At 39.9% G+C, this 251,449-nt stretch overlaps 13 protein-coding genes, 1 long non-coding RNA gene and 1 other non-coding gene across 16 annotated transcripts; 8 read left to right on the plus strand and 7 right to left on the minus strand.

Moving 5' to 3' along the window:
* The first annotated feature begins 4,497 nt into the window (after positions 1–4,497).
* Positions 4,498–18,333, plus strand: LOC124261950. 2 transcript variants are annotated; one of them, XR_006894476.1, is made up of 13 exons: positions 4,498–4,611; positions 5,322–5,474; positions 7,499–7,578; positions 8,435–8,573; positions 11,015–11,146; positions 11,411–11,428; positions 13,120–13,340; positions 13,868–14,013; positions 14,265–14,404; positions 14,744–14,837; positions 16,161–16,318; positions 17,979–18,039; positions 18,192–18,333. XR_006894476.1 is itself a non-coding variant. In XM_046696314.1 (13 exons), exons 1-12 carry the CDS (start codon positions 4,542–4,544, stop codon positions 17,984–17,986), a joined length of 1,359 nt encoding a protein of 452 aa, XP_046552270.1. In that variant the 5' UTR covers positions 4,498–4,541; the 3' UTR covers positions 17,987–18,034; positions 18,192–18,333. The 2 variants fall into 2 exon arrangements, 1 of the variants encoding a protein (XP_046552270.1); XM_046696314.1 differs by having other exon boundaries at positions 17,979–18,034.
* Positions 18,334–21,944: 3,611 nt separating this feature from the next.
* On the plus strand, positions 21,945–27,917 carry LOC124261952 (galactose-specific lectin nattectin-like). Its single transcript, XM_046696316.1, has 7 exons — positions 21,945–22,086; positions 22,623–22,775; positions 23,047–23,126; positions 23,997–24,122; positions 25,312–25,443; positions 26,157–26,174; positions 27,051–27,917. The coding sequence occupies exons 1-7, from the start codon at positions 22,017–22,019 to the stop codon at positions 27,066–27,068; spliced, it is 597 nt and encodes a 198-aa protein (XP_046552272.1). The 5' UTR covers positions 21,945–22,016; the 3' UTR covers positions 27,069–27,917.
* Positions 27,918–37,665: 9,748 nt separating this feature from the next.
* LOC124261951 lies at positions 37,666–47,022 on the minus strand. The gene is made up of 11 exons (XM_046696315.1): positions 46,373–47,022; positions 44,396–44,528; positions 43,958–44,089; positions 43,553–43,570; positions 42,224–42,447; positions 41,897–42,039; positions 41,477–41,616; positions 41,054–41,147; positions 39,957–40,122; positions 38,978–39,028; positions 37,666–37,797 (listed from the first exon to the last, which is right to left on the minus strand). Exons 1-10 carry the CDS (start codon positions 46,658–46,660, stop codon positions 39,014–39,016), a joined length of 1,353 nt encoding a protein of 450 aa, XP_046552271.1. The 5' UTR covers positions 46,661–47,022; the 3' UTR covers positions 37,666–37,797; positions 38,978–39,013.
* A 3,497-nt stretch (positions 47,023–50,519) lies between these two features.
* On the minus strand, positions 50,520–68,358 carry LOC124261975. Its single transcript, XM_046696334.1, has 12 exons — positions 68,269–68,358; positions 67,800–67,952; positions 63,712–63,782; positions 58,704–58,836; positions 57,495–57,626; positions 55,575–55,592; positions 53,298–53,530; positions 52,964–53,106; positions 52,337–52,476; positions 51,582–51,675; positions 50,648–50,853; positions 50,520–50,530 (listed from the first exon to the last, which is right to left on the minus strand). The coding sequence occupies exons 1-12, from the start codon at positions 68,348–68,350 to the stop codon at positions 50,520–50,522; spliced, it is 1,416 nt and encodes a 471-aa protein (XP_046552290.1). The 5' UTR covers positions 68,351–68,358.
* Positions 68,359–75,122: 6,764 nt separating this feature from the next.
* LOC124261974 lies at positions 75,123–87,581 on the minus strand. Its single transcript, XM_046696333.1, has 13 exons — positions 87,493–87,581; positions 86,961–87,110; positions 85,790–85,875; positions 82,510–82,639; positions 82,166–82,300; positions 81,657–81,674; positions 80,165–80,391; positions 78,532–78,677; positions 78,135–78,274; positions 77,497–77,590; positions 76,178–76,322; positions 75,574–75,630; positions 75,123–75,478 (listed from the first exon to the last, which is right to left on the minus strand). The coding sequence occupies exons 1-12, from the start codon at positions 87,566–87,568 to the stop codon at positions 75,607–75,609; spliced, it is 1,371 nt and encodes a 456-aa protein (XP_046552289.1). The 5' UTR covers positions 87,569–87,581; the 3' UTR covers positions 75,123–75,478; positions 75,574–75,606.
* Positions 87,582–88,977: 1,396 nt separating this feature from the next.
* LOC124261970 (WD repeat-containing protein 18-like) lies at positions 88,978–96,480 on the plus strand. The gene is made up of 11 exons (XM_046696330.1): positions 88,978–89,013; positions 89,411–89,602; positions 91,198–91,308; positions 91,768–91,901; positions 92,466–92,613; positions 93,075–93,218; positions 93,383–93,456; positions 94,100–94,224; positions 95,156–95,328; positions 95,488–95,532; positions 96,327–96,480. Exons 1-11 carry the CDS (start codon positions 88,996–88,998, stop codon positions 96,462–96,464), a joined length of 1,302 nt encoding a protein of 433 aa, XP_046552286.1. The 5' UTR covers positions 88,978–88,995; the 3' UTR covers positions 96,465–96,480.
* A 934-nt stretch (positions 96,481–97,414) lies between these two features.
* Positions 97,415–114,462, minus strand: LOC124261968 (phosphoglucomutase-1-like). The gene is given in 11 exon segments (XM_046696328.1): positions 97,415–100,759; positions 101,961–102,095; positions 103,107–103,290; positions 104,000–104,119; positions 104,874–105,005; positions 106,012–106,166; positions 107,316–107,506; positions 108,198–108,416; positions 108,419–108,469; positions 109,826–109,988; positions 114,092–114,462. Coding segments are annotated over 11 exon segments (1,689 nt in total). The 5' UTR covers positions 114,341–114,462; the 3' UTR covers positions 97,415–100,669.
* Positions 114,463–114,560: 98 nt separating this feature from the next.
* On the plus strand, positions 114,561–135,154 carry LOC124261969 (sodium-coupled neutral amino acid transporter 9-like). The gene is given in 17 exon segments (XM_046696329.1): positions 114,561–114,862; positions 115,160–115,213; positions 117,491–117,611; positions 118,444–118,459; positions 118,462–118,528; positions 119,902–119,965; positions 120,285–120,325; positions 120,327–120,376; positions 121,686–121,853; positions 122,165–122,227; positions 124,760–124,945; positions 125,596–125,706; positions 126,967–127,073; positions 127,396–127,500; positions 128,281–128,429; positions 133,793–133,882; positions 134,569–135,154. Coding segments are annotated over 17 exon segments (1,671 nt in total). The 5' UTR covers positions 114,561–114,773; the 3' UTR covers positions 134,759–135,154.
* A 6,641-nt stretch (positions 135,155–141,795) lies between these two features.
* Positions 141,796–171,882, plus strand: LOC124261972. Its single transcript, XR_006894480.1, has 4 exons — positions 141,796–141,882; positions 141,978–141,987; positions 169,627–169,637; positions 171,872–171,882. It is a non-coding gene; the product is annotated as an uncharacterized LOC124261972 (long non-coding RNA).
* LOC124261971 (dynein axonemal intermediate chain 3-like) lies at positions 143,581–178,559 on the minus strand. Its single transcript, XM_046696332.1, is given in 25 exon segments — positions 143,581–144,214; positions 145,227–145,349; positions 146,073–146,164; positions 146,544–146,724; positions 146,726–146,749; positions 147,461–147,590; positions 148,794–148,876; positions 149,530–149,666; positions 154,826–154,910; positions 155,454–155,586; positions 156,508–156,581; positions 160,987–161,109; positions 161,318–161,491; positions 167,182–167,306; positions 168,295–168,373; positions 168,559–168,667; positions 169,060–169,376; positions 170,145–170,225; positions 170,227–170,307; positions 173,130–173,234; positions 174,072–174,256; positions 175,173–175,253; positions 175,711–175,897; positions 177,177–177,254; positions 178,458–178,559. Coding segments are annotated over 24 exon segments (2,922 nt in total). The 5' UTR covers positions 177,246–177,254; positions 178,458–178,559; the 3' UTR covers positions 143,581–144,070.
* Positions 178,560–178,792: 233 nt separating this feature from the next.
* On the plus strand, positions 178,793–178,864 carry Trnac-gca. The gene has a single exon. It is a non-coding gene; the product is annotated as a tRNA-Cys (tRNA).
* An 8,255-nt stretch (positions 178,865–187,119) lies between these two features.
* LOC124261958 (histone chaperone asf1-like) lies at positions 187,120–193,824 on the minus strand. The gene is made up of 4 exons (XM_046696318.1): positions 193,587–193,824; positions 192,078–192,193; positions 190,636–190,818; positions 187,120–188,239 (listed from the first exon to the last, which is right to left on the minus strand). The coding sequence occupies exons 1-4, from the start codon at positions 193,693–193,695 to the stop codon at positions 188,024–188,026; spliced, it is 624 nt and encodes a 207-aa protein (XP_046552274.1). The 5' UTR covers positions 193,696–193,824; the 3' UTR covers positions 187,120–188,023.
* Positions 193,825–193,921: 97 nt separating this feature from the next.
* Positions 193,922–198,229, plus strand: LOC124261966 (vimentin-type intermediate filament-associated coiled-coil protein-like). The gene is made up of 2 exons (XM_046696327.1): positions 193,922–193,973; positions 195,012–198,229. Exon 2 carries the CDS (start codon positions 195,024–195,026, stop codon positions 195,645–195,647), a length of 624 nt encoding a protein of 207 aa, XP_046552283.1. The 5' UTR covers positions 193,922–193,973; positions 195,012–195,023; the 3' UTR covers positions 195,648–198,229.
* A 6,071-nt stretch (positions 198,230–204,300) lies between these two features.
* Positions 204,301–227,625, plus strand: LOC124261947 (uroporphyrinogen decarboxylase-like). Its single transcript, XM_046696308.1, is given in 11 exon segments — positions 204,301–204,403; positions 210,201–210,306; positions 214,275–214,354; positions 214,647–214,745; positions 222,363–222,524; positions 223,198–223,294; positions 223,297–223,361; positions 223,906–224,043; positions 224,895–224,995; positions 225,360–225,426; positions 225,737–227,625. Coding segments are annotated over 11 exon segments (1,110 nt in total). The 5' UTR covers positions 204,301–204,373; the 3' UTR covers positions 225,902–227,625.
* Positions 227,626–230,391: 2,766 nt separating this feature from the next.
* On the minus strand, positions 230,392–242,438 carry LOC124261961 (chloride channel CLIC-like protein 1). The gene is made up of 9 exons (XM_046696322.1): positions 242,358–242,438; positions 240,978–241,147; positions 237,182–237,406; positions 236,226–236,453; positions 234,749–234,889; positions 234,302–234,496; positions 233,750–234,019; positions 232,994–233,350; positions 230,392–232,586 (listed from the first exon to the last, which is right to left on the minus strand). The coding sequence occupies exons 2-9, from the start codon at positions 241,131–241,133 to the stop codon at positions 232,269–232,271; spliced, it is 1,890 nt and encodes a 629-aa protein (XP_046552278.1). The 5' UTR covers positions 241,134–241,147; positions 242,358–242,438; the 3' UTR covers positions 230,392–232,268.
* Between the last annotated feature and the right edge of the window lie 9,011 nt (positions 242,439–251,449).

A 251,449-nucleotide genomic window follows, 5' to 3' on the forward strand; every position in this document is an offset into this window, starting at 1 on the left:
GTGCTAGTCTTGACAGTGCCAGGCAGTTTACAGAGGGCTTTGATAACCTTTGACTCAAAATTGCGACCTTGATCACTATGTAGCTGTGCTGGAAACCCATAGTGAAGAAAGAAATCAAATAATGCCTTAGCTGTTGTAGTAGCTGTTTGATTCCTTGTGGGAACTGCATGTGCAAATGTCATAAAATGATCCGTAATCACGAGAATATTCCCACATCCACCTGCTTCCCCCAGAGAAAGGTAATCTACACAAACTAATTCCATAGGTTGACTTGTAGAAATATTCACAAGTGGAGCTGCAACTTGATTAGGAGAACATTTTCTGCGAATACATCTACCACAAAGCCTGATCTTTGTTTCGACATCTGTAGACAACCCTGGCCAATAAAACCTGGACTGAACTAAATCTACTGTTCTGTCTCGACGCTGATGTCCCATGTCATCATGAAACGCATCCAAAACTAATTTCCTCCATTGTCTTGGCAATACAAGTTGATATCTTAAATCACCTTGATGGAACTTTTTTCTGTATAAAACACCATCCCTAACCACAAGTTTCTTCCACTGTCCTAAAAGCCTACGCACTCCATTGGATTCTTTGCAAACTAGACGAGCAGTTGGTTTTCTCCCCTTTGTGACAAAATATATCACTTTGCCAACATCCAGATCTTTAGACTGTTCTAAGACCCAATCCACATTCCTAAAAGGAACAGTACTCTCCTCCACAACATCTGGTGAAGTTGCCAAACATTCAACCATGTTCACAGACTACCACAGAGAACCACAAATAGCCTTAACAACATTGGACTGAATATCTGTAGCAGAAAGGTTTGGGTGACGAGATAAAGCATTTGCATCCTTGTTAGCTTTTCCAGCACGATAGAATAATTTTAAAGTCATATGTTGACAATGCTGCAAGCCACCTGTGCCCTATCGCGTCTAACTTGGCTGTTGACAAGACATATGTGAGGGGATTATTATCAGTTCTAACCTCAAAATGATTGCCATATAGATACTCATGACACGTATCACACACAGCCCATTTGAGTGCCAAAAACTCCAATTTATGTGCTGGATATTTTTTTCTGATTTCCTCAATGCACGATTAGCATAAGCAATCACTCGTTCCTTGTCATCTTGGTGCTGATACAAAACTGCCCCCAAACCTTCACTACTGGCATTCAATAGTAACAGGCTTCTCATCCATAGCACCGACTGAAGAATCATCACTATCATCGTCCAAATGCAAAGGCAAACAATCCATAACCTGAACCTCTTGCAAACTACATAGCTCTGCCTTGCGAGGAAGTGTAATAGTTCTAGCAGACAAATTGCAAACCTTGACATAGACAGTAGTAGTCTTACGCTGACCCTCAATTTCTACAACTCTAGGACAAACACCTGAACCCTCAGGGCTAATCTGTAACTGCTCCGTCACAGCACAGTGTTTACCTGGACTAGTATGCACTATACCCTTCAAAGTGGTCGCCACCATAGGTTGCAGAGTAATAGGATGCTTACTGGATGACTTGACAGTACCTAAACTACCATCTGCCAAGGCTCTGAGACAATCTGAGGTGCCTTACAATAGAACAATCTGATAGTGTTTGTATCAAGAATCATTGGAACCTGGGCACTAAACTCAGTATCCTTGACTACCAACACTGGTATCATGTAAGAGCTATCATTAAATTGGACACAACGGAGAGTTCAAAATAGCCAATGTACGGGAGTATATCACCAGTAGCGCCGCTAACCTTCAACTGAAACTCTTCTATGAGACGTAACCTAAGATCACTTAAGTTCTGATAGTAGAAAGACTCTGAAACGGTAGTAACTTGAGATCCAGTATCTAGCAAAACAAGACATTCATCGCCATTGACAAGAACAACAGTTTGTACACTAGGGCCTACCATTCTAGCAAACAAATCATTGGAGCGATCACCTTTACCGACAACTGTTTGCTCTCCTCAACAGAAGTCTTTAGTGGTTTAAATCTGTATGACCATGATCACCAATAATTCCTCTACCACGACCAACTTTACTTTCAATAGCAGCTAACCTCTGTACGATCTCACTGACATCTTTTTCTAGCTTCGATGAAGTAGACTGACTCAACGCCTTCTGATTCTTTTCTAAGGTATCAATTCTCTTGAGAATATCCTTTAAGTGTTGAGAAACATCTGAATCAACAACTTGAGAACTAGTATATACTTTCTTGTGTCTAACATCCTTGACATTAACAGATCCAGTAAGTTCCTGTTCCCTGACAACTCTGAGTAAAGAATCAAAATCTGAACAATTATCAAACTTATGCCGTGTTGCATCCTTCAGTCTATCATTCCTTATACCAATCCAAAACTATGTTTTCAAGATACACTCAAGAGCATCCTCATGTATAAAGTCCCCCTTAGATTTAACTTTCAACAAAGTATTTTGAAGTCTACATGACCAAGTTGCCAACGATTCACCCTCCTTCTGGCAATCAGTAAAACAATTCTGCAGCAACGTATCAGCTGAACTAACAACGCAATAAATACTGTCAAACTTACTCAAAATATCATCCACTGATGCATGTTCACCAAGCAGAAGGGCAGCTCTACCAGCTCACCCTTTAACGACTTCCCAACGCCTTGTGCTAAGACAGAGGCTGGATAATCCCTACTATTCAACAAACACTTAACCTCAAACATCCAATTCTCAAACGAAGACTCCCCCTTGGCATCACTACCTGAGAATACAGATATACGGGGTGGTTGAATGTATTGTGTGTTAGGTGGTAACAGTGAACTTGCCCGATGTCTGGGACTGGAAGGTTGAACCTGATATCCTGAAGTCTCTATTTACTTGATCATCTTCTGAATATCATCCTCACTCACTCCAGCCTTGCTACGTTTGGTTTCCCAATCCTCTTCAGTTCCGCCAGTGGCCATTGCTTAAAGGGTCAGTGATAAAAGTAGACAAATAAATACAAGTCCTGAAAATCTAGAATACATCAGTCAGCAAACATCAAAATTCCACTCATAAGGATAGGAATCACAGCTGGTTCCCCAAGACTGTCAGCTCTGAAAACAAAGTCAAGTATTAACAACATGGTATCAAATTGTGTTCATAATTCAAAATGTGCAATGCAGTTGTTAAGACAGTTAGGCATGTGATAATTTCCCTATGACAATTCTCACACTCGCACCAAGCTTTCAATCTCCTATCAAAAGTCTAAGCTAAGATGGACTAGCAAAACATTTCAAAACCTATTCACTGTGTAAATAGTATAAAATAATATTCAACTATTCCGAAACATGAAAGAAGTAATGTCACAACCCAGAACTACCTCACATTACTTCAATGGCATGTTAAACAAATGGCACAATAAACATTAAACACATGTGAAATTCAAATAAGCATTCTATAGTGGACAGCTGAAAAAGAAACAGAATGGTCAATACATTGATCAAATGTGCAACAAAAGTCCATGTGACTAGTCACGTTCAAACGTTCAACATAAGTTCATGTGATAAAAGTATCACAAAAAGTCAACTTCCACAAGCGGAAACGCAAAACAATCCATGGATAGTATTCATGAAACAATATAGTCAGTCACAGAATAACACAAATGAAAGTCATTCCAAAATGTCAAATGAATGTCTGTTCACAATATATTATGTACATCGCGAACGCGAAACGCGAGTGTGCACACCTATGACGGGTAGTACTAGTACTCGACGTACTGTTAATAGTACTACTGCCGGCAACGTATCATGATGTTATCGGGCCCTACCACAAAACCTGGTCACCAGAACACTGACAGGAATACTGTATCCATCGATGAAACGATGCCCATGGCCAGTGGTTAAAGTTGTCATGATGTGGCAGTCATGTAGTTATGGCGGTCATGTTGATGTTATGGCTGTCAAGTTGTTGAGAACACCAGCCCCACGTTGGGCGCCAAAATGTCGCAGGGTTTTATAACACGACCACTGGACTGGTGTTCAATCTCTTTATTCTGCCATTTGCCATTTGGGGTTGGTCAAACACGACCGTGCCAAAAATCTGTAATTAGGGAAATTACATAGAGGGCTGCCACGGCCAGCATGGTGTGTGCCGGGCACATGGCACATGCAGCTTTTATATCACCTGAGTGCACAGACTGCAGGAGCAGCATGTGGCAGAGCCCAGGATGTACCTGCTGGCAGCCAGCTCATCTGTATGGCAAGCTGTTAGGGACAAAAATTGTAAAATGTGCCAGGGGTGCTGTGCTGTACATTGTGTGAACAATTGAACCTGTGACATGAGTATATATGACCTACTGGTATCCATTGACAGTGTACCTCGTATATTCACTGATATAGACTTCACGAACTTTCTAAAAGGTTTACAAGACCTGATTGTGATACGGATAATGATATGTAATATGTTCAAATCCGCTTTCACATCCTGATATTAACCCTGAAAGCCATTATCTGCATCCGGTTGATGCTCTGAATCTGTGACCGACCAACGATACATGTTAGTTTAGCACACTGTTTGGAGGTTTGGACAGAAATGCAGTTGCTTACTCTGATCACTTTGTTCGCCTATATAACCAACGCTGTACACTGTGGGAGATATCAAGGTATGAATAAGGTGTTATTTGCCTGTCAGCTTTATCTGGACTTATTTACTTTGCCCGAAAATTGGAGAAATGAAGCAGATAGTAATAATTTCAGATATTTAATGATCGAGAAGAGTACTAAACATGTCTATTTATCCATAAGCAATATTTGAACTAATCTTGTTTGAAAACGGTTGTAAATTTGTTCATATACAACCCATCAAAGGTTTAGACTCACTTAAAACGCACTCACTATATGTATGTATTTATGGTTTGTGGTTACATCGAAGATGAAATTCTCCATGTACTTAGGGAACCAACTGAAAACCTTATGCAGATGAATTGCACGAGGATCATGCATCAAATTGCTGAAAAGCATGTGCAAGTATCATGCATGTGAACACCTGCGTTTTGGTGTAAGTTTTGTTAAGAATTCGCCAGTTTTCACAGATTTCTACCATTTATTGAACTCATGTGACAATAATCTTTTCAATGTTACGAGTATGTTTTACAATGCATCAGTTCATGTGCAAACAGTACCTTAAAACAATATGGAATATTTTGTAAAATCTAGACTGAATTAAGTGGCAACTTTTCCACTAGTAAGTCTAAACTTTTGATGGGTAGAAACGGTGGAGTTTGTGCAAGCCACTTGGAGACGGTACATGTACGTGTATAGGAGCCTTGTAGGTACAGCACAATATCATTGAAGGCCTTGTTCCGTTTACCAGAATGTCCCGAGGACTGGACAAGGGCGAATGAGAAATGCTACAAGTTCCTTAATGAACATGTTGACCGGAATGATGCGTCTGGAAGATGCAAACGACGCTTTTCTGCTTCACTTGCCGTGATTGACAACGAAGAAGAGAACACAGTCGTTAAAGGTATATTGAAATGAGACTTAATATGGGGAGTTGACGTCATTATCGCCAAACACACAGATTCTGCAGACTCGTTAATCATGTAAAAAGTCCGTGAACAGTAAGGACATTGTAGTTGTTGTTTTGAATGTTTAGTTATGCATCCTCTGAATGTAACACCGTTAAACTGGATCATGTAATGTAGAAGTATAGGTGAGGTGAAATTGGGTTGAACGTCGTGCTTGAGAATATTTCGCTCATATGACGACGTGCATGCGTGTGCATGTGTATTTGCGGCTGCTTGTACTAGCCCAGACTGAAGCTGGTTTTATAGTGCTAGCCCACTGAGATACCACGCCGCAGTGAAGCATGAATACCCAGACACATTATACTGATTCCGAGCCGACCAGTCCTTGTTGTACCCATTAATGCCGAACGCCAGGCAGGGACCAACAAGTACCATATTTTAACGTCTTTTGGTATGACGCAGTCGGGGATCGAACCCGCGACCTTCCGCTCTAACCACTACACCACGGAGGCGGTCATGTAGAAGTATAATCCCTAGAGGTATCATATTCTAAACTGGAAACACATCAGAACTATCTGCCGCACTGGCACAATTACACACTCTACTATTTTTATGCTATTGTTGATAATGATTGATGCAGTGTGAGATGAGAATAGTGCTTAGATTAGGATGTTTGTTTGATGTGCAGAAATACTACTGATAATAACCGTTGAAATGTCTCGCTTGCATCCAAAGTACACTGTCGTCAGGCTCCCCATTGTTCTTGGTGCCCTTGTTTTGTTACCTCATGATCTCTCACAGCAGATCAGGAGAGTGTCCGGGTTCTCCACCAGGAGCACAGCCCTTCTGACACTCTGGGTAATGCAGAAGACTGCATTGTTGGGGAGTCTTCATATTCTCAGGAAAGTTCTTTGTTGGTTCGACTAGGCAGCGTTTACTGGGAGAAGTCCCATTCAGTGTCTGGGATGCGTGTAGAGGGGGCAAGGGCCCTGAGCTGACAATGAGCCTTTCCAGCCTGACTCTGCCAGGATCACCCGAACCCTCTCTGCTGCATTTTTATCGTAATCTGAAAAACATAATACCGATTATCCTTTTTTGTTTGATCTACATTCTAGAAGCTGGTGAAACAATAATGAACTCACGCATAGGACTTTATGGAGTAACAGCCTCTTGTTTTTAACATAGAGCGACGCTAAGCTTAAAAACGGCGCAGTTATCTACACCGAAACGTGTACATGTACAATAAACAAGAAGTAAAGTCCTGTGATAAAGTCCTATGCTTTATGTTGATCTCGCTGTAATGAGCTGAACATCATATTTTATTTGCATATTGAAGATGTATTAGAATTGTGTAGCAGATGCATCGGAAGCCAGTATAGACTACATAGCCAGACTGGTGACAGAGCAAGCCTGCAAGGATTTCTTCCATACCGCCACAAACATGTAAATTCACACCGTTCTTCTGGACGCCCACAGTACGATTTCACAGTCCGTGATTGAGGCGCAGATAAAGTCATCATCCTTGTTATCAGCTTGAACTGCATTCACTGCTCAAGCTTGATTTGCACATATTGCTGTGGTGTCTGTATTTAGTAGCCTACTTCCTTCCTTATTGCAGAATGCCACTTGACAATTATACCGGAAGAGGAACTTTTTCTATGAATCTGCAGTGGTCAGGCCGATACACTAGTTGCTGTGGTGGAGTGTTTTAGTAATTTGAAATCTCTGAAACCTAAAATTAATTCATGGATTCATGGTAGGATTGAGAAGACCTGATATCTTTGGTCGTTGGACACATTTGTTTACTATAAAGCCACTCCCGAGTGGTATAAACATGTCCCCCATGACCTTGATATGTTGCTATATAGCCATGTTCTCTTTGGAACTTCACTCGGGTGGTACATGTATCCCACATGAACTTACCCTCAAGTAGAAGAAACATGAGCCTTCTCTGACGTTGCTCAAATATGTGTTCCTAATTACGTACAGTTTTCATTTGATCATTTTTCTATTTTTCTAGATCTTGCCCGCCACCACAGGTACGCATGGATTGGCTTACATCGCCGAAACAGAAAATTTCAATGGAACGAGAATTCTAAGGTGAGAAAGAAAGTTCGTCACAAAAGTAATTAAAGAATTAACTAGTTTGGTTTTAGTAACTCCTGCTGTAAACTGTCAGAAAGTTAGAGACACCGAAGACATTGATGAATAATGTCACAACATGTTCGGCGTTGTGACGGCAGCGGGATGAGCCGCTACCTCTGCAGTATTGACTACGTGTGTTTGAAATCTTCCTTTAAACAAATCTACACCACATGATCCTGATGCAAAACGTAACCGTCTTTCCTCAACTAAGCGCTGATAGGTTTGTTCGTGGTAGTTTAACGCCGCATTTAGCGGTCTCTTCAGCAATAGTTTGACGACCTGATTGATTGAGAAGCTCTTGTGGCAAACATGGGTCCTGGAAACAAATTCTAACAGTCACAGTGGCATAGTCACAGACAGCTAAATGCGTTATGTATCTTAAGGATACATTCTGTATGTTAAGAATTTACAAATTTGAGGCATCAGTAACATAAATTATGAGTGATGCAGGTCCCTATTTGATATACCTGATATTTGTTTTAAGATACATATGCTGGCATATATTTGTAACGAGACCCATTGTTTGGGCCACAAACGCTTACCTTTCGCGAACACATGGTAGCATCACCTACAGACGCTTTTGATGTAGTCAGAATGGACTATTTTAGCAGAGATTCTTTGTGATATATATATAAAAGAGCGTTTTGTTATGTTTATTTCATAACACGTTTCCGCAGATCGATAGAAAAAAACACAGAAGGATGAATGGATGGGTAAGTAGGTAAATGATTGATGGATTAGATATATAGAAAAGCAGGTAAATAATTATATATGAATGCACAAAATAACTCACTGTCATGACTGACTTTAGTTGCAGGTGAAATATGTTAACTGGCAGGGTGCTCCTCAACGATACATGAAAATGTGCGCAAGGATCAGCGGCTATGGTGGCCTATGGGTGCCTTCCTATTGCTGGGAAGAATCCCCTTATGTGTGTTGGAAAAAAGCCGGTAAGGACCTTACGTCTGTGTGGTTCAATGCATCAGGTGCACTTAGGTATACAGGTATAAGATTAGTATACAACCAGTAGAAATGTTTACAGTCAATTATTAGAGCATGCATGCAACCACTTAATAGAGTAAGACTTTGTTTACAATCAATTATAGAAGTGCATGTAAGTGAAGAACATTGCGTAAACATGATAAGACACATCGCACAACAGGTGGTCTGGTATACAACTACTCTGTACTGGAGATGGCCACCGTGGGGTCAGGTATACAACTACTCTGTACTGGAGATGGTCACTGAGGGGCCAGGTATACAACTACTCTGTACTGGAGATGGCCACCGAGAGGTCTGGGTATACAACTACTCTGTACTAGAGAGGACCACCGAGGGGTCGGGTATACAACTACTCTGTACTGGAGATGACCACCGAGGGGTCAGGTATACAACTACTCTGTACTTGAGATGACCACCGAGGGGTCAGGTATACAACTACTCTGTACTGGAGATGGACCACCGAGGGGTCGGGTATACAACTACTCTGTACTGGAGATGACCACCGAGGGGTCAGGTATACAACTACTCTGTACTGGAGATGACCACCGAGGGGTCAGGTATACAACTACTCTGTACTGGAGATGACCACCGAGGGGTCAGGTATACAACTACTCTGTACTGGAGATGACCACAGAGGGTCGGGTATACAACTACTCTGTACTGGAGATGACCACCGAGGGTCAGGTATACAACTACTCTGTACTGGAGATGACCACCGAGGGGTCAGGTATACAACTACTCTGTACTTGAGATGACCACCGAGGGTATACAACTACTCTGGTGAGATGACCACAAGAGGGTGGGGTATACAACTCTGTACTGGAGATGACCACCGAGGGTGGTATACAACTACTCTGTACTGAGATGACCACCGAGGGTCAGGTATACAACTACTCTGTACTGGAGATGACCACCGAGGGTCAGGTATACAACTACTCTGTACTGGAGATGACCACCGAGGGGTCAGGTATACAACTACTCTGTACTTGAGATGACCACCGAGGGGTCAGGTATACAACTACTCTGTACTGGAGATGACCACCGAGGGGTCTGGTATACAACTACTCTGTACTTGAGATGACCACCGAGGGGTCAGGTATACAACTACTCTGTACTGGAGATGACCACCGAGGGGTCTGGTATACAACTACTCTGTACTGGACTGAGAGATGACCACCGAGAGGGTCGAGGGGTGGTATACAACTACTCTGTACTGGAGATGACCACCGAGGGGTCAGGTATACAACTACTCTGTACTGGAGATGACCACCGAGGGGTCAGGGGGTATACAACTACTCTGTACTGGAGATGACCACCGAGGGGTTTGGTATACAACTACTCTGTACTGAGATATTCAGAGATGTATACAACCACCGAGGGATGACCACCAGGGGTCAGGTATACAACTACTCTGTACTGGAGATGACCACCGAGGGTCAGGGGATGACCACCGATACAACACTCTGTACTGAGATGACCACCGAGGGGTCAGGTATACAACTACTGGAGATGACCACCGAGGGGTCAGGTATACAACTACTCTGTACTTGAGATGACCACCGAGGGGTCAGGTATACAACTACTCTGTACTGGAGATGACCACCGAGGGGTCAGGTATACAACTACTCTGTACTGGAGATGACCACCGAGGGGTCAGGTATACAACTACTCTGATGACCACCGAGGGGTCAGGTATACAACTACTCTGTACTGGAGATGACCACCTATACAACTACTCTGTACTGGAGATGACCACCGAGGGGTCTGGTATACAACTACTCTGACCACCGATGGGTATACAACTACTCTGAGATGACCACCGAGGGGTCTGGTATACAACTACTCTGTACTTGAGATGACCACCGAGGGGTCTGGTATACAACTACTCTGTACTGGAGATGACCACCGAGGGGTCGGGTATACAACTACTCTGTACTGGAGATGACCACCGAGGGGTCGGGTATACAACTACTCTGTACTTGAGATGACCACCGAGGGGTGGGTATACAACTACTCTGTACTGGAGATGACCACCGAGGGGTCAGGTATACAACTACTCTGTACTGGAGATGACCACCGAGGGGTCAGGTATACAACTACTCTGTACTTGAGATGACCACCGATGGGTCAGGTATACAACTACTCTGGAGATGACCACCGAGGGGTATACAACTACTCTGTATGGAAGATGGCCACCGAGGGGTCGGGTATACAACTACTAACATTATCATTTATAGTTATAAGAATTTGTATGTAAACTTTTTCTACAACTGTTCATCATACAAAATTGCCTCGTTGGTATGACTCCTGATTCTTTTACAGATTTCTGTTTACCTTAGTGTCTAAGCTGGCAAAACTACACGTAATACTGTGATACTGTATATTTCAGACTGTGAACCAGGCTGGACTGGAGACGAGTGTGACCGCCAGTGTCACTGCTACCGAGGCTACTTCTGTAATAGATTTGACGCTTGCCCGTATGGATGTGAACTCGGATGGGCTGGAAAATATTGTGAAAGACGTAAGAACTTAAAACTAATAAGTTCAACTTTGTATTTCATATTCGGCAACATGTAACGGTTAACGTCTTAGCTGATCAACCACGGGAGTTAATGGTATGCAGACAGTAAGTTATGTATAAGTGTCGCGGTAAGATTCTTTTCACAACCGTCCAATAGACACTTGCAGCCAACCTCATATCGAAACGGCCTTTTAGAGCACTATCAGATATCTACATGTCTGTGCATAAGATTGTTATATAGATTACTTTACTTTTATTTTCTAGGACTAGAAAAACCTACAGGTAAGAATGCCTTTCCTACTATTCAGTCTCACATGTTTTATTTGTTTTTTGTACAGCGTTTACTCTTCATGGGTCTGTGCTTGCCTACAGTTATTGGCAGTACATATATGAAGATATCATCGTGCAAATACCCAACAGTGTAGTGATGCTCGGGTAATAACAACGGGTAGGGTGCATGTGTACAATGAAATCAGAACATAAGCGCAGATATTAAACTGTAAACATATTTTATCATATTAATCTAGTCGAAATCATGTGACTTTATAGTTTTGTTTGTGAATCGTTTAACGCCTCACTCGGCAATACTCCAGCTACATGGCGACGCTCTGTAAGTAATCAAGTCTGGACCAGACTATCCACCGATCGACATCTATCGATTTCCATCTTGTTGTAAAGACACTTTTCTTTTTCTGAAAGTAAAGAAAACAAAGGAAATGGTGGTTCATTTTCAGAGAAATAAGGAACCTCTATATCCTCTATAATTGATAATGCAGAGTGGAGTGGAGTGGACCGTTACAAATATCTCGGTGTTATTTTAGATTCAAAATGTTCGTTTTCAAAACACATCGATCACACTTACAAAAATGGCCAACAGCGACTTTAGTTTCTTCGCCGCTTAAGGAACTTTTCTACTGACAAAACCATAATGATCGTTTTTATCAAACCTTTATTCAAAGTGTGGTGACCTACAACTTTATATGTTGGTATGGGGGTCTGTCTGCTCGCAACAAAAACAAACTTTTCAAAATTGTTACTACTGCCAGCAAAATTACTGGAGAGTCTTTCGAGTATATTCCCTATATTTATGAGCGCCAGATTGTCAGAAAGGTAGCTAAAATTAAACTTGATAGTTCCCATATTTTATCTCACCATTTTAAACTACTTCCATCTTGACGCCGCTTTTGATACCATCTAGTATTCGTGTTATTAATGCAGCAAATGTTTTTTTAGCCATCATGCATGCGATAACTACTAACTCGGCATCTTTAATTTGTGGTTAATTGTATGGAATCATCAGCAGTATGGAATCATCATTTTGTGCATGTAATTATTGTGTATGTATTTGTATATTTTGTATATATTCAATTCGAGGCCGTTTTTGATACAAAAAAAAATTCCTCCGGGATAATAACGTTATGTCTTATCTTATCTTATCTTATCTGAACATCATGATCATCGACCTACGCATGGGTGATGGCATCAGTATATATACCATAATGCCCTGATTATCTTATGACACACCTTGGCTCACGGCCGGGCCAAAGTGCCGCAATTCTTCGTTTCCGTGCTAGATGGTTTCACTAAAACGGTATAATCTGAATTAGTGAGTGAGTTTAGTTTTACGCCGCTTTTAGCAATATTCCAGCAATATCACGGCGGTGGACAACGAAAAAGAGCTTCACACATTGTACCCATGTGGGGAATCGAACCCGTGACAAGCGAACTTGGCTACTCCACCTCCCCCTAAATCGTGAGGCGTAGGTTACCACGAGGTATTCAGCTGACACCCTTGATAAACTGGAATACTGTTCATATCGATGCTAAACCCAGTTCACTCACTCACTCACTCACTCACTCACTCACTCAAAGTCCTCAGACTCAGTGTCATATGATATTCATGGTGATTTATAGGATGGTTATGCCTTGTAGACGGGGAGTATACACAATATGTTTACATCACATGATTCCAGTGTCCTTCTACTGCATGAAAGAAAGAGAAGGCTACTCTCTGGTTGTTTCCTTCGACACGAAAGGCGTTCACTTCACGAATATCGGAGCCGTGAACGCTGAAGGGGAGATCAGCCCAAAGTGTGACAAGAAAACATTTGTCTGGCTCAATGGGGAATCGCGTTTAAAAGTTCAGATTCAAAACACATCGGGAGTTTTGGAATCGGATTGTCCCACAGAAACGGTAAGAATGTAGGATATATCCGAGTCCTCAGATTGTAAGTGTACGTGTTTGCACATAGAACATGTACAGGAAGCTAAGTATAAATGTTGTATATCAGTAGATACGAACAACATATCGATTTGTCAGATGAATCAATTTCTAAACTTCACTGTACTGTTAGCCCGAGAACAAGATACGGCCATAATGTCGGTATATGCTCTATGTTTCCCCAAGTGGACTAGCCGAACCTTGTCCCTTTCTATGTTTTCCCACATTGAGGTGACCATGTTATTTGCCGCATGAAAATACAAATGTTATATTATTTGGCTGAGCAATGACAAACAATAGGTTAAATGGCAACATCAAAATCTTACGATATCTGTTGGTTTTTTCTAAAACATTTTTTTCCCGTTTCATATAACACAGATGAGTAAGGGGTCCTGAAATGGACGTTCATATAACATAGATCAGTCAGGGGGTCCTGAAATGGACGTTCATATAACACAGATCAGTCAGGGGGTCCTGAAATGGACGTTCATATAACACAGATCAGTCAGGGGGTCCTGAAATGGACATTCAGGCTTCAGAAGAAGAAAGACGTGGTATCGTTTGAAGATGAGGACCTCCAAGTCCACTGTGATCTGTCCGAAGCTGATGCTGCATACGATGACACTGGCAGACTCCCGATAGAGAAGTATGTATTTTGTGTAGCCGCCCAATTCTGACAGAAAATGTAATAAATGATGTACAGTTATCTTCCACGTAATTAAGTGAGTGGCTGAAATGCTTCAATCTTATAATGTGCCAAAAACGAATAAGACGGACGTTGGCTACTCCAAGATTGGATGGATACTAAAAACAAAATCGCGCGAATTGAAACAAGAACTTAGGTTTAAGAAATACTGTAATGTGTTGGAAACTTGCACTAATTTTTGCTTGTTTCAGTATACGAGTGAGGTCCTTAACGTCTGCCACCCAGACTAGGGTCAACGTTCGGACATACCTTGCTAATCCTCGCAGTCTGGAACCGGTCACAAATGTCAGCCTTGGTGTTCCAGTCAGACTGGTGGTCAAGCTTCCAGAAGGTTTGAAGAAATCAAGCATGTTGTTATTCTCAGGCTAAACACGTTTCACTGCCCGGGTGATGTGTTAAAGCTTACTGTTTTAGGATAATAGTCACCAGGAGGAACTAGTCAATTAGAGATACTGATAATGACCAATAAATGTAGTCACATGATAAGACGACCTTTGGAACTGTCAGCAAACCTGCGCCCGTAACTTGTTGCAATTTGGATGTGGTATTTAACCTGGTATGGAGGTACAAACTGAAATCAGGGGGAGAGTTTCCAAAGGCAGGACAGGTTCAGAAGGTTTGGAAAAAACACATAATTCCTTCAATGAACTTGTCCATCTTCTTGTTTCAGGGAATGACGTCGTCAATCCGTTGTTTTACCCCAGGAACTGTCAAGCTGCATCTCCAGATGGAAACGTTACTGTACGACTGACTGACGACTTAGGGTAGGTAGGCAGTGAGGCCTTGCTGAACATTCTTTAAGTAATGTAAAGACAATACATTGTCATGAGATGGATATAGAACACTATTTGGAACCAAGTGGGTAAACATATATTCTTTGTTGCTCTCTACAGAAAGGAACAGGAAAACTTGGCATGAATGATTTTCTCAAGATGTAACCAAACTTTACTGATATCAGCACAATTGTAATTTGGCCCGTGAAGATCGGGGTTAGAATTGATCTTCAGTAGTCCATGGTTGTCGTAAGAGGCTATTAACGGGATCGGGTGGTCACTACGGCAGGCGCGCTGACTTGGTTGACACATATAATCGTATCCCAGTTGCGTAGATAGATGCTCATGCTGTTGATCACTTGATTGTCTGGTCCACACTCTATTATTTACTGCTCGCCACCATAGAGCTGGAATATTGATGTGTACGACGTAAAACTAAACTCACTCACTACTGTAATTTGTATTTGAAGAAAAAACAAGAATCAGGTCTATTCCATGTATAGTGATCTTCAACTATTATGTTTTCAATCTATGTGAATTCAATGTGTAAGAAATCTTTGACGTTTGTCTCCGTTGTCTCCGAATATGATACTGTTTTACAAAGTCATCAAAATTAATCATTCATTTTGTCAAATTAAAGGTCCCAGTACTATCTGTAAGATTCATGACAAAAAGATGCGTTTGGCCATTGTATATTACAAGTTTACAATTACACATATGATGCTTTCCTACCAGCAGCAATCGACTGATCGTGATTAAGTTCTATGTCTTCGGTTGTATTTAGGAAACAATGTAAGGAATAGACTTTGGTAACTGTTTAAAGACACGTATTTCCTGTTACAATGTTGAGGCTCGTACTACAGATTCAACCTGAACCCAAATTTTACATAATTCAATTTGAGCCACAAGGCTGCTTCTCACGGTGCCCTGTTAAAATTGTTCAACAAGGACAGATCTACACCAGTGATTAATTTATCGTGCTTAGAATATTGATGTATCTAAATGATATTACTGAAAACAAACAGATCTTTGAGAGCTGAAGATTAATTTTTTCTGCTTTAGAATACTGGTCATATGTCTTTCAGAGCTGAATAATATTACGTCTTTGAAAACAGCTCTTCTCTTTTCATATACGTCTTTGAGAGGTGAAGATTTGAGTTATTTTTCTTTCTTTCTCATATACGTTGAGCTGTTCATATATGTAATGTAATGTGAAAATGTAAATGTGACTGTGGGGAACCACAGTGTGTAACGAAGATGACGTCGCATGGGTTCGGGGTTTACATCTACTTCTGTTTTTATTACCTCCTCCAGATGTTCTCTGAGGGAAGACATCGGCTTCGGAATAATGGACAAAGTCTCTGGTGTGGTCCAGTCGGAGGTATTCCCACTGTTTCAGCTGCCAGGCTACACAGAAGTGGTGTTCTCTTGTAATCTTGTACCCTCGTACAACATTCAGATACGAGACACAGGTTGGTAGACACGTAAAGCAGAGTGAGAGTCAATATCGTTTTATGCTACAAAGTAACCCAGTTATATCACTGTGGACTGCATGAAATCATCTTGACCTGGCACTAGTTGCTGTAAAATATGAGCAACCATCCTCCACATATGGTCAGCCAGTCAGTCTGTATTTTTCAGTCTCATGATCAGTCTGTGGTGTTGGATACACACCATGAACATGCAAAACTGTATTTTGAACAAAATGTATATAACAACTGTTCTCATGGTTCAAATCCACCCGTTTTTAAAGCCCACCAAATCCCACTTATTTTAACTCACCTGGTGTCAAAGCAGTGTTGACCATTGCCCAGTTCACGTAGTTGTAACAAAGGACGAGGCGAGGATGCACAATTCTATAAACATATGAAACATTCAGGTCATTTAGGTGGATGAAATCTAGGAGAAGCAGTCGAACCTCCTGAAAATGTCTGCAGAAAGCTTGTCGTCTTATTGTGATTTGGAAATCAAATTATATCAGAAGGCCGTACAGTTAAACACAACAATCATTTGTCAGTCAATCATTTGATAATGTCGTCAATCATCTAAGTGAATCATATCAAACACAGAATATTCTGCCAGGATCACATTTAATCAATCATATACGAATAATTAGGTCACACAGTGAATCATCAGAGTCTCAAAAAGTGAATTGTACGTCATATGATGTTTTGTATCAAAATAATCATGAGCATTTTTGTAATGAATGACATCACGATGCCACACGGGAAATAATATCAGGATGTCATACAGCGAATCACGTCATACCATGAGTCATAAAGTTGTACGGACGTGGTTGTCATACATTGGATTATGCGGCATAAAATGCTTTGTATCAGAAGGTCATCAACTTCCTCAGTTGAGGATCCCATGCAGTATATTATACTGGGATGTATAATTATGTACAAATGTACAAAGAATCATTTCATAATGTCATGCAGAGAAAATATATCAGGGCACCATACAATGAATAATATTTGGATGACAGACACAAAATCAAATGAGCGTGCATTTTAAGAATCATATCAGAGTTCCATGTAATGATTTATTATGATACCAGGGTCAAATAGAGTGAATCACATATTAATATCGTGCGATATCAGTATGTCATGCATTGAATGATATCATATTGATATCAGAATTGCAGACTTTGATTCATATCAGATCATAACAGGAGTTGTATCAGGATCATAACACATTATGATCTCAAACACTGAATCAAATCACTATGCCATAGACTGAATCATGATGTCATACACTGAATCATGTATCAGTGAATCTCACACACACGCGCGCGCACGGACACACACAATATATTTCTATAATACTCGTACGCCTTATTTGATGTACTTCTCCTTTGGAGATGCAAGACGTTTAATTTTACATCATTTGAGAAAAGCCAGAGGAACCAACTACAGAGGTTTAATCTAAGGCAGCTATACTTTCATATCATGAGTAGCGATAATATCATATCACTATGTAATGCAGAGCACACAAAGCGTTCTCTCTGTGCATTCAGGTCAATGATAAGTTAGGGTCAATGGATACAAATTGTTCAATATTTTTAACAATCAGTTTGTTGTTTTTACAAATAGAAGCATGTTTTGTAGACATGGTGTGTTGTTTCAACAGGATTGTAGCTCTCGTGGATGAGGCTTCGAATGGACAAAGTACAAGAACGATCATATGGAAGGTAAGTGTAAGATAAGAACATGTATGCCAGTCATAATATCAGGCAGTAGTAAATATTTAAACAAATCGTCATTATAAACTGGATCAGTAAACAGATATAAACCGTTATCCATGATGTTTATTTGTTTCTGTCATTTTGTGAATTTATTTCAGGTCATAACAGTGAACTCTTCACACAAGCCAGTCCACAACTCTGAGACAGCAGCCATTCCAAACCCTGCAATCTGTTGGCCACTCACAGCGTTGATAACCAAACCTCTATGCTCTAATTAAACACCAGTATCACCTTCTCTCAGTCAAAAAGAGTCATGTTATGTCTGTTTGCCGGCCGCTCTCGTCGGAGTTGCAGAACTGTGTTTCAACATTGCAGGAATTGTCAGTCAGAATCCATATTAAAACAACACAACAAAGACTCTCCTTATCATATACATGGGAAAATCAGGCGACATTGAGCTTTGTTGCAACGGACATCCTGCAATAACAATTGCATTTCTGCTCGGATTAGCGAATTCAAACATTGGTCATTTGGCGAGGATCTTGAGGTTCTGGTTTTACCAATGACCTGACATCATTCAGTAACCAACAACTAGCCATTTCACTTCCCCCGATTTACCCACCCGAACTGGAGACAAAGAGATGCTTAGAACACTTCATCTGTTTCAGTCTTAGATCTATGGCTGCAAGTTTCCAATAGTCAACTTTCCCTTCATGTCAGACAAAATTCCGTCTTTGATGTTTACATTTTAATACTTTTGAGTGCCAATCGAGCATTCACCTTCTTTCGCGATTTCAAAAAGAGTCATACTATATTTACTCAGAAGTTGTTTGATCAAGCTAACAATACTGAAAGTCCCAGTAAAACTTTCAAATTGTTCAAAACGAAGGACATTTCCAAATTTGACGCATCATGGCATAACTGATCATGGATGCAATTCCTTTTTGGAGGAAGAGGAAATTAACAATGGGAAATCGAAATCATAACTCTTGCCCTGCACCACGGCAGACTTTCAATTCTGAATTTCTACATTTGATATGGTGTATCTGTTATATCCCTGATAGACTCAGGCCGATAGGTGGAATGAAGATCCATCTTTATCATGGCAGTGCCAAGAAATGAGAGGTCTGGAACTTACATAATGATTTACGTTCGAAGCATTTGTATTTAGGAACAGTTCAACCTGAAGAGGGACACAAAGACAACAGGGCCATTAGTGTAAAATATGGTCAACCTGAAAATCCACCTTCTCACATCACATATTTGGTTAAGCTTTTGTCAGTGTCATTAGTAATAGAGGCAGCATCATCAGCTGTGGTACTAGTAGACATTGTACACGTGGCAGGGGATGAAACAGTCGTCGAAGCAGTGGTCGTGGTGTTGGTGTTGGTGTTGCTAGCAGTTGAAACAGTTACATTTGATAATAAAAAGGATATCAATTCACCATATGTCAGTAGGTAGGACAGGTTGTGAGGAAGGTTACGTGTAATCCTCGTCCTGCTTTCTATTTTAAAATAATGTAATATATATTTTATGATCCTCCATCTCGGTGCATACTTAATCCGGAACATCATCAAGACCAGGCCAGAATGCAACAAGTAGCTCCACGTGTAAACTAGGGAATAACTTTGAACACTAGGTTCCACATGTACATGGTGCACGTCAAAACACTATACCTGGAAATAACACTCACGAGGTCACATGTTCTACATGTAGACGGTAGAACTAAACCTTCCCCGGAAATTCAGCCCAACAAACAGTTCTTTATGCATCAGTTGTGACTCCTTCTCCCATGAGGTATGAACATTTTACGTGTGCATGTGCTGTATCATGTGATCTGATGTGATCATGGACTGGCACACGTGCATTTCCGTTCAGGAACCTGTTTCATGTTGGCAGAGAAAGTGATGCTGCTGTAATCCAATTTTGTTGAGTTGCAGTTCTGCTCTGACGAGGTGATGTTCAGTAGGAGTATGTTTGAAATACATATGGCAAACACACTTGTGACTGAACCCGTAATTCAAACATTGGTCATTTGGCGAGGAACTTGAGGTTCTGGTTTTACCAATGACCTGACATCATTCAGTAACCAACAACTAGCCATTTCACTTCCCCCGATTTACCCACCCAAACTGGAGACAAAGAGATGCTTAGAACACCTCATCTGTTTCAGTCTTAGATCTATGGCTGCAAGTTTCCATTAGTCAGCTTTCCTTTCATGTCAGACAAAATTCCGTCTATGATGTTTACGGTTTAATACTTGTGAGTGCCAATCGAGCATTCACCTTCTCTCACGATTTCAAAAAGAGTCATACTATATTGACTCAGAAGTTGTTTGATCAAGCTAACAATACTCAGAGTCCCAGTAAAACTTTCAAATTGTTCAAAACGAAGGACATTTCCAAATTTGACGCATCGTGGCATAACTGATCACTGATGCAATTCCCTTTTGAGGAAGAGGAAATTCACAATGGGAAAATCGAAATCATAACTCTTGCCCTGCACCATAGCAGACTGTGAATTCTGAATTTCTACATTTGATATGGTGTATCTGTTATATCCCTGATAGACTCCGGCCGACAGGTGGAATGAAGATCCATCTTTATCACGGCAGTGCCAAGAAATAAGAGGTCTGGAACTTACTTAATGATTTAAGTTCGAAGCATTTGTATTTAGGTACAATTCAACCTGAAGAGGGGCACAAGACTATAGGGCCATTAGTCCAAAAATATGGTCAACCTGAAAATCAACCTTCTCACATCACATATTTAGTTAAGGTTTTGTCAGTGTCAGTAGTAATAGAGGCAGTATCATCAGCTGTGGTAATGGTAGACATTGTACACATTGTTGTGGAGGAAACAGTCGTCGAAGCAGTGGTGGTGGTGTTGGTGTTTGTGGTGGCAGCAGCTGAAGCGGTTACATTTGAAAATAAGAAAGATATCGATACAATTTACCATCTGTCAGTAGGTAGGACAGGTTGTGAGAAAGGTTACAATTAATCCTCGTCTTTTAAAATAATGTAATATATATTTTATGATCCTCCATCTCGTTGCGCACTTATCCGGAACATCATCCAGACCAGGCAAGAATGCAACAAGTAGCTCCACGTGTACCATAGAAAATAACTTTGAACACTAGGTTCACATGTACATGGTGCAACTCAAAAACGTGTTACACTATCCCTGGAAATAACATTTACCAGGTCACATGAGACATTGATAAGCTTGATATGTTCGTTCTTCCGTTCTTTCTCTTCGCGATATTTGCATGTATAACATACAGGTAGACATTGATGGTGAAACTCATATATTCACGGATATTAACATCTTGAAGTTTCAAATTGCCTTAAAGACCTGATTATAATGACACTTGTTTGATGTGTTCAAATAAGTAATGGTATAGAATGATGACAATTTGTATGGATATACAACTTCTTTTATTCTGAGAAAGGCGACGTTTCGACATAGATTCTAATGTCGTTGTCAAACAAGTGATTTGACGACATTAGAATCCAAGTTGTATATCCATAAATATTGCCATCAATTCTTCATCAACTCAACTTCTAAAATGCCCATCAAAGAAGTCAAGTAATGGTAGAACCCACTAATGTATACCTGGAATACCTTTCATTGCTTGTTTATTGTTTAACGCCAAACGCAATATTCAAGCTACATGGCGGTGGTCTGGAGATAATCGAGTCTATAATGTTAACGCATTGTGGTCATTAGCGCTAAACATACATACTCGTTGATATTAATGGAATGTTTAAATACATGATTATGATAACACTAATTATGTTTAATGTGTCCAATTCCGACATAATAGCATTCGTATTAATCCTGACTTATTGGTATGTAAGCTTAACAGTAGGCGTCCGTGAAAGCTATTATTTGCTTCAAGTTAATGACAATTAGTCCGTCTCCCCAGCATACCACAGAAGGTTGTTCAACACTGCAACAGTGTGTTCGTACACTTCAACAGAAATGGGTGTTGTTCTGTTGATTACTTTGCTTGTCTTTCTTCCCAACGCGGCTGACGGTGGGAGATACCAAGGTATGAATAAGGGGATATTTGGCTGCGATTATTCATTTAGGTATTTATTCATTTATTTTATTTTCAGTCACCAACAATTTATCAGTGACTTTTCTACCACTTTTAACGTTGAATTTGTTCGTCATCATCCATATGAAAGAAATGAATTCATCCATGACCACATCTTTCACAATGTATATTTATGTGAACTGCATCCGTTCGATATTGGACCTTGTGACCTCCTTTAAAAAATGAAATTGTCCAAACATTATCTATTTAATTATTGAATATATTGCTGACAACATAATATTTTGCACTGCATATTTTTTTCTATGCAGCATCCTTACACCATTGGATCAGGTTACCTCGTCAGGTAACAGATTTGTTCTGGTGCAGATTGTCTGAGTAGCTTGCTCTGCAGGACATGCTTACCCTTTTCGCGAACACGTGGTATCATTACTGATTCCAGTGATCCATTCATGTCATCATCAACCCTGTTGTGGAATTTGTTTTGGGGGTTGGTATATGTATTCTCAGTAGTTGTTCTCATATATCAGACTGCCCCGAAGGCTGGACAAGGTGGGGTTCAAAGTGCTTCAAGCTTGAGAACAAAAGATTTGAGAGAAGTGATGCGCACTGGAGGTGCAAACATTATTATTCTGCCTCTCTAGCAGTGATTGAAAACGAAGCGGAGAATAAAGTAGTTCAAGGTATGTATAAATTGTTTTAGATGCATTGATACTAGCTGATACTGGTTATCCGGGTACATAATCGATACTGGAGTTTGGGTAAGGCATGTGCAGTGAAAACATTTAATATGTATTTCAGTTGTATATATCAGATATACAATTTGTTTGCAAAGTTCAACGAAAATGTCCCATGTGATCATAATTACTCTCAAGGTAAACAAATATATCTCACATGAAAATGTTCCTAGTTTGTTCAAAGATGTCTCTCATGCATGAACGAAACCATTTCTAGATCTTCTCGGTGGTCAGTCGAGTGCATGGATCGGGCTACGTCGCAAATATGGAAATTATAGATGGGACGACGAATATGAGGTAAAAAGAAATGATTGTCACCAATCACCAAAGATATCGAAGTAAAGTGCTAGTTTGATATGAATTTGAATATCACTGGTATAATGTAAGAACTTAAGGAAAGAAATAGCACCACAATGGGTTGGATTTTATTTCTGTGTTTTAGATGAATTTTAAAATAACACCATCATAGACATAAAAATGCAATTTAGATAATAATTACGCAACTTAAGCGGAACTTTTTCTTTTATTAACTGATCGCTACCCGTGAAGATCCGGGTTAGAATATTGATCTTCAGTAACCCATGCTTGTCGTAAGAGACGACTAACGGAATCGGGTGATCAGGCTTGCTGACTTGGTTGACACATGTCATCGTATCCCAATTGCGTAGATCGATGCTCATGCTGTTGACCAGTAATGATCACTGGATTGTCTGGTCCAGACTCGATTATTTACAGACCGCCGCCATATAGCTGTAATATAGCTGGGTGCGGCGTAAAACTAAACTCACTCACTATTAAATGAGCACTGACAGTAGCTTCTCGCGAACATGCGTATTTGACTGTAACAAATGTCACATTTGAGACCACACTTTCTTTGTAAAATGCAAATTCTATTAGATTTTGGTCAACACTCTCCAGCAGACAAATTCAGCAATCAAAACTACTCAAACCAGTCTTCAATGTTTGACTGCACAATGATTGTTGATAGTGTTTTAGGGTTATTTAACCCTCGAAGTGCCATCACCTTCCTTGGTCCCATCGAGTCCTTCCCTATCCCTCTAACTTGGAATTTGGAGATGTGATTGAATTACGACTTAATTTGGAGTGTATTATATTATAAAGACAGCAATGCACACACAAACTTATAATCACCTGTTTCTGTTTCAGTACAATTATACAAACATGGCTTCTGGTCGTCGGACTTCCGGAGACTGCGTGAGGATACTCAGTACTGGCGACTGGCAACGGGCATATTGTTTTATGACAGCCGCTATGTGTGTTTCAAGAAATCTGGTAAGATATGTTCAACAATATACTACCACGTATCAGGCGCACGTATCTTAACAAGTATGCCAGTCGGCACTGCTGCCAACTACTCAAGGTCAATGAATGGTTAATATAGCCACATGCCCACTAGGGGAGTGAGTTGTTGCAAATATCAGCAAGCGTTTGATGCAGTCTTTGTCATACTGTGAGGCTTTCGTTGAAAATTATAGTATGGATCCATAATACAGGTGGATCCATAATACTGGAGGATCCATGAAACGTTCACTCATAAAAAAAGTTTAATCCTGGTAATTAGCCGACCTGTAAGTGATACACGGCATGCTATGCCGAGAGAGTGCACAACAGGTGCTAATCGCATCACATCGTAGTGATATACAAAAGTACATACAAGATACCGGAGGTAAGATGTACAGATACTTTGTACTAGATGTGGAGACCGGAGGAAGAGTTTACACGAACTCTGTCCTGGAGGTGCCGCCCAAATCCAGGGTATACAGATACTCTGTACTACATGTGGAGACCGGAGGAAGCATACAATTCGACTGTACTCTGTGCAGAATTCGATGACAGGGTTTACAAAGATTTAGTAACAAGAAAATATATAGGTTTTACTTGCTTACCGTATTTTACGTTAGCGTCAAATATTTTGTTCATTTCATGTATGTTCAATAAATCCTTCATGTCTTTAATGTGTTACCCGTGAAGGTCCGGGTTAGAATATTGATCTTCAGTAACCCATGCTTGTCCTAAGAGGCGACTAACGGGATCGGCTGGTCAGGCTTGCTGACTTGGTTGACGCATGTGATCGATTCCCAGTTGCGGAGATCGCTGCTCATGCTGTTGATCAATGGATTGTCTTGTCCAGACTCGATTATTTACAGACCGCCGCCATACAGCTGGAATATTGCTGAGTGCAGCAAAACTCACCCACTCACCCACTTACTCATTAATGTGTACTTCTTGTAAATCAGGTTAAGACTATGGCTTTACCAACCAACCAACCAATTGCTCGTTGTAAGAAGCGGCTTTCTGGCTCCAGGCCTCAGTCCTCTGTATTGTATTCCAGTTGGGCAGAGCTATACACAAGATGTCAATAACTTGATTGTCTTGATTATTTACAAACTGCCGTCTTATAGAGTTGGATTCAGCAGTAAAGAACAAGCAAACGTTAAAGTGCATTAGCTGTATATTTCAGGCTGTGAACCAGGCTGGACTGGAGACGAGTGTGACCGCCAGTGTCACTGCTACCGGGGCTACGTCTGTAATGGAACTGACGCTTGTCCGTATGGGTGTGAGCTGGGATGGACCGGACAATGGTGTGATAGACGTGAGTAGTAAATACTACCTTTCTTACCTGTTTATTACTTATTTAACAACATTTACGTTTGTTGAACTATTGATTGATTCTGTGATAAAGAAAGTCAGAGAAAACAGATACCCATTCTCATTCGAAACAAATTCCGTTTGGTTTAAAGGGAAAAAAGTTCTGAAAACAATAGGAATGGAACCCGATAGTCAGTGATGATACCAGGTGTTCTTAAAACGAATGTTTTCCCTAACACCACACAGCAATACTCCTGCCATACCACGGTGGTCTGTCAACAAACCGGACAATCAAGTGATTGATGACCCGGAAGTACCAGTCAGATGGTTGTAAATTACGACAGTTGTGTAGACATACAAAGCTTCCGAAGTTCATATGTTAGGGGGGAAACGTTTGAGAAATAGATTTGTTTTACAAAGCATTAGATAGGTTTATGTTATGTTTAGGTGTCTCGTAGTTCAGACATTTGACAACTGTTCAGTAATTGAAGGTATAAAGCCCCGGAGATTATACATGTGTACAACCTTCAGCCGTGTCCCTGGTCAAGGACTGGGTTGGACGAACACAAAACACAAAGATAAAACGGACATCCAGATCAATTGTGAGATATACAAATGACAGTGTTCATTGGATTTTAAATACATACATAAAGAAATTGTGCATGATGCTCCAAAATATGGTAAAGATTTATACCGAGACTTACGTTTCTTTTCCAGACACAGACAAACCTGAAGGTAAGAATATGTTGTTTTCTCCAAGTCATTTTTATTTATTCTCTTGGTTTAATACGATCTTTTCATGGCAAGTTCTTTTCTACAGTAATTAGTGAATATGTTTATAAAGATACATTCGAGACGAATAACTTTGCATGCTCAAACATGAACATAACAGGATGCATATGCACAGTGGAATCATGACAAGAGAAAACAGATTTTAAGGGTTAACATTTCGAATTAAAGTGTTCCACATGATCTGCTTGAAACTTGAAATATAGTTACTGATAATGTAAATATACCTGAATAATAATTTACTGGCAAATAAGTCATCATAAAGTCCACGACTGGGGCACGTGTGGTCTAGTTCTCCTAAACCTGAAACCTATGATCGGCGACTGGAGCCCATCTTTGCCTAGAAGACCCGTGGAGATCCGGGTTAGAATTGATCTTCAGTAACCCATGCTTGTCGTAAGAGGCACCTAACGGGATCGGGTGGTCAGACTCGCTGACCTTGTTGACATATGTCATCGGTTCCCTATAGCGCAGATCGATGCTCATGCTGTTGATCACTGGAATGTCTGCTCGATTATTACAGATCGCCGCCATATAGCTGTACTATTACTGAGTGCGGCGTAAAACTAACTCACTCACTCACTTTTTGCCTCGATTAGATTTTTAGCTCTGTGAGCACCACGTCCGTACTGGTGGTTTCCACCAAAGTAGCAACTCGCTCAAACTTGCTTTATCTCGGGCTTTCCTCCCATAATAAACAGACACGCGGTAATGTAACAGAGACGACAAACCGAAATCACTCACTCACTCATAAAAGTACTCTGATATCCTGATTTGTCATGGTGAGGTATTACATTGCATGTTTTCATTGTGTGGTTGCAGTGTCCTTCTACTGTATGAAAGAACGGGAAGGCTATTCTTTGAACCTTACCTTGGACCAGAAAAGCATCCCTTTCACGAACTACGGAGCCGTGAACACTGAAGGGGAGATCAGTCCCAGATGTGACAAAAGAAAGTTTAACTCTCTTGCTTTATATGTACAGATTCGAAACGTGTCGGGAGTTTGGGAATCGGATTGTCCTGTAGAAACAGTAAGAACGTAGTGTAAAACACATACAGTGCACCCTGGTTATAATGCCCCTGGATGTAATGCCATGTTTTGCCAGAACGGAATTCCTGCCTATATAATACCCTGGTTATAATGCCAAACTGGATATAATGCCATTCGCCAAAGGTTTTGGGAACAAAAGTTATTCAAAGTCATTTTCCCCTGGTTATAATGCCAATTACACTGGCTGCATGTAGAATACATACCTTAATTGGTTAATTGACATAACTCAAATTAATTGACCAAACTCTTTAATGTTTTAAGTAGTCTTGTAATCCCTGATTGGATAACACATGTGACAATACACTTCCTGCCACCTACAACAAGTCACCTGCAGTCCCTAGATGCTGGAATTATCCAGTCATTTAATGTTAATTACATGAGACATCAGCTCAATCACCTTGTTGATTGCATAGGGCCTCTAGCTGTCCTACCTGCCTATTATGCCAACCTGGATATAATGTCATGTTTTCTCCTGGACAAACGGTGGCATTATAACCAGGGTATACTGTACCTTCAAATCAATGTGTGTGAGTGTGCGTGCGTGCGTGTGAGCGCGCGCGTGTGTGTGTAACACTGTACTATCAATCGTGTATATCAGTTGTGTATATAACAACAGAATATAACTGTATTCGTCTACAACATGTGGGAAGACATTGGCTTTGGGACAATGAAGAGTATCTCTCGTGTGATCCAGTCGAGGACATTTCCCATGTTTTATCTGCCTGGCTACACAGAAGTGGTGTTCAGCTGTACACTTGTACCCTCGTCTAGTTTCAGAGCTGTTCCAGGGTAGGTGTACAAGCTTTGTTTATTTCTTGTTAAAACGCCTCTTACGACAAGCATGGATTGCTGAAGACCAGTTCTAACCCGGATCTTCACGGGTGATTGATAAACGCTTTTTTACATAAAATGATTATTTTCTTTCACAGTATTGTCCGTTCAGAGGGTGAGGCATTCTCGAATGGACGCACAGCATGATGGGTAATATACAAGGTTAGTGTATGGCGAGAATGTATGTCAGTCATTATTAATGTATTATGTATTATGTAGGCGTATTTACACATACTAGTTATCAGCGATGAGAATGTAAACCATTTTTCATAACGATCATTTGATGGCGTATGTCAATTTGTGAATTTGTTTTCAGATAGAACCAGCGAGGTATTCACGGAAGCCAAACATTAATGTTTGAGTACCTACTGATCTGACACAACAGCCAATACAAGCCCTGATTTCAGCTGAACCTCACTGTGTAACACAACAAGTTTAATCAAAATAAATAAAAGCGTCACATTTACCTAAACTGAACTGGATCTTGTCTCTGTTTTGCGCCAATGACTGTAAAGGAAATCACACATAATTGTAGTACTTTTAGGGTAGACCTCCCATCGGGAATTCGAACCAGGCACCTAGTTGGTAGCACGCGAAGTTAGCGATCTAACCAACTCAGCCACCGTGGCTTCCGCCACCTTACACAAAGTACATGTTCTAGTCTACCAGTGGTCAGAATTCCATTTTGTGGAATCCAAGTAAGGTAAATCGCTGGCGATTACGTACCTAACTGTGAGACTGTGGGATCCCGGATGGGACCCACCAAATGGTACTTAACTGTGTACTTTACCCAGAAAGTGTAATCCAAACTATAGCAGTGACTTCGTCTTCATCAATAAAAACCATGTATATACGGTGTTAACCATTTACTGGCTTTAAAGGTGTGAAAGTCCTTACCTGGTGTTTTCGAACATACATAAGGATAGTGCCTAGAGCAATAGGAAGGATCCTAAAAGCCATCACTGCGTATCACTGCGCATAGTCCAGAATGCCAACGATGTGGGTTCCGAAAGTTAGCAAAATTATACTGAAACTAAAGTAGACGAGAATCAGTTTGTTGTTGGTGTATATTACCAATGTAAAAGTTTGCAAATACATGCAACAGATTTTATGTTTGATGTATCGAGATTATTTACTGAATTGATATAATAAACATTATTAACTTTAGGTATTACATTTATGTGCAGTTTTCAATACAGAAACTCCCAATTCCTAATTTAAGATAGTCAATAATCCTTGAAGTAACTTCACAAACCTGGATTAAAGAATGTCATGGCGTCTTTATAGAAAACAACTTCTTGTTCATTGCACAGAACGACATTTCGATGTAGATTGTTACACCGTTATCTACCTGCAAGTGGCAGCAGCCAGGTGATGAGACGTATATATGCATAGTAAGACAAGCAGCACATTAACAACACCAGGTAATTGATAATAGTGAAACATAACTGGAATGTGCTAGGTAGGAGAATAACAAATATAAATAGCAACTGTCATTAAGCCAATGCATGTGATGGAGTAAATAGTAAAACAAGCTGAGACCCGGAATAACAAATATGAAGGAGGCAACTGTCATTAAGCATACTTATTGAAAAATGCTATTTTGGGCGATACATTATTATCGGTGGATGATGGAGTAACTCTAAATAGTCGAAAATACAAGCTGCGAATTCCGTGAGTGTTGCGTGACGAAATATTGTGAAAAACGTTTATTACAGTGTCCTAAAGAATTTTGGCTCAAACAAAGTTATCCCATTGTGTGTCAAAAAGAAAGATTTTGCAAAATTTGTGGACTGCCATCTCAAGAAAAAAGTGATTACATTGAAGATTATCAAGAGGATGAAGCAAATTACAGATTTTATGACACAGGTTTCAGACCACTTTTCCCAGAACATTCAGTTGATGTGCTGTGTTATTTTAAATATACACTGAGACAGAAACGAACCATCAATGGGAAAAGATACAGAAGAAATGTTTTGAATGCTGTCTTTTACATGAATAGTCTGAACTTGAAATTTTTATACATCAGACATTTAGATACCCACCCAGGTCATGCATTGAAGTTACAGTCAGATCCTTGCTTGCAAAATATGTCTCTGGATTCCATGAGAACTATGATGACTTAGGTGCCTGCTTCTGTGTGTGTCATACATAATGTTTTTCAAACATATCCTGAATGAATTAAAAGCAGTGTCTAAAGACCTACCAGCTAAGGAAGGAAGAGTAATTCAGCTTGTACATTGGTGGTCCAAAAAGAAACAGTCATATATAACTCAAAATAGGAAGTTTCACAGAAGATAGTATTGCTGAAAACCTGTGTGAGAACTGGTCAAGTATTTCTGAGTTGGAATATGACAATTTCACTTTTCATTTCCTTCCTGGAAAAGTTGATGAAATGTTTGGAAGCTGTTATAACAGATACAAATTTGCAGTAATTAGGACATAATGGATTTGACATTCTGGTGATCAGCAGACTTGATGGTCTTACCTTGTTGGGAGACTTTACTGGTGGGTCAGTTCCATCTTATCTTCAGGAATTTATTCCAAGCAATACACATGCTGGCTGGCCGTTGAGGCATTCAAGCATTTCACAGGATATTCACTGATGTAATTGTGTGTTTAAATCAAAAATGGAAGTTACAGTGTTAGATATAGCTTCAATTTGCAATGACTCTGAGAAAACACTTGACTATATGAAAAGGGACAAATTACTGGCTTCCTCACAAATATGTAGCATATGCAATGTGAATATGTTGTGGGCAGAAAGACAAACAGAACGCTGATGGCCATAACTGGCGATGTCCTAAATGTAGAAAAACAAAGTCAGTGAGATTAGGTAGCTTCTGGCAAGGACAGAGGCTTAGTCTTGGTACTTTCCTCATGATATTGTATCTGTTTTGTATTGATGTACCTGCCCACTTGGCTCTCAAAATGCTTGATGTTTGTGAGACATCATTGTACAATTGGTACAGTTTATACAGAGACTTAATGTCTCGTGCATTATTAGATGAGCCAGTTACTTTGGGTGGGGTGGCCATACTGTGGAGATGGATGAAAGCAAATGGGGTAGAAAGAGAAATTACCACATGGGTTCAAGTCAGGGTATTCCTACCTATTGGGTTTTGGTCTCATAGATAGAGACACTAAAAATGTTCTTTTATTCAGTGTTGAGAACAGAACCACTGAAACATTACTACCCATAGTACTTGCCCATGTTGAAGTTGGCACTCAGATCATAACTGATGAATTCAAATCATATCTTTGCTTAAAGAGAAATGGTTATGAGCACCAAACAGTTTGCCACAAACACAATTATGTAGATCCTCATACTGGGGCTCACACCAATACCATTGAAGGGTTTTGGGGTAACGCCAAATCAAAGTTTAAATCCATGCATGGTGTATCCAAAGGGCAGCTTGAAAGTGCACATCTTGATGAACTTATGTTCCGTTGGAACAACAAGAATGAGTGCATGTTTTCCTTCATGACAGATCTCATTAGGAAATACCACCCCTTTCACTAGTTTTTCTGCTTGGTGTTTTATAACTTTACAGAAACAGTATATACTTGTTGGTAAATACTTCCAGGTCTCTGATGTAAAATTATTTCCATCACAGTAATGAGTTTTCATTTACTGTTGTTCTTGTTTCATTATATTCATTATAATTCGTGGTAGAGATGTATGCAGACATAAGGAAGGATTCATATAATAGTATAAAAGATCAAATGTCTGCCAACATGTATAGCTTATACAAAGTTCAATATGTGAAGGCGTCCTTTCCCAGTTTGGCGTTGTCTTCAATATCTGTTACGACCACCATGAGCCCCCAAAACTGCTCCGCACCGTGTCTGCATGGCCTGAGTAAGTCTTTGAATTGGACCATGTGGAATTCCTGCCCATTCCTCTTGCAGTGCATGCGACACAACGTCTGAGGACCCGGTTGACGTTCACGTCACGTACTTCCACGCTCGGAACCAAGTGAATCCTTAAGATTTCGTCGCTGTACCTAAAAGCACCTAAATTGCCCTGAAAACGCACAAAGTTTGATTACTGCGTATAGGACATGTCTTCCAACATCATGGCGCTCCATGTATCATATCGGTCAACCTGGGCAACACAATTCTAGGCAAACAGTTCATTTCGACATCAATAGACACATAGTCTTCCGTCACGGCACTTCAGCAGAAGGCGTTATTCGTCACTGAACCACACACTTCGCCGGTGTTGTAGATTCCAGAACCGTACGTTATTGCACCACTGGACCCGTCGACGTCGATGTAGTCGTCGCAACACAGGGCCAAAGTAGGGTCTTCTGGCTCGAAGCCCAGCTTCTCGTAAACGGTCTTATATGGGCAACGTTCACAATTCCACAGAACACTAATTTTGAAAAGTATTTGAAATTACATATATCAATATCACCTATGCATTTCGTTTTGGGGATAGTTTCTTATCGATATCTATAATTCACTAGCCCACAAAACCTTTACACCCAAAACGCGCCTCTTCACATATAATATATATAAGCACCAAATAGATTGCGTTTAATTTTGTCAAGAAAGAAGGAAAATGAATGGCACAAATTACAAAGTTAATGTTGTATTCACAGCTGTAAACCCAACATAGATTTAATAGTCACAGGTATATACTTCAACATACCGTGGACGACTCTGTTCTCTTCCATGTCCTCAATCACTGCTAGATCAGCAGCATAGCGGTTTCTACACGTGGCAGCTGCGTTAAAACTATAAACGCCTTTGCCGACAAATTTGAAGCAGTTTGTTTTCGCCTGTGTCCAACCTTCATGGCAGCTTAATAATATTAACAAAGACCCATGTACTGTATGTACTATGGAGTCAAACGAAACGTAATGGCTGCTGTGTTGGAGATTATGTACTGTAAAATCTAATGTTGTCATCTATAAAATTCAGATTTTAAATCAGTAATGCATATCAATGAACAATGAATCTAAATGGAAGAAAAAAAAGTTTGATCAATATTTGATGATTAAAAGTATGATGAAAGATTTCTGATATAATTCACAAATGTTAAATATTCACCTCGATATCTAAATTTCTCAAAGTTCTCCAATTACACACTGAAGTCACCAGTGGAATTAAAGTTTGTAGAAAAAAACCTCATAATTCTTACCTTGATATTTTCCAGCATCAGCAGCGATGGGAAGAAAGGCAAGCGAAGTGAACAACACAACTACATCCATTTCTGTTGGAACTTCTGAACACAGTGCTGACATATGCCCTTTAGTGTTGGAGCGAATGCTAACATAAACCGGGGGCAGTTCATGGTTTTCATGGACGCCCACTGAGTCAACGTAAATAGCAGTCAATGGCGGATGTGAATATGGTAAATATATAATAACTATAATCAGTTATTTGAAACATGTTAGACTGCCAGGCAGTTAATGAAGTGAATATCCATAAATATTTGAGGCTCAACACTGATGTCGTCACAGTCGAAAAATATAGTGGAAACGAGAAGAGGACCTAAATGGAAATGTATTCATAGATCAAGCTTTCTCTGTTGGTCCATGGTTGCAAGTACTTGCAAGACAAATACCGCACGTACCTATCTCACCTGCAGTTATGGACATCCGGGGGACAGAGTGACCGACAAGTAGATAACCTTTGTGATGTGCCCGTGCAGTGTGCGAAATAGTTTTCAAAGTTTGCACGTTCGTAGGGCTAGATATGCCTAAAAGTTACTAGCCCACAAAATAATTCACTAGCCCGACATTTGAATGCATAAACTAATCAAAATATTACAAAAATAGATGAGAATAAGATATTGTCGGATGGCACTGCTTCCATCATGAAGCTGCTAATATGATGAACATTGTTATCAGGCCATAATCTTGCATGATTTAAAACTGTATTAACTTAACAAGTCGGAGAGAGTAATATATTTACAAACTGACCCCATGAAAATTGGATTTTTACTAGCCACGTTGTGTCCGTGTTGGTGTCAGGTGTTGATCTGAGTAAGCCGAGAGCAACTGATGATGTTGAGAATATTGATAACGTTCAGAAGCAGCAGACCCAGCCTTGGTTCAATTTGCTTCTGTAATGAATACTCCTATCCTAAGTCGCAAAAAGTGCACGGTGCAAACGTTTGGGCTCCAGGCTCTCCACACGAGGACACGACATGACAAAACCTGTGCTGGGAATTTATGAATGTCTGAAATGGAACCTTGCTAATAGAAAGAGGAAGCCATACCTCAGTTCCCTTAGTTCTGTCTACTTTAAGCCAGGTAACTATATAATCACCGGATTTTAGAAGATTTCTTCAGCCAAAACAATTCACTTCATTGACTCTAAGGTTGCAGTGCCGTAAAATTGTTGTCCTCCTGAGAGAATACTTAAGTCCCAAAACATTCGCAGTAAAATTTATTCTTGCAAAGTTTTACTCGTAGTATTATTGTCATTTTAATCTGTGGCTAAATTTGCCTACAATCGCCAGCAGCTGAAGGGATGGTGTAAAGCCAGATAGGATCCATGCAGGTAGCAAAGGCAATGTAAGTCCCCATGGTCCCTTGTAGGGTGATCTGCCTTCAGTTGTTGGCGATCAATAGCCCATTTTTACATTGTATTGCCTAAAATAGTTTTCTACTTCTAGATATATGCTATATATATACTCTTTTTGTGATGCTCTAGTTATTTTACAGTCCGTCGATGACTGGTTATTTAATATAACAATTTATATTGATTGTGCATGTACAACCTTTCTCGTCACTATATGGCTGAAATATTGCCGAGGTGACGTTAAATTTTAACTCACTCACTCACTCATTCACTCCATCGTCAACTGCTTGCATGGTTGCGTGGTTCTTAATGAGTCGGAGAGACCCGGCATGTGCAGCTGTGGGACATTTGTATATATGGAATTGTCAAGATGATCTGATGACGGAGGCATTTGGCTGTCATTGTCAAGTTAAGTAGGGCAAAAGGAAGGGAATTACCTCATGCTTAATGCAAAGTTTAGATGTCTATTTCTATTTTGGCCTCACACTAACGACTTGTCTACCAAACAGCTTCGACAAAAGGCTATGCGTCTCCTTGCAGTCACACTAATGCTTCGCGGTCATAACTTTGCACCAAAGACAGCGCATTATACCCCAGTTACGAAAGAATGAGTGTATTTTCAGTCAACAATATGAATTTTCATGAAGTTCCCAAAATGTTTATGGGTTTTCTACTATTCATAGTTTATTGTATTCTTTATGTTTTGCTACAGTGTTCTTTGTGATTAGGTGAAATATGACATAGGCTCTCCTGTGGGGGAATTTACCGAAAGAGAAAACAACTGACGTTGAGTAGTCAGGCTCACCAACCTTTCATGGATCATCTCGTTACTTTTGCATAAATCGATGCTCCTGGCGTCAATCACTGTATTGTTCGGTTCATACTCGATTATTTATAAACAGCTGTCATATACCTGGAATATTGCTAAGTGCAGCATAACTGTAAATTATCGACTACCACTAACGGCTACTTCAGACACTACCATATACACATACATACAAATACTTGTATAGCGCCAATATCCGTAAACCGCTCAAAGGCGCTTTGGCTCTAAGATGGTATTGATATCACATAGAGTTCAAGTGCTTCAGCAAAGAGACAAGTCTTTAGATTTGATTTAAAAACAGCTAAATCTGCTAGTGATCTGAGGTGAGATGGAAGATTGTTCCAGAGATGAGGGTCAGTCGTCTCGAGTGACCTGTCACCATATGTTTTTGTCCTAGTCACAGGAATTGTCAAAAGACACTGGTCATTTGATCGGAGGGAACGTACAGGAGTATAACGGTGGAACAGAGCACAGAGGTACTGCGAAGCTAGACCATGTATACTTTTGAAAACAAGGAGTAGAGTTTTATATTTTATGCGGTAGTGGACGGGAAGCCAATGAAGTGAGTGAAGAACGGGAGTAATGTGGTCCGATTTCTTTGACTGAGAGACCACTCTGGCTGCAGTATTCTGCACCTTCTGAAGCTTGTGTATAAGATAATTTGGGAGACCCACAAGAAGCGCATTACAGCAGTCAAGACGAGATGTTACCCATGCCTGAATAAGAGATGTTGTAGTCTTGTATCGTCGAATTATGCCGATGTTGCGAATGTGGTAGTACGCCCTTCTACAGATGTTATTAATGTGTGGCTCCATGGACAGTGAGGAATCAAAAATAACTCCCCAGTTTCGCACCTCATGGTGTGTCTGAATCTCACACTGACCGATGACGAATTTAGGAAGAGAGATACTGGGTTGGAGACACTTAGGGTGGAAAACTATGAGTTCAGTTTTATCATCATTCAGTTTGAGGTAGTGTGACGACATCCAGTTTTTGATGCAGCTTACACACTCATCAATGGTGAGAAATGTACTGCTACAACTTCTACTACTATTATCTTGTATTTGTAAATTCGAATTAATGAATGCAGCTGAAAGGGTTAGATTATCCTGGCACAGTCAGACTGGTAAGACTTACAAGCTGGCCAGACAACGAATGCGACCTCTCTCAAGAAGTTGGAACCACCAAGAATGTGAAGGATCCCAAACACTGCATCCTTCTGCGTTACCCAGAGTATCAGAAGGGCTGTGTTCCTGGTAGCACCACCGGATACTCTCTTAATGTCAGTCAAGAGCTTAGGAGGTCATAAAACGCTAAGGCACCACGAATGATGTAGAGTCGGACAAGTTGGTACGTGGATGCAAACGTAAAATGTTTCAAGCGAGTTCTTCATATTAGCCATGCTTTTCAGCCATGTCAGCCACATTACTAATTAGGCGTGGATTAAATTCTGGCTTCCATTTGTTTTCCTTTCCCTTGTTAAAAGCCACCATTGTTACCTCATCATTCATGCCTGGCTTCCTCTTGTCCACCCACCTTATCAGTTTAGTGCTAATTAACTACTGGCTTCCCTTGTTTTCTTATCACTGTTGTTGTTTCACATGTACATACTAGTATATAGCTGTCTGTTTCTTAGTCTTTCTTTCACCTCATAAAGAGTAAGAATACACTCTGAAACGTCTTGTCCATCAAAATAAAGAAGTTGACATCCATGAATTCTTGCCTTTAATCACATTGCTGTCAAATAAATAATAATCCCAGTGTTTCTATCAAAAAGTGAAAGATCAGGTTTGTTGTCTTGGATACGTCTGTTGCTCTATACGAGCCTATTTGAAAGACATTTTGTAATTGTCATTTCCTACGATGCCCTCTACATAATCTGGGTCGTACCACAGATGGACCTTTGAGTCCAAACCTCAAGCATGGCAAAGATGGCATTAGAAAGACCGAAAGATGTCATCATGTCCGTTAAGGTACGTTTTAGTAGCAGTGTTGAGCTGCTATAAGCAACGGTACACAAATGTTACAGCTGCGATACAACTCAATTTGTTTTGTACACAATTGGATGTACGTGTATATAGTATATAGTTAGAAACCAGTGTAGGTTGTGCCGACCAGAATATACGATTATCATATTGCTATATCATAGAGTAACTTGAAGTAGAGACAACAGGAACCGTTCCATGTACAGAGGCACTTTTGTTTATTCCAAGTGAACATTATTTGTCATGAAGATGTGAAGGGAAATTTGCGGCGTTTTTATTTCTGCTGTGTCATCTTGACAGTGACATCGGAACTCGCTGCCTTTGATGGGATGTTTTCATCTGCAATAAATACAAATGATGACAGAATACAAAAACGTAAAATAATGTACATATTTCTAACCCCCATCTTATATCTCATATTGGTTTACACATTTTTACAATCTCACATTCATAACAATAATTGATTTACACATAGTATAGCTTTATTACAAGGGCCGTTCAAAGCGTTCGGCAGTTCCTATACAAACGATGGGGTAACGAAATGGTGAAAACCCATGTTAAGATCATTTTTGTCAAAGCATTTGGTCCATTCAAATGTGTTATCAAGCACTTTACTTCTGATCAAGCACTTTACTTCTGAGTTTCCTAAACCAATCCTCAAGTAAGTAACTTCTTTGAGTGGCATATTTATGAAAGTAAGTGATCACTGTCTGAAAAATGTGTCCCCGTATGTGTAGACTTAGTTGCGGAAATTGATAGTTTGGATTTAAGTGTGTGTGTGTGTGTGTGTGTGTGTGTGTGCGTGCGTGTGTTCGAAATTGGTCGTTGTCTCTGAAGCATTGCGGAGTAGTTAATCTTAGAACCCTACACTGCTCAGTTGGAAGAGGAGTCGGGAACCTCTGAGGTGTAGGAGATGTTGATTGTTTCTATTTCGTTGGTTCAAGTTTAGTCTCTCAATCCCACTGACGAACCAAAATTTCAGTCACATTCCAAACTTGATACCAAAACTTCTCATCTGCCTTTCATCCGAATTTTAGAGTTCGTAGAGCTTCGTTCCTTCCTATGGCGATCCTGCCTGGGTAGCACTTCTGTGACACCTTAGACATACCAATGTTGTGATGAAAGGTGATAAGTACTATTCAATGAATCTCGACTTCACCAGCCTTTGCCCCGTCGAACACTGATTGTCCTCAGTTCCACAGCAGCGGTCATTTCATATTTGTCTGACTGTAGGTGATGTTTTATGTATAGTGTGCCATGCTGTACACCATTCCCTGGTGATAAGACTTCCTGCCTGCCAAACTTGCTGGAACTCATTACGGAAGCTTCCTTTCTTTATATTGCTTAAAACATCCCTCCTGTGTTTTGGGGTTTTGTGATTATTACCATCAGTATATGACTGTCAGAATGACAGAAACCCTTCCACACTCGTAACAGCGTGATATTATCAGCATCAGCTTACATATTACCTACCTCAAGTGTGTAATAATTGGTTTGTAGGTTCTCATGCTACACTCACCTTTGCAGTTGACCTTTCATCCGCAATGCATATGTGCTACCAGGAACAATTCTGTGAAATAAAATAACTATGTAAATAATATGTGACCTGGTATGACACTACCCTATCTACTAAATACTACATATACACAGGCACACATGGACACACGCACGCACAAACACACTAGAACAGCCCGATACGATCCTGAGGCTGCAATGTCTTTGCACGCCATGCAAAGGCAGATGATACCAAGCGGGATGTTCTCCATCGACAGGTGAACCGTAATGAAACTTAATGTAACAACCTAAATGAGCTCTCTCTCTCTCTCACACACACACGCGCGCGCGCGCGCACACACACACAAACACACGCACACGCACACAGTCACTACCCTCTCCGTTTAAAAATGAACACAATGTCTTGGATGTATTGTACCTTTAACGGTGACATTTGACAATGTCAAATGTGTGTGGTCTAGGCAGTTGTGTTAATGTGTACCACTCACACTATCTCTGTAATGAGGGTACATACATACTACCACAATGATATTTACCATATATTCAGTTAACGGAAACAAAGTGTTTTGAGTTGGCGTCACACTAACAGGCTACACATAGAGCATATTCCCCCATCACCAGGCTGACGTGAATACATGACACGTTTTATGGGTAACAACTTTACACGACGTTTCAGAGCTAATTCTTGCTCCTTCATCAGGTGAATGCTGAGTGATGAAGGAGCAAGAATTAGCTCTGGAACGCCGTGTAAAGAATGCAAAAGACGTTGTTATCCATAAAACGTGTTCATCCAACTTTTAAATGTCTTTCAAAACACAGAGGTTAACGTTTCTGGGTGTGTAGCTTGGTGGCTGTTTTCACGGTCCTCATCCACCGGTTTGCATAAAGGTATTTACCAGCTTCGGTGACTGAGCTGGAATATTGCTGTCTGTGAAGTAAAAGAACACTTTACTACAACTGTAAAAAAAAGAACAAATACTAACTGGTGTATAATATTCAAATCGATTGAATCTGGGTACTACAAGAGTGCAACTGAACACCACTTCAGTGTAGCCCCAGAGTCGGAACAGGGGAAACACATTCGACTGGATCACCCCAGAGACCTTCGTCATTCTTCCAAAACCGATTTTGTTTCTATTTGGAGGACAGCTGAAACAGAAAATTATGATAATGTGATGTTGGAATAGGGGACATGGCATCACTGAACAGTTCTTTACGTTCTTCTTAACATGTCTGAAGATGCTTCAACTTCAGCAACAGGAAAGGTGTATTATTACTGGAACTCCTGATAACATGAATTTCAGCACGTTTTGTGAAACCAATTTGAGGTAAGTGACGATCGTTTTCTTCCACCAAACTAAATCGACGTGTTGCGGGACCGTCAAGCTTTTGATTTGATGTCAATAGTTTCGTCCGTCCAGTAGTTTCACAGAAGAGGACGACCATGTAACATATGTTATATTTGGAATTACACTTCTCAGTGAAGTACAGATTCTTGCCTCCGTGGCTGAGTGGGCAAGATTGCTGAATGGTCTTATACACGTACTAGAATCTGCACTTTGCTAAGAAAGTGTAATTCCAAATATGACATGTTGACCACTCTCTAAATGACATTCGGTACTCAAAGAAGACGTGCATGTTTCATCAAAGGTTATGTCAAGATTAACGCCACAATCCGCACTTATCTGATGTCAGTCTGTAAATTATTGTGTCTGGACCAGAACATTTGATGATTTACATCTAAGTATTGATCTGCTAAATCGGGATACTATAGCATGCATCAACCAAGTCAGCATGTCTGACAATCAGATCCTGTGTTAAAGCTCTTTCGACAAGCATGCGTTGCTGAAAACCAAATATAACCGGATCATCATGGAGCCATTCATGGTGGATGTTAATGAGGACGTTTGAGATATTTGTTCACATTTTAAGGAATATAAATTAGTGTTTCGCTGGGTCATACCACAAGCTGTACTTTCCTGGGAATCAAATTACATTTTCTTATAAAGAATGCCCCGAAACAGCATTTTCATTATATGACAGGAGAAAGAGGAGATTTATAGGGTGACCTCATACTGACCCATATGAGCCGGTCAGTGGAAAAGAAACCTTCCCATCTGGAGATGAAGCTTGACAGAACCGAGGGTAGAAGAACGGATTGACAACATCATCCCCTGTCATATGAAGATATACGAGTTCAAATGAAGGATGAAGAGATGAACAGCAACTGAACTAATATCAGTCAGTATCTTGAACAATAGATAAGCATGGCCATCCCGTCGTATCGTGGGGAAATACAAACGAACAGTAAAGGGCATATTTACCACTCCGAACCTGTGCTGCTCTTGGAGACATGTCCCCTGCCCCTGCATATTAAGATGCATGTCACAACTAACTTGTCAACAGCTGCTTAGTGCAGGCTTGATAACGTTAGTCACATTTACAGAACAGTTACTGCAAGCAACACGGCAGTAGAAACGCTTGGAAATATAACCTAACATACCTTCAGGAAGCGTGACCACCAGTCTGACAGGAACACCTAGGCTGATGTTTGCAACCGGTTCCAGAGTTTCAGGACTTGCTAGATATGCCCTTACGTTGACTCTTGTCTGTGTGGCAGTCATTATGGGTCTCTCTCGAATCCTTGAAAAAGTAAAATAGAAATTAAGTTTCCTACACATAACACCACTTTGAAAATAAAGTTAGTTGTCAAAACCCTTATGCATTGTGTATAGCTCTTCATGCAGTGGGGAAGAGCTTCAATCCCTGACACATTCCTTCCAACTTTACCGTTGTAGAAAGGGCATTTATCATCATCATAAGCAATCATGTCTGTTCAGAACCAAAAATGAAATAAAATTTTTGTATTACTGTTCGTTTGATGCCACTTGCCACACACGAGAAGTCGTTTTCTTTAACTTACTTCTCCACCGCGACACCCTTGGCATCAAATGCAGCATCGGCTTTAGACAGATCACACTGAACTTGATGTTCCTCATCTTCAAATGATTCTACACCTTTTTCCTTCTGAAATCTTATCGTCCAATTCAGGACTCCATCAGCAACCTAGTGATATACGAACACAAACAACCATAAAGTTAAGACATATGTATAATTACCTTAAGGACTATGTATTCTTATATACAAGACTATGATCTATAATTTAGTGTACACACATTGTGGAACAACACACACACACGTTCATAAGCACGTCATGTTTGAGGTTCTGCAACATACATTATTTTCTTACTATTTCTGCAGGACAGTTTGGTATCAATTCTCCAGAAACGTTTTTAATTTGAACATTTAAACGCATTTCGGAAGGCTTGAGTATCCTTTCTGGTCTCTCAATGCTGCAGTTGGGATTGATTGCTCCCTCGGCGTTCACAATACCAACAAGTTGGTCAGTTGGATGGCTTGAGGAAAGCATCAGCGAGTAGGCTCCTTCTCTCTGCTTCATGCAGTAGAATGACACTGCAATCACAAGGTACAGACGTGTAATGAACCACTCAGGTGGTGGTGGTTGGAATCTCCTATAACCCTGACATTGGTACTTGTTTGTTTGTTGTTTAACGCCGCACTCAGCAGTATTTCAGCTATATGGCGGCGGTCGGTAAATATATCTAGTCTGGGCCAGACAATCCAGTGATCAGCAGCATGATCATCCGTCTATGCATTTGGGATACGATGACTTGTGTCAATCAAGTCAGCAAGCCTGACCACTGAGTCCCGTTTGTCGCCTCTTACGACAAGCATGGGTTGCTCAAGACCAATCCTAGCCCGGATCGTCACAGGTATGCTTCCCCAAAACGTTAGATGTGTGCATGCGTTTACCTACACGAGGAATATGTGCATGGGTTTCGACAGTATCACATCACATTATTATTTGGAAAGACAGTGACGTTAGCCTTCTTTGCTGTTGTCATCATGCGGTGTTATCAGTGTGCAAAGATATGAACGACGCCATATCCTGAAGTACAATGTTCAGAGTTAGCATATGTGTACCTTTGGCCCTGAGGATCTGCAGTATGTACGAAGTGAGCATAACTATTGGAAATTTAAAGGTTACCAGCTGTGTTCGTCTTAATGAACTCAACAGTTCAGCAACTGAATTTGGAAATCATATTAACGTTATATTGCACAGCATAGGTTAAACATAGATTTTAGAGATTTTCATGATGTGTTTTGACTTGAGAGAATTAGATACAAAACAGTACACGGCTATGGTAAAATAGTTATTTTAAGTTGAGGAATAGTTGTGTACCGTTGCATTTGACGTGCAAAAGGTATATTTAAAATCATTTAACCAAACCTGGGTACTTCATGTCATAAGTCGAAAGCTTACACAGTAACATCGAAAAGGCTAAATTTCAGACACACGAGCATATATAATAATGTTATAGCAATATTTCAATGTTTCCTGAAACTGTAACATTTAACATTTAAAGTGGTCCAAAAAGGCCTCTCGTCCATTTCTATGCTTTGTGTAGTTGTCAGTAGCAGTAACGGAATCATAAAGAGATAACATCGAAACAAAATATGTTTGTAAAGGTATGAGACTGATGGAAGGAACGCTTACCTGTAGTTTTTTCTTGGTCTGGAAAATACATGTATGCATCAGTATATGCCACAAAACAGCAATTGAAGTGAAATTTCAAGGCGGTTTAAATGTTTCCAAATATAAATATAATATTTTATTTATCTGTTTATTATGCCGGAAGGATCTTTAGAGCATATTAGCTTTGCTTGTAACTATATCGACATTTGACACTTCAAAATAAGTGTTACATAGATATGACCGCAGCCATCTTTTACAAGACCAACTTAAGCAGTTATGTGACTGACTGACTGAAAAAACAGTGAGAATTACGATCCCTTACTGTGCAATCAATGACCACCGTTAAATAGTATCTGCTTAAACAGGAATATGACTGGATGTCCTTGTGTCGCGCACAATGAGGTGATTAACCGTAATCTTACTTACGTGTGTCACACATTTCACCATACCATCCCGGCTCACAACCATACCGACAGGTGGCGCTGGCGTTACAGACAAACCCCGCGTAACAGTGACACTGCCGGTCACATTCATCACCACTCCATCCAGGTTCACAGTCTGACAAATCATAGTTAACTGTATTAACGTGACTAGTTAAAAAACATGGATGTTTAATATTCAGATGGTATATATGACGTAATAATTCATATGTGTTATCAAGGTTAACCCGTTTGAGGGGCATTTTTAGAAGTTGAGTTGATGAAGGATAATGACAATTATTATGGATATACAACTTCTTTTATTCTGTGGAGGCGACGTTTCGACATAGGTTCTAATGTCGTTGTCAAGCAAGTGATACATGATAAAAACATTATTATATACGGTGTTAACCATTTACTGGTTCTAAAGGTGTAAAGTCCTTACCTGGCTTTTTCGAACATACATAAGGGTTGTCAATAGAGCAATAGGAAGAAACCCAATAGCCATCACTGCGTATCACTGCGCACTGTTTAGAATGCCGACCATGACTCCGAAAGTTACCAAAATTATACTGAAACTAAAGTAGACGAGAATTAATTAGTTTGTAAGTAGTGTAGAATATCTATAGATGTACACTACACGCCAAAAGAAACGTTACCCTCCTACCTTTATGAATTACTGAAAAACTATCAAAGATATGTTAGAAGGTATTAGTTTACAAAAAAAGCTTAACAACACAGCTTTATGCAAATCATGAAAAACAATTCTCAAATTCATTCATATTTAGGTGAAATGCATCCTTTTCGGAAGAGTTAAATTGTCCTATTTCGTCTGTGCCGAAATAAACCAACAACAGTGATTTTGATGTCCAAAAGAAAGGTTGAAATATAACTTTGCTGTGAGACAAAGATAAACCCTTTAAAATCACCATTTTTCAACTATTAAAACAAGAAACAACCGTTGTAGAGTGTGTAAAATTGTAAAATAGTCGTCCCTATGATTCCAGTCTCTTAAAACATTTCTGCTGATTTGCATTAGTGAAAACAAGTAAAACGTGTCTTTGGTAATGGGAAAAGGTGCTTATGAACATCTAAAATTATCTTTAACAATTTGCTTGCAAAGTAGCATTTTTTCCATTTTCTGTTTCCACATAGCAATATCAATCGCCAAAACGCAGCAATATTCAAGCAGTATTTGCATCCATTTCACATGTGGAATGATTCTACGGGGTATGAAGAGGGCCTAGCTAGAATACATTATATGATACACAAATACGAGAAATATGCCATGCTTAACAGCTGAAGAGAGAGAACGAGCCATTGGGATGGTGCAGATGGGGTCGACGTACAATGCTGCTGCCAACGCCATCGGATGCTACCGCATCATGGTTATAAGACTTATAATTATTCAGGGCTTCAGTCAGACTGGGGTCACTGACTAAGAAGTGGACGTCCACGCATCACAACGCCAGCTGAAGATAGGTACCCCCGTCACTAAGGCAGGAGGGTAAGGTTTCTTTTGGCGTTTAGTGTGTTTCCATATGATTATTTACGGAATTGATATCATAAATATTACTATATTACTATATTAAAATTGTTACGTGCGGTTTTCAATACAGAAACTCCCAATTCCTAACTTAAGATAGTCAATAATCCTTGAAGTAACTTCACAAACCTGGATTAATGAATGTCATGGCGTTTCTTGTTAAGGCCGATAACCTTTAACAAAGCATACGTCTTTATAGAAAACGAGCTCGTGTTCATTGCACAGATCGACATTTCGATGCAGATTGTTACACCATTTTCTAGCTGCAAGTGGCAGGAGCCAGGTGATGAGACGCATATATGGAGAGTAAGGCAAGCAGCACATTAACATTAACAACACCAGGTAATTGATAATAGTGAAACATAACTGGAATGTGCTAGGTAGGAGAATAACAAATATTAATAGCAACTGTCATTAAGCCAATGCATGTGATGGATTAAATAGTAAAACAAAGCTGGTTGGATGTGAGGTGATAGATAGAGTCTAATCGTTAATGCTTTGGGATGACTCACCAACTGCTTCATCATGCAATCACCTGATAATCTTATTCAAAATAACTGGAGGTAATACATGTTTTTTGTGATATTAAACCGCCCCCATATATTAAGAGGAACAGTTTATTCGCGAAATACATTCCCTGGCCCACCGGTGTCTTCCGCCACTTACACAATCTGCATGTTTTGCTGCCTGACACAGTAACATGGTGACCTTTCTTTGAGATGTAAGTAATGAAATAAATCAGACAGTTACATAACGGACCATAAATCCGGGGACACGAATTGAGTCTCCAGAGTTGATCGTGTCCCAAGTGTTACAATTTCTGTCAAACTGTATGGAACTTAATTTCGCATTAATTTCGGTTTTTTTCATTCTCACCTTAGCGCTGTCATCCCACTTAAAACCACTGTTGATCCGTCGTTGACTTAAACCAATCCATGCCTTCCTGTGACCTTGGATAAGATCTACAACCATACATACGACGTAAACGTGAAGCATAAGAAAAAGATTCGTAGGACAAAAATCGTGGTAGTGATTATGTACACCCAGTGAGAGATTCGTGAGCGAGATGTATATCCAAATAAAGAGAGCTTCGTGGTAGAGATGTACATACACAGAGAAGAAATCTTGCAATATGACAATTAACTTATGATTGGCAGAGAGCATAAACCAGACATGAAATCACCTATATTTCATATGATGGAATTAGTAGCTAAATATGATATCCAGGAAGAAATTAGACAATATGTAGTATGTTCTGAATTTTTATGCAAAAGGAAATAGTCAAGAATGGTGCGGAGAAAGGTTTTAGAATATGATAGAAAAGCAGCAGAGTATGCCATTCAGTCAAGGCTATCATTGATACGGTATCAGTCAATAAGATCGGACGGTGTTAGTCAACGATGGCAACTAGCGCTTGACAGACCAAGATACTACAAAAGTATTGGTTTTCTAATTAAATTGGGTTCTGTCCCCATTCAGTCGAAGGAATGTGAGTGTGGCACTGTGGCGCATGATATTTTGAAGCATGTCCCTATGTCTTGTAAGATTAATATTGCTGTAAGAAATGACTTATTTGAACAAATTTGTGACTTACTTGATGTTAATATGTTTGTAAAATTATGGACCAATGATGATGATGATGAATGATTGAAATTTCTACTTGGCGGAATACCGGAAGATGTAAAGGCCCAGTTAAAACTATGATGTGTGGGCAAATGTTATAAAATGTGTCTCAAATTTTGAAATCTAAATGGAAAAATATTTGTAATTGTTGTATTTTACCTTACTACCCCGTATAAACTATTTCATGTACATTTTTGTTGTATTACGTACCATTAATATGACTGTATAATATACATCTGTGATCTTCAAACTTAGGAGGAAGTAAAGAATATCTATCTATCTGTTGTCTATCTATCTATCTATCCATACAAATAAGGAGAGATCCTAGGGCGAGATGTATACAGACACAAGGAGAGATTGGTGGTAGAGATGTATATACAATTAAGGAGAGATTCGTGGCAAAGATGTATATAGAAATAAGGATAGATTCGTGTGGGAGGTGTATGTACAAATATGGTGAGATTCGTATTGGAGATGTATACACACATAAGGAGAATTTTGTGGAAGAGATGTATATACACATAGGGGAGTTTGGTGAGGCAGATGTATACAGACACAAGGAGAGACTCGTAGGAGAGTCTCGTGGTAGAGATGTATACAGACACAAGGAGAGATTCGTGGTAGAGATGTATACAGACACATAGGAGAGTTTCGTGAGGCAGATGTATACGTGGTAGAGATGTATACAGACACAGAGGAGAGTTTCGTGGTAGAGATGTATACAGACACAAGGAGAGATTCGTGGTAGAGATGTATACAGACACAAGGAGAGTTTCGTGGTAGAGATGTATACAGACACAAGGAGAGATCGTGTGGTAGAGATGTATACAGACACAAGGAGGAGAGTCTCGTGGTAGAGATGTATACAGACACAAGGAGAGATTCGTGGTAGAGATGTATACAGACACATAGGAGAGATTCGTGGTAGACACATACAGACACAAGGAGAGATTCGTGGTAGAGATGTATACAGACACAAGGAGAGATTCGTGGTAGAGATGTATACAGACACAAGGAGAGATTCGTGGTAGAGATGTATACAGACACAAGGAGAGATTCGTGGTAGAGATGTATACAGACACAAGGAGAGTCTCGTGGTAGAGATGTATACAGACACATAGGAGAGTTTCGTGAGGCAGATGTATACAGACACAAGGAGAGTATCGTGGTAGAGATGTATACAGACACAAAGGAGAGTTTCGTGAGGCAGATGTATACAGACACAAGGAGAGATTCGTGGTAGAGATGTATACAGACACAAGGAGAGATTCGTGGTAGAGATGTATACAGACACAAGGAGAGATTCGTGGTAGAGATGTATACAGACAAGGAGAGACGTGGTAGAGATGTATACAGACACAAGGAGTTTCGTGGTAGAGATGTATACAGACACAGGAGATCTCGTGGTAGAGATGTATACAGACACAAGGAGAGTCTCGTGGTAGAGATGTATACAGACACAAGGAGAGATTCGTGGTAGAGATGTATACAGACACAAGGAGAGATTCGTGGTAGAGATGTATACAGACACAAGGAGAGATTCGTGGTAGAGATGTATACAGACACAAGGAGAGATCCGTGGTAGAGATGTATACAGACACAAGGAGAGATTCGTGGTAGAGATGTATACAGACACAAGGAGAGATTCGTGGTAGAGATGTATACAGACACATAGGAGAGTTTCGTGGTAGAGATGTATACAGACACAAGGAGAGTTTCGTGGTAGAGATGTATACAGACACAAGGAGAGATTCGTGGTAGAGATGTATACAGACACAAGGAGAGATTCGTGGTAGAGATGTATACAGACACAAGGAGAGTTTCGTGGAGAGATGTATACAGACACAAGGAGAGTTTCGTGGTAGAGATGTATACAGACACAAGGAGAGATCCGTGTAGACAGACACAAGGAGAGATTCGTGGTAGAGATGTATACAGACACAAGGAGAGAGATTCATGGTGATGTATACAGACACAAGGGAGAGATTCGTCGTGGTAGAGATGTATACACACAAGGAGTGATTCGTGGTAGAGATGTATAAGACACAAGGAGAGATTCGTGGTAGAGATGTATACACAGACACAAGGGAGAGTCTCGTGGTAGAGATGTATACAGACACACGTGGTAGAGATGGAGGAGTTTCGTGAGGGGGCAGATGTATACAGACACAAGGAGAGATCCGTGGAGATGTATACAGACACAAGGAGAGTTTCGTGAGGCACATGTATACAGACACAAGGAGAGATCCGTGGTAGAGATGTATACAGACACAAGGAGAGATTGGTGGTAGAGATGTATACACACACAAGGAGAGTTTCGTGAGAGAGATGTATACAGACACAAGGAGAGTCTCGTGGTAGAGATGTATACAGACACAAGGAGAGTTTCGTGAGGCAGATGTATACAGACACAAGGAGAGATCCGTGGTAGAGATGTATACAGACACAAGGAGAGATTCGTGGTAGAGATGTATACAGACAAATAGGAGAGTTTCGTGAGGCAGATGTATACAGACACAAGGACAGTTTCGTGGTAGAGATGTATACAGACACAAGGAGAGTTTCGTGAGGCTGAAATTCCCTGAGAAGCATTTCCCCTAACCTTTGGACTTCAAGATTTATGCGCACCACGACCGCCCACACCTACCCTCTCACTGTAGTTTTCTTGTCAAGAATATAGGTAATTTATCTTCACTCTTGAACTTGAGAAATATCTTTATCGCTACTGTGACCTCTTTCCGATCAAAGGTCATCCGTATTTCTTGTTTCTCATCTCCAACCTCACCAAGTGAGTGAGTGAGTTTAGTTTTACGCCACACTCAGCAATATTCCAGCTATATGGCGGCGGACTGTAAATAATGAAAAATTACAATATGTTTTTCACCAACAGTGATACTTATTGCCTAAATTTATACAATTTTGATCACAGTGGTAAGTCTTTAATAGAGAGTTAGTTCATAATGTAGTTTCCGCTTTGTTACGGAAATATATTTTTAATTAAAATTGATGAAGAAACATCAAGACATCCATTCATGAGTGTGTGTGCAAGGGTAAACATATCTTTATCAGGAAAAAGATTTCCACAGTGACTTAGAAAACTGAAATACGTAAACTGTTCATCATTTCACCTGAGGGTGGTACATCAGGACTGGTGGGAGATACCTCAGGGTGGTACATCGGGACTGGTGGGAGATGGGAAGAAATACGGACAGCCTAAAACTGCTGTCGAGTTGCCCATGTGTATCTATGTATGCGTAGTTTTCAAAGATATCTTATATTCGTGGTTGTTTGTTGGTTTAATGTTTAATGCCGCTATGGATGAAAGGAGATACCCTGATGTATAAAGAAATATTCCATTTTGGTACGCTTCTCTATCGCACTTTGTTTTCTGGTGGGTTGGTTAACGCCGTACTCAGCAATATTCCAGCTATATGGCGGCGTTCTGTAATAATCGAGTCTGCACCAGACAATCCAGTGATCAACAGCATGAGCATCGATCTACAAAATTGGGATACGATGACATGACACAGAAGGTGTTTATCCTATCAGTACATACTAAACGAACACTAACCGGTGCCTGATATTTTACATGGTTCAAATGAGGTACTACAAGAGTACAACTGAACACCAGTTCGGTGTAGCCAGGAAGCCGAAACATGGGAAATGTCCCCGACTGGATCACACCAGAGACCTTTTCCATTATTCCAAAGCCGAAACGGTAGTGCTTCCGACAGCTGAAATAGATAAACTAAGATAAACAATCTTGGCTGCATGCTTTATTGAGAACAGCGTTTGGACACTTCAAATGTGGATCATCTGCTTCTCCAAATATAGATACCGATCTTGAACTAGCACCACAAACTTAATCTACGTTTACCCATACCATTGTCATTTTCACACAGTTTCAGCTTGCTTGTGAAATTTTAACAGCAGTAGTTTCAGAGATGTTAAAAAACGTCTACTCAGAATGTTGGATCCTAATATTCTCTTAAGAATCCATTTAAACACGTTTGTTCATATACATTTCATATCTAATAAAAATGGGGTTTTATTAGGCCAGCTTACTAGCTGTCGTGAGGATCCTATTAACCTATATCTAAATACGATATCTCCAACAAATGTATGACTTTGTAACCATAAATTCATTAGTTGGTTGTTGTTTAACGCCGCACTCAGCAATATTCCCAGGTATGTGGCGGCTGTCTGTAGATATGCAAGTCTGGACCAGACAATCCAGTGATCAACGGCATGAACATCGATCAACGCAATTGGGATATGATGACATGTGTCAACCAAGTATGCGAACCTGATCACCCCAACCCCGTTAGTCGCCTCTTACGACAAGGATGGGTTACTGAAGACCAATTCTAATCCGGATCTGGAATAATGGGAGCTTTTATAAACAAATGCCCCGAAATAGCCCTTTGATTATATGGAATGTGAAGTAGGACCTCATACTGACCCATAGGGGGAAGTCAATGGAAAAGAAACCTTCCCATCTGGAGATAAAGCTTGACAGGCCCGAGGGTAAAAGAACGGATTGACAAAATCATCCCCTGGAACAAAAAATATGGACAGGTTAAGCTACATGGGTATGACTACAAATGCATGTACCCCAAGATGTCGCCAAACTGAGAACAACAGTTAAGTCTCCTCAAAGGTAAGCTTATTGTAAAATTATACAAACATCATTTACAGCAATCGTCTCATCCCTCTTAAAGCAGCTAGTGGAAACCTGCAACTCTCTATCTGTTCAAGACACTCTTATAAACACATCTCTTTCAAGACCCTTTCTCTATATGTCAATCTCAATTGGCTTGCAGTCTCTATCAGCTCTTGGGCGTTAGTGAGTGAGTGAGTTTAGTTTTACGCCGCACTCAGCAATATTCCAGCTATATGGCGGCGGTCTGTAAATAATCGAGTCTGGACCAGACAATCCAGTGATCAACAGCATGAGCATCGATCTGCGCAATTGGGAACCGATGACATTTGTCAACCAAGTCAGCGAAACTGACCACCCGATCCCGTTAGTCGCCTCTTACGACAAGATAGTCGCCTTGTTATGGCAAGCACATGGGTTGCTGAAGACCGTTCTACCCCGGATCTTCACGGGTCCTTGGGCGTTAGTAAAAGTCATCATTATTAGAAGCTGGTGATTTATATAACGGTCTAGACAGTGACTCCTCCCATGTACAAGGACATGATTGATCAATTAACCTTCAGGAAGCGTGACAACCAGTCTGGCGTGACCGCCAAGACTAACGTTTGCCACTGGCTCCAGTGCATCAGGGTAGGCCACGTATGTCCGAATATTGACTCTTGTCTGTGTGGCAACTATTAAGGATCTCTCGCGAATCCTGAAACAAAAAAAAGATGTTAAGGTTGATATACAAACAAAGTGATGAAGGAGTAAGACTATACTCCGAAACGTGGTGTTCCTCATATCACAGAAGTTGACATCCATGCATTTTCATTTCAACATGCTATTGGAAGACTTTATAAAGATGGTATTTGCCTTGGGTTTAGTCGCCTGAACTGTGTATGTCTATTCTGCAGTAACCGGTGACCCTAGTCTGTGTCGCATTGTGTTTGACGTTTTCCTGAAGAGGCCCTTTTTGCGTTGTTCGAGACAAACAAAACCTTCAGTGAACAACATCTAGAAAGCCCAGCCCGTGATCAACTATGTTAGTCATTCACATCCCAGGGTAACTTATATTTCCAAAATATATGTCGTAATTGTCTGAAAAGACGGTAAATCTTCTTATTTCCAATACTTATTACTTCGATTGTATTTGTCATGTCACTGAAAGGAAGCTTGGATTCAAATGTGTTTGAGAAACCTACTGCTCTATCTCGATGCTCTGAGTGTCATATACCCCATCAGCTTCAGACAGATCACACTGGACCTGATGTTCCTCATCCTCAAATGACTCTATACCACCTTTCTTCTCAAGTCTGAACGTCCATTGCAGGATCCCCCCAGACAGCTAGATTTTTGTGAACACAAATAATCAAATAAATGTCAAGTCATTCCAACAGCACATCCAACACTTGACGATGTGTTCAATTATATACCTGACATCGGTCATTAGCAAATTGCGTATATGATGTGGAACAAGCTTAAGAAACACATACGTTAACAAATGCATTATTGGTTTGATGTTCTGTTGATTCTTACCGTTTCAAATGGACATTTCGATTCCAAAACTCCGGAAACGTTGTGAACTTGAACACGAAAACGGATTTCATCACGACGGGTCATTTGGGCGTTTATCTTCTTACATCTTGGACTGATCACCCCTTTAGCGTCCACAGCCCCAAATGTTACGTAGGTTGAGTAGAGCTCACGGCGGGTGAAGGAAACATTCAGAGAGTACTCTCCTTCCCTTTCTTTCAGACAGTAGGAAGACACTGCAAACACGTAATTCAAGGTAAGCAATGCTACATCATTCCATCCATACAATGAAGTGATGGATATCAGATGACCGACATCAGGGCCTGTAGGAGTGGCTGAGGGTTACGTAACAAACATGGACTGCATGGAGCGTTGGCTGTTACACATATTCAACGATGAATAAACCATGAATTTTAGAAAGTGTCAAATGTAACATTGGACATATTTGTGATTACAGATTATCTGAGATAATCTCAGATTATCCTGAGAGTTTCTAGGTCTTCAGTCCTGCCCCACAACGATACATGTGGTCTCACCTTAGGCAAGTGAGTTTGTTAAAAATTTCCTATGTTCTCCCATCAGAAAATGGGTACCCGGTTGGATAAAGTCGTGAGACTATAACCTTCTAGCGCCTAACAGGCAGCTTAGGTTATCCGGGGTAATAATAATCAGATTCTGATTAAGCGCCGCGAGCAATCACTTTTGGTGTTTGGAGACTGTGCGCTATAGAAGATGACTGATTATTATTATTCAATAATAACGGGTGGACATCTTAGGGTGTGAAATCTGGTCACAATGAAGGTATTTGAAGAATTTACTGAAGCCCTAGCACCTTGAATGTTGACCACATGGGGACCAGACACGTTTGCAAAGATACATTGTCTTGCTATTACAACAAATCTTTGATGACATTTCAGGGACTTCGGCTTCCGTCCCAGGCAGTTGCCAAAACAGATTACCATAACTGGCTATTAGTGGTCTCGGCAATCTGACACAACCAAAGCCATCGACAGAGAACGTAACGTGTTTCGAGTGTTTTAACTCTTGTGTAGTTTCTAGATGATAGTGGCAACCCCATGGTTACAATCATGGTTACAATCTGGTTGGGCCTGGTTTGAAAAGGACGTACGTGACTAAAGCAAGTTATAAATCTATCAACATTTTAAGTGAAATGATAAAACCCCACAACAAAGGATGAGTCGACGATCATCCATAAGTATTCATCCCTTCAGCTGTTAGCAATTGAGATGAATCTAGCCATACGTTAAAATTACACATATTCTACGATTAAAAATGGAAAGTTGAAATTTACTTTGAATGTTTAACACGTATTTCATCAACATTATCCTTATTGATCTGGGTAAGGATACGTCTTCAGCAACCCATTTTTGTCGTCAGAGGCGACTAACAAGACCGGGTGGTTAGGCTCGCTGATTCGGTTGACACGTCATCGTATCCCAAATTGCGTAGATCGATGCTCATGATGTTGATCACTTGATTACACGCATTCTCCGAAGGCTCTTGGTGGATTCCACTAGGCAGCGTTTCCCATTTGCTGATTACCCGTGACGATCCGGGTTAGAATTGATCTCCAGTAACCCATACTTGTCGTAAGAGGCGACTAACGGGATAGGGTGGTTAGGCTTGCTGACTTGGTTGACACATGTCATGGTATTCCAATTGATCACTGGATTGTCTGGTCCAGACTCGATTATTTACAGACCTATGCCAAATAACTGGAATGTTGCCCAGTGCAACTTGTGGTAGTTGAAGGTCTTAGTGATAAAACATCATCTCCAAGGCTTTTCCTTCCCTTTTTGGACACATCTGCCCACCTGTTTCCTTCCCAATAGTTGAAACCATTTCCACATGGAAGGGTGTTTGAGCTGCTTGATGAAGGAGGTAGACATATTTGTCCATCAACAGAGAAAGTCTATTTACCTAATGCCTTCAGAAACATGCCGTACTGCTGTGTATTTAGTTCTTAAAAGCATGACTGTAGGGCCGGTATTGGACGTAATGCCCGCAACGTCTCGGGATTTTCTGTACATCGTGGTGTGAGTATGTGTTGGTATGAGTGTGAAGGACACGACACGAATTACGAGAAGATCATTCCTCACATAACACATTATTTAGTTTTACCAGAATGCAGGAGTACATCATTCAGTCTGTCTATAACTGAGATCTATCAATATATTTGGCAACAGCCAGGACATAATAGCACTGACCAACAAAACAATATTATTCGTAAATTAAAAAAAAAATAGCCAGTATGCTTACCTTTAGTTTTTTTCCTCCCTGGAAAATAAATGTCAACATCAGTGTGCAGCACCATGCACAACAATTCAAGTACAGCTTGCGGCCAGTTTTAAGCGATATTAGTAATACTATGTTAGTATACCTGAAACTTAACTCGTCTAGTTTCCTTGGGTTGACACTACCCATGGTCAGAGTCTTCACCAAACATACGATTTGCGGCACTTAATCCAAATAAACTGAATAGTTGTACTTCTATTTTCGTGTCAAATACGTTTTGTTTTCTTCGGCCAGGTGAAGCGATCCAGGCTCTGATCGACGAGAACATTTGGATTACCTCCCTTCAGTGGGCCGTCGGCATCAAGGACAAGGACCCCCTTCTGTAAAATCATGTTGTTAAACATTTTCCCCTGTAGTTTCTACAATGCTGACACGAGTATTCATTTATAAGTTTATATAATGAAATGGTCAAAGTGTATCATAGTATACGCGCAGAAATATACCAACCCTTTATCCTAGTTGTTCAACATTCAAACTATGGTAAGTAATACGTATATAGTATTCCCAAAAATTCTTGAGAATGTTGTTTCGGCAAATATCTAATACATGTATATAAACTATAGAAGTTTTGTTTAAATGAATATGTTGAGATATGATTCTCTTACAGCCTAAGAGTCTTTTCAGTATTTTGTGAGACCTCCTTGCCCTGCAATACACGAGTGAATGCGCCTAGGTACAATGTACACTACCGATCAAATTTGTAGGAAATCGTGTGACAGCGTATCCAATATTCGACCTCTTCTTTCTTCATATCCTCAATATTTCTAAGTTCTGTTTGGTTTATTCTGTCCTTCATTAGTCCCCACACATTCTCAATAGGCTAAGATCTCAACTTTAGCTAGGCCAGTCGAAAACATGAACATTTTCGTCCGACAACCTCTGTTTTGTGTAGCCCGCAGTGTGTTTTGGGTCGTTATCATTAGTGTTGGGAATTAGTTGAAATCTCACAATTGATGATTGGTTCATTACCAACGAACAATCATCGAAAAAAATTGGTTAGCCTCATTTTTCAGATTTTCCTATCCAGGTTGTTATTGCAGATATGTATAACATGATGCAACTTGCTACTTTAAAGTGATGACTTATATATCATGAACATAAACTTCCTTGAATCTTAGAGAAACATTCGGTCATGGCTTTTCAGTTTGTGAAGCGAGTTTTCTAAGAATTAAACACGTTTTCAGGCCCTGACAACTTCTAAGATATGTTCCATTGTCAAAGACTAAAACAGTAGTTCCAAAATCGTTTGTGTTCGATTATGAGAAATTGTGATCGATTGCTTGGTCGTTTGGTCACTGCTACCAATCTTCGATTATTTCAATTAATCGGAACACCATTAGTTATCATGATGGAAAATCCAGTTATCTTCATACAGTGTTCAGGCCTTTAGAAGGAGGAGACCATTTAATACGTCAATATGTCGTTCCTTCGTCATATCCAGTGAAAATACACAATGGCGTCAACGTGATACTAACTCATCCCACATGTGACATTTCGGGCTGTTTGGGGCGTTGGTAGATAGGGTTCACGGGATCTTTTGTTCAAATGTCCACATAGTTAGGAAAAAGCCCGACAGAACTTTCATCAGTAAAGAAAACACTATCCCAAGTTTCGTGAGCCCTTCACCGGATTAAACGTCTTTCTCACCCAGTTAAGTCTTTGTAATTCTTGTCTAAGGGTTTCATCACATACCTGAGGACTTCCTCTATTAATCATCCCATTTCTGATATTCTGAACGCTTTTCAAGTTTCCCTTACTCACAATCTGACAAGGTCGTCGGCGATCCGTTTACAATTTTATTATCAGTATTAGGAAGCAATGATTTTCTCAATAATTTCTGGGAAAACTGTACATTGGGAAGCAACAGTGGTATTTTATACTCACGTTGGGCACACATATACCCGGTCCATCCCGGTTCGCACCCGTACGGACAACCTCTGTTGTGACAGCCATAGTTCAGGTAACAGTGGCACCGGCCATCACAGTTGCGTTCTCCAAACCATCCAGTGTCACAATCTGAAAATACAGATTCTCTTTACTTATATGCCTGCTATCTAAACATGGTTTCATATGTAACACGCCTACCATCAAACACATGTAACACGCCTACCATTAAACATATGTAACACGCCTACCATTAAACATATGCAACACGCCTACCATCAACGCGCCTACCATCAAACATGTAACACGCCTATCATCAAACATATGTTCCACGCTTACCATCAAACATATGCAACACGCCTACCATCAACCATATGTAACACGCCTCCCATTAAACATACCATCAAACATATGTAACACGCCTACCATTAAACATATGTAACACGCCTACCATTAAACATATGCAACACGCTTACTATCAAACATATGTAACACGCCTATCATCAAACATATGTTCCACGCTTACCATCAAACATATGCAACACGCCTACCATCAAACATATGTAACACGCCTACCATTAAACATATGCAACACGCCTACTATCAAACATATGTAACACGCCTATCATCAAACATGTGTTCAACGATTACCATCAAACATGTCCCACGCTTACCATCCAACATGGGTTTCACGATTACCATCAAACATATGCAACACGTCTAACATCAAACATTTGCTCCATGCTTACCACCAAACATATGTCCCACGCTTACCATCAAACATATGTTCCACGCCTACCATCAAACATATGTTCCACGAATACCATCAAACATATGTTCCACGCCTAGCATCAAACATATGTAACACGCCTACCATCAAACATATGCAACATACCTACCATCAAATATATGTAACACGCCTACCATCAGTCATTTGTAACACGCCTACCATGGCAATCGTATTAACATGCCTACCGTCATCTAGCCTTTCCTGCGTTTTATTGAATGACTTCAAGTAAAAGAAGACTTTTGAAACTGAAAATTATGTACCCTATTCATGACATTTTCTTCATCTTTTGTTTAGTGATAATATAAGGCAATCTTAATATGTTATTTACATTTATTTTTATCACTTACTGCTTTAATTTGTAAAACATGAATCAGCTCGTTTACGAGGCGGATCGAAGTATACAAGCATAACTTTCTTACCAGCTCTTCGCTCACACACAAAAGGGCTGTGAACATTGCATCTGGCAAGTCGCCAAGAGCCATTTGGTGATATATGTACACATACTTGTCCTCGCCGTGGAATGGGTCGACCTTCAAACTTACTAAACGTCAACTGAAAGTAGAATAAACGAGAATATGCGCTATACTTGTTTACATCTACAGAATGTTCTATTTGGACTGTCTTCAACCAGCAGACATATAACTAAAAAAAAAAGAATAACATTGAAAATGGGTGTTCAAAGTTGATGTGACGCAATGGTAATTGCAGAATGGCGAAGTAGTGACTGTTATATTTGTACAGAATGTGACGTAAGACTGTTCTGTTTGAACAGAATGTGACGTAAGACTGTTATGTTTGTACAGGAGGTGACGTAAGACTGTTATGTTTGCACAGAATGTGACGTAAGACTGTAATGTTTGAATTCAATGTGACGTAAGACTGTAATGTTTGAACAGAATGTGACGTAAGACTGTTATGTTTGTACAGAATGTGATGTAAGACTGTTATGTTTGTATAGGATGTGATGTAAGACTTATGTTTGTACAGATGTTTGTAAAGAATGTGATGTAAGACTGTTATGTTTGTACAGAATGTGACGTAAGACTGTTATGTTTGCAGAGAATGTGACATAAGACTGTTATGTTTGTACAGAATGTGACGTAAGACTGTTATGTTTGCACAGAATGTGATGTAAGACTGTTTCGTTTGCACAGAATGTGATGTAAGACTGTAATGTTTGAATTGAATGTGACGTAAGACTGTTATGTTTGCAGAGAATGTGACGTAAGACTGTTATGTTTGCACAGAATGTGACGTAAGACTGTTATGTTTGCAGAGAATGTGACTGTTATGTTTGTACAGAATGTGTACACAGAATGTGACGTAGACGGTGTTTTGGAACAAGAGCATGGTAAGAATGTTATGTTTGAACAGAGATGTGACGTAAGACTGCATGTGACGTAAGACTGTTATGTTTGAACAGAATGTGACGTAAGACTGTTATGTTTGCACAGAATGTGATGTAAAACTGTTATGTTTGTATAGAATGTGACGTAAGACTGCTATATTTGTACAGAATGTGACGTAAGAATGTTATGTTTGTACAGAATGTGATGTAAGACTGTAATGTTTGAATAGAATGTGGCGTAAGACTGTTATATTTGTACAGAATGTGACGTAAGACTGTTATGTTTGAACAGAATGTGATGTAAGAATGTTATGTTTGTACAGAATGTGACGTTAGACTGTTATATTTGTACAGAATGTGATGTAAGAATGTTATGTTTGCACAGAATGTGATGTAAGACTGTAATGTTCGAATAGAATGTGACGTAAGACTGTTATATTTGTACAGAATGTGACGTAAGACTGTTATGTTTGAACAGACTGTGATGTACGAATGTTATGTTTGTACAGAATGTGACGTTAGACTGTTATATTTGTACAGAATGTGACGTAAGAATGTTATGTTTGTACAGAATGTGACGTCAGACTGTTATATTTGTACAGAATGTGACGTAAGGCTGTTATATTTGTACAGAATGTGATGTAAGGCTGTTATGTTTGTACAGAATGTGACGTAAGACGGTTATGTTTGCACAGAATGGGACGTAAGACTGTTATGTTTGCACAGAATGTGATGTAAGACTGTAATGTTTGAATGTGACGTAAGACTGTTATATTGCACAGAATGTGACGTAAGACTGTTATGTTTGCAGAGAATGTGACGTAAGACTGTTATGTTTGCAGAGAATGTGACGTAAGAATGTTATGTTTGTACAGAATGTGACGTAAGACGGTTATGTTTGCACAGAATGGGACGTAAGACTGTTATGTTTGCACAGAATGTGATGTAAGACTGTAATGTTTGAATGTGACGTAAGACTGTTATATTGCACAGAATGTGACGTAAGACTGTTATGTTTGCAGAGAATGTGACGTAAGACTGTTATGTTTGCAGAGAATGTGACGTAAGAATGTTATGTTTGTACAGAATGTGATGTAAGACTGTAGTGTTTGAATTGAATGTGACGTAAGACTGTTATGTTTGAAGAGAATGTGACGTGAGAATGTTATGTTTGCACAGAATGTGACGTAAGACTTATGTTTGCACAGAATGTGATGTAAGACTGTTATGTTTGTATAGAATGTGACGTAAGACTGCTATATTTGTACAGAATGTGACGTAAGAATGTTATGTTTGTACAGAATGTGATGTAAGACTGTAATGTTTGAATAGAATGTGACGTAAGACTGTTATATTTGTACAGAATGTGACGTAAGACTGTTATGTTTGAACAGAATGTGATGTAAGAATGTTATGTTTGTACAGAATGTGATGTAAGGCTGCTATATTTGTACAGAATGTGATGTAAGAATGTTATGTTTACACAGAATGTGATGTAAGACTGTAATGTTTGAATAGAATGTGACGTAAGACTGTTATATTTGTACAGAATGTGACGTGAGAATTTTATGTTTGCACAGAATGTGACGTAAGACTGTTATGTTTGCACAGAATGTGACGTAAGACTGTTATGCTTGCACAGAATGTGACGTAAGACATGTTTGTACAGAATGTGACGTAAGACTGTTATGTTTGTACAGAATGTGATGTAAGATTGTTATGTTTGTACAGAATGTGACGTAAGACTGTTATGTTTGCACAGAATGTGACGTAAGACTGTTATGTTTGCACAGAATGTGACGTAAGAATGTTATGTTTGCACAGAATGTGACGTAAGACTGTTATGTTTGTACAGAATGTGATGTGAGAATGTTAAATTCATCCTCAGAATGTGACGAGACTTATGTTTGTACAGAATGTGATGTAAGACTGTTATGTTTGCACAGAATGTGACGTAAGACTGTTATGTTTGCAGAGAATGTGACGTAGGACTTATGTTTGTACAGAATGTGACGTAAGAATGTTATGTTTGTACAGAATGTGACGTAAGAATGTTATGTTTGCACAGAATGAAAGGGTGTATACCGTAAGTTCCCTATTAAGCATTGGTACTTCACAAAGGGGCACTACGTAAACACAAGATGCCCATTTGTGTCAGATTTGTGACGTATCTATGTTCTTTATCTAGACGTCATTCAGAAGTAGAATTTATCAATTTGATGCAGAAAATACCTTCAATACCTCGTACATGCACATTGTTCTAAATTAAGTACAAGTGAAGGTACTCACCTAGTGTTTTTGGATTGTGTTATAATATCAGCCTAAACATTTTGAAAAGTTATTTATTTGTGATTTTGGGATATCATGATTATTTTGAATCGAGCTGGCATGTCATGGTGTTGACTGAAATTAACAGTGGTATACCTGTTATGGGCACACATCAAAATTCTAAGCTAATAGACCGATCCAGTCCCGGCCGATAAGCCCCACCCACTTCATTTTTGACGTTAGGGCGCATAACCATGCACTGACTAATCACAATGGCGTCACCGCCGGCGAAACGTACGCGATTGAGAACGTTTTTGATGAATTCTGCTTATGGTAGTTTTATTGGTATCCGTCGTTTGTGAATGATATTTACAGAGGAAAGTTATTCGTATTTTATTTTTAATATATGTTAGTTGACAGATTGCAATTGGCGAGTGAAAATGAGTTACATGCCCAATGAAAATCTTCTCGGCCAGCTGCTAAGAGTGGGAAGAGTGTTTTCGTTCGGACCAAAGATCTATCTGGCAATTCACGTCCGTCTAAGATATGAACAGGGGAACGGTAACTGAAGTATGTTATAAAACCGTGAACACAACCACATGTTCAAGTTACTGGTCGTGTCAACACTGCGCGTGGCGCCTTTATTTATTTACACAATAATGTGAAAACTATACCTTTTCATGAACAAAGCAGAAAAAAATATTGCCCATTTACTACTTCGTGCACCTTATGTGTCTGTATACATTTATGTAATTATATATTAATGACGCATGCGCCAGTTTTGATTGACAGACTTGATCGATCTATTCTCAGTAACGGAGCGAGTATGAGCCATTGGATTGTCAATATGGTTCCAAAAACCATAATGACAGAACGTGCTGAAGGCAGACAATCATCTGGGTAAAAACAGGCGTCAGACAGACTGGGTAGACATCTGAGAGTCCCAGAACTTCAAGAATCACAGGGACCGCCACACGAGGAGACCATCAACTGCGCATTCTCCATCTGCGCAAACGGATGCTTACAGTGACCTGATAGCATCAATGGCGTTGGGTCAGCGCATCAGCAGAAGCATAGTGATGAGGAGACTACTGCCTGCTCTCAGCACCCGGCACCCAAGCTGGTACATTTGCTTTGGAGTTTTAGCAATATGTACACAATATTTGTGTGTTGTACGTAGAATTCAAAATATTTTTCAAAATATTTACGTTATATGTTTGGAAAATTAAATCAAAACACTTTTCAAAATATTTTGCTTTATATATTTGGAAAATTGAATCAAAGTACTTTTTAAAATATTTACGTTATATATTTGGAAAATTTAATCAAAACACTTTTCAAAATATTTACGTTATATATATGGAAAATTGAATCAAAACACTTTTCAAAATATTTACGATGTCGTTATATTTCGGCAAAAAAACACAAAGCACCGGAAGTGGGCTTTCTTATGTATACCTCAGATTACCGTATAAGGTGTCATACTTTCTTGGATTAAGTTTTACATGACGAGAGTGAATCTAGTGTTAGGCCGCTTTTAGCAATATTCCAGTGACACCAAAAATGAGCTTACACACGAGGAGAATAGAACCAAAGTCTTCAGCGTGACGAGCAAACGCTGTAACCACAAGGCTATTTTACCGCCCCCTTATGCATGTGATGTATAGTTATCATGAGAAGAAAATGGAGGGTCCGTGATCGTTTACCCGAGGGAAGTTTTGTGTGTCATGCCTTGCTCTTGATGGTCAGTTACTGAATCAATATCAGTTTAAACTAAACGCCTATTTCTCAGTAGTGAGGACGCTACTCACCGGATCCATGTTGTACCTTCCGTACAGGTGCCTTAGAGCGATCCACGAGTCGTTGTGGCCATGAACAAGATCTGGAAATAGTCATAATAACGTATAAGTTGTTCGTTAGAAGGTTCATTCTCCACTAAACGTGCATTTAACAGACAATGGCGTCGCTTTGGGATAGTTGTAAAATGTTTTGTTGGTAATGGGCAATTGATACTCCAAAGTGTACCTTATGATATGACAGTGTCAGAACATGTGTAACAGAAGTTATAGAAACGGATTTTATTTACTTTCAGGCTCTTAAATGTGCCAGTTTTACATAAATTACATGCCGCCAACCAACAGTGCAGTTACATTTATACATGTCATAGTCGAAATAGTGAACATATTTTCTAAATATTAGGTTTTAATGTTGTCTCGATAACATAAGAATATATTTAGTACGATTCCAATACCTAAACATGTCAGTGTTTTTCAAGCCAGACTCAGAGGTAGGTGTCGCCAAAATAACTGACAGATACGTTACCTAAAATCATGTTGCATTATGAAATCAAAATTGAAGGTATATAACAATACTTATAATGTCATCTCAACCGCAAATGAACATAAAACAATATTTAACAATCAGTTAAAAGACGCATGCTTTCACAATATTATGTTTTTTTGAGAAAGTACTCTCAACTGTAACAAGTACGCGAAAATATCACCAGATACGTTACATATGTTGCTTCCCATTTTGGAATGAATCGTCTTACATTCATCGACTCTCATACATGACCATCGTGCATGGAGTTTGGTGAGTAGTCTGGGGGTTATGGCCCTTTTCTGGCTTTAACTGTTTGTCCAACACATCTAAATACATGTTATGTCCAACAGATACATTATGAACAGATACGTTACCAATACGTTACCACCGTGTCAAAATTTGAATTTACCGCGTTAAGAACTCACGTTTGACGTGATAATTAACGATGTTTTTATCACAGAAGCATTTCTGGTTCCTAGGAAGGACGCATGAGAAGGAACGTCACCTATCTGAAAGGTATGCATTTATTATCCATGCAGTCTCGGATCATCACCAGTCTAAACGTTGAAAAAACATGCTATATTGGGGTTTTGTTATGTTAACTATTTAATTCAAAGTTTATTTATAAATTGCAATTCTAATTAGCTTACTGTTTAAACATGCATTGATGATTTACCGAAGTCTTTCATAGTAACGTATCTGTTGCATTTGGTAATGTATCTGTTGCACATTTTCAACTGTACATTCTATCAGATTTTACTAACTTTACAAGATGGTAAAGCATGAAATTCTAGTTTTTGATAACCATCAACGATTCCTAAAGTCTAAATGGGGTTTTACTTTCAAGTTCAGACAGTCATGGCCAAAACAGGAGTCGATATTAAAAAAGCCTATTGCGAACGCAAAAAGAAATCTGATGATAACCAACGTAACTGAACCAGACACTACAGCTACTACAGTACTGCAGCATTTCAGTTAAGAGTATCAAACCCATCAGTACCACCTCTTGTGTAGCTACACAATACAAAGCGCTCCATGATCTGAAAATGAATTTGCCCCAAGGACATTCCCTGATACAGATGGACTTTGCAGACTTTATATGCCAGACCATGGATGCAATTCAGTCCGCATACTGGAATGCTACAGTAGCTTCATTACACCCAGTTTTTTCATTTCAGGAGTGACACAGTTTATCGAGTTTAGGTTTACGCCGTACTCAGCAATATTCCAGCTATATGGCATCAGGAGTGACACAGAAGACCTAATTCATAAGAATTGGTTTATGTGTCAGATATAAGCTATCATAATGCTAATGCTGAGATTGTCGTGCAGAAGCTGATACCTGAATTGAAAACAATTCTATCCAAAGCTCACGGATATCCATTACTGAACTGATAGTCCATCTTTCCAGTACAGAAACAGGTTTATGTTCAACATCATTGCAAACCACACAGACTATTTTGACAACATCCGAGCCAGATGGAATTATTTTTGGTGTGGACATGGTAAAGGTCCGATGGGATATGGGGGACATCTAAACGTATGGCAGCACATGCTATCAGACAAGGCAAAGGTACAATTCAGGATGCCCGTAATCAATACAAATGGGAATCTGAAAATGAGAAAGCAATCCGGTATATTTTCTACTCCCAGGATGAGTATGATGGTGCAGCAGCCTATTTTGCCTCACTGAAATCAAAGACAGTGCCTGGAACTATGAAGATGATGTACAGTCTTCTGGAGACAGGGTTATCTATGTTCGGGAGACATCTTGATACTGTGACAACTGTCTGAACTGGAATCCACTATGTGACGGACGGATTGCCCATGAGCTGACACCAGTATCAACCAACGTGACAGATACGTGACAATTTGACTCTTGGTGAAAATAGTTTCCTGCAGAGGTTAAGTTAATATATTTTCATCTTTCTGTTCTTTGACCGTGTTGTGCACAGACAAATGCCTCACCTGGAGGAATATGTACATTCTTGGTTCAGTTCCCTTTTTTATGAAGAAAATATTATACTTGTAATCATTGAATAAATAGAGGAAGTTGTTTGTTTTTTCACCCAAACACTGTTTGGCATACTTCAAAGTGCAACATGTACCCACTGGACATGTGTTTTGTACTACAAGACGTATCAACAATACAAAAAAATACATCAATATCTGATATGTGCATGTTGTTTTGTATATAGTTCTCTCAACTAACAAGTAGTGTAGTAACGTATCTGCCCATACACAAAAGGGGGTATATGTATGTTGACCACCATAAAAACCAGCACAAGCATCGCACAGTCCAGCCACTTCAGATATATGTTTCCCTGACGTTATTCTGCAGATTGCCTATACAAATGATAATCTGTGAGACACTTTATTTCTCAGCACCCACACCCACCTATATGCACGTTTAGTGGAGAATGAGCCAGAAGGGACATGCATGAACAATTTGAGAGAACATTCATTGGGGACATATATTTACAACTGAAATTAAGTTCACGATGGACCCGCGTGCAAAACTTGAAAATACGTTCAAGAGGGACATGTAGGTACTACTTGAGAGTAAGTTCACGGGGGGCATAGGTGTACAACCTCTGATTAAGGTCTTCAACTGGGACATTACGAGTTACAGCACGTTGACAAGGTATGGTGGCAGAATTCGTGTTTACAGTGTGAGTGAGTGAGGGAGTTTAGTTTTACGCTGCTTTTAGCAATATTCCAGCTATGTCACGGGGACACCAGAAATGGGCTTCACACATTGATCAATTGGCGAGACGAGCGAACGCTGTAATAAACGAATGAGTAGGTCATGCAGTTGTAACATCAAATACATTCTACTACGGGGTGTACTTAGGCTATCCAATGTTTCAAACCATAATTACTAACCCTGATTAGAAAGTCTGATCGTATAATTGATATTTAGATGTGAAATTCCTTTATCTGCACAAGATCTTACTCCACTCAACTGCTCTTCTGAACTTATGTATGAACTAATATATGTATAAGAGTGAGTGAGTATGGTTTTACGCCGAGAGAGAGATTGATTAATTTACTTTAGTCAGCTGTTGTAAAATAATTTTTGCAAAACTTTCATAGTGTTTAAAGGTACTGTTTACACATAAGTGATGTGTTGTAAAACACATTTGTAACGTCAAGATTATTGTCATGAGTTCAATAAATGATGAAACTCAGTGAAAATTGGCGAATTCGTAAACAAAACATTACTCTAAAACGCAGCTGTTCACATGCATGATATTTGCACATGCTTTACAGCAATTTGATGCATGATCCTCTTGCAATTCATCTTCATAAGATTTTCAGTTGGTTCCCCGAAGTTCGTGCAGAAATTCATCTTCGATGTAACCATACATATATACAAAGCATATAGTGAGTGCTTTAAGTGAGTCTAAACTTTTGATGGGTGGTATATTTGTAAATCGTAAATAACAAAGCCAGAATTATCAGCAAAATCCTGCTTGTATACCAATGAGTTTCTTTTCACATTAAATGCAAGAGTGCAGGTGTGTTATCATCGCGTGGGCACGCTTATTGTAGTATCGATAGCCCATGGACATACCTTGGACTGCTTCATTTTCTTCTTCATTCGCAATCGTTGCAAGAGAACCATTATACTGCTTCAGACATCTACGATATGCCTTGACTCTGGTCAGTTCTTCTTCCATCAGCTTGTAGCACTTTCTGTTCACCCGTTTCCATCCCTGTGTGCATTCTGATAAAAGGTACTGGTTCCATTCAATACAGATAATGTTCATGTGAATATCACAAAATCCAATTGTTTACTAAATATCATGCTCCTCAAACACATATTTATGGTGTAAATTTTCACCTCATTTACCCCTAACAATACAAGGTTATTCAAAATATGCAAAATGTAACACTTTAACTTCTTACACAAAAAAACTCCAAACAAAAAAAACACCAAAAAAACACGCATACACTGACGAGGACAATGACTTTTTTGACTGCGTTATAAATGAAATATTTTGCTGTTGACGTGGGCAGCGAAATGTTCCCTTAGTTCATACCTTGGATTCTTCCAGCGTCAGCGATATTAGCCAGCAGGGAAAGAAGCATGAGCGTAAAAACAACCTCCATTTCCGGCGACATCTGCAACAAACTGCTGAACTATCGCCTGTGGCTTGTTAGTCATGCACAAACTGTCTGTCTTCAACTGCAGGCAGGAAACGGGTGTCACTGTAGCTCAAATTATGGCTAATACGGGCAAAGTTCGGTGCCTGTATCAGTGTCATTATAGCAGATTAGAACATATTATATATATTTAGTGTTGCAGTCATCTGGGAAAACGCATGCAGTTCATGTCCATCAGTGTTCAACAGCTACTAGGCTATGATCCTTTAGCTGTTTCTGAATTTATGTGTCAATAGTATTTACTTTGTCATTCTTAGCTACAGATTTATCTTATTTCTTTTTCCAAACTAATGTTCACGCTGTCATGTCGTTGCGTACATGTGCCCGACAGCTATCAATGCGTATTTGACATCTTGACAAGGATCCAAGTCAGATTTTTATGATTCAGAGTGACAAAATGTCTATATGTGACACGTAAGATGACTTCATGTTTTCAGTCTTACAATTCAGCATGCCTGTTCTTGGAACGCTTCAAAGAGCTTCATGCAATTCTTTTTCAAAAGTTTAAACATGGAGGTTAAAATTCAAGGTCACGGTGAAGTTTTAAAGCATGTTTTGGTTAGGCTAGTGGCATTGGATTTTGTAACCCCAAGATGTGATTAAGTGTCAAAAGGTTGGTGTCTTGAATCTTCAAAGAATATTCAAACTTGACAGGTCGCATTTATTCATAGTTCGCATTGATAAATTGAGGAGAGAATGACTTATTACTGCGTTACGCCGTCTCATCAACTTGGCTGCTTTTCGCAGTACTTTATCAATATTGGAAAATGGCTATTTGAACTATTTTTTAACTATTTTAGATAATCGATATAGGTAAAGCTTAAGTAAATGTCGTGGTCAATTTCCCTTGTTTCGATTTTGGCCAGTCAGAAAATTTCCGACTGCCATGCATAAAGAGCCAGCTGAGATAGGAGAAGAGTACAACTAATGTTCCACGGGACGCCCACTTCTTTCCAAAATTGTCTGTCCCCAGATTTTATTGCCACTTTTTGGGGGTAAACTGAAAAAGGACTTGACCTCATTTTAGCAAACTGGCCAGAAGCTCTGACGATGAAGATGAAACCAAATCCATGGTACCCAGGTTTAGAAACAGGGTGAAGATATGAAGCGTTCTAGTATCGTAAGAGCTTCTAGTGTGGTTTACAATTCATCAATGTCAAATATTGTGTTATAACTGAACTGGATCGTTCTCTGAGATTGCAAAACTACTTCAAGCAAATTATTTTTGACGTTTTGAGAATCCATGTAGTATTAATTCCACTCAAATATGAGTGAATACGTATTGTCTTTCTTTTGAAGGAGTATGATAATTCATTGTTGAAGGGATTTCGGTGGTTCATTTGCTACTTTTCTCTTTGGAGTGATGTTATGGAGCATTGGAATCTTGTAAAATGAGGAACAAAGAGTCAAGCTAAAGGTTGATAGAAGTGATATGTCTGATATACTAAATTCGTTGATCAAACACTTTGTAGTTGTGCTGCAATTATACTGGATTTGGATGTTTGGATGACAAGACAGAATGTGCTGGTTTTAATTCTGAGTATTCAACCAAAGACAACATTCCACTCTGAAAGACCTCTAAGAGATTAATCTTCCCTGTTTGGACATACTGTTTCAGAAAAGGTTTCTCATTTCTAGTACTCTGTTGCTGCCAGCGTTCACGAAGATCTCAAAAGTATCTTTGCAGCCCAACATCATTTACCATTTCCTGCTCAGCGATACTGGGGCGGTGGGTTAGAATAGTGGTTAAAGTGTTCGCTCGTCACGCCGAAGACCCGGGTTCGATTCCCCACATGGGAACAATGTGTGAGCCCATTTCTGGTGTCCCCCTCCGTGATGTTGCTGGTATATTGCTAAAAGCGGCGTAAAACTACACTCACTCACTCAGCGACACTGAAAGTTGTACGAATGTTTAATAAGGATTTGCATAAAAATTAGAATGTTGTCAGTGACAGTAGATCGTTTTCGCAGAGATGACTGCAATATCTAAACAATCGGGTTCTGCTAAGGTCTTTGGAAATGAAAAAAACCCATCATCCTGGAGAGACAACTGCACGCCAGCATGTACGTCACTACGAGCGAGCTTGAGTTTCAGGTTACTTTCACCGAGAGCTGTTGCTTTAGTTATTGCAGTATCAATTGGTAACTTCCAGTTATCATAACATGTTCTAGAGGCTCTTTTAAAACTCAGCAACATCCAAGACTTTAAAAGGACAATGTCCAGAGTAAATGATAAGATAAAGGCTTCCAAACATCCAAGATTTACTGAAGCCGACAGCCTTAATTGTTTGACATCTGAATCTAAAAGTAGGATTCTTACTCCACTGAATGCCAATTCACCTAAAACATTCACCGGGGTAATAAAAAACGATTAAGAAACATTGTGCCGTGGTTGTGGTTCCTTGGGGAAGAAGAATGTGAGTGAGTGGGAGTTTTGGCTTCTGGCATCCTACAGTGTGAGAAACAAACCGAGGTTGCCGTTGTGGAAAACAACCTAAGCACCAGGACCAGTCGTTGCTCTATGTTTAAGAAATACACTTCGCTCTACCACCATGTATAGTGTAATAAAACACACTTTTGCCCTGAACTATTATAGTTAAAGCACGAGGACGCTTGCGTCCGAGTGCTTTAACGTTATAGATGGCTGTTGGGCCGAACTGTATTTCTTTTCTAAGATGCCAAATTTAATACTTTCTAAGGATAATTACGATTAATTTAAGGCAGAAAACAAACGACGGTGTCTGTGACCTAAATTAAGAATCCTCGCACAGGGCTAACTGGCGCGCTGTTCTATTGATGTGTCTGCCCCCTACGTTAAGACGAACGTTACCAGAAAAACAAATGATAACAGTTTGATGACGGTTTACGTTCGGATTAAATATCTTCTCTGAATTATTTTAATTACATCTGTCATTAACGTAAACCATATGGGGCAATATGAACGTTGCATTTCTACTACCAACGTAAGTTTAGATCAGTACATCCAGAGGAAGTTGAGTAGTCAAGCGACATTCCACGATTGCATTGTGTGGAATAAACATTGCGAACGTTACCGTGTCGCTGAAAACTTGTGAGTCGAAATGACACATTTTAACCGTCGTAAAACATAAACGTAATGTTTCCACCAGTGATGTTAGCTGCGTGAAGCAACAGCAAACCAAGAAACGGGATGCAACGGTGTAGTTTACTGTAGGAGGCCGTACGAGGCGATGACAACTGACATGCATCGTGACGTCGCTTACATTGTGACGTAATATAAAATGGTTCGATTACGAGGGGGCACACTAGAACGGCGCAGTGACGGGAGAACGTCATTCAATTGTTACGTCATCAAAAAACGATACCTTTATTGTCTGATAATGTATTTTTTTTTCGATTGTTCTAACCGCTAGGCATCTTACAATAAGGTATACTGTGGTCACCTTAGAGCTAAGGTTGCTTTGTACAGTGACATAAGACAATGACGAGTGAATGTTTTGACCCCCAGGTTCATCACCATGTTTACGTGACAATGAACTAATAAGAGACATTTATTGGAAATGTAGTAGGCGTATGCATGAAAGTATTATCTGTCTCACATCTTAGAGATCACACATGTCAAAAACCTTCGCCAGCTGTATTCTCATTTTGTTTATCAGCACACGGTGTGAACGTGTGCCCAGTCAATTGTTGAACAGCACATTGTTTGTTGTTTAATGGTGCAATCTGTAAATAATCGAGTCTGGATCAGACAATCCAGTGTTAGACACCATGAACATCGATCTGCGCAATTGGGATACGATGATAGCAAGCCTGACCACCCGATCCCGTTACTTGCCTCTTGCGACAAGCATGGGCTGCTGAAGCATTGCTAACTCAGAACTTTCACAGGACCTTACAGCCAACACCAGTGTGGTTTTCCCCAAATGATTATTTATAGACCGCTGTCATACGGCTGGACTAATGGTGAGTGCGGCGTTAAACCAGTTGCTCCACCATCGGCATTGAACTCGTTTAATTGGCCAATATCAAACATTTCAAAGCAGGACCGGAACACTTAGGCCAAGTTGCATGTCCATTTTGAGCATTATTGGCCACGTGCACGGAAAGATGCACGGTGTCATCATGGCACACGATAACGAGTAAAGGTAAGAATGAATTAGAAAGAAAAACACACAAGTCTTTGAATGGCCTTTAGGAGTGATACAAACAACGGACGGAATCGATGGATGTCTACTTCTTTATTTAGAGGAATACAAGTACCAACTAATTAACTGCTCACACCATTTACCCGACGAAGGAGTAAGCATACGCTCCGAATCGTTCAGTTCTTCAAAATGAAGAAGATGACATACAAGAAACATGCAGTTTTTTGTAGTTTAATTACAGATAATCTGGTTGCTCCTGGTTGGCTGCTGTATCAACTGAGTGAGTACACAGGGAACGTTGATTGGCTGCTGTATCAACTGAGCGAGTACACAGGGAACGTTGATTGGCTGCTGTATCAACTGAGTGAGTACACAGGGAACGTTGATTGGCTGCTGTATCAACTGAGCGAGTACACAGGGAACGTTGATTGGCTGATGTATCAACTGAGCGAGTACACAGGGAACGTTCATTGGCTGATGTATCAACTGAGTGAGTACACAGGGAACGTTGATGTATCAACTGAGCGAGTACACAGTGAACGTTGATTGGCTGATGTATCAACTGAGCGAGTACACAGGGAACGTTGATTGGCTGATGTATCAACTGAGTGAGTACACAGGGAACGTTGATGTATCAACTGAGCGAGTACACAGTGAACGTTGATTGGCTGATGTATTAACTGAGTACACAGGGAACGTTCATTGGCTGATGTATCAACTGAGTGAGTACACATGGAACGTTGATGTATCAACTGAGCGAGTACACAGTGAACGTTGGTTGGCTGCTGTATCAACTGAGCGAGTACACAGGGAACGTTGATGTATCAACTTAGTGAGTACACTAGGAACGTTGATTGGCTGATGTATCAACTGAGTACACAGGGAACGTTGGTTGGCTGCTGTATCAACTGAGCGAGTACACAGGGAACGTTGATGTATCAACTTAGTGAGTACACAGGGAACGTTGATTGGCTGATGTATCAACTGAGTACACAGGGAACGTTGGTTGGCTGATGTATCAACTGAGTACACAGGGAACGTTCATTGGCTGCTGTATCAACTGAGTACACAGGGAACGTTGATGTATCAACTGAGTGAGTACACAGGGAACGTTGATTGGCTGATGTATCAACTGAGCGAGTACACAGGGAACGTTGATGTATCAACTGAGTGAGTACACAGGGAACGTTGATTGGCTGATGTATCAACTGTATACACAGGGAACAACTGAGTGAGTACACAGGGAACGTTGATGTATCAACTGAGTGAGTACAGGGAACGTTGATTGGCTGCTGTATCAACTGAGTGAGTACACAGGGAAATTGGCTGCTGTATCAACTGAGTGAGTACACAGGGAACGTTGATTGGCTGCTGTATCAACTGAGCTGATGTATCAACTGAGTGAGTACACAGGGAACGTTGATTGGCTGCTGTATCAACTGAGTGAGTACACAGGGAACGTTGATTGGCTGATGTATCAACTGAGTGAGTACACAGGGAACGTTGATTGGCTGATGTATCAACTGAGTACACAGGGAACGTTGATTGGCTGCTGTATCAACTGAGTGAGTACACAGGGAACGTTGAGTATCAACAGTACACAGGGAACGTTGATGTATCAACTGAGTGAGTACGCTGGGAACGTTGATTGGCTGATGTATCAACTGAGCGAGGAACACAGGAACGTTGATGTATCAACTGAGTGAGTACACAGGGAACGTTGATTGGCTGATGTATCAACTGAGTGAGTACACAGGGAACGTTGATTGGCTGCTGTATCAACTGAGTGAGTACACAGGGAACGTTGATTGGCTGATGTATCAACTGAGTACACAGGGAACGTTGATTGGCTGATGTATCAACTGAGTGAGTACACATGGAACGTTGATGTATCAACTGAGCGAGTACACAGTGAACGTTGGTTGGCTGCTGTATCAACTGAACGCGAGTACACAGGAACGTTGATGCTATCAACTTAGTGAGTACACTGGGAACGTTGATTGGCTGATGTATCAACTGAGTACACAGGGAACGTTGGTTGGCTGCTGTATCAACTGAGCGTGATGTATCAACAGGAACACAGGGAACGTTGATGTATCAACTGAGTGAGTACACAGGGAACGTTGATTGGCTGATGTATCAACTGAGTGAGTACACAGGGAACGTTGATTGGCTGCTGTATCAACTGAGTACACAGGGAACGTTGATTGGCTGCTGTATCAACTGAGTGAGTACACAGGGAACGTTGATGTATCAACTGAGTGAGTACACAGGGAACGTTGATTGGCTGATGTATCAACTGAGCGAGTACACAGGGAACGTTGATGTATCAACTGAGTGAGTACACAGGGAACGTTGATTGGCTGACTGTATCAACTGAGTGAGTACACAGGGAACGTTGATTGGCTGCTGTATCAACTGAGTGAGTACACAGGGAACGTTGATTGGCTGCTGTATCAACTGAGTGAGTACACAGGGAACGTTGATTGGCTGATGTATCAACTGAGTGAGTACACAGGGAACGTTGATTGGCTGATGTATCAACTGAGCGAGTACACAGGGAACGTTGATTGGCTGATGTATCAACTGAGTGAGTACACAGGGAACGTTGATTGGCTGATGTATCAACTGAGTGAGTACACAGGGAACGTTGATTGGCTGCAGTATCAACTGAGTGAGTACACAGGGAACGTTGATTGGCTGCTGTATCAACTGAGCGAGTACACAGGGAACGTTGATTGGCTGCAGTATCAACTGAGTGAGTACACAGGGAACGTTGGTTGGCTGCTGTATCAACTGAGCGAGTACACAGGGAACGTTGATTGGCTGCAGTATCAACTGAGTGAGTACACAGTGAACGTTGATTGGCTGCTGTATCAACTGAGTGAGTACACAGGAAACGTCGATTGGCTCATCTATCAACTGAGTGAGTTTTGGCTATAGTGGTTACTACTTATATCTGAAATATAGGCAAACCGTGACAGATTCCTGACATGAGAATGTAGAAATTTCAATGGAAATTGAATATTTGATGATAAACAATGATATTCTCACCATGTAATCCTTTTCCACTTCAACACAATTTTGTTATCCATAGTATCTATAGCATCGCTGTGGACAAAAATGAATTAATTATAAAATTATGAATTAAATGTGTAGCATGAAATACGGAAGACAGGCTGAAACCTTGCCAAATTTGTTGATACAAATTCATAGAACAGAACATGCTGTCACTTTAGTAAATGTTGCGTTTCCAACAGCATTTCAGCATTTCCAGTCGCTTAACTTCATTATCTGTTCAAATGCGAGGCTTACCTACTGTATAGACAACCATATTTACCTTCTTACCTGAATTCAATTACCTAATGGAAAGTCAACAAACTGTTCTAAACAAGTGTTACCGACAAAGCAGGAAATGGTTTTCCTTTTCGCAAAAAAACCTGGGTTAGTAATCAGTTCAAGTGGTCCATACATATAATTATCATATGTTGTCTTTTTCACCCAACGAAATGTTGTCTCACGAGATCCCTGCGAGCTGAAATGTTTTGAAAGGAACACCATAAATCTAAGCAATAAAGACATTAATGTTATTCATTTGCAATATTTGAATATATTAATTTATATCATGTTACGTCTTAAAAAATAGCAACAAACCTACCTCAGAGCAATGACTTGGATCATACAAACATGGCGTAAATGTACAACTGAAAACCACTTCAGTGTACCCTGGTAAACAAAACATCCGAAATATGTCCGTCAGAATGAGATGTTCATTCTCTCCAAGTCTCCAGGACAGGGGGCAACTGAAAAAAAACTCCGGAATAATAAATGCAAACATGACAACAATGTTCGTTTTTAATAGACATATACAGTAGCTCACCTTCATGTTTACAGCAACATGAACACGTCGCATTTTTATATACCACGACAGCCACATCGCATTTGTGAGTTGTCGTTTTGAATTTCACATAAAACATCCATTCTTGACTATCCACAGAAACAAACTCCGTCTGTTGTAAAGAGTGTAATAGCTAGGACATTATATGAACTGATCACCTACAATCAATTATGACACCTGGTGTTCGCGCAAAGGTTTAGCATGTCCATTTACAAAATTTGCCTAATAATAGAAGTAGTTTTGTGTGACACATATTCGTCAATCTTAGGTAACAGAGCCAGAATTATTAGCAAAATATTTATTGTATACCGAATGAGTTTCTTTTCATGTTAAATGATAAAGATTGTTGGTAACTATACGAATGATATTCTGCCATATTCTTCTAACATTCTCAAGATTCAAAAACGGAGACGCATGTTTTAAGGCATACCCCATGAAAAACGTCTATACATTCGTGGATGCACTTACAATACTTCTTGGACCGGTTTCGTATGTGTAATGAAGGTTTAGCCGGTTTGACCCAAACTTGAAAACAATTCAAAGTAAACGTCTTTGAAAAAGTCGGGGTATATGAATTGTAAAACACAAACAAGAACATTTCAGCATCTAATAGTCAAAGTGCACTACAGATTAGGTGAGGTGAAATGGAGTTAAATATTTCGCTCATATGACGACGTGCATGCGTGTGTATGTGTGACTGCTTATAGTAACCCAGAATTAAGCTGGTTTTATAGTGCTAGCTCACTGAGATACCATGCCGCAGTTAAGCATGAATACCACACACAGACACATGATACTGACTCCGAGCTGACCAGTCCTTGATGTACCCATTAATGCCGTGCACCAGGCAGGGACCAACAGGTACCATAGTTTAACGTCTTTTGGTATGACGCGACTGGGGAACAAACCCGCAACCTCCGGGCGGACGCTCTAACCACTACACCACGGAGGCGGTTGTGCACTACAGGCCTTAAACTGGAAAATACATTAGTACAATGGGTAACACGTGGCATATGGTCAATAAAAAGTGTAAAATGTTTCTCACAAGACATGTTACTATATTTGGTCCTAATACTGACCCATCCAAGGCTTTTAGTGCTACAGCCACCTTCCCATCAGGAGAAGATGCTTGGCAGTTCGAAGGTGTGAACAACGGAGTGACGACATCATGCTCTGTAACAAGAAGATGGACATTTCAGCTGAAGACATCATCGAGTGACGACATCATGCCCTGAAACAACAAGATGGACATTTCAGCTGAAGACATTCGAGTGACGACATCATGCCCTGAAACAACAAGATGGACATTTCAGCTGAAGACATTCGAGTGACGACATCATACCCTGAAACAAGAAAAAGGACATTTCAGCTGAAGACACTCAATAATACACTACAGGAGACACAGTCATGCTAATACATGTACCTATCATTGTTTGTCAACAGTATGTATCACTGAGGTGGACAAAAACGAGAATATCTACTCGAAATGTACAGTATGCATTGTCACGAAAGTCAGGTGTCCTGACACCTCTTCGCCAAAAGGCCAGATTAATATGTTGTTATTAACAATCACTTCCACCATGTACACCAGCAGCAGAGGAGTAAACTAGTCCTTGAATAGTTGTTTAGGGAGGCTCATTATTATGCATTACTCTAACACTCCCGGCAGCGATTTATATGTCGGACAGGAACATGCAAATGCTTGATTTATTCGAACCTTCTGTAAGTGTGGCCACCAATCTCACAGGCTCACCAAGGCTGAGGTTTGTGGCCGGTTTCAGGGTTTCAGGGTTTGCTATATACGTCTGTACATTGACTGGTGTCCTCGAAACATCAAATACGTATTTCCCTCGGATCCTGAAACAGGTCAACTAGAATTTAGACTTCACATAGCAATATTTCCAAAATGGAATTTATTTGTTTTCTTCCGCATAAACTGGGCATTACTACAATTAACTTTGGCTTGACTCTAAAATCCAAAGACCTGTCCGCTCGTTGTTTTCAGTTTCCAATCGATACTCATCTTTATAAAGACTAGTCTATGAATAGTGTCTTCTCAGAAATTATTAAGGAGAGATGAGCACAGTTCATTTGAACGTGCTATAAATTCTTACTCCTCTATTTCGACGCTCTTAGATTCATCATAGGCAGCATCAGTTTCAGACAGATCACACTGGACATGAAGTTCCGCATCTTCAAAAGACACCCTGCCCTCGGTCAACTGAAATCTGAACGTCCATTGCAGGATCCCATCACCAAGCTGTTAATGTAAAAATAATATGGTTTTATTGGTCCCCATGTTTCCTGCAAGAATGATTGTGGGTATTTTTTAAGTTTCTTGCTGCGTTTCAGGGCTTTTGTCAGATTTACTATAATATAATTCCATAAAAAAGAATCAGTATTATGAGATTCGAATATAATCAGAACACGTGGATCAGTGATTAAACCCGACAGCCGTGTGGGACGCTGTTTGAAGGCTGTCAGTGAACTGAAAGTGATGGAAACGTATATTTACTCCCTCACTGACAGAACATGAAGGCACAAAAACGACATCAACCAGAAGTAGGCAACCCACGGGCACTGACTGTTCCCTTTCTGGCTGGCTGGTTGGTTATTTAACGCCGCAATATTCCAGCTATAAGTCGGCGTCTGAAAATAATCGAGTCTGGACCAGACAATCCAGTGATCAACAGCATGAGCATTGTTCTACGCGATTGGGATACGATGATATATTTTAACCAAGTCAGCGAGTCTGACCACTCGATCCCGTTAGTCGTCTCTTACGACAAACATGAGTTGCTGAAGACCAATTCTTACCTGGATCTTCACGGGTCTCCCTTTCAAGGCCTCGTTTCTCAAAGCTCTCGTAAGCCTAAGATCTCGTAACTTTTCTCGTAGCATTCGTACCTCCTGTGTTACAGTATAGGAGATTCGAATGCTACGAGAAAAGTTACGAGATCTTAGGCTTACGAGAGCTTTGTGAAACGGGGCCCTGAACTGCTATATGTCTCCATTCATATGAATCGTAATTTCTGCTCAGACAGATAATTTTGCAAACAAACTCAACTCAAGCTTCAGGTATATCGATGATCTGATGTGGTTAAATATAACCCGCTCAAATAGCCATTTACACTTGAGAACTGGAAATGCATGTTTTAATAAAGATGCAAAAATTCAGAAACGTCAATACCTCTGTACAACACTGCATGACATTAGGGGGTGATGCTCCCAAATACGCACCTTTCAGTTTATGTCGAGGAATGCATCAACAGGTCTGTCAGTTGGTGTGTATATTTCACACAACCTTTGAGATACTATCCAGGGTGTCAGTTCGGTTTTAAACAACGTCATACGACTCTTGATCCAATGATGTTTCATCAAGCTTACAACATTCAAGGACACCGTGAACACTTTCATGAACGTTTTATGGTTGTCGTGTGACGTTGATTTTCCGCATTTGACTGTATTCAGTGACAAAAAATGAATCCCATGTTTTGAGCTGGATCTTCATTCAGTATAATTACATTTACGAACAATCAAAGTTTATTCCATAAAGGCCATAGGCCCCAAGTACAAAACTCAACAAAATAATAATGCTAGTGACACATTTGTTAGGTACACCTTTCAAACACTTCTTAACCTTAAACCATTTATGAACATGATGATGTAGAACATGTTAGAAACTGGCTTAGAAATGTAGCTGAATGGTAAAGAAATATATTATCATTTTTGGTTCATATAACTTACGGTATTCGCCGGACAGTCTGGTTCCAAAGTCCCCGACACGTTCTGAATCTGAATATTTAGATACGTTAGTCCATCACCCTTGCTTTCAAATCGGTTCATGTTGCAGTTGGAAGTGATGTCCCCTTCGGCATTCATAGCCCCGACATTCGAGAAGGAGATACCTTTCAGGTCCATGGACACCATCATGGAGTAGCCTCCCCTCTGTTTCATACAGTAGAATGATTCAACTGGAATCGAGAAGGTAAAGAATATAAAGGAAATAAAATATACATCTGTGTGGTACAAGATGTATTCAATGAAGTGAGTGAGTGAGTTTAGTTTAACGCTGCGCTAAGCAATATTCTAGCTATATGGCGGCGGGCTGTAAATAATCGAGCCTGGACCAGACAATCCAGTGAACAACAACATGAGCATCGATCTTCGCAATTGGGATACGATGACATGTGCTAACCAAGTCAGCGAGCCTGACCACCCGATCCCGTTAGTCGCCTCTTACGACAAGCATGGGTTACTGAAGATCAATTCTAACCCGGATCTTCACGGGTGTCAATGAAGTAGTACCTAATAACTGAAGCACCTGCTGATCAGATGACCAGGACGCATGATGCTGAAAGATGTTGCTGTAAATAGCCGCAAACGCTAGACCTGAGATTAGTCCAATACAGCTGCATGTCTTTCAGAAATCTCAACACTGTTGAGAGAGGCAGCTGACGTGGACGTTAGGTTTTGTTCAGAAATCAAATCTTTTATTATTCATGACACACACACTGATAACACTACCCAGTCTAACCAGTGTTTGCAATGCTTTAATTTGCCAGTTGGCCATCAAGGCCTGCTGTTGCCAGCAGGCTTTAAAATCTACAATCCCTGAATGAAATCTACATGCCCATTTTCTTAAAGTCAAACCAATAAACACAAAATAGACTACAGTGTACACAGTTTCAAACTGTTTCTACAAAATCAATTAGCGAAGCCTATGGCGCAGAGAGAAGTTCTTATTTGTTGAAGACTGGTGTTGACATTCCTATGCGCAAATCACTGAAATACCAGGAAGTGAAATTATAAGTTATTGTAACGTGGTGGATCATGGAAAACAATTATGGGACCGATTGTAGTTGGAAAAAAATGACAGATAATTTAGTGAAGGCCACAAGGGCCTGCAAATATTTGAAACTGCCGGCACAATAACAACCGGCACTGGGCCTCCGGGCCAGCGAATATTTCGAACGATGCGGCTAGTTCATATGGTTGTACCTGTGTAACGTCATATATGGTGTCAGCTGGCCTTGAAATAAGCAATGTATCGCTTAAAATTAGCATTTTACACCTGATAATTCAATCTTGCTGATGTTCGTCGAATCATTTTTCCTCACGAATATGAAAATAACTGTGAACCTATGATAACATACCACGAACGACTATTACAGAAATAACACTGTAAAGTATTCGTGTGTATACAAGTTGCGACTGACAGAAAGACGCATGTTCTTACCCGTAGGCTTTTCAAGATCTGGAACAAAAATACGAGTGTAAAATTATATTTTCGCCAAAATAGAATTGCTATTGTGTATATTAATTTATTATTCGGCGTTATTTCAACTGGTGTCATATATAACATCAACCATAACTGTAGTTCTACACGACCTCTGTTACTTTAGGTTTTCCGCTTTAATACTGAGTTGATGTGATACAGCTTTGCTGTCGCTAAAACTATGTAAAACCCAAAACAATGTATTCATAACTCCTGCAAGAATTTAATATCGTACACAGTGAGTATGTTTTTACGCCGCTTTTAGCAACAATCAAGCTATATCACACCGGAGACACAATAAATGGACTTCACACATCGTACCCATGTGGGTTACCGTACAGGGTCCTCAGTGTGACGAGCGAATGCTTTAACCACTGGGCTACCCCTCCGCCAAAAATACTGTACAGAAAAGTTAAGGAAACGATTTTACAGTCTTAGAGCAAAACATTTCATCTTTACGTTTTACTCACATTTGTCACACGTGTCACCAGTCCATCCCGGCTCGCAGCCGTACGGGCACTTCTTGGTTATCTCATTGCAGACATGTCCAAGATAACAGTGGCACTGGCGATCACACTCATCTCCCACCCAGCCAGACTCACAACCTTAAACACCACAGACAGCATGTGTACTTCTCTAAGGTGAATAATGCTTGCACATTGCATGATCATGTGCAAATGTAAATCTTCTGATATTTGAAGGCGAAGCCTTCGTAAGCGAACTGAATCAATGACCAGCTACTCGGACAAGCGACCACATGGCGTCCTTTCTTGTACCAATATTTTTAATCACGTGTATGTACACATATTCTTACCAACTCTTTTCCCACATACATAAGGACGTTTTGTAGAACAGTAGACTTTTCGCCATCTGCCAGTGCCTGGCAACATTACAGTACATCGGTCGCCTCGAGAAGAGCTAAATGCCATGTTAAAGAAATCAAACTGAAAAATAAAAGGTCGATTATTAGTTCAAATGTATTGATAAAAAGACGAAATGGACATATTTTCCAGAGATATATAGCTTTCTGACAATATAATGACCATTAAAGGTACGAATGAATTTTGTTTCTATGTAAATCGGACGGGTTTAATGCAGCCATATTACTATCCGCTATGCGATTTTTTTAGGGCAAACATTTATGCTAATCAAGGAAAACATATTTGATGGAAATTTATACCCCCAATTCACTGGGCTACAACCTATCTAGGCTACGCCGACTAGTGCCGATTCGTCACCTACGATGTTATCGTTCTCAATCGGCCAGTTTTTGTTTATATTTTCCTTTTCTACGCAGTATCTACGGTAAACCTACGTCATAGACGATGAAGAGACTGTAGACTGTATAAATGACGATAACACTGCGATTGAGCACCCGTTGTTGATACGATTGCACCCAGTATTGGCCGATTGGCTACGTGTAAATCACGTTTCTGCGGTGATATATCTACGATTCACTCCCGATTCCTCACGATGCTCGCCGACACAGTGATGTAAGGCTTACGATATCGAAGACTCATTGCCGTAATTACCGATTACACGCGGAGAGTACCGATCGACGCCGAGTAAAGTACGTATAATTGCCGAGTGAGACACGTACAATCGGCCTCCAAACGACAAAATGGACCCGATTCTGGCTAAAAAAGCTGACGACGACAGCCGATTCTTATTATCTAGCAACATGCTCACAGCTGCTACTTCTTCTGCTGCATTAACATATGGGATTGGAGATAGATATCTATCAATACAGAAGGAACCAGGAACCAAAAAGAAGAAGAAAATAGAAACGGCTTTGGGTACGTCCGTGGTTGAGGTTGGAAAGAAGAACTTTGAAAACTATGACAATCTCCTATGTGATCTTACATTCGAAGACACGTCTTCTTTCTTCAACTATCTGCGAATGCCTCCTGATATAGTTGATGAACTGCTTAATTCCCTGTCTCTCAGACTTACCAAAAAAGACACCAACTTCAGGAAAGCTATGCACACTGGTCTGAAATTAGCAGTTACCATAAGGCACCTAGCCTCTGGAGACAAAACCCCTCCCTCTCCTACCATTTCAGAGTGTCAAGACACACCATAGCCATCTTTCTCCCAGGGATGTGCCAAACCACCATAGACCACTACAAGGATACAGTGATTGCATGTCCTGTCACTCAAGGGGATTGGAAGACCATCAGTCTGGAATTCGAGATGGAATCTCCCTCATGCTGTTGGTGCCCTCGATGGGAAACACATCGCGATTTGTAATCCACATGGTAGTGGAAGCCTCTAACACAACTACAAGGGTTTCTTATCCATTGTCCTGTTGGCCCTTGTAGATGCTAATTACCGATTTATATGGGTGGACGTCAGAGGCCTGGGTCAAGTGTCAGATGCTCAAATCTTCAATGCCTCAGAGTTGAAGGAGTGTAAAGAAGATGGAAGCATATCCTTGCCCGAACCTGAACCATTGCCAATTGATGATTTGGATACTTCATACTTGCAGATGATGCATCTGCTCTTCGTCAATATCTAATGAAACCCTACTCAAGAAGAGGTCTGTCAGAAGCTGACCTGATTGCCAACTACAGGATCTCCAGAGCAAGAAGAGTCATTGAGAATGCCTTTGGTATTCTTACAAACCGATGGCAATTTCTTCTCAACACTTCGCAACAGGGTCCAGATGTGGTTATGATTATCATGATTATGGTTGAAGCTGCCGTGTGTCTCCATAACACAGTGCGAATGCGGTACACAGAGTTGCAAGAAATCATGGTGGATAAGGATGCTGCTGAACACAACTTCATCCCTGGGCAGTGCCGTAGTGCTCCTCCATTGATTGTGGAGGCTCGTCCTGAGAGACGGTAGAGAGCGCATCCTGGATGTCTGCTGGTGGTGGGGTGGGTGATCTCACCCTCTTCCTGTTGGCTGTTTTCTTTGATCTTGCCATGTTTCTATGTTCACATTACAGCAGTTGAAATTTGAGTGATGTTGACTTCGATCGCCGGTGCTTTTATATCTTTTCTATCAGTCTGATGTGAATCGTGCAAATCGTGAGTAAAACGTGAACATTACGTAAGTGGATCGTGTCTTATTTGGGAAGAATCGTTCTGATTCGTGGCTTTGACATATCTGCTTTGTTAGGCAGTTAGCTTGTCGGTTCCATGTTGGAGATGTGTCGGGAGGTATTCGTGGTTGATCGGGTGTGAAGTGTGGCATTACGGGGATGGCACGTGCCACTCACTAATGGCACGACTCTTCACGCTTCACCTACGGTTAAGCCGATTGCTCATGATGATTGCCGATGCATTCCGATTAACCCCCGACTCACTGGCGACTATCCCGATCAGTCACGCATAACTTACGACTTTTTTCAATCGGCTCATGTTTATGTACCTGTTCAAAAACTTTGGCCGATTCAAAAACCACTTCCAGATTATGCAGACACACTCACGTATCTTGCTGACCTCTGCCGACTACTCCAGGTATATTTCCGACATTATACGCCCGCTGGCGATTTTAAAAACAAAATGGAATCGGGACCGATCGATCGTAGCCCAGTGAAATGGATGTATTACTCTTTCTCCCCATTTCCCTATTTGTTAAATACGAATGTACATACGATACTACTTAGAAGGAGAATTGGTATATTTCCTCATATCTATGACATTAAATTCGGTGAGCTCGCAAACTTTTGTCTTATTATAGTTCAGTGTCCCGATCCATGAAGCGTTCGTGCCGCTAGGGCCTATCGTACAGCTATACTTAAGCCATTTGCATAGTGCTACGTACGTTTTCTGGATAGGGTCCTTGGCGGTTTGGTTAACGACTCTTGCTAGATCTGGACTCATAAACTTGTATGAAAACGGTCAAGTACTTAATTAGAACTTATTCCATTTCAATCATTTTGTTTCTGCCCATAATTCAACAAATGAATGGTGTTGTATTCCTTGGAGGAATTTCATGGCTCCGGGGCTTTGCGAAACAGAATAATACAATGACATTTTGCGTTAATTCACCTGTATGTCTGCCATATTTCTACTTTCTACTTGAAATTGCTTCAGTCATGAACACATCCGTATCACAAAAGTTGGATGGTGTTTCATTCTCACCTGATCAGTAGGTATATTGTTCCAATAGTACTCTCCAAAACTGTACTGCAGACCGATCCATGCATCATCACGACCACGGATGAGATCTAGAAACAACCATAATGTCGTTAGTAGAGCTGTGACGATATATCGTAGTATCGATAATCGTGATACTTTATCTGACGATAAATATATCGATACGTTTTTTCGTATCGTGATATCTATCGTTGACCTTAAAATTGTTAATTTTCATTAGATATTGACGGTTATGTCAAAATTTCTTGCTATTAAAATATGATTTTTTAAAGAAAATAACTAAAGAAAGCATATCGTGATATGCATAGAATAGAATCTTATCGTTCCAAGATATCGCGATACATATCGTATCGTGAAATTTCTGTATCGTCACACCTCTAGTCGTTAGAGTCACATATATGAATACCTTGATACTGTCTCTATTCATGGGGACATATAAACTGAACTACTTTAGAAACGCAAAAATTTCATCAAAGTTGCTCATAACCGTAAACATGAATTGTAGGAAAGTACAACGTGTCGAAATTTGTGAAGAGGGCACCTTGCCACTGTCTTCACGTCTCTGAGCCCACCCTAATCGACGCTGCCGGTGTCTATGTGTTAGAATAGGGTCGTTGTTGGGACGCCGAGTGTTACCGTAGACGACGTCGTAGAGTTGCCGGACTGATAACACCTCGGTCTAAAGCTGTATGAGTGACAGGCAGACGTCGGTTACCGGGGTCGGACAAAACAATATGGCGATATTCTGTACCTCATATATATATGGACATGTGCGTATGTACCCGAGTGACAAATGTATGGACATTGTACATGATTGTAGTATGCAGCTGAGGGACATATCTTTGGTCATATCAGTATGTATCCAAGCGACATATTTACGGACATGCCAGTACGCAGCTGAGGACATGTCAGTATTTACCTGAATGACATACACATGGACATGTTGGTATGTTCATGAGAGACATGTTATGTGCTTGAGGGTATGCTGGTCAGGTATATGTTTAAGGAATAGCTGGGGGGGTTTCTTTAAAGAAATTCTGCCATGGATGCTGTCGGGTCAGAATTATGTCCACTATACGCATAAATGCAAATAGCAGTGTCTCATGCACAGCGAGTATCACAAGCATTTGTCTCGCCTTTAAGCACTTCAACATACCTTGTACAACTTTGTTCTCCTCCTTGTTTTTAATCACTGCCAGAACAGAATCCTGTCCTTCACATACTTTATTAGCATAATATCTTCCGAGTTTTCGTTCCACAAACTTGAAGCACGTTCTTTGAACTTGTGTCCAGCCGTCAGAACACTCTAAGGAAAAAACAATTTGATATTCTGTTCAAAGGCGCTGTCAAAACAAACTAAACATACATATGAAACGTTTTCCATAGAGCATAGTGGTTTAAAGTTTGAAATTAAACAAAAATTCTTTTAACTGCATCAAGAAACTATTCAAAAATTATTTTAACTGCTCATAGTAGTCTGTGTTTCAAAATATTTTAATGCAAATATAAAAACCCATAAGATGGAAATTGTACTTAGAATATGCATTTATCTTTCTGTGGGATTTGGTGAACACTATCAATTTATTAATTCAGAACAAAAAACAAATGACACGCATATCACTGGCACCACTAATTGTATGAATCATTGAAAGAACCGGATATCAAAACAATCAGAGTCATGAACATACCTTTTATTATTCCACTTTGAGTGGTGCTTAACAGAACCAAGCCGGCAAGCCAGATGAAAATACGAACAGTCTCCATAGCCTATACACGAAGGTCTGCAAACATAGTTTTGAACTATCGTTGACATTCTGGTATTCATTGTTTAATAGCTTTCATTGAAATGACACAGGAAGCAGGCCTCATAGAAGCTGATGGGGACAGTTAGTCATGTTTAACACCACTTTATCCGTGGTATTAAATCAGAACATGGACATGTGGAGCTTTCAGTTTTAATGTCGATCTCGCAGCTAATATAGGCAATGTTACTACTCAGACGTCGCGAAATGTCATAGTCCTTGAACATATGTATTTAGTGGGAGAGAATGGGTGTAAATGTTCATTGTGATATATGAGGTTGTTCGGTAGTTGTTGGTATCGACACACTGTCACCATTAGTAAAATGATTAGAGCCCGCTATGTATTCCGAGAACATATATATTTAGGAAAGTCAAAGTAAAGTAAAGCTTTCATTAACTACACAAATGAGCATTAATTAATTTATTCCACCCTATTATTCATAGACTTTAATTCATGGGCTTTATCTCCTGCTATTATTCATAGGAATTATTTCAGGCTATTATCCACAGGATTTATTCCATACTATTATTTTATTATGTTTACCTTGTCTCTCAGTGTCCGTTCATCAAGAAACTATTCAACTGTTCCCAACTATTAAAGTGTGGGATGATTGTTTTCATATCATGCCTTCAGCAAACTTTCAGTAGTATAATATGCATCTCTGGCACAGTTGTCTTCTCTCTGTGCACTCAGGTTCTGGACTGGACCTTTTTTAATGATATACGTACATTACAGGTTTTATTTCACATTGAATTGGAAACACTTAGTGTTTGAATGATTGGTCTTAACCATAATTTGTTTTGAAACTTTTTTTCAGTTCTGTCATTTGATGGAATGCCGTGATGCTTAATACAGAGTCTTATTGCAGATGGCGTCACTAGATATGCTTTGGGGACACTGGCAGTCATCGAAACTCGAGAACGGTCCTTAGCGGGTGAGACTTCTTTGTTTTTATTTTAATTTTGTTTTATCTATTCATTCATTTGGGTTTTAATGGTTTGTTCCCTGTGGTTTTAATGATTAAGATTTGTTGGATTTTTTTTCACGAAAATAAATAAATTCCAAGTTATGTGGTTCGGGACTGCCGCCACTAATATACGTGACACCCACAAAAAGCGTTCCGTTAACCATGTGATAGCCCTCTCTCTCTCTCTCTCTCTCTCTCTCTCTCTCTCTCTCTCTCTCTCTCTCTCTCTCTCTCTCTCTCTCTCTCTCTCTCTCTCCAAAAAAAAAAGACGAAATAATTGCTTTCATTAAAATTGTTTTAAAAAATGCAACCTCGCGATAAAGGATCAAATTGAAGAGAGGGAAAATACATTTTTCTTCATAAGTGCGCCAGAGTTATCTTTCTTTGTTCCGTTTGCTTACAGGTGGTGCTTATTTTCAACATGGCTGCGCCCATAGAGGTACATGCTTTTACAGTATTTTCTTAAAATGATCCCGTTTATTAATGGGTCTGCCATTAAGGAAATTAATTCAGTACAATTTATGCGTAAACATGTGATCGAGTATGCTGTTGTCAGCGTTTTCCACTCTGCGTTTTGAAGATGACAACTGCTGATGCAAGTCCCCCAACCCCCTCCCACATACACCAGTGACATTTAGGCCGTGCGAGCATGATAAACATAGTACAGACTAATTAAGCTAGTTGATACAGTGTAACGTCAACTTGAAACGGGTGAAGGAAATAAAAAACAAAACACTCCCCCGTGACATCTTGAATATTTACGATATGTCGAAGTCTAGTCGTGAACCATACATGCACTATGTCTGTCTGTCTGTGATGATACATTCTGTGTGCAGGTTCTACTTACTAGCGATGCATCAGGTCAGCTGTGGAATGCATGTGTATGGGACTTGGAGACAGGAAGCAGTCTCACCACATACAAAGGTGGAAGCACCAGTCCCCGAACACTTGCCACCCTGGGACAGGACTACCTGATCGGTGCCAACCCAACTAAGCCTTTGTTGAATGTATGGAGTCTACAAAAAAGGGTCAGTGGATGGAAATGTTCATGTTGGCTGATCGTTTGTATGTTACAGGTGTCCTATTACAAAATGATAGCAGATGATAGCAAATGTCTTTTTAGAAGATAATGATAACCATCATACTGTCTGATAGTGGTGCTCCGATTAATTGAAATAATCGTAGATTGGTCGCAGTGACCAAACGACCAAGCAATCAATCACATTTTCTCATAATCAAGCACAAACAATTTGGGAACTACTGTTTTAGTGTTTGAAACACTTGACAATGGAACATAAAAATGTGTTTAATTCTTAGAAAACTCACTTCTCTTACTGAAAAGTCATGACTAAATATTTCTTGAAGACTCTGGGAAGTTTATGTTCATGATATATTAGTCATCACCTTAAAGTAGCAAGCTGCATCATTTTACACTGCGCAGTTTCTCAATAAAACAAAAAACAACAGAGAACCAATGTTTTTTCTTTATACCTGCAATAGCAAACCTGAAAAGGAAAATTTTAAAAATGACGCTAAGCAATTATTTTTGGTACTTGCTCGTTGGTAATGAACCAATCATCAATTGTGAGATATCAACCAGTTCCCAACACTACTGTCTCATTATTACTATAGTCACATCTTATTGTTTCCATGGTGACTTGTGCCTTGTCAGCTGATCCTTGTGCCTTGTCAGCTGATTGTAACTGGTGTATTTGGCCCATCACTGGGCTTCATTCGGTCATCTAAGTGACACAATATACTGTGTACAGCTGCGTCCCTGAGATTGCGAGATACAATTTCAGACCCCTCTGATTATGACACATACAGACCCGTGCCAGTTATATTCGGACACTTGACGTAATGTCCATAGACTTACATTGTTATTTCAGTGTAGCATAAATAATTTTCATGAAGTGAGTTTAGGATGGATCTATATAAAATTTGACAGGCAAATTTGAAATCATCTCTGCTCTGCGCACATAACTTCAGTTCAATTTTCCGACCAATATTTAACTCATGATATCACATTTATCAACTTACAGGTGGTTCCACAATGCACAATCACATAGGCTGCCATGTTAAAGAGTTCACGGCTCTGTACATATGTTGATTAAATTGTTGCCATTCGATAAATAAGCAACGGAAAATTAAACAGAAATTGTGTAATTATGTGATTGTAGGTAAGATGATTCCTCACAAGTGTGCAAAATTTGACTTGGAACTTACGAAAATTAATTTCATGAAAATTATTTATGCTACACTAAATTAACATGTAAGTCTATGGAAATTATCAAGTGTCCAAATATAACTGGCACGGGTCTGTAGCTCATCAACACCCCATACCTGTACTTGTGGTAAACACCTAAGCTTGTTTCTTTGTTTTTTAACACACTCAGCACAATTACGGTGGTGGTGTGCTGTAAATAATCGAGTCTCGACCAGACAATCCACTGATCAACAGCATGAGCATCAGTCTACACAATCGGGATACCGAAGCACCTTAGCACAGAAGTGTCAAATGACAAGAAGATATCACTTTCAAATTTCCTCACTCATTATGCTCCAAGTAACATATTACTGAGGTATTCTCAAACCCAGTTCACTCACTCATATACACTTACAGAACCAGTCTCAGATGCGGATGGTGTGTCCAGGTAGAGTGACCTCCCTTGACGTGTCACCTGATGGGAGTTATTGTGTGGCAGGAATTGCTGACAAGATACATGTCTGGCAGGTAGGGAGTTGTCATAGGTTTATGTTACATTTCATCACTGCTGTTTTACTGAATCTTCGGGGGAATCATAAAAAATGAATAGTGGAACAGGCGTGTTATACTACATAATTCACAAAAGCAATGAAAGATGAATTTATCATGAAGTGCAATTGCTTTATTTCAGTGTCCATATTTACGCTTAATTCAAATGTGTTATCAACAGAAATGTTAAGTAACTCTTTTATTAAAGATGGGACTCAAAATTATTAATTTTCATCTTTAATAGTAACCTTCTGTTCTAGCATTGAAAATTCATGTGTATGATTTTATGCACTGTTAAATTATCTGTTACTTTGAAAGTAGTACATGGATTACTGAAGCCAGGTTATATACTAAATATTGACATATGAAGGTGGATTTCAATAGTGATGCTGTAAATAAGTAAAATGTTAAACTTAATGTTGCATGATTTTGTTGCAGGTGTGTAATGGGAATCTATTAGCAGTTGTCAGTCGGCACTATCAGAACATTAACTGTATCAAGTTCACAGACGATGGCAGCCATTTTGTTTCTGGAGGAGAAGACAATCTTGTGATAGCATGGTCTCTTGTCAGGTATGTTTGTAATCCTCTTCCCCTGCACAATCTGTCCTGAGAGTTGTGATGTCCTCTAGCCTAAATTTGTCTTTTGTGTGAGATTCTTCACATGTATAATGTGCAGTCCATTTCAGGTGTCCCTAAGATATGATCAGTTGTAACACAGATGAGTGTGAATTATGCTGCAATCTGATTAGTTGGAAATCCTGATTGATAAGATTTTCCTGGACTAACATCTGATGGGTGACCATTCTTATCATGTTTCCTGAGAATCTCTATGGCTGCTGTCCTGCCTTAGGCTGAAATACTATGGTTTATAGTCATGACATCTTTATATCTTTGTACAAAATATGTCATTGTTTACCCAGCAATAACTAGGTACTTGGTAGGACGAGTTTAAAATGTGAAAATAGAACAATCAAGTTCATAAGCATGATAAGTCAGTTTGGGATGTATACTTCGCAGAGAGCTATAAAAGCACTTCCATGTACACAATTCCATTTACCACAGTAATTAGTTTAGTTCAGTTTTTTAGCGTTTGCGATTAGAATAAGAGCTATACAACTGTACATTTTGTTTCAGGTTAGTGTCCATCTCACAGTATTCACAGAGCCGTCCAGAACCAAGACATGTCTGGTCAGGGCACTCACTTCCTGTCACAGACCTCCATGTTGGGTGTGGAGGAAGTAGAGCAAGAGTTATCTCCTCTTCCAGAGACAATACATGCAAGGTGAGAGAGGCCAGTCTTGAGCCACAGTGTAACAAGGAAAGCAAAGCACTGGATTGCCATTGAGCTTGGTTGAAAAAGACTTTGGAAGTGATTACATTGGAATAAGGTGACAATGAGATTACACAATGATAATTCATAATAGCAATCTTTGGTTTGCCAGGTCCAGATTTTATTGCATTATGTGTTTTTCACTCTCTCAACCTATATGGTATTCTGTTTTCAGGATTTGTGTACACTGTAACTGTCTTTAATGTTTTACATTAAGACTTCTGTTCTGTAACAGTGAACAGAAATAACATCTTTTTGAATAATTGATATGTTTCATTTTCAGCAAATTAAGCACAAAATCCACAAGTTTGTGCATAATTTGCTTCTTCATATTGGCATATTGACTTAAAAGTTCCCCCAAATTTACTTGGTCTTTAATGCCTATCTATTGGGGGTACTGTTTCTGTTTGTAGTTGTGGGACTTGAGCTCAGGGGAGCTGCTGTGTACGCTGGTGTTTGACTCGTGTATCACGTCTGTTGCCATGGACAACATGGAGTTGCGGGTGTTTGCCGGAGACAGTAATGGCAACATACATGCCGTGGCAATGTTTACACAGGTAGGGAAGTCCTAGATTATCGTTACGGTTGGAAAATATCAATACAGGGTGTGTTGTGTTGTTAACCCACAAGATATGTGGTTTGTGATGATTTGTAAATGAGTGAATGTCCATGCTGATTCATAAAGCCTTTCTCATTTTAGAGCTTATATTCCATTTTTCAGCCTGTGAAAACAGAACGACACATAACAACCAATACTACTAGCCATGAGGGTGTCACCATGTTCAAAGGCCATCAGTATGTATATCACGTTAACTTCAACACCTGTTTGCCTATCTTAATGATTATTAGAATTCCAAAACAATTTATAGTTGTTGTAAAAATGATAAATACTAGTAGCATATGCCCAAGTCATCAGCTGTTAATTGCATGAAATTTCTATCTTCATAGTCATACATCTTAATTTCAATTCCCATTTTAATATCAGCGTTAATATTAAGATCATTTTGTCATATACTCTGAAAAGGTTTGAGTAGTTGGGGCTATGCGTAGCTTTAAGGCTGGATTGATAGTGTTAATTATTTGCTTGTCACTCACTTTCAAGAATGTAGGTCTTTGACTGTTGATTTCTTTATCCAATCTTCCATATGTAAATTTGGTTGTCCATAAAATTTGTTTGTCGCACAAATCATACAAAGAAAAGCATTCCATATAATTTCTCAAGGCATGAACATTCTACAAGGAACATACAGCTTGCTGTACTGAAAACCAATCTACAAGCCAAATTATATCATACAGCTTCTTTTATCACTGACACAGTCACACATCTTTAACAGTCTTCACTAAAAGAGATAATGTTCAATATCATGAATAGTAATCTCAGTATGAAATGAAGAAAGATAAGACATTTAAGGAATGTTGTTTTTTCTTGTCTTTTAAGAAAACAAGTTACATGTTTATCTGTATCCATGGATGGAACAAGGCTAGTGTCTGGGTCACATGACGCATCTGTGAGGATCTGGGATGTATTCAGCGGTCAGTGTGTCCGAACATTAGCTCATAAAGGTAAGCTAGGTTATCAACATGTTGCATGGGATTTAGAAGCGTTCACTCACCCTGGGATTCCAGTGGAAAATTCACCCTTACCTTTCATGGTTTGTCAAGGATTCCAGTGGCAGTCAGGTCCACAGTTGTTAGGGCTTTTGCCACCTGTGAAGGTTGTGAACATGTGCCACCTGTGAAGGTGGTGAACAGGGGGCACCCAGTGGCGGTGGTGAACATGTACTCCCTGTGGAGGTGAACATGTGCCCCCTGTGAGTGGTGAACATGTGCTCCCTGTGGAGGTGGGGCACCGAGTGGAGGTGGTGAACATGTGCCCCTTGTGGAGGTGGTGAACATGTGCTCCCTGTGGAGGTGGTGAACATGTTTTCCCTGTGGAGGTGGTGAACATGTGCTCCCTGTGGAGGTGGTGAACATGTGCCTTGTTTTGAGATGGTGAACATGTATCACCTGTGGAGGTGGTGAACATGTACCACTTGTATAGGTGGTGAACATGTGCCACCACTGGAGGCTGGATATTTAATGATGTGCAAATACTCAGTAACGTCCTCATCAGAAATCAAACCTGAAAAACCCCCAATGTTTTCCACAACACTGTCTACTTGAACTCAAACATTGTCAGCTATAGAAGGTCACTATGTGACACAATGATACAGTGAATGGCATCATACAATAATGACAAATGAAAGTGTCATATTCATAGAATGTAAACATAAAATCACTTGGGAATTTTCTGAAGATTTATAGTGTCAGCATAAATGTTGCCATGGTGATTGTTTTGTTTTTCACATTTTGGATGTTTCATCACATTCATACACAGTGAAAAATCAAGAAGAAATCAATACCGGTACTTTGAATTCCTATTTAACATTTCAAGCAGTCAGTTTCCATTTCAATTCTGTGAGTACGAAACTAATACTGCTTCTTTTTCTCCAAGATGTGATCACGAACGTGTTCCTGAAACAAACCCCCCGGGGTGTGGCGTTGCCCGACAGCAGACCTCAGCTTCCTCTTCAACACTTCAAGCGCCAACTGGTGTCCACACAAGCTGATGATACAATTTCTGACAAGTCACAAGTGTTTGATGTCTGGCTTCATGAAACACATCAGGTTGACATTGCCTTTGTTTACATGTCCTTCCTTTTCTGTTCTGTATAATTCATTAACTTAATTCTTGTAAGTTTTGTTTTATGTAAGTTTTTAGAATTGTGTAATGAAGGACTATGTTATCAAGTCTTGAATTTTCTAATTGTTTGCTGACTGTTTCAGTTGAATCAGTACATGGCTCATCCTGCATCTAATGAAATGATGAAAGTGAGTATATTTCTTGGTGGTCAGTGTTTCATGTGTACATTACTACATGTCCAAAGGTAAGGTCCTCCACTATCCTTCAGTACACTCAGTACTATGCATTCATTACTGAAGGTAGTTACAAAGCAAAAGTTGTGAAAGAGTAATGGCCAGAGAGCATAAGATGGTTTGACAACTGAGTGTGTCATAGTAAGAGAGGTCAAAAGATGGTATACTTGTTCCCAGTGTGGCTCTCAAGATTAAGGGGATACAGTGAAGACCGGGTGGCTCAAAGTCGGTATACAGTGTTACAGCATACTATTTGCATTGCAATTCATCACTTCTTTCATCAATCAATACACTCCTAGGCCGACAAAAAATTTCGACGAAGTAAAGTACGAACTAATAGCACATTTATCAATGGGTAGTTGTTTATTCAGTGAAGTTTCAGACTGAGATTCCTGGCACTAGGCCGAGTGTCCATCGGTGCCTGGAAAAAACCGAATGGTATCAGAAAGCTTATTTTATTCATACTGCCCCAAACAATAGGATCTGCATCAGAATTCAAGGGTAGTTCGGGTAATCGGACCCACAACACTTTTTTAGGCCCTATTAAGCATCCATACTCTGCTTTATTCAGATTTTGGTAAATAATATATCCTTCATATATAAAAGTAGGTACATAGACATCCCAGGAGCCGATGTGTCTGTGTGACTCACATACAGTGCTTGAATACCATTCCTTGTATCCTGCCTTAGTACTGATGGAGCAGACACAATGTTGACATACACTGAAACAATGTAACATTCTTCTGTAGAGTTCCAGTCATGATGACCACACCCAAGCCAAGCTGGAGGAGGAGGTGGTTCGACTCCAGGGCGACCTGGACCGACTGCAGGGTGCTAACCAGGACCTGTACCAGTATGCTGTACATAACATACTCACTACTAAATAAACTGTATACCCTACAACTTGCTGTGTTTATACATAAACACTGTTTCTAATCTTTGTAAACCAGGTCATCAAGTTGGGATTGTAGAATATGTACATATCAACATGTGTTTGGATCTGTTATAGAAAACAATCTGGTGAATAGAGATGATCGTAAGTCTCAAACGTAACGTAGACTTAATAGAAAAAATCATAGTGCCAAGATCACTTTGTGAGTGAGTGTGTTTAGTTTTACGCTGCACTCAGCAATATTCCAGCAAAATGGCATCAGTCTGTAAATAATTGATCCAGTGATCAACAACATGAGCATTGATCTATGCAATTGGGATATGATGACGTGTCAGCCAAGTCAGCGAGCCTGACCACCCGATCCCGTTAGTCGCCTCATAGAACAAGCATGGGTTGATGAAGATCAATTCTGACCCGGATCTTCACAGGTTGATCGCTTTGTGGAGCATGGGTCAGGATGAGGCTGCCAAATGGATTGGGTTGTCTGGCTCAGTAATGTTGTTGGTAGTGTGTTATTGTACACTAATGGAAGGGACCACTGTCCATAAAATCAATTTGGATTATCTGGTCCAGATTATCAAACTTTAATACTGCAGAGAACAGCATTAACCAAGAGTGAGTGGGTGAGTTTGGTTTTAAGCTGCTTTTAGCAATATTCCAGGGGGACACCAGAAATGGACTTCACACATTGTACCCATGTGGGGAATCGAAACCCGGGTCTTCGGCGTGACGAGCGAACACTTTAACCACTAGACTACCCCACCGCCCCCATTAACCAAGGAAGAAGTAATCCAGTTCTGAGTTTGCACAGTTTCTCCGGTTTTACAACTGAGACAAAGACATTGAGATTTCACTAAGCAGATGGTGGCACAATAGCAGTAGTGCAAGGCAGTGATATCCTAAGCAAGAATAGGACGTGGAAACAGAGACAAGGTTAAACACATCTTTAATAACAAGTGGTTACTTTATTCAATAACAAGCTCGACCAGTCTGATATACCACAGCACTATAAACACCCCCAGTTGATTCAGGTATTGCAGCCATTTGTTCAGAGGAATAACAACATGTACAAAGTCTGATCCCAACAATCAACGTGTCGTACAACTGACATCCTCACAATAGAACATGTTATTATTAGAACTGTAACAATACACTATTGTCCGATACAATGCATAACTTGATATGACAGCGATATGATACAGAACATGATACATGAAAACTCAACACATGCGTCGCAAGGGACAGATTATCAATTGATATAACAAAAAGAAAAAGAATTAGTTAATTTCAAATAATTAACAAAACAGGATCAGGTTTATCTCTTACATGCCAGAAGAATTTGGTATTTTCACATTTTCGACCATGTTAGATACATGTCCGCAATGTTTGGTGTGGATAATAGCCGATTTCAATATGTATATCATGACACTGTTCATTGCAAAATATTAAAGTGAGTGAGTGAGTACTGTTTTACGCCGCTTTTAGCAATATTCCAGCAATATCACGGCGGGGGACACCAGAAATGGGCTTCACACATTGTACCCATGTGGGGAATCGAACCCGGGTCTTCGGCGTGACGAGCCAACACTTTAACCACCAGTTACCCCACTGCCCCGCAAAATATTAAAGGCTCAGTGAAACACTTCTCATTTCTATTGCTAACATTGTGTAATCAAAGGGTGAAGAAGGTTCGAGATTGTTTTAATGCTATAAAGGAGAAACATATTACCCTGCAAAGACTACTCATTCATCTCATAACATCACTGAATAAAACATGAAAATTATCACAAAATACAGGGTACAGTATTTTCATGTATATATTGGTCACCCTTTTTTCACACAACTGTGTAGAGGGGGTGCGTAAAATATTAAGCATACAAAGTATTTTTATGTAACATTTCCCAAACAAAGACGTTCAAGTGAACATGTAACATTGGAATTATGTCAACCCACTGAAGTATGTTATAGTAAAATATTGTGGAAAAGGGGAATAACAACAGAACTGTGGAACAGAGTGAGTGAGTGAGTGAGTTTAGTTTTACGTTGCACTCAGCAATATTCCAGCTATGTGTGGCGGTCTGTAAATAATCGAGTCTGGGAACACTTTGAGTTTGTATCACAACACTTCTAATTTTTATATGAAAGACGAACAAAAACTTCATTTAAAGAAATAATTTTTCAAGTCAGATGTTATTTCAAAACAATACATGATCACATGCACTAATAGACGAAACTAATAATGCCAGGTGAAAACAAACTTGAAAACAGATAATTAATTCAATATATAAAATGATGTATGGCTGTAATGAATGTTTCATATCATGTATCACATCACTGAGATGAATATTGTAGTGCATCCTTGAATCGTTTCACCTGTTCACTATTTCTAATAACTGTTCACCCTTCAGTAAAACCCTGTCATGTCTGCTCCACATGTAAAATATATTTCATCATCAATCTTTAACCTCAGCCTTATGTCTGACTTAAGAATAGAAATCATCACTAATCACTCATATGTTTTTTTAGAATTCAGTCTTCAAACTTCCAGCAACATATATCAGGAGCCAAATGTGCCCAGGAAATGTACCTTTCCCGTTCATTTGAGATGTATTCAACAATAAGACGTATTTCAGTGTTAGCTTGTGGGAAAACAACTGAAATCAGGTTGTAGATATCAACTATTTGGCTAAGACAAAGCAAGGATCATCCATAGGGCAGATCTTGGACTTAAACCCATATCAGTGGCACAGCCAAGGGAGCCGACTTTGACATTAGTCAACACGTTAAAATTCAACTTTGTTGAATCTTTGTCTTGTGCAGTAATAAAGTTCATAACCAGGGCTATTTCTAGTTGGAATTCACAAGGGCTTGGAACAGAGCACTCTCAGACAATTTATTTCAGAGCGTACATCTGTATTATTAAACAGCAAACATTCCAGAAGAACTTTTATATTCCAATTTGGCATATAGAACAAGATGTCATATCAACTTAACATGACAATAAACATTTACAAACTCATGACAAAAATTAGTCGAACAATGACAATAGATATAACAGTTATACTATTGATGCTTTAAAAAAAGGATAGTGAGTTAGTGTTTGAACAATGGATAGTGATTTAGGTGGAAACAATGGATAGCTTTCTTTGGCTATTAGACGACTGCCACATTATAACATCTTGCTGTCTTATCTTTGATCTCGGCTTTGTTTTAACTGGTTCAATGTATGTCTGCACAAAGTGTCGTTAACATGCAATAATGCATCTTGGGTACCTGGATGTTCCTGGCCATATTATGCTGAGCAACGAGGAGTTTGTCTGAGTACTTCCATTGACTGCAGGAGCTAAGGAATGAATACTGAGGGTAAAGACACACAAAGACAAACTGGACACTACTATCGGCAGAAGTAGAAAAACAACAGAAAATCACGATGCAAAGCTTTTGGCAGTGATAATGTGTAATCATCTCAGTGTGATTTCCTTTGTGACGACAGCTGTTGAGGTAAAGTAGGTATAGCAAGGCCCATTAATGAACACAGTTCTTGAGGTAAAATGATCTTGGGTACTTCTCAAAAGATGTCATGGAACATCAATTTCTTTCATATGTCATTTTTCATGCCATGGCAGAATGAACTAATGTAATATGAAAAGATCTGTAGCCATGACAGATTAACTACTAATATGAAAGAACTGTGTGTAGTTAAACATCTCTCGAGGAGTATTAATGACTGAAATTTGAACAAATCACATCTTGAGGAGCGTACATGACTGTAAAACTTGAACAAAACATGTAAGCTTATGAAAAAAGAAACATTTCATCCATCACATTTTGGAAACAAATTACTGACCAGTTGACCATATTTAGCAGTTCACATCTATCAAAACCATTGCACCATAATATAGTTCAAGTCTCACAGAAAATATGTTGCAATAGGCTGCAAGAAAAATATGCATGTGGAAACATAAGTACTAAACATTGTTAAACCAGTAACAACTGGCTTTGTGATCATGAAGCAGGTCTTCATTTATAAGTACACCCTACAAGCAGGCCATGGGTTAATGTAATAAGCAAGTTTTATAGATGGATTTCTGATTGGAAGCTGTCTTTGCCAAATGCTGAATCTATGATTGCAGAACACGGTGGACAGGAGAAATTCTTAAGCCTTAATTATACAGTCCTAGTTGTCATGACAACAAGGACTCAAGTGATGACTGTTGGCCCTGTTCTTCCTGTGAGTTCTTGCAGCTGAGATACTTGTAGAGCTATATCCATTAATGGCTTAAGGACAACCTGCAAAACACAAAATAGAAAATCTTTATACTGAAATTATAGTCAGGCATCTAATAGTTAGACATGACATAACATCAATAGATGTTTCAGGACAATGAGTGAGTGAGTTAGTTTAGTTTTACACCGCATTCAGCAATATTCCAGCCATATGGCGGTAGTCTGTAAATAATAAGTCCAAACATTCATCCAGCAACAAAATCAAACTATATGTGGATAGTGTTTAACACTGCCATGAATTGAAGCCAGGTGATCTTAGGGTTTACATAGCCATCTGCTTGCGTGTGTGTGTTAGCCTGGACTAATACCAATTTTATAGTGCTAGCCTACTGAAATAGCATACTGCAGTTTAACATTGACTCAGACACACCATACTGGCTTCAAGCCAGCCAGCTAGTCTTAATCCCTCAATACCAAGTAATGGGCAAGGTAACAACAAGTACCATCTTAAATGTCTTTTGGTACAGTCATAGTAAACTTAGGCTTAGTATTATTCGTTACACTGGTATACTGAGTCTAACAAACCCAAGCAGAAAGTCGCGCCAGCTATCCTTTTGAACTGACCAATCAGAACACAGCTTACCAAATCGCAAAAGTTAACAATCACACATACCGTTTGAACTTTTACCTCAAAAACATTTGTACTTGAACGATTCCAAATGCTATTTTCCGCATGATCGCTTCCGAGTGATACACATGGAGGACGCCATTATTCACAACAGTGAGTAAACAGTCGCTGAACAAAGCGTTTTTGTCAATATTCCAGGATGCCATCTTGCGGAAATATAGGCTAATAAAGTAACCATGTCATCGGACCCCATAGCGTATATACTGCAGGTCAAATAATTGTGTTTTATGCGAATTTTAGTTTGTTGCCATTTTGTAAGTCCCACCGAACCCTAAATAGTAGCCGTTGTCTGATTGATTAAATGTGTTCGGCCGTCTAGCGTTTGATTGGATGGTCATAGGTCGCTCAAAGGTTAACTGACGCGACCTTCTACTAGGGTTTGTTAGACTCAGTATAGCAGTGTAACGAATAATACTGAGCCTAAGTTTACTTAGACTGTCTTTTGGTATGATGTGGACGGGATCAAACCATTCACCAGCTCTGTGTATTAGCAACAAACCCCGGCACTATACCACTGTGCCTCCTGATGCCCTCTGTGTATATATGTTCACTGTAAAACTGTGTGTCAGTTTATACCTGGGAATCCAGTTTGTACTTTGCTGGGTCAGATTCGTATCCTTCAATATACAGCCTGATGGTGGCGCCACTACTTCCTGTGCCACTCAGTCGGAATATGACACGGGAATCATCAGACATGATGAGTCTCACACCCTGCCATAAATAAAAGACACTACATGAGAAGTGTTTGAAGCAAGTCTGTATGTGGCTATGTGAGAAAGGTAGCTGGCAGGAAAAGACAGAAAGCAAAGCAGCTGTCAATATATATGACATAACACTGTTTCCATTGCAAATGATTCTGAGACAGGAATTCACTGGCCATTCTGAACATGCATTGTTATTCGAGCTGACAATGCAACACTCACCATTACAGCCCTGTACGTGATGCATCACACTTGCATAAGGACACATTTATTGTTTAACAGTGTTCCTTTCACAAATGCCAGCGGACATTAATACCTATGTGTGACAAACAAGATCAACATATTCAATGTAGTGAGGTAAAAGACCATTCATAATTTATGGCTAGGGGGGTGTTGGGTATGTGATGATGATTTTAAGGGGTCACCCATTTTGTTCTGGGGAGCTAGGGGTCAGCAATTTTGTACACATGTACTAGGGGGTGTGTGTGTGTGTGTGTGTGTTTGTCAGCAATTTTGTACATAAAAATATGTTTAAAATTATGCTTAGAAATTATGGGAAGGGGAGGGGGGTCATTGATTTTGTACATGACATGTAGTGGGGATCACTTATTTTGTACATAAATTTTAGGGGGGGTCATTCTCATTGTACATGCTTCTCCATAAAAATCATCAATCATCATCACCCCTCCTAGCCATAAATTATGAACGGTCCCTAAACACATCAACTGAAATATGTATTCATCAAGCTTGTTTAATCATTTATGTACACATGAACAAATAATCAAGTATTTTAAAGAACAGAAAAAATCAGCAATGTGATTTCTTTCAATGGTGTAGTAAGTGAACAGTTTAACATTGTACTGTTCAGAAATGAAGCACAGAAGTGACATGAAAATGGATACATTAATTCACTCAAGCTGAACACTTCAGAATTACTATCAGTTACTTTTCAGATGAGATGAAACAAATTTTGACACTATAATGAAAAGGCAAGCATGAAGTACACAGGTTCTCTCCCTACCTGGCCTTTGGTGACACTGTTGTCGATGGGGTCAGTATAGGAGAAGTTGTCGGCCACAGCTACTGCATATGTCTTGTCCCCTGAGCTATACTGCTTCCCTACAAGGGCTGGGTCAGCTATCAGAGCATTCAGATTCGCCATCATCTGATTGGCTGGGGCAGTGTCGACGTTCTCATAGTCATGTCTGAAGAATGTGTTCCATAGACAATGAATGAAAGTATTATGACCCTAGACTTTATGCTGATTTACACAAAATGTATCTACAAAAACTTAACACATGAAAACTGTTTACAAGCTTACCTGCTGATGTTTGAATTCTGATGGATTAACACAGTAGTGTATGGTTATAACAAACCCAGATAATATAACAAACCAATGATTGAAACAAAATATACTCTTAAAAAATGTAGGGGATAATAAAACAGTGGTGGTCTGTGGTCCTGTGTATAGAGCCAAGGTCACAAGTCACTTCAAGTTAAGCAACGTTGGTCGTGGACAGTCCTTGGATGGGTGACCATGTTTGGCAGCACAACGAAGCACATCTGACATATGTGGTCTCACCTTACGCAAGGGAGTTTGTTCATGAATTGCCTCTGTTCACCCAGCAGTGAATGGGTATCCCGTGGGATAGGTCATATGACTGTTAACCTAGCGCCTCACATGCAGCATGGGTTATCCGGGGTAAAACTGCATCAACACTTTGAGCAAGCACAAATGAGTGGAAACAGGCGCTCTATAAATGGCCATTATCAATTATGAATGTCAATACCAAGTGCAAAAACAAAGGTAAGTGTTCATGACAACACTACTTCCTGAAGAGACTGAATTATCACAAAATATGTGGGTTACTATGCCTAACATCATGCACCATATCATGTGTCATACCTACTGACCTTGTAAAGAAGTTCCTGCCATATTTGCCCCAGTGATCCATGAGCAGTTCTTCCACTGACTTGTTGGTGTGAGCCAGGACAGACAGCCATGCCAGCACCGCCCACACACCATCCTTCTCCTGCACATTAGTAGTGTGCCGATTAATAATCGAAGATTGGTCGAAGTGACCCGATCACATTTCTCATAATCGAACACAAACAATTTTGGAACTACTGTTTTAGTGTTTGAAACACTTGATGAAGGAACATATCTTAGAAGTTGTCAGGGCCGGAAAACATGTTTAATTCTCAGAAAACTAACTTCCCTTAATGAAAAGTCATGACTGCGTATTTCTTGAAGACTTCAGGAAGTTTATGTACAGGAAATTTCATCATCACTTTCAAGTAGCAAGTTGCATCATTTTATACTTATCTGCAATAACAACCTGAATTGGAAAATCTGAAAAATGTTGCTAATTGCTCGTTGGTAATAAACCAATCATCAGTTGTGAGATTTCAACCAATTCCCAACACTACTGCACATCCCATACACATGGTCAAGAGTAAGCAACACCACAGCAGTATATTGAAGATGTTCATCATTTTCATCACCACGCAAGAAACATATTTTCTTGGATTTGAGGTGGTTTCTTAGACTTGGCCAAGATGTAGGTGCACACTCTGATTCATTTTTCAAAAGTTTATAAGCATAATTACATTCTTACAAAGCAAAGTTTTCCACTTTTGCAAACAACATACAAAAGAAAACTGTTGCCCCAATACAGGAAGTCCAAAAGGTAAGTGGATGTATTTAGAGATCATGCACCATAGGTATGTGTCAGGCATCAAGGTTCCACTCATGACTGTACATCCTATGTCAGGGGTGACTGCTGACCTGATGTGATCTGAGCCTGTCCCGAAGCTCTCCTCTCCACATAGGGACAATCTCCCAGCATCCATCAAGTTACCGAAAAACTTCCAGCCAGTTGGAACCTCAAAACACTCCTTCCCTGTGGACTTTGCTACTCTGCAAGAATTTATTTGCAACATACAGTCATCATGTTGATTCTCCAGTGATCACATATCTAAGTTTGTTGATACCAGTAACTGGAAATAGTTAATAATTGTGGAATGGATGATTCAAGGATCAGTCAGTCTTGTGTGAACACAACAACCACTACAAGAGATAGTCCTGGGTATTTCTAGATACTAGATCACCCTCATTAGATTTCACCTTGCATGCCTCAGTCACATCCGAAGGTAAACAGATTTAATTCGAGGATGCTGTGCCTTTAGCATTTGGTTCTTCACGAAGGCGACTAACGCGGGTCGGGTGGTGGTCAGGCTTGCTGACTTTGGTTGACACATGTCATCGTATCCCAATTAGCGCCAGATGCTCATGCTATTGACCACTGGATTGTCTGGTCCAGACTCGACTTATTTACAGACCGCCCGGCATATAAGGAATATTGCTGAATCGCGGTGTAAACCCAAACTCACTCACTCTTCATGAGTGCTAGGTCCCTGCCATATGTTTTACTGTTGAGCAGTTAGATAAAAAGAGATACTCAAAACACACCAGAGTTTCACACAATAATCTTTTATCAGGAATAAGAAAAATAACCCTTGTTTTACTTATAATTAAATCCTTAACATTATTAACAATTGGGCTTGCTATGTGTGGACCTTAAGTAGAGATAGTCTAGATGCAAACCAAGATAGGGATTCAGGGACCATAAACACCCCACTGCCCTTTTCCACAAAGCGATTGCAGCACTAAGATGATTGTAACTCCCATACTTCAACATAGACTTATGACAGTCGTAACGCTACGATCGCTTAGTGGAACGGGGCCCAGAACACTTTAAATCTTTACAGTAAATAAAAGGAGTTACCACAAAGTATGAACATGATCAAGGTCACATCTGTCCTTGATGATATTGATAATCATGAACATGAACATTGTTCTACATATAATGAATATATGCTGGTGTTCTATCTGTTGTTTTTAACTAAGCTGCTATCTGTCGCACCTGTCAACTGCTCCACTAGTGGGCATGCTCCTGGCATAACCTTTGACCCCTGTCTTCTGGAAGTATGGGATGCAGTCAAGGTTATTGGCCAGGATGGCGAGTGAGTCACAAGGCGTCACAAAGAACGCATTGTGTCCCAGGATCATGTTCCGATCCTGCAACAAGAGGAAACACATACACAACCAGGATTACAAGTCCCAGGGGGGATACGCCCAGTTTTCTAACCTCCCTGGCCCAATAGTCAAGTACATACTGGTTCAAACAACCATATTTTAGTGTGAGAGGAAGACTGGCCTTCCTGAGTCAGTTGCATCTGTCGCACAGAGACATGTACGTTCCACTCATATAAAACAGTGCTTTTCAGATGAGCATTGATTTTACAGCCTTGAACACAGATCAGTTTCAACAATGACATCAACACCTTCCACCACTCAGCCGCATTGCTGTCATGTTAGTAGAACAGTAATGTTATTAGTACTCTTGTATGATAAGCATAATCATGATAATCATGGACAGTATTTTCCTGCCCTTGGACATGATTGGAAAGGAACCTGAGTTAAATACATATATTTATATTATTACTTCTGATTTTCTCTACCTCTGATTAGTGTCCAATGTCTGTTCAAGCATGTGTTCTTAGTCTGTACCATCTAAAACAATGATTGAAAAAAAAGTTTCTCTCTACTTTGGTCATCATTTTTTGCCACAGATTACAAGACAGGAACACATCCATGACATGTCAAGTAACAATAGGTGAGCAGGTGCAAATACAAGGAGTGTGTAAGACCAGTAGTTCTCACTGAATGTATCTGGCACTGACTGGTTTTGACAAATAAATCCTTACATTTCTCAACTGAAGGTGTTTCCAAAGCTTCAGGTTTCAAGCTGGTCAATGGGAAGAACGTGATGGATGCACAGACAGATTCTCTATACACAATTCCTGTTTCTATATACCCCACAAAGCTTAGTTTGAGAGTGAAATAACTAACCTAAATAGAACAAAAACAACTGGCAACACCCTAATTTACATGTTCCACAGTTACCCCGGTAAGTTACATATATTTCTGGGTAACACAAGGCATAAAACACCGCATAAACAGACATAGGGTTTTGAGACGCTGAAGTCCCGTGTTCCATCCCATATATCGATACAACACCTTAAGCAGCCATGATATTGTTGGAATATTGCTAAATGTCACATTCACTCACTCAGTGTCCCATATATTTAATTGTGTTACATAGTATCAAAATAGCAATTCCACAGCAACCCTTCACCAGTGGAGAATCATATCAAAACTACTGACCCCATCCCCGTCAAATGCTGCACCAAAACCATGCTGTCCTTTCTGGAGCTCCTTCACCAGGTCAGCCGCATAGGTCAAGTTAGGGTCAGGGTGGTGACCTCCAAAGTCTTCCAGAGGGACACAGTTGATAATGCTGGATTCTGGCGCACCAAATTCATCCACAAATATTCTCCTCACATAGGGACCAGTAACTGGAATCATTAGGGCATCGTGGTTAGTTGGGATTACACTTTCTCCAGAAAGTACATATCCAGGATATCCAGTTCTCATCAGGATTTGACCACTTTCTAAAGGGCACTGTGTGTTCAAAACTCTCTATGGCCGATATTTTAATGAAAAAATGTTTAAGAGCACATGATACTTTCAACACCCATTCCCGGGTAATTGCTCTAGATCAATGTCCCTTTAACTGTACTGAGTAGTATATATCTGGTCCATGCAAAGTTGTTACTTTCCTGATAGTAACAGTATTTTAGGAGCCAACACAATTTTTAAAATGAACTAGTATAAAAATGAAATAAAACAATACGGTACATATTATAAAGGTTTGGGACACATGAGTAAAACAAGCATTGTAACATTAAATGCATGTTAACGAAAACAGCAAATGTTTTTATTCTAAAATGTAGTGACGGTCAAATGCCAAATTTTGAGCACCACAATTTAAAAGAAAGATACACTGGGCTATGTATTTGAAATTATTGAAATCAAGGGATCCTGACATGAGGTAGAGAATTTGTGACAAATTATGGTTGCTAAACAGAGATTTATAATTTTAAAAGTACTAATTTTGATCCCATGTTTGGTGCCAAGAGGAATAAGTGTGGTCACTGGAATCCCAGATAAATACCTGGATGTTTGATATGTGGACCAGTACATTACCTCCATGCATAGCATTGATGAGGATGTTCATAGGTGTTCCTTTGCCTCCTGCCAAGAAAGTCTTGATTGAGTCAAAGTTGAAGATCTCTTTCATATATGTGACATAATCATTGACAGAGTCTAGTATTTCAACTGTGAAGGTGTTGCCCTCCACCTGGAACGTCTGAGTGCCTATTGTAGAGATGTCTGCCTGCAGGTCTGGACATGTCACGTACTCGAGATGGATTTTGTGATTTCAAAGATTCTGTTTGTTATTGCTTCAGGAGCTGGACCTGGAACAGTGACATACATCAAGTCAGAAGGGAGAAAGCTCTTGTTTGAACTATTATCAAGGATGTGTGGTGTTGGACTAATGGGTTAGAATGAGTCTAGAGTAATCAGTGCTGGTCAAAAGGGGCATCTCAGTGGATTAGGTGGTCAGGCTCATTAGTGCTTTGGGGGCGGTGGGGTAGCCTGGTGGGTAAAGCGTTTCGCTCGTCACGCCAAAGGCCCGGGTTCGATTCCCTGCATGGATAAAATGTGTGAAACCCATTTCTGGAGTCCCCCGCCGTGATATTGCTGGAATATTGCTAAAAGCGGCGTAAAACCCAATTCTCACTCACTCATTAGTGCTTTGGTTGTTTTGTTTGTTCATGATGTCAATCACAACACTGTCAGATCCAGACATGATAACTTTCAGGCTGCTGTCTTACAGTTGCATTAAGTGCGACATTACGTGAGTGAGTGAGTATGGTTTTACAGCGCTTTTAGCAATGTTACAGCAATATCAAGGAAGGGGACACCAGAAATGGGCTTCACACATTGTACCCATGTGTGGAATCGAACCCGAGCCTTCAGAATGATGAGCAAACGTTTTAACCACTAATAATCATCACTGCTTCCTTCTTGCAAGAAGTTCTACACTCATAAGAAAAGCTAACACCTAAATGTATGGTCCAAGAAGAAGTAATGTAATAGTTATAAAGCAAAGGGCATTCACTGAGCCTTGTGTGGAAGAATATTACTGTCATGATCTGGAACTTATAACAGTTACCCTTACCATAACATGAGAAACAAATAGAGCTTAATACATCATCATGATTAGTTTCCACACTAACAAAATCTGAGAACAAAATATTAATGTTGAAAATGATCAAACTATACATCACCAAAATTTATTGTTGCATGATACATCCCAAAAATATGTATCAAGCGTCCAGATAAACTGTTTCAGAGTTGAAGTGTATGAATAGTCTAATTTTTATTTATTTCATTATTATTATTATTATTATTATTATTATTGGATATTTATTGCAGTGCACTGGTAATTCCAGCTGTTCAACTTCACAAGATATTCAACTTAACTTCAGCAAAGAGAAATTATAAGTCAATACTTGAAATTCTACCATGGCATTAAAGAATGCTTGATTCTGAAAGGTTAAGCTCCTGGTGCCAATTAATAAAAGCAGTACTAAAACATAACGAGCAATGGGGATATAATTAATACAACGGGGATACAATGACAAGCATCAGCTATGTGACTCAGTGAGCATGTCAGTAACTAATAATGATCCTGTCTGTCAACAGTTCTAAATGGGATCTCTACAAGTCGGAAAATAAATGTATATGTTTGACCTGATATACTGTACCTCCATTAGATGTGTTGAACTTGATGCCAAAGTCTCCATTAGGACCCCCTGGGTTGTGACTTGCAGTCAGGATGATTCCACCATTTGTCTGGTATTTACGGATGATATGTGAAACTGCTGGTGTAGATAGGAGGCCATTCTGACCTATTAACAGCTTAGACACCTGAAGATAAAACATATTATTTGAAATGTTAATACAGTAACTTTTCCTGTGTCCACAGCACAACTTGATATCCATATTATTATTAATAACGTTTTTAAGCATCCTCCTCCAATCATGCCAATAAGCATCCCCAAACTAATTCGTAGACCAGTCTGTAAGAATGATAAGTGTATTGTGCACCAGAAAGCAAAATGTTAGGACAGTTTTATACAATACAGAAAACAGAAACTTAGAAGTTGGTGTTCAAGAAATATTATGGATGACAACTAGTAAACAATACAATATAGCAGAAATAAACAAACGCACACACACTTGCAACATCTTAAAGGCTAGCCCTAAACAGTGCCTAATCCTAATTACCTGGTTAGCATCTTTCACCTAGCTATAGTGCAATGTTCTCTTAAAGAACCACTAAACTTTGTTTTTGTTACTCTTTTAACCATTACATATGAAAGATTTGTGGTTAGTCTTATGCGGAACACCAAATTTATTCTTTAAAACTTGTGGTTAATTAATACCGGCGATTAAAAGTGGCCAAAAAGTCGCCTGCTTCCCTCTAAGCCCACCAACGAAACCACAGACAGGTTTACGTAACTCTGTCGCCAGAGCACTGCAGTGACGTCATATGAGGAACGATTTTCAGTTAGTTGTATAGAAAGTGTGTAGCACGCTCATCATTTTGATGATTTTCGACATCAACGACGACATGCCGAATCGTTGCTTTGTCGTCAATTGCTCCTAGGGTCGGGCGATGGTGTCCCCATGCACAGATTTCCACAGGACCCCGCAGTTCGTGCTAAATGGGTTATGTTTGTGAGTGCTAAGCGGCGTTGTGGAAACCTGAAACGATATCTTACTTGTGTTCAGATCGCTTCACGGAAGTTAAAGAATCAAAACTACTTACTAGTTGTAGTAAAATATGCATATGATTGATGACCATAAAGATTTTCTATGACACAACTTGTAACATAACGATTTCTTCCTCGGAAGTAAGGTTGTGGTCGAAGTAACAATAATATTGTAAGTAGTATTATATTGACACCCACCTCGCTGCCATGAGAGAAATTGTTATGATATCGCTATGTCATGCAAAATCCTATTGGCCATCAATAAAATACATATTTTACTACCAGTAGAAAGTAGTTTTGATTTTGTAAGACGGTGAAAACAAACCTAAATACCATTTATCCTCAGACTGGCGGATGTTCCGACAGGGCCGCCATTTTTGAAAAAAATAAAAAATCTGTTAGAATAATGAGATTATAGTTTGTTTTCATCAAGTTAGAAAATCAAGACTACTTTCTACCGTTGTTAAATATGTATTGGAATCATAACCAAACGGATTTTGCATGACACAACTTATAACATAACAATTTCTTCCACGGAAGGCCCGAGGTGGGGGTCTGAAGTCACAATACTAATGTCCAAGCGCCGATAAATTTCTTTATATTTGCTACATTCCCATGGTTAATGTCCACTCACCAGTATGTAGATACTAGTCAATGCGCCCTTTATATTTGGTCTTATAATCCTAATTAGTTTATTATCACACTTGTATGCATTTTGAAACTAAATAAAAAGCAGACGATCTGCTGATACTTATAGTGAATTTATAACAGAACTGTAATATCTAGACATTTTATAGTTTGCCTATGTGAATCATAATTCGCACACACACCCTAGTGCATGTTGTCTGTCTCATTACACTTCACGCGAAAACAATGATTCTGTTGAATGCTACGACAAATGAATAAAACAAAATGCAAATATTAAAATTAAAACAGATTAAAGTTATAGGAACAATATCAGGCCATTACCTTGTTCGAGGAATGTATCCATCAATATCCACAAAACTGTTCCAAATGATGTGTCTTTTAACAGTTTAATATCTGAAAAAAGTGATAAATCTTTTCAGGTATTGGTGTATAGTCTCATTGGTCACCCAAGATAGCACACCTGGCAACTAATTGCATAATGTCCGCCTTTCTTTAAAAACAGTAATTTAGTTAGCCAATAATGGGCAATCAATCAATGTATTGCCGGTTAATCCTTTGAAAGAAGGACGTTGTTTTTACGCGCAGACACCGACACGACAGAGTGTATTCAGTATAGATTAGTAAATCTACATACATAAACACTACCTTTTGACAATTCCGCTGTGTAAGATAAAAGTAATTAATCAATCAGCGTGTTATCGGTTAATCCTTTGATCGATGTTTATAATGTTGAATATTTACTCCAGACACAAGAAATGCCAAATGGGAACCTTTGTCGGTAATCTAAGTGTGTTACCACTAATTATACCTGTTATAAATTCATTAACTGACCATCAAGTGAATGATGACAAATAACATGTGTAGGTTTATACCACCTAAACACGGGTTACAACGAGGGAGTATTAATTGCTGTATTGCATGTGAAAACTTATGGGCCGACACTGTTTTGAGAATACAAACAGATTTTTACATGACATGATTAAATATCGAGGTAAAACAACACAGAAATGGGATCAATTTGGATCAGTCATTATACAAATAGGGCCTAACGACAACAATCGATTTTGACAGAATCGTCTATGAAAACAAGTTGTAACTCGAAACTAGGCAAAGCAGGAGACAAAATTAAAATGACAGTAGATTGTGAGAACATATAGCTTTCATTTTCCACAACAATTGTCATCACGATTTCAGGTTTATACAAGCCTGTAAAACACGATAATTTTACCCCTAAAATGTAGATAAATTCTGCATCGCTCTCAAAGCTATTCCTCATATGACGCCACAGAGCTACCGGCCTGATTGGTTGAAATTTCGCTCATGGGTGAGAATTGTGCACTGTTGTCAAAAAGGTCGATTTAAGTCAATTAAAGGTCGAAAATGAGTAGTTTTAATGACGGGTTTCATTTATAACGATGCCAGTTAGTGATTTATGTATTTGTACCCCTAGGGTTTATGTGACCTTTAACAAGGCCTTTTGGTCAGACTCTGGCTAAGTGAGAGTTAACCGTGGAAAGAAGCCAGTAATGAGCTAATTGACTTCCCAGGTACTGGGGAGGTACACTCCTTGATCCCTGTTCAGCTGCGGTTGTCATTGTCTTATCGCTAAAGACTCTAATAGTTTGTGCTTGCGCCAATCTTGGACATTAGTGGTTAATATGGTTGATTGTTGCCAGTCAGTGGAGTGAGTAGAGTTTTTGACGATGTGCTCTGAGAGAGCAGATTTTTAGTCCATTTTTGCACAGATGTCAAATGGGTTGTATGGGATGTTTCACACCTATGTATGTGGAGCCACAATCACAGTGCAGTTTGTATATGCATCCCTGGGTCTATTTGGGTCATCCTGAAAGCCAATGGACGAGTTTCCTCAAGACCCCAAATAGACCCAGGGGATGCATATACAAACTGCACTGTGATTGTGGCTCCACATACATAGGTGAAACATCCCACCAGAAATGGGCTTCACACATTGTACCCATGTGGGAAATCGAACCCAGGCCTTCGGTGTGGCAAACGAACACTTTCACCATCAAGCTACCCCATCGCCCATATAAACTTGGAGGTGATAGTTATAACATTGACATCATTCTAATCAGCTAAACCCCTCAGACGTGATTCACAAGACTGAATTTCATCATTGCAGGCATCATATCTAACTTGAAAGTTCTAGTGACAAGAGAAAGGAAACATTATATTTCATATTTAAGCCAGTTAATCAAATGAAGGTTTGAAAGCTTTTGTATGCAGAATACCTACAATATATGTCGCTGTGGAGACCTTGTTTACATGCCTAGTGCTTGAAGTAACATGTGACCTGGCGCAATGCATGTCATCATTACTCTGCAAAATTTAACTTTCAACATGTTTACACACACAACCATCACAACTTTCCCTCAAGTTGCCTGTTACTTGAACTTAGTTTGGAATCTACATGATTCCTGCAAAAAATGTCACAAAACACTGACACGTTGCCAACTTATTTGAATTAACCCTAACAACCTGCTCCAAGTTTTGTTATCAGCTGTTGACCAGCTGTTCAAATGTTGTCTGTAAATATGCAGATCACTGCAGAAAGTAGGTAAGGCACTTAGTCAAAATATAGCTTACCCCATTTGCGGCACACATTCTGATGATAAGCTCAGTTGCTTCTTTGCCATAGAATCTTCCATCACCACCGACGACGAGAGAACTTCCCTTAAGTTTGTCACCAACACCGGCTGTGAGGGTAGCTTGAATGAAATTTTCAGTGTAGTTGGGCTGATTCTGGTAAACTTTGACAGCTTTCCTAAGTCCACTTGTGCCTGGTTTCTGGTCATCATAGGGCTTAGTGACAACTTTTTGTACTGTTAGCGACATTTTCTATTACTAAGTCCTACAGACAGGTAAGGCGATTATATCCTTCAAATGACAGTGTCGTTTTACAATATATCAAACGCCGGCTATTTGCAATCTAGTCCGCCTGCGTTGCCATTTACTCAATGACAATGACCCCATGACCTTGACCCGTCCCTGACAGCTCAAGGACGTTTAAGGGCAGGCAAAGATAATAAAAAATATTTATCCGTCAAGAGAATCAACTGAGGGGAACTGATTCAGAATATGTCGTTATTGTGATTTTTGTAGAAAATATTAATTGTTGCTGATGCTCTGTATATTTACTATTTTTAGTTGACCTGAAACTAGTGCGGGGAAGTGCGCGCCTGTTATGAGTGTGACTTCCTGTTATTAATTGGTCAGCTGCTCGAGATGATGTATTGTCTAGTTTCCTGACTGTGGACGTAATCGGATCATGGAAGACACAGTTGGACGCGGAGGCTATTCAATTAACTCAGAAAGAATATTAATAGACGAAGCTGAGAATGGGGAATCACGCGGAAGGTCTTGTTTTACATTTACACGTGACATCGCCATAACTGTTTGGGGTTTCCCTACACAGTATCTATATTTGACAGATAAAACATTATGTCAGCAGTACCGCTGGTTCCTCTTTTCAGTTTCCTTCTTCCACATTGTATGAAAAACGAAAAGTTGTAGCCGTGTTACTGCGATTGTCCTTCAAAAATCAGCTGCCGAACAGGTTGTGAATGTGATTTTTGGATAATCAGACTGATACCTTTTTAATATTTATCAATAGTATCGGTAATTGGATTACGATAGACTGGTTTGTAATTTCAGAAGCAAAATGGGGAAAGGAACTCGCAAAGATGGAGATGTAGCTACAGCAAGAAGGTATTGAATTGTATTCATAACATTTTGTACGTCACCAATGATGCATATTTAGAGTCACATAGTGTCATGCATATGTCATGTAGAGCGTAACGCATATTTCATGTTGAATGTCATGCTATCTGTGGAACAGTCATTAATGGCCCTGTGATTCAATATGCAATAGTTGCATTTCTTGGGCATGCTTGAAAAATGAAATCTATGCATGATAGGTGATATGTGGATTCGAATTCTATGCTAGTGTGTTTCATTTAGATGGTAAATGTCTGAGACCTGCATATCTTGAGGCTTTCCCCCAACATCAGTCTGACATATGAGGATACAAACTGAATTATATTCAAAGCAGCATTATACGCTACTCATTCATATATTCAGTCTTTTAAATTAGAGGAAACTTGGTGTCTGTAACCTACTATGGTGTCTGTGATATGCTTTTTTGTTCATGAAGAAGTATGTAGCCATGCATGGAGTCATCCAACAAATGACATCTTTACCATGCCAGTGTGATGACGTAAATAGGGGTTGACCAATTTTAGTCAAGGCGGCAGACCTAGGATCAGTAGCGAAGGTCCATGGTTAGAATTTTCACCACAGAAGTCAGAAGTAATATAGCCACTACACATGTCATGTGGAATGTCCCTATTGTCATTCATGTCATGTAGATTGTCATGTGTGTGCTTAATAGCAGACATTAATAGTGACTGTCAGTTTCATCTATCACATATATGGTGTCACTCATATGACCCATGTGTGCAATAAAACTTCAGTGTTTTGGTGATAAGGAAATATTTCAACTGTTATTTATTTCTACCATTCATGGTGCAAAGGTTGAACATTGGCCTTAGTTGTGAAGGGCAGTATGGATATGAGTATGATAGATAGACATAGGTAACTTTATGTACAATTATAGTCCGTTTGATTTCATTTGAGACCGATGAATTGCTTCCGAACACAAAATCTAATAATTGCAACAAAACAGATTTTGCAGTCACATGAAATTGACAGACCAACTCTGATGATTTGTCTCATATTATAATTATGGATACCCAAATAAAAAAGTTGTTTAACAAATGATCATCATTTTGTTGTCACTTTTCGCTATTTTTTACGAAGGTGACCACTTGCAGGGAGAACAGCCAGGTAATCAACAAGCGGTGTAGTGAAAATGGGGGTCATCTCAAAAGCCATTATCTGGTTACCACTTTGAATGTTCAATCAGAGTCAGTGTTGCTGCTTTCAGAAGCCATGATTCTGCATTCGGAATCGGTGTCGCTGTGGTCAACCGAGTGAGAAATTCATCGGTCTCAAATGAAATCAAATGGACTATACTGCAGTGCATACAACAGCGTTATCCATAAAGTTGTACATTTCCTAATAATAGTACTTCAGTAACTTCTGGAATGCCAATAATGCAGTGAAGTGACTTGATGACATGTTAAGAATGATATTCCAGCAATATCACATTGGAGGACACCACATGCTTCACTGAGATGCTAAGGAAATGTGAAGGAAACACAGGGGGTTGAAGCAATACTGTAAGGTCACAAAGACAAATGTTTGTAGTGACTTTTTTTAGTGGTGAAATTGAAATACTAATTAAAACATACTTTTTTAATATTTAACTGACTAAAACACAGGAAGATATTTGGAAGAGTAACAAGAAATACTTTTAGCAAGTGGATCATCTTGTTTTCACACGGAAGTAAAACCTACTGTATATCATATCATCACACGGGACATGCTGCACTAATGTATTGTTTGACCCTAAGGTGAGGTGAGGTGAAATTGGGTTTTACGTCGTGCTTGAGAATATTTCGCTCATATGACGACGTGGATGCGTGTGTATGTGTATGTGCGGCTGCTTGTACTAGCCCAGACTTAAGCTGGTTTTATAGTGCTAGCCCACTGAGATACCATGCCGCAGTGAAACATGAATACCCCACTCAGACACATTATACTGACTCCGAGCCGACCATTCCTTATTGTACCCATTAATGCCGAGCGCCAGACAGGGACCAACAAGTACCAAATTTTGGTATGACGCGGTCAGGGACCCCAAGGGGTGGTGGGGTAGCCTTGTGGTTAAAGCATTTGCTTGTCACACTGAAGACCCGGGTTTGATACCCCACATGGGTACAATGTGTGAAGCCCATTTCTGGTGTCCCCCCAACATGATATTGGTGGAATATTGCTAAAAGCGGTGTAAAACCTCACTCAATCACTGACTCTTTCACCCCAAGGAGACACTAACACTGGTACAAAGTGATGTTTTGTTTCCAGGCAGCCGATTCGTCAGTATTCTATAAGCGGCCCTGCTGATGAAGGTGATGATGAGACCAAGGCACTACTCAGTCGCTACAAGTACTACAACAAACTGGCTCCACACCATGAAAGTGTGCTGGTAAGATATCTTTGTTACATGTGCATTTGGTGTTATATATTCAAGAGCACTTGCCACTGAACAACTGAATTTCACATGACATGGCTCAGTTCTTCAGCTGGTTGTCTGAAAGTGTTGCAGGGATTCACATACTCATTGCAGACATGTTTTCAGTGTATGTTTATCTCAAAGTAAGAGCTAAAACATTATAGCAATACCTACCTGATTCTTCAATACAGGCCCATTAGTGCTTTGGGGACGGTGGGGTAGCCTAGTGGTTAAAGTGTTCGCTCGTCATGCCGGAGACCCGGGTTTGATTCCCTACATGGGTACAATGTGCAAAGCCCATTTCTGGTTTCCCCCGCCATGGTATTGCTGGAATATTGCTAAAAGAGGCATAAAACTACACTCACTCACTCTCTCACTCACTCACTCAACCACTCACTCAACCACTCACTCAACCACTCACTCACTCAACCACTCACTCAACCACTCACTCTTCAACACATAATCTAAATATGTCTTGTGAAACACACCCTCCAGCCTACTGGGTGTAGCTCCAGAAGCTTTTTTCCCCAAATACAGATGTGACTAATGATCTAAGTTAGCCAAGGAGTGTTGAAGCTAAGTGGCTGGGTTACAATTGAGCAACACCCCATGAATTGAAACATCAAGTGTTGCATCTCTGTGACATTAATGTATGCTCTGCTGTAGATGATTTTGTTTTGTCCCTCAATTTTATGGAGTCCAGTAGATCAATAAACACTCTAAGATACTAATTATGTGTATCTTCTCTTGTTATGACAGTGTTTCATACATTTTATTCTTTCCAAATTGATCTTGTGTTTTTCAGCAAATGCCAGAACATGTTGTCCCGAAAACTACTGGATCCAGATACTTATCCCAGTCAAGGGAAAACAGAGTAGCATCATCACCATGTGAGTATCCAGTGAATATTTAAATCTCTTTAATACATTTGACGTCATATAGCAACAAATATATGATAATTTGTGTTATTTTTAGCCTTAATAATATCATTACTGTCATAAAGTGTAGCTAATTTTATGATTTGAAATTTCGCTGTTTTTTTTTCACAACATAACATTCTTGTATAAAAATCTATTTAGCTTGTCTTGATCTATTGAGCCAGTGTTAGTAGACAATGTATACAAGGGTATTTGTTTTTTTCTACTTTTGTTACTACTACTACTACTAATAGTAATAGTCAAATGCATTCTTGAAACGTCCAGACAATCGGATTATTATTACCCCAGATAATCCGTTTGAGTTAACATCATTCGCCTCTAGTACTGAACATCATTTGCTTGATAACGGTGTTAGTAGCTACACCGAAACGTCGCTCATATTATATTAAAGAAGTTGTAAATCCATAAAACTCTCCTCGTTGCCCAGATAACCCAACTGCCTGTTAGGAGGGTTATAGTCACGTGACTTTATCCCACTGGGTACCCATTTTCTGCTGGGTGAACAAAAGCAATTTTGAATAAACTCACACTTGATCTGTTTAGATTTGACATGCTTATGATATTACTATATTGTTTTATTCTTTCAAAATGCATATTTATATCTGTAAAACATCTGTAAAATTTCTCTGAAATCTAGGCGGGTAACTGTTAACATCATTCTCCTCAAGACAGGCTGATGATGCCATTGCATTTTGGTTCAAATCATCAGATTTTAATGTTAGTTCTCTTTATGTAGAAAATATTTTAATATAAATGCTGAAGTCACCTTTACCAAGTGTCTTTATTTGTTAATGTTATTTATTGGTGACTTCATTTCCATAAGAGTGAGTAAGTAAGTTGGGTTTTACACCACTTTTAGCAATATTCCAGCAATATCATGACGGGAAACACCAGAAATGGGCTTCACACATTGTACCTATGTGGGGAATCAACCTTGATTGAGCGAACACTTTGAAGACAGGGTTACCCAATCGCCCCCATTTCTATAAGAGATCCTGTGTCGTTTGAGTCTTTGACTATTCTTGACCAGTTGTTTTGCAGATCAGTTTATAACTTTTAACGTTTACTGATGAAATTCCAGAAAACAGTTATACATCTCATCAAGCTGATACTGATTGATCAATAAACTAATGATTACTTGAACTGATTGAATTACTTGCATAAACTAATGAATAATGATCACTCAGCTATGTCAGACCTATGTATTGTTTGTATCAGTTTGTAATAGAGTTTGTTGTAACAGTGTTGTAAATATTTCATTGGTATTTGTTGGATCTCTTGTGTGTATTCAAACAAACCATTGTCAAATCTGTGTCTTATTACAGTTTCTCCCTGTGGAACACAATGATGGGGACTTCTATACTAGCAATGCCTTGGGCCATCAAGCAGGTATAGCACAAGGATATTATATTATTATTGGTCATTTGATATCCGTTAAGATCCGGGTTTGAATTGTTCTTCAGTAACCCATGCTTGTCGTAAGAGGCAACGAACGGGTGGTCAGGCTTGCTGGCTTGGTTGACACATGTTATCATATCCCAATTGTGTAGATCGATGCTCAAGCTGTTGCTCACTGGATTGTCTGGTCCAGACTCAATTATTTACAGACCGCCCCTATATAGCTGGAATATTGCTGAGTGTGGCGTAAAACTAAACTCAATAGAATGATGTGCCAAGACTCAGGATCATTATGTTTGTTTCATCTCAGGCTGGCTTTGTCTGTGGCATAGTCCTGTTGGCTGCCATGGCGGCTCATGTTATACACCAGCTATAGAATACTCAAGTCTGGCGAGGGAATCGGTGAGTCTTATCTCTTCACATGTTTATGGTTTTGTGTACCTTGTAGCCACTTTGTATGTAAATTCTATAGTGCCATATTCAAGTTAACATGGTGATATGAGATTCCTTGATTCTTTTCTGGCGAATTGTTTTGATTTTATTTAGTGTCAATTTTCTTCTGCTCAAACATCATGAATCAATCATCTCACAGAAGACTGATGTACTTATCTAGTGTGAGTACACACAGATATGAATCGAGGCATCTTTTAACACATAGAGTTATAAGGCTGTGTACTACAGATTGCGAGATACTGGAAATAGCATGTTCTTATTCCAGTGCACTAAACTTTTGTCTAAAAGTGATTGAGTTGGAATTTATTCTGCTTTTAGCAATATTCCAGCAATATCACAGCAGGGGACACCGGAAATGGGCTTCACACATTGTACCCATGTGGGGAATTGAACCCATGCCTTTGGCATGATGAGCAAATGCTTTAACCACTAGGCTACCCCACAGCCCCCTTTTTGTCTAAAGAGGACCATCAGGAGATTATGTTGCATTGATTTCAAATGGTTTCCCATTCAGATTTATTCAGTTAAGTTAACTAATAACATTTAACATTGTTAGAACATAGCCCTTTTGTATGAGGTAATACATTTTGCTGTGCAGAGTTTCATCCCTTAGACATGTCAGGACCTGCTGATAAAGGTTGAAATCAAAGTTGCCTTCTGAAAGTGATCTTGACTTTTCAGCCTCAGTCTTATTCCTATGAAAGTTGTGGTCCCGTTTCACAAAGCTATCGTATCGCTACGACTGTCATAAGTCTATGTTACAGAATAGGAGGTATGGCTGTCGTAGCGCTACAATAGCTTTGTGAAACAGGTCCCTGTAACTTACATCACCTTTACACTCTTTCTTGCCACCTGTTAATATAATACTAATCAAAGCTGTTCTTGAAATCAAGTTAATGTCTGTAACATATGTTATATTTGGGATTACACTTTCTTAGTAAAGTACAGATTCTAGTACTTTTGTTGGGTTGAGTCCCATCTGGGATTCGAACCCATACCCTCAGAGTCAGGCACCTAATCACAGTGGGTGAGCAGGTTAGACGGCTGACTTTGTGTGCTGGCGATTAGGTGCCTGACTCTGAGGGTGTGGTATGAATGCCGGATGGGACTCAACCCAACAAAAGTACTAGAATCTGTACTTTACTAAGAAAGTGTAATCCCAAATATAACATATGTTACATTTGGCCACTTTCTAAATGGCATTGTGTATTCAAAGTTAATGTCTGGATATCACCTTGGTGTCCATTGTTTATTTCAGCTGGTTCTAGTGAAACGTTTGAGTTTTCTGATGTTTGTGGGTACTATCTGGGCCGATGGGCAGAAATAGGAGCAGTTTTCTGCTCCTTGTTGTCGCTGCTAGGTGGCGCTCTTGTCTACTGGATTCTCATGTCCAACTTCCTCTACAATGTTGTCTCATTTATATACTGTGAGTACCATGGAAGGTCTTTTGTCAATTATGTCAAATATGAATCAATATTTTCAGGTGATTTTGGTACAAACAGACTTCTGTAGATGTAACATGGTGGTTGGTTCTGCCAACCCTAACAATATGACAAGTAGGAAAAATCATAACAATCAACCATACAAACATACTCCTAATCCCCAGATCCAATCTTAATTGTCGTCATAAAAATATTATGCATGCCAAATGGTAAGATTCAACACAGAAGGTGCCATTTGTTTTCGTCATGGCGACCTGTTTCAGTGTAAATATATAGAAGTACTTTGTATTTTCAGACAAATTTGATGATGCTGACAATTCTACAGTGCCACTGGTCAACTCGACAGACCCCTCAGATGGTAAGAAATTAAGTATTCATAAAGTGTCACATGGTGGCCTTAAAAGTGGGAATGCAACTATGACAACTGGTATAATTTAGAACAAAATTCTGAAGTCAAATCTCTTGAATTATTTTTTATACTTAAAAGTTGGAGGCAGTTTGGTAAATACAAATGACCTTAAATGGGATATGAAAGTCATTATTGTTCTCTGTCCAGATTAAGCTTGCTAGGACTGCATTTTGGCTGAGTTTAGTCTTAATATCTCTTTTAGGGACCGTTCATAAATTATGACCTGGGGTGGGGTGGGGTGGTAATGATTTTTATGGAGAAGCATGTACAATGTGAATGACCATCCCCTTCCTAAAATGTATGTACAAAGTTATCCCCCCTATGATGTCATGTACAAAATCGATACACCCCCCACCCCCAAATTAATTAAGCATTAATGGTCCCTTATGTCCTCTGCTTTTTGTTTATTGTTTCAAATTACACTTCACATACCATAGACACCAAACCGGACAATCTCTGTGTAACTATGTAAGTTTTGTGTCACATAATCTTGTGATTCTTTGTAAATAACAAACACTTCCCATTTCATATTAATTTCCTGTTCCACTTCCTTGTCAACGTTTATCATATGATAAATGATATTAATATCCATGATATCAGATAATGGCATGTTGATTTAATCTCAACATCCTCAAACAGTTTATGTCATTGTTTATTGGCTGTTTTCTATCTGTCCATTAACAATCTTTTCCTCCATAGGATGTTTGTTTTAGATCATAATGTGATCGGGAGTTATTTATTGCATTAAATGAAAAATATCAAATTGTGAAAAATCTTTAAGGATTGTCTAAGATTTTTGAAGATATGTACAACCATTCTTATGATCATGGGACTTCATATGATGTAGTTGGAGGAAAAGTGTTTATGCTGTGTAAAAATGATTTCCTCATTTATAGATATACTGATTGAAAGAAATAAGGGAACATTGCTTCTTCACAGTGTTCCTATGTTTATTCTTAGATCTTCACTCACAGTGCAATAGAAAGCTTGAAAAGAAACCTGGAAAAATATAAAGGAGCACTTGATCTTTCATGTGTTCAAGTTATTTGTTTCCCTCAGTATATGTTGTTTTGTTAAAAAAAAATTGAAACATTTCTTTGACTCTGTTCACAAGTGACTTATCCTATTGTGACAGTTTTAATATTGCCTTTTTCTCAATGTTAGAAAGAAAATCATCACTGACCTATAGGTTCTAAGTTAATAATGTTTTCTGACTTAAGACAAGATTCAAATGACTAGAAACGAATAACTAACCTGCAAAGTTGAGATAGATGTGTCAATGCCCTTTTATGTCATGGTAATCCTATGATCTCAGTATTATTTAAGGTTGAAGTGCTGTGAGTGGGTTCTCTGAAGATTTGCCCACCTAAATTTTACCCCCCAAATTATGCATGTCCCCAACTATTTAACACTGCAGATGGCTAGAACATCACAGTTTGGGCAAAATGTTCCCAGTCTGTTCTGGATCGGAACAACACTGACATGTTTTCGTAACAAGTGTCTGAAGTGGTGTGAAAATGTGTTTCGTATTGTTTTGATTAAGCCAAATCTTTATGTTCATACATGTAATAAATAATATTTCCCCCTGTTTTGTCTTTATTGAAAGTGTGGTTAAGAACACTTCTTATATCTCAGTAACTGCTTTATTAAACATGGTGATATTTAACATGAATGTTTCTTACCATAACCTTACCTTATGATGTTCGTAAAGTTTAGGAAGTATTAATCATATTAGAAGAGGTCATGCTGGCCTCTCAGAACAATCAGCAGACCAATTGACAACCACAATTTATCGCACTGATGCCTGAAGATTTAACTACATTTTTACAGTGGACTCCAACCATACTCACTGTATCATGCATCATAATTGTTTTACTGCAAACCTGAGTATAGATATTCCACTATCAACAACTCAGGGGTGGAAATAACCCATTGCCCGACGCCCGAGTCCAGTGTTTTTTTCTGTCGGGCAAGCAAATTTGTATATCACACTGTACCGGTGTCCAGTTGATATTCCAATGTTAATTATGTTGTTTATTTAAAAAATCAATAAGAAAACGGCCGGTATAGTGGAAAAATTATCAGGGCAAGTGATTTTACATGTGCCACTGTACCGGAGTACACTAGCAATATTAAAGTTATTTCCACCCCTGCAACTTAATGACAGCTATGTGGTCAGTATAAGACTTTCAATATGCCAAATGTTTCTGGCCTGTGGGTGACCTTAGTCATCTTTGTGGTGGCCTGAATTGCTCTACCGTCTGTGGCATCAGGATTACCTGTGGAAACTGGATGTCTTAAGTATTCCAGAAACCTCTAATCATGTGGTTTTACCATATGGTAAAGGTGATGATACATCACTCAGGGTTTTCCTTCAGCATCATGCACTCATGTTGTGATACAGCACTCACTCACTCACTCCACCTCACTCACTCACTCACTCACTCTCTCACTCACTCACTCACTCACTCTCTATTGCAGCTGTATGCTCCAGCAGTGCTGGGGGCAACAGGTCCCTGGGTACAGGTGTGTTAGGGGAGACAGCACACAGCACCTTCAGCAGATACTGGGATGAGCAGTATACTGTGCCTTTCTTCCTCATTGTCATCCTTGGGCCACTTCTTAACTTCAAGTCTCCAACATTCTTTACCAAGTTTAATGCTCTGGGTAAGTTGAAGCTAGAATTTCACTCAAAATGGACCTGATTCTGCCCTTTTGTAACATTTTGTATAAAACATATAAATAGCAGGATTTTTTTTTCAGGTTTTATGTGATGTTGAAGGTTGAAGGGGTCTATGGATTCTTGTGAAGCTACTTTGGGTTTTGTAAATTATGCATTTGTTGATGTTTTAACACAAACATCAATGTACACATAGTGTAACTTTCCTGTAAATACATGTAAAAATACTGGTTTCAACACTTTTCTCTTGAAGCAAATTACTGTTATTATATAATTCTACAGTAATAACATTACAGACTGCATATTCAATCATCCTAAAATAATTGTGGCGGTTCATACAGCATCAAAGACATTGTTCATGCCCATAATGCATCTGAAGCCAATCAGGAAGTAGTAGTCCGCTGATGGGTGTGGTCTGATTCTCTTTTTGATGTAAGGGAACAGATACCATTATTTATTCTTTGAAAAACTGCAAATATGACACATTATTAATTTAAGGGCTGCTCATACACAGTCAAAAGCAGAACAATTGAAATGCTGGCAGCAACATTGCATTTGTCTCAGAGAGACTTCTTCACAATAACTTCCCTGGTGATATTTCTGTATGGGTTATACAATACTGTACTCTGTTTCCCAGGAACAATATCTGTGGCTTACCTGGTGTGTTTTGTGGCTGTGAAGACATCCCATTGGAAGTTCAACATCAATTTTAACCCAGATGAAGCCTTGTCCTTTGATTATGTTGAAAGTAAGTAAGCAATGCTAAGAACAATGTAATTCCAAAAAATTAATCAAAAGTTTGTTAGAAATATTGACTGTGTGAGACTGATTCCATTACATCTGGGTTAGAACTGCTCTTCATCAACCCATGCTTGTCACAAGAGGTGACTAACAGGATTGGGTTGTCAGACTCACTGACTTGATTGATGCCTTTCATTGTATCCACATTGATGAAACCCATGATGTCAGTCAGTGAAATGTCTGGTCCAGACTTGAATGTTGGTGGACCACTGTTATATAGCTAGTACATCAGTGAGTGCGGCAGCCCTAGAACTCCATGTGTGTTATGACTAATGAGCCACAGGTGATTAATGTTGATTGCCTCCATGGTCATATTGCTCATGTAGTCCAACACTAGTTTATCATCCTTGGGGCGTAGGGTAGCCTAGTGGTTACAGCGTTCGCTCGTCACGCCAAAGACCCGGGTTCAAGTCCCCACATGGGTACAATTTGTGAAGCCCATTTCTGGTGTTCCCCGCCGTGATATTGCTGGAATATTGCTAAAAGCGGCGTAAAACCATATTCACTCACTCACTCACTCACCTATCATCCTTGACTTGTGGGTTACAGGCAGCTATGATACAGCTGAATTAATAACTGTGGTTGCAGGCTGCCATGATCTGCAGCTTGATTAGTTACCATGGTTACAGTCAGTCATGATGCAGCTTGATTAGTTACCATGGTTACAGTCAGTCATGATGCAGCTTGATTAGTTACCATGGTTACAGTCAGTCATGATGCAGCTTGATTAGTTACCATGGTTACAGTCAGTCATGATGCAGCTTGATTAGTTACCATGGTTACAGTCAGTCATGATGCAGCTTGATTAGTTACCATGGTTACAGTCAGTCATGATGCAGCTTGATTAGTTACCATGGTTACAGTCAGTCATGATGCAGCTTGATTAGTTACCATGGTTACAGGCAGTCATGATGCAGCTTGATTTGTTACCATGGTTACAGTCAGTCATGGTGCAGCTTGATTTGTTACCATGGTTACAGTCAGTCATGATGCAGCTTGATTAGTTACCATTGTTACAGGCTGCAAGAATACACTTGGAATAATTACCATGCTTACAGGTTGCCATGATGGAATGGTTACAACTTCAATATTCCTGCAGCATAAAACAACATTCACTCATTCATCTATGAGACACAACACTCCTTTCCTAAAAATATGCTTGGAACAGTTTGATATTTCAGGCGATTTGGTGTCTTGTGTGTTTCAGACTTCAAGCTGACATTTCCAGCCTTGACTGGTATAGCAGCTCTGGCCTATTTTGTTCAAAACTGTTGCCTGGCAATCTGTAGAAACCAGAAACATCCAGAAAATAATGTATGTATAGAAGAAAATACAGACAAAACCTTTAGAATAAAATCTTGGCTGATTATAGTTAACATCTAAACTTGTCATCTCGTTCATTTTACCTGGCCTAATACAGCTGCAGTTGGTAAAGTATTTACATGATCTAATACAGCTGTAGTTGGTAAAGTATTTACATGATCTAATACAGCTGTAGTTGGTAAAGTATTTACATGATCTAATACAGCTGTAGTTGATGAAACCTACAACTTGGTCTCCTACAGATCTTTATGTTAAAGATTCCTGGCCATTCAGGTAAAGTATGTTGTTAACACATCACTGTTTCTGTTTTCAGGTTCGAGATTTGACAATAGCCTATATCCTGGTAGCTGCTACCTACATCTACATTGGTGCCATGTTTTATGCATCTTTCCCACTGGACAAATCTTGTATAGAGGATGTGAGTACCATAACTGGACACATGGATATATACCTTCTTCTTTATTCATGGAAACCAGATAGGTGGTGCCTAACTAACTCAGCGTGCCAAACTAAATCTTGCTTAATATTCAAGGTTTATTCTTTTCAATTTGGATTCAAGATAACCAAGGGGAAAACCTAATTGCACTGTTAGTCAGTATAAAAGCATAATGCCTATTTCCATTTATGTGAAAGATACAAAGTACTGTCAGTCTGTTTTTAATGATTTCGGTGTTGATCACTTCCTATATTAGGGACCGAGCATAATTTATGGCTAAGGGGGTGATCATGATTTCTATGAAGTAGCATGTACAATGTGAATGCCCCAATTTATGTTCAAAGCAAGTGAAACCACCCCACCCCATGCATTTCATGTACAAAATCAATTACCCTTCCATAATTTTTAAGCAAAATTTTTAAATATGTACATATATAAAATTGATTACCTCCCCAGAACAAAATGGGTGTGCCCCCGAAAATCACCATCATCAAACCCCGACCCCACCCCCAATGCACCCTATCCCATCCCCCCTCTAGCCATGAATTATGAATGGTCCCTTAGCATGATAGATATTCCACAGGCTCCTGTCTTCTTGTTGCTTAAGTGTTTCTAGATGTGTACATTGTGATATCAATGTATCTATGATTTGTAGCCAAGGGTTGAGTGGTTACTTAGGCATTCCCTGCTGAATGACATAGACATGCCTCCTGTGTCCCATCTCCCGATGGCAGCAGCTAATGGCTAATATGTGAATTTCAGAATCTGCTCAACAACATTAACACAACTGACGTTATGGCATTCGTGGCACGCATCGGCCTGTTCTTCCAGATGCTCACTGTGTTCCCTCTGCTGCTGTTTATATTCAGAATTCAGTTCCTGCAGGCAATCTTCAAGTCAGTCTGGCCAAGGTGAGTGTTGTCATGACGATACTCTGCAGCCCCAATTGCTGGATGAAGGCGTGAAGGAAGTTTAAAAATAAGTTATTACACATGTTTGATGTGTGGGTTAGAATAAGTAACAGTACTTGCTTTACAATGTCACTCAATGGATTTGTTGGTTAGACTCTCTTGGTTGATTGTATGTCATTGAACCCTGACAATGGAAGATGTGTACTTATAATATCAATCACAGGATTGTCTGGTCAAGACCATTTATAGGCTAGTCTGGATCTAGCTTAGTATTGAGTGCAGTGTTAAACCTGTTTAAAAAAAGTGTTTAATGTTTAGCTTAAAAAGTGTGATTTCCAAGTGTTCCCTTGGGTGGGTGGTTTATAAATGCAAACTCTTTTCCAATACATGTCCCTCCTTCCCCGTTACTCCCTCTCTCTAGATGACAGTATGTGACGTTTAATTGCAAATTTGACGTCTTCACTGACAAAGTCATTATTTTTTCTTATCCTGACTCATGATCTTTTGCTTATCTCCCTTTCCCTTGCGAATGGTAGTGGAACACTTGAATCCCTTGAAGTTCCCGAAGCGGACGTAAAAATACACTCACCCACGGGTTACCTCCCTTTTGCCTACTCCCGCGCAAACAGTCATGTGACCAGCCTTACTTGTCACTCTCTCCCATGCACTTGGATCTGCTGTGAAATCCAAAGTGTCTTCAACGGGGAGGTTGGGAGGGCTTCTCATCATGAGTCAATACTTTTTATTTGGACCATTTGGCATCTATATCTGCAGGTCTCACTTTACTACGCAGACAAGGGCTACTTGCATCCTGTTCATGGAGTGACAGATTCACCCAACCGCTACTTAGAGCTCCATGGGAGGCGCGCCTACTATCTTTGGAGGACAAATAGACGATGCAGCTAAGGAAGCTACGCACGACTCTAGAGAAGTTATGATGATAAAATCCATAGATACTCTGGCCAACATCATCCGTCATACTACGCAAAAGTATAACAGCAAGTCCAAATATTCCGGCATAAGGAAGGCAAAGGAGAAGAAGTACTCCAGCTCCAGAGGCGGCAAAGGATCTTTTCGTCGCCCATCTGGAAATTACAGAGGCAACTTAGGGAGAGGCCGCACTCCCAGAGGATCCAGAGGAACTAGATGTTGATATCAGGGTTTGGAACGACTGGAGTCTTCCACCCCCAGCCGAACCATCGACAGTGGGTGGACGTCTACAAAGGTACTGGAAAATTGGGGAATACTAGAGGACGTCTACGTCTCCCAAGTACTGTGAGAAGGATACAGAGTACAACTCAAGGCCACACCTCCGCTAACCCTCAGCCCGATGGTCTTCGACTATGCAGAGGAGCAGGCAGACAGACTACAAGAAGCCATCAACACACTACTTATGAAGGAGGCGGTAGAGATAATAGATCAGCATCATCTCACTCCAGGCTTCTACTCCCCAATTTTTCTAGTACCCAAGAAGAACTCCAAGGAGAAGTTCAGACTGATTTACAACATGCGCAGACTATCTACTGAAACCAGACAGGTTCAGAATGATCCACCTACCTCAACTCAGACTACTCGTCTGTCCAGCAGATTACATGGCCAGCATAGACCTGCAGGATGCGTATATACACATCCCCATACATCCGGAATCAAGAAAGTATCTACGATTCCTATTCAGAGGGCAGCACTTCCAATGGAACGTCCGACCGTTTGGAATATCTTCGGCTCCGTGGCTATTCACACGAGTAACCAAGCCTATAGTCGCATATCTACATCATCGAGGTCTATGCAATGCCTTCTACTTGGATGACTGCATTCAGGTTCACCAAGATGCCAGTCAACTCAGACTACAGCTTAACTTTACGATCAAGTTGCTCACTCAACTAGGATGGCTGGTGAACCTTTTGAAGTCAGAGTTGGAACCAAAACAAGATCTGCAATTTCTGGGGATAAGGTTTATCACAACACAGAATCGTATTGTCGTCCCAGAAGATCGTTGGGTCAAGATACAAGCCATGATTCCACTAGCATTCATCACGCCGTTAACACTACGATCATGGCAAGCTCTACTCGGTCTACTAACCTCGGCGCAGGACTTGACTTGCACAGGAAGGTTACAACTAAGACCACTGCAACGGTTCCTGACAAAACATCTAGACAGCGTCGACCCAATCTTGCTGCCAGACAACCTCAAGAGGTATCTACTGTGGTGGACACACAGGTTGAACGTTTGCGGAGGGACCTATTTACAAGAGCCGGCCTTCGACACATCTCTACGTAGACGGACCGCCTCCATGGTGTAGTGGTTAGAGCATCCGCCCGGAGAGCGGAAGGTCGCGGGTTCAATCCCCAACCGCGTCATACCAAAAGACGTTAAAATATGGTACTTGGTGGTCCCTGCCTGGCGCTCACCATTAATGGGTACAACAAGGGCTGGTCGGCTCGGAGTCAGTATAATGTGTCTGAGTGGGGTATTCATGCTTCACTGCGGCATGGTATCTCATTGGGCTAGCACTATAAAACCAGCTTAAGTCTGGGCTAGTACAAACAGCCGCACATACACATACACATGCATGCACGTCGTCATATGAGCGAAATATTCTCAAGTACGACGTTAAACCCAATTTCACCTCACCTCACCTACGTAGACGCTTCGATACAAGGCCAGGGTGCGCATATCAACAATCTAGTTGCATCAGGGAGGTGGTCCAAAATAGAGCAGCATCTTCACATCAATCTTCTGGGGATGAAAGCCGTGATCAACGCCTTACAACTAGGGTCGAGCTCGCTGAACAACAAAATGCTGATGATCCACACGGACAATTCTACAGTGGCATTCTCCATAAATTGGCAAGGCTTCTACAGTTCACATTCCAGTTGTTCCACATCACGGAGGAAGCAAACATCTGGATAAAGGCGTGTCACATACTCGGAGCCAAGAACGTACTTGCAGACGCTCTCTCCCGACCACTGCACCCATCACCTAAGGAATGGATGCTCCATCCAGAAGCATTCCGGCTCATCATAAGGGAAATAGGATCCCCTTGCATAGACCTGTTTGCCACGAGGTTCAACAAGCAACTACAGATGTTTGTCTCACCAGTTCCAGATCCTCAGGCCTGGGCAACAGATGCACTGAGCATATCTTGGGATGGACTAAACGCTTATGCTTTTCCACCCCCGATATTACTACCGGAAGTACTGTTGAAGATCAAACAGTCACAGGCGCTACAACTGACTTTGGTCGCGCCATACTGGCCAGTGAGAGTATGGTTCCTAGACCTAATAGAAGATCTCGGAAGTCCAACAATCAAGTTACCAGATTGGCCGAACCTACTCATACATCCGCACACCAAGCAAGTCCACGGGAACCCGAATGCGTTCCAGCTACACGTGTGGACCGTATCAAAACATGCTTGAAGAAAAGAGGATACTCCGCCAGGGCAGCCAAGGCAGTAACGCTAGCGTTACGCAGATCGACTCGTAACCTGTATGATGACAAGTGGCAGAAGTTTGAGACTTATGCAAGGCGGAAAGGCTTCACAGCGATGAAAGCTACTCATCCTCAAGTGGCGGAATACCTGTGTCATCTTAGACAGACCAGACATCTGAAATGTTCGACATTATCTACATACCTCGCTGCCATCAGTACAGTGATTACCATGAAAACAGGCATCAAGTTGACGAAAGTACCAGAATTACTTGCTCTGCTGAGATCTTTTAAACTGGAGGACCAGCAAAAGAAGTTCAGAGCTCCGGCCTGGGATCTGAATGTAATTCTACGTCATCTTACAAGTGATGCCTACGAACCTCTAGGCGAGACTACCCTCGAGCTGCTAACACAGAAGACTCTGTTCCTGCTTGCGCTAGCCACGGCAGCTTGAATATCAGAGATACATGCGCTGGACTTTGGTTGAACCAGATTCGACACAGGGCAACATGCTGAAGTTCATCTAGGATTTAGATGGGACTTCATTGCCAGGAACCAACTACCTGGCCAGCCAGGTAGACAGTTCCACGTACCAGCGCTATCTACAATCCTCGGACCAGAGGATATGGAGGACTTATCCTTGTGTCCGGTCAGAACCCTGAAGATATATCTTCAAAAGACTAAGACAAGGAGACGGAAATTCAAGCGCCTGTTCATCCCATTATCCACAAAGACATCAGCAGAAGTCTCAAGAACGACGATATCGTTCTGGATGAGAGCCGTCATATTGAGAGCCTATTAAGCAGCAGGACTAGAACCTCCTAGAGCTTCCAACCCACATGAAGTCAGAGCACTGGCGTCAACACTGAGTTGGAAAATCTCACCCTTATCACGCTGACTTGTTGATAACTTTTACTAAGGAAAAGTATTAGTTTGAAAGTCCATGCGCACAGTCTAGGACAGGCTAGCATGAGTTATTAAAGATCCTGTACGGGTAAAGATCTTACCTGTACGTGAAGGGGTCGCAACTCATTTATGATAAAGATCTTATCATAATCTATGGGTTGTTATAAGATATGAAGTAATAAGAAGATACTAGTTTATCTGTAGCCACGTGAATCAACATGATTCAACTTGTCTGAGACTGAAGTAAGACAAGAAAGTGGTCCCCCCGAGTTATAACGGAAGAATAGGATCACGGAAATGCTGTTTCGCAGTTCCCATGGGGGGGGATACAGGACGTATCTAAGGACAGCTGATGAATCCACGAAGTGGTTGACCCACCACCAATCCGTCGGATTCTATAAACAAAAGATCATGAGTCAGGATAAGAAAAAATATGTAATTTTTCAAGTAAAATTGATATTTTTATGCTTATCCTGAATCATGACGAGAAAACCTCCCCACTGGAAACACTTCGGATTTCACAGCAGATCCAAGTGCATGGGCAGAAAAATTAGGAGAGAGGGACAAGTAAGGCTGGTCTCATGACTGTTTGCGCGGGAAAGGGCAAAAGGGAGGTTACTCGTGGGTGATGTATTTTTACGTCCGCTTCGGGAACTTCAAGGGATTCAAGTGTTCCACTACCATTCGCAAGGGAAAGGGAGATAAGCAAAAGATCATGAGTCAGGATAAGTATAAAAATATCAATTTTACTTGAAAAATTACATTCCTCTTGTTCGTTCACGCGAAACGATACGATGTCGTTTTCTTACTGGTCACTAGAAAAAAGTTCAGCGAAAGTGTTACCCGTAGATAAGCCGACCCCCTTCTACAGGCTGCTTTTTGGGTCTTCAAAATTCAGCTTATCTACGGTAATATACGGTAGATACTAGGATACTTGAGATTTGATGTCAAGGATGAATTTGATTAAGCTTACTGCAAGAAACTTGATGCTATTATTTGGTAATGAGATGATATGTTGCCATGGTTACAGTTGGCGCCATGTCCTGCTGCTCAATCTGGTGCTGATGTCTGTATGTATAGTATTTGCTGTCTTTGAACCGCACATTGGAAGGATCATTGGGTGAGTTTTACCTGTTTTGCTCTTGTAACCACATGTTTTGTTATGACTCTTTGTGCACTCTATATATTTCAGTGGTAGGTCAGTTCATATTCTAACATGTTCTGATGCTTAAAACAATTATTGGTTGTTATGATGTGTCTGTGTGGGGTTTCCATGCTTAAATGCAGCATGGTATATCAGTCAGCTAGCACTATAAAACCAACTGAAGTCTGGACGAGTACAAGCAGCCATACATACACATGCATGCACATCGTCATATGAGCGAAATGTTCTTAAGTACACGTTAAACCTCATTTCACCTCATCACCTCTTTTCAGCAAACCTGTCTAGTTACTATTTGGATTTAAATTGATCTTATCTTTGTTTCCAATATTTCAAATATTGGCATTCTCTTTTCATCTTGCCTCCTTATTCCCTGAAAATTTTTGTCTCAGTAAACTTCTGTAACATTGCCAGACAGGGAGCTGTACTTTGCCTTACGATCAAATCGTATTTTGATCAGTCCATTATTTCATTTTAGGGTTAATTATTGGTATTTATACTGGAGATATGTATACTTACTCATTTCAGTCACCTGTTGCCCAATCCAGAGTCAAGTATTTCAAGCATATTTTGACTGAAGAATTTTATCTCACACGCAGTGTTGTGACACATGTTTACTTCATATCCGTTTTCTTTCTATGCAGGTTTGTTGGAGCATTTTGTGGGTTCTCATATGCCATAGCATTGCCCTGCCTGGTGCACATGCGAGAGCTCTATACGGGCCAGACAGGAAGTTACCTCTCGTGGCCATCTGCAATATTTCACTCCATGCTCATTCTTCTCGGGTTTGCCAACTTTCTTGGACAGTTCCTTATCATTGGCCACACGACATAGGACCACTGGCAGCTCCTTATCATTGGCCACACAACATAGGACCACTGGCAGTTCCTTATCATTGGCCACACGACATAGGACCACTGGCAGCTCCTTATCATTGGCCACACGACATAGGACCACTGGCAGTTCCTTATCATTGGCCACACAACATAGTAGACGTGATCTGCCTATGTTCCACATATACTACAACATATGTACCCTCATTAGTACAGTGTAGTTTATATCCATTCAGTTATGATAAATAGGCTGCACTCCACCCTGACTTTATGTCTGAAGTAGTGTCACTACCTCCATCTCTCCTGTGATACAACGCTATCATTTTGGGACATCAGAATATTGGATGGCATTGATAGTGAAACATATTGTTCCCAACAATACGCCATTATGACATAATTTTTTTAACTGACCATTCCACTTTGTGAATTGCTAAAATACACATATGCAAATAGCAGAATGATATATTTTTTGTACTATAATGTGTATATATTTAGGCTACCTAATACTGAAGGGATCCTTTTAAACTGTATAAATATTTTCTCTAGTCATTACAGATAAGTGTTATTAAGCCTATCAGTAATGATTTTGTGGAATGATAATGTGTACATATGAAACATACCCGACAGTGAAGGGTCCATGTTAAAAATCCTCGTCAAAGGTTGCAAATAGTAAAATTTGGACTTCGGGAAAAGATAAGGATACTACTAAATAACTTGAATGGAGACTGGCAGATAATGGTTGTAGATTGTCTCCATCTCTCCCTTCACACTACTGAAGGGCTTCACTGGGACTTTATAGAGAGTTACGCCTGAGAGGTGTAATGTCCCGATCACTTAGATAGAGCATATTTACCTCACGTTCACAGCAGGTATATTTTTAATAAAATGACCATGCTTTGTATATTGTAGTATTATTGTTCAAGGCAAATATATTTTCTTGTTTTTCACATATTTTTGTCAACATGCCAAAAGACAGACATGGAAATCTGCAACATCCTGTATGTATGATATAAACAAGAGCTGGAGCTGTACTGTTCTTGTTGATAAAACTGGATGCTGTAGAATGTCACTTGAAAGGCTTAGCTTTTAGGTCAAAGACCATCCCTTGCATTACAGAATCTTTACGATTCTGATCATTCTGACTATGAAAAAGTCATCATGTTTTCTAAATCATCGAGGAGTTAATGAAGTTGTGTGTAAATTGACTGTATTATGGCGCTTACAGCTTACAGGACCCATCTCACTATTGTGTACTTATTGCTACTGTAATCAAGGCAGCTTTTTACTGCAAGACTTTATGTTTTCCACAAATTTATATTGAGATAGATGCATTGATACAGTTGAATGGAATTTAAATGCTGATGATGTAAACATGTGCTAGAAATCTCAATAAGCTTAAGTGTATTGTAGGCTATCCTACCTGAGTATACATATATGATCCTCTTTTATCATCATCAATTATCTTTAGTGTCCTCCTCATCAAAAGTGTTTGCATGAATTTATTGATATTGATAATAATGAAGTTGAAATGAACCATGTTGACACAGTGATCAGTTTTAGCTATCCACTTGTAGTTGGTGCTGATGTTTTAATGACTGTGTAGCTAAAAATTAAAGTCAGCTCTTTTCTTTCCAGTACAAACTGCTATGAAAGCTTTTGGCAAAATAAGAAAATTCAATTTTATTTTTAAAGAGATAAAAAATTGATTTATTCTGGTGGGTCTTGCTTTGGCACAGTTAAACACATCAATGCATATTTTTATTAGAAAAATGTCTTAAGTGTTTATAAGCATCACAGTGTGATGCAAGAGGCTGATGATTACTTTTGTCTGTGTGTGGTGTTATTGATTTTCATATGTGTAAAATTGTTTCATTTGTCTCCATGTGTACGCTACCAGTAACTTGGATCAACCACAAGAGCAGGAATTGGGCTGTGATTATTCAACAGCAGCAGTTATACAATGGTTATATCACACAGGGTTTTCGTTTTGTTTTGTATGTCTCAAATCACACATTTATCCCACACAGATTCTTTGTCATACACTTTGTTTCAGAAAAATATCATCAACATAATTGATATCAATATGATATATTTTCCAGTTAAGATAAGTATACTGACTGCATGATATCTGAAAAACTTACATGACAGAATCAGAATCCAGCATCAGTATATACTTAAAATTTATTGTAATTAATCAAACTGAAGGTCACAGTCCACCATGTGTTGTTGATGCTGCAACTGTCATTACTATCTTAATTTACAAGTGCTGGGGATTGTAGGAAGACACCTGTATTCCCACATAAACCCATGTAATCTCACGTCTTATAAAGTTCCACAATGATCTGTTAGTCCTGTTTGTGCATTTACCGTATTATGTTTATGTTCGCAGAAAAACATCAAATTTATTTTATTTTTCATATCCAACATTAAATAGCTCTTTGTACACACTGTTAGTTATGATCAACGAGAGTTTAAGATAATCTCTTCAACCCTGTAATCTCTTCACCTCAGTAGATGTTATGTAATGATCAGAAAAACATCAAATTTATTTTATTTTTCATATCCAACATTAAATAGCTCACTTCTAACACACGAGAGTTTAAGATAATCTCTTCATCCCTGTAATCTCTCACAGTCTTCACCTCAGTAGATGTTATGTAATGATCTGTTAGTCCTTTTCATGCCTTTACCATGTTATACATGTATTCACTGAAAAACATCAGATATATCATATTCTTCATATTTGGCATTGAATAGCTCACTTTCTATTCCAACAAGGGTTCAAGATAATCTCTTCACCCCTGTAATCTCTCACAGTCGTCACCTCAATAGCTGTTATGTAATGATCTGTTAGTCCTGTCCTTGCCTCTACCATATCATGCTTATATCTGCAGAAAAACATCAATTTCTGTCTCATTTCTTCTACTTCACCTTTTATTAAGTTTCTTAATGATCTGTTGTCCAGTTAATTGTTTTTGTATAATGTAATTTCCCTTTTGTTTTGTGTGTCAGATCCAACAATGACAAACTAACAATCTGGCAACCAGAGATCCTGGTAATCTTTAACCCATGTAATCCCACAGATTTCACCTCTTTTGTAATGATCTGTTTGTCCTGTTTGTGACATTATTGTACTATTGGCTTATGTCTGCATGAAAACTTCAGGTTTATATTTCCTTTCCAATCGATAACTGGCCAACTTACTCCCAAAGACAAAACATTGCTCCAGATATTCTTTAAGCCATTGAGTGATTTCTCTTGTTATCATTCACATTAGGGAGTTTGATGAATGATAAATGTAAATTGATAGTATCAGTAAATGTACACTGATAGTATCAGTAAATGTACACTGATAGTATCAGTAAATGTACACCGATAGTGTCAGTAAATCTACACTGATAGTATCAGTAAATGTAAATTGATAGTATCAGTAAATGTACACCGATAGTGTAAGTAAATGTAAACTGATAGTATCAGTAAATGTACACTGATAGTATCAGTAAATGTACACTGATAGTATCAGTAAATGTAAACTGATAGTTTACCTATGTAGGGAATGGTAAACCATCACATCAAATCAGCCGACTCCTGAAACAACAGGCAGGCATAGACACAACCTTCTCAGCGTCCTCCAGCCTCAACAACCTCCTCCATGCCAACGGAAAAAAACAACCCACCGTCAACAACAACAACCCGAAATGTGTTATTTATAAAATAAACTGTGATTGTGGACAAAGCTACGTAGGTGAAACATCCCGACCCATCAACACCCGAAGTCAAAGAACATCGCGATCTCTGTTGCTAATTCGACACCAAATCAGCTATCTCTGACCACATCAAAGCAAACCCCAATTATCAAATAGAGTGGTCCGACTTCACCATTCTCGCCAACAACCAAACGGACTTCACTAAACGCAAGCTCACCGAAGCCATTCACATCAAACGCCATAAGCCCACCATCAACCGTGACAAAGGATACTTCATTCCATCAGCTTATGATCCACTCCTCCACCAATCCCAGCCTATTGTATAAACATCGCACCTATTGTATAAACATCTCCTTGATTGTAACTACTCCTGTGTTTATACATCTCTGGCTTCCATTCACTATCCCTTGTGTACTCACTGGCTTCATCAGCTTACTGCTTAACCAATTATGGCAATTATGTTGTTTCCTTTGTCAATTACTATGTATGTTGTTTCATTATTATATACAGTGTATATATGCAGCTCCTCCACTTCATGTATCACTCTTGCTTGACAACGGTACAAGAATCTGTATCGAAACATCGCACTCACGAAATAAAGTAGTTGTTATCCATAAAAACGTGTTCCATATTGTACGTCTCAACTTCTAAAAATGCCACTCAAACAAGTCAGTAAATGTACACTGATAGTATCAGTAAATGTACACTGATAGTGTCAGTAAATGTACACCGATAGTGTCAGTAAATGTACACGATAGTATCAGTAAATGTAAACTGATAGTGTCAGTAAATGTACACTGATAGTATCAGTAAATGTAAACCGATAGTATCAGTAAATGTACACTGATAGTGTCAGTAAATGTAAACTGATAGTATCAGTAAATGTACACTGTTAGTGTCAGTAAATGTAAACTGATAGTATCAGTAAATGTACACTGTTAGTGTCAGTAAATGTAAACTGATAGTATCAGTAAATGTACACTGTTAGTGTCAGTAAATGTAAACTGATAGTATCAGTAAATGTACACTGATAGTATCAGTAAATGTAAACTGATAGTATCAGTAAATGTACACTGATAGTATCAGTAAATGTACACTGATAGTGTCAGTAAATGTACACTGATAGTATCAGTAAATGTACACTAATAGTGTCAGTAAATGTAAATTGATAGTATCAGTAAATTTAAACTGATAGTATCAGTAAATGTAAATTGATAGTATCAGTAAATGTAAACTGATAGTGTCAGCAAGTATACACTGATAGTATCCAGTAAACGTACAAAGGGATATCAAAATGTTTTAATTATCGCCATGAATTTATTGAGAAATTATGACAAAAATTTGAAGGTAACATCAGTGATCGTTGTCTAATTAATGGACCAAAAACTATTTACATCACTAAATTCAATCTTGTGCTAGTTGATCCAAAACATGGAGTAACCCCATGTATGGAGAAGATTAGAGGCACATAGCATTATCAAGATGATTTTTTATACTTTTGCACTTGACGGTTGCATTGCCTGACAGATTCACGAGGAGATGAAATCTGTTTGTGGTGAAGATAGTCTATCTTATGATACTGTTGTGAGATGGAAAGGCATTTTCAAACCAGTCATATGTCCCTCACAGTTGTAGGGATGTGGACTGCATTTTAACAATACCAGTGAGGTCATTGAAGAGGTGAAGGGTTGGCTTTCCTTGAAATCATGGGGGTCTCATCAAGCGGTCTGCAGGACAAGAAATGTTGGGAGACATGTGTAACTCTGGATGATGATTATGTAGAGAAGTCTTAAGGACAAGAAATCAAAATAAAGTTTCTAAACTGAATACGTCTTGATGATAACGAGACATTTTTGATACCCCTCGTAAATCGATAGTATCAAGTGCGGATGAAATTGTTGTGCATACATACAACAAATGGATATACCAGTATGTCTGTCCTAAATATATACACTCCTTAAAACAACTTCTAGAACACCCCAGAGTTTAATATGACTATAGTTAATCAAGGCATCGTAGAATTGACTAGTTATTTGAAAACCTTGTTTGTATCATAATGAACCAACCAAAAGCTCAAAAATGGTCAGAAATGTTGTAATATCGAAGCATCATTTACAGCTGGCATTATGCTGTGTATCTCTTCAAACTGAGTAAAATCTCTTTTGTTTATCAACATCATTTTTGTATTTTGAAGTTATAGTCCTACATGTATGTGTTGTATTTGATGTGAATATGCTATCATTTCATGTTTGCCATAGTAGCTTTCTAGTCACATTCCACTGTGATATTGCTGTACGTTCACAGACTGTTATAGATCTTCCTGTTGTCTGGGGCTGTGATAAAGTAACATGTATGCTTATTGGAACATATTGCTTAACTTACACAGAAGGCTCACATTGGCAGTGGTTTACTGGAATTGTAAGCGTTGATGGTAGCAGCTTAGTATCATGGTTATTCAAAGAGTTTTTATGTAGAATGCATTTGATTGGCTAACCTAAGATACATATATGTTTCCATGGACCTAAAAGGGAATAAGTTGTGCCCACCAGTCGGCTACTGTTTTCAGTTGATAAGGAAATGGGCTGGGCTTGTATGGTATTATTGTGCTCAACAATTGTCACTGATTTCATAATATTGTCTAAATTGTTAATCATTTAATAAGCAGTCTCCAAGGAAGTTATGTTATGTAGTCATTGTGTATACCAAGTTTTACAGTTATAACTCAGTTATTGCGTATACTAAAACTGTCACCTAATGTCAATACTTCCTGGGTGTGTATACACTACATTCCTCCATCACTGTGACATGTCTACTTTATACAGCTAGTGGAGTGAAGCAGGTTTATGTTGGTCAAATACATCCTACTCCTTGTATAGACTGTGCAAACACACTGAAGCAAAGTGTAGAGCAGGGAGCCATTGTACTAACAGATCTCATGTTGATGTGACCCGTGAAGGTCCAGGTTAGAATGCACCTTCAGCAACCCATGCTTGTCGTAAGAGGCGACTAACGTGATTGGGTGGTCAGGCTCGCTGGCTTGATTGACACATGTCATCAGTTCCCAATTGCGCAGATCGATGCTCATGCTGTTGATCACTGGATTGTCTGGTCCAGATTCGATTATTTACAGACCGCTGCCATACGGCTGGAATATTGCTGAGTGCGGCGAAAAACTAAACTCACTCACTCATGTTGATGCAACTCACACACATGCCCGCAACTCACATATGTATGATGGGGACACAGACTTATGACATGATTGAAGCCAATGCTTGAAGGTGATGATTGTCTGAGCATCCATCTTATTGGAGTGTGTGAGTGAGTATGGTATAACCCAGCTTTAAACACTATTCCCATATTTTCCTAGGTGAAAAATAATTTCCAGGTATTTTTTTTATGATGAAGGAAAGTAGTGTGTGTACCAGGTGACCCAGAGCACAACCCATGAAAAATAGTTGTTCCTGACTCTTAGTTTGTCAGTAACAATACCAAAGTTACTTGCACAGGTGTAAGACAAAACCTAGTTGCACCACCAGATTCCAGTTGTACTGCTTTTATTGCAATATGTAATATATGAAATATGTTTTATTCAGAGTTTACCCATTAAAATATTGGGGTGCACCTGGTGCAAGTTAGACTAATAACCAGGTTGCACTTTGTAATATTGGGTTGCACCAGTGCAAGTAACAAAGCACTAAATCGAACCCTGAATACAATATTCACATTTCCCATGAATCACTTTCTGGTTTTGTCAAATATCAAATGATTTTTTCAGGTTTACAGTTGTTTTTATGTGAGAAATGTGTCATGTTTATATAAATATAACACACATATAACAGAGATCTTAGTTACAAAATAGGAAAGAAAATCTCAAAATTTAAGTGAAGGTTAAATTACAACTTCAAGTCATGGACAAGGCATTCCAGTTGAATGATTGTATCTATATAATATTCACATGATGTCATGAATACCCAAGTCACTCATTTGCAAGCAATCTCACACAGGTGTGGGAAGGTGGTGGCATTACAACACTACCTGCCCCATCAGCTAATATCTGCTTTTAATTAGCTTTTGTATCAGTTGTGTAAATTCTATATATGGCACATGTTATGTATTATTTTCTACCATCTGAGAAATCATTCACGAAATGTGAAAAACATTGTGATACAGATTTGTTATATTTGAATTAAAATAAAAAAAGAATTGAAAATGACTTTTTTCTTTGTAAGTAGCAGCTGTCATTACTTGTGAAGTAGATATTCTTGTATACAGTGATGATCTACAATATCAAGGGGTCTGCTGTACTGGAAGTGAGGCATCAATACACAATGCCGATTAGAAAGTGGTCAAATGTAACACATGTTATACTTGGGATAACACTTAAAGTACAGATTCTAGTACTTGTTATAGGTTGAGTCCCATCCCAGATTCGGACCCACACACTCTGAGCCTATTCACCAGCACACAAAGTCAGCAGTCTAACCCACTCAGCCTGTGTTTGTCGCAATTGCTGTCAGTTACCGTCTACTCCAGACTTGCCACTCAGCCTGTGTTTGTCGCAATTGCTCTCAGTTACCGTCTGCTCCAGACTTACCAGTTTTGGCTGCGCAGAGTTGTGTTCCATGGGCATGCTAACAAGGTATAACTGTGGTTTCAAATACTGGTTCAGGCTTTAATGGATCTATGCCATGCCATGTTCACCAAAATGGTGAATGAACACCTGAGACCTGCATCACTACAGGCATTCCTCCCACCTGAGAGCTGCATCACTACAGGCTTTCCTCCCACCTGAGAGGCTACAGGCTTTCCTCCCACCTGAGAGCTGCATCACCTCCCACCTGAGAGGCTTTTCCTCCCACCTGAGAGCTGCATCACTACAGGCTTTCCTCCCACCTGAGAGCTGCATCACTACAGGCTTTCCTCCCACCTGAGAGCTGCATCACTACAGGCTTTCCTCCCACATGAAGCAGACACACATGATGAAGCAGGAACACCATTCATAGCACCAAACCCATCTCACTCACTCCAGAGTTGTTAGTTGCCATGGTTACATATATATAAATTTAAAATGCAATTTCAATCAAGCCTCAAATACCTTATAAACTAATGACGACTGTTTTGGAATGAACTTTTTATTGATTATGATATAAATATTCATGTGACTTAACAAACACATCAGTTGATTATGTACACATTGGACAAATGAAAATGAATACTTAGAACAATGGAACAGATAATGCATATCTACATAGTTCAAGCAAACATCAAGTACAGGGAAGCTGTTCTTACAGGATCCCAGTAACCATGGTAAATATCACAGTTGGTTTCTAACAAAATAACACAGTGAATCTGATAGATAATCTGGACACCTGGCTCTCGACAATATGAGTCACTGAGGCCATCACACAATCATTGATACTGACATAAACAGGATTTATAGTAAACCAAACTTGCAATAGGTTCTGTTGTATTGAGATCTCAATGCAGTGTTTAACAGCTTCCAATACTGTTGGCTAAAATCCCAGTACACAGTGACCTTCACCTGCATCACAGATGTGGTAATGCTGATTGAGTTTCCCTGACCTGTGGTCAGATTTGACAGGGCACTATACTTCAGGAAGGGGTTCCTCCTCCTCTGCCTTGAGTCCGAGTTCTCGCAGGAAGTTGGCCTCCTCTTTCTCGTACTCTGCGTACTCCATCTTGGCCTTGTACTCCAGCTCCTCCTCCGTCAGCACCACGTTAGGAGCAATCTGAACACACAGGCATCATCATAGTAAATATTTCCCATACCAGATGGCACTGATGATGTTATGGAGTGAGGGAGTGAGGTTAGTTTTACGCCGCACTCAGCAATATTCCAGCTATATGGCGATGGTCTGTAAATAATCGAGTCTGGACCAGACAATCCAGTGATTGTATCTTGTATTGGTGACAAGCATTAGGGCAACAACTGAGGAGGACAACAAGCAGTCGCAAGATGTTACAGGCTATTTCCATTCGATACTGCCAATCCTGTTGGAAATCATATCACTACAACTGACTACAAGAGTAGGACTGATAGAGTTTCTGAACCACCAACCAGATTGATGTGTCTGAGAGCAGCTTTCACACAGGCACTGATGATGTTATGGAGTGAGGGAGTGAGGTTAGTTTTACGCCACACTCAGCAATATTCCAGCTATATGTCGGCGGTCTGTAAATAATCGAGTCTGGACCAGACAATCAAGTGATCAACAGCATGAGCATCGATCTGCGCAATTGGGAACCGATGACATGTGTCAACCAAGTCAGCGAGCCTGACCACCCGATCCCGTTAGAGGCCTCTTATGACAAGCATGGGTTCCTGAAGATCAATCCTAATCCGGACCTTCACGGGTGATGATGATGTGGAAAGACCAAAGGTGACATAATGTTATGGACGGTGGGTCATAGTAAATTATTTCCCTTTCTCTTGAAATTTAATAATTATTTCTGACACTTATTTAATAAATTCAGCACAACACACATTCCTGTAATAATTTCTACTCTGTATGTTCACTGATTTCACTCAAGATAGATGTAGCTGATCTGCAACTGGGAATTATCAAGATGGATATCAGTGCAATATATTCCAGAAAGCAGAAGTAACTGAGAAAATAAATTTAGTGATGCAGGATGGATGAGTCTGAATTGTGCAGCACTTGGTACTGGTAGCAGATACTAAAACATGTACACAATATACAACAGGGTCCAACTTGGGTCCTTGCTGTTGATATCACTCACCCCAGCTTTACGTTTCACCTCTGCCTCCAACTCTCGTTTTTCTGCTTCCCTGAAGTCCCATCTCTGAACAACGAACCCTCGTCTCTTGACTTCTCGCTCGAAATAATTACTTACGCCATTCAACTGTAACATAAATAGCATTTTCTTTTTAACAACTGTTAAACCAAATTTGAGTTGACAACATGTCAAGATTTTTAAATGTCAGTCGAAATTTCAGTTATCTCTGAATGGCACCCTAATGTCAGATGAATATCCAATGTAAAGAATGTAAAACCCATTAACACCTGTATCTCGGTGACAAACCCAGGCTGATATATAGAGGATACTTAACAACCTTCGGTGTCATACCATTTTTACTGAACAAGTTACTGATTTGATACTAAATCTTTCACAAGTTTAATAAAAATGGTATTTCACAGAAGCCTGTGTAGTATTCTGTTTATTGCTCTCCAACACAAATTGACAGAATCTGCCTACAGTGTGATGACTCTCAGCTTTGCGCGAGTCAAGCAAGGTCTAATACCATTGTGACGGAGGTATTAGCATTGTGACGTCATAACTGTAAACCATTATGTGTAACATTGTCATAAAAATATTACCCTGCAATATCTTCCACAGGCAAGTAATAATCAAGGATTCAAACCAATGACTGGCAGATCCTTGCACAACTAAGGGATGCAACTCTGCTCAATGAATCATGACTACTTGTGTTAGATGGTGCCTCATGTCTCTAAGATCTACTGAAGCAAAGATTGACTCTAGTCACCCCCAAGATCATCTGGATGGTCAGTAGACTTGACTCCTCAGTTGTACTGAAGCAATGAACCTGCCTGATACCTTACACACCTCATTTGATGTAGGTTGTCGCAGACTCCAGGGTATCTCAAGGATGTGCAGCGTCCCGGCATCATCTCCCACAGCCAACAGCTGCTGCTTCTCTGTGTAATAGAAAGTGACAGTGTTATCAGACTTATCTGCACTATATTCCAGCAACAACATGACTGTGACACATCCCCCCCCATGTGGGGATTCAACCCGGTCTTCGGGCATGGAAGATAAGCCCCATCTGCACTATGAACACATCCCGCAAGATAAACGTAATAAAGAGAATCGCATTATTTTTTCTACTAAACCAACCTTTTCAAACAACTTAACGCCCAAAAATATGAGATGTTTACACAATTAATTGATCATTAAACAAAGCATCTGCATCAAAAAAGAAAAAAAAGGGTGTGATGTTTTGATGTCACAGTAGAGTATATTCGAGAGAAAGATGTAGCAGGATAAGCCTACTGATGTCACGATAAGTACACCTACGTGTGACTTGGAAGGGGTAGAGGGTAGTGATGGGTGATGGTGACACACTCTGTGTGATGGAGGGCTCGTGTGTCTTGTCTAACAGGTCCCACACATCAACACTACCGTCCACCTTGGCAATGAAGAAGACACCAGGTCGAGACGGTGACCAGTGGCCAGCAGACAGCTTTACGTTGGCGGCGAGCAGAGAACAGGATTGGTCCACTCTGTAACAAGGGAGACAGGGAATGTGTATTTATATAGCAGTCAGAATGATTCCATTTGGCCAGGCAAACCAGTAAGTGAGTTGAGGTGAACTTAATTATTAACAACTATGGGACTGATTGTTAATAATGTTGATGGGGAGGACTGACTGACTGACTGAGTTTAGTTTTACGCCGCTTTTAGCAATATTCAAGCAACATCACGGCGGGGGACACCAGAAGTGGGCTTCACACATTGTACCCATGTGGGGATTCGAACCCGGGTTTTCGGCGTGACGAGCGGACGCTTTAACCACTAGGCTACCCCACCACCCTTGATGGGGAGGAACTGTTCCGATCTGTTGACATTCAGAAGAGGGTGGTGTGGATACAGTGTGCATATGTTGGATTGGAAGGAAGTGACAGGGGACTCTAGCACACAGTATATGACTTGAGTGAATTGATTTCAGCAATCTTCAATCCATATTGACAAAGGGGCATCATCTCTCATGAGTGTAATATGGCAGCCACTGTGCTATAGCAGGCCATAATACATTTTTGACACAGAGTATAAATGGTCAGATTTGAACTCGCGAAGAATACAGTAATTTGTAGAACCAGTAAGCAAGATCTACTTACAGAGGGGCCTGCCATTTTCACTACATGGTCTCAATGGGCAATTAGACAAGATGCAAAGTTTTTCAAGTTATTCAAGTTCATGCAGAAGATCATTACCAAAACATTTTCCTTCCACAGACTGAAGGTCCATCCTCCTACACACAACACAACCTCCTTGATGAAGGGCGACCTCTCCATAGCTCTGACTGGTCCATCGTGGAGGGAATGGTAATAATCTGGTTTGGGGCTGCAACATAGACAAAGATATCACACCACAGTTCTATGATACGTAGTAGTGGAACCTGTGCTCTCTTGTTGATCATGGCCATGATGAGAGCTTATCTACCCTGAACTACTGTAACTCATCTAAACTGCCTAAAATCTGAGATCACAGACCACTAGAAACAAACCTTAGTTAAGATTTTTGGCTTCAAGTATGTAGTGAAATAACACTAAAAATTGAGCGTTAGATATCTTGAATGAGGTGAGAAACATTTGTTGCTGTCATACTATCATATCCTCCATGATAATAAAGTTATATCTATCTTATCTTATAAATACTGAGTACCAGATACAAGACGTTAGTGTGAGTGCGATGAGATGGCCACTAAACAGTATCTCAAATCAATTTTCATGTCGCTTTAAACAGTATTCCAATTACATCGGCATGTCAGCTATAATAATAATAATGCTATATTTTGCACCTAGGATCCAGCGCAATGCTGTTCTCTGGTACCCATTTTAAACAGCTGGGTGGACTGAGTGCAATGTGGACGAAGTGCCTTGCCCAGCCACACAACACAGTATGAGGCCCAGGTCACAAATATTTGTGTCTCCACTTGGATTCGAACCCGGGCCTTTGGCGTGAGAGGCCAGCATGCTAACCACTACACCACTGTGCTCCAAATGTGGAGGAGAGCTTCACTTGATGCAGGTGTCAGATGTTTACAACTTTCGTGACAAACATGAGTATAGATATAGTGCTGACACACCTATAAAGCATAGTTGGGATGAACTGGGATTCAAACACTACTTTCTCATGTACCCTATGTCCACAAATGAAAGTGAACACAAGTTTAATGATAATGATGCTTTCAGTTGAATCTACCCGGTACATATCTCCCCAGATTTCTGAAGATACAAGCAGCTGATCTGAAGAGTCTGAGAAAAGAAACTGAGAAAATATTTGTGTAAGTAGATATCACTTGATGCAATGATATCTGTGTGACACTAACAAATGTAACCATGTGTTATCGATTGTAACAAGTGAGTGAGTGAGTATGGTTTTACGCCGCTTTTAGCAATATTCCAGTAATATCACAGCGGGGGACACCAGAAATGGACTTCACACATTGTGCCCATGTGGGGAATCGAACCCGGGTCTTCGGCCTGACGAGCGAAAGAGCGAATGTCTTAACCACTGGGCCACCCCACCTCCCCCGATTGTAACAAGAAAACATGTTGCTCACTCTGTATTTTGCCAGTGTCCTGATCTTTCTGTGGCATCCAATCCACGTACACAACCTCACCATCCTGGAACATGAAGAACAAACACATTGGGAAAATGTATATTTTATTACAAAATTTGAATTTTTCTTAGGCTATTTGAATTTTTCCTCCCACTGTCTTAACAATAGAGGTATTGACTGAATATCAGCCTCAAGGTAGGTCCACATGGGTACTTATAGCAACAGTTCATATGGACTGATGATATCACTTGTTATCCAGACTTCACGATGACACAAATATCGTCGCATGGCTCTGTCAGAGGGGTACACAAGGCATGTGATCTTCACTACCAGTTGTCATACTGACATTTTGTAAAAGCTGTGATGGCTGAGTGGGTTACATTGCTGACTTTCTGTGATGGCAGTTACCAGGTAGGTGCCTAACTTTGCCGAAAGTACTAGAATCTGTTCTTTACAGAGACTGACTGACTGAGTTTGGTTTTACGTCGCTTTTAGCAATATTCCAGCAACATCACGGTGGGGGACACCAGAAATGGGCTTCACACATTGTACCCATGTGGGGATTCTAACCCGGGTCTTCGGCGTGACGAGCGGACGCTTTAACCATTAGGCTACCCCACCGCCCCTCTTTACAGAGAAAGTTTAATCCTAAATATGACATATGCTACATTTGACCACTTTTTGAAAGGTACTGTGAATTCATGCAATGAGTGTTACCTCTGTGCCCACATAGAAGTGGGTGTTGACTGTCTGAAGTGTCTTCTTCTCTTTCCCCGATCCAGGCTTGTTGCTCCCGAAGGAAAATCCTCCTGTCTGACTCAGGTCTTTGTCCACACTGTCTGTTGCCTTGGCAACTGAAATGGTACAATATATGGTTGAATTCTTTCTGAGAGTTCAGTCTTTTTGTCATTAAGATTGTGTTTAAATCAAATTTCAAGGCCATTGCCTGTCCACTAAGATAGCATTATAGAAATATTGCATACATCAACAAGGGTACAAAATATCTGGTTAACTGACACTGCTTACTGATGGTACTGAAGCAACATTGATGATTAGATCACAGTCAAGGGATACCGAATGTATTGAAGCAACATTGATGATTAGATCACAGTCAAGGGATACCGAATGTATTGAAGCAACATTGATGATTAGATCACAGTCAAGGATTACTGAGGGTACTGAAGCAACATTGATGATTAGATCACAGTCAAGGGATACCGAATGTACTCAAGCAACATTGATGATTAGATCACAGTCAAGGGATACCGAATGTACTGAAGATACATTGATGATTAGATCACAGTCAAGGGATACCGAATGTATTGAAGCAACATTGATCATTAGATCACAGTCAAGGGATACCGAATGTACTGAAGAAACATTGATCATTAGATCACAGTCAAGGATTACCGAGGGTACTGAAGGAACATTGATGATTAGATCACAGTCAAGGGATACCGAATGTACTGAAGAAACATTGATGATTAGATCACAGTCAAGGATTACCGAGGGTACTGAAGCAACATTGATGATTAGATAACAGTCAAGGGATACCGAATGTACTGAAGAAACATTGATGATTAGATCACAGTCAAAGACTACCGAGGGTACTGAAGCAACATTGATGATTAGATCACAGTCAAGGATTACCGAGGGTACTGAAGGAACATTAATGATTAGATCACAGTCAAGGATTACCGAGGGTACTGAAGCAACATTGACGATTAGATTACCGTCAAGGATTACCGAGGGTACTGAAGGAACATTAATGATTAGATCACAGTCAAGGATCACTGAGGGTACTGAAGCAACATTGATGATTAGATTACAGTCAAGGATTACCGAGGGTACTGAAGGAACATTGATGATTAGATCACAGTCAAGGGATACCGAATGTACTGAAGAAACATTGATGATTAGATCACAGTCAAAGATTACCGAGGGTACTGAAGCAACATTGATGATTAGATCACAGTCAAGGATTACCGAGGGTACTGAAGCAACATTATTGATGATTAGATCACAGTCAAGGATTACCGAGGGTACTGAAGCAACATTGACGATTAGATCACAGTCAAGGATTACCGAGGGTACTGAAGCAACATTATTGATGATTAGATCACAGTCAAGGAGTACCGAGGGTACTGAAGCAACATTGACGATTAAATCACAGTCAAGGATTACCAAGGGTACTGAAGGAACATTGATGATTAGATCACAGTCAAGGGATACAAAGGGTACTGAAGGAACATTGACGATTAGATCACAGTCAAGGGATACAAAGGGTACTGAAGGAACATTGACGATTAGATCACAGTCAAGGATTACCGAGGGTACTGAAGCAACATTATTGATGATTAGATCACAGTCAAGGGATACCGAGGATACTGAAGCAACATTGATGATTAGATCACAGTCAAGGATTACCGAGGGTACTGAAGCAACATTATTGATGATTAGATCACAGTCAAGGGATACCGAGGGTACTGAAGCAACATTATTGATGATTAGATCACAGTCAAGGATTACCGAGGGTACTGAAGCAACATTGACGATTAGATCACAGTCAAGGATTACCAAGGGTACTGAAGGAAAGTTGATGATTAGACCAGTCAAGAGTTACTGATGGTACTGGAGGAACATTGATGATTAGACCAGACAAGGGATACAAAGGGTACTGAAGGAAGGTTGATGATTAGACCAGTCAAGGGTTACCAAGGGTACTGGAGGAACATTGATGATTAGATCACAGTCAAGGAATACAGAGGGTACTGAAGAAACATTGATTAGATCATAGTCATGGATTACCGAGGGTACTGAAGAAACATTAATGATCAGATCACAGTCAAGGATTACCGAGGGTCAGTTGGTCAGGAAAGTTGATGATTAGATCAGTCAAGAATTACAATGTGTACTGAAGGAATGTTGATTAGATCACCGTCAAGGATTACAGATGGTTCTAAGGGGACTGTAATTATGCCCCGAAAACACTACTGGGAGCTAGAATATCAATATTTATCACATTTCTAGAAAAAAACATCAACTGATTCTGCACAGTTTATAGTAATACAAGCTGTACTCTAGAAAAATGTCCAATTCTTTTTGTTACCTATATGATGTTAATTGCGAACTGGGGATATTTGAATAGTTCCACCAGAATCATTAAAATATTGATTACATAAAACAACACATATCCTGACTGTTCTTGTGATTGTGTATCAAAGTATCAAGCTTCTGTACACACACTGTCACACTTAAGTACCAAGGTGAGATACATGTTCCTGTTTATTGCAATCAGTTTGTACAGGTTATATTCTGGCATCTACACAAGCATCAAACTACCTAGCTACAATCTTCAACCATATTCTATCAGTATCTATAATATCTACAGGAATCATGATCATAACAAACACTATCAACATTAGTAGAGGTTCAGCCATGCCACACCATTGCAATGAAGCCTGGGGTAAATAATCTAAATATTCTAAAACCATTGCTAAAACTAAAAACTAAGCTTATTCCTATGACTTACTCTCCTCTGTTTTTTCTTGAAAAATTGCTATACAAATGAACAAATACCATAAAAATAATTTCAAAGATTAACCAAAAAGCAAAAAGTTGTAATTTCTTCAATAAAACAAAATATTCAGTATTACTAACATTCGTCGAAAACATTATACAATTCAAGCATAATCTACTGGCAAACAAGGATAAGTTGGACCGGCGCAGAAAACGCATTTACGAGAAGTAGGCTGTGCACGGCAATGAGCAAACCCATTTGGTTCGTGAAAGGTAGAGCAGAAGTAGCTGTGCACGTGCATTGCATGACGATGAAATTGATTCTTCGCGTAGCTGCACACGCCTTGCACCTTGCTTCAACCATTCCACTACACTTGATCGTGGACAACCTGGGACCCCTTTGCTAACAATGGCAATTGCCAGTGGGCGGCACTCATACATGCTAATACAGGTCAATTGTCAGGTCGGTGCTCAACTTATCCTTGTTTGCCAGTAAGTGATTGAGAGAAACAATGCAGTGAATTAATTTTTCTCTGAAAGTAAAGTTGTCAGTTTTACTGCCTTAAACCATAATACACTAAAGACAGTATACTGTTGTTGGTTTAGTTCATTTTAAGTCAACATCAATGGATACCAGTCACTTCTCAGAGTTAAACCATGTTATAGTGTATGCACATAATTTCTGTATAATTTTGCCTAATGATCTATAGTTGTGTCAGTTCTAGATGTTAAAATGCACATGAAGAAGGACCACTGTATTCTGGGCTCAGAATCAATAATAGTATGACATGGTCATCATGGTTTTAAATGGCAGTAAATCTGACATGAAAGCAAGTGATTGCAGTAAATGGTCACATATGACAAAGACCATTTTACCATTAATTACAAATATCAAACTCACAATGTATAAAAAGAGCAGAACATTATAATAATCTATCTTTAGACCTGTTTTGCAAAATTCTCAAAGAAACACCTTCTATACATGTGTAGGAACCTACTGCATCTTGAAATAAAAATACAGCAAACTTAAAAGTAAAGTGGAAAGTATTTCTGTTGAAGCTTGAAAAATGAATCAAAAACAGCTAGTAAATTATAAATGCCTACTTAATGCACAAGCAACAATAAGCAAAATATGCCTACAATATGTACATGGAAAAGAATTTCTATCTGCATCTATCAATCTATGTAAAAAAAACCAAAAGAAAACATAAATTGCAAAGCAACTAATACAAAGATCTGGACATTGTAAAGTACAAATGCTGATCTGGACATTGATGGCCATTGTAAAGTAACTTACGTGCTGATTTGTCACCCTGCCCCTACACATACCACGATGGACATTTTAAAGTAGCTAACGTGCTGATCTGTCACCCTGCCCCTACACATACATGGACATTGTAAAGTAACTTATGTGCTGATCATCACCCTGCCCCTACACATACACAATGGACACTGTAAAGTAACTTACATGCTGATCTGTCACCCTGTCCCTACACATACACGATGGACATTGTAAAGTAACTTACGTGCTGATCTGTCACCCTGCCCCTACACATACACGATGGACATTGTAAAGTAACTAACGTGCTGATCTGTCACCCTGCCCCTACACATACATGGACATTGTAAAGTAACGTACATGCTGATCTGTCACCCTGTCCCTACACATACACGATGGACATTGTAAAGTAAACATGCTGATCTGTCACCCTGCCCCTACACATACACATGGACATTGTAAATCTGATCTGTCACCCTGCCCCTACACATACATGGACATTGTAAAGTGAACTGCCCCACACATACATGATGGACGTAAAGTAACTGATCTGTCACCCTGCCCCTACACATACATGGACATTGTAAAGTAACTTACGTGCTGATCTGTCACCCTGCCCCCATTGTAAAGTAGCTTACGATTGCTGATCTGTACATACATGATGGACATTGTAAAGTAACTTACGTGTGATCTGTCACCCTGTCCCTACTACATACATGGACATTGAACTGATCTGTCACCCTGTGATGGACATTGTAAAGTAATTTATGTACTGATCTGTCACCCTGCCCCTACACATACATGGACATTGTAAAGTAACTTACGTGCTGATCTGTCACCCTGCCCCTACACATACATGGACATTGTAAAGTAACTTATGTGCTGATCTGTCACCCAGCCCCTATACATACATGGACATTGTAAAGTAACTTACGTGCTGATCTGTCACCCTGCCCCCACACATAAATGATGGACATTGTAAAGTAACTTACGTGCTGATCTGTCACCCTGTCCCTACACATACATGGACATTGTAAAGTAACTTACGTGCTGATCTGTCACCCTGCCCCCACACATACATGATGGACATTGTAAAGTAATTTATGTACTGATCTGTCACCCTGCCCCTACACATACATGGACATTGTAAAGTAACTTACGTGCTGATCTGTCACCCTGCCCCTACACATACATGGACATTGTAAAGTAACTTACGTGCTGATCTGTCACCCTGCCTCTCTTGTATAGTGAACTTGGTAGAGCTGTGGTCACCGCCTGGCTCCGACTTGTGCAGGTTCACCTGTACAGTATCAGTGTTCAGTATGGACATGTCACACATTGTCAGGTATATACACACGATTACAGGATTAACAGCAGTACATGACACATGACATGTATTAGCAACACAAGCTATTGTTAGATGCAGGAAACAATGGGAAGGAGTCTTGGCATCAACAGGTATTATTGTGTATGAAAGTCACAAATTAGAACAACCCTCAACAGTATAAAGAACAGTGAATAAAGGCGAACAAGTTACTAGTATGGGTGAGTCTCTTTGAGCAGGTGCTTCATTTACATCGCAGCATGTCAACTTAACAAGGAAATGCACAAGCACAGATATGCTGCTTACAAACCAAGGATTGTGATCAGGATTCAAACCCAGGCACCAGTTCCACAGAGCCAACACCAAGATAACTCACAACAGTCATAACAGTATGATTACTTTTTAAAATGGAGTCTTGGATAGTATGGCTCAAATATGCAACTTTCATAGGCTGCTAGGCAAACTCTGCCCTTGCTAATCTGAATATTTGCATAAGCAAGTGTTTCTGCATAGTCTCACCCTGAGATGGGGCTTCCACTGCAGGTCAAGGTGACGGAAGGTGTTCGCAATGCCCATGGGGTTCTTGGGGCCTTTGTCATCATCCTTCCCTTGATGACCTTTAGACGGCCTTGTGTCCCAGAACATCACACAGCTGGAGGTATAACAAACATCTTGACTAACAACACAGCCACATGCACTGGGGTATCTTATCTATTAATAAGTGTACTTAATAGAAACAAAGTACAGTCAAATCCCGATGAGTCGAATCGCTGGGGACCAAGTAATAAATTTGACTTATCGATGTATTCGAGACATAGGTATGTCTATGAGGGTAGAAAAAAAGATGATCCAGTCCTAATTCCTCCGCCTAAGCATTTGTTTACCTAATGATTTCCCTATCACTAATAGGGGCACCTTATCAGTTCCAGTCTGATTAACACAGACAGTGATTTCCGTAAAATCACTAATCTGCCTTTTGAACTCACCTGTCAATGGCGGAAAGGTGTGAGCCGCGCTGGTTTGTTAATTGGATCAGTTTGCTACACCAATCAACTTCTCATTGACTGACTTCGGCTTATGTATACAAGATTGCTGTGTTTGAATCTCATGGGACCAAATTTCCTTCTCGAGTTATCGTGTGTATTTATGAGACGAATTCGTGTAACCGGAAATCAAATGATGACAACTATAACAGGGAATGGTCGGGACCGACAGGTACTTCGAGTTATGCATAATATTCGAGACACCGGCATTCGACTCATCGGGATTTGACTGTATATAGGGTAGATTGACCCTTCATGCAGTGTTCAAGACTGATCAGTTCACTATTACTATCTTGGTACTTATTAAAGGTCACCCTGATAAACAGCGGCCATATTTAATTGATTTACTTTATGGAAGGAATGACATGCTCTTCTTCATTGCTGTTACATGAGCAAACTTGTTTTCAGCCCGCATTAAACAGTATATGAGTTATATGGTGAGCAACAGCAAGTACAGAGTTCATATGATAAAGATGACTTTTATTTGAAGGACAAACAAGTTAGTACTATTATTATCCCAATGTACTTACTGGTCAGTAGCACAGGACATGATCTGGACACAGTTTAGGAAACGGTTTTCTTGTGGAATGCCCATTCTGTTTACCTGTTCACAGAAAACATAATGATGCTCATAATTTAACACTCTCACAATGACACCCTATCAGCAACCTCGATAATCTACAGGGAAAACGTTCCGATAAATCTCCACTATACCCTGGCTCAGCATTCTCACAGTAGCCAATCAGATAAGCCGCCGTTACAACTGAGCTTGCCAGTGTCAACAAAGATAGTGGTCGCAAATGCGAAAGTTAGTTTGCAGTGGGACTCAGAATTTGGGGGAAAACATACAGACAAATTGACAGGTCTGAAACTTTAAAAATATATATGCAAGAACTTCTTCTACCTCTTTCAGAGTACCTCTGCAACACTATATTAATGCCACCTCACAATGACACTGTATCAGCTGCAGAATGACACCTGGCCACTCACGACACCCTGCCACCTCACAATGACACTGTATCAGCTGCAGAATAACACCTGGCCACTCACCACACCCTGCCACCTCACAATGACACTGCATCAGCTGCAGAATAACACCTGGCCACTCACGACACCCTGCCACCTCACAATGACACTGTATCAGCTGCAGAATGACACCTGGCCGCTCATGACACCCTGCCACCTCACAATGACACTGTATCAGCTGCAGAATGACACCTGGCCACTCATGACACCCTGCCACCTCACAATGACACTGTATCAGCTGCAGAATAACACCTGGCCACTCACCAACACCCTGCCACCTCACAATGACACTGTATCAGCTGCAGAATGACACCTGGCCACTCATGACACCCTGCCACCTCACAATGACACTGTATCAGCTGCAGAATGACACCTGGCCACTCACCACACCCTGCCACCTCACAATGACACTGTATCAGCTGCAGAATGACACCTGGCCACTCACACACCCTGCCACCTCACAATGACACTGTATCAGCTGCAGAATGACACCTGGCCACTCACCACACCCTGCCACCTCACAATGACACTGTATCAGCTGCAGAATGACACCTGGCCACTCACCACACCCTGCCACCTCACAATGACACTGTATCAGCTGCAGAATGACACCTGGCCACTCACCCTGACACCCTGCCACCTCACAATGACACTGTATCAGCTGCAGAATGACACCTGGCCACTCTGCAGACACCCTGCCACCTGACACAATGACACTCACAATGATCATCTGCAGAATAACACCTGGCCACTCATGACACCCTGCCACCTCACAATGACACTGTATCAGCTGCAGAATAACACCTGGCCACTCATGACACCCTGCCACCTCACAATGACACTGTATCAGCTGCAGAATAACACCTGGCCACTCATGACACCCTGCCACCTCACAATGACACTGTATCAGCTGCAGAATAACACCTGGCCACTCATGACACCCTGCCACCTCACAATGACACTGTATCAGCTGCAGAATAACACCTGGCCACTCACTGACACCCTGCCACCTCACAATGACACTGTATCAGCTGCAGAATGACACCTGGCCACTCATGACACCCTGCCACCTCACAATGACACTGTATCAGCTGCAGAATGACACCTGGCCACTCATGACACCCTGCCACCTCACAATGACACTGTATCAGCTGCAGAATGACACCTGGCCACTCATGACACCCTGCCACCTCACAATGACACTGTATCAGCTGCAGAATGACACCTGGCCACTCATGACACCCTGCCACCTCACAATGACACTGTATCAGCTGCAGCATGACACCTGGCCACTCACCACACCCTGCCACCTCACAATGACACTGTATTAGTTGCAGAATGACACCTGGCCACTCACCACACCCTGCCACCTCACAATGACACTGTATCAGCTGCAGAATGACACCTGGCCACTCACCACACCCTGCCACCTCACAATGACACTGTATCAGCTGCAGAATGACACCTGGCCACTCACCACACCCTGCCACCTCACAATGACACTGTATCAGCTGCAGAATGACACCTGGCCACTCACCACACCCTGCCACCTCACAATGACACTGTATCAGCTGCAGAATGACACCTGGCCACTCATGACACCCTGCCACCTCACAATGACACTGTATCAGCTGCAGAATGACACCTGGCCACTCACCACACCCTGCCACCTCACAATGACACTGTATCAGCTGCAGAATGACACCTGGCCACTCACGACACCCTGCCACCTCACAATGACACTGTATCAGCTGCAGAATGACACCTGGCCACTCACCACACCCTGCCACCTCCACAATGACACTGTATCAGCTGCAGAATGACACCTGGCCACTCATGACACCCTGCCACCTCACAATGACACTGTATCAGCTGCAGAATGACACCTGGCCACTCACCACACCCTGCCACCTCACAATGACACTGTATCAGCTGCAGAATGACACCTGGCTACTCATGACACCCTGCCACCTCACAATGACACTGTATCAGCTGCAGAATAACACCTGGCCACTCACCACACCCTGCCACCTCACAATGACACTGTATCAGCTGCAGAATGACACCTGGCTACTCTCATGACACCCTGCCACCTCACAATGACACTGTATCAGCTGCAGAATGACACCTGGCCACTCATGACACCCTGCCACCTCACAATGACACTGTATCAGCTGCAGAATGACACCTGGCCACTCATGACACCCTGCCACCTCACAATGACACTGTATCAGCTGCAGAATGACACCTGGCCACTCACCACACCCTGCCACCTCACAATGACACTGTATCAGCTGCAGAATAACACCTGGCCACTCACCACACCCTGCCACCTCACAATGACACTGTATCAGCTGCAGAATGACACCTGGCACCTCACCTGCCACCCTGCCACCTCACAATGACACTGTATCAGCTGCAGAATGACACCTGGCCACTCATGACACCCTGCCACCTCACAATGACACTGTATCAGCTGCAGAATGACACCTGGCCACTCACCACACCCTGCCACCTCACAATGACACTGTATCAGCTGCAGAATGACACCTGGCCACTCACCACACCCTGCCACCTCACAAAGACACTGTATCAGCTGCAGAATGACACCTGGCCACTCACCACACCCTGCCACCTCACAATGACACTGTATCAGCTGCAGAATGACACCTGGCCACTCATGACACCCTGCCACCTCACAATGACACTGTATCAGCTGCAGAATGACACCTGGCCACTCACCACACCCTGCCACCTCACAATGACACTGTATCAGCTGCAGAATAACACCTGGCCACTCATGACACCCTGCCACCTCACAATGACACTGTATCAGCTGCAGAATGACACCTGGCCACTCATGACACCCTGCCACCTCACAATGACACTGTATCAGCTGCAGAATGACACCTGGCCACTCACCACACCCTGCCACCTCACAATGACACTGTATCAGCTGCAGAATGACACCTGGCCACTCACCACACCCTGCCACCTCCACAATGACACTGTATCAGCTGCAGAATGACACCTGGCCACTCACCACACCCTGCCACCTCACAATGACACTGTATCAGCTGCAGAATGACACCTGGCCACTCACCACACCCTGCCACCTCACAATGACACTGTATCAGCTGCAGAATGACACCTGGCCACTCACCACACCCTGCCACCTCACAATGACACTGTATCAGCTGCAGAATGACACCTGGCCACTCACCACACCCTGCCACCTCACAATGACACTGTATCAGCTGCAGAATGACACCTGGCCACTCATGACACCCTGCCAGATCACAATGACACCCTATTTGCCTCACAATGACAATACCCATGAAGATCCGGGTTAGAATATTGATCTTCAGTAACCCAGGCTTGTCGTAAGAGGCGACTAACGAGATCGGATTGTCTAACTCGCTGACTTGGTTGACACATGTCATCAGTTCCCAATAGCATAGATCGATGCTCATGCTGTTGATCACTGGATTGTCTGGTCCAGACTCGATTATTTACAGACCGCCGCCATATAGCTGGAATATTGCTGAGTGCGGCGTAAAACTAAACTCACTCACAATGACACCCTTTCAGCCGCACAGTGACACCCTATCAGCCATACAATGACACCCTTAGTAACCCATGCTTGTCGTAAGAGGCGACTAATTGGATCGGGTCTTTAGACTCGCTGACTTGGTTGACACATGTCATCGTATCCCAGTTGTGTAGATCGATGCGCATGCTGTTGATCACTGGATTGTCTTGTCCAGACTTGATTATTTACAAACTGCTGCCATATATCTGGAATGTTGCTGAGTGCTGCGTAAAACACTCACTCAGTACAATGACACCCTGATATCCTCACAATGACACTTTTCACCCTAACAAAGGCTCCCCTATCTCTCACACCTGTTTCTATGACACCTGGTGTCTGCCTCACACTGACACCTCCAAATATATCAAAGACATCCTGCTGCCAGCCTCACCTCCATGTGGTCAGGAACCCACTGAATGTCTGTGATGGCTGCCTTGTGGCTGTGCTCTATGCTGGAGACTGCACAGTACCTGACTATAGGGGTCTTCAGGGCATTGGGGTCTTCAAAGCCTGGCTGAAATAGAGATAAGTTTACTATCATAAAAAGTGGGTAAAGAAGAATCAACAAATAGAGACAAACAGCAGAGAAGGTGAGAATGGTGCCACGAAGGATTTGGCAATAGTAAAACACGTGTCACATGGATGAAAGTAAGCATTTTACTTTGTGGAAAATCAAACCCAGTCCCAAAAACACATGTGTATTCCGAGAGTATTCTACTTACCAGTACATTCTTCTCCTTCTTCCGGTGACCTCCTCGAGGAGCTTTTAGTCGATCAGCATGAGCAGAGATATCCCATAATACCACCTGACCGTTACAGCAGCCGCCAACGATGATGTTGGGGTCAACTGGATTGAACTGGAAACTGTAGATGTCATCCGGGGCCTCTAGCAGAAGCTGCAGGGGTCAAGGACATAAAACATGTTACCATGGTCACGTATATTTGGAATTAATTACTGTTTCCCTCAAACTACAAAATACATTCATATTGGCAGAAATTCTGTAATTCTATTTGCTTTCCATCTTTATAAGAAAGTATACCTTTGGATTTCAGAAAGGAATATAACGCGACATGGGAGAAACCCCACTGAGTTCCTAAGTCAAATTTCAAAATAAATTGTATTTGGTGTGTGAATTTGACTTTTTCAAGTTATAATAGAACAGAAATCTTAAAAGTTGTATTATAAACAGTAAAGCAATGTCTCTGTTATTGACTACTTGACTTTCATCCCATCCACTCCTACAGTGAGGCTTAAAGGACAGTATGGAGTCATTGATGACCCAGGGTCATACAGGGCAGGGTCAGTCTGAATCATTAACAAGTCATGTCAAATTGAGCAGAAGAGAGGCTTTGAATTTAAGTGGCAAGGATGAAATACTCAAAATTACTGGTTTTTTTTATCTTATATGTTTCTATAATATTTTGGCCTCATTTAGTTGTTACATTCCAGGAACATAAGGTTTTATTACTTTATTCTATAAAGAATACTATTTTTAATATACACCATCTAAAAGATGCTAAAGAACACATGATTCTTCCATAATACTATTAGTTCATCTGTAATGCCATGAAGTATAGTACCATGAAAGAACTGGGTGTTCTTCTTTTAAGTCATGTATGTACAAATTCCAACATTAGTATATACAAATGAATTCAAACAAATTTTAAGCACATTATCAATCACATACTCGTACAGATACAGATATACGTAATCTAGGCATTTGCATGATGAGTGTAGAAATCTAGGCAAGGTTTGTTTATAAAGAGTGATTGAGTGAGTTTAGTTTTACGCCGCACTCAGCAATATTCCAGCTATATGGCCGCGGTCTGTAAATAATCGAGTCTGGACCAGACAATCCAGTGATCAACATCATGAACATCGATCTGCGCAATTGTGAACCGATGACATGTGTCAACCAAGTCAGCGAGCCTGACCACCCGATCCCGTTAGTCGCCTCTTACGACAAGCATAGTCGCCTTCTGTGACAAGCATGGGTTGCTGAAGACCTATTCTACCCCGGATCTTCATGGGTCTGTTTATAAAGACACTGTTATGCATGATGAACATGACAAATGAGAACATGCATGGAGGAGGATGCTGTGCATGAAAGTAGTGCATTGTGGGTATTGGGTATACGGTACAATATTCAGGCAACTACTTATACTATATATCATGGTATTCTAGGTCTAGACTACAGGAAGACAGCAACATTGAGTAGACACCATAGTAAACTAATATACTACAAAATTTCATTCCAATTGCTACATGAGGTAAAAAACACAACTCTACTACTCTAAATAACAACATCTAGGAATTCATAAAACAAATATGTAATTTGAAAATGAATATTCATGCCATTATCTATACCATTCACTCTATGTCGTTGCAGTAATTGTCTGATCTGGACAACATTTACCTGGGCTGGATCTGACCTTTGATCAATGGTTGCAATCTACAAGTCATGTATATTTCATGATACACATTTCATATTCCCACACTTAAGCTGCCACAATCATGCTCTTTCGCTGATTGCACAACTAAATCTGATTGCCTCCAATCAATGAGTCTTGAAGCAGCTCACACCATGAAAGGGCCATTATTAGAACAGGGGAGGTTACATTAGGAAGATATGACAGGAGTAACCTCTGTGGGAAAGAGAATGGACACAATCATGCTCTGTAAAGTTTATGTTATCATTACAACATATTTTTAACTGGTTTATGGATTTGTCCCCACCCATAATAAAAGTTAGTACTATGGTACTGTAGCTCACTAGATTCAAAGAAACATTCAAACTGAGCCCCACACAATATACAAACACAGATCACATTAAATTGGGAAAGAAAATGGTCATAATAAGCTTTCAGTATGGTAAGGGTCCTTTTCTTCAGAGTCCTAAGGTAAAATGAAGGACACAATTGTAAATAGAAAAAAATGAATATATATGTTAAACCCCTAACTACCTTCATCTATAGATTTTATTAACATTTCTAACAAAGCAGACTGTTGGTGGCCATAAATAGGTTCTTTCAATAAGCCTCCATTGCAGTCTTTTTCAAAATTTGACACTGCATGTCATCATAGCTTGTAATGAGCATGTTAGTCTCAGATTCATAGTTCCAGGGTTGAGCCAGAGATGATATTTACAACAAACATCCAGGTCAGGACATAACCTCACTTGATTTAAGGTCATGTGAGGTGAAATGGATGTATTCAACAACATGAAAAGCACTGGGTAGTTTATTCGCATGAATGCAAACTTACTCATAAATATGTCATAAAGAAAATGCAAAATCAAATGATCACATTATGAAAATATTTTCATTCCAGATCTATCCTTTGTAAGATTGTATGATGGAAAGGTTAATCTTGTATTTAAAGGAGAATACGATTGAATTGCAATAATTTGCTGGGTGAAAGATTAAGTCATCAGAAACATATTCCCAAATTTCCAATTAAAAATTATGTATAATTATGGATTTAATCAGAAAACAGTTTATGTAAATCTCAGCTCTCGAAGCCATTATGCATATTTCGCTGGAACCCACGTGACCTTTCGCTCGTGGATCAAATGTGCCCTGAGTCCCCATATTGCCAAAGACCAAAGCTGCTACAGTAGTACAAATCGTGTTGTTTCTGTCATTTTTAAATGGTATGCGATGGTGTATTAAGCGTTGCCTGGGGATGCACGGCATCATCGAACATGGAACAGAACCACCATTTCTTCCGTTTTCCAAGTGAAATGACAGATTTCGCAGGAGAAATCTTGACGATCATTCCGAAATCGAGCGATATGAAAGAGACATGCACACACTGGGTATTGAAATCCCAAAGCTAGGCTGAAGAAGGAAAAAGTACCCATGAGATTCATTTTATACTCCATCATTCCCTGTAACAACTTACTGTCAGTGGTATTTTTAACATAAATCAAATCAAGTTCGATTGCCAGTCGAATTGCCCCGCTACAAAATGACTCCAAGCAAATTTGGTCAAATTGCCCAGTGGGGTAGTCAAAATGACCCATTTTATTTAAAATGAATAAATATAGGCCATAAATGTAATAGTTTTGTCAACTTTGATATTATGTTCTTCATATATAAAGTAATACATAGTTATGAGTTTACTAATGAAACATTTATAAGAAATATTACTTCCTAATAACTTTTATATGAAGAACATAATATCATAATAAGTTGACAAAAAACTATGCATTTACGTGCATATATTCAATCATTTAAATAAATTCGAACAAATTAGAATGAATGACCAAAATTTGCTGGGCATTTTGTAGCTGGGGCAGTTCGACTGGTACACATGAGATATGTACTATCAAAATCAGTAAGAGATTTCACATGAGCTTGGAAACGTTTCGGGCTTATAACGCGTTCTTTACGGTTTGAAGCCCTAAATGATGCAGTCTACTCAAAAACATTGCCGAATACAACGGCAAATCATGAAGTACTTGTTGCTTTCATTGTTTTCCATTTTGTCCAATTACGCGCGTCGGCATCAGGACTCGCTATTTGTCAGTAGTGTGTGCCGTGAAAGTTGTTCTGTATTCCCATTGGCTGACAAGATGTCATTGTAAGGCTATGACCCAGTACCATAACTATTTCCATAACCAAACAATGGGGAAACATACGTTGTCCTGGCTTAGTATTTTATAATTCACCAGTTTTTGGGGAATAACTTATCTGCCCGCTAATATTATCTCTGTATGACATTTTGCTGACAAATAGTAATCTTGTTAAATGATATTGTCTATGTTTAAATTTATTTTGACCTCAAAGCGGTGCCTTCGTTTCGCTTGATTCTTCTTCTTCATCTTCAGTGGAAGATTGTCTTGCAAGATGTAAAATCGGATCGTATTGATACGGTCTAACATCCATTTCAGAAAAGACATCAGGAACATCTTTTACTGCTTCAGAATCCATGGACACTGTTAAGTTGTGTGGTAAAATCAAAGAAGAAGCCATCAGCAACAGGCACATATGGCGTCATGTCACGTGATACCCCTCTGCTCATTAACTGTCGGGTGTTTCCGTGAATTGGCGGAAATCACGAGCACGTTTTTTTGTGTGTTTATTGCTATTTTACAAACTTTTGTTCAATTTTAATCCACGAAATGTGACTTTTAGAATATCCTTTACAATATATCAAAAGTTTTGTTTTCGTTTAAAGTATTCTCCTTTAACCTAAAGCAATATATGTAACTGTAAGATCAGCTATTTTCTAGCTTGGATACAGAAATGTCCAATACGTTTCTTAACCACAGGAACAAAGATCAATGTCATTTGAACATGTTTTTTACATAGAAATAATCTTATAAAATATAAGAGAAAATAAAGTATATGACACTTAGAGCAAGGTAAGGACTGTGTTAGGATCAGTAAGCAGGAACACAGGGAAATACATGGAGTACAATGTAGCACTACACAATACGCTGCCAGGAGGAGTATAGATGTGAGGACATGTTGGGTCAAGGTGTAATACAACACTGGGGGACAACTGTGACTGAACTTGACCATCTATGCACCAACCCTCTCAGAATTGCAAATATTGAGAAAATTGATCACCTTTTTCTCTCCAAGTCACTCTTACACTTCTCTAGGCATGCACAGAGCATTATGACTGTCATAAATGTATGTTAAAGTATGGAGTTATGACTTATGACTAAGACTGATTTTTGTGAATGGAACCAAATCATTATGTTGTACTACCATAAGCCAAAACAGTTGTTCCCTGATCTCATGCAAAAGGTATCCATTGCATGAGAAACATTTACTCAATTAAGCCAAAGATTCTGTGGATTGTTCTGTAACGGTGCCTGTCCAAAATGTCAATGTCATGATTGGTGACATTGGTTAATTAAGCCTGGAGACATAGCACATAGAGGGTCAGATACAGCAGCTCACATGATGAGGTGAGCACAGCCTGTCAAACTTATCGGGAGGGAATGAAGCTAAATCCATCAACACCTACATTTTTCATTACAACTTGAAATTTCATGCAATTTCTTTGATCTTACGTGTGATCAAAACAGACTTTCTCAAATGCTTTCTACTGTGGTGATTATATTTGTTTGTTGGTTAACAGACAGGTTGACATGAAAAGAAGCTACTGAAATAAAACTGATATGGTTTTTCTCACATTTTTTAATTCACTGACTCTAATGGTAAAAAAAAGAATGAAAAATCAAAGTGAACATGAAATATCACTCAAATTAGTTTGTTTAGAGAAGAAGATTAATTGTAATGTATGGTAAAAATGACAACACATGTCTACATAGGACATGATTAATTGTGCAGTCATTTAGGCAGGCAATGGGTGACATTCATCTGCCTTTCATTCAGAGTCAAGGCTTTTTCGTTTACATTTTGACCATCATCATTGTAAGAACTAAACAAAAGTCAGTAAACCAACATTAAAAAAATAATCACCATAAACTGTTGCTGAATAATTGGACACAATATCCAAGTCATATGCAAGGGAGGTTCCTAATTACAAAGAGCAGCTTGACAGGTGTGCTGCCCCAGAGTAATCTATAGACTATACACTGTTTCCTCGTTAGAGCTCTAGTATTACCTGTGGGTGGATGGGATCCGTGAAACTCCAGATGAGAATCAGTGATGGGGTCATGATGACCTTCGCTGCATTGTCAATACGCTCATCAAACGTCAACCTCTCTGCCACAGCAACTGCCACAACACCTGAAACACAACAACATGGATGCCCAGATGTTAATAGCCCAATGTCCATATTGATTCTATCAGCTGTTCACAAAAGCAAACAAATTAATCAATATCAAGTTGGGATGTAGAACAACCAGTGGTTAATAACATGATCATCTATCAGTGTTAAAGTCAACCAAATGTCAGTGCAATCAAATGTCAGTTGTAACGTGACACCCATGAAGGTCTAGGTTAGAATATTGATCTTCAGCAACCCATGCTCGTCGTAAGAGGCGACTAACAGGATCAGGTGGTCAGGCTCGCTGCCTTGGTTGACACATGTCAACGGTTCCCAATTGCGCGGATCGATGCTCATGCTGTTGATCACTGGATTGTCTGGTCTAGACTCGATTATTTACAGACCGCCGCCATATAGCTGGAATATTGCCGAGTGCAGCGTAAAACTAAACTCACTCACTCAGTTGTAAAGTATGTGAGTGAGTGAGTGTGTGAAGTAGTGAGTGAGTGAGTGAGTCAACAATACTTCAACCACATCACACACAAATATACATAATTGGAAAACAAGACCTATATATTACAATAATGCACTTTGTAATGATATAAAACACAAAACATAACCTTTGACTGTCCAAACTTAAAATTTGATAAGTAATAATTGAGAGAGCTATTCTGCCAGGAGTTAAAACTGTTCTGAGATTTGGGGAGATTCTAGGTCAGATACACTCCCTCAAAATTCATTGGAATTCCATAGTATTCCGCTACTCTCCAGTCTATTGTGGAGCATTACAACAATATATCAACAAGGTGTCATTAGATGAATGTTGACAGTCTGTGTGAATACGGTAGTGAGTTCCTGTTTCCATTAATAAATTTTCTAGGTGTTCAACTGACAACATTATTGATCATCTGTTTGGTCCATAGGCAAGTATCTCTGATTTTGTACCCTAAACCTTCAAAAAGATGCCTCATGGTTTGATTCCCAGGCTCATACAGTGCTGAACCTTACCTTTGATGCTGGGATGCCACTGTATGCTGGTGATCCTCTTCTCCTTACTGAACTGCAGGTCTGTGAAGGACTGGTACTCCTGTCAACAGCATAGCAATGAGGTTCACTGATACACAGTTTGGAAATAAGACAAAAGTGTTGCATGTTGCCGGTGTTCACTTTGGTGAGACCCACCAGCATGGGTCTGGTGCTGACAGATAAAAGATCACAATCAAGATAAATATACACATTTTGATAACTAATGAGACCATAAATTGCTCCCACCTTTAGGTGATTGTCTGCTTTGTTGCCGAAACTGTCAGAATCTCCAAGGTTCAACCAGTCATTGAAGAATACATTCATGATTTCATTCTGTTGAAGAGCCAGCTCAAACCTGCAGAAAAATTATTTCAATTAATTATACTGAAATTCTCGTCGACCATCCAATTGTCATTACAAACCACATGAATAGGTTAAGAAAAGCAAGATTTATGGATGTCAACTTCTTTAAAGTGAATAACACAACGTTTTGGAGTGTATGCATGCTCTTTTCATCAGGTGAGCAAGCAACCACTCTGAAACGTTGTGTTATTCACTTTAAAGAAGTTGACATCTATAAAGCTTGCTTCTCTTATGCATTCCACTTCACAATGCCCTTTAAAGATTTGATGAATAGATTGCAAGGGACATATTCTAACCAGAATCATCAGGCTTCATTTTAAAGACAGACAGCTTCTGAGAGACAGAGAGAAAATAACAAAGTCAGACGGGAGCATTAATAACCACCTTGCTGCGACGGTTCCCACAAAGTCCTTGACTGGCTTGGATGATGCTATTTTCTCCCTCTCCTGTTCGGAGTACTCGCGAGGGTAGTACTGTGTGTTGGCGTTGCGGGGATATTTCCAGTCAGTCTGGGTGCCAGTGTCTGAGATCGAAGGAATGGCCTGTGTCCCTTTGTCCAGCTCAATGACCTTCAAGTCATATGTTTTATCCTCATACGAGGTACATTCTACATATCCATCCTTGGCATCGCTGACGTTGCGGTCCTCAAAGGTACACGGTGCACCAAAGTCTAGTCTCTTTCTACGGATGCACACTTTCACCTATTCACAGAGAACATATTCATCTAAACATGTATGGATTAAGCAGGGGAGTGACTATTGTTTTACACTGTAGTCAGCAGTATTCAAGTCACTGTCAGAGATCACAGAAACATTTTGTTCACGAAAGATACATTGGAAGCCACACTTTGTAAAATATACTTGTAATTCATAGGATGCTTTTGCATTCAGCATAGGTAAAGACATAGAAAACATTGAACTTCACCAAAATATCATCAGCAAACAAAAAGAGAAATACTCATAGTACTTTCATACAGGCAAAAAAGTGCTCCCAAAACGATTGGTTTTACATGACAAACTAGCACTTTTTTACAAGCAACCAAAAGTTTTGTCGTCCAGATCTCTTAGTAGTTATCAAGAATGACTTCATTACATACTCAGTGTGATGGTAGCAGTGAGTGAGTGAGTTTAGTTTTACACCGCTTTTAGCGATATTCCAGCAATATTTCACACATTGTACCAGTGTGGGGAATCAAACCCGGGTCTTCGGTGTGACGTGAGAATGCTTTAGCCACTAGGCTACCCCACCATCCCTGTGATGGTAGGAACTAAGTATGAAATGATAAACTGATTTAACAACATGACATGTAATGCTGCACTTTATTGATGCTATTTCCTTCACATTATTTAATTGTAATTCCTTGCAGGAATTAGCTGACAGGCTAAGCAAGGTGGGGTTATTGAGAAAGGCAGATCTGTTCACCCAACAGGGAATGTACAGGTAAACACCTCAGCATGAAGCAAACATACCCTCCTCCTGTTGTCAACAACAGTCTCCTCCTCAATCTCCTTCTCACTGCCCTGGGACACCCACTCCTTGGCTTCTGGGGGACACGTATGTGTACACAACATCCTCCTCTTCCTCCTCCTCTTCCCCTTCCTCACCGCCTCCTTCCCTTCCCTTCACTGGGGGCTGTAACACACACAGCACTTAACTCAGGCATACACACGTTAGTAAACAGATATCTCACAAATGGCTACACTCAGATGCTCAGTTTAACAATGCAAAGCAACCACTAGTCTTATAGTCTGACAAAAATATTTGTTAGAGAATACTAGTCGTGAGGTAGGGCGTTAGTGGAAGACAAAAATGGCAATTAACCTTGCAATAGACAAACTGAAAACCAGGACATTTTGTCTACAGGACTGGATACAGTTGAGTATCATATGTCCAGTGGTCAAAACGCAATCAAGGTTCACCAAAAGTAAACAGAGACCTTAAAAAGCTACCATGGGTCAATTTGTCTACTACATGGTCAAACATTGCACAAAGCTGCAGATAGCATGTAATGTACACAGTACTACCGACAGTATGGGATGTACATGGTATTGGAGAAAGCATAGGATATACATAGTACTGGAGAAAGCATAGGAAATACATAGTACTGTCCGAGAAAGCATAGGTAATACAAAGTACTGGAGAAAGCGTGCCATATACCTAGTACTGGTGAGGTGAGGTGAGGTGAGGTGAAATGAGGTTTAACATCATACTTGAGAATATTTTGCTCATATGACAATGTGCATGCGTGTGTATGTGTGGCTGTTTTGTACTATCCCAGACTGAAGCTGGTTTTATAGTACTAGCCCACTGAGATACCATGCCGCAGTGAAGCATGAATACCCCACTCAGACACATTATACTGACTCGAGCCGACCACCCATTAATGCATTAATGCCAGTCAGGGACCAACAAGTACCACATTTAATGTCTTTTATGTATGGCATAGTACTGGGGATGGAAGCATGGTTGGGGATCGAACCAGCGATATACTCTCTCGGGTGGATGCTCTATCCACTGCACCATGGAGGCAGTCACATAGCACTGGAGAATGCATGGGATATACACAGTACTGGAGAAAGCATAGAAAGCATATATATAGTACTGCAGAAAGCATGGGATATACATAGTACTGAGAAGCATAGGATATATGTAGTACTGGGGAAAGCATAGGATATACATAGTACTGCAGAAAGCATGGGATATACACTGGAGGTAGCAGTACTGAAAAAGCATAGGATATACACAGTACTGGAGAAAGCATATATGGGATATATATAGAACTGCAGAAAGCATGGGATATACATAGTACTGGAGAAAGCATGAGATAGACATAGTACTACATAGTAGAGAAAGCATGGGATATACATAGTACTGGAGAAAGCATGGGGTACTGCAGAAAGCATGGGAAATACATGGTACTGGAGAAAGCATGGGATATACATAGTACTGCAGAAAGCATGGGATATACATAGTACTGGAGAAAGCATGGGATATACATAGTAATGCAGAAAGCATGGGATATTATAATCTGGGAGGAAGTACTGCATAAGATATATACAGTACTGGAGAAAGCATGGGTGAATATAATAATGCAGAAAGCACAGGAAATACATAATACTGAAGAAAACATGGGATATACATAGTACTGGAGAAAGCGTATGGGATATACATAGTACTGGAGAAAGTATAGGATAAGGATAGCACTGGAGAAAGCATGGGATATACATAGTACTAGAGAAAGTATGGGACATACATGCATAGTACTGGAAAAAGCATGGGATATACATTGTACTGCAGAAAGAAAGCATTGGATATGCATAGTGCTGGAGAAAGCATGGGATATACATAGTACTGGAGAAAGCATGGGATATACATAGTACTGGAGAAAGCATGGGATATACATAGTACTGGAGAAAGCATGGGATATACATAGTACTGGAGAAAGCATGGGATATACATAGTACTGGAGAAAGCATGGGATATACATAGTACTGGAGGAAGCATAGGATATACATAGTACTGGAGAAAGCATGGGATATACATAGTACTGGAGAAAGCATGGGATATACACATAGTACTAGAGAAAGTATGGGACATACACAGTACTGGAGAAAGCATGGGATATACATAGTACTGGAGGAAGCATAGAATATACATAGTACTGGAGAAAGCATAGGATATACACAGTACTGGAGAAAGCATGGGATATACATAGTACTAGAGAAAGCATGGGATATACATAGTACTGGAGAAAGCATGGGATATACATAGTACTGGAGTAAGCATGGGGTATAGATAGTACTGGAGAAAGCTTGGTAGTGTCAAAGTACTGGAGATAACACAGTCTATTGTGACAGAACATGCAGAAAGGGTCAAACAAGTCAAGACTACTGAGGTATGATGCATGGTAGCAAGATGGCAGCTGTAGGTTGCTGTAAACATTATGTGGGTTGACGCTATTCATCAATGTAAACAACTAGGAACTAACATCACAGTGAACCATGCAATACACATTTACCATTAGGACAATTATGTATCAATCTATAAAGAAATGCAGACATAGAACTAGTTTCTATGTAAAAACAATAAAGAATAAAATCAATGACAATAGATTCACAAGTAATCACAAACTCACATGCAAAAAAATGCATTGTAGATAGATATTTCATAACTGGTTGCAGATTAAGTCAGACTAGAGTGTACAGTGCACAATCCTAGCATGCGAGCTAAAATGTCGCTCTTAATGACTTGTTATACCCATTCCATCATTTCAAACTCTCGTATCTGGAACCAATAATTGTTATACATTGAGCAACACTGTACATATAGGCATGATAGGGATCACTACATTCGAATTATGAAACCAGAAATAGTCAGTATGTTAAGACGAACGTGGATGGTTTTATACTGTTACCTTATAGAGATTGCAAGTGTATAGTTTGAATCATTCTTACATGGAGTAGTTTTTCTTTAGCTTCTTCTGTCATCGCCACATAGAAGTTCTGCTCATATTTGAAATCGTAGTCATAAACCACGAGGATTTCTTCCCCTGGGTAGTCCTGCAATACAAGCAGTCAATGTTATTGTAATGCACAGTGTCACATATCTCTGCATTGTGGGCATTCAAGGAAGAACAGATTCTCTATATTTGTAGATTTCTACTAAATGGATCAGGTGGTCAGTGCTGGTGATCTGGTTGAATGATACCCCACATACAAATCACTATCGTTTGTTTGGTCAAGGTTCTGATGCACTGTATATGAAGATCCGGGTTGGAGTTGGTCTTCAGCTACCCATGCTTGCCATAATAGGCGACTGATGGGATTGGGTGGTCATGCTCGCTGACTTGGTTGACACATTTCATTGCATCCCAATAGTGTAGAATGATGCTCATGCTGTTGATCACTGGATTGTCTGGTCCAGACTCGATTACTTACAGACCACCGCCATATAGCTGGAATATTGCTGAGTGTGGTATTACACAACAAACCAACCAACCAACCTGATGCACTGTGTCAACCCTTGATGGTGAACTATCCAAAAGAGTTATCTCCCCTGGATGTCACATATTCAAACATTTTTCATCAAATACCATTTTAATTTGTAACCATCTCATTTGTGCTTTTAACAAAATGTCAAACAAGCGTATGCCACAAAGGACGTAAATTTATGTTAAAGTATGAATAACTTCCTTAAAAGGCATTTTAAAGTTGGTTTGAGGAACAAGGTAGATAATTCAGTAGATTATTTAACTTTAGTGTGTGTGATGTTTGGTTACAGATACTAACTATCTTGATGAGGGTGTAAGTATCTACACCAAAATGTCACACTAATTGTAAAAAGGGAGTAAGTAGGTCAATACAATTATCTCCCTTGTTTGATATAAAGAAGAATACCAGGATCTGCTGCTTGAAAACACTGAAGTCACTGATGGCTGCTCTCATCTTCATGTCCTCTACGATGTCCTGCTTGGGGATCAGCTTGAAAGGTTCATCTTTCGTAACATCGTCATCACATACACAGTGGAAGATCTCCTGTGTTTTGGATGCCATGAAGAGAGGAAAGACTCCATCAGGGATTCCTGAATGAATAAACAGCAATGGAGGGTTGATGTTAACATTATTTTGTAACTGTCTCGGCGATGACACTGGCTGTATGGTGGTTATATATAAATATCCAATTCATGAACATCAAAGAAGTTTAATCACTTTGGTGAAAACCAAGGATCGTGATCAGGCTGAATTAAGCTGATATTCTCATCCATGACGGGTATGACTAAGGGAAGCAACTCTGCAGGCCAAGTTTGTTGGGTAGACTTGTGAGTGAATGAGTGAGTTGGGTTTTATGCCGCTTTAGGCAATATTCCAGCAATATCATGGCGGGGGACACCAGATGATGGGCTTAACACATTGTAACCATGTGGGGAATCGAACCCGGGCCTTCGGCTTGACAAGCGAACTTGTTAACCACTAAGCTACCCCACCGCCCGAAAAGGTAGAATACAGGACAGGTATGACATTGGTATAATGGGACAGAATGGGGTATAGTCTTGCAGTCTAGTATGGGACAGGTATGCAGTAGACTGGAACAGGAATAAGTGGGTAGACTGGGACATGGGTAAAACTGGACTGTTATTTGGTATATGCGGAATTGACATTTAGATATAATGAGATGACTGTGGCAAATAGTCAACTCACTATTCCAAATATGAAGGCCTGTCACTTTAAACAAGGAACAATATCACACAATGGATTGCTATATGACATACCAGTGACTTTAAAGGGATACTGCTCTTTACAACCTAAACATGCAACACCACATTTGCCAGGATATTCCAAGGTAAATACATAACACAACAATTTCGAAAGAGTTTGCTAATGTTTCAAAGATTCCTTTGACATAAGTCTATTTTTAACAAGTAACTTTGAACACAACAGTCTCTCATGCTTCTCCAACATTTAGAGTCTACATGCTGATGACAACTAACTCCAACTGACCATCTTCCTCTGTGTCGTCGGCAGTGGTGCTGGCAGCAGGCGTATCTTCACGCTTATCTTCAGACTTGGATTTGCCCTTCCCTGCACAGATATGACAGTTACTTTAAGCAAGGCTAGTATGCAAAATAATTATTTCAGATGCAGTTGATAGTTTTTAGCTTTGGACATTAACAGAGATATTACCTGTATTATTCAAATCCACAGTCACTAGATTTTTACAGTTTTTAGCTCTAGAGTTCATTCATTTCAAACAATGCTTCAATTACCACCTAAATCCCCTACAAAATATACCAATCAATACAAGTAAAAAATAAATAATATATAAATACATATAAACCTACTGGTACACAACAAGATTACTTTGAGATTGTCAACAAAATATACATCGCACAATTATTTTTTCACATTCAGGAAGTCAACCAGCAACATCAATGCATGATAAGTTTTCAACATGAGCATTAAGAAATATCTTATTTATTTCTTTTCATGAGGAAAAATATGTTCCAATAATATGAACAGCCACAAATTTCCCATATACCTTTCGCATTTGCCTTCGGAGCAGTTTTACTCTTAGCGCTAGACTGTGGACTCTTCACTCCCTTGGTAACTCCACTCCCAGGCTTACTCCCTGACTTACTCCCAGTCCTGGCACTCCCAGGACCAGAGGGAGTGGGGCTCTTAGATTTGACAGAGGATGGAGTGGCTGGTTTCTTAGGGCTTGTATCCTAAAACAAATATCGCAAACTTAAAGTCTTCTGTATTACTAAGTGTCTTATCAAATTCTAACCTGATCTCACCAGGAATCAGCCTCATCATCATTATTTAAGAGAATAACCCAACATTTTATGACAACAACTCAATATATCTGTAACATGTAGGACTGTGTATTGGCAAATAAACTGTTTTGCAACATATTGCGATTCAGGTAACCATATTGCGATATATTGGGAACTTAAGACTGTTTGACTGTGAGTGACACTAATTGTGCATGTCACTCCTATTTTCTACATTATAAGTCCCTAAACATGTATGTTATGGTTCTGACAACAGCAATCTCAAAATTAGGCTAATTAGTCATGGATTCTATTTTCTTTTTTAGATAATTTATAATATTACAGTATGTTGTTTTATCATTAAATATTATAACGAAGGAAAACATTTGTTGTGAATAAAAGTTTGTGTAGATTTTAATTTAAACCATAAAGATAATCACAGAAACTTCATACCGCAATATAATCCAATATACCGGTTCTCAGAAAAAATATTGCAATATTGTTTAAAAAGCGTATTGTGATATACCAGTATACAGTTACAATTGCATCACTAACAGGATCTAATGAACGGAATGTTTCTGTACACCACAATCCTGAAGCTGGTAAATCCTGTATATCTTGCCTTTAAAGAATTATTCAAAAGTTAAAATGATCTATGTATTGTGAAATACATTGGTGTGACAACAGTAGCTCTGTCTACTAAGCAGACTTTCAATATGGTCAATGAAAGCACAAACGGGGTCAGTCATGATGCGGCAAGCCAATCACATCAAACAGAATGGCAGTATGGTGTGTAAACCAGGCTAATCAGAAGCTGAATTCATTGTGTAATGGTACTGCTGTTTATCATGTCTAGACAGGCTTTGACAAATGAAAATTGTCTTGAATGCCAACAGGACAAAAGCAGCAATAAACACAATGGTCCAACAGAAAATATCATAATTGCAAAAAATTGTTTCACACACTTAATATACATGTTGGTTCTTTAATTCTGACAATAAGGTGACTCACATTCATTTTGCTTCTCTGTCTGCAATATTACTTTTCTAAGATAAGTTAATTTCAGATATAAAACCCAAGACAACATAATCATGTAAGGAATTCTATACAGGATTAATTACTTATCTCTTAGTACTTTTGGTTCAACATTCCTTTCAAATTTTCATGTTAACATTGATTACAATCACATATAACAATTATCTATGTAAGTAGCACACAAAAATCAAATTACCTCATCTTTCTCCGACTGTTCAGCTGACAGTTTCTCCTTGTCTGTTTCCTTGCCCTCCGTGTCAGACATGGTTCACACCTAAAGATGAAGTGGCAGCATCAAATAAGGTGAGGTGAGGTGAAATTGGGTTTAATGTCGTACTTGAGAATATTTCGCTCATATGACGACGTGCATGCGTGTGTATGTGTATGTGCGGCTGCTTGTACTAGCCCAGACTTAAGCTGGTTTTATAGTGCTAGCCCACTGAGATAGTACCATGCCGCAGTGAAGCATGAATACCCCACTCAGACACATTGTACTGACTCCGAGCCGACCAGTCCTTGTTGTACCCATTAATGCTGAGAGCCAGACAGGGACCAACAAGTACCATATTTTAACGTCTTTTGGTATGACGCGGTCGGGGATTGAACCCGCGACCTTCCGCTCTCCGGGCGGACGCTCTAACCACTACACCACGGAGGCGGTCAAATAAAGCAGGCAGTCTTATAACTACATCTGCTTTCCAATCTGTTGCATGTTATGACTGCTTCAAGAAATCTTATTTTGTACAGAAATAGTTTCCCACATGCTGCTAATAATAATCTTTATATTCTTGACAGACTGATGATGAATGTGCATGTGAGTGCCAATACTGTAGAGTATCCATATATTCATAAAATATTTCTAAAAACAATACAACTACCTACCACCAAATTACCTCCAAGTAAGTTTAGTTACATCAAAAGAAATTGAAAAGAATATTATTTTGAGGACCTCCTGCTACTTTCAAACTGGTTTTCATTATGAGTTAGTAATTATTATAGATGACTGCAGATGAAACATAGCGTGATGTCTGAATTTGAAGAAACAGGTAGAGTGTTTTAAAAAAAATGTTTTACTGTTTGTTATCAATCTAGAAGTGCAGTTCAAATCATAATTGGTAACTGTAACAGTATTGGCATGGATCTATAGAGCAGCTGACACGAAAAGATGAATGAATTTGGGGATGCCCAATCTTCCCTAAAAGCATGTTCATAACAATGTCACTTTGCAACGTGAATGTTAATGAACGAAGTCAGTGACAGCAGAAACATTATTTACACAAAATGCTCATTTGCCCATTTTCACGACACAGGGAGAGTGAAAACTGCCTTGGATACCAAAACAGAGGACTCGACAAAGCAAGGTGCTCGGTGTATCCAACCGTTCCTTCTGCTAGAGTTGAGAACCTACATCATCCAAAAGGCTTGAATCAAGCAAACAGGGTGCTAAAACAATGCAATTACACAGGTATATACTCACCTTATTGTCAGTGCTAGACGCTGATATAATTATATAAAAAGTAATCCTCGAATGCGAGTGTGTTGAATCACTGATAGCGTCAACACAACGCGGCCATATTGAAAGGACCCGGATGTTGTATACAGTGTCTGTTGCCATTGACAACAAGTTGACCGTTCGGATGTGATCGTAAAGATTGAATTATTCTGTAATACCCTACTATTGCTAATACCTCAGTGTTTGAGATAACGACAAACTGTTTGTGTTTTTTAAATATCGAAATCCCAGGCCCAGCCTGAGAATAATATTTTTCCCAGTGCAATAACTCGTGAATTTTAGCCCATTTAGCTCGTCTTGGGGGTATAGCTCAGTGGTAGAGCATTCGACTGCAGATCGAGAGGTCCCCGGTTCGATCCCGGGTGCCCCCTCAACCTTTTTTTTTTTTTTTTTTAAAACTTTTTCACTAACATTTCAAATATACAAAATATATACTGATACCGACTACCATTATTACCAATCGTTCACTTGTAAACTCAGGAAAGTATCATGAAATATCATTTAATACATGCATTTTAGTTAGATTCCACATGAAGTTACTATTATCCACTGGAGCATTATCATTCAACATTACTTTATCAACAAAGCATAAAAAATACTTAATACTATTTTACAACAGCATATTAATTTTTGTCAAGTGTTTCTGAGAATATGAGGAGAGTTACGGTATACCCACTGTCATTGAAGATGGTGGCTGAAAAGTAATTATTGACAGAAACACATTGCTTGTTACATAGGCGGATCCAGAGGGGGTGGTGGGGGGGACCCCCCCCGTCCTGAAAGTATATTTAATGACCATTGAAACTCACGTGAAACTGAAGTGATCCCACCCCACCCCCCTTTTCTCAATATTGTGCAACACACACACACACTGTATCCGCCCCTGCTTGTTAAAATATGCAATGTTCCCTTAGGACTATGATCAGACTATTGTTTAGTCCCTGAATATATATGATTTGGATAGTTCCTTTAAAATTGAAAAGTTGGTTGGTTGATTTGTTGTCTTAAGCTGCACTCAGCAATATTCCAGCTAAATGGCAGCGGACTGTATAAATAATTGAGTCTGGACCAGACAATCCAGTGATCAACACCATGAGCATCAATCTACACAATTGGGATACGATGACATGTTTTAACCAAGTCAGGCAGCCTGACCACCCGATCCCGTTGGTCGCCTCTTACACAAGCATGGGTTACTGAAAATCAATTCTAAACTGAGTGAATGTTGTAGAGAGAGAGTGAGTGAGTTTAGTTTTACGCCGCACTCAGCAATATTCAAGCTATATGGCGGCGGTCTGTAAATAATCGAGTCTGGACCAGACAATCCAGTGATCAACAGCATGAGCATCGATCTGCGCAATTGGGAACCGATGACATGTGTCAACCAAGTCAGCTAAACTGACCACCCGATCCCGTTAGTCGCCTCTTACGACAAGATAGTCGCCTTTTTATGGCAAGCACATGGGTTGCTGAAGACGTAGAGAGAGAGAGAGAGTGTGTGTGTGTGTGTGTGTGTGTTTTTGAGCACATTTTGGTCGGCCATTTTGTTTTGAATCACACATATGTGTGACCTTTGTGTGACCTAATCGACTGTTGAACTTAAGGCCTTAAACCCCACCCTCCTTTGGGAGTCTCCTTCCGACCCAGGTGTGTGTGTGTGACCTTCAGGTTGACCTTAGTGGGCTGTGATTATTATTCAATTATTTTATGAGTGGTATGAGTTTGCCGACTCGAGTGTTCACACGGCAAAATCTTTTTTTTCAACGTAGAATTAATTTCACACTATGCATATGAGGGGAAATTAGTTGCTATTTATTAGGTCAAAAGCTGTGAAAATCTCAGAGCGCCTTCTTTTAAATCAAATGTATCACTTGCCAGTTTAAAATACGCTGTCATTGGTGATTTGGTACACAAGGAACAACTCCGAATGTTTCAATATCTGTGAACAATAAACGATTGTAGCTGTTAGCAAATAAAATTCATGCGCCATGTGGGCCCGTATATGATTATTGCGTGCGTGAATGGGGCGCAGTCTATGCACTACTACTACTAAGAGTAGAATCGCTTGCTCGCTGAGCCGGGCCGTAACTGAAGAGACATGTGATTTAAACATATTTATTTCCAAAGAAAGGAACCGGATTGGTAAACAAGCATAAGCTTATATGAATACCGCTCCGGGATACAATGGAAGGAAGAGTAAACATGTCATAATGAATGTACAATGTGAATGATTATATAAATATTGCAAAAACGAGAAATAACGCCAATCATTGTTAAACAGTATATGTCATATGAAGAAATTATTTTGGATCAAATCGGCCTGTTAAATTTATAAACGAGTGCACTGAAATTAAAAGTTCTTTGTTTACTATCGAGGAACAGCTTTTGGTTTCCAAACGAAATTGATTTTAGGTCAAATCCTTTAGTATAAACCTACAAAATTTGACGTATATCGATCGTTGTAAAGAGTAAATGAGAAGAAATAATGATCAGAGTCTTCATAGTTGTGGCCACAAGAGCAAGATGATGTTGGAGATATAAATCTTTCATATTTGTGCGCATTAGGTCACTACATTCAAGTCGGAGACGAGAATGAATGATTTGACAAAATCTGCTACCGAAATTTAAGTCAAAATGACTGTAGATATTAGAATCATTTAAAGTACATTTTGAATCTCGATAGGCACGGTGATTCTCTATGTTCAGCCGGTAATGAATTCCATAATTTAACAGTAGGACCTCGCATAATTTACAGAAGAGACATGTGACAGCTGTGATTGGGTGAAATATGTGTTATTTTTGTTAAAAGCACCTCCATCTAGTCATTAAAACTGACCACCATTTTAAGCATTTAATGCTGTCATTTGTATCACAATGACTTATGCGAGTACAGATATGTTCAAGTAGGTGACAGTTGGTGCGGACCTGGGAGAGTTGATGTGTTTAGCTTCCTGTGCTCGCAAAGTTAGCCGGTTCAACGTGACCAGAAATTGTTTTATTGTAATTTAAAGGTCAGGCTGTAATCATGTGTACATGGAATGGTTGTTGATAATTTTTAGCGTGGTGGCGAATGTTGTGTCACAAATGGTCAGCTTCCGTTGTTTAAAGGTCAGACTGTAATAATGTGTACATGGAATTCCTGTCGATAAGTTTCAATGTGATGTTGAATGTATGCTGACAAGTGGTCAGCTTCCGTTATGTAGGGAGAGAAGTGTCTGACCGGAATTAAATACAGGAAATAGTAATTAAGCAGTTGAGGACTGATGGTCACTGAATATCTCAAGTAGGGTGTCAAGTGGTTGTACAGTGATGAAATTATTTAGCATTTGTCATATATATTACTGAATAAGAAAACAAACCTACATGTGTTCTCCTGTAAAACTTTCCAATGCTTTTACTCAAAATTTTAAAGTTGAACTTTACTCTCAAACTGCAAACATCAAAAAAGCATCTTATGTCCATGAATGCTATATATGACACTTATTTGACTGACATCATGTGACACATAGGTTACTCACATGCCGTTAGCTGCTCTTATTCCACAGACAGTACAATGAAATACTGGTGTAAGCTTCTTGTGACTGTATTGTGTGGGGTATGAAGAGGTTGGGACCTCCTGGTGTTAAGAATTGTACTGTAGGTTAAATGTATTCAGTGACATAGGGAGGATTATGTATCAGTTGTAAAACAAAGATTTGTACAATGAACAGTTGTCTCATGTCAATCCTCCAGCAATTAATGCATTAAGTGAGTGAGTGAGTTTAGTTTTATCTTGCACTCAGTAATATCCCAGCTATATGGTCTGTAAATAACCGAGTCTGGACCAGACAATCCAGTGATCAACAGCATGAGCATCGATCTACCCAGTTGGGATATGATGATATGTGTCAACCATGCCAGCGAGACTGACCACCCCATCCCGTTAGTCTTACGACAAGCATGGGTTACTGAAGGTTCATTCTAACCCGGACCTTCACGGGTACAATACATTAAGAAACAAGAAAGATATACAGATTTCATTGTTTATTAGCTCCGTTTCAAATGAGTAGGCTTTAGGATAGGAGATCTCCCAAATGTCTACTTTACATGTTGTGCTAATTGTCTAATTGTCCTTCCTCAAAGTCCTGTCCAGAACCTACATCAGATGTCATGTCTTCATCATCATCATCAATTTTAAGTCTTCTGACAGTGTTCACAGCAGAGACGTGGTGACTTCACAGCAGAGAAGTTGTCGTCTTCCTTCCACTTCACACAACACGAGTCCACAGTCATCACAAGATGGCATTGTTGGGAGGTTTTCTTGCCACGTCTGCTCACTCTGAAGGTCTAACTCGGACTGAATTGTCCTAGCTTAGAGGCCTCCTTTTAAACTGAATGCATTTGGGAAAAAGTCGCAAATGGGGAGATGTTTGGGGTTTTAGATCAACCAACAAGTATCCATAAGGTTTCTGGGTAGCCCTTTGAAATGGTCTGTGTTACCTGGATACATTTGCCTCGCCAAAGTCATGATGGGTTGTTGATCAATAGGGTTGTTGAACAGAAGCAGATAATGAGTTTCTTCGTTGTGTGTGATCCTTACTGTCATACAAATTCTGGTTCAAGGCTATCACTGAGAGATTACGAAAGTGACTTCCTTCAGTAAAAAGATCTGTAATGCGTGGATCCTTGCTGGCAGTAGACATTAAGTCATCGAGCACGACAACGTTCACAACACTTGGGTTCAGAAACTCATCCTTTTCGAGATCAGAAGGAATGCCTTGATGAAATTCAACGTAGGGATAAACACAGGCTTGAATGGCATTATACAATGGCTGCCAACGTTTGTAGAGCCATATAGTACATTCAGGATAAGGTTTAATGTTCATCCGTTCTAAAAGCTGCTTCACTATGTAGGTTTTCCCACAGGAGGGTGGCCCTGAGACAATCATGGTAAATGGATGTATCAGTCTAATTTCTTCCAAAAGACGTTAAAATATGGTACTTGTTGGTCCCTGCCTGGCGCTCGGCATTAATGGGTACAAGGACTGGTCGGCTCGGAGTCAGTATAATGTGTCTGATGGGGTATCCATGCTTCACTGCGGCATGGTATCTCAGTGGGCTAGCACTATAAAACCAGCTTAAGTCTGGGCTAGTACAAGCAGCCGCACATACACACACACACGCATGCACGTCGTCATATGAGCAAAATATTCTCAAGCACGACGTTAAATTCAATTTCACCTCACCTCAAACTTGCCAAAAATATTTTATTCAGAAATCCAAAACTACCAAAAGGCACCAGTACACCACCAGATCTATGTATGTGCCAAGTTTGGTGAAGAAACATTGTACGGTTTTAGAGTTCTGCTCCGGAAAAGCGCACTAGCACCAATTTCAGGCTAAGTCAAACTTGTTGCCACGGAAAAGCAAAAATATTTTATTCAGAATTCCAAAACTACCAAAAGGCACCAGTACACCACCAGACCAATCTATGTGCCAAATTTGGTGAAGAATAGTGAATGGTTTTAGACTTCTGCTCCGGAAAAGATCACTACCACTAATTTCATTCTAAGTCGAACTTGTTGCCATGGAAACGCCAAAAATATTTCATTCAGAATTCCCAAAATACCAAAAGGCACCAGTACACCACCAGATCTATCTATGTGCCAAGTTTGGTGAAGAAATATTGAATGGTTTAAGAGTTTTGCTCTGGAAAAGACAAATGTGCACGGACGGTGTCCATGTTAATAACCCGCAAAATGCGTTGAGGGGGATTAAAAAAAAGACGGAGCTTTCCACCAGGCTCTTGTCCTATGAAAAAGCTGTGGATAATGTGAATTTCCTATCGAAAAGTAAATCTTGATGATATCTTGATAAAAAGAGACAAGCAAAACCCATAATGTCACCAAATTTATTTCTGTTGATTTGGTAGACTAGAGAGACAACACACTGATATATACAATATCAAAATATTAAATACTACCTGAAGTTCAGTAGCCTGGCATTACATGACTATGAATACAATTCCATTACGACACTGATCCAGATCTAATCTAAATGGTTTAGCACTTCAGTCAGATTGGGAGCCTGTCTTGGAATTGCCTTGAGAACACATCACCACATGCATCAAAAGTGTTGGCCAAATCAGTAGGAAAGCAAGGGACTAAGGGTGAAAAGTACGCTCTTACCACAGTACGGTATGTATTGTGGTACAAAACCTTCCGTTCGGTCCGTTTCCGTTTCGGTATATGAGATATAAACTTTAAGCAGAAAATGGACAAGAGCTAAACCTTTCAGAACGGCATACCTTTTGACAAAATAATATCATTTCGAGGCATGTCAGAATAAGTTTAAAAATGTTTGGATTGCATTACGGTATAAGGTAGCGAACACAACATACCGTAAACCGTTTCATCCCTTCAAGGGACATTTATTTGGAAATTAAGCAGCTCCTGATAAACATTTCTTAAGGAATGTTGTAATATTGTGGCTCCAAAAATCAATGTCTTTTGTTTGTTGTGGGGCACCACTCAACAATATTCCATCAATGAAGAGTCCAGTGAAAACGTCCGGACCAGACAAACCAGTGATTGATATTATGAACAACGTGACAAGCAAAACAATTGCAAGGTTAGGGAGCCTGATCATCCCTTTCCAGAAGTAACTTTGTAGCTTATGGCTGAAGCATAACCAAAGAATTCAAGAAAGAAAAGCCAAGAATTTCTAATGCTCTAAACTTTTCATTTTTTTTCAACAGAAATAATATCAAGGTAGGAAAATGTTAATTAAAATATAGAAGGCAGAATTCTGACTTTAGATGGACATATCACAGGACTAATATTGTACAACTATCATGTTGCTATGGAGCTATTATAACTCGGAATCCCCAAAGTGAGTGAGTGAGTTTAGTTTTATGCCCCTTTAAGCAATATTCCAGCAATATCATCAGGGGACACCAGAAGAGGGCTTCACTCATAGTACCCATGTGGGGAATTGAACCCAGGTTTTCGGCGTGACGACTCCACACTTTAACCACTAGGCTACCCCACGACCCCGAATCTCCAAAGGATGACTCAGGAGGAAGTGATTCAGAACAAACATCTTTCCCTAGAATCATGGGTTTGTTACTGTCTTGCACTCTTTTGATAAATGTGGTGATAGTGACCATGGTAATGAGGTCTTGTTGTCTTGGACATTTTTGGTGTTGCTGGTGACAAATGATCGATCATTGTGAGTGAACAGTTAAACTTGTTCTCAATGTCTTCCTCTAGCACTAGATTTTGGTTCATAGCACAAAGCATGATCTTCCTCAATTTAAATACAAATATATTAACATGCTGACATGGTTTACATGAATGAATTGGGATCTGATGAAATCTTTACATGCAGAAAGAAAAGAAAAATTATCAAAACAGACAGTGAAACATTAACTAATATTCACAGAGTAGTAAAAAAAATAAATATTCAGTATACATAAAGGTGACGCACAAAGATGAATAGACAAATGTTATATAACCATGGTAACCTAGGTACACATGGCCAATTCATTACAGAACTACAGCAAACTAAACGCCACAATGCATAATATGTCGTCAACAATACCTAAAATGAAAATGCCCACAGCAAAATATATTTACACCAAGCTTGAAAGTAAAATAGAGGTTACTTCAAAATGATTGTGACCATATACCCTGCTGAGGTCTTTGTGAAGTACAAGTCGACACCATCTGGATCCATTAGAACAAACATGGCCATGACCCTGAACTGATGCCACAGTCAATGTTCTAGAGAATATGTATAACCTTCGTTTCTTTGCTTTGGGTATCAGCAATATTCCCGGCTGTATCAAAGCAGTTTATAAATAATCAGCTCCTCGCAGAACAAACCAGTGACTGATATAATGGACATGTCACAAAGTCTGGCTGCTTCATTTCCCTACTAGTCTCTTACAAGCAGAGTTTACTCGAGTGTGTTCTAGACTTACAGGGAAAGTCTGTGAATTTAGTCAATATTTATAAGCTCGCCTGTAGTAAAATTCTTTTGAATCAAGAATGATCAACTGGTATGTCTGCACAACTCAGAACCCTACTGAAAATGATGTCAAGAGCCATGTTTGTATTAATAAACTCCTAAGTATTTGGTACAGACTGACAGCAGACAAGTAAATATTAGAAATCTTTATCCTGTCTTCAACATTTCACATAATAAAAAATATTTGGTGGAAATCTTTATCCTGTCTTCAACATTTCACATAATGAAAATATTTGGAACATCTTCAACTCTGAAATTAATGTTTGGACACATATTGTTGCATCAAATATTTGGTTTGTGAATAAATTATGTTCAGTTGCATCTTTTCCACATTGACATAAAAAATCGGGTTATGATTACAGTATGACACACAGACAACTTTTCTTGTTGCTTGTGTTGGAGGTGGGATAAGAGCAGTAAAAGCTTTCAATCTACGCTGGTTAAATATTCAAGCTATTCTGAATGCTGGCCTCACAATTAACTTGGATGTCAACAATATGTTTCTCTATCAAGGATGAAAAGTCATACAGCATGAGATGAAAACTTAGCCTTGCTATGTGTGCCAAAGCATTTAAGATTTTCCTTCAAATGGACTGAGTGAGCATGGTCTATGATATTTCTCTGTTGTTGCAAACTTTAAGTAAAAGCAGTGTAAGGGAGACAGTTGGGCTTACACGTACCCATGTGAGGAGTCAAACCCAAGACTTCGTGAGCCCATCAAAACATGATTAGAACACTTTAGTAAATCAAAGGAGCTTGACAAATCTCAAAGACATGTTAAACAAACCATTGTTCTTAATTTATTTGCACACAACATCCTTACTGTCATTTTATCTTCATTCCTGACCTCCTGATTTGGCCTGTGTCGCACACCTAAACTTCATCTATCATTACAGCCCCCATTATGAATCAGGTATGAAAACGAACACAACAGTCACTGATATGCCCTTCTCCACTGAATGTAAATATGTACTTCTATCATGTTTCAGTTGCAATAGATACAATTTAGAATTTCTTAACCTGAAGGTCAGCAGTGTTTTCCTTTATTCAATTGAGCATTTTACAATGTGGTCATGGTTACGAGGTCAGGTGTGGACACTGTTTACTCGACTGTAGCACTTAGCACCTCAAGCACATCCACAGCTGGGGTCTGTGAAGTAGGTTTCAGTGATACCTTCCTAATCCAGACAACCTTTTCCAGCGAATCTGGATTATTTAATTTCCAGACTAAATTATCATCGTTATCACGATCCCTTGTTTACATATATGTATGGTAGAAGTTCCAGTATTGCCCAGATAGCCTGGAGTCTGGATAAACAAGGTGTCACTGTAGTTCAGAACCGTCTGTTTGATATCAAGGAGTATGTCTCTCACAATGGTAAGAATATTTCTACAAAGATGTAAATCCTTGAGGTCATAAGCTGCTGCCAACACATTTGTCCAAATGTTAGTGGAAACATTCTTCACACTATTCCAGAAGATGTCACTGTTTGTCTTATTCCCATTGTTGGCCATTGTTATTAACTTGTATCCATGGCAACACCAACACTGTTGCTTTCGTTGGAGAAGTTGACAGGTTTCATTGACTCCCTGTCACGTTCTTGGTTAGCAGCATTTTCAGGGTTACCAACAGGTGGCACATTCTCTGCATTATTAGTGTCAGCTTGAACCTCGTCATCCCAGTCAATTTTGAACTTGGTAACTCTGACATCTTTTGTTACAATTGTTCGTTGAAGCTGTAAAAAGACATTCACAACATATAACTACATACATGATAAGAATCTATCCCTATGTTATCATCATGTTCATATCACTTCAAGAAATACTGACACAACCCTTCCAATCAATTTGGATGAAGTTCATACCATTTCATTGTAAGTGAAGCAACTTTCTGATCTGATAATGGCAAGACTCATTGATCATGCATCATGAATTTACCCTGTAAACTCAACACGTATTAAGATGTATCTCACTTCATTCTGGTCTTGTTAATGGTTTGGTTTGTTGACTTAACTATTTGCCAAAGAGTTACTGGGACAAACAAGATTAAACAAGAAGTCATCAATATCCCTCGCAATGGCAAAATACTCTTCATGAATATGTCTACGAGTTATGATTATGTAAAATCTTTTGGCGTGTATATAGCTAAGTGGAAGGAGAGTACTGAAAGGTTTCAAAGTTCTGCTCCAGAAAGGAGCACTACCACCAAATTCAGTTGAAGCCAAAATTGGTGCCATGGAAACGCAAACAAAAAACCCATTTTATTCAGAAATCCCAAACTAGCAAAATGCACCAGTTCACCACTAGACCTACCTATGTATGAAATTTTGTGATGAAACAGTTCTGCTCCGGAAAAGAGCACTACCACCAATTTCAGTCAAAGTCAAACTTGTTGCCATGGAAACGCCAAAAACACTTTATTCAGAAATCCAAAACTACCAAAAGGCACCAGTTCACCACCAGATCTATCTATGTGCCAAGTTTGGTGAAGAAACTTTCCACGGTTTTAGAGTTCTGCTCCGTAAAAGAGTACTACCACCAATTTCAGTCAAAGTCAAACTTGTTGCCATGGAAACTCAAAAATGGTCAGAAATCCAAAACTACCAAAGGCACCAGTAAACCACCAGATCTATCTATGTGCCAAATTTGGTGAAGACAGATCGGACGGTTTTAGAGTTATGCTCCAGAAAAGACAAATGTGCACAGACAGACGCACGCACGCAGTCCATTTTAATACCCCCTGCTTAACGCGTTGTGGGGGATAATTAAGTAAGGATGCATAGTGACTCACTACATCAGGTAGGTGCTTGATGACTGCTCTGCTTGGGAGAGTGATTTGGGTAGAACACCCTTTTTTAACAGTATTCCAATTACATTTGTATGTCAAGGCAGGTCTGCTTAATGACGGAGGAAAGCCTGAAGTGATACAGGTCTTCCAAGTTTACATTGTTTGTACATATCATACTAACTATAGCATAATATAATATTACTGGTTCTTCTAAAGATTGATATTCCAAGTTCAGGCTTAACTGATTGCTGTGCCATAACCAGTTGAATCTGAAATGCAGATTCCCAGGCCTTATCAAACACAAAACTGAAAGTTGAAAAACTGACAAATTAAACAAGAGTCATCAGAAGATGACAAACCCCCCCAGACCAACATATTTGAGAGAACAATTCATCTGACAGTTACTTAAAGTCCAACTTGAATTTTCTTAGACTAAGTCGTTTCCATGGAAATCATGAAAGTATAAATGCCAAAAATCTGTAAATAACAAAAGGCACCACTTCAAGATCTGTTTGACATGTCTGCCAAACCTTGTAGAAAGATAGTGAAAGGTTTTCAAGTTGTGCTCAGGAAACGAAGCCCACCCCTCCCTTTTGAGACTATGTCTGAACCGATTCCATTGGAAACCAAGAAAATAATATCAAAATATCTGTAAGTTGTTTAAGGCACCACTTTAGGTTCTGTTTGATATATCTACCAGGTTTTGTAGAAAAATATTTAACAGTTTTTGATTTATGCTCCAGAAACAAAATGATTACGGACGGACAGATGGACAAGGCGTTGACTATATCCCCCGGCATGTTCTTAGTAAAAAGAACTAAGGGAAACAGCTTCATTCATATCAGCAGATGAGTATAGTTGTCTCCCTTAGACATTCTTCAAAATATCTACTCAAATGTAAGTCATGATTCAGAGATCAGTAGTAATGGCCTTCTTGGTTAGTAAAACAAATGGTTCATAAAGACTACTGATAGTATTTATTGAAAATCTAGGATCTTGTTCTATGACAAATGAGATGGCATGGTCAAGGGACACAACTCTACCATATCAGTAAATGAGTAAGTGAGTGAGTTTAGTTTTACGCTGCACTCAGCAATATTCCAGCTATATGTCGGCGGGCTGTAAATAGTCGAGTCTGGCCAAGACAATCCAATGGTCAAGAGCATGAGCATCGATCTGTGCAATTGGGAACTGATGACATACATGTGTCAACCAAGCCAGCGAGTCTGATCTCCCGATCCTGTCAGTCGCCTCTTACCACAAGCATGGGTTACTCAAGATCAATTCTAACCCGGATCTTCACGGGTCATTGGGTCTATCAGTAAATGAGCCAGTTTAACAAACCTGTTCATAAATAGGTATTGCTGGTGGATTTTCATTCAACTCTACATCTTCTGAGCGGTAGAAATTGTTGACGTAATACCCCACTCGAATGAACTCTTTACTCCTGTAAGAGCATGTGAGGAGGACGACAGTTACTCCGACTACATCGTTGATGGGAATCTTATTAATGTCAGGTGCAGGTGCCTGGAACAAGACAAGTGATTGGTCAGTTCATTACAACTTCTCAACAATACACAGATATGAAGAAGAGATGAGCTGCAGAAATTCTGAAACTCTTCCTGAACAAGTAATATTACTCAATTAAGTTAGTGGTTGGTTTGTTGTTTAACGCTGCACTCAGCAATATTCCAGCTATATGGCGGCAGTCTGTAAATAATCGAGTCTGGACCAGACACTCCAGTGATCAATAGCATGACCATGAATCTAAGCAATTGGGATGCGATGACATGTGTCAACCAAGTCAGGGCGCCTGACCATCTAAACCCGTCAGTCGCCTTTTACGACAAGCATGGGTTACTGAAGGATAAATCTAACCCGGATCTTAATGGGTCTCAATTAAGTTCATATTCACTTGTCTGGAAACAAAATCTTGTTCTTACAAATACAAAAACAAAACAAAACAACCATTTTTATAAAATAAACTGGTCTCTTACTGCCCAGGATTTTGATTTCAGTGAGGCTTAATCAGATGTTGCTAGGCACTAATAGTAATCAGTTTCATACAGTGTGCAACTGGCCTAATGCTACTCTGATCAACTAATCAGGGAGTCTGAATCTCTGATCTGTATCAAATACACTGCCATCAGTTGGGATGTTCATAGTAACACTGTCATTGATTATTTCATCCAATTTGCCAAAAGGTCTACACAACTGTAACAAATTAAACAGATCTGGGTGTATGTCCAGCTATCTCTCATTGCTTTTCTGCACGTCTGGAGAATCATCAATGATCAGTTATGAGAGGTTTTTAACTGTTTAGGCACAACATCTACATGGAGATTGAAACTGTTGTGTAACTTCAATTGGTTTGGTTGATTATGATCAATGACCCTCATTGTCAAAGTGCAATGACAAGGTGAAATGCATGTAGTCCTCTTCAGAGGCTGATATGCAGCAATTCTACAGCAAATAAGAGTAAAAAATCCCAAGTGGGAAAAAATGGATTTCCAACTGATGTTCATGTACATATAGCTATACCTGATGGGGTAGCTGTGTCGTAGTGACTTGTGTTTGTACGGACAACTTGACACACCTCAATTTGCCTACCAAGGTCATATAGCTTGGATTTTTAGAAAAAACACTGGTTTACCTGTCCTATTTCACAACAAACCACCAATGCCTCCTTTCTGCAAGGAGTGGAAGTTCTGTGGAACACTACTTCCTCATGACCTCAACATGCTCAATCACACTAGGGAGCTGCTGGCAATGATCAGATTAGTTACCTCAAATACAAACTTGTGGCATCCCGCAGGAACAGGTCCAACGAGGACAGTTTCCAGAATCTGGTCATGTTCCACACTTTCAGCAGATCCCACGTAGATGATCTTCCATTCTAAGTCTATCACAAATAAACCACCATTCACTTGAGAAAACATACACTATATATTTCGCACCATACCAAAAGCTTGGATTGAAACAAAGGAAAAGGGAGATGAGGATAAATAGTTGTAGATTGTTTCAAGGTATAAGCGATAGACAGAAGGGGGATATATAACACACACGTATCTGCAAGCATCTATGAAAGCATTATGATGAACTACTTAAATAATTACTTTCAAAACTGGATATGAAAATGGACTATTGAGATTGATGGTTGCACAGTCCGCTTACAGATAGACATTGGCAAATTGGCATTTTACCCATGGTTTTCAATTCAATTTAAAATTTCATCTTGGTATCAGTATTTTCAATACAGGAATTTCCACAGAGTGAGTGAGTGAGTTTAGTTTTACGCCGGACTCAGCAATATCCCAGCTATATGGCGGCAGTCTGTAATAATCAAGTCTGGACCAGACAATCCAGTGATTAACAGCACGAGCATCGATCTGCACTATTGGGAACCGATGACATGTGTCAACCAAGTCATCGAAACTGACCACCCGATCCCGTTAGTCGCCTCTTACGACAAGCATAGTCACCTTTTATGGCAAGCACATGGGTTGCTGAAGACCTATTCTACCCCGGATCTTCATGGGTCATTTCCACAGAGAAGACACTGCCACACAATTTATACATTCAAGTGACTTCAATGAGCAAGTTGGGCTGAAGGCCACTTTGGACAATATTTCAGCTATATAACACTTAACACATCTCAGGAACATAACATTGCACAGTTCATTGTGTTGGCTTAATGACTGGACATCCACTGACCTTTGAAGGGATAGCAGAGTAAATAAGACTCCATATACCGATATATGGTCTCTGCATGATACTCAACGATACTCCAGGATTAGGGCCACCACCAGTACATCCTTTAATTAACTGGATCAGACAATGTATTGACTATTTGTGTGAACAACGAGCCACACCTTTGGGATAAATAGACAACTAAGCAACCAATCTTAACCATCAAATAAGATTGGTCACTTTCTACAACCACTGACCAGGTTAGATTGCATGGGACCTTCTTAGATTTCCCAAGGGGTCTACAAATTGCCATCTAGCAGATCTCATCGAGATAAAGAAAGAATGAGTAATATACATTTATAGAACAAACTGCAATCTCAGCATAGATCTGAATAGATTGTACCGTTGTTTTCCAAGAAAACTTATTTGTTGAAAACGACGGTACAATCCAGTAACTGAACTGTGCATTTTCATTTTCCAAAACAGCTTCAGACATTGACATGTTTCATAAATATAATGCAATTGTTTCACGGTCTTGGAAACGAATGGTCAAAAGCAATCAATCTGATGTATTTATACAGAATTTGTTCCTTTTGTACTCTTACCTGTCGCTAGATCTTCTGTGCACTCAAAAGTTATTTCGAATTGGAACGGGTTCAGGAAAGATGATGGATTGTCCAAGACAGTTACGTTACTTATATGTACTTTAGCCATTATTAGTCAAACGTTTAAAGTTTCATTTGTAATATGTTTACAACAAAGTTGGAAAGACTTGTGCCGAAATGTTTGTAAAGTGTTCGTGAAAAGAGCGCCAAGCGGAGACATCAATTTATTCCTATTTTGTTAACTACATCCTGATTGGCGGAATGTTGCCATCGTTGTGTGCAACAAGCATGTTGATTGGTCACCCATCGCGCATCTGTCTGTCCATCACACAGCACTTCCGCTTCCGCCGTGTACATGTTGACAAAACCGACAGTTTCTGTCAAAACGTAGGTCATCTGAACATATATCAAGTTTTCATTCTGTTTCACTCCTTATCTTAGGTGAAATAAGACACTCTTGTAAGAATAAAAGCTAGACGTTTGAAACTAAACCATTTAAGCACTTGTAATGACAGGTGTGATTTCGACAGCTAGGCTAAATCAAATACTGAATAGACGAAACCTGTGAACATCTGCTACCAGCTTAATTGTGTAATTATTACTAAATTCAGAGATGATGTTGTGCACGTCTGATCCTGTTGTGCCCTGTTGTACTGTTGCTACTACGAATGTGAATCTCGAGGTTATTACCAAAGTTAAATAAATGCTTGTTTTTCTGACTAGTCGGATATCTAAGGGACTATCTGCCTCGAAGTTGCCAGTTAGATCTGCCTCATGGTGAAAGTGGTCACCAGTCCTTGAATTCTACTGTTTTGAGTTAAACAGACTTACATTAACTTCTAACCTTCATAATATCAGTATTAAATTCTAGATATGTTCCATAGTTGTCTTGATCTTGGCATTAAAACATGTGCTGCTATGAATAAATTGTCACTTTATCAATTCTCACATTCTTTATGTTTGTTAACCAAAGCTAATTGGTCAAGTAACCTTACAAATATCCAAATGTCATGTATGCAAAATTTGAAAAAATGTATGTACATGTTAGAAAATTAATAACAAAATTACAACATGTCTGTTAATGAACAAAGATGTATCCTGATACATAATATTAAGTGTAATGTAAAATAATTTTGGATTGAAAAAGATTATATTATGTCTTCAAAGAGCCTTTGGGGCGGTAGGGTAGCCTAGTGGTTAAAGTCTTGGCTCGTCACGCTGAAGATCCGGGTTCGAATCCCTACATGGGTACAATGTGTGAAGCCCATTTCTGGTGTTCCCCGCCGTGATGTTGCTGGAATATTGCTAAAAGCAGTGTAAAACCAAACTCAGTCAGTCAGTCAAAGAGCCTTTTACCTTTCGGTGGTAAATAGACATTGCCTTTTCTTTACTTAAGTATGTTAAGCCTGCATGTGGTCGTTTCAGGAGGAAGCAACAATGTCTACCATGATACCAAGAACCAGTATTGATGAGGCCAATCGACACCTACTGGCTCTACACAGACGTGTAAATGAGCTGGAAAATACTGTCAAGGAGCAAAATGATGCACTCCATGCGAAGGATGAATTATTGAAGACAAAAGTTTCTGAGATAGAGGCAGCAAAAAACAGTGAACTGGGTAAATTATCAGAGAAACTTGTTTCAACAGAAAAGACTGTGGAAATCATTCAAGAGCAACTGCGTCAGAAACACCAACAAGTTGCAATACTGCAACGTAGTTGTAGGCTTATGCAAAATTTAGTGTCTTTCAAGAATAATGTGAGAGAGCTATTGAGCTGCATAGATGATGCTGAGAAAGACATGGCCAGTCAAAGAGACTTCCTTAGTTTGTATACTGACTCTTCCACAGCTATCACCATGAATGCCAACTCAAGTCCTAAGTCATCAGGATTACACATAAACTCTACACTTGTGAATAGTTATGCAAATCATGACAACGTTCAAGATGATCAGAGTATGGATGGGGTGGATTCAGAGGATGATGTTTGGAAGGTTCGTCAGGGAAGAAAACCCAGAGGGGAAAGAAAAGCTAAACCCAAGGGGAAAGAATTTTACCTATGACGCTAGGAGTGGAGTTGACCGAACCACTGCTGAACACCACTGACAAATATTTCAGGAAATCTTTGGTGATGAACATGATGAATGACATTAATGAGATACTGGGATATGTTTATATGAGTGATTCATCTTGTACTTTCATGGTATAAAAGGTAAACTTGCTGTCAATATTTTGCCAGTGTAAACATGATAGACCTGTTTTGTATTTTTTGACTCGGTGTCAAAAAGGAATCTGTTCTCTGTTCATGTTTCATAAGTATATGAGATAGGAAGCCATGAAAGTAGATATTAATAATACATTTTGCACATTGCTGTTATTAATAATTTGGTTCTGCACAAGTTGTTCAGTTGCCATGCTGTAGACCAGTGTTACTTGTGCTGATAAGATTTAACTCAATAATCCGTATGTTGTTTTGATATTGAAGCTTGAGGTTCATCAAAACATACACAGCAGTTTGTTGTGTACAACTAGGGTAAGCTATGTTTGTTGAGAACAAGTTCAATTTCAAGCTTTAAGTGGTTGGCTGCTCTTGTTCTCTTGCTATTGTCATTAAGTCCAAACCAATCAAAATGTTTTTCAGACTACATTTTTCAGTGTACACAATCAAAATTGAGCTAATGCCACATTTTAAGAGTATTTGTATGGTGTAGGTAGGAGTTAGATTATAGCATGTGTATCAAAAGTCAGTTTGCAAAGTTCCAGGAGTAAAAAATATATCAATTAAGCCTCAGTAGTCAGGGTGGATGTAATTTCCTAAAACATTTGACATGAAGTCATTTTGATTATTTGAATATGCAAACAAAACAATTTTCAAAATAAGCATAGTTTTAGTCAAACAGCACGTTTGCATTCTTTTGTTTTCTTTATTCTATTTGTGGGGTTAACACAAACAAATTAATAAATAGTATTTAACTTTGTATTTGTTGATGTATCCTCTTGTTTTATGTTTTTGATATTTTAAGTTTGTGTACATTATGTGTGTTTGTTTGTTATTTAATGTTACCATGTTCACAAGTTTTTCATGTGTACATGATGATGTTTACTAGTCATGGAAATACATTGTCAATTTGTTACTACAACTTAATAACAGATTGATTTGTTTCCTCATTTATGTTCACTGAAACAATCTGTATTGTGTTTGTTTTGTTTATTACGTTGATGTGTTGAAACAGTTATTCCCATGGACTCACAACTTGAGATTAATGTAGTGTATGTAATGTTACCATGACCGTTGAGACATTTGTACATCTACACTCAGTCACTGTAAACATTAAGTCTTCTCATCTGATTTTGCTCATTTTGAAAGTCATATTTTGCCAGACAGAGATGATGGGACCAGTTTTTTGTTAATTTATTTATTTATTTTATTTCTCTATTATATGGAGGATTTATTCATTTTGTTGATGATGTTTTTCACACTTGTTACAGGGCTAAGAAATCCATAATCAGAGGAGAAATTGAATCTCTACATAATGAGCGTTGTGATGTTTATTGTTGTAATTTTTGTTAATGAATGTTTACATAAAGTTAAATGCACTTTACAGCAGCTTGTTCAGTTCAGTGTTTGACTGTTCAAGGTACATCACATCATATTGTAGCGGTAATATAATTGGTTTGCTGTTGTCAGGAATACTGCATCTATTGCTGGTTTGCCTGCAACATATTTGTCTGTAAAACATAATAGTACTTTAGCTCTTAAGGTTTTGCCAAAGTAGTATTTTATACATTGTTCATAATGCTCCCTTTTTGTATTGTTTTTATGATTGCTTTGGGGTTTTTTCCATTTCAAATCCATTTCATTTGAAATATAATGTATAATGCACTGTATTTTCTTACATTTAGACCGGGTATGGTAGGTAATGATGGAGTGTATTCAACATAGAGATTATATTTCATTACACAAGTAATAATGAAACATATTCACCATACAAATCTTCTTTTATTGGGAAGGTAGTAATGAACTGTATTCGACATAGAGATCATATTTAATTGGACAAGTAATGATGAACTGTATTTGACATAGAGATCATATTTAATTGGACACGTAATAATGAACTGTATTTGACATAGAGATCATATTTCATTAGACAGGTTAAATAGCGAACCATGTTCAACATAAAGGTCATGTTTCATTGGAAAGGTTATAATAGGCTGTGTTCAGCACGGAGATAATGTTTCTTTAGAAATATTGTTTTATATTTGATAGTTAACAAGTAACTGTAGTATTCATTGAGTTCATGTTTCTAGTTACATTTTATCATAAAAAACACATTTTATGGAATAACGAGGAATGCACTTATTTCCAAAGAGAGTTTCCTGGAGAGTTTGGTATGTTTGAGGTATGATATATTCAGCGTGAAACTCTTGTGCCTCTGAACAAGTCCACGGCATGTTGTAATCATTCTATATTTCATGTGCCTTTTGTACCCAGCCATGTGACAGGGGAAGCTGATGTGCACTTTACACCACCCACACGACACCATGGAACACTTGGTGTGAGGTACCTGTGAAGATCCGGGTCAGAATTGATCTTCAGTAATTTATGCTTGTTGTAAAAGGCAACTAATGGGATCAGGTAGTCAAACTCGCTGACTTGGTTGACACATGTCATCGTATCCCAATTGCATAGATTGATGCATTGTCTGGTCCAGACTCAATTATTTACAGTCCACCGCCATATAGCTGGAATATTGGTGAGTGCAGCGTTAAACAACAAACCAACAAACCAACCAACCACTTGGTGTGAGTGTGGATGTTATTGCTGTCCAGCATTAGTGGAGATGAACACAAATGTCAGTATCCATTTCTAGAACTTGGAGGTGGAACATAGCCAGAGATACATCAAGAAATTACATCCTTAGAAGAAGTGTTGTATCCAACTTGGGTAGTCAACATAGAGTTCCACAATACCTGATAAATAAACAGCAATATGCCTGGTACTCCTTGGTCTTCTACCCCACTGTGTCTAGGGCAACCCCAGGATTCAATGATTTTTGTCACTTGAGAAGCTTAGTTTGTGAAGCGTAGTGGAATAGATTCTTAAGTTGGGCCGTGGGAAGGGGCATCTAAGTTTTGCCTTCATGTTAGATCAGTGCTCAAGATAAAAAACTAAGAAATTCCAGACTGCCATCAGGACTAACAGATTTCTGAAGCCACTGATGGTTATTCTCGTTTTTAAGCCCTTGTTTTAAAAAACCCATGATAATGTGACATCTGATCCTGGTTTGTCCCATTGGCCAGTCCCAGAAAATCAGGACCGTGTAACGTTTGCATACTTCCATCTTCTGAAGATATTAAGGGGCGGTGGGGTAGCCTAGTGGTTAAAACGTTTGCTCGTCACGCCGAAGACCCGGGTTCAAATCCCCACATGGGTACAATGTGTGAAGCCTATTTCTGGTGTCCCCTGCCGTGATATAGCTGGAATATTGTTAAAAGCGGCGTAAAACTGAACTCACTCACTCACTGAAGATATTATCATGTATCTGCCAGACAGTTTTATTCATAATGTATGTGTTTGATATTCATATATTGTCTATCATATAGACATGATATAAAGGTATGAAGGTGGTTGAATAGAAACGTTCCATTAAGGTTCTCTTAATCAGCTTGGAATGGTTATGATTAAGTTGTGGTTTGATAAATTATAGATTAATGCACAATGCCATTTAGAAAGTGGTCAAATGCAACATGTTATATTTGGGATTACACTTCCTCAGCAAAGTACAGATTCTAGTACTTTTGGGGTTGACTTCCATCCTGGTGAATGTTGCAGTGGCTGAGTGGGCTAGATCTCTGACTTTGTGTGCTGGCGTTTAGGTGCCTGACTCTGAGAGTGTGGTTTTGAATCCTGGATGAGACTGAAATACAACATATGTTGAATATATAGATAATCACATTCCCATGTCTATTCACGCAGGTATGATGGGTGATAAATCCTGGGGAATGTTAGCTACTATCACCCAAGTGTAGGATACTTGCTCAGGCGAGTGTGTTATGGTTCATTTCTTGTGTATACTACTCCATTTCATGTGCAATATTTTCCGTTTAATCAAATCAAGTGACATTTTGTACTTGTTGAGTCTTTTGACCCATGATGAATGTGTATGTCGGGTAGTTTGGTCGCTTTTTAATGTGGTAAATACTCACACTTGAATGCAGGTCATTATTATAGGAAAATACACAATCAACCTTTTCATGACCATTGTGCTAGCATATTGTTAACATAGTGGTGAATATCTACAGTAATGCATCTGTTTAGATATGACTGATGTGTTTAGAATGCAAAGTCAATATTCAGGGATTTACAGGACACAAATTCCTGCGTCCTATATGCATAAAATTGACAATGGACGCAACAAATTTTATTAAGTGCATCCACAGGGACGCAGAAAAAGTCCCAATACTTTTTGTAAAAATTCCAATCAAGTAACAATAAGTTATCAAAGAGTTTGCTACTAGCTGGGTTATGGTATCATTTGCAATTTAATTACTGTAACAAATAATGTGGTGATCATGATACACAAGACAATAACAGTATTGATAATAATATTTAAGTGTCTGGACCCCTATTTTGTTGTCCAGGACCCCTGAAAATTAAGAGTATGAGTCCCAGGGACCCTCAAAAACAGGACTCAAGGTAAATCCCTGAATATTGTAAGAGAATCCATGACAACAAAGATGAGGTCATTAACCAAGAATCAGGTGGTCTGAGTCTGTGAATTTACATGACAACATGGGATATTGTTCGAATATCAATCACTCTCTGGGCCAAATCAAATTATTTACAGACTACCATCAATGTGGCAATAAATCACACTGCACGCAAAACCTGTTGTGAGCTATTAACAATGCATGACGTTATTATATATATCAGGTGTAAGGGACATAACAATGAGATATGAACTATTTGTTGCACATGTATCACAGGTCATTTGTAACCAGTCATAATATAACATTAGTTAAAATGTTTTGGTGACAAATGTAATCAGGATAGCATTTAGATAAATACTATTATGTTTGTTATTTTCATTTGGATCTCAGAGTAGGATATATTTCCACTCCAGGGTCTTATTCCACAATGTGATCTCGGTGCTATGTTGCTCATAAGCCTGAGGTGTGGCAGTTACAATCACCTTAGCACCAACATCACTTTGAGGCGGTGGGGTAGCCTAGTGGTTAAAGCGTTGGCTCATCACGCCGAAGACCCGGGTTCGACTCCCCACTTGGGTACAATGTGTGAAGCCCATTTCTGGTGTCCCCCGCTGTGATGTTGCTGGAATATTGCTTAAAGCGGCGTAAAACCAAACTCAGTCAGTCAGTCAACATCACTTGGTGGAAAAGGGACCTGTTCCAAGTCAGTTCCTGTTAAATCCATTCCTGTTTGTACAGTGTATTCTTCTTGTTGTTTAGCTAAGCTATTGTGATCTTTTCGCCACTGTTCTTGTTTAGTATTTCATACTATGTGTTGAGTTTCTATTTGTGTCCAAATAATCAAGGTTAGAAACCATTTACATGAAGGTGTATTTTGCATATATATGTATGGTATTATACAATTGGTTTTTATTCCAAGTAACATGTTTTATAGTTACCTGTGTGCAGTGATGTAATACTGAGAATATATATTTGCCATGGATATATATGATGTAAGCATGGTAAGGGATTTCTTTATTATTTACTATTTTTTCAATGTAGATAGAGTATTTATGCCACATTCCCTAGCTCCCACAGGATAATATGTTATTACTATTAAAGAAATATGCTCTCTGATTGGACAGTCTCTGTCTTGTAAGGGCTGGTTGGGTAGCGTAGTGATTAAAAGCGTACGCTCGTCATGCGGAAGACCCGGGTTGATTCCCCACATGGGTACAAAATTTAAAGCCCATTTCTGGTATTCCCAGCCTTGATATTTCTGGAATATTGCTAAATCTAAACTCACTCACTCTGTCTTGTAACAACCTGTGCAAGTCGGCCAGCCTGTATGGATAGCATGATGTTTGATGTGACAGGACTTCGTTGTCACATAATGATTCAGCCTGTTTCCAGTTACGTTGCTGAAGGTCTTGTGGCTGTCACTAGATATTGTCATAGACAATTATTACTCTGAAAACAGGTGTTTGTTACTTGTGAGCTCATACTGATAAATTACTACAGTTGCTATTGCAGCAGTTCTATGAATGACCAGTTGTACGAAGTCCGAGTTTAGTAATATTCTGTTTCATTTTGTAGTCTCAGCTCAAGCCCTATGACAACACTGAAATGGTCAAAGAGTAATGTGACAAGAAAGGTTTAAGATATTAGACTCAAAATTTGGGGCACTGTATGTGGGATTTTCTGAGCAGATTGTTCATGTCGACCCCTCAGCTGTTTGTCTAATCCCTGACTCTCCACTTCTGACATCATGATCTGTAACCTGATATGGTGCCGAGCTCCCATGTTTCACTGGCACATAGTGAAGAACACTCACTTTAGACCCACCAAAAAAAAACAGCAAAAAGCTACCAAGCTATGAAATATGTAAACACTTTAAATAGAAGAAGCCACACTTGATCACAAAGACACATTCCCCACAATTTTTGCATCATGATTATAAGAACCTATCATTTTAAATGGCACCCAGTCTAAGTAAACTCAGCCTCAGTATTATTCGTTACACTGAAAAAAAGCGTGGTAAAAGTTCAAAAAGTATGTGCGAATGTCAACTTTCGCGATTTGGTAAGCTGTGTTCTGATTGGTCAGTTGAAAAGGTTAGATGACGCGACCTTCTACTAGGGTTTGTTAGACTCAGTATAAGCAGTGTAACGAACAATACTGAGCCTAAGTTTACTTAGACTGAATGGCACCTAACAGTAAATCATGAATATTGTAACCATTGTAGGAAACGGTCTGCATGATTAACTGGTGAAACTGACCAAGGTCTTATGACACAATTGTGTCTATTTCTATTTAAAGTATGTAAGTATTCCATGTTGGCTGTCTGTTTTCAGTAGGGGTATCTTTGCATGTTTTGTCCACAAATATTATGTTTATTACAATGAATGCCCCTGATAAGTTTATGATACATTAATCAAACACTCTAAGGCGAATTATCACAATATTTCCTATTTGCTAACTCACATTGCAACAAGCCATGCAGAGTTGTGTCCCTTGGAAGGTTGAAGTTTTGTGTAAGCTTACCAACAAGAATGATCCAATTTAGTTGAAATTATCTTACCTATATGTGCACTCTTTCAGTAATATGTCAATGTTATCTTTAACAAAGTAGCTGTCTTAAATCTGCTCAAACTGAAAAGAATAGTTAATAAGTATTTCACTTTTCTACTTTGATGAACATGACACTGGTTCCTAAATACATTTGTTTCTGCTCTATTAAAGCTCTACATTAACAAACAAGAGGATATGTGCTGGAACAGCATTATACATACATTCCTTATCAATAAAAACACCTTTACAGTTTGTATACCATTCCATCACCAGCATTCCAGTATATTATCCTAGCTTGTCTGGGGGTGTTCTAGGTTAGGGAAGGTCACAGTGACCTGCACTTGATGAAAGGAGTGACACATTGGTAGTCAGGCTCAGTGGTTGGGTTGATTGTCGTCATAACTTGATAGTGTAGCACATTGCTCATAATATCAATCATTGGTCTGTCCAGACCTGATTATTTAGTCTGATGTGATATGGCTGGAATATTGCCGATATAGCTGGATAATTTCTGATGTAGCTTGAATCTTGCTTATATATAGCTGGAATCTTATTGACTGACTCCAGAATATACAAATCATAGTGACATTAGTTTTAGAAGTGTATTATTTACATTATTACAACTGAACCATATTCTGATCAGTAATTAAGAAGTATGTTCTACTTGATGCAGAATCTTTGAGGTCAGTTTGCAGACTCCATCCGCTTCTATGCAGATTAGGTCATGTGAAAGAGATTTAGTCATGTGACACAAATTGTGGGTACTACATGAGGAGCACACACCGGCGCAGCGATGAATTAGCATAACATTGCTGGCTGGCCGCATGGAACTCTGGGTAGGAGAGTGCATGAGGAGATGCTGACATGTACAACTTGTTTCAAATGTAACCACTTTTATGCATACTCAGACAATACACACAAATTACAAAACTGTTTTGGTGTAGTTTTGAAATAAATACAACTTCATTCATCATTTCATTAGTTGTTTTCTTTTCACGTGAAATATAATTTGATGTTTTCAAAGTGAAATGCGTATACATGCCATTTCAAACTCGTTGAGAAAGAGCCTTGTGAAAATATTTCAGTAAATGTACAGTTGAGTGGCATTTTATAATTTTGGAAGTACAGTAATGAAAATTTCTGGATGGCAACTTCTCTTTTGTGAGTGTCAAGTTTTGGTACAGATTGTGGTAACATTGTATGCCTGTCTAAACCACAATACAAGAATCTGTACAGAAATATCGCACTCACAACAGAAAAGAAATTGTTATCCAGAAATTTGTGATTATGACCTAGATATATTATATAATATGGGTGTAAAAACATATCTAGGTTGAACTAATCATAGACAAAGAAACAGCAATTTGAATTATGCGCGAGTATGCGTAATTTTTGCCTTCAAATAACGCATCTCTCTACGTGTGCAGCAAATTAGAACTCGCAAACGATAACCTGAATTCCCAAATATAATTTACCAAACGGGTGTTCGTCAGTCAAAGGGAGGTAACTCTAATTTCTATTCGTCAGCATGGCGACTTCCAGTGAGGAACGTGTCCAGGTAAATAGTTCACATTTTAGATATCCAAAAGCACTCGAACATTTATTTTTTTAACAACGACATTTCTGCATTATTTCACACACTGTGTATGGCGGAATGTTCCGATGTACAAATATAGTGTATGCACACACACCTGTTATAAAAATCTCACAGCGTTTTGCAACAGCTGCACTGTCTACCATGAACCCGTTAAGTGTTAAGAACTGTGTCACCGACAGTCATGTGACGCTTTTGGGTAAATCTCAGTTGCGACGTTACGCTTATGTTACAATGTAGAGCATTAATGAAATGATATTTTTGAAACAAAAAGAGGCTGAAATGTTAGTAACAAAATACTCGAAACGGAAACATAAAGGCGTGGAGCTTAGATGATCATTAATCAACGATCATCGATCAACTATTTTGATTACCAGTGGGCCTACAAAAGCACATGTTACATATTTTCACCTTTAGCTTATAATATACATGAATGACAATAAATGGCATTTATTTGGTTGGTTGTTTAAGTAAGGTTATGGAATTACTGAGCATCCTGAGTTATAAATAAAAAATATATTAAATTACCATATATGATATTTCAAATTTTAGGAATTCAAATAATATTTGATTCAAAGGAACTCAGGCTAGCAGGCACTTGCATGTTTCAATGCTTGTATTTATGGATAAAAATTTCTACTAATAACAGCTAAAGTAATTTATTTCTTATCTGATTTTATATTACCGATAAAACTGATTACTATGGAAACATGAATAGGTTAGTTCACATTCAGGATCTATTACTCATAAACCCATTCAGTCCTGGCGGCTGTGATATTGTGTACGTGGTCTCACAATACAAGTTCCAGTTTGTGACCAAGCCATTGTTTTGTAACTCATTTTGCTGGCACACCTGTCACAGTGAGATACAGCGTCATTTAGTGCTGTGCTGTTCTGTGTAGAGTAGACTGTTTCTCGTAGCTTTTGGATTAATGAAGAATGTACTGACTGTAGAATAAGGAGTTTAGTTTGGAAGCATAAAATGGTAAGGAGGTATATATTATTGTATGTAGTTTTTATTACAATTTTCATTTTTATTTTCTTCAGAAAGGATGAAATCTATTTCAGTGTCTGTTACATCTAAATAAATGTATTGCAGTTTTAGACAATATTATTAATTGGCATACAACTTCATAAGTCATTATTTAGTTTAGGAACAATATATTGCCGGTGCATCAAAGACCCAGATAGCCAAGCTGCAGAGATTGCAGAACGTCGCCGCCCGTATCGTGACTCGCTCTGGAAAATATGAACACATTACTCCTATACTGTACACTCTCTACTGGCTTCCAGTCGAGTTCAGGATCCAGTTTAAACTCTTAGGCCTTGTTTTCTGCTGTCTCACTGGAACTGCACCTTCTTATCTATCCATTCTTCTAACCATGAACACGCCTCTCCGATCTCTCCGTTCACGGGGAAAAGAACTTGCTTGTTGTTCCCAAAGTAAAGACAGTGATGTATGGAAAGAGGTCCTTTGTCCATGCAGGATCTATAGCATGGAACAGTCTTCCGCAGAGCCTCAGAGACTGTTGTGACTTTAATTCTTTTAGATCCAATCTAAAAACACACATGTCCAAGATAGCCTTTGAACTGTAGCTCTTTACCATTAATCTCATCTTTATATTGTGCTCTTTGAGCATGCTTTAGCATGGATATATGCGCGTAACAAATATTCTATTATTATTATATTCAATTATGTACAGATATATCTAGCAGAGCGTTGAATCATTCCATACATGTTATCCTTATCTTGTCAGCCTCTTTGGTTATGTGGACAAGATATTCAACCTTGGGTCAGCAGGTCAATGGTTCAGTTCCCCTCATGGGAATCAGAAATTTTATGGCTGGCTTAGTGTGTTCGTAATACAGGCAAATTAAGGCTCTGTAACCTACGATGGTGCCCTCTTGACAAATCATATACTTTAGAGTCCTATGCAGGATGTGAGCTGGGAACATATTCATCGGCTCATGAAGCCCACAGTCTAACCCACTCAGCCACCTGAGCCTCCACAAAACTGAAGGTGAAACAACTGGTAGCCCAGATCACATAATTCATGCACCCCTCTGACAAGTGTAAATAGGCATGGCTTCCATGACCGAAAGCGAGAAGTGAAGGAGTTTTGTTTTATGCCGCACTCAGCAAAATACCAGCTATATGGTGACTGAAAGCTGTGAATACACAATGCCTTTTAACAAAAAGTCAAATGTAACATATGTTATATTTTAAATTACAATTTCTAAACCTGAGTGGGACTCTACCCAAATTTGCACTTAACTTAGAAAGTTTAATATAAAATACATTTGTTCCATCTGATGACTTTCTGAAAAAGTACTGCATATTCATATTTCAGTTTAGTCAGTGCATGGGAACATAATATCCTCCCTCATGAACATTAATGTTTTATATGCAGAAAGCTGAGACTGTACCTGAAAATATAAATATATCAGATCTCCCCCTTGATCATCTTGTTCCTTGTCCACCTTTGTTGTCTGTGAAACTGGACATGTTTGGAGTATCATAGTGAGTGAGTATGCAGGGCTCCAGATAATTTTGCAACATCAGGAGTACATACTCCTTATTTGTTCAATATAGGAGTACTGGAAAACCTTAAGTGTACATTTAGAGTACTGAATGGAAATTAATGGAGTATGAGTAATCTTGTGTTTCGTTTCATATATGCACCACAACATTGCTTCTCTTGTGTAAACAGGTCAATGGACAATAAGACAATACTTTATCAGATAAATACGCCTGTAAGTGATTCTAAGACTGTACACCATTGCTGTGGTGCGTATCTGCTACGTTTTAAAAATTAATTCCTACCGTATCGTGCATATTTTTTATCCATACATACCCCGATACGGCCCTTATCTGGTGCCCTGAGTATGGTTTTACAGCGCTTTTAGTAATATTCCAGCAATATCACAACAGGGAACACCAAAAATGGGCTTCACACTTTGTACCCATGTGGGGAATTGAATCTTCGGCGTGACGGGCAAACACTTTAACCCTAGGCTACCTCACAGCCCCATGGAATATCATAACTCACCATACAAGAAGCATTGCTTCTAACAGGAAATGCTGGGCCATCCTTTTCACCTGACTCGTTACACATTTACGTAGTTGAGGACATCAGTACCAACTTCTTTAGCTGTTTCAGAAGATTAGAGGCCATTGAGGTGAAGTAAAACAATTTCGATCTGATGATGGAACTCACTTCAAAAGTGCAACTGACCGACTCTGCAACAATGCCATCATTATAGAAGCTGAAACATCACATAACTTTCTCTGTGACAATGGTGTAACATGGATCTTCAAAACCCCTACTCCTGCCACATGGGCGGAATCTGGGAACATATGATTGAGACTACACCCAGAATATGGGAGTCAGTGGTTCTTGCCAACTGTAAGCGTCTGGCCAATGAGGTTGTGTCAACAGTCATGTTTGAGGTGACAGTTATTATCCCCTCAACAGTCATGTTTGAGGTGACAGTTATTATCTTCACATATGTCTTTTATGGAGCATAACTCCAAAACCGCTCAATATTTCTTCACCAAACTTGGCACATAGAATCTCTGGGAACATATGATGACTGAAATTGGTGGTGGGCAGAGCTTAAAACTGTTCACCCAGAAAAATACATAGGTAGGTCGAAAGTGGTGAACTGGTGCCAACTGTAGTTATGGATTTCTGAATGAGATATTTGTTTTGCGTTTCCATGGCAGCAAGTTTGACTTAGACTGAAATTGGTGGTAGTACTCTTTTCCGGAGCAGAGCTTAAAAACTGTTCACTGTTTCATCACAAAATTTCATACATAGGTAGGTCGAATGGTGAACTGGTGCCTTTTGGTAGTTATGGATTTCTGAATGAGATAATTGTTTGCGTTTCCATGGCAGCAAGTTTGACTTAGACTGAAATTGGTGGTAGTACTCTTTTCCGGAGCAGAGGATAAAAACTGTTCACTGTTTCATCACGAAATTTCAAACATAGGTAGGTCTAGTGTTGAACTAGTGCCTTTTGGTAGTTTTGGATTTCTGAATAAAACATTTTTTGCATTTCCAGGGCAACAAGTTTGACTTAGACTGAAATTGGTGATAGTACTCTTTTCCGGAGCAGAACTCTAAAACCATGCGATGTTTCTTCCCCAAACTTGGCACATGGCAACAGTTTTGGCTTCAACTGAATTTGGGGGTAGTGCTGCTTTCTGGAGCAGAACTTTGAAACGTTTCAGTACTCTCCTTCCACTTTGCTATATACACGCCAAAACATTTGACATAATCATAACTCGTAGACATATTCATGAAAGGTATTTTGCCATTGCTGGGGATGTTGATGACTTTGTCTTCTTGTTATGAATGCTGCACAATTCCAGCAGTATCCAAGGAGTCGGGTCAACTACTGATTTTATCACCCTCAACACTTCTCACACAGAGGACCTATCTCACCAAGTTTCTGTTTGACTGCATCTATAGATGCAAAGGTTATGTACAAGTCGCAGTGGAGGCATGTACAGGTGTTGGATGGACGATTCTGGAAACACTGGAGCAGTGAATTCTTCTAGAATCTACTGATGAGAACTAAATGGAAACATCCATGCTCATATCTGAAAGAAGGTGACCTTGAACTCATAAAAGACAAAAGTTTGGTCAGAAATTAATGTCCCTCTAGTATCCCTGAAACTGTATATGCAAGCCATGATAATCTCTTGGGGAAAGCATCTATTCAGGTTTACAAAGACTATAACTGTGTTGTCTACACATGACCAGTTTCAAACCTTATTCTCATCATGGGCACACCATGCATGGTACTTATAGGGTACATCTGGACAGTAATCTTAACTGCAGCTGTTGTTATCCCCCTCAATGCGTTTTGCAGGGGGTATTAAATTGGACTCTGTCCGTGCGTGTTTGAATCCGTCCGTCCAAGTGACTAAAACACATTTGTCTTTTCCGGAGCAGAACTCTAAAACCGTTCAATATTTCTTCACCAAACTTGGCATACATGAATCTGGTGGTGTACTGGTGCCTTTTGGAATTCTGAATAAAATATTTTTGGCCTTTCCATGGCAACAAGCTCGACTTTGACTGAAATTGGTGGTAGTGCTCCTTTCTGGAGCAGAACTTTAAAAACCTTTCAATACTCTCCTTCCACTTTTCTATATACACACCTAAATATTTGACATAATCATAACTTGTAGACATAATCATGAAGAGTATTTTGCCATTGCGGGGGATATTGATGACTTTGTCTTCTTGTTGACATTAATTGTGATTTCTATTAAAATCAGAAGGGAGTGTGCTGCTACACAAACTTGTTATGCGCTAGCATGTAATGAAAGTGATGTGACATTTTACGACCGTGTCAATCAGTAACAACAATATCTTCTTTGAGATTTTAGAGAAATCTTCTCTTTAATTTGCTTTTGTCTGGTTTTCAGTAATTATGTTCACCTGCATCAAACTAATAGCATACACAAATTCTTACCTGCGGTGTGTACAATTGACATTCTATTTCTGTAGGTGTTTTTGTCAGTAAATAAAGAACAGTTACTTCACATCTTGGTTGAGTCATCATAGTCAATTAGAAAATAGTTATGGCATCAAGACACACACATGCCTGTAATAATTGTATTGTATTATTTTTAGTTCAGTTTTTGAGTTCAAGTGTATACATTTTTAAAATTGTCGTGTATTTAATATGCATGATGCTTTTAAGTTTAAACAAGATGCTGGAGAGAAATAATTTTTGTCTACTTCAGGAGTTTGCTCCCTTGAAGAATGATCTGCTGCTCCGTGCAGCTCGTGGTGAGAGGACAGAACGTGTTCCAGTGTGGGTCATGAGGCAGGCAGGAAGATATCTCCCAGGTAATAAATATATTCTATGCTGTTACAGTCCATTTGGGTTCAAAGAGAACAATGAAGGATTAAATAACTCGAAATAGTGAGTGCACAAAACATAAATAAGACACATGGTCCTGAGACTTCTGTACCCAACAGGATCTGAAATCTGATGTTTTATGATCGATCATGGAAAACATTTAAGGAACTATCATGTAATATTGTTCTATTTTCACACTTCACACTGAGGGATGACAAATGGCTTGTGGAACAACACTGGCTGTTTCATGATTAAACCTGGATGCGCTGAGTTGCCCCTGAAGTGCGTGCCGGCACTGTTCCACCATCCGTTTGTCACCCCTCGGTGAACACTTTTACATGATAGTTTCTTAAGCAACTTTTTCCATGATCGATCATAAATGTCAGATTTCAGACCTTTTGGGTACAGAGGTTTGAGGACCATGTGTCTTATTAATGTTTTGTGCACTTATCCCTATTTTGAGATATCAAGATCTATATGGTAATAAAATGGGTCTTACCTCGAGGAGTGCATCAATTTATACCTTGATTGAAAATATGGAAAATACAGGCTGATGCCCATTTGACAGTACACATGCCTTGAAAATACTGCAATCATCTGACATCTGAAGGTCAGTGAGTCAACTCCCTTGTCTCAGGAAAACAAGCAAATGTACCCTTGCCAAATGGTTTCAGCTTGGGATTGGATTTATTTTCTCCATGTTATTTTTCCATCTGGGAGACAGACCATTCTGTCCTGACCATCGGTTTCACTCACTAACTACAGTCCATTTGGGTTCAACTGATAACGATGAATGATTAAATTATCGATCACAGTATTGACTGGATGCCACCATTTTGTTTAAATCAGTAGGAAGGACAAACAGAAGGGATATACCCAATGGAGGCACTATGATCAAGCCTTAAAATTCCAGCCTTGTTTGGCAAAGGTGGGAACTGAACTCTTTTTCCGTTTATTGTCCTGGGCTTTGTAATGTATTGATTGGTTGAACTTTGGAAATATTCCTGCCTTGTTTGGCTATGGGAAGTGGGAACTGATGAACTCTTTTTTGTGAAACATAGAAGATGTTGTATGGTGATATGTTGATACTCCTGGGCTTCATTGTTTATATTTCATATATAATTTGATAATGACATAACTACGTAACTCCATTAGTCTAGGAGCAGAAGGTTGGAGTGCTGTATAGTCTGAAGGAAACCCATGCCTGTCCACAGCTTAACCCTGCTTCATGTTAGGACACACTCTTTAGGATTTGGGTATTCTAGGGTTGTAGTGACTTTAGCTAAAACTATATTTATGAGACAACATTGGTGTAAGTTTGAAGACTTTGATCTTGATGATGAAGCTCTTGTTTCATACAGCCCTCTTTGTATCAGCAGCAGGTTTGAGTGTATGGGGAAATACTGAACATTGAATTTGAGTGCTTTCTTCAAGTGTTGAAATAATTTTGAAACAAAATATATGGTAGCACTATTTCTTATGCCAAACCCTTCAGTGTTTGAAAGGACAGTCAGCTCTTGTCTGTCCAGCTATAGTTCATGCAGTGATCTTACAAGTAACTGTCTCTAAAGCTTCAGCACATTTCAGTCAAATGTACATGGCATAAAACAAATGGTGGTCAATTTGGTAGTTAAAAATACAAAATTGTATTAATATGTTTCCCATTTGTGCAGTAAGATGCTCATGTACTAGATTCTTGCATCTAAAGGTTTGTTTTATTACATGTATGCTATGGTCAGAAAGGTGTGGACCTGTTCCTTGCCTTGCTGGAGTTGAAAATAAAAGTTTAAACAGTAGTATATATATTATATAAGTGGGTTGTCAGCATATAAATGGCTAAGGGGCTGAAAGGACTAGCACAGGACCACTAGCACACTTATGCCAGGCTGCCCTCCTTGTTGCCAGATGATTCTGTAATTCATTCTGGAGAGTTATCTGCCCATATAGCTGGATGTTGACAGGACTGCTTGTTCATCAATTCCAGGGCCCACTTGCACAGAACGATCTTAGCGCTACAATTATTGTAAATCCATAAGATCGCGATCTTAGGCTTCGGCTACAATCGCCATCGACTTGCACAAAGCGATTGTAGGCTAAGATCGTTGTAAGTTACAATCGAAACTTACAATTGGTCCGGACCAATTGTAAGGAGCTAAGATCATTGTAGTCTGTGACAAAATGGTGTTCAAGTTTCACGCAAATAATCAGCTTTACGTTTGGAGATAGCATGCCTTTATATTGCATAAAACTGTACTGTATGATTAAGCTTCGACACTTCAACAACACGGAGAATGTACAACTGATTTAACGTCGAATACATTGTTATTTGCTGTAGTGAACCACAGAACTATCGAGTCGATATCACAAAGTACTATTCCCACCCGATTCAATGTTGGAATAAGTGTGAAACAACATACCTTCTTGATAATCAAGGAAAGGATTCTAGCAAATGGTGTCCGCGTGCGATTAACAATGGCCGTGACCTTTTCATTAACTCAAGAGCAGATAATTTTAGTTTATGGGCAAGATGGGAGTGGTTTCCCCTGTCCTATGCCGTTGCCGTAGAGTCTGTCATGCCCAATCGCAGAGCTCAAGATATTTTCTTTTCGGTGATGGAGTGGTTTTGTCTTAGTTAATCATTAAGTATTAAAAAAATAGATACAAGTTAACGTGCAAAATCAAGATTCAATTTTTATTTCACTTTTAGAAAAATATTATCAACGCAATAGGGATATATCATTAATATACTGTGAATGAGTATTTAACAACTGCTCTCTCTATATATTATTTTATATTCGTATTTCCCTGTCATGAATTCTTTACAACACTTCTGTAGCCATATTACATTTTCTTGTTATATTGTGAGGAAACCATTACTTCTAGGGTATATTTAGGATTTTACACACACACACACACACAAAAGAAAAACAAACAGCTGTGCATTAAACAATGTCTCATTGACAACCAATGGCAAATCATGCATTTCGGTGGTATATCATAAGGAATATTGTCGATATTTGATATATTATTATAATTTTCATAATTATTAAGTCACTAAATCTAGACCCAAATTTATGCATGTATTTTTCCGCAGTTCAATATTTTCATAAAACATGGGTAGGTATTTCCGTGGTTGAAATATCACATTCTCAGTTCATAAATCAAGGGGGCGGTTGGGTAGCCTAATGTTAAAGCGTTGGCTCGTCACGCCGAAGACCCGGGTTGGAATCCCCACATGGGTACAATGTGTGAAGCCCATTTCTGGTGTCCCCCGCCGTGATGTTGCTGGAATATTGCTAAATGCGGCGTAAAACCAAATTCAGTCAGTCAGTCAGTCATAAATCAAGACAGTTAAAATCTAGAAACATATATGCTATCGTCCACATAATCGTTTCCTTCGAAGATTTCTGGGAATGTTTTTCATGAAAATTCTGCAAAGTGCGATTGAGGGACGAATGTATTGTGTGCAGGGACCAGTATCACTCTCTATTTGCGCAGTATGCTATGCGCACTTGCAGACAACTGTAGACAGGAGTCGAGTTTAAGAAATTCGCACCTCCACCGTTGAAGAGTTCGATCTTAGCTAAGATCGCGATCTTAAATCCATGCTGTCTTACAATCGCGCTAAGATCGGCTTTGTGCAATTGGATTAGGGCAATTGTATTGTGATTGTAAAGTTGATTGTAAGGCCCTAAGATTGATTGTAACTAAGGTTGTTCTGTGCAAGTGGGCCCAGATGGGTACTGACACTGAAGGGGTGTTAGAGGCAGGAGATTGGAGAATGCCACGGTCGAATCTATTTTTATTGTAACCTCCTTCAAAGATTGTGAGAGATAAAACCAGAGACGGTATAATATGGTCTCTGATAAAACCTAAAACTAATGGTGACAAACAGAGTCCTAATGTGTCAATTCTTGGTTGTCTTACTTCCTGTGATACTGCTCTCTGTTGACAGAATACAAGGAAGCGAAGGGGGACAAGGCCTTCTTCGCTACCTGTCGAGATGTGGAGCTTGTTAGTCGGTTGACATTACAGGTGAGTCATACTCTATCATGGAGAGTGAGAATGTGAAGGCGTTTTTGCATTTTAGCCATGTTACAATGTCCTGTAAATAAACAGTGGTCCCAAACAGTGATCGGAAGCATGAGCATTGCATGTGTAATGAGTTATCAGTTTGAGAAAACCAGTGTGTCAATATTAGTCTAGGATGATGCATTATTTTATAAATTAATGTAAACATTTAACAAGGAATTTTATAGATAAGAATTTCTATATTATGATAAGACACCTTTAAAATAAAATATGTTTATATGTTCCTTGTTTTCAGCCAATTGACAGGTTTGACCTTGATGCAGCAATTATCTTCTCAGACATCTTGGTTATCCCCCTTGCCCTTGGACTGAAATCACTCAACGATCCAGGACAGGTTGGTTATTTTGCTTCTGTTTCAGTTCTCACTTTATTCATTGATCATAATCGATGCTTCACAGGTTTGTATACACCACATTGATCCATAATGTGTGAATACCCAGGAGGCGTGTTTACATCTTTTTCTGTGAGTTGTTGAAACCAAGTTGTGTGTAACTCAGACAAGTCAAATTATCCCTTTGCATAAAACCTAAACAATTGAAAGAAATTCAAGCTGTGTGTAGAACTGGATGCCACAAGGCTGTTGGAATCATCAAGTAGGAAACATGGCTGTTTGTGTGATGTAGGCACAGCATCCCTTGATCTGAATATTCACAGGCTTTTCTTTTACATTGGACATTGGCTGGACATTTGTTAAAAATAGCAACTATACCTTAAAGTGGCCACATGTATTCATGGTAGATCATTTCTGCTTTTTTTAGATCAGTATGCTTCCCAGTAATATCAAATAGAACTTTAACGCAGTGTCCAGTTGACCATGACTGTGATGTGTGCTGACCTGTTGTCATTAGCTGTTATAATAAGGGCTGCAAAGATTCACCCAGACCTCGATTCAATTCAATTTTTGATATTGGATCCTCGATTCGATCATTTTTGATTCGATTCTTCATACAAGTAAAAACATGAGATTTCATTTACCTCTCAGAGTCGGCTTATTTAGCGTGAAAACTATCATCAACTTGGTGATGTCTACTAACAACAATTCTCATTGGACCAATCATGTTTCGCCTTTTTCAGCGTTTGAAACTGCTTGAATTGGAGACAAAATTTAAATAGGTATTCAAATAGCAAATCGAAATAGTGATCATAGTAACTAAAGTGTCAGATTCGATTTTCGATGAATCGAACCGAATCGTTGCAGCCATAATAATAGTAGCCAGGTAATATGTTAGGCACTGATCTGCGGCTATCTGCTATGCTGTTATGTGCTCTGAATTTTTTAAGGATATATTTAGCAGTTACACAGTAACTTATCAAAAGTCACATAAACTTTAACCTAGATCAGTGTGCGAAATACATTCCCATTCTTTTTCAGAGAGATCGTCCTTGGGGTACATATTATGCATTTTCCGGCTGAAAAATGTCCTGTGACAGTTGTATCAATGTTTTTTGAATAAAAAGATTGTACAATAAATAAACTCTTTTATTTATTATACGGACCCTACCTCACGGAGTTACCTCCCTTAGCGCATGCGCACCAACTGGGTAGGCTCCTAGACCCGTATCATCATTCCTTCTGCTGTCACTGCCATGAACAGACGTTAAAATTCATGAGCCGTACAGAGCTGAACTTTCTGAAAGAGAAACAGAAAACGACTATGTCTGAGACACCACCTGTATGTATGGTCTTTATTTGCCTAAAACAAGGAACAGTAAAGCTTTACAGTTGGTTGTTTCATAATTGTGACTTTGTATTAATTCTAATACGCGAACTTTCCCGTGGTTTACGCAAGTATTGCGCTGCCATGGCGGGAAGTTTAGCGTGCCGCGTGGTCGTAATATTGCGTTTTTAAAACCAACTATTACTTTCCGTGGTAACCTTCACGTAGTTTTTCAATGTTTTCTACGTGTTTATATGCTGCTGGCTGCCGCTACCTAACATGTTTGCGTGTTTGTTTCAGGCTTTTCATGCTGCTCGGTCTGTGGGGAGTATCCCGGGCCGACAGTCATTCCAGTTCGCGTGGCCTGTCTAGAGAAGACAGGCCATGAAGCAGACTCCTGTGCAATTTGTCTGGCCTTTTCCCCCGGCCCAGAAGAGGCGGGCTGCCGACACACTATTCTACCTTGAAGCGCGGAGGCGGAGGGGACCTGACGCAGGTTCCCCGCCAAAGACCAAACGCGGTCTCCAAAAGGGAAAAAATCCGTGGCCCTTCCCCTCTCCTGCCACTTCGAAAGTGGTTTTGACATGTCACTGATGGAGTCTATGTTTCAGCAGCAGATGGACTCGATGAAGTCCTTCGTCCGTGAGTCGGTTGGAGGTCTCCGCAGGGAGTTCTCACCCACTCGGACGGGGCGGAGAGTCCGGGTGGGATCGCTGCCGGGCTGCTCGATCCCTCAGCCTTGAGGCGTCTGTCGATCCGTTGCCTCTGGCTTCGATCCGGGACGCTTCGGCTGCTCGGAGAGGGAGGTGCTCCCAGTCCCCTCTCGGGACTCGCTGGAGGGCCGTTGAGTATTCCTGGTATTCCGGTCCGGCGCACACCCGCCCCATGAGTGCGGAGGCACCAGTTCTGCCTGGCCTGCCTCCAGCTCTCTCGGGACGAGGGTCCACGACGCCGGGCTGGCGCTGGACGGGAGCAGTCGGTCTGTTCCTCCCTTCCTGTGGTGCCCAGCGCTAGGCAGTCCACCGGGTCGGGTTAGGGTCCTCTTACGGAGGAGACCCAGCCTCTGACTCGGCTCGGACGCCGCAGGCAATGGAGCTCGGGAGGTCGAGGAGCATGACGGCGCTTCCGTTTTGCTTCGCCTTGCGGGAGGTCCGGCAGAGAAATTGCCGAGGGCCTACCCCAGGCCGCGGTGCCTGCTGGTTGCGTGGACTCGACTGAGTTCCGCTTGCCTGGTGAGGCGTTTGCCCCTAGGCAACCCTCACAGACGCAGCTCCGCATTCTGCCATCGTTGGTCTCGGACGTGGTCGATCCCCTCTTGTCTGGTGCCCGAGTCAGGTTTGACTTACCTGAACTCGTGCGGCGCTACCAGCTTGGGGAGGATTCCCTGTTCGTAGTACCGATCGTTGACGAATGTGTTTTCACTCCGTCGCCCTGGGGAGGCTCGGCTTCCTCGGAGCAGCTCCCGCTGCTCGGCAAGGGGCGCCTAACTCCACCTTTTGCCCTGCTGCAGCTTCTCGCGCACGCAGCGCATCGGACCTACGCAGGAGGTCTACCGAACGCCGATGCAGCAGGTGCGGTGGTGGTCCATGAGGCCTACCTCTCCTCGATACAGAGGTCGGCCCTGGAGGCGGAGGGGCATGCTGGCGACGATGTCGCCGCGATGTCGTACAATTCCGCCAGCTGTCGGAAGTTCAGGCTCACCTGTGGCGCACTCTTTGCGGTCTGCTGCGCCGACGGTGATGTGCGCAGTCATGGGATGCGCCGCTGTGGCTGTCGACGTCAGGGGTACTCGGCAGCAACACAGCAGACCTTGCTGGCTCTCCCTTCCCGTCTGGGAGCCGCACTCTTTTCCGGAGCCCAGCAGGTCATACGGGGGCTGCCGCTGCAGCTACCTCCTTCAAGGATTCTAAGGCCTTGTTGGAGCACCAGCGGTGTCTCGCCCCGGCCCCTCGTGCCACCTTCCTCCGGCCGGGTGCAGCCTACACCCGAAGTCTGCCGGCTGGCTTCGGCCGCTTGGTAGGGGTAGGCGGAGGAACAGGTCCGCCAAGGGTAGGGGCAAGGAGCAGTCCTCGACTAGCTCCCAGCCTTTTCATGGGCGCTGGAGGTCTGCCCGACCTCCGTTAACCCATCAGGCTACCGCTCAAGCCGCGGTGTCACGCCCAGTCAGCTCCGGGCTACCGGGTCCACACACGCCGCTCCTACCCCATATCCCAGTGGGAGGCGCCTCTCTCTATTCCTGCCGGAATGGGAGAAGGCTACCAACAACGCAGGTGCTGGCCACGGTCAGCATAGGCCATCTCCCACTGTGGAAGCCAGGTCCGCCCGACTTCACCGGCATACGCCGCGACTCCGGTGCCGCCATGTCAAGCCAGGGCGACATATTGCGCTGACGGTTCAGGCTCTGCTGGACAAGTCCGCAATCGAAGCGCGATTCCACCGGAGAGGAACAGGCGGGATTTTATTCCACGTACTTCCCTCGTCCCGAAGAAAGACGGCGGGTTCCGTCCGATTCTCAACCTCAAGGGGTTGAATCGCGATGCTCAAGTACCATCCTTCAAGATGGAGACACTGCGCGCCGGTGATCTCATCTGTTCAGCCCGGCGATTGGCTCACGTCAATCGACCTAAAGGATGCGTGATTCTGCATGTACCCATACATCCCTCGTTCAAGCAGTACCTTCGGTTCTCTCTACGACGGATGTATTACCAATTCAGGGTGCTCCCCTTCGGCATATCGACTGCCCCAAGGGTGTTCACCAAGCTCATGTTAGTCCCAGCTACCCTAGCTCGCCGCAAGGAAGGCGTTGTTACCCTTACCTAGACGACTGGTTGCTCGAGCACTAACACAGCCAGCGAAGTCAAGATGCTACTCACACAGTGATAGACATTCTAACTCGACTGGGGTGGATCATCAACCTCAAGAAACCGACCTGGTACCCACCCAGGACTTGGTTTTTCTTGGAGCGATTCCAAACGAACAAGGATCTCGTTTCCTTGTCGCCCGACCGGGTCACCAGAGTTCGGGAGATGGTCTCTTCATTCCTCTCCCAGCCCCAGGCACCAGCACGGACTTGGCTCCGCCTACTGGGCCATATGGCGGCGACGCATCTCTGTAGTGTGGTGGCGCTGTTGAGGATGCGCCCCATACAGCAAGCTTTGGCTCGTCTGTGGACTCACACGGAGGATCTGGAGCGCAGTCTCACAGTCCCCGAGTGGTTGACACCTCACCTTCAGTGGTGGACAAATGTCGGGAATCTCACCAGGGGGTTCCCCTTGGAAATCCCGACGCCAGCTCTCACAGTTCAGACCGATGCGTCCCTCACGGGCTGGGGGGGCGTTCTGGGCAGTCTGACGGCTTCCGGACTCTGGTCCGAAGCTGAAGCTCACCTTCACATCAACGTGTTGGAACTGAGAGCTGTGCGGTTGGTATTCGAGCGCTTCAGAGAGCATGTCCGTGGCCAGGTAGTCCGTCTTCAGTTAGACAACCAGACGGCCATGTCGTACATCCTGAAGCAGGGAGGCACGGTGTCCCCAGCGCTCCTCCGGGAAGCGTGGGACTTTCTCCTCTGGAGCGACCAGTACGATTGTCAGGTACTCCCTGTTTATCTCCCGGGGCTGGAGAACGCGGCGAGCAGATGCGCTCTCGCCGGATCCTGGCCCCGCACGCAGTGGATGCTCGACAGGCAGATATTCACAGTAATCTCCCAGTTGTACGGGTCGCTCGAGGTGGATCTGTTTGCGCCCGGCGGGACGCATCAGACTCCGTGTTCTGCTCTCGGATACCGGACCCAGGGCGTTGGCTGCCGACGCCTTCCTGCTGGATTGGGACGGGCAAAGTGCTCTGGCGTTCGCCGTTACCACTCATTCCCCGTGTCCTTTCACAGCTGTCCACCCAGCCAGCTCGGCTACTTGTGCTACTGGCACCGCTTTGGCCGGCCACAGAGCTGGTTTCCGGTAATTCTCAGGTTTCTGGCTCAGCCTCCTGTTCTATTACCTTTGGCGATCGGACATTCTCACTCAGAACGGAGCTTCCCCACCCAAATCCACGGATTCAGTGGGTGGCTTGGCCTCTGTCAGGTCTAACCTCGAGGCACGCCGGAATTCCTGCAGCAGTTGCAGACACAATTCTGGCTTCGGTGCGGATTCGACAAACGCTCAGATACGAGGATAGGTGGTCCCTATGCGCGGCGCTGGTGTTCAGATAGGGGATTGCAGATCCCTTTCTCTGCGGATTTAGTCCCGAAAGTATTGAGTTTTGCAAGCTCGTTTGGAAGAAGGCCTGGCGGCCGACCATTCGCGCTACTCCACCGCTTATTTCCACTTTTCACACCCTGTCGATGGTGCTCTTCTGGGGCAGCACCCTCTCGACATAGCGCTTTCTGGCTGGCTGAACGGATTCGACCTGCTCTCAGGCGACCCAGTCCACCTTTGGGATTTGTCGATCGTGCTTTCGATTGGCTGTCGGTCCCACTTTCTCACACCTATCGGCTATTTCCATTCAGTTGTTGACCTGGAAGCTGTTTTCTGGTGGCGGTAACATCTGGTCGAAGGGTCGGCGATTTACATGCTATGTCGTCCGACCGCGCTGACTGTGTTTCACACGGATCGTGTCAGTATTCGGCCTCCCAGATACTTTTTGCCGACCGAAGGTCGATCACGCTTCCATGTGACAGCTCCTATCGAACTTCCTACTCTTACCCAGCCTTCCACATCGGGACCACTCCTCTGAGCACTCACCCGTTGGATGTCCGTGAAGACGCTCAAAGTCTATCTCAAACTAACGCAGGGGATCCGCACGGGTACCCAGCTGTTCTGTTGTTACGGTGGCGGGAAGGCTGGTCTGCCAGCGAGCAAGCAGACTTTGTCTCGCTGGCTAGTATCGTGTATTTGTGCCGCTTATCAGGCTAAGGGCAAGCCTCCCCCTGAGGGGTTGAAGGCTCACTCAGTCAGGGCAGTAGCCGCATCAAAAGCTTTTGCATCGGCACTCCCCATTGAAGAGATCTGCTCCGCCCGCTATTTGGAGCCGCTAAGCACGCGTTATACGCCACTATCAGCTCGATACGCATTCACGTAATCGTGCAAACTTTGGCCGTACTGTTCTCTCCAGTGGACAGTGTCCTGCCACCCTGACCGAGTGAGTCTTGGTTTATTGGTTTGTTTTGACGCTGCTGTACAATAAGATTCCATTATTGACATGTCTGCTACTGTGAGCACTCAGAGAACCTGTACCCCCTTTCGATTCTCTACGGAGTACTGTGTCGATTAGTGAGTGGTATTTTTTGTTTTCCCCCTACGGTGCTCTCATGAAAGAAGCCACTTAGTGGGTCGGATTTCGTTGATATTCGCACTACGTGCAATGTCTCATTATGCTAGAGGTCGTCTTTGAGCACAAATCCTCCCTGTCAGTTCCCCTCCCATAATGCCTCTCGCGGAAGCGAAACTGGGTCGAGTGACAGGTGAGTGTTATGGCGTCTGTTCAATTTTTTTCCATGATACGATCGCTATATTTTGAGTGTGCTTGGACAGAATTCCCTCCTCCCTGGCCTCCGGTCTTTGGGATAATATGTACCCCAAGGACGATCTCTCTGAAAAAGAATTAACCAAACCTGCAGAGGTTTTCAATTCTTTGAAGAGAGTTGTCCTTGGGGTAGGGCCTTCCCACCTCCCCGCAATTCTGTTCACTGATGAGAATTCAGCAGAAGGAATGATGATACGGGTCTAGGAGCCTACCCAGTTGGTGCGCATGCGTTAAGGGAGGTAACTCCGTGAGGTAGGGTCCGTATAATAAATAAAAGAGTTTATTTATTGTACAATCTTTTTATTCAAAAAACATTGATACAACTGTCACAGGACATTTTTCAGCCGGAAAATGCATAATATGTACCCCAAGGACGACTCTCTTCAAAGAATTGAAAACCTCTGCAGGTTTGGTTAAATTTTGCTGGCCAGTAGGGCTAGCTATGCCTTAAAGTTACTAGCCCACAAAATAATTTTTATCAGACCATAATCTCGCATGATTTAAAAGTGTACTATAACTTAATAGGTCAGAGAAGGTGACATATTAACAAAATGTCCCATGAAAATTCACTAGCCAGTCGGGCTGTGACTGTGGAGATTTACTGGCCCGGCTGGCTAGCCACGGGCTAGCGGGCCAGTGGCTGTTTCGCACACTGACCTAGATTGCTTGGTTGTGTAAAGGGCTCAGAGAATTATCATGCTACACTTCACGAATTCCAGATATCTGTTATAGAAATCAATATGCTGTTGCTAATGACTTCTGTCTGTGTGTACCAGGGCCCTGTATTTGCCGACCCAATAAAGAAGCCGGAAGACATTGACCGCCTCAATCCCAACTTTGACATCATCAAGGAACTTGGCTACGTCTATGAGTGTATCACCCTAACAAGACACAAGCTCCAAGGAAGAGTGCCATTGTTTGGATTCACAGGTGCTCCGGTAAAGACTTTTCATAATCACTCTTTTTCCAAAATGTGGGGTACAAAGACCAAACAGTATGAAAGAACCACATTGCTTAGAGATTTCCTTTGGAGTACTGTATGCTCTTTTTCCTCTGCTTCAGATGAGGCCCAGGTAGCCTTTTCATCTAAGGTGCCGGTATTCTCTGTACATTGTTGTTATAAACTTATGATCAATGGTTCAGAGCTGGGTTTGCCCTGATTATGTTTAATGCCTGTGCTCGTGGGTTTCACCACTGACATAAAGTGTAAGACCTGTATACCTTTAGGCTTACACCCCATACTGACACACCATGATATAACTGGAACCCCCTATTGACACACCATGATATAACTGGAACCCAGTCACTTCTCCTCCTAAAGGGCTTTCTTATTGCTGATCAGTTCTTAACAATTATTTTTAATATTGCTTCATAAGAATGGTTTGGTAATCTGGACAGTTATCCAGACAGTTTCACTACAGTGTTGACATTTTCAGCTTTTATCTTTTCATATTCCATTGTTTTAATGATATGTATTGTAAAAGTTCAAAGTTATCATTTTTAAAACTGACAGTTCAGACCAATGTTGAGAAATTCATGTTTATTACAAAACAAATATGGTGTATATTGGAATTTTGATCATTATATAGGAAGAATGTTTTACAATTTCAGTGGACACTGATGAAATATATGATAGAAAATCTCGGAGCAGGACCCAATCCAAATGCAGCCCGTCGATTTCTGATAGAATATCCTGAGGCAGGGAAAAACTGTTGAAGATTCTGACAGACGCCATTGTCCGCCATCTTGTGGAACAGGTTCGAGCTGGGGCTCAGGTAGGTAGCATGCGAAAACAAAGCGATCTTAGTGCTACAGTGATTGTAAGCCAGTGTTAAAGTGTAGGACTTAGATCACCTTAGTGCTGTGATCACTACCCTGGTGCCTGATACTTGATACCTGACCCAAAACAAACCCTTTCTGGTATCATTACATTTGTGGATGTGGGAGTTGTCCCCACTTACATCCGGTGTCCCCTGTAAAGACGGGGTTAAAATTGGTCTTGTTGTATGAGGTGTTCTGAGGTACCTGGTGGTCAGCTGTGCTGACTTGGTTCAATGCTGAACGTTGTAGCCAAATTAGGTAGATTAATGCCGATGATGCAAATCAGTGGACTGTCTGGTCCAGACTCAACTATTTAGTGACTAGCACCATATTGCAGGAATATTGCATGTGGCATCAAATGCAAAAAAATACAAACAAAAGGCATGGCTGACATATTATTATGTTTCCATTCACGGAAATCCTTGTTTCAATAACCTTGGTATCTTTATGTATGCATCTATATTCTATGAGTAAGAAGTTCAAACGTCTGTCCAACAGATTCTGCAGGTGTTTGACTCGAGCGGCGGAGAGCTTGGTCCAGGACTTTTCACCAAGTATGAGCTTCCATGTCTACAGGACATCGCCTACAAGGTGAAGCAGGAGGTTAAACAGCAGGGGCTGGAGCTCATCCCAATGGTAGGTGAACTTCTTGGATATATGTCATGGATTTAAGGTGTCAAGTATCCTGCTTACAGTAAGGTGCATTCTCACTGTGCGACTTGTAGTAACAACAAAGATCGTAACGACTTTGTTATTTGTGTAATTCTTAAGTCGCATACAACTAGCAAGATTCTCTGGTATGACGTGGCAACATGGATTTGTCGAGTGAAGAAGAAAGGCTAGTGTTAATGTCAGTCCTTTTGGAATAGGTGACATGATGTATTTTCCATGAAGTAAAAACCTATAAACCACTCAGTTTCTTCCCGCGTAAGGTCGATTTATTTTTCAGTTGTCCCTTCAAAATGATGTCAACATTAACCAAAGGGACGCCACTCTGAGGTGGACACAGATCTAAACGATTTGAGGTGGACAGTAGGAATTAAGATCTAAACTCTTCGATTTGATTGGTCAAGAGCTTACAACTTGCAGTAGGAATTAGGATAAATCCTATGCCTTACAACTCCGCTGCGACTAGTTGTATACTATTGTAAATTGTTATGATTTAGGTGTTCTTGCATTGCAACTGTGTTGCATGCTACAAGTTGTTACTACATGTCGCACCATGAGAATGCACCTTTAGAGACACCCATTTGATGTTTGAGGGATCGGGTTTAAAACAAATATTTATAAACTTAAAATGCTAGAAGAAAATATTTTGTTTTCAGATTTTATGAAATAAATATATGATTTGCAGGACATTCTAAATGTTCAGAGCAATATTAAAAGTTCCCCAAAGAACTGTTTAGTTCCTCCTTTCTGAGAAAGATATTGTTAGACTGAACGTTTTTAAGGAAATAGGTCTTGTGATGCCATGATGCTGATTGCAGGTGGTGTTTGCCAAGGATGCTCACTACGCTACGGAACAGCTTGCTACAATTGGCTTTGATGTGGTCCAGATCGACTGGACACAGAACCCTACACATGCCAGGTGAGTGGCTGTTTTCATTGGTAATCGTTTAGAAGTATGGGGTCTGCATGAATGGGGCCTCGACTGACAGCTAGACTGGACAGAACTTCACACATTCGATTTGAGTGACAGTGTTTGTCAGTACCTGGAAGGTGGGAGTCTGGATGAAAAGGATCTGGAATGAAAATTTGCTTAAACAAGGTCATGTGGTGTGTTGTAATGAACTGAAGTTGGTGAGGTAGAGTACTGAAACAGTTCACTGGACATAATGATTTTGTATTTCAGTAGAGTAGTTGAAGGAAACTTTGTGTTGGGGGAGATATTTCCTTGCAGTGTTTCAGCTGATTCTGAAGTGTTTACCTGACTTACAAGTGTTATTTTCCAGACGACTGGCTGGGACAAAGGTGACTCTCCAAGGAAACCTTGATCCAGTGGCGGTATTCGGAACAGATGTAAGCACTCCCAGTAACTGGTATATTCAATTATCACAGAATTTCTGTCGCGGATTATTTATCTGAGAAAAGAATCTCATTATGATTCTGGGGCAGAATATACAACAAACGGCTATGCTTGTCATTAGAAGTGGCTATCCTGGATAAGATCATTATAATGTGTGGTCTGGTGAATAGTGTGTCACTGTACAACTGTGGCATGGATGACGGAACATATTGTCTGGTTGGCTCTCCCAAGGAACTGTTATGAAATTGTTGAAATTTTACTGCTTCCTGCCTATGCTGTAACTCAACACTCATGATGTTTCAGGATGAGATTCGGCACAATGTCAAGGAGATGATACAGAAGTTTGGCACTCAGCGTTATATTGCCAACCTTGGACATGGAGTAATGAAGGAAACCAACCCTGACAAACTTAAAGTCTTCATCGATGCTGTACACACATACTCTGAAGAGATCAATGCCTTATCCTGATAACTGACATTATTTAAAGTATTGTTTTATTCAAATCATATCTGAGCATAGTTAATTTTAAGGGTTGGTGCAGTCTAGAATGAGAGAGTTAGTGAATATTGCTTTATTTGCTTTCTTTACAGTGCATGGTTATTAAAAAATTCAAAATGTGAGTTATCAAAATATAACAAATAGGAACAATATAGATACATGTCCTTGGAATAGAAAATGGGTGATTACTGGGACATGTTTACCTACTTGGAACTTTTGTCATTAATGAAACATTTAGAAGAGACACAGAAGCATGATGTACAATAGTTTTTAGGTGTAGATTCCCGTCTTGGATGAAATTTTTTGATAACAGTTTCATAATATGTGCCTCTGAATTTGAAAGAAGTAAGGATTTTATTTAATATGAATATTGAGCAGAATAATTGGTCTTTCCCATGTTGCCCACCAAGCAGGGATTGGGATAGAGAACTTTGACAATGGGCCATTTTCAGGATTATTAGCCATTTTCTGAATTTAGAATGGGCCACTTCTGTTGCATCAATAGTAAACATCAAAATTTTAATGGGCCATTTTTTATTGTAATGTGCAAAATGGCCCATGGCCCCTGCCCAAGGGTGCTTATTTCAGAGTCATACATAAATCCCAGCAGTCAGATGCACCAGTGAAGAAATCTGGCTTGGGTGTGCTTAATTGAGTATGAAAAGCAATTAAAATATGATGTATTGTTACTTAAATATATGTTGTCAAGTAAGTTAAGTGGAGTATTCCAGTAAACCTGATTTTATACAGGAAGTCTGGTCTCAACACAATATTTAAGAACATATTTTTAATCAGATATTGGAAAGGATTTTCAAAAGTTTTTCATACTTCCACTTTTAAATTCCTAACGTTCTGATCCTGACTTGCCATGATTTTTCACCATTACAATAAAAAAGAATTGTATGATAATACATTTTCGTTGATAGGATTTTATATATATCAGTATATATATTTCTTTTCACATAGGCAGCCAACTCTTTTATGGTACATATCATGTGATCTTATGACTGATGATATCTTTACTCAAAATGTCATCTTCATACAAGTACTTGTTAGACAAACAGCATCTATGTTCTTTTCGTCATTGCTTGGTGCCACACTGGCTATACAGACCTCAGATCTGATCGCCTGACATGTATACAAGTCACGCCATGGATTTGAGTTTTACAAACATAAACAATACCAACACATGTTCATCTGAATTCTTTTAAGAAATATCTAGATTGTGTTCAGATGAGGCAGCAGGTAGACTTCTACTAATCCATTTTCCAAACTATGTATCCTATCACAAACCTGTATCTTCACATGCTTCATGTTTACACTGCCAGTGTTAGGATACTGTAAATATATACCAAGGAAGATATTTATGCCACTGTCAGAAGATTAATGTATTAAAAGTGAAGTAACGGTCACTTAAAGGTTGCATTAGTCAAATACCAGATCAAGACACAGATCAGCTTGACCCAGGATGTCATGGAAACAGAGGAATCTTTCAGGAAAATACTGTATGTCATGGAGAATGTCAACTCACAGATAAAAACATTCCCATCTCCAAACGACTTGGTAAGGATAAGCCATGGATGGAAAGGTTAGGATTATGTATTGTTTGGTAGATTTATTGTATAAGGTCTATTTTGGATGTATTCAGATTTTGTTACAGGAAGACTTCATTGAAATAAAGTTTATATATTATATGCAAGATGTTTTGTCAGATTGACTTCTTAATTGTGTTTGTTTGTTGTTCAATGCCACACTCAGCAATTTTCCAGTTATATGATGGCATTCTGTAAATGATAATCTGGACCAGTCAATCCAGTGATATCATGAGCATCGATCTACACAAGTAGGATACGATGACATGTGTCAACCAAGTCAGCCAGCCTGACTACCCGATCCCGTTAGTAGCCTCTTACAATAATAATAAGTCCATTTGTATAGTGCCCTATATTCAATCACCAAGTGGTTGCTCATGGCACGGACATACATATATAAATTAACAGTTCATTTAGATGTCATACTGCTTCTTGAACAGGAAAGGTTTTAGGTTAGACGGGAAGCTGGTTATTGAAGGGGATTCTTTGAGAGACACATGCAGATTGTCCCAGAGGATAGCTGACAAGTAGGAGAAATGTCTGTATGTCTTCAGTCATGCATTCGGGACGATGAGCGCGCGACTGATTGGCGGATCTCAGAGTTCTGGTTGGAACGTACTCTCTGACAAGACTAGAGAGAGAGGATGGAGATGTCATGTTAAGACAGCTGAAAGTCATGTTAAGGATCTTGTATTCTAACCTAGCTGGGAGTAGTAACCAGTGCAGAGGCAAGAGGCTTGGTGGTTTTGCAGATCAATCTGGCAGCTACATTCTGTACTTTATGCAACCTGGAGAGCAGGTTCAACAAGCATGTGTTGATGAAGACAAATTCTAACCCAGATCTTCATGGATTTTGTATTGTGTGATTTTTGATGCCAGAATAAATAAGATGGAGGGTATTTGTCAAAGTAATGATTGCCATGTGAACATAAAACTCATGGATTGGGTGGTCAGGCTCCATGATTTAGCTTGGTAAGAGTTCCTCCCATTCCCCATCCCAAATAATATTTATAAATATACTAAAATTATTATCAAAACTTAACACAACAATTACTAGAGAACTCACAAGATGACTAAAAAGTCCAAAGTTTAAGTTAGGGTTAGGTTTAGAGTTTGGTTTAGGGTTGGGGGAACAGAAGGAACTCTTTCCTTTAGCTTATTGCAAGTATCTTTGTTCATAATAATTCCAACTAATGGTTTATCTGGTCCAGTTTCAGTTACTTATGGTCTGCCTTGATATTACTTCTTTGATGGGCATTTTAGAAGTTGAGTTGATGAAGAATAATGACAATTATTATGGATATACAACTCCTTATATTCTGTGGAGGCGACGTTTCGACATAGGTTCTAATGTCGTTGTCAAGCAAGTGATACATGAGTAACAAATTGAGAGAATATATACAGGAGTTGTTGTTACAGTAGATAGGAATGAGTTGTTTATACAATAGATGAGGTTTATGTACAAGGTTGGTATGAGAGTTTGAGTAAACTGATAGGAAGCAAGTAGGGTGACGGGGCGGTGGGGTAGCCTAGTGGTTAAAGCGTTGACTTGTCACGCAGATGACCCGGGTTTGAATTCCCACATGGGTACAATGTGTGAAGCCCATTTCTGGTGTCCCCCGCCGTGATGTTGGTGGAATATTGCCAAAAGCGCTGAAAACCAAAACTCAGTCAGTCAGTAGGGTGACATACAAGGACTGAATTAGAGCTTATACAACTGATAGGAAGCCAGGTGGATGTTTATACAATGGATGGGGTTGATATACATAGTTGAAATGAAACAGGTAATGTACACAAGAAATATTATTGATTACTTTATCAAGTGATGGTGTGTAGTATCCTTCATCTCTGTTGAGGGCGGGTCCTATCTTCTTGATGTGTACTGCTTCCAAAAGTTTACGAATTTTGTAGTCTGACTGGTTCTTTACTATGGTTTTGGTCTTGTCCCATTTGATGGTGTGGTTAGGATGGGATTTGATGTGGTCGGCAATGGCTGATTTAGAATCATTTGTACAAACCTTGTACTAATTGTCATTATTCTTCTGCCTTAATATTGCTGGAATACTGCAAGTGCACCCCCATGGAGAGAACCAGTTTGACTTGTCCAGATTCATTTATTTACAGGCAGCAGTTATATAGATGAAAACAGTGAGTGAGTATAGTTTTACACCACACTCAGCAATATTCCAGCTATTTGGCTGCAGTCTGTAAACAATCGAGTCTGGACCAGACAATCGAGTGATCAACAGCATGAGCATTGATCTATGCAATTGGGATATGATTACATGTGTCAAACAAGTCAGCATGGCTGACCACCCGATCCCGTTAGTCACCTTTCACGACAAGCATGGGTTACTGAATTCTAACCCAGATCTTCACGGATAGATGAAAACATAACAAACACAGTTGGCTTGAAGGTTGCTGCTTGACTGAAGGCATGTGTGTGATAAGCAGGAAAGGACATCAGACCACTTGGACCTTCAGCTCCATGAACAAGATAATACCACTCCATCACCTTGTATCACTTGGTCACAAGACATAACAATGTTGACATCCACTCCTATTGTGAAGGCAGTCATCCACTGATTTCAGCCTGAATATCAGATTCTCCAGCATCAGTGTCTGAAATAAGTTTACTCCCAAAAAAGCCTGGCGATCTGCTGACTCATAGTGTATCCAAGCTGTTTTGAAAGTTGCAGTCACACATTTGTAAATACCATCTGTAGTAGAAAGACAAACTATCTTTTTTTCTTGAACACTTCCATTGGTCCTAATCCTGAGATGAACCAATCAGATGGAAGCTTTCCACTTGAAAATATGGAAGCTGATAACAGCAATTTTAAGACAAAATGATATTTACTTGCAATCTGCTGTTAAGCCAAATAATGTTTTAATTCAGCACCACTTCACTGACTATCAAAATACAGATGATAATATGTTCAGAAGTTACTTCAAGGCAGTCGGACAGGGAGGAATAATTTTCACTTGTTCCCCACTGAAATGTAACAATGGACAATTCAAACGACACCCATTTGTGTATGTTAAAACACAAGCATGATTCTGTCTGAATATGGATAAATACAAGTAAAACAACATTCACTCTAAAGTAACCATTTCATACACAACATATTCGGAAGGATCCAGGTTGAACTGGCCTTAACAGCTCAGACATCCTTGTCTCACAGGTTGACACAGGTTGACAGCACCATGAAATAATATCAACTCCAAGGTAACCATTACATGTACAACACAGACAATATTCCTTGGCGCTGTTGTACAAAACAACCTTAGTGCTACGTCTGTCAAAAGCCTATGTTAAGTATGGGAGTTCTGATCACCTGAGCAGCAACATTGCTTGGTGGAAAGGGGACCTGTTCCAAAGTCAGTTCCTGTACACAATTCCATTCCTGTTTGTATGGTTCTATTCTTGTTCACTCTGAACAACGGCACCCTGCATCAACTATGCTCAGAGAGGACTGAGGTTTTGACACTGATGTTGACACAGAGAGAAACTGGGTTTCTTAGGAGGTTATCACAGACAGATTGAAAGACAATCAAAATGCACTTCAAGATTGAAATGTTTCCAAAAATGTAATAACAGGCATTGTTTTTGTTGTGTTTGAAAAAGAATATATTATATTCATCCAATAACACAAAGGTTGCTTACAATATTAACACACTAGAAGTATCATTGCAAGACTCTCCACACTGTACAGTTGACTAAAGCCAAGAGTGACAATTTGTCATCTTAAGTAATTCTATAACCATATCACTAAAAGTTCAAACTGTTTTGCCTTTTTGTAACAATGTATTATTTTGAATCATGGATCTGATGCCTCAGAACCTCACATCGTGCAATGCAACTGAGTCTCTTATCTTTTTAATTTTCTAATTTTTTTCATCAAACCAGCAATACTCTAAGAGACCACTTATGTTTCTTATGTAAAACTGAGTGAATACAGATATATTGTCTTCTAGCAAGCAAAATTTCAGCAATATCACGGGATGTATGTAGCTTAGTTTTAACCAAACAAACAAGTGACTAAAGGATCAGCAATGATCAACTGTCTTGACTGAACTTGATCCACTCTATACACAGAAGCTTGAAAAAATAACCCAAGTGTAGACCTAACACTCCTGTGATTCACTGCATAGGAACAGATCCAAGCAACTGCAATATATGACCGATTGAAAGCAATAAAATAAGTCACTAAGCTTGACTATCAAGTTGTTTAGTTGCCTCATAAGACAGGCACAGGTTACTGGGAACCAATTTTACCTGTGAATCTGGGTTTTTAAAAGGTTTTGTCAATAAATATACAGTACTACGATACTAAATGAGGCAAGATTTCATGAAATCATTAAACATATACCCACTAAGTGAGAGCAAATATTTAAATGAATGATGAGTCCTTTAAGATGAGGTTCCATTCATAGAGCCTGATTGACATTGTCTTGCCACCAAACTCAAGCTTCAGTTTCTATATTTCAGTCCTGATGTATTACTGTAATACTTCATCAGGGGGAGACAGAATCCTAATTTTATCTGACCCAATTGTCTGAAAATTTCATTCTCAAGCCACTTGTACAGTGTAAAATGTCATGATGACACGTGTAATGTGTTAATAATAACAGCAAAAACTACTAAACATGAACACCTTATTAACTGTCCCTTGGACCAATGTTTTCGATAGTGATTTCCTCAAATGATTCTGTATCTGAAGGCTTCAGTTTCAAATCATCTTTTATCTCGAGTCTCCAGAAATATTCAGTTGTTCTTGAGGTTCGGGTCCACCAGCTGCACAAATTACTTGATTGCTCTGATCCTCTACTCCTGTCAAATCTGGCTTTCTATCACCACCAGCAATCATCGGGTAAGAGCGACTTGCCATCACCTCTGCCCCCTGTTTCTCAGGGGGCACCTGCACCATTCTCCTTACATCAGGTAAAGACAGAATGGTCTCCTGATTGGCTAACTGTTGCTCCAGGGCTTGTGGGTCTTTTTTCAAAACATCCATAATCTTGTTCATTTGACTGCTATGGGCCTCTTTTAGTGCTTTTAGCTGAAATGGTAATATATACCAATGTTTGAAACAAAATGTCCATCTGAAGAATGGTGGGATCAAACATGTCATACACAACTTGGGTGAATCACGTTCACTGTGAGAGGAATATCTACAGTGACACAAATTACAGATGTTTATCAGTTTGGAGTAACCAAGGAGTATCTGTGTGGTGTTAACAAGCCAAGGATCAATATTGATTGAATACTTGAATAATGGATTAAAACCACAGATAAACAAATCCAGGCATAGTTAACATCTCTACTGTCAAAAACCTTTTCATCATGTTGTACACAGTTTAACAAGATGAGAAGGTAACCTTTATTATGGTCAGCAACATAGTGTCTCCTTATACTAAGAGAGTAGTGAAAGTTATATGCTTTAGATGGAGCTGAACCAGAGCTTACCTCTTTTCCCTGTTCTTGTAACGCTAACTGAACATTTTTTATCTCCGAGTCTCCAGAAATATTCAGTTGTTCTTGAGGTTCGGGTCCACCAGCTGCACAAAATACTTGATTGCTCTGATCCTCTACTCCTGTCAAATCTGGCTTTCTATCACCACCAGCAATCATCGGGTAAGAGCGACTTGCCATCACCTCTGCCCCCTGTTTCTCAGGGGGCACCTGCACCATTCTCCTTACATCAGGTAAAGACAGAATGGTCTCCTGATTGGCTAACTGTTGCTCCAGGGCTTGTTGGTCTTTTTTCAAAACATCCATAATCTCGTTCATTTGACTGCTATGGGCCTCTTTTAGTGCTTTTAGCTGAAATGGTAATATATACCAATGTTTGAAACAAAATGTCCATCTGAAGAATGGTGGGATCAAACATGTCATACACAACTTAGGTGAATCACGTTCACTGTGAGAGGAATATCTACAGTGACACAAGTTACAGATGTTTATCAGTTTGGAGTAACCAAGCAGTATCTGTGTGGTGTTAACAAGCCAAGGATCAATATTGATTGAATAATGGATTAAAACCACAGATCAACAAATCCAGGCATGGTTAACATCTCTACTGTCAAAAATCCTTTTCATCATGTTCTACACAGTTTAACAAGACAAAAGGTAACCTTTATTAATGTCAGCAACATAGTGTCTCATTATACTAAGAGAGTAGTGAAAGTTATATGCTTTAGATGGAGCTGAATCAGAGCTTACCTCTTTTCCCTGTTCTTGTAATGCTAACTGAACATTAGAGTTATCCTCCCTTTGTCCTGGCTCAATGGAAAGAAGCCAAAATGGCAGCCTGACACTGTAGCGGAAATACATAAACAGGAAGAGGAAGAAGAAGAGGGCCACTCCTCCTAAAGCCACAGGCCAAAGCTGAGCTGGAAGATCTTTCAGTAATCCTACCAAGAATTCTCGCAATGCCTCACCTATGTCTTGCAATGGGCTGACAAAGAAACGGATAAATGTTCTTGACAGTGCCTGTGAATGAAAAGAGACTATCAATTAATATAGCTTCATACATACACCTAAGTGATTATAAAGTTAAATTGATGATGACAATCTGGACTACCAATTATGTACATCAGTGAGGGCGACCCTCTACCAGTGGGCAATCTGGTCTACCATTTACACATGTGAATGAAGGCTAGCTGCCAATATGGGGCAATTGGGTATGCCACATACATAAATTTGGTATACCACCTATATATATTGGTGTGGGTTATCATCTAGCATTGGGCAAAGTGGTACACACATGCATACCTGCGTGGGGGTGGCTCTCCATAAAGGTGCAATCAGGTGATGCTCATAGTATTTTAAGCAATCATCCTTCTCAAATGTAAAAGTTGAAGAAAGTGTTCTCATAACTGTGGACATGAAGTCCTCATCCCTCTCTCGCTTACGACATCCTTCTGGCATTTCCTTCATGATTGCCATGTGCTGCTTTGCCTCTTCGATCTGAAACAAGTGGTTGACCGATTGACTGGTCAGTCATGACAAAAAACAACCTGATGCCATATTTTCACTAATCTGCATTTCTGTTCATGGCCTATCTGTTGTAATTCTGGGGAGTCGAGCTATGCATCATTTCATGCCCAGTGTATCTAGACATATATCATGCATTGCTGTATCACTGCACCCATAGGAATCTCATAATCATAATCCTTTTAACAAAATGTCAATTGATTTTGCCACTCCTTAACAACTCACCTTGTATAGTTCAACCCACTGCCAGACAGTACTCAAGACAAACAAAACAAAAATAAGTTTCATAGACAGCTTCTTCCAGGAAAAGTGTAGTCGGGCAGCAACCAACATTCCAGTGACCAACGCAGCTGCCAGAAGAGCGAACTGTAACATACATGTACACTGCCTGTATTATGGTATACAATAACACATGAAATACAATGTTCTAGATTACTTCCCACCCGGACATGTCAATACTTCAGCCCTTAGGCTTTCAACCCCTTCCATTTATTGTGATAAGTGAATGCTTCAACAACTAGCCTACTAGCCTTTGTTCCTAATGTAATAGTTATTGTTTCAACCTCTTGGCATCACTTCTATCCATTTCAATATGGGAATGCTACAACCACTTGCTTAAGAAAACCCTTTTCTCTAAGGTAGGAAGTCAATGCTTTAACCCGAGGTTACCAACCCCTTCTTCTTGGAGACACGTAAATGCTTTAAACACTAGCCTACCACCCCCTCTATTCACTGTAACATTGTAATTGTAGGTCCTTCACCTGTGTATATAATCATATTGTTTACAGTAAACATGTTTAAGTCTTGTAATGAAATCAGTGATAAGACCTTTGAAGTTTGATGTATGAAGTGAATTGTGTGCTGAGCATGCTGGAAATACTGTTAGTAAGAAAATATTAGTTACTTTGAGGATACAAGATTTTCACTTAGTCAGTATTAACCTTGAAAATGAAGTTTAACTGTCAAGTTTTCTGACTCTGAGCCTAAGATCCACAAAACAAGTTCCAAACATAATACAGCAAAGCTTCACATAGGACAAAAACATTTTGAATGAATGAGCATGAACTTGATGGTCTCCAATTTGTTTTAAACATCTTAGTTTGTTGGACACCAAAGAGACGTCTGCAAAATACAGTAAAACCTGCTAACACCGGCACCTGTCTAATCCAGCACACTGTCCAAACTGGCATAAAATTTTGGTTCCGCCATTTTACAAAGATATTACGGTCATTAAATCATTGTCCAATCCGGCACGGCTTTCCGGTCCCAACAAGCAATTTTAACTGTAAATAACACTGTCTAAACTGGCATGGGTATGAGCAGTCCAATCAAGGTCCCTTAATCTAATACACTAATTAATCCTCTTGCACGCTACATAATCAGGAAGTAGTGATTGAGCAGTGAATCAAAAGGCATTATAAAGATAAAGAGATTGAGTGTAAATGGCAGCCATGCTGGACAACGATCGTCACTGTCTAATCCGCACCCTGTCTAAACCAGCATTTTATTTCGGGTCCCGTGGGGTGCGGTTCAGACAAATTTCACTGTATGTTCATGTACATCTATGGTTTTGATTTGATACATGAATTGCAAATAGTATGAAGATGCATACAGTGATTGGATGAATAATTACACCCTTAACAATAAGTACATTCTATTGACACATTGAGATGCAACAGCATTTGTCAACTTCAAAACTGACCATAACAAACTTTTCAACTTGCATCCCAATGACATTTTCGATCCACAGCCTGCGTACAGATGGATCATCTTGTGAAACCTCAGACACATGCTGCACCATTGAGCTGAGGATCTCATGGACTCGGTGAAAGTTCTGTTCTGATGACGAGGAGGTGTACTGTTCCAGGTACTCGACCTCAGTTGCACTGACCTTTACTCGTATATTGAGCTCTTCCACACCAGAGGCAACCTTAAAAATAGAAGAACTTCCCATTTATTTCAAAGTTCAAATAGTCTAGATCTCTGTAGAAATGCATCAAGTAAGTGAGTGAGTGAGTTAAGAATTAACGTCACATCGGCAATATTTCAGCCATATCGTGATGAGAACATATTTGACATTGAACTGGAACATGTGTATATTATATAAATGTGTCGTCAAAGGACAGAAAACAACTAGAATATCACAATTAGAATTAAAACTAGCAAGGAAAATTAAAACTAATAGCACTATTGGGACAATGCAATATAAAAACAGGCTATAGATCGCCAACAACAGAAGGTAGATCACCATACTAGGGACCATGAGTACTTACAGTACCTTTGCTACCTGCATGGACCCTAGTTGGATTTACACCATCCCTACAGCTGCTGGCGATTGTAAGAAATGTTAGCCAAAATTAAAATAACAAGAATACTACGATTTAAAATCCTGGTAAGTTTAAATTGACTTTGAAAATTTTGGGTCTTACATACCCTCTCAGGAGGACAATAATTTTACAATACAAAGGCATAAAGTAGTAGAGTTAGAAAGTATGTTTGACAACTTTTTCCTTAACCTTAATCTGGCTTTGCATATTGAGAAATTTAAGGTGAATAAAGTTTTCATAATGCACCTTGTGGCAATATGCTACAACACTCAGGAAGAGTAAATTTCAATTCCCTTCCCCCTCCATCCCACGTAATAACACTACATGTTACCTTTCCCTTCATGTGAAACAGCAGTGACTTCACATACTGCCTAAACAAAGCTGGACAGGGGGAAGGTGGCTGGGAGCAGGTACCAGGATTATCTCCCTTTGATCGCTCAGCATCCTCCACCATTTTGGATGCTTCTGACTCTGTCTCTTGGGTGATTGATTCATCTTTCTTTGGGACCTGTCTTTGACCTTGATCTTGATTGTGGTTTGCCTGTGGTGTACCACCCTTTGTGAAAAACAGGAAAGTTTTATAAATACCAATAAAAATGAGAAAAGGTTGCAGCAGTGAAGGTAAGAGGTGATGTGATGTCTTATATGTGTATATGTGATGGGCTTGTGTGATGGAAATGTATGTGTAAACGTCACTTTTCATTAAGATGCATCACCTGCGTTCAGAGCAGAGACTTGTCTCATAGACTGGCAAGAATTATTTTACAAATAACATCAAAATGTAACTTCCATTCTCACGAGAATATACTGTTGTAAATATATTCTAAAATAATAAATACCCTATCACTGTGTCAGTGAAATGACTGAAACTGTTCATCTACGTATAATGTTAAATGTGATGAGTTATATTCCAGTTATCTTACACTACCCATGCATAATAAAATACAATCATAACATACAGGGATCACTAAGTTTAGCTTGTTATAACCTTCGCTCATTATACGCATAGTACTACAATATATTGCAAGTGGCAGTTATATCTGTCAGTTGGTAATAAACGTGGTTGGTTTAACCATGTTCGTTATAAACAAAATTTACTGTACTAAAAAGAAAATGAAGTTATTGTATGTGACTAGGGCTGCAACGAATACACTATGTGGTGAATATGATACGTATCATGAATATTGGGTAACGAATACGAATAATTATTCACGAATACAATATTGTAGTTAAGTGATTGATGTAAAATATGGAACGCCCATGTTGACAGTTTTGATTTGTCACAGCAATAACCGGTCATCTTATGACACTCAAATTTGGTATGTAATAGTTATAATTGACAGTATTTGAATGAATGAGCATGAACTTGATGGTCTCCAATTTGTTTTAAACATCTTAGTTTGTTGGACACCAAAGAGACGTCTGCAAAATACAGTAAAACCTGCTAACACCGGCACCTGTCTAATCCAGCACACTGTCCAAACTGGCATAAAATTTTGGTTCCGCCATTTTACAAAGATATTACGGTCATTAAATCATTGTCCAATCCGGCACGGCTTTCCGGTCCCAACAAGCAATTTTAACTGTAAATAACACTGTCTAAACTGGCATGGGTATGAGCAGTCCAATCAAGGTCCCTTAATCTAATACACTAATTAATCCTCTTGGCACGCTACATAATCAGGAAGTAGTGATTGCGCAGTGAATCAAAAGGCATTATAAAGATAAAGAGATTGAGTGTAAATGACAGCCATGCTGGACAACGATCGTCACTGTCTAATCCGGCACCCTGTCTAAACCAGCATTTTATTTCGGTCCCGTGGGGTGCCGGTTCAGACAAATTTCACTGTATGTTCATGTACATCTATGGTTTTGATTTGATACATGAATTGCAAATAGTATGAAGATGCATACAGTGATTGGATGAATAATTACACCCTTAACAATAAGTACATTCTATTGACACATTGAGATGCAACAGCATTTGTCAACTTCAAAACTGACCATAACAAACTTTTCAACTTGCATCCCAATGACATTTTCGATCCACAGCCTGCGTACGGATGGATCATCTTGTGAAACCTCAGACACATGCTGCACCATTGAGCTGAGGATCTCATGGACTCGGTGAAAGTTCTGTTCTGATGACGAGGAGGTGTACTGTTCCAGGTACTCGACCTCAGTTGCACTGACCTTTACTCGTATATTGAGCTCTTCCACACCGGAGGCAACCTTAAAAATAGAAGAACTTCCCATTTATTTCAAAGTTCAAGTAGTCTAGATCTCTGTAGAAATGCATAAAGTGAGTGAGTGAGTGAGTTAAGAATTAACGTCACATCGGCAATATTTCAGCCATATCGTGACGAGAACATATTTGACATTGAAATGGAACATGTGCATATTATATAAACCTGTCGTCAAAGGACAGAAAAACAACTAGAATATCACAATTAGAATTAAAACTTACGTGGAAAGTTAAAACTAATAGCACTATTAGGACAATACAATATAAAAACAGGCTATAGATCGCCAACAACAGAAGGTAGATCACCATACTAAGGACCATGGGGACTTACAGTATCTTTGCTACCTGCATGGACCCTAGTTGGATTTACACCATCCCTTCAGCTGCTGGCTGAAGAAATGTTAGCCAAAATTAAAATAACAAGAATACTATGTATAAAAATCCTGGTAAGTTTAAATTGACTTTGAAAATTTTGGGTCTTACATACCCTCTCAGGAGGACAATAATTTTACAATACAAAGGCATAAAGTAGTAGAGTTAGAAAGTATGTTTGACGACTTTTTCCTTAACCTAAATCTGGCTTTGCATATTGAGAAATTTAAGGTGAATAAAGTTTTCATAATGAACCTTGTGGCATGATGCTACAACACTTAGGAAGAGTAAATTTCAATTCCCTTCCCCCTCCATCCCACGTAATAACACTACATTTTACCTTTCCCTTCATGTGAAACAGCAGTGACTTCACATACTGCCTAAACAAAGCTGGACAGGGGGAAGGTGGCTGGGAGCAGGTACCAGGATTATCTCCCTTTGATCGCTCAGCATCCTCCACTATTTTGGAGGCTTCTGACTCTGTCTCTTGGGTGATTGATTCATCTTTCTTTGGGATCTGTTTTTGACCTTGATCTTGATTGTGGTTTGCCTGTGGTGTACCACCCTTTATGAAAAACAGGGAAGTTTTATAAATACCAATAAAAATGAGAAAAAGTTGCAGCAGTGAAGGTGAGAGGTGATGTGATGTCTTGTATGTGTATATGTGATGAGCTTGTGTGATGGAAATGTGTGTGTAAACGTTGTCACTTTTCATTTAGATGCATCACCTGAGTTCAGAGCAGAGACTTGTCTCATAGACTGGCAAGAATTCTTTTACAAAAAACATCAAAATGTAACTTCCATTCTCACGAGAATATACTTTTGTAAATATATTCTAAAATAATAAATACCCTATCACTGTGTCAGTGAAATGACTGAAAGTGTTCATCTACGTATATTGTTAAATGTGATGAGTTATATTCCAGTTATCTTATACTACCCATGCACAATAAACTACAATCATTACATACAGGGATCACTAAGTTTAGCTTGTTATAACCTTCGTTCATTATACGCACAGTACTAAAATATATAGCAAGTGGCAGTTATATCTGTCAGTTCGTAATAAACGTGTTTGGTTTAACCATGTTCGTTATAAACAAAATTTACTGTACTACAAAGAAAATGAAGTTATTGTATGTGACTGTCAATATTTCAAATGTAACTGTTATCCATTCAACGACCAGCAAATCTGACATCATTGTCAAAACTTTTTTCACAATATTGTCAACTCAGGGTAGATATTTATTTACATTTAAATTTACATTTAAAATTTATTTAAATCTCACCAGTCCAGAAAAATGATTTGATACAGAGTTGTCATTTACATAATGGTAACACTGGTAGTCCACAAGTGTGGCTGTAGTCCTTTGTGGAACTTACTGTCCTCTGGCTAGCAAACTTATATTACTTTGAAATCTTTTCATTGTGAATATAACACACAAATCATGTACATTGAAAGGAAAGGTAGCTGATCAATAGTATGTATGCAAATGCTGATTTAGCCTACCTCTTGTTTCCCCTTCATTGTCATAGTGTCATGGTTGAAGTTTACCATGTCATATGGATCGATCCAGTCATCTGTATCCATCCTGACTTCAGTGTGGCAGTGCTGAACCACTGAACACAACAGGACCACTGTCATGTACCACATTGTGATGGACATGATTCTGTTAAGCTCTGTAAATATCAACAAAGAAGGAAATATGCAGTAAAACTTACTGCGGCTACACAAAAAGTTTTACGTGATTAAAAGTTACGAGGACATAATAATAGAGCTGTGATGATATATCATAGTATCGATAATCGTGATACTTTCCTGATGATAAATATATCGATACACGTTTTTTTTGTATCGTGATATGTATCATTGACCTAAAAATTGTTAATTTTCATTAGATATTGACGGTTATGTCAAAATTTCTTGCTATTAAAATATGATTTTTTAAAGAAAATAACTAAAGAAAGCATATTGTGATATGCATCGAATCGTATCGTATTGTGAACTTTCTGTATCGTCACACCTCTACATAATATCACAGTCTGTAACTATAGACAGTATATCTGGTAACTGTTCTGGTAAGCTCAGCTAATAATTGTGTTGATATTTGGACTAAAATCCACTGAAAACGATATCATTATCAAGAGACAACTTCACAAGGTCAGGAATATAAACACAAGGCCATACCTTTTCACTTCATGGTTAGACATTTTTATCACAATTAGCATAGACAGATTAACAAGTTTCTTGAATGGTACTGCATTCCATGGTTACACACTAGGTGATTCACTGTGTCTGGTTCCACAGGGCCTTAGATAATGCAAAAAAACTGCCATCCTTTTATATAGTGCCATGACCTGTCAGTGACAGTACCTTGATGGCCGTTTTGAGAAGATGTGTTGTATTCTTATCATTATAGGGACTGTATATTTCTTTGTTATATGAGTGGCTAATTCTATTCAAAGTATCTACATATTCTAATAGTTTGGGAGCCTTCTGCTTGTTTTCTTTGGTAAGTCTCAGTTCAGCGTGGTTGGTTATCTCGGACACAGTATTCCGACAGTCATAGTTTTACATACGCCGACAAACGGGGCAAAATAATATCTTTGACCTTACATCATTTGAAAGGAATCGACCCATAGACCTTCTGCTCACCAAGCAGACCCCTTTGGCCTTTGTCAATTCAGGCTCAGGACAGTCAGTCGAGTTGTGTGGATGATAAACTCCTCGTGAAACTTTCTTGGGATGCTTGGGACCGTAGAAGTTAAATTAATCAGAAATGAAGTGAGCGATAGGTTACCACAACAAACCTTCAACGCAAACCGGGAATCATATTCTTGGAAATACCCAGTGAAATATATCTAAATTTGGTCAATAGTATAGTGCTACTGTTGGTAGCTCTTTTCGTACTGCAGCGTTTGTCAAGGACGACAACTCTTGGAAAACGGATGCTCCCTACAGCGTCGCTGCTTGAAGTTTGCAGAAGAGGCTGCGTTAGTATGGAACGCGAACTTTTGGCGTGACAAGCGATCTCCAGCATACGACGCTCCCGAAGGGACATTTGCGTATAAAAAAAAGAAGAAGAAGAAATTCTCGTAATAACGACTTATTGTCTCGTTATAACGACTTTTAAATGTCGCAATAACGACTTTTTAATCTCGTAATAACGACTTTTATACATCATCATATAGCTTGTAGGTAATAATGAACGCATGTTTCGGTATGTGAGCGAATAAAGTTGATAAACATCTGTGTAGTAATGATGTAAAAATTTAGTATATAAACATAATGTTCACTAACATAGGCGGATCCAGAAATTTTCAAGGTGTGTGTGTGTGTTTCAGGGGGTTGGGGGTCCGAACCCCTGCCACACACACATACCCCCCTCTGGATCCGCCACTGACTAAACTTTTCGTTTCTTGAACTTGTTGAAACAAAATGCTGTCCTCTAAATGAAGTCAGGAAGTGATACCCTCAACTCATTATCAAATGGTTTTATAGTTAAAATTAAAACCGAATTAAACCAGTTAATTTATAAATATTCCATGATGTCATTCTCTTCCCGTTGCTATACACCTGACTCAAAAAAACATAAACATTATTTTTTACCCACGGTCACACGGCGTTGTTTAGGCGATACGCTGGGCAGCGCTGCGCTTCTATTGGCTGAACAACGCATCACTAACGCCTTGCCGCGAATGAGAGATAATACCTACTACAGTACAACCAGCAATTATTGAGAATTTAAGATTGTAATTTTTTTTTTTACTCATTACTCGCGTATTAAATGTGAATATTAGCAGAACATAACTCCAGATTCAAAGACAGGTGAACAGTTAGTATTTTGTCAAGTCACCATAGGCAGCAATGCAGGCTTCAATACGGCGGGGCATACTTCTGATCAAAGAAGTTAGAAAGTCGTGGTCCATGCTGTCCCAATATCGGACCACCTCTTCTTTCATTTCAACAATATTTGTCAGATTTCTCTTATTGAAACTTTCCTTCATAAGTCCCCAAACATTTTCTATTGGATTTAGGTCAGGGTTATAGCTTGGCCAATCTAATAATGTCATATTTTTGGTCCGACACCAGGCCTGTGAATGCTTTGAACGATGTTTTGGGTTGTCCTGCTGGAAAATCAAAACATTTCCATAGAACACGTGAGCAGATGAAAGTAAATGTCCCTCGAGAATATCTGTGTACCGCCCACTGTTCATATTCCCTTCAAATACACAGAGGGGCGTTGCCCCTAACACAGATATGCCACCCCAAACGTTAAAATTTCGTACTGTACATTAGGCGCTGATACAAAGGTTTTTCAGGGGTTTTTTGTTCAGAATTTCAGTGTATTAGGAAACAGCCACACAGAACTTTCATCTGAGAAAATCACATTGTCCCAGTTAAAATTTCTATGCTGTAAGCACCAGTTCAACCTTCGCTCCTTTTGTTCAGGTTTCATGATCGGTGATGGAATTCCTCGACTTTTCTGCCAACCCATTGCATGCAGCTCAGTTCTAATTGTCTCCTTACAGACAGCCACAGTTCCTCTATCAATCATATCCAGCCTTAAGTTTTCTGAACTCCTTCGTTTGTTTTTAGAAACAAGAATACCAAGCCGCCTCCTGTCACCGACAGTCAATTTTCTGGGCCTACGGTCTGCGCCTCCCTGGTGCTCAATGTCATATCCATTTGCAATATTTTTCAAAACACGATAAACAGTGGACAAAGGGATGCCTGTTCTACTTGAAATCACTTTAGCTGATCTGATGTTCTTGTTATAATACTCCAAAATCAACTTCCTCTTCTCTAAATCATCCATACTGAGGATCACTGAAAATGTCGTCTGCTAGCAAGTAAACAAAGGGGGATAACTCTTCACAAACTAATGAAAAAGGATTAACGGAGTTGTCTCTCTTGAATGAAACCAAGCACTTGATAGCTGGTCAAGGTTGTTTATAAATACTAGAAATCCAATTAAACATATTCCTAAAATTCTCAATAATTTCTGGTCATACTATAATAATAGACATTTGTACTCCCCCACTGTAATCACATAAACGACGCGTGATTACGTTAGTTTGATTTCGAGCCACAGATTTGTTTACTTTGAATGGGATTTATGAATTATGGGACCTTTAACATCTCACTCACTGACATTTTACAATCAGTAGCATCATAAAAACTTCATGTTAGATTACTTTTGCTCTATCAAAGGCGTTCAGAAGGGTGATATTTCACATGTATGCACAACAATCCAGCATCACTAATCTGTGTCCAGGTAATGTTTTGAAGCGATATAGAAGGGAAAATTGTTTAGTATCTCTACAACATGACGTGTTTTACTGTATAGCTTTGTTTTGACACAACGGACCTGCCCAACTATACTCAGCAGCAAAAGAAACGTCAGTACATATTCAAAATAAGATAGGCACTGTAATCAAATCATTACAGAAATGGACATAATAAGCGGATCAAAAGCATTTTTGTGTACAATATCCTGACACAACAATGAATAACTCAGCACAATTCCAAGACATTACGTGAACGTTTGCAGTCCATTCAGACTCTTGACTTCAGTATCTAGTGTGACCACCACGAGCGGCAATAACTGCAGCACAGCGTCTATGCATAGAGTGCACCCATTGATTGATGAAGGCCATTGGCACCTGGAACCACACTCTGAGAAAGGCCTGGCGCAATAAATAGGCTGTGTTCGGCCTTGGTATGGCATTATTCAGTCTCCTCTGAATTTCAACCCAAAGATGTTCAATTGGGTTTAAATCAGGACTAAGGGCTGGCCACTGCATAATGTTGACACCGTTCTGCTGTAGGAAGTCCCGTGTAGCTCTGGCTGTATGGGTCCGGGCGTTATCATGCTGGAAAATGTTGTTCCGATGACGTGCAAAATGTGATATGACGTGGGGTCTGAGAACTTGGTCGATGTAGCGCACCGCTGTGATGCCACCTCCTCTCCCTGGACCAAGGTTCTGGAACACCACAGGACACCACTCTCTGGCTCAGGCCTATTCCATCCCATACCATGATGCTTGCACCTCCCCATGAGTCTCTTTCCATAACACATTGGTCTGAGTAACGCTGGCCACGTCGTCGCCATATTCTTGTTTTGCCATCTGCAGTTGATACGCAGTACCGACTCTCATCTGTGAACAGAACAGTTCTCCATTGCCTGTATCGCCAGTTTTGGTGTTTTAGGGCAAACGGTAGGCGTTCACGCCGATGGCGAGGGGTGAGGATAGGTCCACGGTAAGGTCTACGGCAATTGAGGTTCCCGCTGTTAAGACGTTGGCGTACTGTATCAGTACTGATTGGTCTTCCGTGTGTTCCCACTGTCTGGCGTGCTGTTTCGGATGCCTGCATGAAGGGATTCTGTACATGCTGTCGCACAACATGGCGGTCTTGTCATCTTGTGGTCACCTTTGGTCTGCCAGTAAGGGGCCGATCATTTGTGGTGTTGGTGGCCCGGAAACGTTGCTGCAGCCAGTAGATTGTCCGAACGTTGATTTCAAAGTTATTGGCAACGGCTTGTGCAGTGTGGCCAGTTTCAAGTCTTCCTAGCGCCTGGTTCCTCTGAGCTGTCGTGAGTCGCGGCATCCAGCGGACGTTGTAATGTGAATGTTTCAACCAGGTTTGGGGGTGTATTTTATAGGGCTGGTCCTTGTGAACAGCACGTGCAGCATGAGTTGCATGAAAAACACGGAGAACACCGTATCATCTCCGAGATCAGGTTGCGTTTTTGAGACCATTTCCTGGGTTCCATTCTGAGTTTGGGAAGGAATGTCTTTGCTCAGGTTAAGTTGAAAATGTTGTCAAAAATATACAATCAAAACATTAAATGAGTTTACAGTTATCCGTTTCTGCGAAGGAAAATTCCAAACTGAGGTTTCATTTGCTGCTTAGTATATTACAACATCGCTAAATATATGCAGTCAACGAAAGGATGGAAAACGTGTAACGTCATAGAGGCGTGTCTCGCTTGAAAACAGCGTTAGAAAGACATATAGGTGTTAATTGGCCAATCCCTATTACTATATATTCTTTTATATAAGGGTTGGGTCTATACACCTATATATACATTTTTATGCTTACCCTGATCATTCATTTACCTTTAATAATTGTATACTTTCCGTACCGCTCATTTCCCATTGAAAGAAATAATTCCACTGACATCTTTGGTTTCACTAAAGTGTAGTACTATTCAACAAAGTGTTGTACTGTTTTCTATGTGGTATGCCGGATAAGTAGCTTTGAGCCATACTCACTCATTCCTGCAAGTTTACAACCCTACTACCAAAAAAAATTCCAAAGTATGTTGCAGGGGATGTAGATGGATGCCCCCAACTCTGTTAGAGATTTGGTGGCGGTGGGGTAGCCAAGTGGTTAAAGCGTTCGCTCGTCACGCCGAAGACCCGGGTTCGATTTCCCACATAGGTACAATGTGTGAAGCCCATTTCGGGTGTCCCCCGCCGTGATATTGCTGGCATATTGCTAAAAGCGGCGTAAACCCCTACTCACCCACTCACTCACTCACTGTTAGAGGTTTGGTAGGTGTATTTACTGTTATTGATTCATGCAGACTTTTCACTTTGTCATTGCCTTTTTCCCACTTGGACCAATGCTGAACAACATGTTTGGATTCACTATTAACAGTGAGAAAGAACGAGAGACAGTTTGGTGATGAAGGGAACGTTTATTAAAGGTCATTATGTTATCTCATTGCATAACAGCTGCTATTGTTGAAGATATCGTTATGTTCATTTATATGTTCCACCTAGGACATAAATAGCATTTACAATAACATATATCTTAGTTATCATTAACACTGACTTACAACAAGTGAGGATTATATCACACACAAAATGGGCTTCACACATTATACCCATGTGGGGAATCGAATCCGGGCGATACGAGTGTGATTAGATTATATGAAGTTCAAGGTATTCGACTTGTATCCAAATCAATAAAATAATTTCACCAATATATTTGTTTAATTTTAACAGGGTGTGTGAATTCCTAGTATATATTGTAGGATACATGTTCGATAAAGTTAATTTGTTCATAAAACATTTTGAATGAGTGAAAACAGTTAATTATTATATATAATTCATTATAATTAATTATTAATTACAGCTTTTCATTAACTTTTTACAAATAACCTTGTCATTCTTCATGACAAACGTTATTGTTTTAACATTACCATCTCAAACTGTGTTTACTTAATAGGGGCGGTGGGGTAGCCTCGTGGTTAAAGCGTTGGCTCGTCACGCCGAAGACCCGGGTTCGATTCCCCACATGGGCACAATGTGTTAAGCCCATTTCTGGTGTCCCCCGCCGTGATATTGCTGGAATATTGCTAAAAGCGGCGTAAAACTCAACTCAGTCAGTCAGTCAGTTTACTTAATAGGCTATAACAGAACCTATTAGATGGCAGATCCTATTTGGTTCTGTATGAAAAGAAACAGTGGAAATATAAAAAAATGAAGGAAAATCGGTTTTACGATTCCGATTAGGGACAATTTCCTCATTATATCATTCTCAAGTGATATACAAAGAACTTAGTTCTGACATATCTCACGATTGAATGAGTCCCGATCTTAACCCTTTGGAGCATATCTGGGCAACAAAGGGATCCTCCTGTACAGAACCTGCCCCAATTGGAAGCTGCTTTACACGAGGAGTGGCATAGATTGCCTTCAGATGATCAGGACATGGGTTATAAGTAGGGCTTCAACGAGTCCATTTTCCCAGTACTCGAAATTCATACCTTTTAAGCAAGCGATAGCGTAAATTGCATGACGTGTTCCGATCACACAAGTGAACACTTACTTCTTTCCGACTTCATATCGCCATGTGACTAACATTTCCTATTGGTCAGAATCAGTATTTGGATGTTTACTTGACAAATGTTTTTTTCTTCTTGTACTGCCTGCAAAACGCAGTGATATACCGCACAGGCGGCATGTGGTTATTTTGCTCTTTTCACTATCCAGATCAAGATACGCCCATACATTTGATTTTTTATCTTTCTCCATGTCTATCAATTGTCAAGATAGTTACCTAATCATTTTAAGAAGTGAAATCTCAAACGATCTTTAATATTTACTCTCATCTGCAGACTTGTAGCAACTAATACCATACAGCTACACCGTGTGAGGAGTAAACTATTTAATCTAGGTGTTAATAAAAACATTATCAGATGGGTTAAAGAATTCAGGGTACATAGAACTCAGTATGTCAGTGTCAATGGCTATCAATCTTCTTTGCTCTCAACCTCTACTGGAGATTCACATGGCTGTGTTCCTTCATCCGTACTCTTCGTTTTGTATACCAATGACTGTTACTTGTCAATATATGACTTGTTCACTGTGAAATTTGCAGATGACGCCACTGTTACTGGCCTAATTTCTGATTCTGAACATTATTATCGTCAAGGCATTGACAAAACCGTAATGACAGTTTTTTATCAAACCTTTATTCAAAGTGTGTTGACCTACAATTTCCTATGTTGTTATGGGGATCTGTCTCATCGCAACAAAAACAAACTTTTCAAAATTGTTAATACTGCTTGCAAAATTTCTGGGTTGTCTTTCGAGTATACTCCCTTTATCTATGAGCGCCACATTGTCAAAAAGGCAGCTAAAATTAGATTTGATAGTTGATATATTTGATCTCACCATTTTGAACTAATTCCTTCTGGACGCTGCTGTCGATTACCTTCCCTCAAAACAAACAGAGCTCGACAGTCTTTCATACCATCAAGTATTCGTGAATGCAACAAATATTTTGAATCACCATCATGTGATTAGAACTAGAATTATTCAGCCTCTTTACCATGTGGTTATTTGAATTATATCATGTCAGTTTTATTTGTAAATAACATTCGTTTTGAGCATGTAATTATTGTGTATATTTTTGTGAACTGTGTATATATTCATTTTGAGACAGTTTGGATGTATAAGAATTTCCTCCGGGATAATAAAGTTATATCTTATCTTAATATTAGACGTTAACGGCCGCTCATGCTTAGCACATGGCAGACAGTCTGTCAACGTCAAATAATCCGAGTTATCTCCCCTTTTCGAGTCCTCGAGTCCTTGAAGATGGACTCGAGTCCAGCTAGACCCGACTCGTCCTCGAGTACTCGAGTACCCGTGGAAGCCCTAGTTATAAGGAGGAGAGTGGTGACTGCTATACAGTCACATAGAGGTACACTCCGCATTGACCTTGAATCATGTTCACATTCACCAATAAATTCAACATCATACATTCCAGGGTCATACTTGTGCAGACATGGTTTTGTATGAAATTCAGTGGGTTTATTTAAAATGAGCAATTATCATAAAAGCAACATGGATTCCAATCATTTTTTTATTTTTTTTATGAGCCAATTGATCATACGTGTCAGAAAACTCCTCAGAAAAACTCAGAAAGTTTATGTAAGTGTGGAAAACCTATCAGTGCAGAAATACAGGGGTGCTTAAGTTCTTCGTGTATATATGATACCAGGTTTTCGCGATCAGTGAATGAGACATACGTGTTACATATATATTTGCCCACTTATTTCAAATTCGAGATATAAAAACAGATCCTGTGTCACCTGTGCCCAAGATTATCCTTTGCAAACACAATGTCCTCGGGCTGATCAGGGCATGGTTCCCAGCCAAGTAGCTGAGGCACCTAGCCACACAGAGCTTCCTGAGGCATAGCACACACCATGAAATATCGATATGAGAGGCCTTCAGTTTGAATAAATATACACAATGCTTAAACCGTGTTTTACAAAGCTATTTTGAACAATTGACTTGCCTTTGCATGTATTTATGAAGAGTTCCACAGGGGGGACAGGATCCGTTCACCTTTTCGCGAACACGTTGTGTCCGCCACATGTGACAGTGATTCGTGAACACAACCTAGACTTGGTCTACATATGCTTGTCCTAAGAGGCGACTAACGGGATCCGGTGATCGAGCTCGCTAACTTGGTTGACGCATGTCATTGAATCTCATCTGTGCAGATCGATGTTCATGCTGCTGATCACTAGACTGGAAAATTGCCGAGTGCGGTGTCAAACAACAAACAAACATAACACATCCTTATGTCATAATCGGTATCGTACAATGGTCGTTGAGGTTACTAGAGAATATATACGGCTATGAATATGTTTTTGTCCCTTTTAGTTACATAGACTATATATATGTAGTTGAAAAACAGTTGTTTCTAAGGTTTGTTCCTTTGTAAAGTATGTTTGTTCGGTTCAAATGGAATAAACCCGGAAATAGCTACATTTACCATTCTGTTCATTCTGCCCTATCGTTTTGCACAGGATAATTGTGATATACAAGTTTTCCAGGTCATAATCTTAATTATCTTAATGTATTATTGGCTTTATAAACATGTTTCCTAACACGTGCACTCCAGATTACTCTCCAGGAATATTACTAACCCAGTAAGTCATTTTCTATAGGCATTAGAACCATTATCAATAAATGAAAGAAATTTGTATGATGTAGAGTGTGGAAAGAAACAAAATAAACGATTCATTAATTATGCTTCTCTCTTCAAAATGACCGGTTAATTGAACGATACAACTCTCTTGACAATATAGAGTAGATTTGTTTCTATTCCAAGCTGACTTCTAAGGGTAAATACGATGCTCAACGTGTCTGAAGGAAATAACGACAACATTGTTTATTAATCCCACTTGTTTACTCGACCTGCATTTTAAGGGCACCTGCGTGTCCTTCAGCTCCAATGTCCATCAGACTCCATTTATTAATTACTTTACTTAATTAATTATCAAAACCGTGTTGCATTAAACGAAGTCGTTTAAGTTAACAGCCGTCTTTTAAGTGCTATTTTATTGTAACACGTCCACAACTAAAATTAGTTAAAACCTTTCTCAAAATCTTGCTTAATGAACCTTTGTGAAAAGTGTATTTTTAGGAGGATTTTGAAACAAGGAA

The sequence above is a fragment of the Haliotis rubra genome, unplaced genomic scaffold (assembly GCF_003918875.1).
Source record: "Haliotis rubra isolate DU_JTF1 unplaced genomic scaffold, ASM391887v1 Scf819, whole genome shotgun sequence".
Classification (NCBI taxonomy): Eukaryota; Metazoa; Mollusca; class Gastropoda; order Lepetellida; family Haliotidae; genus Haliotis; species Haliotis rubra.

What these genes read in the sequence shown, in the direction of transcription:
- LOC124261950 (XM_046696314.1), top strand. Translation starts at nt 4,542, where the DNA reads ATGCAGTTGCTTACTCTGATCACTTTGTTCGCCTATATAACCAACGCT. An exon ending in GGCAGACTCCCGATAGAGAA is followed by an intron (nt 14,014 to 14,264) that starts GTATGTATTTTG and finishes TGCTTGTTTCAG; the next exon opens with TATACGAGTGAGGTCCTTAA. An exon ending in CGACTGACTGACGACTTAGG is followed by an intron (nt 14,838 to 16,160) that starts GTAGGTAGGCAG and finishes TACCTCCTCCAG; the next exon opens with ATGTTCTCTGAGGGAAGACA.
- LOC124261951 (XM_046696315.1), bottom strand. Translation starts at nt 46,660, where the DNA reads ATGCTCTCTGCCAATCATAAGTTAATTGTCATATTGCAAGATTTCTTC. An exon ending in CAAACTGTCCTGCAGAAATA is followed by an intron (nt 42,040 to 42,223) that starts GTAAGAAAATAA and finishes GTATATCACTAG; the next exon opens with GTTGCTGATGGAGTCCTGAA. An exon ending in GGTGGTCACGCTTCCTGAAG is followed by an intron (nt 41,148 to 41,476) that starts GTATGTTAGGTT and finishes TTCATATGACAG; the next exon opens with GGGATGATGTTGTCAATCCG.
- LOC124261970 (XM_046696330.1), top strand. An exon ending in ATAGCATGGTCTCTTGTCAG is followed by an intron (nt 91,902 to 92,465) that starts GTATGTTTGTAA and finishes ATTTTGTTTCAG; the next exon opens with GTTAGTGTCCATCTCACAGT. An exon ending in CCGAACATTAGCTCATAAAG is followed by an intron (nt 94,225 to 95,155) that starts GTAAGCTAGGTT and finishes TTTTTCTCCAAG; the next exon opens with ATGTGATCACGAACGTGTTC.
- LOC124261961 (XM_046696322.1), bottom strand. Translation starts at nt 241,133, where the DNA reads ATGTCCATCACAATGTGGTACATGACAGTGGTCCTGTTGTGTTCAGTG. An exon ending in TGTTTCACATGAAGGGAAAG is followed by an intron (nt 236,454 to 237,181) that starts GTAACATGTAGT and finishes TCTATTTTTAAG; the next exon opens with GTTGCCTCTGGTGTGGAAGA. An exon ending in GGAGAGCCACCCCCACGCAG is followed by an intron (nt 234,020 to 234,301) that starts GTATGCATGTGT and finishes TTTCATTCACAG; the next exon opens with GCACTGTCAAGAACATTTAT.
- LOC124261966 (XM_046696327.1), top strand. Translation starts at nt 195,024, where the DNA reads ATGTCTACCATGATACCAAGAACCAGTATTGATGAGGCCAATCGACAC.
- LOC124261974 (XM_046696333.1), bottom strand. Translation starts at nt 87,568, where the DNA reads ATGGAGACTGTTCGTATTTTCATCTGGCTTGCCGGCTTGGTTCTGTTA. An exon ending in AAGAGCGTCGAAATAGAGGA is followed by an intron (nt 78,275 to 78,531) that starts GTAAGAATTTAT and finishes GACCTGTTTCAG; the next exon opens with GATCCGAGGGAAATACGTAT. An exon ending in GGTGGCCACACTTACAGAAG is followed by an intron (nt 77,591 to 78,134) that starts GTTCGAATAAAT and finishes TTCTTGTTACAG; the next exon opens with AGCATGATGTCGTCACTCCG.
- LOC124261958 (XM_046696318.1), bottom strand. Translation starts at nt 193,695, where the DNA reads ATGGCTAAAGTACATATAAGTAACGTAACTGTCTTGGACAATCCATCA. An exon ending in CACAGAAGATCTAGCGACAG is followed by an intron (nt 192,194 to 193,586) that starts GTAAGAGTACAA and finishes TATTTGTGATAG; the next exon opens with ACTTAGAATGGAAGATCATC. An exon ending in GCCACAAGTTTGTATTTGAG is followed by an intron (nt 190,819 to 192,077) that starts GTAACTAATCTG and finishes GTCTTGTTCCAG; the next exon opens with GCACCTGCACCTGACATTAA.
- LOC124261975 (XM_046696334.1), bottom strand. Translation starts at nt 68,350, where the DNA reads ATGTCGCCGGAAATGGAGGTTGTTTTTACGCTCATGCTTCTTTCCCTG. An exon ending in TGTGTGTGAGCGAAGAGCTG is followed by an intron (nt 57,627 to 58,703) that starts GTAAGAAAGTTA and finishes CTGTATTTTCAG; the next exon opens with ATTGTGACACTGGATGGTTT. An exon ending in CCATTGACTTCCCCCTATGG is followed by an intron (nt 50,854 to 51,581) that starts GTCAGTATGAGG and finishes TATCTATTTCAG; the next exon opens with CTGTCGGAAGCACTACCGTT.
- LOC124261952 (XM_046696316.1), top strand. Translation starts at nt 22,017, where the DNA reads ATGGGTGTTGTTCTGTTGATTACTTTGCTTGTCTTTCTTCCCAACGCG. An exon ending in GGAGAATAAAGTAGTTCAAG is followed by an intron (nt 22,776 to 23,046) that starts GTATGTATAAAT and finishes AACCATTTCTAG; the next exon opens with ATCTTCTCGGTGGTCAGTCG. An exon ending in TGTGTGTTTCAAGAAATCTG is followed by an intron (nt 24,123 to 25,311) that starts GTAAGATATGTT and finishes TGTATATTTCAG; the next exon opens with GCTGTGAACCAGGCTGGACT.